The sequence below is a fragment of the Triturus cristatus genome, chromosome 5_2 (genome assembly GCF_964204655.1).
Source record: "Triturus cristatus chromosome 5_2, aTriCri1.1, whole genome shotgun sequence".
NCBI classification, from domain to species: Eukaryota; Metazoa; Chordata; class Amphibia; order Caudata; family Salamandridae; genus Triturus; species Triturus cristatus.
In genome coordinates this window covers 190,178,828-190,467,185 of record NC_140588.1, presented here as the reverse complement: position 1 = coordinate 190,467,185, position 288,358 = coordinate 190,178,828, and the positions used below count along the sequence as shown (strand labels likewise).

At 44.4% G+C, this 288,358-nt stretch overlaps 2 protein-coding genes across 3 annotated transcripts; both read left to right on the top strand.

The window, feature by feature from the left end:
• The first annotated feature begins 6,656 nt into the window (after nucleotides 1-6,656).
• Nucleotides 6,657-23,583, top strand: LOC146822773 (beta-Ala-His dipeptidase-like). The gene is made up of 5 exons (XM_085606299.1): nucleotides 6,657-6,890; nucleotides 13,213-13,362; nucleotides 17,033-17,197; nucleotides 19,784-19,925; nucleotides 23,432-23,583. The coding sequence occupies exons 1-5, from the start codon at nucleotides 6,657-6,659 to the stop codon at nucleotides 23,581-23,583; spliced, it is 843 nt and encodes a 280-aa protein (XP_085462425.1).
• A 40,336-nt stretch (nucleotides 23,584-63,919) lies between these two features.
• Nucleotides 63,920-244,374, top strand: LOC146822772 (cytosolic non-specific dipeptidase-like). 2 transcript variants are annotated; one of them, XM_085606960.1, is made up of 12 exons: nucleotides 63,920-63,990; nucleotides 123,527-123,631; nucleotides 129,679-129,822; nucleotides 150,814-150,976; nucleotides 162,041-162,123; nucleotides 162,217-162,414; nucleotides 170,823-170,907; nucleotides 181,315-181,475; nucleotides 184,230-184,394; nucleotides 186,251-186,392; nucleotides 205,879-206,026; nucleotides 241,620-244,374. In XM_085606960.1, the coding sequence occupies exons 1-12, from the start codon at nucleotides 63,988-63,990 to the stop codon at nucleotides 241,681-241,683; spliced, it is 1,461 nt and encodes a 486-aa protein (XP_085463086.1). In that variant the 5' UTR covers nucleotides 63,920-63,987; the 3' UTR covers nucleotides 241,684-244,374. The 2 variants fall into 2 exon arrangements, with proteins under 2 accessions (XP_085463086.1, XP_085463087.1); XM_085606961.1 differs by lacking the exon at nucleotides 241,620-244,374 and adding an exon at nucleotides 236,351-236,780.
• The last annotated feature ends 43,984 nt before the right edge of the window (nucleotides 244,375-288,358 follow it).

The following is a 288,358-nucleotide window of genomic DNA, read 5'->3' as shown; positions in this document are numbered from 1 at the left end:
TAGTTCTTCCAGCAATAGGCAGAGTGGGGATGTAGGGGCTCTAACAAGGGGTGGAAAAAAACAGAGCATCATTGACAAGCAAATGGTCTTTTGAAGACCTGTGAAGTACTCGGGTGCGGTTCTGTGTGTGCTATTGGGAAGCTGTCTCAGAGAGTCCGGGGCAATGGGCGTTGTGCGCCTGGTGGTCTCTCTGCTAATCACGCCTCGATGATGTTGCTCCTGCGCTGAAAAAAGAGAAGGGAAATCAAGAGAGAAAATGATTTGATTTGATTTTTAAACTTGTAGAGCGCACGAATGCCCAAAGGCGTCTTGGCGCTATTGTTAGATACAATTCAGTTTACTGCAGGGATGCTTAACAGGGATATAGCCATGTTTTGACTGCCTTTCTGAAGGCCAAAAGCGTCGGGCTGCTTTTTATATTGATGGGTAGAAGGTTCCATAGCTTGGTTGTCCTCAGCAGGAAACGTCTTCCTCACCACCTAGTCTGTCTGAACTTGGGTACTTGGACGAGTTTTGCGTTAGTGGATCTGAGACTTCTAACTGGGACATACCATTTGAATTGAGTTCTCAGGAATTGAGGTCCTGAGCCGTGAAGTGCCTTATATGCCAGACACAAGGACTTAAATAGTATCCTTTTGTCCACGGGCAGCCAGTGTAGGTCCTTCAATCTATGAGAGACTGATTCGGATCTGGGAATGTCCAGCACCAGTCTTGCTGCTGCATTCTGGAGGCGTTGCAATTTGGTTAGATATTGGGTTTGAATCCCTGCGTATAAAGCATTGCCATTGTCCAATCTAGACATGGCAAGCGCCGTGACCACTGTTTTCCGTGAATCAAAGGGGATAAATGGGCATATTCTTCTGATCATTTTTAAGATGTGCCAGATGGAGGATGACAGATTATTAGTCTGGGCATTAAAGGTCAATTGATCATCAAATATAAATCCGAGATTTTTGACTTTTCCTACTGGGGTTGGGCAGTCGCCCAGATTATCAGGCCACCATTTGGGGGACCAGAAATCAGCCTTAGTGCCCAGAAGCATGACCTCTGTTTTTTCGCCATTTAGCTTTAAGCAGTTACACTGCATCCATTGGTTCACTTGTATCATGCAGTCCCTAAAACGATCTGCTGTTTCCTCTATATTGCCAGATACTGACACCACTATTTGTGTGTCATCAGCATACGAGACCGGTACGAACCCACATTTTCTAATGATTGAGGCCAGGGGAGCAACGTAAATGTTAAAAAGAATGGGGCTCAGGGCCGAGCCCTGAGGTGCACCACACGGTGCCCTGAAGGGGTTGGAAGCCAATTCTCCCAGAATGACTGAAAAGGTTCTATCTCTCAAAAAGGAAGACATCAGCAGACAAACAGAGTCTTGTATCCCCAGTTCATCCAAGCGGGCCAGGAGGATATCATGGTTCACAGTGTCGAAGGCCGCCGATAGATCTAACAGGATCAAGGCAGCCTTCCCTCCTGCATCTAGAATGTCCCTGAGACCTTCAGCTGCCATGACCAAGGCTGTCTCGGTGCCGTGCTGCTCTCTAAACCCATATTGTGATTTATCCAGGTAATTTCTAGATACTATTAGGTCCTTCAATTGTTTGTTAATCAACTTCTCCAGCACTTTAGCTGGGAAGGGTATTCTAGAAATTGGTCGATAGCTACTGGGTTGATTGGGGTCCAGATTATTTTTTTTTAGCAGTGGGATGACTGATGCAATTTTCCAGGCATCTGGGACGATCCCTGAATGGATTATCTCTGAGAACAAGCCATATAGCTGTTCACTAAGTATCTCTGGAAACAGGTGCATTATCTTAGGTGGGCAAAAGGTATGTTGGATTACCGGATCTGATGGTTTTTACCACCAGACAGATCTGTTCTACTGAAGGGACCGTAAATCAGAAACCCATTTTAGGGCTTAATGTATCTGGATCTGGATTAGGACAGTTTAATGAGGTCTTGGTAGTGTGGTTAGTCTTAAATAGTTCGTACACTTTAGAGACTTTGTCCACAAAGAACTTTCCTAAGTTGTTACATAGTTCAGCGCTACTGTCCAATTGATTCCTGACAGGGGGATCTGCTAGTTTTTTAATTGTCACGAAGAGTTCCTTACAGGAGTTCTTAGCCTCTTTGATTTTTCTCGTAAAGTAATTGCTCTTTTCCCCTATAACAATAAATGCCCCTCTTTAAAGGATTTCTTTTCTCCTACAACGCGACTCACCTGGCATGATGTCTCCACTTTTAGTAGTGAGCAATGTGCATGGTCTCACTGTCTCACTACAGTCCAATAAAAAAAACAACGGACTACCTTTGCGAGGCCTGAAAATTGAGCCCCATGGAGATCCGTTTCGAGGCCCCCAAAAATAAACTGCCGGTGCTCAGACTCCCTCCCCTCCAATTAAAGCTTTGGGTACAGTGTTATGCTTGCGAAGTTGTAGATAAAATTGTTAGGCTAATAATGGAAATTTTTCTGTGTGCCGTTTGGTTGGTAATATCATCCTAAGTATATAGATTACAATTTTTTAAAATATTATCTATAAAGTTGTCTGCGGTGGGTTGCAGAGGGAGTGTGTGGGCTGCGGTGGAGAGGTGAAAAGTACGAGGTAGTGCAGTTACATGTAAATTGTAAAGGTGTATGTAAATAATTAAATAAATACTTGCTGTGTGTTCTATGGCACTACCCGTCATCTTAATGCTCCCCTGCCGTGTGCCATTACGTTGCAGTACTGCCTCTGGAAGCCGTCAGTAGAATTTATGTAATTGTATGTTATTATTGTAATATATTGAACTGATGTAAAAAATAATTGAATCTATTTTTTTTTTTTCAGAAAATTATTTCGTTTGGATAAAAATTTGAAAATGCGTAGAAGAACTGAGACAAGAAAAGAAGCATTTATATTTGCAGAAAAGAAAAGATTTTAAATTACAAAAAAATGAAAGCACTACACAAACAGTTTCTTCTGGTAAAAACACTAGACAATTTCTAAAAAAAATATTACGAACATTTGGAGAAGTAGAGGCAAGATGGCCGCCGTGAGGTTGTGGTGAGCAGACGCTCCAGTTCTTTCTCCCCGATACACCTGATGGCTGCTGGATGAAGATTATATACCTTATACCTCACCTATGGATTTCACTGTTTGGATACAGGCAAGATTAACCAGCTTCTGGTCAAAATATCCCACGTCTAAAACTCAATTCACCCAGCTCGTCCTAAGACTAATTAAGTGGGAGACCACGGTTCGAGGACAATTGACGAGGATGCCGGCGCGATTGGCAAAAGCTCTCAAACATAAGGAGAAAGAGAAAGATAAAACAAACCCGCATTACGACGTACCAAAGAGCCAGCGAGAAGCTGATGAAAAAGGCAATAATGCAGATCCGAAAAGAAGCAGTAGCGATCCACCGCCGGGAATACAACAGCGAGGGTCAGGCGCAATACGGAAAGTAATACCACCTCAAAAGATGAAGAAGTTCGAAAAGACGATTAAACCACGGGCGATGGAGAAAGCGGAGAATGCCGAGGTACAACAGAAAACAGACTTGGCGGTACCAGATTGCTTCGATCGAACCCGCTCCAGGCAAGCCCCGGAGCATCTCAGCAAAGATACTTCTACAAGTGTAACTCAGGGAGAGAACAAGGGGAAAGACGCAACATTAAGGCAGTCTACCTTGATGGAAGTCTTCACAGCCAGGAAAAGCCCCCTTCTGCATACTGAACCGGACAACGAGCAAACCGTGAACACGAACGTCCTCGAGGACGCACCGGAGGCGTCCGTTGCTAGGCAACCCCACGCTTCGACAGCAGCACTCGCCGGCAGTTACGGGGATGGCGGAGAAGGCAACGCAGGCGTTACAGAGTCTAAGGTACTACAACCTATATCCCCTAACGACAGTGAGTTGGAAGCAATAATGGGGCCTAAAAAGAACTTAATACCAGATTCTATTAAGTGCTCATCTGCACCTGGGGCATCTGGAAGTATAGATATGTTAGAGGCACTTATGCAATTAGAAGCTGAGATGGGCAGGAAAAGGGGCAAAGAAACAAATAATGACCTTAACTCAACAGAAAAAAACCCTATGTTGGTTACTGATATTAAAACTGTGGGCCCAGAGAAGAAAGAGGGAGCTTCAGCCGACGGGGAATGTTTTTTTTCACTGAACGAGGACACAGATATCTCCCAGTCAACTGATGACACCTCAGCGGAGGGGGAGTCAGATGGGGAAATAAGCTCTGATTCTAACTCTTCTATGAAAGAGGCCACACAGAAAAAGAGAAAGCCAAGGGGCAGGAGGTACGGCGGAAGACTTGAATCACCTACAGCAGAGGGGAAGAAGTTAGACTGGGACTATGCTGCAACGTCGCAGTCTTATGTGGAGGAGGGTAAGCCCCTAGATAATATTCCCGTTCCTGCACAGTATTTGGCCCCTTTTGACACGATCTGTACCACGCTTAAACAGATGCAAGGGGAAGCAAGGTCGGAAAGTCGGAGGGCTAGACAAGCCACAAAGAAAATCCATAATACCCTTAAGAAGGTCAATAAACTCTATGAAGGGGTTGCCCAGCGAGTGACTGAGGTAGAGGAGCGGACTGGAAAAATAGAGGATGACCTCGGGGGTCTGCAGGATTTCAAACAGGAGCAAGAAAAACTGACTAGTGACTTGCAATGGAAGCTGGAATACTTCGAAAACCGTCAGAGGCGGAACAACATTCGAATTTTGGGGGTGGCGGAAGGGAAAGAGGGGGACGACATTATGCACTTTGTGGTCAACTTGTTGAGAGGAGCTTTCCCTGAATCACAGTGGGAATGGGAAAGAGAGATTCAAAATGCCCACAGATTCCCCTTCACTGTTAGAAAAAACCAAGGGGGGCAAGGGCCAGGCAGGCCAACTCCCATTTCCAAGAGCCATTTTGATTTATGTCGGGAACTTCCTGCTTAGGGAGGAAATTATAAATAAGGCTAGACCTGACAAGAAAAGAACATATGAGGGAACCACATTCTTTGCTAGACCAGATTTCTGCCATGTAACGGTAGAAAGAAGATGGAGGCTCAGACAGCTTATCAAACCTTTTCAGGCACTAGGGTCTGAGGCGTTCCTCCTATTTCCCGCAAGGCTAAAAGTGGTTTTCAAGGGTAGAATGAGTATCTTTCTCTCCGAGATTAAGGCCCAGCAGTTTTTAGAGGAGATTAAATCACAGAAAGGGGGCTGAGAAATACAAAAACGTTAAATGCCAAAGGCTTGAAAGTCATTGGGCGAGGTTTACATGCTAGGAGAGGAAGATTTAGATATAGGTATCTCCCAGATTGGATTACTCTTACTAAGGAGATAGTACACACAAAAGATTAAATAGTTAGGTTAAAGACACAGAGGTGGGGTATAGGATGAATTGGGGGTCAGGTGTGGGGGGGAGAGCGGGGAGCGTTTCCCACGAGCTAGTGCGGTCGCACATAGGTCCTTGGACCTATTTGCCAGTAAACGCAGGGAGGGGGGGAGGGGGGTAGGGGGGTAGAGGACAGAGGACAGAGGGTGGGGAGGGTGGAGCTAGGAGGGAAAAAGAGGGGTAAAAATGGAAAAAAAGGTGAGATAGGGTTTAAGAAGCAACACAGGAGAGCACAATATTTCGCGCACGGAATTCATAGTGCACAACACAGATTTGTTATAAGGAGGAGTCTAAATGATAATCATAATCATCAGATACACTTTTTAAGTCAGAACAGAATGATAGATCGAATAAGGTATGCACTGCTGGATAAAACTTATGATGGGTCTTAATGAATTGTAGGATTGCTACCATTAATATCTGTGGACTCAACGACCCAGCTAAAAGACTTAGGGTGGCGGCATTACTTAGGACACTTAAACTGGATTTGGTTTGTCTTCAAGAAACCCATGTTGAAGCATCCAACGGTTATCTATTGGACCACCTAGGATTTGCGGTATTAGCAAATACAAAGCAAGGGACCAAGCATAGGGGAGTGGCTGTACTAGGAAGATCCGCCGATGTGGAGGTGATAAGTAAAAAGGAAGATCAATGGGGGAGGTGGGTAATAGTCGAAATAAAATTCAAGGGGGAAAAATGCACTATAGTTTCTGTGTATGGTTCAACAGAAGACGACCCCGAACTCTTCCAATTTTTAGACATTGAGTTGGCATTATGGCCCGAACCAATTATATGCTGCGGCGATTTTAATATCCACGATCCCAGTAGTTCATTTTTATACCCGGGAAGGATATACGCAGGGAGAAAAAAGAGAACTCATAAGGCACTCACAGACATGGTGTCGAATAACTCACTAAGGGACCCATGGATTAAGGTAAACCCAGGTAGTGATGGTAGTACCTATTATTCGGCCCCTCACAAGGTGCTTGTCAGATTAGATTATTTTTTGATCTCATCTTCACTGATGCCAGAGGCACAGATAGAAAAACAACCTCGTATCGTCTCGGACCATAGCCCACTGATTTTAACTATTAGAATAGGGCAGATAAGGCGAAAGGATACGCAGTGGACATTTGACAGAGCCCTTCTGAGGGATGAAGGATATAGGGTTTACATGTCTAATTGGATTAAGGAGTACTGGGAAATTAATAAAGGCACGGCTCCATCACGAATAGTATGGGATGCCTTTAAGGCCGGAGTAAGGGGCGAGACGATGACCTATGTGTTCTCATCACAAAAAAAGACACGGCTGGAAATTAAGGAGGTTTACCAAAAGATATTAAGAGTAGAGGAGGAATTGGTTCGGGACATAAGAGACAAGGTATCAATAGAAGCTCATTTATTAAAACTAGTGGTCCTCAGGGCAGAGGCGACAGAATGCACTTCAAAAAAAGCAGTAGAGAACTACTTAACCAAGAGGGAAGCTGCTTATGAGCTAAGCGAGAAGGTAGGCCATCTATTAGCAGCACGCACTAGACAGAAATTAGCAGCATCAGATATTCAGGAGATCATGGATAGGAATGGAACTAGGGTTACTGCATCGATCGAAGTGAGGGAAGTGTTCAGGAAATTTTACGAAGCGTTATATACGAGGGACAGGGGAGTGTCTATAAGTGAGATTCAAAGTTATCTTAGCAATATTATTCCCCCGGGCTTACCTATGGAAGAAAAGTATAGACTGGATTCCCCTTTTAGATTGGAGGAATTTCACATGGCACTAAATATGTTGCCATCGGGCAAAGCAGCCGGTCCTGACCAGCTCCAGGCCGAGTTTTACAAGGTATTTTACGAAGTTATTGGAATGGATATGTTTCAGGTTATGTTGGAAGCACAGACAGGGGATATGATCCCCGAGTCATGGGGGGAAGCAGATATCATTGTTATTTTAAAAAAAGGAAAAAATTTGCTACTCCCAGGGTCATACAGGCCTATCACACTGATGAACGCTGACACTAAAGTCTACTCTAAGATATTAGCAATAAGACTCGCAGAGGTAATAGAGGGATTAGTAAGCCATACTCAGCATGGGTTTATTCCAGGTAAAGGTACCACACAACATATTAGACAGGTGATTACAGCTTTCGATGCGGCGGCTGGCCTGGGGGACCCTATTGCGGCGCTCTTTTTAGATGCTGAGAAAGCGTTCGATAGGGTCTCCTGGGAATATTTATGGCAAATACTAAAGTGGAATGGTTTCGGGAATAGTTTTATAACCGCAATGCAGACTTAGTACAAGAATCCGTCAGGAAAGATAAGAGTTAATAGGGGTAAATCAGCAGCGGTTAGTATTGGAAGAGGGACTAGACAGGGCTGCCCATCTTCCCCATTATTATTTGCTCTTTACTTGGACCCATTGATAAGGAATATAGAGAACAACGTAAGGATCCCTCCAATCAGGTTGAATGGAAGTATGATGAAGACCCTTGCATATGCTGACGATGTGGCCATTTTGACGCCTAACCCCAGCATGGCCATAGGAGAAATTGAGTCCGAAGCACAAAGATTTGGGCAGGTATCGGGGTATAGCTTAAATAGCTCTAAAACGCAAATAATATGTAATCATTATATTGTCTTCAGTGATCAAAGAGTCACCGACTCAGTGGTATATCTGGTGGTTGCAATTACAGCAGACTTGGAGTCACTAATACAGAAGAATCTGGCGCCCCTGATGCTAAAAGTTAAGACGGATTTGGATCGAATGAATAATTTGCATCTGACATTAATGGGCTGCACCAATGTTATAAAAATGCTAATACTGCCAAAATTTTTATATTTTTTTAGGACAATACCGCTATGGTTTGAGATGAAATGGTTTAAAGAGCTTGATAATATGTTAAATAGATTTATTTGGGCCCATGGCAAGACTCGTAGGGCATACCGCTTCATGTCTCTGCCTAGAGAGAGAGGAGGCTGGGGAGCCCCTGATTTCAGATTGTATTATTGGGCAGCTGCATTACAATATATGCGTGGGATAATAGGCGGGGGCGGCTTCGATTGGCAGAACACGAAATGATTCATCTAGAATATACGCCATAGTGTTGGGACCTGAGGTGGAGAACTCCTTTCTTAAATGTATTGATTTTGCATACTATAAAAGAACCAGGTTCAAGACAGTACAAGCAGCAATTAAGATTTAGAATGCAGTGCGGAAAAAATTTGGCCTGGGCAGATATAATAGATATACCAGGCTGTATAAAAATGTCTCCTTCCCAAAGCAGATCTTTTGGGACACTACGATGGCGGTTTGGATGGAGAAGGGGGTAGTACAGCTTGGGGATTTGAGGAATACGGAGGTGATGATCCAATTTAATGACTTAGTAAACACTTTTGGGTTAGACAGGAGGGATTTTTTTAAATTTTTGCAGTTAAGAAGTTTTCTGGGGGATAAACAGGGTGGAAGGAATGGGTTCGATAAGGTAGAAATATTGGAGAAAATAAGGTTAGGGGGGGATTGCTCTATTAGGAGTTTTTATGCGGATCTGCTAGTAGGTAAACCAGACGATATGGATAAGCAGATGGTAAAGTGGGCAGATAAGCTGGCAGGGGAGCCAAGTTGGTTTAAAGAGTCACTGGACCGAGGGCGTACTCTCCTCTGCTCAGCACCGCTGCAATCACAGCAGTATAAAACCCTCTACTCGTTATATTTTACTCCAGCAAAGATAGCAAAGTGGGGGGTACCGCCAGCACCACATGTCCAAGGTGTAGCTCCCCTGAGGTAGATCAAATCCATATATTTGCGGTTTGTCCGCAATTACAAACGGTGTTAAAAGATATAGAGAAATTTCTTGATGCCTCCCTGGACATTCAAGTTATCTTAAACCCCCCGGAAATACTGCTAGGGATTGCTACGGATACCAATATTATTCAAAGGGACTTTATTTTTGTCGCAATGGCAGTTTTTAGACTCTGCATAGCCAGGGCCTGGCTGGATAAAAACCCACCCGCAATGCAAGTTTGGCTTGCTAACCTGTTGTCTATTTATAATTTGGAGAAAAATATATATGCTCGGAAAGGCAGAACAGGAAGGAAACTGGGGTTAAGGATATGGGACCCCATAATAAAATGGAAGGAGGGTTTGGGTTTAAGGGGTTAAGCTGAGAGAGCTCGGATGAATTTGATGTATCTGGTGTTGGAATTTGTGTCGATATTAATTTATTGTATGTAAAATCTTATAAGAATCCAAATCTACTATCGGAGATTATGCGATAAATTGTGCTAACTGTGTAATGGTGAAATTAATAAATATATTTTTAAAAAAATATATATATATTACGAACATTTAATGAAAATAACATCACACAAATGAAACGGAAGAATTTTTCAAGTAAGGAGAAGGAGACTTCAATTTCAAATACAGGGAAAAGAAAACATGATAAAGAAACAGTATCCATTACCCGGAGACAAAAACAATTTCAAGAAATTCGTCAGAGACTTTTTCGAACTAGAGTGATTCAGAATTTAATGAGAACATGCTGCAAATATAAAAAGAAAGTGCTGCAATTCAAACAGAAGCAGCGTATCGAAAGTATAGTGGAAACTGCTTTTACTTTAAAACAGAAGTTATTCATTGTGATTTTGAAGAGGATCAAAGTATTAGATAAAGTAATCAAAGTGTTGAAAGAGAAAAGTAGAAGAAAAAGACTTGTGAACAGAACCAACTTTTGTGAAATCTTTAGTGGACATTGGAAACATACTTCTAGTAGTGAGCCTTTTTTTAAATGAGGAAAGTTACTTTCGGGATAATAGTTTACCATTAGCAGTTGATATTGGAGGTCGTTGCTACGAAGTTCAGGATGGTTGGCGCCTTCCAAAGAGGAATTGGTTTGTAAAAGTGCAGAACAGTTAATAGTTGAAGAAGTGCAAGGGAAACATACACAAGCTCCTGTGTATAAGTGGGGTTGTAGCAGTATTTGTAGTGTTCAACAGGAATCTATTGATATAATGCGAAATTTGCTACGAGAATATACACAGAAAAGTACTAAACAGAAGATTAAGTTGTTGCTAGGTCTTGATCCATGTAATGTAAGAAAATATACTGAGAAACATGGGCATTCTCTGGCTTGTCTTTCAATAAAAGTGTGTAAAAGTCTTTTTCATCACTTGAGGATGTTAGCAGTACACCATTCAGAAATGTGGAAGTTTGAAAGGAAACTGTACTATGTAAAAAGTCCTGCATTATGTTTAAGTGAACTGAAAACAGCTCTGTTATATGGTTCTTTATCAGATGTTCAAAAAAAGTGTGATGATATTGAAATGCGATATTTTGGTTCAGAAGAGCAGTCAATAGAAAGTGAAAGTTTGACAATTACAGATGTTGAAGGAGATGGGAAAGTGATTAGCACAGAAGAAGGTTTAATGTAGTGTGCTCTGAAATACCAAACTATGTTTGTGTTTGTTGTCGACGTACTCATTATAAAAGTCAAACTAGGAATGTTGATTTGTATTTGAAAAGTGAAAAGGAGAACAATAGTAAGTGGGAAGAATTTGCAACTTACTTGTTGGTGGAAGGTCGATTTGAGTTAGGTAGTGATCAGCGTATATGTAAATATTGTTACAACAAATTAGAAGAGAACAAAATGCCTGCTAGAGCAGTACATAATAATTTAGACTTAGTAGCTATTCCGGAGGAACTGGCAGAATTGAATACATATGAGTCGGTTCTAATTCAATCTGTTCATCCTTTTCAAACTATAATTCGTATGGAGCCTAAAACAGGTAAACTGCCACCAACAGACTTGCAAAGAGGGCTGAAAGGAAGAGTGGTGTACTTACCTTTGGATTTTAAGAAAAATATTGAAACTATTGCTGGAGAGAAAGAGGAAAATGATGCAGTAGTCATTCTAGTAAACGGTGTACCAACAAAGAGTCGGAAAATATGGCAAAAATTTGTGGATGTTAATAAAGTTGAAAAGGCTACCTTATATCTCATAGAGAACGATATCTATTACAAAACTGTAAATGTGGATGAACAGGTAATAATTTTAGAAGATGAATGTGATATTTCAAGTGGTCAAATAGAGAAAGTGGACAAGTCAAGGACTGAAGAGATTTATGAACACTACAAAATTATGTCCTTTGCATTTAAAAGAAGTAATAGGAAGCAGCATTGAGTTATTTCAAATGAAAAAAGCACAGGGAACTCCAATGAGTGTGTGGGAGAAGAGCTTGGAAGCTCGTTGTTTTCCACAGCTGTTTCCTACTGGAGAAGGTGGACGATATGATGACCGACCTGTACGTATTCCAGCTTCAGAATATCGGTCAAGAAGATTATATTCTGAAGAACCTAGATTTCAACAGGGCATTCCATACATATTTCACCTTTTTTTTAAAGTGATTTATCTTCTCTGTGGTATGCAGTGAACCATATACTTAAAACTGGAGTTCATCAATCACTTCTTTCTGCGAAAGAATTTGTGGAGAAAGTTGAAAAAACAGAGGAAAATTTAGAAGCACAGTTAATCAATTTGAGGGCATGTCAACGTGGAACAAATGAGTATTGGTATCTCAAGTGTATGTTACGGAACTTAGGTACACCAACATGGTTTGTCACACTTAGCTGTGTAGAGTATGCATGGGAAGATTTGCTTGAGTTTCTAAGAGAAGTGGATTCCAATATTAAAAATGTTGAAATAAAGAATCCTGGTGAACTGTGTTCATTGGATCCTGTAAATGTGTGCAGATATTTTAATCATAGGTTTCAAGCTATGATGTCTTTTATCTGCAATAAAAAGAATCCACCTCTTGGAGAAGTTACCGATTTCTTTTGGAGAAAGGAGTACCAAGCAAGAGGTGCACCTCATATACATATGCTACTATGGGTCAAGGATGCACCTAAATTTGGAACTGATTCTGATGAAACAGTATTGTCTTTCATCGAACAGTATGTGACATGTGAGATTCCAAGAGAAGAAGGAGATAGAAGCTTGAGACAGCAAGTTTTACATTTCCAAAGTCATCGTTGTGGAAAGTACTGCAGAAGAAAATACAAGTCTAAAGGAAAATTTTACACCAAATGTCGGTTTGGTTTTCCACGTCCAGTCATTTGTAAAGGAAGAGTAAATTCTTTTTTTCTTCTGTAAGGCACACAGTAACTCGAAAATCTCCAAAGAATACCTACAACTTAAAAGGAACAGAAGTGTCAAAGTATATCAATGACTACAATCCAGTCATTTTAAAAATGTGGAATGCGAACATGGACATCCAGTATGTTGCAGATAACTCAATTGCTGTTGCCCGTTATGTTACATCGTACATAACAAAATCAGAAAAAACAGAGATGAAACAAATGTGGGAAGAAATTGTCCAAGAGAAAAGCGTTAAGTAAATATTGTACGGCTTTACTTTGAAAATGCTTTCACACCGAGAAATTGGATCCTATGAATGTTCAGACCGCTTGTGCTCTTCAAGTTTATATTCTCGAGGAATCATTTTGGTAAGTTTAGGTCTTGCCTGCTCACGGAATAGAGTGTTGAAATCATTAGAAGAAATTGAATACTTAGCAGCAAAAGAACCAGACAGTACAGACATTCTGAAAACTAATATGTTGGACACATACTATCCGAAAAGGAGTCGACATCTGGAACAGCTATCTCTGTATGAAGTACTTCAACATTACAGCTTCAAAAGAAATGTTAAACAGAATTTAAAAGTAGGAAAATATGCAGTAGTTGGATGTCATGGTTGTTTAGTGAAACATGCAAAGGGTAATCTTATAAACCACAAGAAACTCAGTTGTGAAACTTCAGATAAGCGAGAATTTTACTATTTAGCACTTCTCCAACTCTTTAAACCAAGGCGTAGCAAAAATGAATTACTTGGAGACAACTAAAGAAGAGAAGAAGTTCTATGAAAATATTGAATTTGATCTGGAAGAGCACAAGAACAACACTGGTGTGAAAAAATTCAGACAAGACACAAAGGTAGAATGGCAAGGCAATATTGTTGAGACCCTAATATTCCTATATTTGATTTGCCAGTGTATTAATAGCAGTGAACAAAGTGTATTAAAAAAGGTATGGGAACGGTGATGCTTTCAGTCATTGGGGTGGGGTGAGTGAGCGCGGGCGAAGTCAAAGTCGTGCTAAAAAAATGGAAAAGTCTGCGACTTGTTTCGTTCTTTCACCTTCAGGTAACTACATATAGTTGGGCAAGTATTGAGCTGCCTGGGTGTATTTTTAGAGGGTAGAGGACAGGAGGTAAGGATTCCATTCTTCTCTTCAGAGTCCCATGAGCTGACAGTGGGGGTGCCCCAGGGCTCGGCCTTGAGCCCTACACTATTTAACGTGTATCTTACCCCACTAGCTGAGCTGGCCGAAGCTTTGGGGGCAAAAGTGATCTTTTACACTGATGATACTCAGCTGCTGTTTTCTTGGGGCAGGGGAGAAGTGATTAATGGCGAATCCATCCCAACCTGTCTTAAAAATGTTTTCCACAGGGTGACCATTCACCAACTTAAATGTAAAGCAGACAAAACTGAAATACTATTCTTCGGTCATAACCCCTGAAGCACGGCAGTGCTTCTAGCGGAAGACGCATCCCTGCTGGGCTCTCAGGGGGAATAGTTAAGCATTTAGGTCTCAAATTCGATAAATGTCTGTTCTTTCAACCACAAATCAAAGCTGTAGTAGGAACATGTTTTGGGCTACTGCACATTTTTAAAAAGTTCTTACATTTCCTTTCGTTCCCTAAAAGAAAGTCGGTCATCCAGCACTTATAACCTCGAGATCGGATTATGGAAATGCCCTATATGGGACTTACCAACTACCTGAGTAACAGACTACAGGTGGTCCACAATACAGCAGCCTGCTTTCTTCTTAGCCTATCTCCAAGAACGCACGTGTCCCCACACCTACGCTCTCTTCACTGGCTCCCAATAAGGAAGAGAATCTTGTTTAAAACTCTAGCGCTGGTCCACAAAGCACTTCACCACATGAGTGCAGACTACCTCATGACAAGAATCAGATTTTACTTCCCCTCGAGAAACCTGTGATCAGCCAACAGCCTCTGGCCAGAATCCCGATGGTTCACCGTACTGGAACTGGGAGATGTGCATTGTCCTATCGAGGGCCTTCTGCATGGAACAAGCTCCTTCTTAAGATATACTCAATTGATGCTATGTTGCTGTTTAAAAAAATGATGAAAACCTGTCTCTTTAAGCAAGACTCTGTACTCTGTAATGGTGGCCTTTGACCAGAGCACCAGTACACTCCTCGGAGTAGCTGTGCGCTTTATAAGACACATTCCATAATGCACAAGAAATCAAAATAAATGCAAGTTAGGTTAATGAGTGGATGTTAATGCACTCCAGAGGTCTGTGTCTCTCACCAGAGGGTCACAGGTTTGAATCCTGCTTGGTGAAGTGGAGAACAGTGACTTGTGTGTATTTAGTGCTACGAGGTCCCAGTCTGTGACAGAAAGCATTGTGAATATTCAAGTCATATTTGTAAACTTGCATTACATACTGTATAGTAAAAGTTGCTACGAATGGTCAAATAGATGTAAGATAAAAAAAAAAGCTTACAAAAAAATATATTTTAGTAACACCCAGACTGTACATATTACAATTTTGTTTTTATAACTGTTGTTTAAAGGGATACACTTCACAGCTCAGCTAGTACCTCATTTGCAAAACCACTGAAAAATAATAAATCTGTGTGATCAGGAAGCTTAAATATCTTCCATCAACTATGTCAATACCGGCTTCCAAGCACCCTTTACATTTGCAGATTGACTAGTTGTTTGTATTTACATATCCTCTAGACAAGCAGGCACGATGGCAAGAAGACCTTTTTCTTGTTTAGTTGTCTTCCTCTCCTTCAGTTTCACAGCACACGAGCCTCCCTGATTAAACTTCGGACAAAGCATTTAAACTTTCGGCATTACCCGCCTGGGGTGATTATCTTTTCACAAAAATTGGGGGAACTGTTTCTCATATCATAGATAAGGAGCTACAGCCAAAGTGTTATTTTTTAAAGGGCGAAAATGTGTCAACTAACGATGCTGTTTGCTCCTTGATTTCCTCATAGAAACTCAATGCATTGTATGTCAAGGAGCCGTTTAAAATCACCCAGAGTAATCCTGAAAGAACAGAGGAGCCCCACATATTCATGACCACAACTATTGGTTTGACTGGGCACAGATTAATTTCCTTACTGGGTCAATGCGGAAGTGAACGCAGAATGTAATGAACAAAGACATTCCCATCCCAAAAATGTATACAGAATGTTGCAAGTAGCCATTGACTAAAGTTACTGTTGGACCTGACATTATTAGCGTGGCATTCCCCCAAACCTTTTGCTCTCACCCCTCCTTTTTTGCGAAATTTGTCTTTGTTGGCTTTAGGATTCTTTGAACTTTACCACTGCTAACCAGTACTAAAGTACTTGTACTTCAAACATGGTAACATTGGCCTACACCTAACTGGCATATTTACTGTACTTGAAAGTCCCTAATAAATTGTAGTAGATGTTCAAAGGGTCTATGATCTAAATGCTTCTGGTGGGCCTGCAGCACTCATAGTGCCACCCACTAATGTAAAAGAGCTAAATAAACCTTTTGCCAGAAATAAAACTTCCTTTTTCATACATATAATTCACTCCTAAGGAAGGTCTAAAAGGCTCATAGGGCATGGTGCATTGTACCTAAAAAGTAGAACATGGGTACTTAAATTTTACATGTCCTGGCACCGAAAAATTAAAGTTGTTTTTCACTGTTTTAAGGTCTATCTCTCCCGTTGGCTAACACTGGGTTAGCTTATTACATTTAATAATTGATAACCTTGGACTGAGAGCAGATAGAGATGTGCTGTTTCGACTCAAATGAATTGCAAATGAAAATCCTTTTTAATGGTAAAGTCAGATTTAGTCACAATTCTGAAAATGCCACTTTTAGAAAGTAAAAAGAACAAATGATGGATGGAATGCTGAACAAGTTACTACTAAATAAAAAAGTAGCAAAATCCAGTACCACACATGGCCAACCACTGGTATTGTCTCACCACCCCCCATAGAAAATAATGGAGGTACGGAATTGAAATAAACCCCATAAGAAACCATATTTAATTAAATTGTTTAAAAACATTGAAAATATAAATAAATATGATTTAATGTTAAAAATATGTAAAGCACTACATATTTCATATTTAATTCTAAAATATTTTAATAAGCTATTTTCAATATTTTTAAATTTAAAAATGAATGTAACAATAATTTGTATTAAGCTATTAATGATATTGATGTGTCACCACACTATTGTCTTTTACTTATCAACCTGCATCAGTATCAACTGTAGGATATGGGCGTGGGCAATATCAGCAAGGTAAATTGATGTGGAGTTAGAATAGTAACCCTACACTCTCCACTAGATGCCTACACTGACAATACTGTGCAGTTCCATATTATACAGTCTATGCCTTTCCAGGTTCATAATTTGTATTCGATATTGTGACATCCAACTGAAATATCAATTGTAAAATGCTCAACAGATTGTGGTGGTACTATGATACCATATCCAAACAAACACTTAGATATGAATAGGATATATTAACTATACTGTATTTAGTCATTCATCTGTTTTTATTTTTCCTATCAGGAGAATGTTCTTCTTCACCTTCGGTGGTACCCCTCACTTAGCATTCGTGGCATCGAGGGGGCATTTTATGCAACTAGCAGCAAAACAGTCACTCCTGCAAAAGTAATAGGGAAATTCTCAATCAGGCTGGTTCCAAACATGCAAAATGACGTTGTGGAAAAACAGGTCAAATGTGCATGTCTCCGATATGTCGCTGGTGCTGCACTAATCATGCACATGGTGGGATATGTTATCCAAGGAGATCAGTCAATATTATTAACACAGTTAACAATCAGATCTACATAAAATCTTCTATACACAAACAGTGGCGCTCCTCCGCTATTGCGGAGGAGCGCCGCCCCACTGCTTTTAAACAGTGCAACGTAAAGGAAATATAAAATGACAATAACTTTGAGTAATTATAATTTTATGTTTCCATGCTGCTTTAGAGGTGGATGGGTGGGCGGGGCTGTCCACCCAAAACATTAATGTGCACTTTGTCTTCTCCATGCAGGCTGCATTACAATCTGGGTGGAGAACATGCCCAGACCCCCATTCCCTGGCTGAGCATTGAACCAGGACACTCAGACCAATCACAACGCTGCATTGCAGCGTGGACGTGGGCCCCGGGCTCACTGTGCAACTGTATTCAAGCTAGCCTGGTAGATGAAGGGTGATGACCCGAAAACGGTCCCAGGATGCTTGTTTCTGGTCCAGGAAGGACCTGGCTTGGCAGTTTGGGCTCGACTGTTCCCATGAGGCACAAGGTCAAGATTGATTTGTATAAGGCTGGGCCTACATTGGGGTGGCATAGTGAGCAAATGAACAATGTATTTAAACCAGATCTCTTAATTCTGGGTGAATGTTTGATTTGCTCTGCATTCCGTCCATTATCTGTGTGTCTTTTGCTTTCTCACCCTAAGTGTGCCGGGTATGCCCAGATGTGGGTCCCGGGCTCACTGTGCCATTGGATTCAAGCTAGCCTGGCTGATGAGAGGTGATGCCCTGAAACTGGTCCCAGGATGCTTGTGTCCGGTTCAGGGAGGTCCTGGCTTGGCAGTTTGGGCTGGACTGTTTCCATGAGGCACAGGGTCGACTGATTTGCATATGGCTGGGTCTAAACTGGCTTGGCATGGTGAGCAAAAGAACGATGGATTTAACCCAGATCTCTTGACTGGGGGTGAATTTTTGATTTGCTCTGCATTCCATCAATCATCTGTATGTCTTTTGCTTTCTCGCCCTAAGTGTGCCGCGTGTGCCAAGACGTGGGTCCCGATATCACTGTGCCACTGGATCCAAGCTTGCCTGGCTGATGAGGGGTTTTGTCCCGAAACCGGTCCCAGGATGCTTGCATCCGGTCCAGGGAGGACTTGGATTGGCAGTTTGTGCTGGACTGTTCCCATGAGGCACAGGGTCAAGACTGATTTGCATTTGGCTGTATCTACATGGTGAGCAAAAGAACAATGGATTTAACCCAGATCTCTTGACTGGGGGTGAATGTTTGATTTGCTCTGCATTTCGTTCATCATCTATGTATCTTTTGCTTTCTGGCCCATATTTATAAAGCCATGCAAAGCGACCCTGTATGGCTTTTCATCAGTTTGTAAATACAGCCCCTTGTCATGCAACACTTTGCATGAAAGGGGAGTGCAATGGGTGTTGCTGTTTGGCTGGCCCGAGAGGGCCAGCCAAGTAGTTATGCACACTTAAGGAGTGCAAACCACTCCTCTCTCTGCTTTGGACCGCCCGCCCTACCCCGAGAGCCACTGACTTCAATAGAACAAATACAATGATAATTACAATACAGTATCATTTTATTTTTCCTTTTGAGCAGTGGGGCAACGGTCCTCCACCTTAAAAAGTTCCACTTCATTAGTACAAGTTTAACACCTCAACACATCAATGAACAACTGCTAGGTGGCTGGTGAATATCTGCAAAGGGTCTAAAAGATGTGGCTCTTTTTTAGTAATGTTTGATCCATATAAGGTAAAACTAAGCATAAAACAATTTTTGTTCTTGAAATCTTCAGATTGTGCATCATATGTTCCATTAGCTGGTAGGTGCAGTAAGTACACCATCATTGCCATGGCTGCAGAATGACAGAATTGCTGTTCCTCTGCTTATAATACATGACGAACGGCAAGCTACAGCTCAGCAGAGCCTAATATGTAAAAGAATAAATGCAGCGGTTTAAAGTTTTGCTCAGAAGCCTGCAACAGAGTTCCTAAATACCTAGGCTGCGTAGTCTTGTTTCCACCATGAGCTTCTTTATTGTACCACCACATTCCCTGCCTCTTTATCTCAATCTTGCAAGTACTTTTTTATCCCTACTTTCACCCTTTGCCACTGTCTTTCTCCCTTTTGTGTTTTCCTCTCTCTTGTTCTGGATCATAGTCTGTTGAGAAAAAAAAGTGTCAGTCCCCAAAATGAGTGCCGGTGGGTCTCACTGGCAGCCACGGGCTCAAATTAAGCATGAAACTTAGGTTTAAATTAACTGGTCACCTATTCTTGGCATTCTAGCCCATGATGGTCTGGTTATCACCTCAAGCAAGAGACAAACTTCTCTGTTGTTGTTCCTACCTGCGGGAAGCATTGAGCAACTTTTTTGTTTTGGTGCAGGTGATTGGCACCTGTGGTCATTTTATCTTCTGTACTATGTTTAGTAGTTCGTGAGGCGAGGAAGTGGGCATGGTGAGTGTGAGGGGCAGTTAGAGGTGATAAGCAGTCTGATTGAAGACAACATGAACAATACCAATTGTGCTTCTTTGTAGGTGGTAAAATACCTGACTGATGAGTTTGAGGAACTAAAGAGTCCCAATACGTTCAAGGTGGTGATAGATATTGGAGCAATGTCATGGATGACAGACATTAATGATCCTCAGTATGAAGCAGCCAGAAGAGCTGTCATAAAAGGTAAGTAGTAGCCTTAAAAGGCCATAGACATATGTGATCAGTGGCTGGCCAGATGTGTGATGTGGTCTATCCAATACTAAAGTATCTAGCACCTTTGGAGGGTTTACCAGCACACGGCTGCCTTTAACAAATAGAAACAGCAAAAACAAGGAGAAATTAAACATTTCTCCTCCTTTTTCCATGTTAGTACCAGGTTTGCCCTGGTCTTCATTTTGGTGCTGCCCCATATTTACGCCACCCTTGTAAATAGGGGGCAGCACCAAAATAAATGGGTGTTGCAGCGGAACGCCCACCGAAAACCCATTGCCTGCCCCTTTCACGCTAAGTGGAGCATGAAAGGGGGGGTTATTTACAAGGCAGCCTTAAGCCACATTAAGTGACTTAATGCCACTTTGTAAATAAGGCAAAGGGATTATCGACACAGGAACATCACAAAAAGTGACGTTTCTGTGGCAATAAGCCCTTGTAAATATACTATATTGTGTTTTAAGTACAGCTGTACAAAACTATTGTAGCCAAAATATTGTCAACCACAATACTGTATAGGTGAGTATATATTTAATATTCTTAACTCATAAACATATACTTGGATAACATGTATATAGACTAAGGCCTCATTACGAGTTTGGCGGTCCAACCTCCTTAGGACTGTGTCTGCCCCGCCAGCATCCCACAGAGCTGGCAGCCCAAAGACCGCCGTATTATGAGTCGACCACCGGGCCAGCGGCGTGGAGGTAGGGATCTTGCAGTAGTAGTGGGCACTATTACCAAATATATTGATGCCAGTGTGTGCATTTCAACTGCATATGTGTCGGATGCACACATATGCATAATACATGTTGCACAATACCATATACCCATGATCGGGGTTTGGCCCATTTGTTGGCAGTCCTGACAACGTGTTTATGGTATGAAAAGGATTCACTTGTAGATTGCTGCACACAGGGCGGTAATCTTTAAGATCAAGATCCTGCTGTGGATTGGGTACCTGGAGAAAGGGATCCATGTTGGAATCTGCCTGGAAGAACAAGAAAGGGGTGAGTATACACTCCAAATCCTTCGTCACCACCACGGTCAGACCGCTTGGTTCGCTAGTGGAACAGGCAACTTCCAATACACATGGCGGTGCAGCTGCCCTGGACCACCCTATGGTGGCTGCCTTTCCCCTCTCATGATGCCGGTGGTCAGCAGTCTGCTGGCGGTCCAACTGCCTAACTCGTAATATGGCGGTCAGACCGCCAAACTCACCACTGCCGATACGGTGGTCCACTGGAATGCCAAACTCCTAATAAGGAACTAAGAATAGTAAACCTATGTTTGAGTATTTATACTTACTGTAGTGATATTGTTGACCTTTATATTTTGGCTACAACATTTTTAAAACACAGTAAAGTTCAGTACAATATTCTGACATACAGCCCACATGTTTTCTCTGTGCAAACAACCACACTCAGAAATGCTAGCCTTAATTGCCTTAATTGCCTGAGAAATATTGACCTACATTTCTGTGTTCAAGGTGCTCTAAAAATCATCTTATTCCCAATTAAATACATGGTTTTGTCTGTTGTGTTCCCCCTTTCAGTTCCTGGCACACAGAAATCAGTGTGAGGGTAGTGCATGCCTTGCTATAAAGCCCTGTAACAAACTCTAGCTGTTAAATCAGATGCTTATCATGTTCAAGTCATAAAAGCATGTACATTTCAGCCATATTGAACTGATGTTGACTTTTTCGGCTCATTAAATATGACCCCAAAGTATTTCCCAAGTTGAACATTGAACTTTCATGCAGAAATCATTACAGGTGACCCTAAAAGACATCCATCATTGTGCCCCGTTACCTTGTATGCTGTATCTGGATGGTCGGAGAGCCAACTGTGGTCATCCTTTCCTTGCCACATACAGTGCTTAATTTTCTGGTGGTGGATTCCAACACTAATTTTTGGGGATTGGGGTTTAATTTCCATCAACGAACCCAGAGTAAGCAGGAGCTGGGAAGAAAATGGAGAAATAAAGGTAGAGAAAGTCAGTAAACAGCCAAAGGGAGAGGGCAGTGAGAAAAAATAACATGCATGAGAGAAATTAAGGGACAGGAAGTGTAGGGTGGTGGAAGAAAGAAGCACGAGGTGGAATCAAAACTAAGAAGTGTTGGTTGTTGGCAATCCTGGCATTCTGAAGGGTTGGGGGCATGCTCCTAAGAAAAACCTAGGACCCTGCACTTTCTTTTTACAAATTAAAAACCAAGCGTATTCCTCGTTTCTACTTCCCTGCTACTAGGATTCGCATTATCCTCCCCACCACTAGTGAATTGTTAGACTGCAGTTATCTGTCAAGAAACATGAAGCCTCCATATTCAGAATCCCGATCCTTACCTCAACCTATCTAGTAGGGGCAGGTAATCCTTATGGGAAACCTGTCTGCTTTCTGTTAACATGACCCAAAATTATTCCTTAGTGGTTAATTAATGTGAGGTTAGGGCATGCGCAGTGTGTCCTCCCACAGTTCCTTATTGAATGAGGACTGTATGCAATCGATGAGAAAGTTAAGTTATATTTGTACAAGTTCTCTGAACGTTAGCGATGGTTCAAGAAAATATGGGTAAACCACACAGAAATGTATGATTTGTAGGCACAGCGAGTGAACATTGTTTGAGAAGACAGCTGAGATCTTGTTGCAAATGCATTATAACACCAGACCCTGACATGCCTACAGCACAGAATTCACGTAACATGCTACAATCAAACTCTATGTCATAAAAACAATAAAAAGTGCCCCTGAGTCACAGCTTTATGCCCATATGTCTATGTTTTTTTATTTTCTTCTAGGAATTCATGAACACCTTATTTTCACAAGCCCCATAAGTATGTTAAGAAATGTATGATGAAGAGGGACTGCTAAGTGTACAATGTTTCCCCAAACTGACTCAACATCTGCAGATGACCCACAGATGGAAAAACCACCAGTGAAGCATATGGTGGAAAAGTACATTTGCACCCACCTAGTCCCCTTTTTCAGCACAAGGAAAACTTGCCCATCATGCCCCTGAAAACATGGGCCACATTCCCAAATAACATTTAGGAATTCTTCAATATATTTTATAGTAGGTTTTTATATGCATTTTCTTATACTGAAGTCAATTGGGAATGTTTGTGAATACCTAGAAGGTTTGACTTTAGGAGCATTGCCAATGTTGCAAATGGTCAACTTTGTGCCCCCGCAGAAGGGGACCCTCATCGTTCAAATCATCTCACGAAAATTATGACTGGGAAAAATCTAGCCATCAGGCATATTTTCTACAATTGAATAGTGTAAATATCTGCAGATCCTGATTTTGTGAATCCCGATCTGTTCTGCACCAAAAGTTACAGGTAAGAAACTTTTCCTTCTCTGTCATCCCTAGAGAGAGTGTGATGTGCATTGACATATTGCAGCAAAATATAGCAAAAAGTGTCTTCTTTAGTTCTGGGTTATCAGGCTGACTTATTTTTACTGTCCTTACCACCTATTAGTGTTTGGAGAAAGCCCAGACATGATTCGAGAGAGGTCGAACATCCCCCTTGCCAAGATGTTCCAGGATGTTATAAAAAAGAGTGTCATGTTGCTTCCCATCGGGGGTGCCGATGATGGAGAACATTCCCAAAATGAGAAAATAAGCAGGTAATCACAGATCACATTTTTACTAACTCACTGGCTTCTAATTGCCTGCTTCTAAACGTAGCCCTGTGCAGATGCACAAAAGATGACAAGGCTGCGGAACTCATGGATTTCTCAACGCAAACTTGGTCTCAACTTGAGGTGTGCAAAGTTGCCAAGCTTTGCTCTCATGATCTTCTATTAATTCTCTCAAATACTATGATTTTTGTTTGATGGTCACAAAGGTTTCTGCATGTGTGGTTTCACACCACTTTTTAGTTGATTATAGGGAATGAAGATTGTTTTCTTTTTTTAAGTGGCTTTTTTGAATTTTGAATACAAAATAAAATCACATCTGGTAGTGCACAGTACAAGTGGTGTATCTCTTCCGATGAGAAGGACTGGGTCCTCACAAGACCGTTAAAACAACATGCAAGATCTCCAAAGGGCAACAGAACACAGTATTCACAGTAGCTCTCAATTCAAATATCTAGATATACAGTGGTGGCTCTATGGGGAGCATTGTGGAGTTGGGGGGTTCACTCGGGCCCTGGTCTAAGGTGCGGAGGTATTCATGGAAGTATGACCAGACCTCCTTGGGGTGAGACGTGTGGGGCTGTAAACTGGCATAGTCGTCACCCATACTCTCACATCTACTCATGCTTTCGAACCAATCTTTAGCGGAGGGTGGTTTACTTCCCCCACCATCTCAGAGATATGCCATGGAGACCATTCGGCGGATTCCTTGGGGAACTTCATGGGTGTACCCGAGTAAGGCTACCACTGAGTTGGGGGTCAACTTATGGCCGGTAATGTCAGAGATTTGTTTATATATATTCTCCCAATAGTTAGCAATCGCCGGGCATGTCCAGGTCAGGTGGGCCAAGTCCACCCTGGGGGCTTGGCATTTTATACAGTTGTCGGGTCTGGAAGGGTTGAATCTAACGATGTCTTTTGGGGTGTAGACATTTGAAGTGTATCAACTTATGTCTGTGGCTAATAGAGATGCGCTATATTTGTGCACAACAATAACCCCACACTTGGTCTGTGAGCGGGACTCCTAGTTCTTTCTCCGAAACCTCCTGCACCCTGATGGTTATATACGGCTTCAAGGCCATACAAGCGTGGTATAACTGGGATGTCATATGGCCACCATCTGATGCTTTAATCACCAAAGACGGAGGTGGAAAGTCCTCTGGCGGGAGCTCTGGAGTCTTTTAAAGACAAAGAGGTCCATGTAGGAGGCGGTTTGAGTATGTGTGTCATCTGTCAGCTGTCGCCCAGGGTGGATGACGAGAATGTGTCCAACGTGCGCTTAACTAGTGTTTCCCGAGTAGGGGATCCATGGGTTACCCGATATGGGAATGACATCAGAATAGAGGGCCCCCCCCCAGCAACACACGCCTCATCCTGCGCCACGCCCAGCAGGTCGTGGAGACTGTCTATATATCTTCCCTGTCTAATAGTATGCCTTGGAAAATATCTTTGAGCAGAGAAGGCAGTCCAATTGGGCACGCTCTGGGCGTAGGTATGGTACGCATGCACCATGGTGGTACCAATGGTATGTATAGTGGCATTAGTCTGCGAGGTAGTAATGGTAGAAGTCTGGTCCCCCAAGGCCCCTGCGCTCCTAAAATAATGTCATTGGGGCCGATCCACAGAACTAAGCTGAGACAAAATCTTAAACTTACTACTTTTGGTATTCAGAGAAGGCATTTAGTAATAGTAAAGTTAGGATTTTGTCTTAAGTTAAACTTACGTTTCTCTTAAGTTTTGGTCTTAAGACAAAATCCTAACTTAATCCTAACTTAAGACAAAATCCTAACTTTACTACTACTAAATGTCTTCTGTGAATACCAAAAGTGTCCCCTCGATGCGGTGCAGGCAGCAGCTTGGTGACGATCGTCCAGACGTCATTGGTGAGACTGAGGCTTACGGTGCATGGCGAGACGGCGCTCGATGCTGTGCTGGCAGGTTACGGTGCAGGCGACAGAGCCGGTTTGCGGGAGCTGGCGTCGGTCAGCCCAGACTGCTGTGTGGGACGAGGTGGTGCATTGTGAAACTTTACGAGCGGTGCCCCCAACCACAATGCGGTCACAGGTGTCGAGTCAGTAGCAGGTGGTGCGGACGGCGGTGCCCACAGGTCACGGTGCAAGCAGCGTTCGGTGGCAGTGGCGTCGGCAAGACCAGGGTTGCGGTGCGAGATGCGGACGGTGATGTCTGCGGTGCCGTCTGGACATTGAGGTGATTCTCACGGGTATGTAAATACTGCGCTGAATTAAAAATAAGATCTAGACATATTTAAATAGGGAATTGATATGGATATATATAAATGCAATTACCTTGATTTGGTTGTTGTGTTTTAAATCTTACCACGGTATCGTCAGATGAAAGAAAAAAAGAAAAAAGGGAAATACTGTGATTACCTCTTACAGCATAAACAGCAAGCATTGTAGATCAATATTATTCCTTTAAATAGTAAGTATTCTCCGCTTACTTTGATGGCAGAATTAGAATATAAAACCTTATTTTTATGCTGAGTTTAAACTCTTGCAGTGGGAGTAGAGTACAATAGGGACCACTTCCTTCCACACTTTGATCAAATTATTTCCGTTTAAAATGTATTTGTTTTCATTATAGATAGCAACTCTAGTTGTATTGATACATATGTCGGTCTTCTTAGACTAACTTTGTTTCCTTTATGTTTTCTTTATATTTTTATTTGGTTCACCTTGGTGCTTATATGTATGAATTGGCTCAATCGGTGTCTTTTTTAAAGTGTATAAGATTTCTAAAAATATTGTTCTGTGGCTAGTGATTAATTTTACTTTTATATATATATGTATCTTTTTAGGAATTCCCAGGTTGTGAGAACTTGCAATATGAGAAGTAGCGGGTCCTGATGAAGGTGGTTCCTATGCTTTCTCGTGCCACCGAAACGCGTTGACCAAGCCTTTTTTGTAGATCCTACAACTTTTTGTAGTAGCTCCCTGTTGGGGGTCATAAGGAATACTCTACAACTAAAATGCGCTAATTGGGACAACTATTGAGATTTATCTATAAGGGATGTATGGTATGTGATTGTATGAATGAAGAGTATGAATGTGCAGTGTTCTACTCCCTGGGTTTTGCTCGTGTGTTTTTGTTTTGTTTTTGGAATAACATACTGTGCATTAAGGAATTGACATTAAAAATGTGTAAAATATAATGATGTCATTAATGAAGATTGATTTATATGTATAAAATTCTATTATATTTATATATAAAAAAAGGATAATACAAAAATATAATAAACAGAAGTAAAAGATATAAATTGTTGTCCTTTGTGTGCTAGCCCATGCTGATTAAGATCTTCTATTAAAATTTTGATTAAATATTGGAAATTAGAATATAGGTCTAGAGGGAGCATTATTTGTTAGGTTGTTTATTTCTTCCCCTCTTCTCCCTGACCTTTTGGAAAAGAACTGTGTGTAGAGGGGGTCCCAATACTTTTTGCATCACAGAGCCAGCGACGGAATCGGTTGCAGTTCCCTTCTCTGTGGCAACTGAAAAAGCAGTTCCAGAAGCGATACCCAAAGGTTGATGAAGTCTTTGCAGTCCCTGAGACTTCAGAACAAGAGGCAAGCTTGATTTCAGGCCCTTGGAGAGACTCAGCACAAGTAAAGAAAGTTCAGCCCAGTCCTTTCACTGCCCAAGGCAGAAGCAGCAACTGCAGGCCAGCCCAACAAAGCAACAACACAGCAAAGGGGCAGTACTTCTCCTGGAAGCTCTTTCAGCTGTTTTTCTTGGCAAGTTCCTTGATTCCAACGAGTTCTAAAGTTTTGGGGTTTGGCCCCACTTTTTATAGCCCAAAATCCTTTGTCCTCTCAGGCAGAGAGTGTCTGTGCCCAGGCTGAACCAGTTCTGTCCTCTCTGGTGCAGCTTCCCGGCAGGAGGTGGAGACACCATTGTCAGTGGCAGACCAGGCGCATTCAAGTGAAATGAAATCTCCTCTCCCTACTCTAAATGCATCCCAGGTCTATTCAGCCCTTCCCTGACCCATATAGACTCTCTGGAGCCACTGCTCCTCTCCAGCCCCTGTCATCCAAAACCCAGACAGTCAATCCACAAACCCAGCAGAGGCCTACTGGATGGCTGAGCAAGAAAATACCTACTTTCTAAAAGTGGTATTTTCAAACACAGAATGTAAAAATTACCTTCACAAAAAGATGCATCTTTAGATTCTGAGTTCAGGCATACTAACCTTTATTTTTCTACCTTGTTCCCAGGGGTAGTTAGGTTTATAAAAGATTTTATAAACAAACTCCCCATTCTGTCCTTTGGTAACATGTAGCTTTGCTATAGTGAAAAACTAAATTTGCAGCAATTCACTATCAGGACATGCCACACACACCAGGGCGTGTCCTACCTTTCACATACACTGCATCCTGCCCACGTGTGTACCTTGGGCCTACCTTAGGGGTGACTGACATAAAAGAAAAGGGAAGGTTAGGGCCTGGCAAGTGGGTACACTTGCCAAGTCGACATGGCAGTCCCAGACTGCACACAGGCACTTCAATGGCAGGCCAGAGTTACATTTACAGGCTGTTTGTGTGGATGGTACAATCCAGTGCTGCAGCCTACTAACAGCATTTGATTTACAGGCCCTGGCACACTTGGTGCACTTTACTAGGGACTGCCAAGTAAATCAAATATGCCAATCATGGAAACACCAATCCACAACACAATTTACAACAAGAGCACTTGCACTTTAACACTGATCAGCTGGGAGAAAGTGCGCAGAGACACTAAATCCGCAAAAATAGAGTCAAAACCTGGAGGTCTGAAAGCAAAAAGTCAGGGGTAACACACCAAAAGATGCCAAGTCTAAGATTAAAGCTTTGTTTTTATCACATTGTGCTGTTTTTAGACATAGCACAAACTTGACCCGAAGTCTGAGCCCTTTACTTGAGCACCGGTTACATTACACAAGGTCACATGTATTACTTATGGGCATGGGGAGATTAAGTGATAAGCCCAGATTTACAGGATGTTGAGCCAATGCTGAGCCTCAACCCTGGTTCCCCAGTTCCACAATCTCCAGCTCTGACCGTGACACCATATCCTGGAAAGAGGAAGGGAGACAGGCAGAAGCCACATGAAAGCTCAGCTCCTTATGGGCCAGAGGTTACAACAGGACCTCAAGCTGAGCCAGAGCCAGGCTTCAGACTCGAGACTGGATCGAGTTTTCCGTGGCTAGCCCACCTCGACTAGTGAAGATGGGGAAGGAGATGGTTTAATGTATGTGTTCCTATGTGAGTGTGTGTTTGTGTAGGTTTGTTTGTTTGCTTGTTTTTGTATATTTATGTGTGTGCATGCGAGTCTGTCTGTGTGTTTGTGTCTCTGTGACTGTGTATTGTGCGTGTTCTGTGTGTGTGTGCCTTTGAGGGTGAATATGTGAGGGTAGTATGGTAAGTACCCGAATATTGTGGCCTGAATATTGACTGACAAAAATATTATGTCTTAAATGTTGTTTACAAAAATGTCACTGCACTGGAGTTATTCATAGAAAATCTACTCTTAATGGACAATATTTTTGTAAATGTCATTTAAGCCTAAATATTTATTTCAGATATTCCGTCATACTATCTCAGAATATGTGCCTATGGGAGATGTATTTCTGGGATGTGTATTGGTGTGTATTTGTGTTAGTGGATGTCTGTGTGGGGGCATAGAGGGATGTGCAGCTGTGAGAGGCTCATGTGTGTGTGGGGATGTTTCTCTGTAGTGGATGTCTGTGTGGGGACATAGAGGGATGTGCAGCTGTGAGAGGCTCATGTGTGTGTGTGAGGATGTTTCTCTGTATGTGTTGGAGTGGCCTGTGTGAGCTTATCCGTGAGCTGTGTGCCTGGGTCCCTTTCTGGTGTTCTTTTTTTAGCTATCTAGTCATGTTTGCTTGTATAGATGAAGGTCTGTGTGGGGGCATTAATGGGGTGTGCCCACCAGTAAGACTACGCATGTTTGAGTGTAAGGATCCCTGCCTGTGTTGGTGGGTACGTTTTTCAAAAGACTTGATACCCAGGCTGCTGATTTGGAAGCTAGACTAGCCCAGAATGAATCAGCATTAATAATGAAAAGTACACAGGAACACCAAGTGGAGGCCCAGAAGACTGCTGGTCCGATTCACAGAACTAATCCGAGACAAAATCCTAAACTTACTTCTTATGGCATTCACAGAATGCAATGATGACTACACTTGCGACTACTAACTTTACGTCCGCACTCGGGCCGGAATTTTCACACCCGGAGCACACAAGTCAAAGAGCGATCGCTACATGAAGCAACAAAACTCATTAGCCCAAGACCATGCTAAAGATCAAGGACTGCCCTACAACTTTCATTAGAGACAATGGTGCATCGACCAATATCATGCTAGCAGAAATATACAGTGAACTGTCACCAATACCCCATCTAATGCCATTGAAAACAAAGACATGACCTGTGTCTACACCATTGCAAAGTCAAGGGTCATTCGTAGCGACCCTGAGGCATAAAACAACAACAGTATAAGCACCAATTCATGTCCCTCCAGGTACTTTGTCAAGTGCACGTCTACTCAGTTTCAGCCCTGCTGCTGACATGGGCTGATATCCATTAACTACAACCTCAATGCACACTCTGCAATAGTAAGTTAATTACCATTGTCATTTGATTTCATGGACCAGTGAAACTCAAGACAATAAAGATGCAACTTCACTCCTTGCAGGGGCCCGAGTCATTTCATCCATGGTAAATAATTTAAAAGAACGTGCCACTTGTCCTTTTGCAACTTGCAGACATCATGTTGCACTGTTCTCAGGTGTCAGTCAAATGGCTGTGCATTCCAATGACTGGGGCCAGTGCAAGATAAGGGATAGCCTATCCAAGGTGTAATTATGAGGCAGAACTCTATTAACATTGTCAGCAGCATGATAACGAGAAAATGTTCACCTGACGTTTTTAACCCAATCAAGGTGAATGGAATTATTGGTTCATTGTAATCTCTATTTGTGCTGATTTTTAAAAAACGGGTATTTCCACTGGGACTAAATATAAGAAACATCACACTGACATGGCTGCCAAAAAGCAGAGTATTTTAACTTAGATGGCAACAGTCCTTTCTCACTTGTCACTTTATCATCTTCCAATAGGAGCCATGCACATGATTTTTAAATGAACATGATGGTGTCAACTTCATTTATCATAACAGCATTGAAAAAGTGTTTCTTGAAGCCTGTTGATATATATTATCGAGAATCCACCTTAGCGTTACAGAGGCACCCGCCCATGAGTTCGACAGGAACTCCTTCATTTGTGCTTTTTGAGTTGTTGAAATCGTTGCAAGCACTCAGCTTTGCCTGAGCCTTTTTGTTGTGTTCATGTCTCACTCAAGGTAATATTTTGTTACTACTTCATTGTTTTGTCTTTTAATATTTGTTACATTAAAAGATTCCTGTTCGGCTGAACAGCACAATATAGAACTAATTGTATTTCTATATTTATTGTTTCTCATTGTTTTTGTGAGGGCCCGCTGTGTTCATAGCATATTGAAATGGTCAACAGCATCGAGTTTCCAGACACGTTTTCCTGAATGTGTTTTTTTTCATCAAGATCCAGTCACCGGGACTGAGGTCATGGCAGTGCTCCTGGTGTCTTGGGGGTGGTGACAGCTCCAACTTGGTGAGACACAGAATGCAACACATCAGCTAGTCCTTTGCAGTAATCATGAATCCTTTCATCTGTAATGACGGCAAATGTATTTGCAGGCACTGCTTGCTGTCTCATTTCGTGACCCATGGTGATTTCAGGTGGGGACAGATCTGTTTTTCAATTAGGAATGCTGCAAAGTCTCATTAACACAAGGGGAAAAGCATCAGGCTACTTCAGAGACGTTGAAGCACCACTTTGGCCAATCTGGATTTCAATGTTCCATCCATTTGCTCAACTATACCTGAAGCCTCAGGCAGGTAACTGCAATGCAATCTTTACTCCACTTGTAATGCTGCACACAACATTTTCAGGACCTCATTATTGAAATGAGTGCCTCGATCTGACTGCAGCGAAGTTGGAAAACCAAACCTAGGGATCAGTTGTCTCAAGCTTCAACCCAACATGAAAAGGTGCACACAATCACCAGGACATATCTCAGCCTGTTGCACACAGGCATCTCAATGAAGTCTAGCTGCATCCTATTGAATGGCCCGCCTGATATTCTTATGTGGGCCAGTGTGACAGTGGTTCATTTACCTACATTCATCTGCTAACGCACAACACATCTGTCATGCGATCCTTCGGCCATCAATCTAAATTGGGGTTAAACCAGTTCTGTCAAAACAATTTCACCATTGTATCCCTCCCCACATGTGTGGGACCATGGAAATGCCTAGCCATTGGAGACAGCAAGGTATCTGGCAATGTAGGTCTTCCATCTGCTGAAACTCAACTGCCGTCTTCTTTTTGACACAACCTGCTCTTAACCAGCTCTGCTGTTCTGCCTCTGGCTCTTCCTCCTGCAACCTTTTTACTTCTTTCCCAGTATCAGTTGTTGCCAACCAAAGGTTGTAATTGGTCCAATCTTCAGATTCATTTACATATTCACGATTAAATATTTGTGCCCCATGAGCACAATATAGCGCAACCTCATCAGCATATTCGATGTCAGCTGTCACATAATCATCTCCACTTCTATGGGCCAAACACTTAACAACAGCAATTTTGGTAGGCAACTTTGGGGAACACGGGGTGGGTAGAATCTTGTGGATCCACGCAGATTCCAGAACTTTCCAGCACAGAAATGTGAGGAAAATCTTGTGTTTTTTACATATTTTTAGGTTTGCAAGGGATTCTGGGTAACAGAATCTGGTGGGAGCCAGTCAATTCACCCCATCCTGGTTTCCCCTGGGTGTCTAGTTTTAAAACATTTATAGATTTGCTAGGTTTCCCTAAGTGCCTGCAAAGCTAGGGTTCAAAATCTACAGCTTGGCGTGTTGCAAAAAAAGGGTCCGTTTTCACTGTGAAAATGTGGTGTGTCCACGTTGTATTTTGGGCCGTTTCCTGTTGCGGGCACTAGGCCTACCCACACAAGTGAGGTACCATTTTTCTTGGAAGACTTTCGGGGACGCGGGGTGTGTGGAATTTTGAGGATCCACACAGATTCCAGAACTTTCCAGCACAGAAATGTGAGGAAAATGTGTTTTTTTACAAAGTTTTAGGTTTGCAAGTGAATCTGGGTAACACAACCTGATGGGAGCCAGTCGATTCACCCCATCCTGGATTTCCCTGGGTGTCTAGTTTTCAAAAATGTATAGGTTTGCTAGGTTTCCCCAGGTGCCGGCAGAGCTACTGTTCAAAATCTACAGCTTGGCACTTTGCAAAAAAAGGGTCAGTTTTCACTGTGAAAATGTGGTGTGTCCATGTTGGGTTTTGGACTGCTTCCTGTTGCAGGCGCTAGGTCTACCCACACAAGTGAGGTACCATTTTTCTTGGAAGACTTTCGGGGACGCGGGGTGTGTGGAATTTTGAGGATCCACACAGATTCCAGAACTTTCCAGCACAGAAATGTGAGGAAAATGTGTTTTTTGACAAAGTTTTAGGTTTGCATGTGAATCTGGGTAACAAAACCTGGTGGGAGCCAGTCGATTCACCCCATCCTGGATTTCCCTGGGTGTCTAGTTTTCAAAAATGTATAGGTTTGCTAGGTTTCCCCAGGTGCCGGCAGAGCTACTGTTCAAAATCTACAGCTTGGCACTTTGCAAAAAAAGGGTCTGATTTCACTGTGAAAATGTGGTGTGACCACTTTGCGTTTTGCTCCGTTTCCTGTCGCGGGCACTAGGCCTACCCACACAAGTGAGGAACCATTTTTCTCGGAAGACTTTGGGGAACACTGGGTGGATGGAATTTTGTGGATGCACGCAGATTCCAGAACATTCCACCACAGAAATGTGAGGAAAATCTTGTTTTTTTAAAACATATTATTAGGTTTGCAAGGGATTGTGGGTAACAGAACCTGGTGGGAGCCAGTCGAGTCACCCAATCCTGGATTTCCCTGGTGTCTAGTTTTCAAAAATGTATAGGTTTGCTAGGTTTCCCTAGGTGCCAGCAGAGCTAGGGTTCAGAATCTACAGCTTGGCACTTTGCAAAAAAGGGTCAGTTTTGACTGTGAAAATGTGGTGTGTCCACTTTGCATTTTGGGCCATTTCCTGTCGCGGCACTAGGCCTACCCACACAAGTGAGGAACCATTTTTCTCGGAAGACTTCGGGGAACAGTGGGTGAGTGGAATTTTGTGGATCCGCGCAGATTCCAGAACTTTCCACCACAGAAATGTGAGAAAAAGTTTGTTTTTTTACATATTTTTAGGTTTGCGAGGGATTCTGGGTAACAGATCCTTTCTGGGAGCCAGTCAAGTCACCCCATCCTGGATTCCCCTGGGTGTCTAGTTCTAAAAAATGTCTAGGTTTGCTAGGTTTCCCTAGGTGCCGGCAGAGCTAGTTTTCAAAATCTACAGCTTGGCACTTTGCAAAAAAGGGTCTGTTTTCACTGTGAAAATGTGGTGTGTCCACGTTGTGTTTTGGGCCGTTTTCTGTTGTAGGCACTAGGCCTACCCACACAAGTGAGGTACCATTTTTCTTGGAAGACTTTGAGAGATGCAGGGTGTGTGGAATTTTGTGGATCCACGCAGATTCTAGAACTTTTCACCGCAGAAATGTAAGGAAAATGTGTTTTTTGGGACAAATTTGTAGGTTTGCAAGTGATTCTGGGTAACAGAACCTGGTGGGAGCCAGTCCAGTCACCCCATCCTGGATTCCCCTTGGTGTTTTGTTTACAAAAATGTATAGGTTTGCTAGGTTTCCCTAGGTTCCGGCAGAGCCAGGGTTCAAAATCTACGGCTTGGCACTTTGCAAAAAAAGGGCCTGTTTTCACTGGGAAAATGCGGTGTGTCCACATTGTGTTTTGAGCCGTTTCCTGTCGCAGGCACTAGGCCTACCCACACAATTGAGGTACAATTTTTTTCAGATGACTTTGGGGAAAGCGGGATGGGTGGAATTTTGTGGACCCACGCAGAGTCCAGAACTTTTCACCACAGAAATAAGAGGAAAATGTGTTTTTCGACAAATTTTGTGGTTTGCTAGGGATTCTGGGTAACAGAACCTGGTGGGAGCCGATCAAGTCACCCCATCCTGGATTTACCTGGGTGTCTAGTTTTCAAAAATGTATAAGTTTGCTAGGTTTCCTGAGGTGCCGGCTGGCTAGGGTTCAAAATCTACAGCTAGGCACTTCGCAAAAAAATGGTCAGTTTTCACTGTAAAAATAAAGTGTGTCTACGTTGCGTTTTGGGCAGTTTCCTGTCACCGGCACTAGGCCTACCCACTCAAGTGAGGTACCATTTTTATTGGGAGACTTAAGGTAACACAAAATTGTAAAGCAACTGCTATTACCTATTGACTTTTGATGCATTTCTGCCTTCCAAATGAAAGAGATTGTGTAAAAAATAAGTCATTTTGAAAAATGATCTATAATTCTCATGCTAGTATGGGTACTCACAATTTCGGAAATGTGCAAATATCTACTGTTTCTAAACTCTATATTTTGTTCCAATTTCAGAAATACATAGGTGTCTTTCATACCGATTTTTCCATGTATATATTTTCCCAAATGAATTGCTATATACCCTGTACATAATGAAAAACCAGTGCAAGACGCTGCTCAGTTATTGACTTTGGGTTCGTCGGCTTCTTGGTGAACCTACAAGTCCTATGTATCCACAGCCAGAAAGGTCCAGCAGATGTAACAGTATATTGCAGGGGCGGTGCGTCCATGGGGGCGCTGGGGCGTTGCCCCACTAGCCACATCGCCCCCTAAATTCATGCAAGTGAAGCAAATAAAGCAATTACACAACTCCTCCACTCTCGCGCTACTGGGACACGCGCGCGGCAATCCGCTGAAGGGGGTGGGATGGGGCGGGGCTGCGACAGCACTCAACACAGTTTGAGTGACAGACTGTCACTGACAGCGGCGAGTGCGCATATTCGGGTTTGAGCTGGTCATTTTTATGACCAGCCTGTACATGCGCACTGTCAGCCACTACCATACTCAGTAGGCAAGGGAGAGAGGGGGGAAACCTGAGAGGCCGTCGCAGCCCCCGCCTCCTAGGGGCAGGCCGTATCCGTGCCTGAAGTTGTTACTGCTCTGGACCGGCCCAGACCTGTTCCTGCAATCCTGCTCCGGAGTCCGGACCCGTCGAGGAACTGGACACAGACAGAGGCGGCGCGGGCCCGGGATCGGGATCAGGTACGTTTTTAACTTTTTTATGTAACCCGCCCTCCCCGAGAATTGCGAGCCGCAATTGATCATTTCCCTAAACAAAGACACTTTTGAAACCTAATAAAACGATTCCAAATGCATGACGCTTTGCCTTGTTAACCTCTCTGCCAAGCTCTATAGCAATACAGTGACAACTGAAAACTCGGAGGCTTAGATCTCACTAATAATGTCATGTATCTGCCAGCAACGTGAATGACGTATTACTAGGAACTGAGGGGCATATCAACAAGGGCTTTATCTCTGCTTTTTTGGCTTTAAAAGCCAAAAAAGCAGAGATAAAACTAGCACCCTATCAACAACAGGGTGCTAACATGCAAATTTGCATGTTAGCACCCTTTTACTCTACGCTTCCCCTTGCATCTCTAATGAGATGCAAAGGGGGCGTTCCAGAGTAAAATAATAGGAGAAATGTCGCTAAGCGACATTTCTCCTATTATCAAGAATATCGCTAACCCTGTTAAAGACAAAAAAAGCAGCGCTAACCGCGGTTAACGCTGCTTTTTTACGTCTGGTATTTTTCTGACTTAGCCATGATATCCTATGGACGGAGGATATCATGGCTAAGTTTGTCTGTCCCTATCAACAAGCTAACGTGAGATTATCGCTGGGTTTCCAGCGATAATCTCACGTTAGCCACTTAGCGTGAGGATTTTTATCGCTATTGAGATAAGCGTTGCTAATAGCACGCTATCTCAGCGATAAAAATCAACGCTAGCCGGCGATAATTATCCTAGCGCTAAGTGCGCTTAGCGTTAATTATCACTGGTTGTTGTTGATATGCCCCAGCATGCATCTGAGCGATGGAGTGGTTATGGAGACTTGAGGGGCACTGTTAAAGGGTGGTAGTGGGGAAATGCATGGCTGAGGTGATCACTGGGGGGGCGCCAACAACCATTGTCGCACTGGGCGCCACCAGCGCTAAAGCCGGCCCTGCATTCAGCAGTTGATCCTGTCACACAGTGTTGATGGAGGTCAGAAGCCAGGCTTAGATCACCGTTCTCCAGTGTCCACATTACACAATTTATCCGCTAAATACTGATCTGCCGTTTGTACTCCACAATATACACAGGTTTACTATATATTTGCTACTTGCTAGGGTACCTGTACCAACTTTCACAAGAAAACAATATTTTGTGTTGAAAGTTAATGCAAGTGCAGTGAGAAACTCGCTATTGAAGGTGGAGCACTACACCCCCACGTGACCTAAGCAAAGCGGTGGGGGGTGAGGGGGCACAGGGCAGGAGTAGCGCAAACACGCATAGGTCTTCATGGAAAGCTATGTGTACTAAATAAGCATGACCTACGGGTGAAATTATTTTCCCAAATCCACCCCGGTGCAAGCAAGGGGAAAACGGAATATCGTGTGACATTTTTCTGTGTAATTTACGTAAATATTTCATTTTTTACGCAGCTTAACCTTGGGTGGTGTTCCTCGCTTTGACATTAGAACTGAAGAGTGTAACTCAAGTGTCAGTCTCATGCAAGTCACCTCTGGCTATTCATTTGCGCCATAGGGAAATGCTTAGGTTGTGAATGTGTAATAGTCACTCACACCTGCCTTCGAAATTATGAACAGGTGGCAGTTGAGAGCTCTGGTAGCAGATGCAATCAGTTGTATTTGGGATCAAATGTGAATGCAACACAACACGTGCATCTTTGTTAATGAGCCATCCAATTACAAACTAGAACACCAGCGTCCTACCCAACAGTAAAAGAGGATGTGGCGCTATGTCTAGAGCTGCCAGCGATGGAGTTGGGAAACAGGGTATGTTTGAGTCTCGGCGTCGGGTCGGCATCCTGTGATTCTGGCCAACTCACTTTATCTAATTTCTGGTTGCTTGCTGTGTATGTAGTGGGAGAATGGGATTGTGGTACTGCTATCGACTATCTGTATTCTGAACATGTTTTTAACTCTTCCCTTCATGATCGCCAAAATACTCACCCTTTCTGTTTACTTACTAACCACCCGGTCTAAGCTCACTAACCAGTTAGTATAATAACAACAGTTCTTAAAATTCTTAGATAGACTTGCAGGGTATTTAATGTATTTTCAATGTGAATTGTCATCTGTAGTTCCTCCAATTTTGAATCCAGTGCAGCCCCCCCCCCCTCCCCTCATGATAACTCCTTCGGCATTTGGTGGAGAGTTTTTTTGGGGGCATATTATCAAGCACAGCTTTAAAATTATAATGGGCTTGATAATATGCCCTGGAGAATTCCAATAGAAGCCCATGTTGACACCAGAACATGGGCTTCTATGGGAATTCTCTGCGGCATATTATCAAGCCTATTATCGTCGATAATTTTAACGCCGTTTCTTGATAATATGCCCCTAAATGTTGGAATTGGCACATAACTAATGAAAGTCCCTCTGACTGGGATGAGGCCATAAGCAATTGACCCTCCATTTTGCTGCAGGACAGCTACGCCGCTATTCAGAGTTTACAATTTGTGGAACTTTGCTTAAAAAGTTTACGACTATGTGCTTTTTAGGGAGAGAAGGCAGCATTGACTTTTTGAAAATATGCTGTTTGATGGGATGTTTACTCTTATACTTCCCCTTTAAGATAGCATTTTCTTTAACACTAATCACTACAAAATTTCTCCTGGAAAGCAGACTGTTGTAGTTTTCCCAGTAGCACGTGTGGTTTTCAAAAAATGCTGAAAATGAGCTTCAAGTGTAGGCATAAGTTTATGTGAGGAAATTAATGTTAAGATTTTATTTATTTGAAAATCGTAGCCTCGAGAGGCATTTATTCTGTGCACTCGAATATGGGGTTAGAGACGGTGCCGTCAACCACCCTAGTGCGAGTTGCAAAGTGTATGGGCCCAAATTAAACCATTTCCAGCTCAACCCCAGAAGTGTTTGGCTCTACAGAAGCCACTGTCTCTGCTGGTCGATTTTGCCCTGCCGGGCCTTAATTTATGTCTATGTTGCCTGGGGTTCTGCAAGAGATATCCAAATATGAATATAATATTGACATTTCGAAGTACAACATTTGAAAGAACACGGGACTCCCGTAGGCGGAGTTTAGGACAAAGATGTAAGTGTGCCATGCAGATGCAGTATTGATAACTGGATAGTTTCCATTGCTATTCTGATAGGGAATGTGTTGGCACTAACATAAGCATTTGTCTTCTCGCAGGGTGTGGGTAGCAATATTCGACCGAGAGCGCAGCATGTATTAATTCTCATTGCCGTGCATTGGATTACAGACACTCCCATTTCAACATGCCAGGGGCACGAGCACTCACTTAAGACTCTGGTATCATTGCACAAAACTGTTCAACTTGTGCAAGGTGTCATTTTATTGGTACACCTGCACCTTTAACCCGAGACTTGTTTCTCGTTCTTCAATTCATTTCACGGTTTCCTGGTATTATTTACTGTGCCCTGCCCCTCTTGAATATTTTGCACGGTAGCTGGAAAGAGAGGTTCCTACCAGGGCAACTTCTCTGTTACCAAATTTTAAATTTTCTTAATATTTCAGGTGAGCGCGCCCTGGTGATATTGGCTTCAAGGGAGTATACAGCTTTATTATATTCTGATTAACACAGCATATCGATTAAAGGAAGCTGATATTGTTTTCAAGGTCATTTGCATGCTTGTACCCCAACAACGCATGCTGATCAATTTCCCATTTCATGGTTCAAAGAAATGCATGTTGATTTGTCCAATTAAAATCATAATAATTAAAGCTTGCGCGCTTTCTTAGAATGTGTGTAATCTATTTTTGAAGATGTTTTCAGTTACCTGGTCTTTCCTTGTGGAACATATGCTTGACCACATTATTTCAACGAGGCAAGCACTTTACTCAGACTACCGCAATCAATCAATACATTTATTTTTTAACAAACGAAATGCAGAATGAATATACAAAAAAATATTATCATCTGTCATGGGACACCTGTACAACACTTGCTGGAACTCGAAAAATTTTGCATTCCGTCTGTTGCGTTTCGTAATAAGAAACTGCTCCTGAAGAACAGTTTTTGATAAGCACCTCAGGCTCAGTGAATGATAGCTCTTGCAGCAGCAGAATGATCTCTCCGTGTGAGCAGTGGCCGGGTCTCCCATTTCGTACACATTTCTCATTGCTTTTTGACACCCAGGAGTAATTATACAGCGTTTTATTGCTTCCTTTGGGGACAGGTATTATATTTTAAATCAGTTTTATGCTGAATTATTCAGGCGCTGCCTGATATATGTGTAAAACACTGGACAGTGCGGTTCGGTTGCAATTAGTAACAATACCAACATGTTCAGTTATGTTAGTCACAAGGTGAAGTTTTTCTAATTACTTTATGAGACACCCATCTGTAGAAGATGGAGCATTTCTTGCAGGCCTTTGTCACTGAGCACTTGAAATGTTCTTCTTATGGAGGCTGTAAAATCACAGAAGACAGGATGCCTGGTCTGACGGTGTCATTGTGCAGGTCAGGCGCAGCACTTTGTTCAGCCAGACATTGATAATGACATTGGCGAGGTGAAAGTAGACATTTGCAAATTTTGCGAGAGGGGTTTCTGTGACCTCAACTTTGCTTGAAAATACACCATTGGTCCACTCTTTTTTCAAAATTTTCTCGGTGGGGAGAACCCCCCCAAACCACCCGTAGGTTGTTCGGGCTCACGAGCTATGCTCGCTCGCCACAGTGCAGTACGACGCACCACTTTCAAATGTCACCAGCCGCCACTGTATATTGCTTTCAAACAGCCGTCACAATTAGAAGAAGTTACAGATGAAAATGTTGGCACAAATGGCTGTTTTTTTTCAACTAAATTTCGATTTTTCCTATATTTAACTGTTAGTTTTTATAATGAAACCTTGAAGGATATACACAAATGACCTCTTGCTGAATTCAGAATGTTGTCTACTTTTCTAAAATGTATAGCTTTCCAGGATCCAATATTGCTTTCATACCCATTTCTACCATTAACTGGAAGAAGGTTGAAAGCACACAAAATAGCAAAAATAGGCTATATCCCAGTAAAATGCCAAAACTGTGTAGAAAATGTTGGTTTCCTGACAAAAGTCTGCTTGTCCCTGAAAGCTGGGAAAATTGTGATTTCAGCCCCACAAACCCTTTGTTGATACCATTTGCAGGGAAAAAAACAGACGCTTTCATTTGCAACACTTTTTTCCCATTTTTCCCCCAAAAACAAAATTTTACTGTATTTTGGCAAATTTCTGGGTCCCCTCCAGGGGAATCCACAAACCCTGGGTACCTTTAGAATCCCCATGATGTTGGAATATAATGACGCAAATTTGGCGTGGATACCTTATGTAGTCAAAAAGATACTGGGGCTTAAACTCGAACTACCCCAAATAGCCAAAAAAAGGGTTAGTGGGGGCGGGGGGAGGCCTAGCAGCGAAGGGATTAAAAACATCAAACCAAATTTGAAAAGAAAGAGTAAAATATAATAAACAAAATGACATAAAAATTACTAAAATGCAATATGGGGAACAGAAATATGATTTTTTTACGTTTTAAAGAAAAATAGCGTGAAAAAGCACAAAGTGCCAGTGACAGTCAATGGTTATGGTAGACCTGGTCCTAGGGGCTAATTTAGGCTCATAATAATGGAGCGCGAGTTGGATACACCAAACAGGTCCATCCCAGTTAAAGATTTATCTTCTGACTCAGTCTTTTAAGTCCCAATCCAACAAAGGAATACACTTCTAAAGCCTTCCAGGATATCAGGGGATGCACTGAGAGACTCACAGTTTGTCAGTCAGAGGCCAACAGCAGGATCCAGTCCAGGTTCAGGAAAAGGCCTATTTTAACTTGTCGTCTCCCTGTAGCCACACAGGAAGTCAGCCAACTGTACTTGGAGTTTACTTACTTGTCCTGGGTACGAGCAAGAGCAGGTCCAATCCTTCAGGATCTTCTCAGGTCACAGTCAGCAGGTCCAGCGGCCGTTTGTTTGCAATGCCATAGACAGCCGAGGTGCCTGGCGTGCTTACATTGTTTGATGCAGTTCTCACGATGCCAGTAACAGGCTGCTGGTGTGGCCACTCACCGCTTGTGGCCCACAAGTGTCTGCAGAGGACTTTATCCTTTTGTATTCTCACTCAGACCTTTTATTCTCACACTGAGAGAAACCCTGTGAGTGGGGAGGATTCGAGCTGGGGCTCCACCGGCATCCAGACTCCAGGGAGTGGGGGTGGGGCAGCATCTTGGCCCCCTCCACCAATGTCTGGCAGGAGGGTGAGTGATGGGGTCCTCCTGGGTCCCCTCCCATGTGCACCCCATGTCCACCTCATGCACGAACAGTGAAAAGTCGCAATGCCTTTCATAGCGTTTTAATGTTTAAACAATTCAGCTTAAACAGGTATTCCTATCAACTTTTACAAAATTCGGCAAGGATTTTAGTGGAGTTCGTCATCTTACTGATTGTTACTGTTTGCTGAATATGAGGACAGAAAGGCACCTGTGGATGCCCACGTTATGCAGATTCATAGTATTGTGTGAATGGTGGGCAGAGGGATGCTGCGCGGAGGGTGCTCCGAGACCTGGAATCTGCGGTGCCCACCGGAAGCACCCAGGGAGACAAGACAGCGCTTCAAAGTACCAGCCCCACAGCTGATGCCCAGCAACATCCTCCCCATCACTACCTCTGCCTTTGAAGGCGGATTTCCTTTCCTTTGTTTCCCTGACACCTGTCTGACTTCCGGTAACTCTAGCAGCCAATAACGGTGCTGGATACAGAGCGTGGAAACCATCCTTGGCACAAAGAGCATTGAAGACCATCTCACATGCTGTAGGGGGTATGGTGGAGTCCTTGGTGCCATGCTAGTTATCTGCGGTCCACCGCCTGCTCGTGGTTCCCGGATGTAGACTATCCTTAGTGTGATGATGAGCAGCAGTTCCCTTGATGTACGTGCAGAGGTGATAAAAGAAGCGTTGGTGTAGTTTGTTACAACCTCTGCTGCTGTTTACCACACAAAACTGCGGAAACCGGACTCTCCACAAATACAGTTATGCGCTGAGTTATGCTCTCCGCCCGGACTAGGGAGGGGTGTCATTGAAACAAGGTATCACTCACTTGATTGGTGTGAGGCGCTTCCATCATGATGCCGACTCCTTGGAAGGGACCTCTGGTCACCGCACAGAGTCTTGGGAATCCGTCCTTTCCTTATTTATCCTCCCTCTCCCATCTTTGGCCTTATCTGTCCCTTCACCAGTGCCTCACTCCTCCGACAGCATCCTTTATTTAACATTTTACATTCACCTGTCTTTCCCAACTCATTCACCTGTATTTTGCTGTTTGTCCTTGCGTGCACTCTCTTTAACCCACTGTCTCTGCTCCTCATAGCCAGGCATTCTCAAATCTAGCACCCTGCCTCTTTTATGCACATCCAGATTCACTTTCGAATCTCCACCAGCTTCAGGCCCAACTCCAGCATGTCTAGCCTACTCACGTACTGCTCCGATTGGTCCATTCCACCTCCCTGCCGATGACACACTCTTTGTGCCCTGTAAGTCCCAGCTTGCTTGGTGGTCCAGATGTATGTGTACACTGCCAGGCCCTTTGTAGACTCTGCTGGGGCCACCACCTTATGGTTTAGGGTCAAAATAGTTTGGTTACAGATAGTTTACCTCTATTAATGTGCTTGCAAATACCCAGCCCTCTAATGCACGTGGTTCAGAGATCAAGCTGACTTAGTGATTTTAAGCTGCCTCACAAAAATAAATAGTCCTACTTTTGACTCGCCTTTCAGCATGTCAGGCCTGACTATGGTGCATCTTTTGGCACCAGCTTCTACCTACATCTGAGACAAATTCCACAAGAATGCCTCCCACCTCCCTGTGATCTGCGACTGACCGCTACCTGGCAGTCCAACCAGCAAAAGCTGCTGGCGGATCTCCGTCCAAGGAGTTTGCCACTAAAAAGCTCTTCCAAGGGAAAACGTCACCTCTCCTTCTACAGAGCATTAGCAGCTTTCCTTCTCCAGTAATATCCACCATAGGTATGGTTTAGGCATTGTTTTGGGTATTTGTCCCCACTGTTCAGATGATTCACTTTGCAGCTTGTGCAATAAGATTGCGAGCAATCTTTACAGGTACAGACCGGTTGTGTTTTTGCACAGACACCTTCCTTCTTTCGGACTTTGTCCTCCAGTCCTGATATTTTTTTCTCATGAAGTGGTTTTCTTTTTCTTAGTGGCTGTAAATGCCAAATTATTGGTTCTAGTTGCTAAACCCCTCTATGGAGGTTTTATATCTTAGCAAAGGCCAGAAGCCACCATTGACCTATGTTCATTGCCAACAGAGGCACCCTAAATATTGTCTACTCTGGCTCAGTGGCACCCCAAATATATTCTACCCTGGCACACCTGGGCTCTGTACAAATTCCATCACCCCTTCTAGCACATTGGAGAGGCTGGACATGGAGGAACAACTGCCCATAATTTGTCACTAATATACAAGCAAAACTGCCTTGCGCGGGACTAACCAGAAACTGCTCTGTGTGTGGGTCCCTTCTTAGAGACCCCAGCCTCCCTGTTCCGTTTATGAATTTTCTCGCAAAAGATCTTGTCAGCCTTATTTTGTAGTTTTTGCTAATTTTCAAATTCAGAAATGAGTTGCCTTCTAGTGGTAAACTTGCCTTCTAATAGAAGGGGTCCAAAATTGGGCGAGGTTGAACAAAGCACCTGCTTAATTTTGGTATCTGTGCTTGCTCTAGATAAACATGCTGTACTCCAGATAAGAAATATTTACTCTAAAGTATGCAGAATTTGCCCTTTGCCCATTGTGCTATAAGTGTGCATTTCCACGTTATGACTCTCGCTTTACATCTGTAATCTTGAGTTGTAGCAATAAACACTTGGTCATCCTGGTGAGTGGGCCCAGTACCTATATTGAAATCCTCATGTCTTCAGGTCTTCCTTGTTAGGTCGAGCTTGGGCAGCGCATGCGCTGCTCTGCAAGGCATGCTGCATTTGAGTATGGCCGTGAAGCTCTGCCCGCTCTCTGCCCATAGTTTTCATTGACTTGTGTCATTGTCCTTTGCAAATGCTGACTTCTGATTCGTTAATAGGCTTGTTAGTCCCCTTTAGTACTGCCTTGTCTTCATTTGTAACCTCCCATGAGGACTGGCCCTTTTACTTCTGTTGTTACATGGGATGTTTTATTTAGTCTGTACGCACTATTTTCTTTAATTAGTTTCTCCTACTACAGACACAACATGCTTTCCTGCAACATTCAGCGCGCCATGTGCACTTTCACCTTACAAGCAGTCCGGGACAATGGCAGCCGCTTCTTTTAAATGAAATAGGTCTCGCATTTACAAGAGTTTGAGCTATTGGCATTGTAAGTGACAATGCATTTTATTTATGTGTTAATTAACAAAACAGAAATAAAAGGCATTATCATTTACAATGCCAATAGCTTAAACCTTGCAAATGCGAGACCTATGGCACTGCAAATGCTTGTTTAATCTGTACTCTTTTTTTTTATATATGTGATAGCTAGGTCTGCCACAGTGAAAATAGCTGCATGGGTCTTGTCCCTGTAGGTACATGGTAATATTAAATGTATACAGGTCCTACTTTTAAATACCATGCAGCTTGCCTCGAGGGGTACAAGGCCTACATATGGGTGACACAAATTTTTAAAAGGGATGCTTTGATCTGTATAAAGGGTTTATTTTGACTGCTCACAGTGCATGTTTTGTACTGTTGCAGTCAGGCTACAGTGGTAGGCCCGAAGTCAGGTTTGCACTGCTATTTTAGGGGAATAACACAAAAGATGATGCAGTCGACTAGTGGCATTAAACTTTCAGGCCCTGGGTATAGTTTGTATCATATACTAAGGACTTATAGGCAAGGTAAATATGCCATTTAAGAGTATGGTAATTTAACCATGTTTAAAGGGTGAGCACAGGCTCTTTACTACTAGTTAGCAAGGGTAAAAAAATGCACAGATTTATAAAGCCAGCAAAAATATCGAACCCAACTAAAGGTGAAAAATATGGTGTGACCACACAGAAAAGGCACATTTTCTACACTCAAGAATGTAAAAACATTGAAGGTAATGTACATGACCAATTTTGAACAAACTAGAAAATGTATAGAGACAGTAGTTGCATAAGAGTGCAGAAGTATATTAATCAATATTAAACAAAAAATGCGTGCTCAATATATATATATAGTGAACAACCAGTGCTGATAGAGAGGAAATAGTGACTCGAAAAGTGATCAGCTATAAAATATCATAAAAGACAAAAATACTGTGGTAATTCCATTAGAAAGAGGTGTTTACAATCAATAAAGTTCAGCGAACCAAATATGGTCCTCTTTCTGTTATATTTCATACATATCTTTTATGGCGTATAGCTGTTTATGGTGTTTCGACCATAGGTCAATGTCCGAGTCATCAACAAGACCAAAGAGAATTTTCTTAAGCACAAGTAAGCATGGACGCTGTAATTTTACAAAACAGTAGTGTAAAAAAATTAGCTATTTGTTGAACGGGGTCGAAACCTTACTCAGGCAACAACCACATTCCTTGTCAAGGTGAACAAAAAAGTCACTTAATTAACCTGTGCTTAGCACTCTGGTAGCTTGGCACAAAAGCAGCAAGGCTTATGCCAAACCAATTTATAAAAGCAGAGTAAAATATAATGATTAAAATGACACCAAAACGACTTAAATCCAATCAATAAACCCGGAATTATGAATTTTTAAAGTTTTTAGTCCAAAATATTGGCTAAAATATCAAAGTGCCAACCACTGGTACCTTGTTGCAAGAGACCAAAGTCGAAAGTTGAGGATGGCCTCGATGGAGTGCAAGTTGGATACATGAGGTGAATTGGGCCCAGTCTCAGCTTACCTTTGCAAACTTTTTCGAAGAAAAGTCCAGGAGAAGGTAGAGTTCTTTAGGGCAGCAGGATGTGTCCAAGGAGTCATGATCGTTGTGAGAGAGCCACTGGACAAAGTATCAGTGAAACCGTCAACAATTACAGGAAAAAACTTTGAGTTGAGCAGGTGGTTGTTGTCAAAAGAGAGCTGGTTGCCGTCGAGCCTGGTGAAGATTTTTACCTTCGGACTTAGACAACCATTATGAAATCAAAATCCTTCAGTGGAACAAAGCTGCAGGTTGTGGCTGAAGAGGGCTGTATGAGGCTGGAAACTATTGCAGAGAGGTCCAGCTGAACAGGATGTGCTTCTTCAGTCTTCAGAGAAGTACATAGAGGAAGCTGCTGGGAGGTCAGGCTGACCAGCAATGCACCTTGGGGTGATTGGCTGGCAGGTAGGTCATGGTATTCTGTCGGTTCTCCAGGCACTTTTTGGTGTAGATTTTTCTAAGTCCCAAGTTTTAGGGTTAGGCAGGCGCTGCACCAATCACAGCACTTCCAAGGTTCAGGACCTAGGGGGCACCACTTGTGTAGGTAGGACTCACTCGAACAGAGGCCAGGTGCAGGGTGCAAGGTCTCTGGAGCTTGCGATGTCCCTGTAGCTCACACAGGAGGCCAGCAAACTAGCTCTTTGAGTGCCAACAGGGCATGTTAGAAATGGGGATCTCTAGTTGGCAAGGGCTTGCACCTTTGTCCAAATAGGGGCCCTTCTTCCTAGTCAGGATAAGGGAGTTACACTCCTAAAATAACCCCTGCTCACCCCCTTGGTAGCTTGGCACGAGCAGTCAGGCTTAACCTAGAGGCAGTGTGTAAAGCATTTGCACATAACCAACAGTAATACAGTGTAAGCACTACAAACGGACAACACACACGTTAAAAAAAAATTCAATTTTTTATATACTTAAGACAAGACCAAAATGATAAAAATCCACAAATACAGTACTTAAAAATCTTCAGTTATCAAAATAACCTTGTAAAACAGTTCCTTGATGTCGATAGCTCCGTCCGGGGCTATCACGGCGTCGTGAGCAAACAAATCCAAACTGTTCTGGCTGACCGTGGCATCGCGGGCCAGCTACGGCATCGGGAAGACCCGCAAACAGTACCTTTAAAAAAATGCAGGGTGTCGATGACCTCTCGTTGAGCTTCTGAAAACACGGTGTCCGCAGGCGTCAGTTCTGGAGGTCGGTTCCGGAGTCGTCGGGGCCCTCGAAGTCACATGCGTTGCAGATCGAACTCCTCTTTGTTGAAGTCAGGAGCGCTAGCGTCGGCGGGCGTTGTGGGCTGCAGTGCGAAGTGCAGCGGTGCGGCGTGCGGTGCCCTCAGGTCACAGTGCAAGCAGCGGCTCAGTGGCAGCGTCAGATGGCGTCGTCAGTGAGACCAGGGTCGTGGTGTGAGATGAAGGTGGTGCTCGTCATGGTGCTGGCAGGTCACGGTGCAAGCAGCGTCGTCATCGTGGCTGAAGCGCTGTCGTCAGCTGACGAACTGGAGTCGATGGCACCGGCGTCAGTAGGCCAAGGCTGTGGTGCGGGATGAGGGCGGTGCGTGATGTAACTTTACGAGTGGTGCCCTCGAACCACGTTGCAAGCAGTGCCGTCGATTCCGGCGGGGAGCGGCATCGTCGGGGATACTAAGGCATCGTCGTGAAGTGAGGCAGGGCGGACTGTGGTGCCCACAGGTCATGGTGCGAGCAGCGACTCTGTGGCGGCGTCAACAGGTGTCGTCGGTGAGACCAGGGGTGCGGTGCGGTGTTGCGGCGGTGCCCTCTGAGGTGCCTTCAGGACACGCAGTCGGCAGTGACGTCGTAGACGGCATCGAGCTTGAAGTCTTTGCTGTTCCTGAGACTTCTTGAACAGGGGGCGAGCTCTACCTCAAGGCCTTGGAGAAACTCACAAAAGTAGATCGCAGAAAGTTCAGTCCAGTCCTTTCACTGCCCAAGACAGAAGCAGTCACTGTAGGCCAACACAGCAAAGCACACAGCAAAGTGGTAGTTAGTCCTCATAGCTTCTCCAGCACTTTTTCTTGGCAGTCTTCTTGATCCAAAAGAGTTCTGAAATCTTGGGGTCTGGGTCCCAATATTTATACTAGCAAATCCTTTGTCCTCTGAAGGCAGAGGGTCCTGTCCATAGTTCACATCAGTTCTGGGTGCATTCTGCCATTGTGCACCTTCTTCCTTTGTCAGTGTGGGCCAGGGTCCTCAGATGCACCACTGGAGGTGGAGCCAGCATTGTGGAAGGCACGCACAGTCCTATTCAGACCCAGGTGCTACTCCTCCCACCCATCTACATGCAGATAGGTCTATTCAGCCCTATGCTGACTCACCCTGTCTCCTGGTGTCTCCCTCAGCCCCTGTCACTCACAAACCAGACAGAGAATACACAAGCTAGCAGAGGCAGGCTGGCTGGTTAGGTAAGAAAATACCTACTTTCTAAAAGTGGTGTTTCAAACACAGAATATTAAAACCATCTTCACTAAAAGATGTATTTTATCATTCTGAGTTCAGGCATACAAAACTCGAATTTCCACCATGTTCTCTGGGTTAGTTAGGATTATAGGATGTTATAATCAAACTGCCCATTCTGGCCTATGGGGAACAGCTAGCCTTGCAATAGTGAAAAACGAAGTAGGCTTTGATTCACTATCAGGACAGGCCACACACACCAGAGCATGTCCTACCTTTCACATACAATGCACCCTGCCCACAGGGGTACCCTGGGCCTACCTTAGGGGTGACTAACATGTAGAAAAGGGAAGGTTTAGGGCAGAGCTTTCCAAACTGTGTGTCCTGACAAAGTACTGTGTCGCCTGCAAATGGTGGGTGTGTCGCGGGATGACACTGGTATTACCGGGCACTTAGCACATAACTGCTGCTAATTAAGAGGTATTCCTTTGAAAGCTTTGTTCTCACCATGCCTCATCTATTGCATAACGTCTCCCAGTAAATGGTCTTTTAAAGACCTGCGAAGAACTCGGGTGCGGCTGTGTGTGTGCCCGGGAAGCTGGGGTGAGGTGACAGACAGAGGGAGACAGACAGAGGGAGATAGAGGGAGGAAGACAGAGGGAGGGAGACAGAGGGAGGGAGACAGAGAGGGAGAGAGGGAGGGAGAGAGGGAGGGAGACAGAGGGAGGGCGACAGAGGGATGGAGACAGAGGGACGGAGACAGATGGAGACAGAGAGGGTGACAGAGGGCGATAGACAGAGGGCGACAGAGGGAGGAGGGCGACAGAGGGAGGGAGACAGAGAGAGGGAGGGAGGGAGACAGATAGAGGGAGACAGAGGGAGACAAACAGAGGGAGGGAGACAGAGGGAGGGAGACAGAGAGAGAGGGAGACAGAGAGAGAGAGGGAGACAGGCAGAAGGAGACACAGGGAGAGAAAGAGGGAGGGAGACAGAGGGACGGAGACAGAGGGACGAGACAGAGGGAGACAGAGAGAGAGAGAGAGAGGGAGGGAGACAGAGGGAGGGGGACAGAGGGAGGGAGACAGAGGGAGGGAAAAAGAGGGATGAGAAAGGGGGATGCAGACAGAGGGACGGAGACAGAGGGCGACAGACAGAGGGCGACAGACAGAGGGAGGGAGACAGACAGAGGGAGGGAGGAGGGCGACAGAGGGAGGAGGGCGACTGAGGGAGGAGGGTGACAGAGGGATGGAGACAGAAGGAGACAGTTAGAGAGAGACAGATAGAGGGAGACAGAGGGAGGGAGACAAAGGGAGGGAGACAGAGGGAGAGAGACAGAGAGAGAGGGAGACAGACAGAGTAAGGGAGACAGAGAGAGAGAGCAGGAGAGAGAGAGCGATGGAGAGAGGGAGGGAGACAGAGAGAGAGGGGGAGGGAGACAGAGAGAGAGAGACACACAGAGAGGGAGGGAGGGAGACAAACACACAGAGACAGGGATAGACAGAGACAGGGACAGACAGAGACAGATAGAGGCAGAGACAGGGACAAGGGCAGACAGATAGAGGCATAGACGGACAGAGACAGAGAGGGAGACAGAGGGAGGGAGACAGCGACATACAGGGACAGACAGACAGATAGAGGCAAGGACAGACAAATAGAGGCAGAGACTGAGACGGAGAGAGGCAGAGAGACAGAGAGGGAGACGGAGGGAGACAGAGGGAGACAGAAAGGGTGACAGAAGGAGACAGAGAGGGAGACAGAGGGAGACAGAGGGTAGACAGAGAGGGTGACAGAGGGAGACAGAGAGAGAGGGAGACAGAGGGAGAGAGAGAGAGGGTGACAGAGGGAGAGGGATGGAGACAGAGAGAGAGGGAGACAGAGGGAGGGAGGCAGAGGGAGACAGAGGGAAGGAAAGGGAGACACACAGAGGGAGGGAGAGAGAGGGATGGAGGCAGAGGGAGACAGAGGGAAGGAGAGGGAGACAGACAGAGGAAGGGAGACAGAGGGAGGGAGACAGATAGAGGGAGACAGATAGAGGGAGACAGAGGGAGGGTGACAGAGGGAGAGGGAGGGCGACAGAGGGAGGGAGACAGATAGAGGGAGACAGATAGAGGGAGACAGAGGGAGGGAGACAGAGGGAGGGAGACAGAGAGAGAGGGAGACAGAGAGAGAGGGAGACAGAGGGAGGGAGGCAGAGGGAGACAGAGGGAAGGGGAGGGAGACAGACAGAGGGAGGGAGACAGAGGGAAGGAGAGGGAGACAGACAGAGGGAAGGAGAGGGAGACAGACAGAGGGAGGGAGACAGAGGGGGGAGACAGAGGGAGAGGGAGACAGAGAGAGGGAGACAGAGAGAGGGAGACAGAGGTAGAGGGAGACAGAGAGAGGGAGACAGAGGGAGAGGGAGACAGAGGCAGAGGGAGGGAGAGAGAGGGAGAGAGAGAAAGGGAGACAGAGGGAGGGAGAGACAGACTAAGTGAGAGGGAGGGAGAGAGAGGGAGAGAGAGAGAGAGAGAGAGAGAGGGGAGGGAGAGAGAGAGACAGAGAGAGAGGGGGAGGGAGACAGAGAGAGAGAGACAGAGAGAGGGAGGGAGACAGACAGACAGAGACAGGGACAGACAGAGACAGATAGAGGCAGAGACAGGGACAGGGGCAGACAGATAGAGGCATAGACGGACAGAGACAGAGAGACGGAGAGGGAGACAGAGGGAGGGAGACAGCGACATACAGGGACAGACAGACAGATAGAGGCAGGGACAGACAGATATAGGCAGAGACTGAGACAGAGAGAGGCAGAGAGACAGAGAAGGAGACGGAGGGAGACAGAGGAGACAGTGAGGGTGACAGAGGGAAACAGAGAGGGAGACAGAGGAAGACAGAGAGAGAGGGAGACTGAGGGAGGGAGGCAGAGGGAGACAGAGGGAAGGAGAGGGAGACAGACAGAGGGAGGGAGACAGATAGAGTGAGACAGATAGAGGGAGACAGAGGGAGGGAGACAGAGGGAGGGAGACAGAGGGAGGGAGACAGAGAGAGAGGGAGACAGAGGGAGGGTGACAGAGGGAGAGGGAGGGAGACAGAGAGAGAGACACACAGAGGGATGCAGAGGGAGGGAGGCAGAGGGAGACAGAGGGAAGAAGAGGGAGACAGACAGAGGGAGGGAGACAGAGGGAGGGAGACAGAGGGAGATAGACAGAGGGAGAGGGAGACAGAGGGAGTGGGAGACAGAGGGAGTGAGAGAGAGGGAGACAGGGGGAGAGGGAGACAGAGAGAGGGAGACAGAGAGAGAGGGAGACAGACGGAGAGAAAGGGAGGGAGAGGGAGGGAGAGAAAGGGAGGGAGAGGGAGGGAGAGACAGAGGGAGGGAGAGGGAGGGAGAGAGAGAGAGAGAGAGAGATAGAGAGAGAGAGAGAGAGAGAGAGAGAGAGAGAGAGAGAGAGAGAGAGAGAGAGAGAGAGAGAGAGGTGTGTATGCCGGGTCTGTTGGCTCAGTGGACGAAGGCATCCGCTGCAAGGGCCTGTGTTCAACCTCATGGTCTCAAATTTGCTTGAAAATGCACTATTTGCCCACATTTATTTCAAAATTTTCTTCCGGGGGAGAACCCCCCGGAAGTGGTTTGTGCTCGCTTGCTGCGCTTGCTCGCTACACTGCCTTACTGTGTTCCAAAATGATGCATTTCCAAAAAGTGTGTCACCAACATGAAAAGTTTGGAAAGCTGTGGTTTAGGAACTAGCAAGTGTGTGCACTTGCCAAGTCGACATGATAGCCCCAGGCTGCACACAGGCTCTGCAATGGCAGGCCAGAGTTACACTTTACGGGCTGTTTGCGTGGGTGGCACAATCCAGTGCTGCAGCCCACCAACAGCAGTTGATTTATGGGCCCTGGCACTCGCAGTGCACTTTACTAGGGGCTGACACATAAATCAAATAGGCCAATCATGGAAACACCAATCCATAACACATTTACTACAGGAGAACTTGCACTTTACGACTGATCAGCAGTGAGAAAAGTGTGCAGAATCATTACACCACCAAAACAGAGTCAATACTGGGAGGTCAGAAAGCAAAACTCAGGGGAAACACGCCATAAGATGCTAAGTCTAACAGGGCAGTTCTCTGGTAGCAACAGAGCAGTCATCTGGGGGCCCCAGCAGTCCTTTTGAACGCTTCCACAATTCTAGGAGTGTACTGGAGAGTGGCTCTGAAGGTCTCATATTTATGCTTAGGGCCTGCCTTTGAAGTGAGGGGGGTTCCCTACATTACCCCCACATCTAGTTCTGGAAAGTTCTTCCCTACCCCGTCAAAGCTCCAAGAAGTCTGGGATGAAAAATACTAGTGTCAGGCCCCTTTGTATGTGCTGGAGGGAAGGCCTTTGAAGTGTAAGTGGGACAGGCATAACTCTGGCATGGCAACATCAACATCCCTACATTTCAGCCACAAGAATGAGGCATCCACTACAGGGCCAGAGTCATGTGACCAGCTTGTTGATGAGATCAGGCAAACATGACCCATTTAAATTGCCACCGGAATTAGCCACCAAAGAAAGAACATCATACACGGGCATGTGGAAGTTGCAACAAGGCCTTACTGGATACAGGACCAATGTAACTAGACAAAATCTGTATTATTGCTAATTGAATTGCTTGCTGAGATTTTCGCTTATTAGAGCATGCGTTGGCTGTAACATTGTTCTAAAAGCTGGTGTCAGTGGTAGATGGGGATCTAAAAGGAGCCCTGGAAATTTGTTTATCTCAATCCCCAAATGATTTCAGCAAATGAGTGGAAATGTGTCCTGGAGGATATCCGGAGGGCGGAAGACCGAAATTACATTCATGTCCATAAGAATGTTTTGTGTGTTCCTTCAGCGCTGTTTCCCAGGCTTGATACCTGATGGCAACTGGTAGAGTGCAGGGGGGACTAGCTAAAACCATGTTACCAGGACGGAAAGAGCAACACAAAGCAAATAGGGCTAACGGGGGGCTTTTACTAGAATAACTAGCACACGAAGAGAGAGTTAGTGGTGGGGGGGCAACATGGAGTATGTGGGGGCAGGTATTTGTGGGAGTAGCAGCACACGTGACAGAGAGAAAGAAAACACTTGCACTCTCATTGAGCTCTGAAAGAAAATGAAAAAAGTTGCCCTGACGGTGAACAGTGGAAAGATACAAGTCATCCAATCAAGGGGATAGTAAAGAGTGCAAACTCCAGGAGCCAGGAGAGGCACAACAAGGATTGGCATAGCCAATAGGTCTTGCCTTTGAGACCTTCTAAGTGTTTAGCCAGAGCTATTGGCTTTGCCAATGTATTTAGGCTATGTTGTAGAGCAGCATGGCTGCTGTGCAGCATGTTGAAAACTGCCCTGTTCAAAACAAAGACAAGTTTAATACTGTCCTGATTTGTAAATGTGGGCCACTTTTTCAGTTATCTGGTTTGCTAATGGGGGCCTCATTACTTTGGTGCCCAGGCCTATGTATTTTGTCCCAGTTCAACACTGAGTGCACCTTGAGTTCTTATATCGCAGTGAGCTGTGGGACGCAAATCCAGGCACACCTCTGCCGCTGAGGGGCGACTCATTGACAGCAACAAAAAAATGGGTGGAAATGCTTGAATTATCTTAATCACTGGTAATTCCTCACGGTGCATTCCATTCTAAGGTTTTTTTTTTTGCTGAATATACCTTCTCAGGCAGGGACTTAGCATATGCAAATCAGCCTACTTTTTCCACCTTGCACTCATCACAGAAGAAGACCCAGGGCCCGATTCACAGAACTAACTTAAGACAAAATCCTAAACTTACTACCGTTTTCGTATTCACAGAAGGCACTTACTCATTTTGGTATTCACAGAAGACACTTACTCACTTCGGTATTCACAGAAGTTAGGAGTCCTAACTTTAGGACTCCTAAATGCCTTCTGTGAATACCGAAAGTCTTATAATTAGGATTTTTCTCAGTTTAGGAGTCCTAAAGTTAGGACTCCTAACTTTACTACTACTAAACTGAGAAAAATCCTAATTTTAAGGCTTTGGGTATTCACAGAAGGCATTTAGGAGTCCTAAAGTTAGGAGTCCTAACTTTACTACTACTAAATTGAGAAAAATCCTAATTTTAGGACTTTCGGTATTCACAGAAGGCATTTAGGAGTCCTAAAGTTAGGAGTCCTAACTATTCTACTACTAAACTGAGAAAAATCCTAATTTTAAGGCTTTCGGTATTCACAGAAGGCATTTAGGAGTCCTAAAGTTAGGACTCCTAACTTCTGTGAATACCGAAATGACTAAGTGCCTACTGTGAATACCAAAATGAGTAAGTGCCTTCTGTGAATACCAAAATGGTAGTAAGTTTAGGATTTTGTCTTAAGTCAGTTCTGTGAATCGGGCCCCCAGACATTAGAGAGAACTGAAAGTATTATATTCTATCATTTATGTCTGGAGATAGGGGTCTGTGTGGAGAGACCATTGGCGGGGGCTTACAACCCGTACCCGAGAACACCAAGTACTGATCAACACAGAACCGTTTCAAATGTCCTCGGCACAATAAACTGTCCAACTTCATTTTTGTGCCCTCATTTTATGGTAAGATTTTCACCGTGTAGAAATCAGAGGCCCTGGCATAGATTACATTGAAAAGTAAAACACAACTTTTTTCCCTTTGTAGACACACTGCTGACGTGACTTCTCGCTGCCATGCTAAAACATTGATGTCACTTCTGGGGCACTTCACTTCACTGCTTCCACTGCACTGTGTAGAGGGGGCAAGCTTTAATGCCTGAATAACGTTATTGTAATTTACTTCCAAGTGATGGGAAACGCTGGGGCGGCAAAATCTTGTACAAAAAAGAGCGACCAGCAAGAGCACTTAAGACAAGTGGCCACATTTTTCAAACTAGTCAACTCCACAAAGCTAAAGACACATCTAAACAACACAGAAGTATGAAAATCCACACAGAGCTGTGAAACAGGACACAGCATTTAGCCTGAACCTACATTGTAAGTTATTGTTTTACTGAAAAAACAAGAAGGTACTGAAAAATAATATTTAAAGCCTCGCTGAGAGCCCCCCTGGCTCTGCAGTCGAGATCTCTTTTACACTGTGTTTTTGAGCCTCTAAAGATCACGCTTTCCTATGGCAAACTTTAGTATTCCGATGGCAGTGAGCCAAGCAGCAGAGAAAAAAGGGGGAAAAAAGGTCCCAATCCATTGGTAACCGTATTAAACCCAGATCAGTTGACTGTGGGTGAGTGCTTGCAATGTTCAACACTCCGTCCATCATCCCCTTTGGTTTTGCTTTGTTCGCCCTAAGTTGGCAGGGTATGCCCAGATGTGGGTCCCTTGCTCACTTTGCCACTGGATTCAAACTAGCCTGGCTGATGACGGCTGATTAGCCAGAAACCGGTCCCAGGATGCTTGTTTCCGGTCCAGGGAAGACATGGCTTGGCAGTTCAGGCTGGACTGTTCCCATGAGGCATAGGGTCAGACTGATTTGCATAGCCATGTCTGAACTGGGGTGGCGGAGTGAGCTAAAGAATGATGATGGATTAAACCCAGATCAGTTGACTGGGGGTGAGTGCTTGCAATGTTCAACACTCTGTCCATCATCCCCTTTGGTTTTGCTTTGTTCGCCCTAAGTTGGCAGGGTATGCCCAGACGTGGGTCCCTTGCTCACTTTGCCACTGGATTCAAGCTAGCCTGGCTGAAGACGGCTGATTAGCCAGAAAACGGTCCCAGGATGCTTGTTTCCGGTCCAGGGAAGACATGGCTTGGCAGTTCGGGCTGGACTGTTCTCATGAGGCACAGGGTCAGACTGATTTGCATATGGCCATGTCTGAACTGGGGTGGCGGAGTGAGCTTAAGAATGATGATGGATTAAACCCAGATCAGTTGACTGGGGGTGAGTGCTTGCAATGTTCAACACTCTGTCCATCATCCCTTTTGGTTTTGCTTTGTTCGCCCTAAGTTGGCAGGGTATGCCCAGACGTGGGTCCCTTGCTCACTTTGCCACTGGATTCAAGCTAGCCTGGCTGATGACGGCTGATTAGCCAGAAACCGGTCCCAGGATGCTTGTTTCCGGTCCAGGGAAGACATGGCTTGGCAGTTCCGGCTGGACTGTTCCCATGAGGCACAGGGTCAGACTGATTTGCGTATGGCCATGTCTGAACTGGGGTGGCGGAGTGAGCTAAAGAATGATGATGGATTAAACCCAGATCAGTTGACTGGGGGTGAGTGCTTGCAATGTTCAACACTCCGTCCATCATCCCCTTTGGTTTTGCTTTGTTCGCCCTAAGTTGGCAGGGTATGCCCAGACGTCGGTCCCTTGCTCACTATGCCACTGGAATCAAGCTAGTCTGGCTGATGACGGCTGATTAGCCAGAAACCGGCCAGGGAAGACATGGCTTGGCAGTTCGGGCTGAACTGTTCCCATGAGGCACAGGGTCAGACTGATTTGCATATGGCCATGTCTGAACTGGGGTGGCGGAGTGAGCTAAAGAATTATGATGGATTAAACCCAGGTCAGTTGACTGGTAGTGAGTGCTTGCAATGTTCAACACTCCGTCCATCATCCCCTTTGGTTTTACATTTTTCAAACTAGTCAACTCCACAAAGCTAAAGACACATCTAAACAACACAAAAGTATGAAAATCCACACAGAGCTGTGAAACAGGACACAGCATTTAGCCTGAACCTACATTGTAAGTTATTGTTTTACTGAAAAAACAAGAAGGTACTGAAAAATAATATTTAAAGCCTCACTGAGAGCCCCCCTGGCTCTGCAGTCGAGATCTCTTTTACACTGTGTTTTTGAGCCTCTAAAGATCACGCTTTCCTATGGCAAACTTTAGTATTCTGATGGCAGTGAGCCAAGCAGCAGAGAAAAAAGGGGGAAGAAAGGTCCCAATCCCTTGGTAACCGTATTATTGAGATGAAAATAGGTGAGGTGTTTGCCCATAACAGTGGGAAAACCCCTGTCCCACTTTCAATAAGAGAGTTCCAAAGGGGTGTCAGGGCAAATCTTAGTTATTTGTTATTTCTTGCGGAACAAATTCCAGAGCGCAGTTTAATCCTTTGCAGACGTGTTTTATACAGTTTCTGGATAGTGAGACTTTCTCTTGGGTGAGCAACACCTGGTTACAGCCAACACGTGTTTCGCCCCTTTACATGGCCATCAGGCCTGGGGCTTCCTCAGGGCGTTCAGAACAATCGAGGGACACGTAATTTGTCCCGTATTATCAGGTGAAAAGTCCTTAGTTTCTAGTATCTTGGGCGCAATGCCTGCATGCAGTCTGTCCTTGCGGTCGGCAAAATAAGTGATAGTGACTCAGACAGGGAGGAAAGCTATGGTGTACACACAAAGTTATTATCGTTTGCAAATTCAACTATAACGTGGAGAAAACAGTGCTTAAAACGGGACAGACGACAACATAGACAGATTGCCGCCGTGATGGTAAGTGTTCTAGCTAAAGCATCACCGCTGGGGGTCTAGCTGAAACACAAGAGTTAGAGGTTTTGACAGGGTCGGATTGGGATCACAATTCAGCCCGGGCACTCCCAAAAAAGTGGCCCACATTCCCGGATCACGCCCATTCACGAAACAGCATTTGGCTAGCTCATACAGCCAGAAACATTGGTGAAAACTAGACGCACTACATTTTGGCGTGGCGGGCGAAGAGAAATAAAGTGGCCCAAAGGCCACAACTTCTGATATGGCTGTGTTTGCCACCTGGCCGTTTTTTTTAACAGCATTTCCAGTATTTTAATGCCCTTGCCAGTACGAAAGTGAAGAAAAACCCCTAAAGCTGGTATTTTCTCCCCTGATCGATATGTACTTTAAATTTTGACCAGTAAATGTAAGGTGAAAGCAGTTTAAAATGTGGTCTAAAGCTTCTTTAATGATCCGTGACTAATAGTTAAAACCAGTGGTCGAAGTGGGGAAAAAAAAGTAGGGGAACTGTGAGCGGAGCATCAGGTGGCGGGAATAATCAGAGGATTGGGTCAGTGGGCGAAGTAAGAGGTGTGGCTAGAAAGAGCATAACATACCAATTTTTAGTATGTTTGGCATTTCACTGACCAGTTACAGCTTATAACATTATTTAATACAACCAATGGATGCATGTTTATTTGAGGTTTAATATATGAGTCATTCACATTAAAATACATTTACAATGTGGGATAGGTTTTCAATCACGGAATGTCCCAAAGACGCTTCTACGTGGAACCAGAAGCCATCTGTGTCCGAGCCATGCAGTTAGTTCATTAGAACTTCTCCTTCCTTTTTCTAACCATTTCTGAACAAAAAAATGGGGTTTAAATTCTATGAAAGGAGGCTCCATGTGTTGGGGAGCACTGTTGATTACATCATTTTGTGCCCCTCGGTAAATGCAAAATTGTAGTTCTACATTTTTTATGTGCTTCACGCAACATGTCATGAAGCCAGCAGTAGATGCCTCTTGGTTTCTTGTTCTTGTATCTAGAAATAGTACTCAAAAATGAATATATACACCCAAAACAGCCCAGACTGTTGGTTTTGCATTTGCTTTTGGCAGTATCAAATACATGAGATACAACTATTTATTAGTAGTTTGTGTCATTTCTACTCAAGTTAGTTAACAATGAGAATTGCAAGTGTATCAATTCTGAAATTATGAGACACAAACATTGGTAGAGTCAGAAATAGGTAGTAGTCCTCCAATTATCTCAGTCAGTTATTTTCTATCCTTCAGACTACTATCTTCTGCAATCACTATTAGGCACCTACATCCTTTGTCTCTCCACGAGCACTGTAGATGTCTAGAAATATCACCCAGCATAGACTGCATGAGAGAAATTCAAACATGAATGGCAAAATATCCTAGTTTGCAAATGTTTTCCACATAATTATAGCTCTGCCGTATTTGCCACATTACACATCATCTGCTGCATAATCTGATGGTTTTAACTAAAAAATAGTTTGTAGCTCAAACAGATCAAAACAATGTGATTTGTGTTGATGTGAAGTGGAGGGCCCTTTACAAAGGTAGTCTGGCCAACGTTCTCACTGCTGCACTTGTATGTTAAACTGGTATTAATGAGGTCACAGAACTTGACAACTCAGGCTGCTTTTATGTTATATCCTTAAAAAAAGTCAACAGTATTGTTTGAAAAAACATATCCCTGAACACAGACAGAGCAGCAGTACACATTTTATAAAATAAAATAAGAAAACCAGCTGATAAGGCATTAAACATTTTAAACAATTTTTTTTTTAAGCGTGTCTGGGCACAGCCTGCCCTAAATTCTACACTGGAGCGTTCTTCCTTTCCTTGTGGTGTCTTCAGTCTGTGTGAGCCCGAAAATAAACGGCAGATGAGGTCAAGGGCGGGGCTGCCAATGCATCCTAATGTGACTATTGTATTGGTCACAGTGGGGGCAGGCAGGTGGCCTCGTCACTAAATTAGGTGTAAATCACACTGTGGCAGCAGGGCCACCAAAGGTAGCCATTTTGGCATGCCAATTGATTGCTCCTACAGTGCAACAGGGCTCCTACAGTGTTGCTGGGCAGGCCCCTGGCCACAGATACAGAGTGGAAGGGGGAGGAGGTCATGGGCACTGCAGAGGCCTTCCTCAATGTGCACCCCAATGAGCTGGATGATGACGTCATATCTTTTACATTCGGACAATCCCTGCCGTCCTGGGACGCATTTTAAAAATAAACAAGTAGGGGAACGGACTGTTATAAATTTAAAAAGTAGGGGCACGCTGTGCCCTTCCGATCCCGCCCACTTCTATCACTGGTTAAAACTAAATAAAGGAAGAAAAGCCATGTTAAGAAGGAATACAGACTTTTTTATCATTGAATAAAAAATCCTCTCTAATTATTAGGTTACAGCCTTTGCAGATTCTTAAAAAATGAGCACACAAAAGGTTATGTTTTTTAACTGTAGTATTATATAGCGTAAACACGGCCAAAGGACACAATTATATGAGTACCAGTTATATTACAGAAGATCAAATTCATTACGGCCTTGCACAATTAAGTCATTTGCACAGAATCACAGGATTTTGAGGTGGGGCAGTGACTCAAACCTATTTCCATAGTTCCACATTCGGCAGCTCTGACTCTAACATTACATTATCTAAATTTTCCGCTCTGGGAAAGGTGCTTCACAGCGAGGTTTATGCAAACATACAAGGATGCCTCCCAAGCAAGCCCAGTTGTGGACATGCGTCACCCTGTTCTTGCTTCTCGGCATCCTGTGCTCAGGCCAGGACAGGAAAAAGAAATATTTGCAATGCTATAGATCTCGCATTTAAATGCAAGACCTATTGCATTTCAAAGAAGCGGCTTCCATTGTCCTGGCTGCGTCGAAAGAGAGAGCGGGCATGGCACGCTGAAGCTAAGTAAAGCACGTTGTGCCTGCAGCAAGAGAAACTCAATAAAGTAAATAGTGCTTACACACTTAAGAACACGTACCGTGTAACAACCGAAGTAAAGGGGTTAGTCGCCATGAGAGTTTACGGATGAAGACAAGGCAGTAGTAAGGAGGGACTAACAAGCCTCTTTACGAATCGGATGCCAGTATTTAAGGACAATGATACAAGCCAGTGACAAACATGGGCGGATAAAGCAAGTAATGCCTGCAACAAGAGAAACTCAATAAAGAAAATAGTGCGTCGAAAGAGAGAGCGGGCATGGCACGCTGAAGCTAAGTAAAGCACGTTGTGCCTGCAACAAGAGAAACTCAATAAAGTAAATAGTGCTTACACACTTAAGAACACGTACCGTGTAACAACCGAAGTAAAGGGGTTAGTCGCCATGAGAGGTTACGGATGAAGACAAGGCAGTAGTAAGGAGGGACTAACAAGCCTCTTTACGAAACGGATGCCAGTATTTAGGAAGGACAATGATACAAGCCAGTGACAAACATGGGCGGATAAAGCAAGTCATGCCAGCAGCAAGAGAAACTCAATAAAGAAAATAGTGCGTCGAAAGAGAGAGCGGGCATGGCACGCTGAAGCTAGGTAAAGCACGTTGTGCCTGCAGCAAGAGAAACTCAATAAAGTAAATAGTGCTTACACATTTAAGAACAGGTACTGTGTAATAACCGAAGTAAAGGGGCCAGTCGCCATGGGAGATAACAGATGAAGACAAGGCGGTAGTAAGGAGGGACTAACAAGCCTCTTTAAGAATCAGATGCCAGCATTTAAGAAGGACACTGACAAAAGCCAATGACAAACATGGGCGGAGAGTGAGCGGGGCTTCTCCTCCATACTCCAATACAGCAGTCTTGCTGGCAGCGCATGTGCGCTGACTCAGGCTCGACCTTAAAACAAGAAGAGGAAGGAAACCCATGGAATATGAAGCAAGCAAATGAGAGTGACAAAAGACAACCAATGGAAAGCAATGGGTGGGCTCTAAGCCACTGCATTTTTTTGGTATGGTCCACCAGAGGTTTTTCGCAAACCTACAGCTAAAAGCTGTCTGTAAGCGAGTGCTAAAAACCTGCCCAAAAGATTAAAACGGGCTACATCTATATGCTACATCGTTTATGATTGCTAAATCCAGTGGAAGTGACAACATTAACAGCAAGGCTGAACATAAATGTTTTAAAAGCGTACATGTCCCCTATAAAGCATTTTGAGTCTTCTGATTGAGAATATGTGACCTAATGGTAATTTTGATGCTCCAGGAGCATGGCCCCCCTGCTGAGAGCCAGGCAGCTGAGGGAATCGGGAAAAATAAAATAATAATGAAACCATTTTATAATTATTTTATAGTTCTTCCCACTAAATGAAGTCAAGTCTGGGAGAGGCGGGGCCAATGCAAGAGCAGGGGGAGGAGCAGTGCATACTCTAAGTGCGCGTGAGGGTTTGGCTGGCTGTCTAAGGCCGACCAAACCATCATACGCACTTTGAGCTCTCTCCACCAGAGCTATATTGTACAGCCAGGTTGAGTAGAGGCACACGCTCCTAAGACCTGCGCGAGCGTTGAACAAACCCACTTAGGCCAATGACGGCACTGCTCTCATGCTGTATTGCCAGTGTGAGAGCAGTGTCTTGATTGGAGTTTAGGAGCCTGTGCAATGTGCAGGGACCAGAGCAGAAGAACCCCTAAACGGCAGCTGGCAGCGGCAGGTAATTGCTTTTTAGGGGTAATATTTACTCTCTACCCCTCCTCCCGCACACACCCCCTGCTCACCACTTGTTATGAAGCAGAGCTGCTACTGTGTGTAGAACCGGGACGTCTGAGTCTTCATAAGACTGAGTCCAATGGCAAAAAATGAAACCTTTAAAACACAAGACTTCCAGTCAAGACCATAAGGATTTATTCAAAATTAAGTTCATTTCGGAAGGCAAAAAATGTGTTACTTAGGCATGTTTCAGATATTCAGGCAGAATTGACACAATTTTTATTCGAGCAGCTGTGTTGACTTTTCTTTCATTTTGTTGAGCTTTCTTATATTGTCCGTCATTGTTGGGCAACTTATCAGTCAGGTAGCCTACCTGCTACTATCTACACTTCACTTAGAAACACTAGTGAATTCCTTCAGGCAAGTATGTTGTGTTTTAAAAAGTGTGAGGGTGCCCCCTAGTGAGAACAAGTGGCCTCTTCCTCTGCAGGTACGAAAGCTTTGGTCGTCTCACTTCTTCATCCCTCTGGGGGACGCCACTTGTATTTTACGCTTATTCTGTTTGGCAAGGCAAACTGGGAGATCAAGGATCCCGCCCATGTTTGCTTTGTTTACTGCGCATTCTCTTTGATGAGTGTGTATAAAAAGTGGAATAAAAGAAGGCGGATTGCTGGTGGCAGCTGCAGAAGGCGAACAGAGTTTGCAGCACCGAAAGGAACTCCGGTCTATCTCCCACGATGGTAAGTAATGAGGCGTCCTGCAGTCTGTATTATATGATGATTGTTACATAATGTTCAAATTGAACAGAGTGAGCAGTAAAACATACTTTGTATCCAGGAATTTGAAGGATGAGTTTGAGGGACAACAGTTTGGTATTCTATCACAGCTAGGGGGTAAATAGTGGACGCTCACTTTACTTCATTGTTTAGATGCCGTTATTCATAGATCAGGTCTTTTCATCACTAAAACTTTATTACAGTCACTAAACAATTGACAAGTAAAAGAAAAATCATACTCTTTTCTTGATTTTTTCTTTTTTTCTTTTTTTAAATTACGATCCAAATATTGCATTGACACGAATATAAACATAAATATATATTCACAGGTAATATCGTGAACTCATCATACAAGTAATCAATAAATATATACATATAGAAATATCATACTCTTTTCTTGATTTTTTTTTTTTTAATTACTATCCAAATATTGCATGGACACGAATATAAACATAAATATATATTCACAGGTAATATCGAGAACTCATCATACAAGTAATCAATACATATATATATAGAAATATCATACTCTTTTCTTTTTTTTCTTCTTTCTTTTTTAATTACGATCCAAATATTGCATTGACATAAATATAAACATAAATATATATTCACAGGTGATATTCATCGTGAACTCATCATACAAGTATTCAATAAAAATAAGTATAGAAATATCATAATCTTTTCATTGCTTTACAATGTGATCATCCATGTTCTCTTGCAAAAAATGTTGATATAAAATGGTACGGTACAAATCAAATATTTGATCGAGTATTTGGTACAAGTGAAAAGTTTTTGGAATCTGGCCATATTGTGTGCCAACGGACAAATCATTGTGTGGTTCCTACTTTGCAGGTGGTCAATGGCATTACTGGCAATGTTCGACTTTTGTTATTGTACGGGCCCCTGGAATTATGCGGCAGAGGATTAACAAATTAAGCATCAGGGTTGATTCAATTATGAGCTGGAAAAGGCAAATTATGTGGCGTAATGTGACACATTTTGTAATAGTATTAGTTCATTATTGGGTCATTTTCATTCAGGGTAACACTGTCTGAGCAAATATTTCACCTCATTAGAACTAGTTGAACAACCAAATTCACCAAGAAACTGAAAAACGGCCAGTCCACTTCTGCGATTAGCCTTCCACTGTGTGGGAACAGGTCAGAAAGGGGCATATCATCAAGGACCGGCGATAATTATCACTAAGTGCACTTAACGCCAGGATAATTATCGCCGGGTAACGTGGAATTTTATCGCTGAGACAGCGTGCTATTAGCAACGCTTATCTCAAAAGCAATAAAATTTCAAGCGCTAACTGCCAAACGTGAGATTATCACTGGAAATCCAGCGATAATCTCACAAAGTTTGGGGATAGCTTGATGATAGGGCAAGGCATACTTAGCCATGATATCCACCTTACATAGGATGTCCTGGCTAAGTCAGTCTTGAAGCAGGCGTAAGAAAGGTAGCGATAACAGAGGTTATCACTACTTTGCTTGTCGCTCTGCAGGTTAGCGTGCCCATTGATAATTGGAGAAATGTCACTTAGCGACATTTCTCCAGTTATGTCAGGGCAGGAACACCCACTTTGCATCTCATTAGAGATGCAAAGCTGGGCATTCAGAAAACAGGCGCTAATGCAAGGATTCACGCAATAGCGTGACCTTGCTGATTAGGCAATACAATTATCGCCGCTTTTCGTCCGACAAAGGACGCAAAAGCGGCGATCATTTTTTATCGCCTTGTTGATGATATGCCCTAAAGTTGTTAGTAACTTTTGATCCGTTGGAGCTAGAAAAACATTTTTCTTAAAATCTCTAGATTATGCAGCAGTTGATGGATTATGTGACAAATGCGGCAAATAAATAATTATGCAGAAAACACTGGGGCTTCAGAATCGCTTACTCAGTGACCCTGGTTATAACTGATGTGACAAAACTGAGTTAGTATTCCACATCAGATTTACCAATAAATATTTTTTTTATTTCTAACACACAGCACTATTTCATGTTTTACCTTGGGAAATGGGAAATCAGTATTTCATCACCAATTTCTGCATGATGGAATTGTAGCATACACAGATATTTTCAACAGACACATTGTGACAAGTTTTACCTAAACAGCAGAAAAACCAAAGGATGTAGTAATATTTCACAACCCAAGCTCCTGATTAAGACAGACACTTCCATTTCCACACAAATCTGGTTTTTAAAAATGTCAAAATGTGTGCCTATGTCTGAGCTTCTGCAAAATATTCTGCAGAGATTGTGAAAGGCGGACAAGGTTGTTGTGCAAATTAGAACAAAAATGTCACTAGGGGTAAGCAAAATATGCAATTTTGACTTTTGTGAGTATGTGGCTTTAAAAAAAACACGTCACCTGCATCACAGAGGTTAATTATAATATGAATATTCGCACACAAAGTTGATTTAGCAGTTTATAGGGAAAAAACTGCAAAATATATATTTTACAGATGAATTACTCTGCAAAAATATTTCTGTTTTGTGTTAATTGTTGGTGGGCTTGGAGCCACAGGTCTGGATAAATGGGTAAAAACCACACGCTTTCCATAAATTGAAAAATAGTAATATATGTTATTTACAGTGCTTAGAAAATGGAGATGTGTGATATAAAGGGCTAGATAAAAAGTTATGGCCCGATTCACAGAACTAACTTAAGACAAAATCCTAAACTTACTACCAGTTTGGTATTCACAGAAGGCACTTACTCATTTCGGTATTCATAGAAGTTAGGAGTCCTAACTTTAGGACTCCTAAATGCCTTCTGTGAATACCGAAAGTCTTAAAATTAGGATTTTTCTCAGTTTAGTAGTAGTAAAGTTAGGACTCCTAACTTTAGGACTACTAAATGTCTTCTGTGAATTCCGAAAGCCTAAAAATTAGGATTTTTCTCAGTTTAGTAGTAGTAAAGTTAGGAGTCCTAACTTTAGGACTCCTAAACTGAGAAAAATCCTAATTTTAACACTTTCGGTATTCACAGAAGGCATTTAGGAGTCCTAAAGTTAGGACTCCTAACTTCTGTGAATACCGAAGTGAGTAAGTGTCTTCTGTGAATACCAAAATGAGTAAGTGCCTTCTGTGAATACGAAAATGGTAGTAAGTTCAGGATTTTGTCTTAAGTTAGTTCTGTGAATCGGGCCCTTACTATTTTTCTTTATTATTTGTATTATTATTATTGCTATGAATAATAATAATAAACTTGACAGGATATGCAAACAGCACAAACATCTACCACTCTTGCAGTACTACCCAGCCTGAAAATACAAAGTAAATAGAAATCAAAATGAGTTGTACATGATCAGTGGAGCTGTAGATGCGTTTTAATTAATTAGAAAATAATGCTTAATTAAACATGTTCAAGTTAGCCTGACTAGGTTTTAAACAGCGTGCACTGACATTTACTCTCCAATTTAATTAAATTCAAATAACTTTATTCGATCTTAAAAACAAAAAATCATAAAAGTACAATTTATCGTATCCCGGCTTCTCATAAAGTGACAGTGCATAAATTCCGAACAAATTCACGACAGATATTAGATTCCATTTAAACATTAATCATAAAAACTTAGTAGTACTAAAAATCCGGGATTGCTAAACGGTTAACCATCCGTGCCTTTCATAGTCAAGTACAAAGTCATCTGACCCAATCCTGCCCTTTCAATACAGTACAACTTTGCAATAATCTTTCATCGATAATATGCACTGGAAGGGGTATACTACTAAACAGCACAACTTCTATAAAACGGGTTAATTACTCAATCACTAAAAGATAACTAAATTAAAAAAGTTTCCTTTTCCTTGTTCAGGCCCATAGGAAGTTAGCTATTGAGAAGCTTATATACGGGTTACTAAGTTTTTTAAGAAAGCTTAGATCCACTCTACATTGTCTAATATTGTATTGTCTTAAAATTGGTAAAATATATCTTGCTCTTTCTTCTTTATATAAGATGCAGAATAAAACTATGTGAAGATCTGACTGCGCTTGCTCTTTCTTCTTTATATAAGATGCAGAATAAAACTATGTGAAGATCTGACTGCGCTGATCTATGATCGCAGGGGCAAGATGTCAATTCAGCAGAGTTAAATCTTCCGGCGGGAAAACCCACCAACTGAGTAATCACATGCATACGAAATCTTAATAAGATAAATCTATGCTGTAAATTCTCGATTTTCTCCAGATAAAAATAATCTCCCTCTGCTATTGGCAGGAGCTGACGGTATATCCTTACTGATGATTTGACTTGATTTGCATCCTGTCTATCATCTTACGCCATTGCTAAAAATGTTGCCTTTATTTTTTTCTTTGATATTTTGAGGCATGCACTAGGGTTTCTAAATAGTTCCTCTAGGCCCAGTGAATTCAGAGTTGTCCTTACATATTGAAGCCATTCTATTTTGTGAGTGTTATCTAATTGTAGGCAATTATTTATGATGTATTGAGTCAGGTGTACTGTTACTCTCCTCCATATTTGATGCCATAATAATATTGAGGCGAGCCTTATTGTATCACCAACATAAGGTAGACCCAATTCTAAGTGGCTGTTAAAATTAAAACAAGAAACGAGAAGGGATACCTGCAGTTTAAAAAATCTGTCCTTGAGTTTTCGTAAATGAACTATAGGGGTCATCCCCCATGGGTAGCAGCAGATATTGTTTTTACTCTATATATCGTCTTTACGGCTTTGAGAGGTTTTGTGCCCAATATCTTGGCGAAATTGGCGATGGCTGCCATACTGCTTTCCATCACCAGTACCCTATTTTTCACCATATTGGCCCAAGTTTGACCTTTGTCGAAAGAGACCCCCAGATAAGGAAATGTATCTACCACCACTAATCTGCAGGCATTTACTCTCATTTCCAGACAAAAAGTTCACTTTTATTTTTGCGTGAATGAGCATTAACCATGTGCATGTGTTTCTCTATGTGCTTTCTCATTTCAGAAAGTCAGCAAAATAGAACTCTCTTTCATGGTGTTGCGTAGTCTATTAATAAATTGTATTAATGTCTTCTTCACTATGCTCAGAATCTTCCTGTCTTTGTAACATTCAAGTTTCTTAGCTCAACTCATTTCTAGGGACCATTCATTAGCTGAACTGTCTAGTATATTTTTGTGTTATACAGATTTCAGGGCAGATTTACAAGCCCCTTGCGCCACTTTTGCATCACTTTTCCCATGTTAAAACGGACGCAAAAGTGGAGCAATTGGCTTGTAAATCTGCCCCTTCATGTCAATTCCTACATTCCCTAGGCACACCTTTTAATTAATACTCAACAAAGTAGGTGTTTATTAGATGTATCTGATATGATGTACCCTGTGTATTTGAAACTTGATTGGTTTACATGAATGTATCTTTGAGAACCCCGCCCAATTATGTCGGGTCAGTCAGTACTCAGGGCCTTATTTACTAGATTTTGATGCAGGGCAGTGCAGCAAGCCACTTTGCTGTGCTGCCCTGCATCAAAAGAAAAGCGCCAGCATGCGTCGTATCTATGAGATGCGGCGCATTCCTGTCCACTTCCACTGCGCTGGTGCACAATTGGCTGCTCTGCACCAATGCATGCATCCTTGCACCATGGTGCCAAAGTCTCTGTGTTGTTGGAATGATTGTTTTGTGCAGGAAGGTACACCTTTCTGCACAAAATTAATCAATGTAGGTGTTTTCCTCCTTCTATGTGTTCTGCAAAACTAGGAAAAATAAAGTTATTTTTCCTCATTACAGCTGTAGGCGTAGGCTTCTGATGCATTCCCAGGTGTACAAGCCCTTGAATCTGGGAATGCGTCAAAATCCATGGGTGCTGCTTGTGAACATACACACACAACACAATACCCATGGAAAGCCTCTTTGAAGCAGAGTAAGGCAATGCAGCGACTTGCGCTGCTTTGCCTTACTCCATATCTACGAGGCAATGAAAAGCCATATAAACGGCTTGCGTGGCCTCATAGAAATAGGTCTGCACCACCGGTGTGTCAAAAAAAAGTGTCGCACCGTGGCATAATGGGCATGTAAATAAACCCCTGAGTGTGTGGCTTTTCTATCTAAAATCCTATGAAAGATTATGTGTTTGGGAGATGTGCCAGAGGTTTTTGCAATTGCTTATAGAGCAGACACTTTACTAGTCTGTTTACTTACTTTATGCTAGGTCTTTTGAGCGCACTCTTTGGAGTTAGACTCTATGTCAGTCTTCTTGCTGAACTATACTTTGGTTCTGGCTGCTACTTGTTTATGCGATTGACCTTATGCTAATCATTTTGCATTATTTGATTTATGATTGCTGATTGCTTGTGATTTAACTAATTACTTTTTGCTTTCTATAATTACCTTAATTTTGATTAAAACAGTATGGTTTTGACTTGAATTCTTGCCTTGTGGAGGTTTCATATACTGGCATTGGGTTAGTCTTAAGAAGACTCAGGCAGTGCCACTCCTATGTCTCGACTCACTTAATTGTTTTAATTAGAGCGCCAAAAGAGCCTTTGTTGTGAAATTCATAAGCTGCTAAGTAGATGGATATAAATGGCCTGATATGACAAGATGCAAGCTGCAAAACTATAGATGTCGTTCTGGGTAGCCAACATGTTGTGTGACCAACTTCAGAGTGCTTCTTTCTTTTTTGGATAATGTTGGGAAACCAAATTTGACAAATAAAGATATTTTCAAAACGTAGTTGATTTTTCAGTGGCAAATTTGGCTAAAAACAGTGTGTGCATTTCTAAATGTGCTGTAATGTTTGGGAGGAGGTGAGTAATGTCCCACGGGGTGCTCCTGCATGGTGCTCTCTGCCGAAGATCAGTGGCGGCTGCTGCATACAAAAAGTGGCAAGCTGGGGGAGGGGGCATGGGGAGTGCGGGGGGTGGGCAAGGGACCATAATAATAATTACAAAGTTTTTTTTTAAGTTAAACTTACCTGTTGATGGCTTCCTCCCTCATTGTGCCTCAGTGCTGGGACTTTCTTTTCCCAGCAGACACTGTGACTACGTCACAAGTTTAGCTTGAGCAGGCTAGAAAGATCATCCGCTCAGGTCTGGAAGTCTGTTTCTAGAGAAACCTAAGTGCGCATGTGTGTTTTGGTTGACCTGAGAAAGCCTGCCAAACACACATGAGCACTTAGGGAGTGCACGTAGCACTCCTCCTCCCCCTGCCATGCCTCGGCCTCACCACTCCCTGCACATGCTGGCTGAGCCAGCGGCTCAAATATAAAATGAAATATCATTTTTTTATGCTGCTTGCTCTGAGCAACTGGGGCTACACTCCTTCACCTTTGCAGAGGAGCTGCCCCTGCTGAAGATTATACAGAGCAAGCACCAGCGCCTAATTTGCCTACACCCCTGCAAACAGGGACCTGGTACTCAACTCATTCGGATTTCCATTCATCAGAGAGCTGCACCTACAGAGATGGCCAGGGACTTAACACAGGCCCCTGCTGCACTTGGGGCGCAGAAGAGTCCCACCCTTTATGGGGGTCCTCATTCAGCCTAAGACCTATGGATATCCGTGAGATCTGGCTGTCTCAGTTAAGCCTCAACACAGTCTAGGGAGGGGCATCATTTTATGTAGCATCAATGGAGATGACTCTTGGATTAAATGGTTGAAAAGGTATTTTATTGCCCACAGTGAGCAGAATATGTGTTTTTGTAAAGGATCAATTAGGAGAGAAAGAAAGTGTGTTGCTTTATTACAACACCACTGTTTACTTGTCGGTGGGTCCAGGTCTGTTGCAAGCACTGCTCAAAGTACATGTAAAATTGACAGCCACTTGCTAGAGAGCAGATCATAACACCTCATAGGAAGAGGCAACATGCTACATCACCACAGGGGTGTCCAGTTTTCTGATGCCAAGAAAATATTGTTTGGGGTGAATATAAACAGGTCTGCTTAGTTATTTTGTTTACAGGACTAATAGACTCAGCCCCACCCGTCGCTGCACCAACCTTTAGGCTGCCAGTTTACAGCACCACAGTATGCTGTGAAAAGTTCATCTGCTCCCAGAGAAAGATATGAATCCCTATGTAAAGAGTATTCAATATAATACATATAGTTCATCAAATCAAAGCATTTACTGCTGGAGTAAGTACTGTAATGAAATACATTAAGTAGTAATCTCAGCTTGCATTAATGACAGTGGTTCCAATATAAAACTGGCTACCATTTTCAAAATTTAACAAATTGACACTATTTATAATGCTCACAGAAAGTTCTTATATTGTATACAAATACATGCAGAAGAATAGAAGCAAAATTGGTGCTTTTATTTTCAGAGCAAAAATGTGGTTCAAAAATATTTGCAATTTGAAAAAACAAATAACATTTGCAGACAGCTTTGCAAAACTATTGTGCAATTTGTTCCCTTTCAAAATAAAATGTTCACAAAAATATTTACAACTTGAACAAAAAAAGGATGACGTTTTACTAAATTACATTTTTTGTTAAAGGACAACTTTAAATACAATTTCTCTAAAGCAGCGTTTGATTAAATGTGTTTGATGCATGCTGGAAGAAATTGGGTTATTAGCTGTGAAGGAGGTGGGTCTTTCATAAGTAATAAGTCTGCCACTTCTCTTTACTGGGAACCAAGGGGCATATCAACAAGGCGGCGATAATTTTTTATCGCCGCTGCGATAATTTTATCGCCTTTTCAATAAGGCGACGCTAACCCCTGTTAGCGTGAGTTTTACGGCGATAGCTACCAGATTTTTATCGCCTTCCAAGCCAGCAATAATTATCGCTAATGACATGCAAGGTAGGCGTTCCTGACTGAAATTTCACGAAAAAAGTCGCTAACACAGCTGCTCCATATTAACAAGGTTATCTCCAAAACGCTTAGCTACAAAAAAACGCACGCTAACTCCCGCTAACTCCATTTTCTAACACCTGATAAAAACCTGACTTAAACTGGAAATAAGTGGGTGTATATAAGGGAGAGTTGGCCCGAGCTTCCCAGAACAGCCACAGAAGCCATGGAGATAGTCATCCTGCAGCTCGGACTCCCACCAATGCAGCAGCAACAACAACAACCACCGCCAATGCCACCACCACCAGGACCACCACCACCCATGCAGCGACGAAGAAGACAGCGCTCACTGCGCAGACGTGTCTACCTCACAGACTTAAGGCCAGAGGAAGTCATAGCCCACTACAGGCTCAAAAGGACATCCATTCAGCACATCCTGACCCTCATTTCCCACAGGCTGACGCCACCAACACAGCGGACAACTAATATCCCTCCGCAGACAAAACTGCTCGCTGTGCTGCACTTCTTGGCCTCTGGGACATTCCAACCAACAACAGCCAGAGTCGGTGGCGTATCACAGGCATCCTTCTCAACCTTCCTCCCCACTGTCTTGGATGCCATACACAGCCTGATTCCACAGCACCTATACTTCCCCAACACTGTGCAGGAGCAGATTGCCATCAAGCAAGGATTCCATGCCATTGCTGGCATACCACAGGTGATTGGTGCAATTGACTGCACACATGTACCATTTGTGCCCCCTGCGGACAGCGAACACATCTACTGCAACAGAAGCACACCCATTCAATGAATGTGCAGGCAATAGTGGACCACCGCGGACTGTTCACAAATGTTGTTGCCACATTTCCAGGGAGTGTGCATGATGCATTCATCTTCAGACAATGCATCATAAACCAGCGCTTCCAGGATGGCACATATGGAAATGCATTGCTTGTCGGTAAGTACCAACTGAACACACCACACTATCATGTTGACCCATCTAGAGGGAGGATGTAAATACATTGCCTAGGTACTGATGGGGGGGGGCACAAAATGCATGGGCACATGTTGATGTATTGTGTACGAGGATGAGGTATTGAAGGCTCCACTGTGTAGAGCACTGCTACTCAAAGTATGGCCCACGTGCTGCCAGCAGCCTGGCAATACTTTCTTGTTTGGCCGTGGACCTTGCAGATATTGTACCTGTGTGCCATGTCTGCAGATTTCAGAAGAGTGCCACCAAACACTGCTGCAACAGCGCGGACTCCGAGAGACTCTGCACCATGGGGGCTGTGCGAGTCCAGCGATAGACAGAGTGGAGATGCATGTGCACCAAGAGGTGAAACACAACAAAAAATAGTTAACAAGTAAATGCTCCATGAAAAACCTGTGATGTACTGGGGTGTGGCTGTGTGTGTGCCCAGGAAGCTGTCCCAGACCAGGCTGCCAGGGAGGGAGGTGACAGAAGGTGACAGAGGGAGAGAGAGGCAAAGAGACACAGTGAGGGAGACAGAGGGATGAGGGCGACAGGGGGAGGGAGACCGAGGGAGGGAGAGATAGAGCAAGGGAGGGAGAGACAGAGCGGGGGAGGGAGACAGAGAGAGGGAGGCAGAGAGAGAGTGAGAGTGAGAGAGAGAGTGATAGAGAGAGTGACAGAGAGAGATGTGTGTATGCCAGGTCTGGTGGCTCAGTGACCGAGGGTGTACGCACCAGTGGCCTGTGTCCAACCACATGGTCAGTTCCCTTACTCACTAGCCCTGCCCCCTTCCCCACTGACCCCACACCCACCTGTGTGCCACAGGGACCCAAATCACACATCAAATTTGGGACCAGAGAGAAAGTATGTGAGTACCCATGATGTAGAGTAACCCCCAGTACCTGGCTATCCATTTACCTTATTAAAGTCATCCGGACTGGTATCCCACTCCGGTGTGTGGTTGCATGGTTGATGAAGATGATCATGTTGCAGTACTTGTTGCCGGTGACCTATTAGGGTGACCCAACGTTTCACAAGTACTCACACATGTACAATCAGTGTGTCAAGTCTGCGGTCTGTCGTGACCAAGGTTGCAACAATGCACTTTGATTGTATGAAGTGCAGAGTGGGGTAAATGTGCATGCATAGGCTGGAAAATGTGTCATTAAACCACCATACTGCGCCATTGTTGTTGACTGCAGTGTTGTTGGATGGTGCTGTTGATGGTGTGTAGTAGTATCTCCTCTCTCACTCTGCCACAAATATTTCTCTGCCTCAACCCTGTCATATGGTGTGTCATGTGGTTGCCCGATGAGTAAGTGGATGTGTATTCGGTCACTACTTGTGTGTAGTAATTGACCTTGCAAATGCTAATCCATTACAAATGCTAAGAAGTGTGCAAAGGTGAGCCATGCCATGTGTATCAGCGTGGGGAAGTGTGTGGACAGTCTGACCTTGTCGAATAAACCACATAGTAAAAATGATTGTGAGAAGTTGTGTCATGTGAGTCTTATGCTCTGCTAGTGACAAAAATGATTGTGAGAAGTTGTGTCATGTGAGTCTAATGTTCTGCAAGTAACAGATGACGCAGGCCAGTAAGTTCACGTGGTGTCACAAGTCATTGTTGATGGTGTGTGCCAACCTTCACTGTCCCCATTGGGCCCTGCAGGTGAGGTGGCTGTGGTCTGTTCCTCCGTATTACCTCGGGACATACAATTGCGTGGCTTGTGTGGTGTCACAGGTCTGCCATCAGCATGAGATGCATGTCTGAATGTCAGCTGTGCCATGTATGGCCGAAGTCATTTGAACATTCACATGGCGGTGACTGCAACGAGTGTGGATCAGTGCTATGGCTAGATGTTAGGAGAGCCAGACTGCCTGTCGGTGTCTGTGGTTATTGTGCAGGCATCATTCCCATTTTGGACACTTGTAGTGACACTTATGCAACCGTGCAGCAAACACCAGCAAAAAGGATGGTTGGAGAATCAACACTGAGGCAATGTACTCAGCATTGATGCCGCTAAATAGCCAGAAGCAACACATGTCTAACCTAAGTCGAAAAATAGCAAAAAGAACAATCACAAAATATGTCAACATTGCCAACATAGTATGCCTAATGAATCATGTACACATCTCCCTATTACATCTCATAGGTGATCAAGGATATGCTCTCTGCCCGTGGATGATGACACCAATTAGAAACCCCACCACCCAGGCACAGAGGCAGTACAATTCTGCACATCGACACACACGTGGGATCGTGGAGCGTACATTTGGCGTGCTCAAGTCACGTTTCCGGTGCCTGGAATTACAGGTGGCAAACTGCTGTACAGCCCAGAAATGGTCAACAAAATAATAATAGCATGTTGTGTATTGCACAACATTTATGTCCGCACAAATGCTCCCTGGATCGAAGTGCCTGCAGCACCGGCCGATGACCAAGATGATGAAGAAGAGCAACAAGGTGGCCCACACACCACTGCCAATGCTTCTGGAATTGCCCGAAGGGACAGGATAATAAACAATTATTTCACTTGAGCACATCACATTGTGACTTACAAAAACAAATACATGTATATGGAAATTTGCCTCAAGAACTGTTTGTGACAATAAACAAACTCAACACACATACCCTGTCTGCAAGTTACTTTCCTGCATCAGTATATCACTATGAAATGTTACCATTGTACAATAATTGCAAGTAAGAGTCTAAAATGACAATCCTGGTGTGTATGTTTCAGCATCACAGAGAGTTAACAGGGTGTCAATCGTGCACAACTTGACTTTACAAGGAGTGAAATCTGGCACACAATTCATCAATGGTTGTGTCAAATAGCATGCAAACCATGATTCACAGGGTGTACTTATCATTAAAAATGGAAACTTCATGTGTTTGTAAGTGCCAAATAATGAATTTCATGGTCAATTCGGTGTTAAAGTTTCCAGACAAATCTGAAAATTGGGCATGGAATGTTGATCAAATCTGAGAAGTGTGTTGAATGGGGCTCAAATTGGAAGAATGGGTCCTAAAATTGGTGCAAATGTTAAATTTGGGTGTGAAATGGTGCCAAGCATGAACATATATCTCTGCATGCATCCAAGACATTGAATGAGCCACCAGCAGAGCTCACATGCACACCATCTCTGTACACCTTCAGGAAGACCGTCAAGACCGGTCTCTACTTTGAACAAATCATCTCATTGGCAGTATGATCCAACAGCCAAGATGAACTATCTGACCATCTCCCTGCACCCCGTGGTGGACAAAGTCACTGAGAGACACATAAACACCCAGATGACTGGCTACATTGAAGAGAACTCCATCATGGACCACTCCCAGTCTTGTTTGGGTATCAAGCACAGCACCAAGAACTTACACCATGCTGACAATGCTTAAATATGCATGCCACTTGACCTGTTTCACATTGTGGACAACACATCCTACTACACCTCTATGCAGCCACAAACACCCTCTCACACACCACACACCACATGCCAAACACCACCACAAGGGGATACAAGGAAAAGCCCTCTCCTGGAGTACAACATGGAGCGTCACTAACACACACATTTTGCAATATGCACATGTCCCCACTCACTGCCATTGCTAGACAGCACAGGGTAAGCATATCATCCCACACAGACAACACACAGCACATCATCCCCCTCAAGAACAACACAGAAGACACAAAAGCCAGCTCCCAGGAATGAATGTCGGAACTAGCAGATTGGATGTCACACCTCGGAATAAAGATCAACTGTGAGAAGTCTGACCTCCTCATCTCTGCTCCATCCACATCCGCATGGGACAACCTCTGGTGGTTAACAGCCCGTGTGAGCCCGCCCTCACTTACAGACCATGCACGCAAGTTTGGCATCATCCCAAGTACAACATCATCCTGCCCAGCAAGATCTGCTCCATTGCCTGCTACAGCTACCTACAGACTGAACCTAATCCTTCACAACGTATAACCCCAGGAAGTATAACAATTGGCCAAAACGCACTCATCCACAGCAGACTGGACTACTGCAACAAAATCTACGCAGGGAGATACAAAACGCCACTACACAAGTTATAACACAGCATGAAAGCGGCAGACACACCTGTCTTCAGAAACCCACATCCTAAACACAAGAGGCAACACATACAGAACATCCAATGTAGCAACAACAAGGAGAAAGTAAGCCGCTAACTACTCACACACACATTCAATTCACTACACATCATCAGCCACAAAGACATCCATGACAGTGTCAACCTCAACATCCCCAAGAGGAACAGCTGCTCTGACAACCTTGCCCTTGCAGACTCGACCGGGATCAGCAAATCACAAGGCAGAGGGAGAGCTGCCCCCTACGCCGCAAGCAAAGCCATGGATGATATGAAAGTCAAATTCCCACAATCTCACACCCAGCATGCTAACATGCGGAATAACAAGACATGTCTATTTGGATGAGTTGGAGCTGCACTCCTACTCCCCCACATCGCTTTTGGAGCCGCACGTGTGAGTAGGGCACATCATGCCCACCCTTATTGTCAGATGTATATGCACACATACTCATCACCTACAGACCACCCCAGGGGAGTACTACCCTTACAATTCACATCCCTTTTTGTAATGAATGTCTGTGAAATCACACAAAGATGTGGGGATGAGTAATGTCACATGCCATTTTGGGTGTTGACTGTCTTGGAACATAAAAGGTAGTCTGTGTATACCCCTGAGGAAGTGTTGGCTATGGAACAACAATTCCCATTCTGTTGTGTGCAGTGGGATACACAGTACCTGGGCCTACAACTTGCTCCGACTCTTGCCTGTACAGCGAAGCTCAAATATCCAACACTATTGGATGAGACGGATAAGGCGCTGGACGCCTTCTCAAAACGGAGCCTCACATGTTTTCGAGGCATAGCGGGAGGGTAAATGTTGAGTCTTCCACGTATTTCCAAAGTATGTCAATTTGGACACATTGTGTCCCACCACCGTGCACTCACACAATTGCAAGCCATCATAACTAAGTCTGTCAGGGAGGGCAAGCGGACTTGCCTCCCACATGTGCAGTTTACATGGCCAAAAATTAAAGGCTGCCTGGGATTTCACCTAATTGGTGGCTACTAACAAGCCACATGCCTCTGATACATAGTTGAATGGAATAGGCTTCTATGGGAGAAGCAACAGAACTACATGGACCAGTCTGTGGCGGGAAAAACATCTGGATCTAACTGTGGCTAGCCCATAAACACTGGCCCTGGGGCTTGTACTCTTTGCAGGTTAGGGCACCCACCCACAAGGTCTTGGACAGGGTGGCAGTATGGAAGGGGTGGGCCTCTTTCCCCTCACCAACGAACTACAGCGTGGATAAACTTGACTTGCCCCCGGATCAGGAATGAGCGATATTCCATTGCTGGCAAAAACAGGGCTGCAAGAGCATAGGGTCTATCTTTGATCTAGAAGGGCTTGTGCCATGTCTGTGGCCCATACAGGATTATGATTTTCCTGCTGCTTTTGTGTATTCATAATGCCAAATAACACACTGGGTCACGGGACTCGACGTTGGTTACGTCACATGCAAAGTGGTCAGCGCGTGAGGAGGACAAACATTCCCTCATATCTGAGCTGTACGAAATGCTCATCACCACTCTGAGTGGTCAGTGCACAAAAGTGCAGGTTTTGATGGAAATGTAGCTGCGGAGGCCAACATAAGCCAAGGAATGGGAACGCATCCTGTATTGCGCACACCACACTGTGCACAGTGTAGCGGGGGCTGGAACCCTCTACAAGGTTTGCTCTCATTGTTGTCACACACCTGTGCAACTACATGTCTGGTATAACAGCCAGCCAGATTGCTGCTGTCAGGGATGCAGGATGACTGGTACACTCATGCACTTACTCTGGCATTGTCAAAAATTGTAGAGATATTGGGGTAACATAGCTACAGCGTGCAACATAGCAATGCCCGGCGCAACGGAGTACACTCTCCTTGGCCTCTCACAGTTGAAGGCCTTCTCAATAACATCCCTTAGGGCTAGGCAAATAGTCACAGCTTTGCTGGCGGACAGGCCGGCTATCCTAGCACATTGGGGGAAAATGGCAGTTCCAGGGCTCCTGTTCTGGTTACAATGTCTAAGGAACCTATTAGCTCTTGAGCGCCTGTCTCGGGCTGCGGAGGGAAGGGTGAGAGAGTTTGCCCACTCCGTGTTTCCCCTTTGTGACTTCATTGTTGAGAGATATGAGGGAAGTCACATGCCCAAAGTACTTGCAGGTCTGACGCACACCAACAATGGGGCAATCATCCTCTGCCGGTCACACAGTGGAATGACGAGGGGGCCCCCTTACACACATATTGTGTATGCTTACTCTCATCTAGGTAGGCTGAAACTATTGCGGAAGGTGGGGTTGTGGGAGGCTTATTGGGGAGGGGTGTCTTTTTGCACTCTTTTCATGATTGTTCCACTTCTCAGTTCTACATTGTTATTCATTTGAAAATGGAAGACGCTCCTGGTGGCTTTTTTGCTCCTCCGGTATGCGTCCGGCCTCCGGGTGGCGGCTTAAACGCTGTGTAAATGCACACAATGCGTGCACGTCCGACATCCGGATGTAGCCAGCAAGCTGGGTTGCCAACATTAGCCTGCCTTCCTATAAAAATAGGTAACCCTCAAATGGAGTTGGCCGTCATTGTGCAAACCTATCTTCACATTGTATTATTGTGCAGTGACCAGAGTATTGGCCTGAATGTCCATCATTGGCATATGAATTCCAGGATGTGAGATCCACATCACAAACACGACGATATATCCCCCGTACATTTAAAGGCACATGGCTGGACACACTCCCCAATACGGTATCAGCATCAGGCCAGTATCAGCCTCTTAGCATGAAGAAAACCATTGAAAGATATGAAAGGTGCCGCATACACATTACAGTAAGCATATTGACATTAGCGGGTCCTTAGCGTGCAGATTCTGGTCGCATGTATGCTGCATGATACCATTAGCTGCCCCTTAGCGTGCAGATTTGGATCGCTTTTCATTACACTGTATGCATACACATTACAGTAAGCATATTGACATTAGCGGGTCCTTAGCGTGCAGATTCTGGTCACATGTATGCTGTATAATTCCATTACCTGCCCCTTAGCGTGCAGATTTGGATCGCTTTTCATTACACTGTATGCATACACATTACAGTAAGCATATTGACATTAGCGGGTCCTTAGCGTGCAGATTCTGGTCGCATGTATGCTGCATGATTCCATTAGCTGCCCCTTAGCGTGCAGATTTGTATCACTTTTCATTACACTGTATGCATACACATTACAATAAGCATATTGACATTAGCAGGTCCTTAGCGTGCAGATTCTGGTCGCATGTATGCTGCATGATTCCATTAGCTGCCCCTTAGCGTGCAGATTTGTATCGCTTTTCATGAAAACGGGCCTCATACCCATTACAGTATCAGCCAGAGTACAGTAGCGGCCCCTTAGCGTGCAGTTTCTTGTCGCTATGTAAAAAGAATTTTCTCTGACACACAGGAAGTGATCTATGCCTGCTTCCTGTCTCCATGTGTGTGGCATTCACTTTCACTTTCTCTTTTGAGCACATTGTGTTGGATTTGGATGAGTGAGGAGGTGTTTAGGGGATTGTGCTGGTGGAGAGTGTGGCTTGGAGTGTTTCTGTGTTGCTGTGTCCTGTCTAACGTGTTTTTTGGAATTTATTTACATTTAATTTACTTTCTACTGTCTACTGTCCTCAGTCTTGTTGTGTTTTGTGTGGGGTGTTTTTACTATTGTCCTCCTTGGGTTTTCTGTTTTGTATTCTGGGGTTGAGAACTGGGGTGTGTGGAGATGCCGGGGGTGGGCAGGTCAGGGCGGATGTCTGAGGAGGCATTGGGGGGCTTCCTGTGGCTGGTGCGGTGCTACCTGCCTCTAATGCTGGAGAGGGGAGGGCGCATCCTCCAGGGGTATGGTGTTGCGGTCCGCTGCTTCAAGGTGACCCGGACTGTGCAGCAGTGGAAGCACCGCTGGCAGGATATGCTGGCGCGGGAGGCGGACCTGCTTGATTACACCGGTGTCCTGCCTGGCATCCAGGGTGGTAAGTACCAATTCCCTTGTTGTCCACAACTAATGTTACGTACATATATGAGTGACGTGTGTGAGAAGAAGATAATGGGGCATATGTATCAAAAACCATATTTGCGATTCGCAAATAGCGATTTTTTGAGAATCGCAATTTGAGAATTGCAAAACGGGAGGTATGTAAAAATTTCCCATTCATTCCTAAGGGCCAGGAGGCCCATAGGAATGAATGGGATGTCATTCTCAAATTGCGAATCCCAAAGTGGTAATTGCAGAATCTGAATAATTTCTATGGTGCAAGGGTGTCATGATGACACCCTGATGCACCCTTGAAATGAGCATGTGTGCACATATGGCGCACATACATGCCATAAGGGCATGAATGTGCGCCACACGGCACATAGAAAAATGCTAAAAGGTGCTTTTTAATAAGAATTCGCAACATACCACCAACTTGAAGTTGCTGGTAATTTGCAATTTCTTAAGGAGAAGTCGCACAACTTGGGAGCTTGTTACATAGCATTTAAAGAATCGCAATTTGCAATTGCTTAAATGCTTACACCAAATTAATGAAACCCAACAATAGCGAGTCATCATTACTGCGATGCAGAAAAGGCTCATACATCCAGTTTTGAGATTTTGTCTTCGCAAAAGCTGTTTTCTTGCGAATGTCAGCGTTTGCGAATAAAAAATCGCTTGATACATATGCCCCAAGATGTTTTAATGCTGTCCCAAGACCGTGATACTGTAACAACGTGGTTAATGCAATACGACTTGCGATAAATACTTGCGCATGATGTCATTGACCTTGGATTTGCATGACACACTCTTCCCACTACAGTGTGTGCAACAGTACGGAAGGTGTTGGGATAGTCTAGAAATATACACATTATTGATGTGCGCCATGCAGTGCAAGGTGGAGTGACGATTGGCGTTGCAATGACTGCGTAGAGTAACTGTGCCACTGGAAATACCACATAGGAATGGACATCCCCGGTGTCAAACATCCCAAAACACACATGCCTAATGTGAGTGAATACTCAGCAGGAAGGGTTGCAGGGGCATGGTGGTGTTTGCATGTTGAAGTATATCAAGGGGTGTGTCTGTCAAAGAGCAATGTTCAGAGTTAGTGCTTGGAGATGGGGAGCAACGTTGCCTGTCAGAGGTGTAGCGTAAGTGTGCCACAGGCCATATCTGCAAGGTAGGAAAAGGAGCAGACTCACAATCAGGTCCCTCTGGGGCGGGGAACATGGCATGGGTCAGCTGGTTGGATCGTCGGGTCCTTTGATGTGCCATGGAAATAGAGTTGGATGTTAAGGTATGCTTGCCCAGTGTTGTGGATGGCTGTGTGATCCTGGGTGCACATTTTGAATGTGACTCTTTGATGTGGAGACAGTGGAGTGTGCGCAGGTGGTGGGAGGTGTGACAAGGTCCTGGCAGTGTGATGATCAGTCCTGTGGTTGCATTTGAGATCTCCTGCAGCTTGCGGTTGTGGTTCATGTTAAATATGTCATGGACTGTGTTGCCGTAGTAGGGTGAGCTATTGCACAGGGCATGAGTGAGTGTCTATGTGTGTCTGAGTAGGAGTCATTTGATTGTCTGACATAGGAGTGTGTTGAAGCACGATGCTGAGACCGGATAGATCTTGCAATTATCTTGGACATCGGAGTACATGATGGATTACATATTGCGTGCTGGGGCCGTGTTGGGGTGTGGGTCCCCCATGCCATGTGAGGAGCCTGTGTAATTACATGCGTGGATGTTTTAGCGCATGATGGGTGCTTCTCTTTTGTTGTTGCTCACTTGTATGCAGCTCTTAGACATTCATCTAGCAGGCTCAGCCATTGATTCGCAATACTTGTGTTAGCTGCAGTTGTGTTGGCTGGATGTGTCGAGGAGGAGTTGCCAGTCGTATGCCGATGATACAATGTTGAGTCTATAGTTAATCACGATTGTGGCGTGCGGAGACATGTAGATGTGAGAGATTGTAGGGCTGAATGGGGGACTCCACGGCTGGTTGTTGGAGGCTCCAAGACAACAGAGGGGTGTCTGACCCACACGTATGTACGTTGAGGAAGGAGCAGATCCAGTTGAGGGCCTTGTCTTGGATCCCTTTCTTGTGGAGTCTGCATATTGGTGGCCTTTGTGAGACAGTGCTGAAAGCCACTGCGATTGGTCAAGGATGATGATTAATATGGTTTTTTGGCGCTCCGTGTGGATGAGGTGCCTTGATATTGGGTCAAACAACTCAGTAGTGCATCTCGGCCAGCAGTGATGTTTTGGCTGTGCAGCCTCTGCTTCCACATGTTTGTGTGTGGATGCCATTCAAAGTAGGCCCAGTCATGTCGCCAACATGAAGTCAACACCACAGGAATGTTGCATTGTTTGTCACTGTAACAATTCACATTGCGAATATGCCACGTTTGCTGGGGTTTCCTAACAACACCTATTTGCGTTTGTCCTCTCACAGATGGCCGCCAACCGATCACCCAGGGGGACATTGACCATTTCCGGGAACCACACGCCACTGGTGAGTAGTGACAAGAAACATTGGCATGTTGCGTGGTCATGAGTGTCTGTGCCAAATGCAGCACGTTGTTGATTAGCAGTATGGGTGTGTATCGCATGTCAATTCCCTATGATGTGCAGAGGTATTCAGCCTTTCCGTACTGTGTCTAATATGGTAGTGTAAAGGAGTACAATGCATCTCATTCAGAGTTGTGAGTTTGTACATCAACAGTCATTGATACACGTGTAAATGTATGTGCCTATTTGCGAGCTAATAATTCTACCAACTAGGCATTTACACTGCAGTTGTGAAGGCAATAGGCCACTAGCATTTAATCCCATGTTCATTTGCGCAGACTAAGCAAGATGGCACACTTACATGCGGTTGACATCGTCCAAGGGGCGTGCAGTGGGTGTAGCATTGTGCACAATGAGGCAGTGCTATTATGTCCGTACAAGGTCATACATCTTGGCACAGTGATGCCTAAGGTATGCTGCATAGCACAGAAGCAGAAGTGGCAGGGTGTAGCTCAGATCCAATATTGTCAATGGTGTGTTACACAAACACATTCCATAGATGTGTACGTCAATTGAGAATTTATATTTGTGCCCCGCAATGGTGTTGACAGGCTATGTCCGTGTGGACATACCAGGCTGGAATCAGGATCATGTGTACCAACTCATCGGACACAATTGGTGACATCACTTAACATACATTTCATTGCCATGCATTAGCTATGCATCATTTTATGTCACATAGATGAGCTAATCAGGACTGCCACAACAAGATCTGTGTGTACACATTAGCCATAACAATTACACAATCCTCATGACCCCAGGGTGCCATTACAGTGTGTAATCCATTGTAACAGTTTGCGTAGTTGAAGCATGGGTGCTCATCTCTACTATGGAGTGCGATTGGGGGTTACAACACATGCATAACTGGCAGTTGTGGGTCAATGATGTATCCCCCTCGCAGTGGATGACTATCACCAATTGCATAGTAATGGTGGAGTGAGTAAGTGCCTAAGTCTGCATCCATACCCTAAACATGTTTCCATGTGTGCGGCATGATGCAGCATGATTACAAGTGTGAGTAGGGCAGTCCCAGGCCTGTTATTGTGCATGTAGTGTGAGACTCCAATAGGTAGGTATTCACACCTGCACACATACCCCCTTGCCTGTCTTGGCACTGACTCCATGTGCTGCACACAGTTCCTGGGGGACACACATGGCTGCACATGTGCATTGTAATTCTGATGCAGCTGTCTGTCACAGGGTGGGAGAGGGTTGAGCTGTGCATGTAGGGGTTATGACTCCTGAATGAAGTCAATTGTACAGGTCACACACAGCCCAGTTGTCCAAAGGTGCCATGTTTGTAGCGTATCCTTAGCTTTCAGTTGTGTCAGTGCATGTCTCATGCCATGCACTGTCGTGTCAGTCTCAACAGCATGTAGTTATTTAATCATGCGTAGACCTTGTGTTTAACAGGTCATTCCTTGACTTAACATGTTGTTTTCCACTTGTGATACAGATCTCATGTTGTACGGTTACATAGTGTAGGGGAAAGAAAACTGACATAGATTTTTATTCTCTCTCAGACAACATGACACCTGAGGAACAGCACCGGTTCCAGGTCGCCAAGGACTGGTACCTCCATGTGCGGAAGGTACACAAGGGTTACCGATTGATGGCACGGAGGTACCGGGCCGAGAGGAGGGCAGGGACCTGGCCATCGCTGCCAGAATGTATCACCACTGGCAGCGGCTCGACACCATCCACCTCAGGTGTCGTAGTGGGATCCCGGGATGTCGATCCCCCTGCTGCCACACCCGCACCAGTGCCAGGCCAGCATGCGCCGCCACCTGCACTGGCACCAGCACCAGCACCCGCACCAGCACCGGCACCGGCACCAGCACCAGCCCCCGCACCAGCACCGGCACTGGCACCAGCACCAGCACCGGCCCCCATGGACCCTGGAGTGACACAGATAATGCGGATTCTCAATGGCCACACTACCCTCCTCCAGGACCTCCGCCATGAGTTCCTATACTTGAACAGGCAGATTCATGAGATCAGGGCCCACCTCGGACTGCCCTGAACACTGCCCCAGTTCTCACCCCCCCCCCCTCTTCTCCCTTCTCACCCTGTCCACCTTTTATTATTATGTTGTGTTATGTCCTAGTTGTATGTGTTGTTTAGCATAGGTATAGTGTAGGCTTAGTTAGGGTTAGTTTTAGACTGTTTTTACTAATTGTATTTTATAGGGTTTGGGGATAGGTTTCATTTATCTTTGGGTGGGGGGTTGATGTACTTATTCTTGTTCTGTGTTTGTAAATAGTTAGTTAAGATAGGTTTAGGTAGCATTCATATTTGTACTTAGGTTAGGGCTAGAGTTAGGGACATAGATTAGTGTAGGTTATCATTTTACATATATATATATGTCTTTGTAAAATAAATCTTGTTAACCATAGATTTCTGCTACCACTTATATCATGGCTGATGCGGGGGAGTGGATCTTGCACCATCGTGTGCAAATCATACCATCTTTGGAGTAATCATTGTATGTGTAACTATGGTCATGACCTGTCACTCAGCAGGATGGATAGAGCCCAGATACCTTAGATATGAGCACAATGACCTTGCATGTCTGATAGACTAGCAATTATGGTTTACGGCCTACTCTGGTGACAGTTCATTGTGACCTCAAACATCTCACATGTTCCTGGCCATGGCCAATCGATATCCATTCCATGCATGCTCTTGGAAATTTGTGGGTCCATTGTTAATGTTACATAGCACAACTGTGTCAGTGAGTCACATGAGTTATATGAGTCTGAGTAATGAGTTTGGAATAGAGGTCACTCACAGGTGTCTTGGAGTATTAGCACTGTCTGGAATACAGACTTAACTTCGAGGTTCTTGCTTTTGTGAAACACAGGGGGCCCGATTCACAGAACAAACTTAAGACAAAATCCTAAACTTAGTACCATTTTGGTATTCACAGAATGCGCTTACTACTTCTGGTATTCACAGAATGAACTTACTACTTTTCCGATTCACAGAATAAACTTACTACTTTTGCTATTCACAGAATGGATTTACGACTACTAAACTTACGTCCGCACTCGGGCCGGAAATTCCGGCCCGGAGGAGGAGCTTCCGGCCGGGAGGCGGAGCTTCCGGCCCGGAGGCGGGGCTTCCGGGCCGGAGGCGGAGCTTCCGGCCCGAAGGTGGGGATTCCGGCCAGTGGCGAAGATTTAGCCATGGCCAAAATCTCCACCTGTGGTCCGGAAGCTCCGCCTCCGGCCCGGAAGCCCCGCCTCCGGGCCGGAAGCTCCGCCCCTGGGCCGGAAGCTTCGCCTTTCGGTCCGGAAGTTCCGCCTCCGGGCCGGAATTTCCGGCCCGAGTGCGGACGTAAGTTTAGTAGTCGTAAATCCATTCTGTGAATAGCAAAAGTAGTAAGATTATTCTGTGAATCGAAAAAGTAGTAAGTTCATACTGTGAATACCAGAAGTAGTAAGTGCATTCTGTGAATACCAAAATGGTACTAAGTTTAGGATTTTGTCTTAAGTTTGTTCTGTGAATCGACCCCTTACTCATTACAGTAATGCCTTGGGACCTGATTATGTTGGTTTGCAGATACACAGTTGTGCTGCACACAAGTGGTGACATGCTGCATTGCTCCCTGTACCAACAGGGCCATAGCCACTCATCCCAGCTGTTACTATCGCCTTGTCTCATAGTGATGACACCCTTGTAATCTTGCCACTGATCCAGACTATGGGCCCGATTCACAGAACAAACTTAAGACAAAATCCTAAACTTAGTACCATTTTGGTATTCACAGAATGCACTTACTACTTCTGGTATTCACAGAATGAACTTACTACTTTTGCGATTCACAGAATAAACTTACTACTTTTGCTATTCACAGAATGGATTTAAGACTACTAACTTTACGTCCGCACTCTGGCCGGAAATTCCGGCCCGGAGGCGGAGCTTCCGGCCCGGAGGCGGAGCTTCCGGCCCGGAGGCGGGGCTTCCGGGCCGGAGGCGGGGCTTCCAGGCCAGAGGCGGAGCTTCCGGCCCGGAGGTGGGGATTCCGGCCAGTGGCGGAGATTTAAAATCTCCACCTCTGGGCCGGAAGCTCCGCCTCCGGCCCAGAAGCCCCGCCTCCGGCCTGGAAGCCCCACCTCCGGGCCGGAAGCTCCGCCTCCGGGCCGGAATTTCCGGCCCGAGTGCGGACGTAAAGTTAGTATTCTTAAATCCATTCTGTGAATAGCAAAAGTAGTAAGTTTATTCTGTGAATCGCAAAAGTAGTAAATTCATTCTGTGAATACCAGAAGTAGTAAGTGCATTCTGTGAATACCAAAATGGTACTAAGTTTAGGATTTTGTCTTAAGTTTGTTCCGTGAATCGGGCCCTATATGCTGAGTGCAGTTCAAATGACATCCGTGGGCACATTGGCCAATATGTGTGCACTTCATGGCAGTGCTCAGAAGTAGCTTTTGCATAGGTTTTGCACAGGTAGGAGCTGACTGACACAATGCACTTTGGAATCAGTAAGTATTGTGGACTCAACTTCAGTGTGGCTTAGTTTGTAGTTCCATACATGTATGTTAGACCTGTGCCCTTGGGGCTCCTCAGCAATGTGAATCTGTTGTGAACACCTAGAGATGTGACATGCAATGTGCTACATCACAACAATCTTTGGCCAACACGTCCCGTGTTTGGCTATATGCCAGGAGAGTATGCTTTGCTATCATTCTTTGCGACACTACTTGTGTCCTGCAACAGACTTGTACATGTTATCACAGATGCATATTGTTAGAAAGTGGCTAGGTATATGCTTTTCCCAAATATGTACGGTGTGCACAGAGGCCACAGTCACCAGAGTTTGTTCAGAGGATAAAGTTAGATATGACCTTACTCTATGAAGTGTTACCTTGGTCAAGCAGTAAGGCAGTATCAGAGAACAGTACAAATCCTTTGTTGTACACACTCAGTCAGCAGGTGGTCTCACACACTCAATAACTGAACTCAAGGCCACTGTTTTTGATAGAAAAATATATGTTTGTTTTATTTTGTAACCAACAATAGGTATCAACAGATACTTACTCAGATTGTGAGGCTTTAGTTACATACTTTGGCAATGTGCCATTGACTTTGGTAGGTAATAGTTACAAGTGGTTGCAATAGGCAACACAATTTCAAACACAATAATACATTGAGCTCAATGTGAGTTTGAAGTGATTTGGTAATGATTACTTCCAGGATAACTTTTGTAAGTCATGGCCTGGATCCTATATTCAGTCCTGTGCAAGGTCTTGGAAACATGTGAGTATATCCGTTGTAGTTGCTGTTGTGATTTTCAGGAAATATTTTGCAATTACTAAACTTGGCCCTAAGAAGAAATTTGACAGAGTAACTGCCAATGATTTCCTATGGAAGAAAATAGTGTGATTGGTAAGTACGGTTGTGAGTGGTTTTCAGGGTCAGTGCTGGGCAACAAGATCCAGCATTGGGATCTCTCCTAATAGCAGTTGAGTTGTTCCATTTCTGTTAGTTGGTTGTTTTTAAGCAAAACTTGTCACTTTTAGAATCTCAACACTTACAAGGAATTTCTGATGAAACCAATCAATGTTACCCTATGTAATACATTTGGGTTATCGGCTTTTTGGTAAGTACTCGACTGGCAGAGTTAAGGTTCTGGGCACAGACTCAATGTTCCCCCAGGCTCAGGTTTTTACAGTTGGTACACCCTCTGTGGGACTGTGTCGGAGGGGGGCAGAGTGAATTTTGCACGATGTTATCCCATGGGAGGCAGGGGGTCCTTGGTTGCTGGCTGCTGACTAGCAGGCCACACGGCTGTGGGAGCTGGGGTCCTGGTCACTTGCTCAGGGCAAATGTGGGAAGTAGGTAGGAGTAGAAGTTCCACTGCCAGGGCCACTCGGGCAGGTGGGTGCAGGGTGCCTTTGACCCTTTGTGCGCTCAATGGATTGCAATGGGAAAGCTTCAGGGCAAACCAAGGCTGCAAGCTCGGGGTCGCAGTTTCTTCATGTGCCCCCACCACTTTGTGAGTTAAATTGGGTATTTTGAGGGTGGGTATGTCCCCAGGAGTCGGGCATAGGGGGCCGCAGTGCGCCGGGTGCTGGGGTGACTTTTGGTCTTGGTAAATCTTACCCTCTGTTGATTGTGGCCGGGGGGTCCCTGGTTCTGAGGCTGCAGGCGTCGTAATGAGCATCGCGGTGAGACCTTGGTGCCCAGATTCGGGGTCACAGTTGCTGGGGGAGACGTCATTGGGGTCTTTGTCCACTCCAACACAGGCCAGGCTTGTCCAGTGCAGGGTGTGCAGGCTTTGCGGTTCCGTGATGATGCCAGGGGTTCGAAACTTGCTTTGAGCAGAGCTACTGCTCATGGGCCTCCCATATGATCAGAGTCACAAGGTAGCCAGGTCCGCAGGGGTTTGTGATGTTGCTGGCCACAAGTGGGTCTGGGCTGTGGCAGGAACAGTTTCAGGGGTCGATAGGCCGGTAGGGCTGGGGCCAAAGCAGTTGGGGTCTTCCTCTTCTTAGCAGCTGCACTGTAGTTTCTTTCTTCTTGCTCTTCCTTGCTTTTTCTAAATCAGGCAAAGGAAGCTTCAGGGTGCCTCTAAATACTATGTTTATTTGCGTTACAGGTAGGTACAGGGCAGGGACCAATGGGTCCCTGCCCTGGGGTGGATACACACACTATCCTGCCACTCACCTGTGGGAGTGGGCCAGTAGCCCAGTCCTGATTGTGCAGGGCTTCACATCTTCAAGATGGAGATCGCACGGAGATGGGCTTCACCTCGCCTCCCCCACCTCAGGGTTGGTGTGGGCAGGCTGGAACATACCCTGTCCTTATTTTGTGTTTCCGGCCAGTCATCCCGCAAGAGTGGGTGTCAGAACGGGGTGTTGGGGGCAGTTTCCTGGGTACAGCCCGTGGCCTGTAGAAGCTCACTGAGTCTGCATGCCTTTGAAGGTTCCCCCTGGCCATCCTGGGGGAGGAGACCTAGCACCCCGCACAGCATGTGCATTATTGCAGGCCCAGGGGAACGGGGGCTGTGCACCCTGGGGTCCAGCAACATGTCTGATGTGTGGCAGCCTAGACAGCCTCCCAACCAGACGTGGTTTGTAGGTTAGTTGTCCATGGTTTGACAATTGTGGATGTTAGTGTTTAGGGAAGGAACATAGGCCCTGGGCACCTGATTGGCAGGAGTCCAGGGCACACTCACTCAAAGTCCATTCAGCAGTTCCTCAACAAGTGGGTGAATACCATGCATGAAAGATTGTAATTTCTCACACATATGTCATACATGTAGTGTGACCAGAATTGGGATATTGCTAGTTGTGCCATCGGATCACTGTTGTCAGTGCAATTTTGGCCGTGTAATCTTGTGGGGCACCCTGTGGGCCTTATTCACTCTCTGACTCCGGTTGTCTCATCTTTGCCGTCATTGCAAGTGTCATTTATTTTGCAACACTGTGTCCCCTTCTGATGGGTTTAGTTGTATTGTTCATTTACATTTCTTAGCCTGTATTTGGACACGTGTTTTTCAAACCGCCTCCGCTCTCCCTTCCCGCCACAGTTTCCCCTGCTGAGCCGCACAGCAACACGCACTTTTGTAACACCCACATGCCAGGCCGATCCGCCCAACTCCCCTTCCACTTGCATACATCCACGCCGGGTACGCACAAAGTGCAGGAACATCCTGTGTCTGCAAACGCAACTACACACGTTGCCACTACGATGCTAGCACACTCAACACCCTCAACATAGGACGATCACACACCTGCTTCCTGCCCAGAACAGTACGCACACAAGGACACATCTCCAGCCGGAACTGCATTGTCACCAGCATTGAATCTGCAACTCCACCCACTGTGTTGTAAGCAAACTACCTCAGATGCATTGTCCCGAACACCTGCCACAGTAGCCAACACACAAGTGAACTCTGGGACCTACTCAACTCTACCTCCCCAGACATGGTCTCCATGACAGTGACCTAATTGTACCCCGCCTCAGAACACTCCCTCGCCATAGCCATCCTGTGCAGCTACAAGATCAACCACAGGGACCGCACCAACGGAGTAGGACTATGAATTGACATCGTCAACAGGAACACTCGCAGAGTCCAAACAACCATGACAACATCCTCATCAACGCCAGACACATGCACATCCAGATCCACAACAATATAAAAATCACCCTCAGAGTAACTCGCGTCTACATAGCCTCCAGACCCCGACCACAATTCTGCATCTCCATCACCAACTTTGTCGGTACACATGCCCTCACATCCACAGACTACATCCTTCACGTCGAGCTGAACTTCCACCCCCATTGACGGCACCATATCCACCACCCTGACGGACACCCTGGCCACCCTCGGGCTCATACAACTTGTCACAACACCCACCCACCACAACAGTCACACGCTTGAACACATCTTATCCGCAAGCTCCGACGTCTACTCCAAGCACCCAGCCAACCTCCACTGGAACAACCATCAACGCAGCAAATTTGCATTCCATGAAGACACCACACGCCACCACACCCTACAGATCCACTGGCACTGCTGGAGCACAGTCACAGAAGCACAGCTAACCATCAACCTTGCCTGGAGCACAACCACCCACACTCACTCCAGCGCCCAGAACATCAGACAAGGGATAGGCAACAGCGCAAACCCACTCACCCAGATTAAGACACACTCCAACAGACACACCAGCAAGTAAGCCAGCTGGTTCAATGCAGAACACCAGGCTTCAATGCCGTCCTGCCATGAGCTAGTGAAGAAAGACACCATCAACTCCACAGATATGCAATTGGGCCTCCTTCAAAGACCGCATTGCCAACAACGCACAAACCAGCTAAGTGCTCTTCAACCTAGTGAACGAACTCTCCTAAACCAGCTCCAACAACAACACCATCCCACCTTTGCAAGACCTGTGCAACTCCTTAGTTACTTTTGTCCATCGCAAGATTGCAGCCATCCACGACAGCTACAACGCCACGACTGCCACGACTAGCACTGAGACCTCCATCACCACGGATCCCATACACGGCAAGCCCCTGCTCTCCTGGACCAACGTAAACAACACAAACACAATGTACATCTGGTACTACATCCACTACGGATCTACGTCAGGCACAAGCCCACACCACATCTGCTCCAAAGCCAGCCCCACCATTGCACCCCATTTCCAGATGAACATCAACATCTCCCTCGTAAATTCAACATTGACGTATAGCTGGAAGCACTCCGATATAACCCCTTACTCCACAAACAAAAGACTGACCCCAAGGACCGCTTTTTGCTTCCGTCCCATCTCCCTGCTGCCATTCGTGTGAGGTGTCATTGTGAAGACCATCAGCACACAACTGACCCACTAACTCTATGGGAACAGCATCCAGGATCCGTCCCATTTGCACTTCAGCGGCAACTCCTGAAGCAAACTGGACACATCTCCGCCGCCAATGACATAATGCCACAGATGGACAACAGTGAAAGAGCAGCACTCATTGACCAGTAACTGTGATTTGACTTCAACACTGTCTTGCACTGCACACTATGCACATGCATACACGACAACGAGATCCGAGACAAGTCTCGTGACTGGACAGACTCCTTCCTCAACGGCAAAACCCAGTCCACCCTCCTCCACCCTTCCTGCTCAGAGTCCACAGTAATCTTCTGCGGATTACCCCAGGGCACATCCCAAACACAACATTGCTCTACATGTACATGTCACCACTTGCACACGTTACCCAAATGCCCAACCTCAACATCATCTCCTACGAGAACATCAGCCAGCTGATCTTCTCCCTCACCATGGCCACCCTCACTTACACAACCATACACCATGTAGGACTGTAAGACGTTGCTGAGTGGACGAAGGACTGCCAACAGGAGATGAACATCAGACAAGACAGAAATGCTCCTCCTCAAATCCACCCCCTAAGCATGAGGCACCGCCTGGTGTGCGGCTGCCCTGGGAACAGATCCAGCAACAACCACCCACGCATGCACCATGGGGTTCAACATCAACTCTACTCTCTCCATGCCAAAGCCGGAAAACACCATCTCGTCCTCCTGCTTCATCACCCTACAGATGCTTGTCAAGTTCAACAGGTGGATTACCACCAAGACATGGAGTACAGTCACACAGGCACTCTGCAGCAGCAAGTTGGAATACGGTAACATCCTCTATAAAGGAGCCTTGACCAAACTCTAATAACAACTTAGACGCATTAAAAACACCTCTGCACGCCTGGTCCTCAACATCCCTCAACGACAGCACATCACACCCCACCTGTGAGACCTGCACTGGCTCACCGCCAACAAGTGTCTCACCTCCACGCGCAAGAACCACACACACAAGCCACTCCACAACACCGGACATGCATACCTCAACAGACGACTCAGCTTCTGCACCCCAATCCAGCAGGTCCACTACGTGACATTGCAATTGCCACAGTTCTCCGCATCTGGACAGCTAACTCCTGCAGGAGTTCATTATGCCACCTCGACGCAAATAACTGGAACACTCTCCCCATCCTCCTGCAGCAGGCACAGCACATGCTGACATTAATGTGACTCCTCAAGAACGGATTTTCAAAGCAGTGGTAGACTCCCACCCACCCCCGCTCCTTGAGACACTTAGGGGTTAGTGGTGCACTTTAAAGATGTTGTCACAGGAAAATTGTCTAGATTGCTTTTGCACATACCATCTCACTGCCTATCCGTGTCAGGTGACACATGTACATTGATTGATTTAGCCTTGCTGGACCTTCTTGTGAATTCACAGCCTCTTACTTATTACCTAAGTTAAATACTTGATTGTTCATGGACACACGCACCTGTGTGATTAAAGTGCATTTATTTACAAAAAAAAGTGCTTTTGCATTGACCAGAACTTGACCATAGGACATGGGATTGGCAGTCCATTGCGAGCGACAGAACCAGGGGAGGAGGCGGATTTAGCAGTGCCAGTGCCATTGTCAATGAACAAGAGGAGATCTGCTCTGGGTCAATGTGTGGGTCTACGCTGGGTGTTGATGGATGTCGGCAGACAGTGGGGGAGGAAGGGCAGCAAAATGTTGTTGTGTACAAACCGACAGGCCTTTATATATCACTGCTAGCTGAACTTGCGCATCACCATGGTGGCAGTTTCATCCTCAGATTCATCCGATGATGTGTCGTGTGTCTCACATGTGGGCGGTGGTATGGTGGGAGCAGCACTGTGAGGCACAGACACATCAGGGTGCGGAGCTGAGGATGTGGATGCGCAAGCAGCAGATGTCACAAGACCGTGGGGAGGTAAAGCTGTCATGTGAAGAAGCATGGCCTGCCATATCTGTTCCAGATTGCGCTGGTGTTGAGCCGTGGCAGTCAGCTGTTGGAGCTCCCTCCGCTCCCTGGACTCCATTACCACTGCCAGTCGGGATAATGCAGCAGAGACACTGCTGGAGCTATCCTGCCGGGACAGTGTGTCCACACTCCGGATCAGGACCCCAGCAATGTCATCCAGGGAGCGTTGGATGTGATTGAGGGAGGTGTGGATGTCTGGTAGCCTCGCAAAGTTGTTTTCAAGGCGATTCAGACACCTCCTGAGCTCCTCAAAGTTGGCTGCCAGGCTCTCCAAGCCCACCCGCACATAGTCCCGTGTCTCCCGTTGGACCTCCAGCACCATGGTTTGAAAGGCCGCATATGTGCTGGCTGGGTCCTGGGGGGCAGCTGTGGTTGGAGGTGCTTGCTGCTGGGTGGTTTGTGCAGGGGGTGGGCTGGGTGCAATGCTGGTGGGTAGCCCTGCTACTGGAGTTGGTGTTGCGAAGGACTCAAGGAGACTCTCAAACTCGTCCATATTGATAGTTGGTGTTTGGGACGAGTCATCGTGGTGGAGTGGGTCGTCCCACTGTCCAGGAGGTGTTGTTGCTCCCTCTGAAATGTTCATGGGAGATGCAGTTTAACAGTGGTATCCATGTATGGGCATGCATTATTTGACTTATCAATCAGTCTGAGGGAGACTGTACATGATAGATATTTTGTACAATATGCATGCTAGTTACTGGATGGTGATTCTTTCAGATGTTGCCTAGGTGAGAAATGTGTCTTGACAGTGTCTACACACAAATGCTACCTGTTGTGTCTTGGTTTGTGTTATGTGACTGATGCAGTCCGCCACACCTATTAGGCAATGTTGATGTACTCTGATTAGTATGTGTGTACACTGCATTGTGTGCTTGTGGCACCTGCTGCCTTTGTTTAGCTGCCCCTTGTCCCTTTCATGAAATGGGCCTTTGACTTCTGTGTATAGACAATGCAGATATGTGTAAATCTGTGTGGATGGTGTATCCTTGTCAGAGTAGTGACACTTGTGCATAGTAGGTCATCAAGGGGCATATTTTCAAGCCAGGCGATAAAATTGTTGCCGCTTTAGCGCCAGAAAACTACCGCTAAAACGGCGATGATGTGCTAGATAATATGCTCTATGGAATTCCAATAGAAGTCCATGTTAGATGTCCTTCACATCTAACATGGGCTTCAATTGGAATTCCATACAGCATATTATCAAGCCCATTATCGCCGTTTGAGCGGCCGCTTTCTGGCGCTAAAGCAGCGATAATTTTATCACCGGGCTTCATAATATGCCCCCAAGTATCTTGGTCACATCAGGGGTTGTGTGTACATAAGTTTGTGCCAGGGTGTGACATACTCCCTTGAGGATGAGTTCTACACTCCGCAACATCAGTGAGGTCTCCTGCACCACGTGAATCTTTGTCCTGCAGGCTTGCTATCCATCATGCCCTATCACATGCCTTATCAGTGTGGCTCAAGGAGTTGCAGCTTTGCAGGGGCTTGCACATGTGCATGTGCTTAGTGTGCTATTGGTGATGTGTGATGAGTGCCCACTATTGGCACATTGGCAATGGGAGCCTACTTGGGGGCATGTTATCATGGACGTCCATGGTGTTATCTGCGCTTTAGCAGCAGGAGACTTCCGCTACAAGCGGTAAAGATGTCCTTGGAAATGTGCCACATATAATTCCAGGAGAAGCACATGTTCTGGTGTGAACATGGGCTTTGATTAGAATTCTCTGCTGCATGTTATCAGGCACATTATCACCGCTTTGGTGTCTGTTTCAGGCCGCTGAAGTCGCGATAATTTTAAGAACTTCCTTGATTATATATGCCGTGTTGTTTCTACAAAGCTGCACTGTGTAGGACACATGTGCCTCTAAGTTGCTTTGGCTCCTTGCAATTTGTGTTGTGTGCATTGCGTCTGTCATGTTTAATCTTGCTTCCTGCACTTCTTTTGGATTACCCTTTCAGAGTATGGTGCAGCATGTATGGCAAATGTTGTTGCTATCTGAGCAGACAGTGTCCACACCCATTACCCACAGATTTTGTCCCACATTTGGAGGGTGTGTGGCAGTGGTGGGCCGTATTGTGCATCATACCAGGCACAAACCTTCTAGACTCTGCATGAGCGGTTTGATTTTCAAAGGGGGGACTACATACTCCATGTAGCGATCACAGCGGATATTTGTGCGCATTGTAAAGGGGACCAAGCATGACCTGAGCTTACTTTAGTGTGCCAATACATATTGACAGCAGCTGTAAAGTTTAAGGCAGTCACATGCCTGTACATGCGCAAACTTAATTGAAATTGGAGGTAGATGTAGTTCGAGAGATCCCGGAAAGGGCTTGTGCAGAGATTGTAGAGTAAGCATGGAGGTGCAGCAGGCACACCCGCTTCCAAAGACTTATTTAAAATGTTTTACATTGCCTTACCTCACACAGGCAGGAAGTCAATGCATGTTTCTACACTGACTCATATGCATGCACAAGGGTTCAGGGAGAGGGGGCAAACTTTCCTCACATGATTTGGGGGTGACCACTTTAGGCAACTTATTGGAACATACTGATGACAGTATTGAAGGTGTTGACATACAAGGAGGTTGATATGTCGTAGGGGGCTTGTATCCTACATTGGTTCCCACACACGGCTCAAAGTGTGCTTGCCGCAAGTTTATGGATAGGGTATTATTATTGGCCATGAGGGGATATTACTATGCACTGGAAGTCAAGTGGGGCCACGAGTTTAGATCAATGGGAGTGCCAGTTCACCAAATGGGCAGAGTGTGATGGGATAGTTAGGCTACTACTGGTCAAGGGTACAGTGGGCAAGGGATCACTTGATGCGGCTAGGGCATGGGACCATTTATTTTGACCATTTGTGGACGAAGACAGCGAGCGCGATGTCAACACTGAGCCAGGTGAGCTGGTACCAGGCTAGTGCCTTTATAGCGCGTAGATGTGACCATTCCACACCATTGTAGACATGCATGATGGGTGAATCTCAAGCGGCAGCTTGTATATTGTGTTTTTGGTGTTTAGCTTCTGGATAACACAGATTTCCACAGATTACGCACTGGTATGGCTATCAAGGAGTACAGAGCAACATGGTAGTGACATGCCTTGAGGGATTGTGAAATAGACTTTCATATGGATTAGTGCTGATGATGTTGGTTTATATGGCCTGTGTTGTTAATTGTTTGGTATGCCCCTTTTTACATGGTTCTTAATATTGAAGGTAGTAGAGGAGACGTGTCATTGTAACAAGCCAAGGATCCTATGCTCAGAAAAATGAACACCATGGTGAGTGGAGAGGGACTAGGGGCCATATTATCAGGATCAGCATTAATATGATTGTGGCTTTAGCAGCAGGTAACTGCCACTATAGCGCCGGTGTTGGGCTTGATGATCGGCCCTTGTGAATTCCCATAGGAGTCCATGCTCTGGTGTGAACATGGCCTTCTCTGGGAATTCCCAGGGGCATATTATCAAGCCCATTGCCGCCACTTTAGTGGCAGTTTCCTGCCGCTAAGGCAGCAATGGTTTTAACGCTGATCTTGGTAATGTGTCCCTAGGTTTGCACAATTGTTAGATCTGAAGATCTAGCTTACGCAGACATGAGCAATTTTAAATTTTGCTAGTGAAAATAGTACATGCCTTGCGTTGACGTGGGGCGGAAGAGGGTGGGCGGTATTATGGACAGGGATATGTGTGCATGCAGGTGAGTTGCCTTTGGATGACTGAATAGCTTTCATGGTGCGCCCCACATTGCATTTTGCAATGGAGAGCGCACAACTAAGGGCCAAATTATCAGGGACAGCATTACAGATTATCGGCACTTGAGCAGCAGAGAACTGCCGCTTAAGCGGCGATCATGGCCTTGATAATGTGCCCTAGGGAATTCCAATAGAAGTCCATGGTCTGGTGTGACCATGGGCTTGTATTGGAATTCTCCAGGGCATTTTTTCAGGGCCATTATCGCCGCTTTAGTGGCAGTTTTCTGCCGCTCAAGCGGCTATTATTTTAACGCCGTCCTTGGTAATATGCCCCATAATCCGTATTTTTGTTGTGACATTGCATGTGTTGTCGGTATGCGGAGTGACTCATTACTTTCTCATCTTGCTGTACACAGTGCTGCATAGCATGTACAGGCAAGGGGGCACTTTTGTAGTACAGGCATGCGGTTGTCACAATGTCCCCCTTGCCTCATCACCACACTTATCCAACTCTTCTTCAGAGGTCCGCAACTCCCATGTGCCAAAATGAGTATGCAGTGTGAATGTGACTTGTCCCGTGCACGAGTAAGCATGCCAGCGACAGGCTCAGCACACCTGCAACATTGCACATGTGTCTGGCTCGTGTGCAAGGTTGTGTGTGGCCCTCCAAATCACCCTTGTTGGCCACGCACACCCTTGCACTCAAGTCAGCCAGATGTGCTATTTTGCAGGTGTGCTGTTCTTGCTGTTGGCATGCTTACACGTGCGTGTGATCAGTCACATTCACACTGGATACTCATTTTGGCACCTGTGAGTTGCGGCCTTGTGGAGATGATTTGGATATAGGTTGTGATGGTGCAAGGTGTACATTTTGTGAGCATTGTGCGTCTCTACGTGATGTGGCCTTTTGGTATGTGATGTGGCACTTATTTTGTGGTCTGATGATGTAGCTAGACTGTGTTTTTCTGAGGTTTCAGTGCACATTTCGATGTCAGTGTGTCCGTCAAAGTGTGTCTGGCAATGTTTATGTGTGCGAAAAAAGGTTTGAACAAGTGCACTCCGTGGTGATGAAATTTCAACAATGTAACCCTCATTCAAAGGTGGTAGCGTGCAGCCCGACCATAGCCTGCCCTGAAGCCATGTAGGTTAATGAAGAGAAAAGTGAAGCGATTGCGCACTCCAACTTCGGACGCACTGCTAAAGGCCGACGAATATATCATAGATACACCAAATTGTTCAAATGTTAAATCCATTTATTCCAAGTATTCCAAACTGTTAATCTTCATTCATCAAGTTACACGGTGATCAATCATATAGTTAGCTTCTAAAACGGCAGATGTGCCACAGGCTTCTTTCTGTCGCATGCTTTATACAATATTCATATCCTTAGTGATTGTTCTCCAATGCATTTCGAGCTTAACTTATAGCTCTTCTTCAGGGATTCACTAAAAGTTTAAAAAGACATGACTATTAGATTATACATCCCAACTGTATTACATAGTTCAACAAATTACTCATGTTTCGTGACTCGGACCTTTTAATTGACGTTTTCCCGCTACACGTGCTTAACCTAAGCTCCCCTCTAAGTTCCCAACCGTTGTTATGCCACTATGTCGTACAAACACATTCTATCACATTTCGATAACCAATTTCTTCATTATTCACCCCTGTATCACAAAAATGTACCCAACTCTCATCCTTCCTACCTCTTGATATTTGTCATTGCAGGCTTCCCTTTGCGCTGTGCAGCGTTATGTTTAGCTTCTAACGTCCTCATATTTAAACAGCACTCTACTAACCCCTCCCCTTCAATTAGCCAATGACGTTATCCAACGGTTATACATAATTATTCGCCTAAACTGCAACTCCCATAATGCCAAGTATACGTCAGCGGTCATCCAGTGTTTCAATCATTTTAAATCAGTTTGAGCTTTAACACATATGCCCCGCCCTCCCTTAAAAATGTACATTATACTTCAACTTGCTTTATAAACAGTCCGGTTCTAATACAAGCAAATTATCAATTGCATAAGATGTTAATAAAACATATAATAACTTTGAAAGTGTCATCTTTTTGTCGTCATGCTCGTTAAACTGCCGTTTTATCATACATTTATCATACTGAAAGCGACCTCATTGAAAGAAACCTGGGGAGGGCGCTCTCATCTATGCATCACTCTTTGCAGCACTCGTGTCAACTTCCTCTGTCACCAATGGGTTGAGTGGTGATTAAAAAATGTTGATTTTGCCCAGGCTGTTCTACATTCTTGCAGCACTATCAGTAATCCTATTTTAAAGAGCCGCAGACACTATATTCCTCCTTAGTCTGGGATACTGGCAAGTGCAGAGTCGCCCTGAAGAAAATGTATGCCCCTCTGATAGATGATGATTGAGGGCTCCAAACTATGCTACGCTGCAGCACAACTGCAATAGCCAATGAGATGGTTAGTGGACATCCTGAAACCAGAAAGAGACCAGGCGATAGCAGGGATTGATGGTCAAAACTTGTTGCAATTCCTAAGGGGTTCCCTACCGCCCAAGGCACCAGATAACATGCTGTTAGCTGTGCCCAGACAATGTTGGAGTTCACATGTGGGAGAGTGAGGTCATTCAGTTCCATATGATCCTGAGCTGCCAATATGGTATTTACCTATATGCTTCACTCAGACTGATGCATGGACAGAAGTAGGCTTGGCGGTTTGGGGCGACTTTGTGGGAGACAGAAATCTGAGGTGTTTTCATAATGTGATTTATATGTATGGTCTAGGACCGGGACAGTTCTTTCTATACTTAGCATTGACTCAAGTGATGCGCTAGATACAGGTGTGTCCTATGCACAGCACTCGGCATACGCAAGGACATACCTGTATTGATGGTCCTGGTGAAGAATGAAATGGACAAAATAGAAAAGCAATCACATGCTTATATCAGGCTTTGCTGTCCCAGAGAGTTACAGCTTTTGATGCACTTAAAGTAGGTGTGGGCCGAACTCGTGGACTTTTACTGTGTGGAATTTCACACTGAGTTACAGAAAATCTCAGCGGGATTCCGCAAACTTTTGCCAACGGGCAGAAAATATGCAGCTCCCACTGCAATTTAGCACCAGTAGCACAAGCAGCGCTAAAAACCCGCACAAACTGCACCATGCGTTGCACAAGTGCACGCAGCAATTGAGTTGATTTTGCTGCCTCCCAAGTAGAAAATCTACTCGAGAGGCAGCAAATCTACTCGAATGGCAGCCCTCTGTTTGCGACCACCTGCATTACAAAATTGCGCTAGGGGATGCCGAATCTCACTCGCGCTCGCATATTTTTTGCCTGGCGGGAGAAAACTTTGCCACATGGCAATTGGTGGAATTTGGACAAACTGTAAAAGAATTATTTTTAAAAGTTGGCACTCCTTTTTAGGTCTAGCTAAGGACAGCTTTACTGTTTTTTAGAGATTATGCAAAAAATACACACTACACAGAGAGAAGGGTAGTGAATTAGCACCCCTTGGCCATTGATTGTTGGATGAAAGTGTCATTCATATTTTGGATCAGCCCATATTACAGCCATTGCATGTTATAACTATCAGTTATAATGGAGGGATGTTGCCTCATTATAACCCCCAGCTATTCCATTCCATGGACATAGCTGGTGCAGTGCACAGACAAAAGACTCGGCCTCTAGACACCGCCACACCCCTACACACAGGCCCTCCACAGAACTGTGAGGACAGTGTGTGCAGGCCTGGGGAACTGAGACATGTATCACATATGCATAAAGGAAGTGGTGGCAGAAAAAGCACACCGTTGCACATGTAGGGTGATAGGAGAAGCATCTGTGGAGCTCTCTGGTGTAAAGATCCACCTGGACTGTACTGCCATCACATTGAGGGGCTGCTTACGATTCGGGCGGAAAGCCTCTTCCCAACAGTCGGATTCCCCTAGACTGTGTTGGAACCCTTCTGATCGACTTGGTCAGTTTATAATCCGCCCAACCGATTACGATGTTTGTGGTCAATTTGTAAACCAAACGGTTTTTCCAAATCGGTTCCGACCGGCACTTGGAGAATTTATGTCGGTCGGAACCGCATCGTACAACTCTATGGACTGCGTTTCCGACTGAGCGATTACGATGTTGGTTTTCAACAGCTTTTTCGAGTCAGCCTGTCCAATACGACAAGGCTGTTGAAAACTGAGTTTTGGGGCCCAGGCAGGGCCCTCTTCGTTGTGCGGTCTCTGGTTGGGGGCCGAGGGGGCACTTAAGGGACCCCCCTGTAAAACCTTGCACTGTGTGGCAGGCACCATGGGGTGCCTGCAACAGGGTGCAGAGTTTTTTGCAAACCTCCCATTTCCCCATAGGAGCCTGTGTTGTCACGCAGGACACAAGCTCCCATAGGAGACAATGGGACTCAGACCGAACAGTGTTCGGCCACATCGTAATCGGTCGGACGGAACCGCCAACCGCGAGTTGGTCTGTCCCGATTCAGAGAGATGGTGTTGTGTGAAAAGCTTCCGCATGACATCGTAGTCGGCCCCTTAGCATTCTGGCTACCACAGGCATGGTTACAAACCAGATAGGCAATCAATTTTGATTTATTCCACTGTCTCTGTAGTGCTCTGCCCCGACCGTTTCAGAAGACGCTGCTCATTAGTGAACCATTTATTGGTCTTCCGTGGGTACAACTTTCGGGTTGATGGGGGGTCAAGAGTATCCACAACTGGGTCACCCACATCTTTGGGTGGGCCAAAAGGTCATTGGTGAGATCAGAAAGGGATAAGGGACATTCTAAATCAATTACAAGAACTCTTTATTAATAGGTTGTTCAGGTTTCTCTAGATTCCGAGACATAGGAGTGATAATGTTTGTTATAAAGCTCATTCTCTAAGATGAAGCTGATTAGGCAGTGAGTGGTCAGGCCAGGAGACCTGAAGGCAGCCAGCCCAGATGGTCATATAAGGTACAATGAAGAAGAGTAGATCACAGCAATAGCCTTCAGAGTGTGCAGATCCCTAAGCCATTTGGGATAAGCTGAAGGTATGCATATTTGGCTGTAAACATCTAATGAATCACCAGGCTGAATGTTCAGATCCCCTATATACAGAGATAATATGAGGTAGAGAAAATATACAGGGCAAGGTCCAGAAGAAGGGATGGAAAGATGGAGACGCATTTTGGGGAGGATGGTGGATCATGGCACAAATGAAGCTTGTTGTAAGGGCCATGATTACCGTGGACAGAAGATATTCAAAGGATTCAGAGAGAAATGGCCATTTAACACCTTGCCTGAGATCGAACTGTGATGAATCAGAGCGACCCCTCTATCTCTACCAAAGCCGCTATTCTTGGTAAGGCTATAGTAATTGGGCGATGGAGACATTATTTATGTTGCACATCAATGAGTCATTGAGGCAGATCTCCTATTATCCAACATGTAGTAGAAAAGCTGCAGGAGAATTCCTAACTAATTGACTTGCATCATAACCTAATGATTGTTGCATACATTTATGGTGAGAGAGGGAAGAGGGGTTTTTATTGGAGTGGAAACCTTCTTCTTTCCTCCAGTAATGATGGAGATGGGGAAGGAAGGGTACATCAATTGAAGGGTAATTAACCACGCGTTAATATTCTGTACAAAGAACAGGAAGTCAGTTGTGATGTCGCGGAGGGCAGGGCAAATATAGTTGTTCACAATAAGGGTCTTATCACAACTTTGATGGTCCTACAGCAGATGGTGCAATGCGCTGTTCACTGTAGGACCACCAAAGCAGTGGTGCGACTGCGTGCCAGATTCGGAGTTAGATCCTGGTCAGGCAGGCGGTCCTGCGGCAGTCAGTTAGGCTCATAGAAGAGCCTAGCTTGCAGACCACCACTCTCAGAGCACCGACTGCACCTTGCTGCATGGGGTGGCATAGATGTCAAACCATGCAGGAACAGGGGGTGCAAAACCAGGGGGGCCTTACATGTGCCCCCTCGTAGTGTCCCCCCCATGCACCATCAGGCCCAGGAGCACTTTGTTGCCTCTCTGACTCTTTTTTCATGGCAGGCTCATCGACATGAAAAGGGTAGCAGACAGACAGCTTCTTATATGTTTGGCGGTGCAACAGCGGCACCACCTGCATATTAGTGCTCCTGACCACTGCGCAACTGCCACAGGATCCTTGATCCCTGTCATGTGCAGCATTACTGTGGTGGTCCAGTCACAACACTCATAATACTGTGGGCAAGCCCGCAGTGTGGTGGTGGTCTGACCTCCACCACGTGTTCTGCGGTCCTATGAACCGCCAAACTCGTAATAAGGTCCTTTGTTTCTCCGGCTATGTAAGGAGAAAGTTGGAGGCAATGGGGCTGGGAGCATGTGAGAAAGAACTGTGTTTGGAACTAGGGAGCAGTCAGAAACTTTAAATACTCCACTCTTAACCATACCTCTAATCGCACTGAGCACACAAGATGGGCAAACCAGACCCGTGTTAGGAGAGTTCCCTTAACCCTTTCATCCTCCTTTAATCGGTGTATCCATCCTTTCTCCCTTATATCTATTCATCCATTCATCTGTCAGTACTTCACCTTTCCATCCATCCACCTATCCTTTCCAGCATCTTGTTATCAATATATTAATGTATCCATCTTGCCTTCATTTTACTCATCCATCCTTTCACTCTTCCACATCTGTCCATTGTTCATCCTAACATCCATTCAGGCTTTAACCTATTGATCCATTCACTCTTGCATCCATACTTTCCTTTTCACAATTCTATCAATTAATTCTTTCACTTTCTATGGATTCAATATATCAGCCTTCCTTTCACCCTTTCACCCTTCCATCTTGCCATTTCTTCCTTATTTCTGTCACCCTCTCCTCCTTTCTTTCCTCTATCCACTTATCTTTCACCCCTATTTTACCCTCTTACCTTTCTCCCTCATGTTACCTTTTTCTACTGGTTCATTTTTCTGTGTTTTCACTATTTTCTTCATTTCATCGTCTCTCTTGCTCTGTTTCCTTTGCTGTGCTTACCAGCCCACCTCCCACAACCCTCTGTCATGGTATTACCTAACAGGGTTATTTATTAGTACTTTGCCTGTAGGCTTGCAGAGAAGAGAGGCAGATAAAAAACAAAAGTTTTAGTGAGACCCAGTTCACAAGCCCAGGGCAGCCAGTGCCAGCCCCTGCTCAAGCTGCTTACATGGGGGGTCCCTACCCCACTGGTTCGTAGTGACAGATATCGAGATGGAAAAGTAGAGATATGGAGACATAGAATGGAGAAAGCCAAGGGCCATTGCACTGTCAGAGCGAAGAGTATGGAGTTGGTAGGTTATAGGAAGAAATGAGAAGTAATGCAAGAGAAAAAACAAAAAATCACAAGCATAGAATAGCTGCAGGATTGGAGGAAGGTCTGCGGAGATGATTATCGTAGGATCCCAAGATCTCCTGAAGCAGGCTCTAGAGTATATTTATAATTTGTAGGGGAGGAGCTGGATGTATGAGGAGAGGGGGGAATCCAGCCCTTCATGCCTAGGGCACCAGACCATCTAACGCTGTCCTGCTATACAATGACTACTAATGCAGGTTACCTACCATGTCTACTAGACTACCTAACGTCTGCACACATCCATCATCATGTACAGGGTCATAGAAATAGGTCCTGAAGTGTAATAAGTGCTGGCTTACAGGCTTGTATTCAACTGGTTTATAAACCTTAGCTTGACATCACACGTTTGCAGCTCTTTCTCGACCACAACTAATGAAATCCCACCAGCTGTTCCTATTACCGTGGGTTCTGATTGAGAATGAGAAGGTGGAGAGGACCTGGTGGCTGAGAGTGTGCAGGAACAGATGTGGGTTGTGAAAGATCTCACATGCATCATCCCATTGGGTGTGATGGAGAACCTTGTTAAATGTGCCAACGCTGTCACACCAGGTTGGACCAGTGTTGATTTTTTGAACGCACAAATACTTTATAAAATAACCCACCTGAGGGTGCAAATCAAAATGCTGAAGCGTTTTTTCAAATGTGTGGGGGTGTTTGGCACCAGTGTATTGTAGAAAGAATATTATCCTAACATAAAAATTGGGCAACCGTGATTGTTTCAACCAGTGCATATGTTCCATTGAAAGCAACATGAATTTTATAGTAAACAAGATAAAAACTGTGCAGTTATGTATTTCTGTTTATTTCTGGTGTTTATACCACACTAACTTCAATGTTGTGAAGCATGACATTAGTTATCCATACAGTAAACCTATACTTGCGCGAACTCTGTATCTTTAAGTATGTAAAAAGTTATTCTCTATTTAATTCCAAAATGTGTGGTAATACTATGGTTACATAATTCCCTGTGTACGTTCCAATTGCCGGACTAAGGCCCATAGCCCGTGGTATGATGAGACACTGGCGTCTCTCAAGAGAGAATGTAGGCAAGCGGAAAGGCGATGGAGGAAAGCCTATGATCCCGCGCTTAAGATCTGCTACCTTACTGTCTCTAAGGCATACCACAGAGCGGTGTGTCGTACACGCGCAGCTTTCTATGCGCAGGAGTTTCGGAATAGCCCGAACCCCTCCAAAGTAATCTTTAAGGTCCTAAAGGACCTTATAACTAAGAGGACCCCTGCGGCTGAAATATGCACAGACTCCCATTGTGAGCGCCTGGCTTTGTTCTTTGTGCAGAAGGTGCAAGCTATCTATCAAACCTTCCCTACCGCCAAGCACGGTTTGATGCCAGTTGATTGCCCCGAGTTCAAGGATGTGATCTTGGACTGTCTATCAGAGGAGGGCTTTGACTTCTTGAGCCAAAAAATTAAATCTGGCTCCCCGGCAGACCCCCTCAAACCGGCCTTATTTCAAAACCTGCAGGATACATGTCGTGCTCCCTTGCTTTCCCTTATTAATATGTCCCTGGGGTCAGCGATTGTTCCTATCAAGTGGAAGGAAGCGGTAGTTACTCCCATCTTGAAAAAGCCCACCCTCGACCCCACTAAACCTGAGAACTACCGCCCCATCTCCTTGTTGCCGTGGGCTGCCAAAGTCATCGAAACTCATGTGAATGGGATCCTGACGGACCATCTGGATAAAGCTAATATCTTGGACCCCACGCAAAATGGTTTCCGTAAAGCCCACAGCACGGAGACTGCCTTGCTATATATGGCTGAACATCTGCGCTCCGTGCTGGACACCGGACACACAGCGGCACTCCTTCTGTTAGACCTGAGTGCCGCCTTCGATACGGTGTCCCATGACATCTTGTTGTGGCGGTTAGAGGAAGCGGGGGTTAGGGGTCTGGCGTTAGGCTGGTTCCGCTCCTTTCTCTCCAACAGATCCTTCCGGGTAGCAATACCACCCGGTAAGTCCACCTCTCACCAGCTTACGCTGGGGGTCCCTCAGGGTTCATCTCTGAGCCCCACTCTTTTTAATCTTTATGTGAGGCCGCTGGCTGCTATTGTCAAAAGCTGGGGCCTGACAATGGTTTCCTATGCGGATGACACGCAGCTGGCGGTCACACTAAGTGGGGACTCAGCTATGGATGCCCGCAACTTCTGTGAGGGGATGCGTTCGGTGGCCAATTGGATGAATCAAAACTGTCTCCAATTGAACACCAAGAAGACAGAGGTGATGGTGTTTGGTTCGCGTTCTGGCTGTTGGAATGAAAGTTGGTGGCCCTCCGAGTTAGGTTTGATCCCCTCTCCTGTAGTTGAGTTAAAGAACCTCGGGGTTTGGCTGGACCCGGCACTTAGTTACACCTGCCATACGAAGAAGGTAGCTGCCTCTTGTTTTGGCATTATCAGGAGCATTAGGCCGGTGCTCAAATTTTTCGACGCCAGTACAAGACAGCTGGTGGTCCAGGCCTCGGTTCTTTCCAGAATAGACTATGCCAGTTCGCTGCTTGCTGGCACGAACAAGGCTGAACTTGCGCGGTTACAACGAGTGCAGAATGCTGCCGCAAGAGCAATATTTGGGTTGCCCAAACGCTGCTCAGTGTCCGGAGTACTGTACACTCTTCACTGGCTACCTGTTGTGCGGCGTATTGAGTTTAAGGTGTTGTGCCTGGCCTTCAAAATTTTAAGAGGCTTGGCCCCTCCTATCCTTATGAATCTCCTTACCCCGTACATTCCCTCTCGCTCGTTGAGATCCTTGGGCCAGAACTTGGCTGTTGTTCCACGCTTTCGGCTGAATAGGACAGGTGGCCGCTCCTTCCGAGTGATAGCGGCCCAGCTCTGGAACGCCCTTCCCGTTGACATCCGTGCTGTGGAAGATTTAACCAGGTTTAGAGGGGCTATTAAAACGTTCCTTTTTAATAAAACAAAGTAATCCCTTGGCATGCTGTGTTGTTGTGTTCACCTTTGGCGCCAGGACGCCCCTTTGCTGGGGCAGCTGTGCGCGGTACAAAAATCAGTAACATAACATAACATAACAATTGTGGTAGCACAATCACCAAAACTGTCATATAATTGTGAGTGGCCTGACAAACTCTAACAAAGACGTTGCTCAAAGGTGGACCAATAGCCCAGCACTCTTGTCCTCGACATGGTTTAGTGAAACGTCACCCAGATGGAGTCAAGACTGGACTGGAAACCAAAAGAAGGCTTGGCAAAAATGTTCACACCAGCCCTGCTCCCTTTCTCCTCGCTCTGTCATCTCTTTCTTCATCTCTCTCTGTCCACTGTCTCTCTTTCTTTTATGCCGCCAGTGAAGAAGAATGTCACTTTCATACAGAGGTTTGCTCAACAAACAAATCATAACAAGAAAAGGTTCTGGAGAACACACCAAAGAGATACATATATATATTTTACACATTTCAAGGCAGATTATGTATTCTTTGAGTAGGTTATGACAATCATGAAACAAAGTTACCAACGAGAAGCAGTTTGTTAAAGGGATAGTGTTTAACATTGGTTTACAGGCTAAAAGTCTCTGTTAACTTCTGATCTGGGTGAAAATGCTACTGTGAGCTGCAACATTATAATGCAGACACACTGTGGATGGAAGTCATTTAGAAACTGAAATCTGTAGCAATGATTGCTTCCTCACTGCTGACGCACACCGACACTCCCAAACACAACCATGCCCACACCTGAAGACACACAAACAACACAAACAAACATGGGCTGAGTCACACACAACGGGCCCTATTATGATGTTAGCAAAAAGCCTCCGACCACAGGTCGGAGGCTTTTTGACCAACATCTAAGGTTTACAGTCTAACCGCCTTATTGTAATGAAGGTGGTCAGAGTGTAAACAGGTGTTAGAATCCAGGTTCTCTGGTTGGCACAGGTAGGTACTTGTGACAAGCAGGGAACCTTTCCTCTAGTCAGGGTAAGGGGTTACACTCCTAAAATAACCCCTGCTCACCCTCTAGGTAGCTTGGTGCGAGCAGACAAGGCTTATCTCAGAGCGTTATAGGTTAAGCATTTGTGAACACATACAGTAACGAAGTGACAACACTACAGATGGACACCACACAGGTTTTTATATTAAAAATAAGGATTCTTTATATAGAGTTACCACAAGACCATTAAACGACAAAAATACACAATACTGTTACTTTAGATGGTAGAAGTTTGCTTAGTTCTCTTTATTTCTTAAATGCGACACTTTAAGTCAATGTACCTTAGATGCGACACGCAGGGCAACGAAAGTGTTGCAACGATGCTGATGCGATGAAGTTTTTGGTGCAAAGAAATAAAGACGTGAAGATCTTCCAGATGCATTACGCTTCTCCGATGTTGCGAGAAGACTCGACTCGATGCGTCAGCTACAGCGGCGTCACCCCTTTACGCGATGCGACGACAGCGGCCTTGGCAGCGGCACTCTTCTCCGATGTTTGCGAGACGCTTCCGCTCGATGCGATGCTGCAGCGGCGTCACCCCTTTACGCGAATGCGACGACAGCAGCTCCGACGACGGCACGCTTCTCCGTGGATGCGAGGCGCTTTTCTTGTTGTGGTGCAATGCGACAACTACGATGGCTGTGATAGCGACACGCTTCTTCCTCGATGCAAGACTCTTCTCTTGATGCGGTGCAATGCGTCAGCTACGATGGCGACACGCTTCTTCGGCGTTGCGAGACACTTCCGGAATGATGCAAGACGCTTCCGCTCGATGCGATGCTGCAGCGGCGACACCCTTTGCGAGATGCAACGACAACAGCTCAGACGGCGGCACGCTTCTCATTCCTGAGTCGCGCTTCCAGCTCCTTGCGACACACAGTCCCTCAGAAGGCCCAACAACAGCAGCAGGCACTTCCAAAAAGACTCTGGGGAGCTGGGGGGTGAAGTCCACTGGTCCTGGGACTTCGTTCAGGGGGCAAGCTCAGCACAAGCCCTTGGAGATCTTTTAAGCACAAGTTGAAATAAAGTCTTTGTAGTCTTTCTCCTCTCTTTTCAGCAGCAAGGCAACCACTGCAGGCCAATCCCCCAGGTCAGGGACAGTACTCCTCCTTACAGCTTTCCCAGTTCCTTCTCCTCAGGCAGAGGTTCTTCTTGTCAAGCAGGATCTAATTTCTTGGGAGCAGGGTCCCAATACTTATACCCCTAATTCCTTTGTTCTTCTGGGGTAGAGGGGCCTTTGCCCAGTCCAAACCAGTTCTTGAGCACTTTGTTGACATGACTCTGGCTTTCCATTCCGGGTGCAGGGCAGAGACATCAGCCGCTCCACAGGAGGTGGAGCCAGCATTGTGGTGGCAAGCACAGCCCTATTCAGAGTCCAGGTGCACTCCTCCCACCCATCTGGATGTCAATCTTTCCATTCACCACCAGGCTACCTAGCCCTGCCCCTCTGGGTTTCCCCAGCCCTGTCACTCACACAAACCAGACAGGCAGATACACATCATAGCACAGGCGGGCTGAAATGGTTAGGCAAGCAAATACCAACTTTCTAAAAGTGGTATTTGCAAACACACAATTTAAAAATAAACTTTACTAAAAGATGTATTTTATTATTCTGAGTTCAAGCATACTAAACTCGATTTTCTACCATGTTCCCTGGGTCTGTTAGGATCATAGGATGTAATAATTCTAACAGCCCATTCTGGCCTATGGAAAACAGGTAGCCTTACAATAGTGAAAAACGAAAATGGATGTAATTGTCTATTAGGACATGCCACACACATCAGGGCTTGTCCTACCTTATGCTTACAATGCACCCAGCCCTTGGGCCTACCATAGGGGTGACTAATATGAAGTTAAGGGAAGGTTTAGGGACTGGGAAGTGGGTGCACTTACCCAGTCAGCATGACAGTACCAGACTGCAAGCAGGTTCTGCAATGGCAGACCTTAGACACATTTTACTAGGCCGCTTCTGTGGGTGGCACAACCAGTGCTGCAAGCCCACCAGCAGCATTTGTATTTACAAGCCCTGGGCACTCCTGGTGCACTTTACTGGGGTCTGACAGTAAACCGAATAAGCCAATCATGGAATCCAACCAACATATACATTTTGAATAGGGAGCACTTGCACTGTGGCACTGGTTGGCAGTGGCACGGTGCTCTGAGCAGCCAACACCATAAAAACACATGAGGCACAGCGACAAAAAGTGGAAGGGAGACTCACGCCAAGGTGCCAGGTCTAACACGTGTCCCCTCCAGCTGAAAAGTGGGGAGAACTACCCTACCCCAGGGAGTTCCTCATCACTAATGCGGAAAAATCTGGACAGACCGTCAGCATTGGCATGATCTGTACCAGGGCGATGTTTCACCGTGAAATCCATACCCTGTAGGGAAATGGACCACCTCAACAGCTTTGGATTCTCACCCCTCATATGCATCAACCATCTGAGGGGCCTGTGGTCTGTCTGAACCCGGAAGTGAGACCCAAACGGTAGGGTCTTAGCTTCTTCAGCGCCCAGACCACAGCAAATGCCTCACGCTCAATAGCACTCCATCTCTGTTCCCGTGGTAGTAACCTCCTGCTAATAAAGGCTACAGGTTGATCTAGGCCCTCTTCATTGATCTGTGAAAGAACAGCTCCCACACCATGCTCTGAAGCGTCTGTCTGAACGATAAACTCTTTGGAGAAGTTGGGAGCCAAAAGCACGGGTGCCGTGCACATAGCAGCTTTCAGGGCCTCAAAAGACTTCTGACAGGTGTCGGTCCAAATCTCCTTCCTGGGCTGCTTCCTTGAAGTCAGCGCTGTCAAGGGGGCAACATTGTTGCCATACCCCTTGACAAACCTCCTGTAGTACCCGGTGAGACCTAGGAAGGCTCTCACCTCTGTCTGGGTTTTGGGCGACTCCCAATTCAGGATGGTTTCTATCTTGGGTTGAAGGGGTGCCACCTGGCCACTCCCAACTTGGTGCCCCAAGTACACCACTGAACCCTGCCCGATCTGGCACTTACTCGCCTTGATCGTGAGGCCTGCCCTCCGCAGCGCCATCAACACTTCTCAGAGGTGGCGCAGGTGTTCTTCCCACATGGAGCTGAACACTGCGATGTCATCCAGGTAGGCTGCACTGAACGAATCCAGCCCAACCAACACCTGGTTGACCAACCTCTGGAAGGTGGCAGGGGCATTCTTCATCCCAAAGGGCATAACCCAGAACTGGTAATGCCCATCAGGGGTGGAAAATGCTGACCTCTCTTTGGCCCCATCGGTCAAGGCGATCTGCCAATACCCAGACGTTAAATCAAACGTGCTGAGGTAGTTGGCAGCCCCTAGCCGATCTATGAGCTCATCAGCTCTGGGGATGGGGTGTGCGTCAGTCCTGGTGACCGAATTGAGTCCTCTGTAGTCCACACAGAACCAGAGTTCGGGTGTGGCTCCCGGCGCTGCAGCCTTTGGGACCAAGACCACTGGGCTGGCCCAAGTACTGCTTGAGGACTCAATTACCCCAAGGGCAAACATCTTGGAGACCTCCTCCTTGATGCAGGCCCTTACCCTGTCAGTCACCCTGTAGGCCTTGTGCCGCACAGGTGTACTATCCCCAGTGTCCACATCATGGACACACCAATCAGTGACACCGGGAATCAGGGAAAACAGGTCAGAGAATTGTCCCAGGAACTGGCGACAATCGTTCTGTTGCTCAGGGGTCAGGGTGGAAGAGAGGATGACACCATCCACTGACCCATCTTGCTCCTTGGCTGACAGGAGGTCAGGAAGAGGCTCGGTCTCCTCCTCCATCCCAGCATCTGTCGCTAAGAGCATGCCCACTTGGGACCTCTCCAAGTGGGGCTTGAGGCGGTTGATATGAAGGACCCTCAAGGGGTTCCTTGGAGACCGCAAGTTCACCAAATAGGTGACAGAGCTCTTGCGCTCCACAACCTCAAAGGGACCGGTCCACTTATCCTGGAGCACACAGGGCTCCACTGGGGTAAAGACCCATACCTTCTGTCCAGGCTGAAGCTCTACCAGAGTGGCATTCTGGTCGTACCACCGCTTCATCTCCTCCTGGCTGGCTTCCAGGTTTGCCTCAGCAAGTTCCCTGAAACGCCTAGTCTGGTTTCTGAAGGCCAGCATATAGCTATATACATTCTGGGGAGGTTTCCTGGGAGATTGCTCCCAGCCTTCCTTGACCAGACTTAGAGGTCCTCTCACTGGGTGTCCGTACAGAAGCTCAAAGGGACTGGACCCTAGAGACTTCTGTGGCACCTCTCTGTAAGCAAAGAGAAGGCATGGTAAGAGGACGTCCCACTTACGCCTCATGGGTTCCTCAAGACCCATTATCATGCCCTTTAGTGTTCGGTTGAATCTCTCAACCAACCCGTTTCCTTGGGGGTGGTAAGGTGTGGTGAACTTGTAGGTTACACCACACTCTTGCCAAAGGGATTTCATATATTTAGATACCCAGGCCCTCAGCGCCTTGTAGAACTCTGGCTTGTTTTTACATCCAGTTGTAGAAACATTAAATTTCTTGCAGAAGAATTTCAGCTGCTTGGCAGAGTAGCTATCCAATTTCTCTTCTTCCCATTCAAATTAAGTATTAACAGAGACTATGGATGCTGCTTTCTCCACCATGGTTAAGCTTGGCAGTGCTCAAAAATAGACAGTCCCAAAAAGAAATCTACCAACAAGTATTGGTTGCGTTTAAGGTCTGCACTCACTAAGTAGTGTTCACCAATTACTGTACATGAGTCACAAATGCAAGTCCAGAATCCTCACCGCTGACCACCAATGTTAGAATCCGGGTTCTCTGGTTGGCACAGGTAGGTACTTGTGACAAGCAGGGAACCTTTCCCCTAGTCAGGGTAAGGGGTTACACTCCTAAAATAACCCCTGCTCACCCTCTAGGTAGCTTGGCGCGAGCAGACAAGGCTTATCTCAGAGCGTTATAGGTTAAGCATTTGTGAACACATACAGTAACCAAGTGACAACACTACAGATGGACACCACACAGGTTTTTATATTAAAAATAAGGATTCTTTATATAGAGTTACCACAAGATCATTAAACGACAAAAATACACAATACTGTTACTTTAGATGGTAGAAGTTTGCTTAGTTCTCTATAGTTCTTAAATGCGACACTTTAAGTCAATGTACCTTAGATGCGACACGCAGGGCAACGAAAGTGTTGCAACGATGCTGATGCGATGAAGTTTTTGGTGCAAAGAAATAAAGACGTGAAGATCTTCCAGATGCGTTACGCTTCTCCGATGTTGCGAGAAGACTCGACTCGATGCGTCAGCTACAGCGGCGTCACCCCTTTACGCGATGCGACGACAGCGGCCTTGGCAGCGGCACTCTTCACCGACGTTTGCGAAACGCTTCCGTTCGATGCGATGCTGCAGCGGCGTCAAGACCCATACCTTCTGTCCAGGCTGAAGCTCTACCAGAGTGGCATTCTGGTCGTACCACCGCTTCATCTCCTCCTGGCTGGCTTCCAGGTTTGCCTCAGCAAGTTCCCTGAAACGCCTAGTCTGGTTTCTGAAGGCCAGCATATAGCTATATACATTCTGGGGAGGTTTCCTGGGAGATTGCTCCCAGCCTTCCTTGACCAGACTTAGAGGTCCTCTCACTGGGTGTCCGTACAGAAGCTCAAAGGGACTGGACCCTAGAGACTTCTGTGGCACCTCTCTGTAAGCAAAGAGAAGGCATGGTAAGAGGACGTCCCACTTACGCCTCATGGGTTCCTCAAGACCCATTATCATGCCCTTTAGGGTTCGGTTGAATCTCTCAACCAACCCGTTTCCTTGGGGGTGGTAAGGTGTGGTGAACTTGTAGGTTACACCACACTCTTGCCAAAGGGATTTCATATATTTAGATATGAAATTGGTATCTCGGTCAGACACCACCTCTAGAGGGAATCCCACTCGGGAGAAAATTCCCATCAGCACACGTCCCACCACGGGGGCCGTCACTGTCCTCAGAGGGATGGCTTCCGGGTACTGGGTGGCATGGTCCACCAGGACCAGGATGAACCTATTGCCCATCGCTGTCCTGGGGTCCTGTGGCCCTACAATGTCAATCCCCACTCGCTGGAATGGGGTACCCACCACAGGGAATGGCTGGAGTGGAGCCTTCTGCTTCCTTCCACTCTTCCCACTTGCCTTGCAAGTCTGGCATGTCCTGCAGTGAGTGTCTGAACTACTGCGAATTTGGGGCCAAAAGAAGTGGGTGACAAGCCTTTCAAAGGTCTTGTCCTGCCCTAAATGTCCTGCCAATGGCACATCGTGAGCCAGCCCCAGTAGGAAGGCTCTGAAGCGCTGGGGTACCACCAGCACACGGGCTGACCCAGGCTCAGCAACCTTAGGCTCAGAATACAGGAGGTCGTTCTCCCAGTAAATGAAATGTGACCCAGACTGATCACCTGCGGCCTGGTCTGCAGTCTGCTGCCGCATACCCACGAGAGAAGGGCACTCTTTCTGCTCCCTGCAGAATTCCTCCCTGGAGGGTCCTCCTTCTTGCTGCCAATGGGTCAGCTCAGGCAGGTCCCCCAGTTCAGCTATCTGTTTCCCTGTAGGTTCCAGGGCATCCCCCTCAAGGTCTGCTTCCTCCTGGACCGTGGAAACTTCAGGGGCCGGTTACCCATGCCCCCTGCCTCTTCTCCCTAAGGCCGGTTCCTGGGCCTCCCTCTCAGGATCCAGGTCCTCTTGAGCACCTCTACTCACTGTCATGGACCGTGTGGCGACACACGCCCAATCTGGCATACCCAACATCTCCAGGTGAGCACTCCGCTCCACCTTAGCCCAAGGTGAGCTCTCCAGATCGTTCCCTAACAGACAGTCTACAGGCATGGCAGGCCTCACAGCTACCTGAAGAGTACCAGAGACCCCCCCCCACTCAAAGGGAACCTGAGCCACCGGGCAGTGACTCTCGGTTTTGTCGGCGCCAACAACCGGATAGAATGCTCCTGGGACAACCTGCTCCTGAGACACTAGGTGGCGCTTGACAGCCGTAACACTGGCTCCTGTGTCTCTGAGAGCTTCAACCCTATGGCCATTTATGGTCACCCACTGCCTGTATTTTTTAGTGTTCTCAGGCAGCTGGGTTTTGGGGACCACTTCCCGGTCTTCTAATGAGACCAGGGACATTTCTACTGAACCCCACCCACCTTGGACACCCATCTCTCCACCCAGGGCTGCACTAGCCGTCTGCCGGGGGGTTGCACCAGGGGGTGCTGGTTTACCAAACTGGCGACACTTGGGATCATTGGCAAAATGACCCAGCTCACCACATCTGTAACAGGTTGGGGGCCCTCTTTGAACAGGGGTACCTGTCGGGGCCCCAGTTGGTTTCTGGGGTGGGGGAGGCTGAGAACCTTTCCCTTTGTTCCCCTGGGGATTACTTTGGGGCCTCCTCTGGAACTCCCTCTGTTTACCCTTGTCCCCCCTGCTTTTCTGCTGGGGACCCTGCCCACCTTTGGCGGAGTCTCCCACGGGACCCTTGTGGACCTTGGTACTGACCCAGCGGTCCGCCTCCTCAGCAAGCTTCCTAGGGTTAGTCAGCCTACTATCAATCAGGTGCTGGCGTAGCTCAGGAAAACAATTACTGGACAAGTGCTCCCATGCCATTAAATCAAGAGCCCTTGAAAATTATCAACCTTGCTACCCTTCACCCAAACACCCAGTGCTCTGCAAAAAAAGTCACATACTCCACATACGTACTATTGGGAATCTTAGTGCGACCCCTGAACCTCTGTCTATACATTTCAGGGGTTAACCCATACCTAGCCATTAAAGCTTCCTTCATATGGGGGTAAGAGTTATACACTTCTGAGGGCAAATCTAGCAGTGTGTCCCGCCCTTCACTCGAAAACCGCCCCCACAACCCCGCTCCCCATTCCTTCTCAGGGACCCGGTGGGAGGACATGGCTACTTCGTAGGCTTTGAACCACTGCCCTATGTCATCATTTTTTAAAAATTATTTCACTACATCTTTGGGTATGTACACTCTGGACTCTACCTGCACTGGGGGTGTGCTGCCACTAGAGGGAGTGCTTCCCAAGCCCTGGGCTTTCAACTCCAGTTCCCTCATTTTCATTTCATGCTCCATTTGGCTTTTTTTCTCCTCCATTTCCAGCCTTTTTTGTTCCATTGCCAGTTGTCCATTTAGTTTGGCCATCTCTATTTCATGAGCTCTGGTTTCCTTCCTGTCTGCCAACTGCTCTGAAGATAAACTTTTACTAGAAACACTGCTACCTGCAGGGGAAGGGGTTCTCCTTCCTCTTGGACCCACTGGCCCATCCAGCTGCTCATCTGCATTCTCATCATCAGTGGCATTCCTTGCTTCTACCCAGGCCCTCAGCGCCTTGTAGAACTCTGGCTTGTTTTTACATCCAGTTGTAGAAACATTAAATTTCTTGCAGAAGAATTTCAGCTGCTTGGCAGTGTAGCTATCCAATTTCTCTTCTTCCCATTCAAATTAAGTATTAACAGAGACTATGGATGCTGCTTTCTCCACCATGGTTAAGCTTGGCAGTGCTCAAAAATAGGCAGTCCCAAAAAGAAATCTACCAACAAGTATTGGTTGCGTTTAAGGTCTGCACTCACTAAGTAGTGTTCACCAATTACTGTACATGAGTCACAAATGCAAGTCCAGAATCCTCACCGCTGACCACCAATGTTAGAATCCGGGTTCTCTGGTTGGCACAGGTAGGTACTTGTGACAAGCAGGGAACCTTTCCCCTAGTCAGGGTAAGGGGTTACACTCCTAAAATAACCCCTGCTCACCCTCTAGGTAGCTTGGCGAGAGCAGACAAGGCTTATCTCAGAGCGTTATAGGTTAAGCATTTGTGAACACATACAGTAACCAAGTGACAACACTACAGATGGACACCACACAGGTTTTTATATTAAAAATAAGGATTCTTTATATAGAGTTACCACAAGACCATTAAACGACAAAAATACACAATACTGTTACTTTAGATGGTAGAAGTTTGCTTAGTTCTCTATAGTTCTTAAATGCGACACTTTAAGTCAATGTACCTTAGATGCGACACGCAGGGCAACGAAAGTGTTGCAACGATGCTGATGCGATGAAGTTTTTGGTGCAAAGAAATAAAGACGTGAAGATCTTCCAGATGCGTTACGCTTCTCCGATGTTGCGAGAAGACTCGACTCGATGCGTCAGCTACAGCGGCGTCACCCCTTTACGCGATGCGACGACAGCGGCCTTGGCAGCGGCACTCTTCACCGACGTTTGCGAGACGCTTCCGCTCGATGCGATGCTGCAGCGGCGTCACCCCTTTATGCGATGCGACGACAGCAGCTCCGACGGCGGCACGCTTCTCCGTGGATGCGAGGCGCTTTTCTTGATGCGGTGCAATGCGACAACTACGATGGCTGCGATGGTGACACGCTTCTTCCTCGATGCGAGACTCTTCTCTTGATGCGGTGCAATGCGTCAGCTACGATGGCTGCGATGGCGACACGTTTCTTCGGCGTTGCGAGACACTTCCGGAATGATGCGAGACGCTTCCGCTCGATGCGATGCTGCAGCGGCGACACCCTTTGCGAGATGCGACGACAACAGCTCCGACGGCGGCACGCTTCTCCTTCCTGAGGCGCGCTTCCAGCTCCTTGCGACACGCAGTTCCTCAGAAGGCCCAACAACAGCAGCAGGCACTTCCAAAAAGACTCTGGGGAGCTGGGGGGTGAAGTCCACTGGTCCTGGGACTTCGTTCAGGGGGCAAGCTCAGCACAAGCCCTTGGAGATCTTTTAAGCACAAGTTGAAATAAAGTCTTTGTAGTCTTTCTCCTCTCCTTTCAGCAGCAAGGCAACCACTGCAGGCCAATCCCCCAGGTCAGGGACAGTACTCCTCCTTACAGCTTTCCCAGTTCCTTCTCCTCAGGCAGAGGTTCTTCTTGTCAAGCAGGATCTAATTTCTCGGGAGCAGGGTCCCAATACTTATACCCCTAATTCCTTTGTACCTCTGGGGTAGAGGGACCTTTGCCCAGTCCAAAGCAGTTCTTGAGCACTTTGTTGACATGACTCTGCCTTTCTATTCAGGGTGCAGGGCAGAGACATCAGCCGTTCAACAGGAGGTGGAGCCAGCATTGTGTTGGCAGAGCACAGCCCTATTCAGAGTCCAGGTGCACTCCTCCCACCCATCTGGATGTCAATTTCTCCATTCACCACCAGGCTACCTAGCCCTGCCCCTCTGGGCTTCCCCAGCCCTGTCACTCACACAAACCAGACAGGCAGATACACATCATAGCAGAGGCGGGCTGAAATGGTTAGGTAAGCAAATACCAACTTTCTAAAAGTGGTATTTGCAAACACAGAATATTAAAATAAACTTTACTAAAAGATGTATTTTATTATTCTGAGTTCAGGCATACTAAACTCGATTTTCTACCATGTTCCCTGGGTCTGTTAGGATCATAGGATGTAACAATTCTAACAGCCCATTCTGGCCTATGGAGAACAGGTGGCCTTACAATAGTGAAAAACGAAAATGGCTGTAATTCACTATTAGGACATGCCACACACATCAGGGCTTGTCCTACCTTATGCTTACAATGCACCCTGCCCTTGGGCCTACCATAGGGGTGACTAATATGAAGTTAAGGGAAGGTTTAGGGACTGGGAAGTGGGTGCACTTACCCAGTCAGCATGACAGTACCAGACTGCACGCAGGTTCTGCAATGGCAGACCTTAGACACATTTTACTAGGCGGCTTCTGTGGGTGGCACAACCAGTGCTGCAAGCCCACCAGCAGCATTTGTATTTACAAGCCCTGGTCACTCCTGGTGCACTTTACTGGGGTATGACAGTAAACCAAATAAGCCAATCATGGAATCCAACCAACATATACCTTTTGAATAGGGAGCACTTGCACTGTGGCACTGGTTGGCAGTGTCACAGTGCTCTGAGCAGCCAACACCATTAAAACGCATGAGGCACAGCGACAAAAAGTGGAAGGGAGACTCACGCCAAGGTGCCAGGTCTAACAACAGGCCATTCTGACCGACTGGCTTCAGACGGGCTCAAGGAGTCCATTGGCCAGTCGGAACTGCAACTTAATCCCTTAAGGACGGCGTTTTCGCTGTTGGGATTACGATGTCGGTTTCAGCCTGCCTATCCATGCCGGCTTTTCCGACATGCAAAAGCTGTCAGAAAGTGACTTTGGGGCCCCTAGCATGGCTCCCTTGCCTCTGAGTGCCTATGGATGTGGGCCTGAGGGGCACCCTGAGTGCCTCCCTGTACATCCCAGCACCACGTGGCAGGCACCGTGAGGTGCTTGCCACAGGGGTCAGGGATTTACACCAACTCCCATTTCTCTATGGGAGCTTGTGCTGCAGCTGGTTTCCAACCACAGCACAAATTCCCGTAAAGAAATGGGAGTCTGCGACCGCACCATGTGCAGTCGCATTGTAATAATACAATCAGGAGTGGTCCCGATTCTGCGACGATGTCGGTTGGAGGCAAATCCGACCGACATCGTAATGATCCCCAAAGTTGTAAATGCCTGAAAGGTAGACTTACATCTGCATTTTGCACTGCTGATGTCTACAACGTTTGTACTGTCACAAAGCTCTACAGTATTCTCCATGCACAGACCATTCCAATGTTTTTTTATTTAATTGGACACTTTACAGTTTACATTGTGGTATAGAAATTAAAGAGACTCTCCCCCTCCACTATCCCCTTTCCCTCATATTCCCTCCACTCTTTAAAATTGAGTTTTGGGAGCACTTTCCCACACTTGTTACACCAATTACACGTTTTATTTAGGTGTAAATTGAGAAGTGTAGTAAATGGGTGGTTCTCAATGCATGAATTGTTCACTCACATGGCATTTTGATTGGAAAATCTATTTCCTCAAGATCAGTAGCACTTAACAACACCAAGCACATCTTCACATGTGGATTATCTGCACTAATATAGACAATATCCACTCAGGACCAGGCATTTCAGAGCGAAAGTCTACTGTTTGTTGATATAAATCACATTTAGGTTAGGGCCTACAGACGTTCAGACACACACTCACATATGCTTTGGTGTGGCACTCAAAGTAATTATCGTAGAATAACAGGTGCAGTGATAAAACGTTTTGGAAGCCATTTCTGCAGTTTCCTAACTTCTTCAACCCAGCAGGTTCCAGGCGGTTATTTAAATTAATATTTTAAAAATTAACATGAAGGGCACTACCAACACATTAAGTTCCTGAGGGGACAATTGGTTTTCTGGAATTACACATTTATTGCAGTCATTGTTTCAACCAATGCATATGTTCCATTGAAAGTAACATGCATTTTATAGTAAACAAGATAAAACTGTGCAAGTAGTTATTTCTGATTATTTGTGGTGTTTGTACCACACTAACCTCAATGTGCAAGCATGACATTAGTTATGCATATAATAAACCTATGCCTGCGACAATTCTGCATCTTTAAGTATGGAAAATGTTATTCGCCATTTAATTCCACATTTTGTGGTAATACTATGGCTACCAGTTTTGGTGGCACATTTACCAAAATTGTGGTATCATTGTGAGTGGCCTGACAAACGCTAACAAAGATGTTGGTCAAAGGTGGACCAATAGCCCAGCAATCTTTTCCATCTGAGCAACTGAGCCAAGCCCATCCTTGTATATCCCTCAACGATCATGTAGCGAAATAAATCGCAAGTTCAATTTTTACTATAATATAACACCTTTCATGCTGTTGACAATTGCATACAGTCAGAGGATTTACATTTTCATGAGTTTTGTTTTTCTTTCTCACAGATGTCATCAATTTTCTGTCTGGCTTTTTTAATGCTTCTGGCGAAAGCATCGCAAGTTGACCAGGCTTTTTCGTACATCGATGCCCATCAAGACACATATGTGCAGGTAAGGCTTCTGTCGCTGTTCAGTTATGATTCGTTAAAGGGAACTGCATCAGAAATGCCTATCTCCCTCACCTGAGAAACCACATCAAGGCTTCATACAGGTGTGTGGTAGTCACCTTTCATGAAGGAACCTCGTAGAATATTTTTCTGGTGTTAGTGACTAATGTGGCTCATATGATTTAGGGTGAACCTATGTGCAGAAACTGTGGATCAGTATCTAAGAAATATTTAAATCCACCCTACTATTTATCAACTTCTTTGTAATTGAAAATGTAGTATTTCATATACTGCTTTTTATATTCCAGTAAGAGTTTTTTCCAAGGAATACTTTGTACAGGTACATGGATTCGTGGCAGGCAATTAGAGAACTGATGTAACCCTTTAAAACAATTTATGAAGTGATATTTCTACATTTTTATATATCTGAACAATTCAATATTAACAATTTAGATTGTATCACTGTGTTATGAAACCTCCATTTTTCAGAACTCAACATCTATGATTACATCCTCATGGAGATTCTTCTTTAACACACCTATAAACAAATTCATTAGTCATTGGCAAGGGCTGCAACACTTTCCAAACAATCAGATGATGACATCTTATTAAGCAAAAATGCCATTTCCGCCCTATGTTCACTTTAAGGCAGCCTTCTTCAGGACAATTATTGTGATTGATGAAAAAAAAGAAAAATACACAAACTTATATCATGAGTGGAGACTATATATCCTAAACCCTTCAAAGTATATCAACTGAGTAGTAAAAGGATTCAACCTCTATAGGGATGGAGCTAAAAGTATCCTTTGTGCAAACTGTTGGTCGTGCAGCCACAATTCAGTTTACAGTTGTACTTTTATTTCCTTCCAAGCTTTGCAATAATTACATAGCTTGAGAAGTCTCTTGGAACTAGTGTTTTGTGATCATTGCTGCTCATGAGAAAAACCTAAGTCTTCGCCTTTGTCAAGCTGTTGCCTGTCATTTTGTTTCATATATCCCACTGCTTAATACCTCACGAGGTGAAGTGCACATCCAACGCCGAAGGAAGACTGATTTGAAAATACATCATACAAGGGTATGGTAGCACTCCAATCCAAAATTTGTAAGCTCTGGTGAGGTTCTAAATGTACTTTGAAAATGTTTTGCTGTGGACACTGGACTGGACCTGGATTTGAAGAAGATTGTGGTTAGGGTGTGATCCCAAAGACCACCCAGCCTCCCTGACCCCAATCTGTTTGTTTTTATTGTGTGCTTGCACAATCTCACACCTGCTTCAGCAAGAGGGATAGAAGAGTGGAGAAAGCCACCTTGCTTACCGACTTGGGTTGCATTTCTTTGGAGCACAATGGTGTTGGTATGCTGCAGGTGGCAATGAATACATGAGTGTTCAACCTTCTGCAAAATGTGAGCAGGCCTCTTTGAAACTGAGATGGAGCATGGTGGACTTTCAGAGGGCGGAGTCCTGTGTGTGGGTGACTCCCCCTTTGAGCCACTTGCATCCACCTGTTTACATGGCTAGCCAGTTCAGAGATTACATCCTTATGAATCTGCTCAACTTGTGTGAGCAGATGTCCTTATGGGGGCTATCAGAGATTTTCCATTCAGTTTCCTATTTACTCTGCACAGAGGCCATCAAAAAGATGAGGAGATATCTAGCTTAAGGTCCATAAATGTCATTCAGATCCAAACTGAACTGCATTTAAACTGATTTTCAAATCTTAGCATGGCTTATATAATTTAACCAATTTTTTCTAGTAATGCTGACCATTACAAAACAAAACGATTTCTCCCACACACAAACTTCTTGGTGAAGTTGAAACACCAATGTTATACAAGAAGGGTTGGAATAAAGAAAACAGGATGCATGTGCTTTATTATTTGACAAGAATTTCATGTTCTGCGTACAGTCAGCCTACTAGCTACTAAGCCTGAGTGGATTTATAAACTTGGGCCCAGATGTACGACCTTCACAATTTGCAAGTTGCAAATTGTGTCGCTTTGCGACTTTCAATTTGCAACTCGCAAAATGTAAGTTACAACAGGGTCTCAGACACTGTTAGCGATTCCTAAGTGGGTCGCAAATTGCATGCCTCATTCATATTCTTGAGTCAGGTGCAATTTGTGACCCCATTAGGTATGGCTAGCACTCCCAGGGATGGTGGCCTGCTGAGGTCAGCAGACCGCCATGTCTGTGACTGCTTTTTAAATAAAGCAGTTTTTTTTAAAAATGCAGCCTGTTTTCCTCAAAGAAAAACTGGATGCAATTAAAAAAGAAAAATGAAACGTTTCTGTTTAATTTTTTAAGAGTAGGCAGTGGTCCGTTGGCAGACCACTGCCTTCTCTTAAAAAATATTTTCGTACACACTCACAAAGGGGAAAGGGTGCCCTGGGGACCCCTTCCCATTGGCAAGTGGCTTACCACCTACTTGAGATAGGACCAATTTTGCGGTTGCTAACGGGCCAATTTCCTGTTGTGACCCCAAAATATGGTCGTACATCTGGCCCTTAAATACACCCCAGTAAGAAAAAAAGGCAATGTGTAAAAATGAAAGCGATTACTTTTTTCAGTGTAACCAAGCTGTAAGAGATTGGAAGTCCATTTTCTAGAATTTCCGTACAATAGAAATGTTTTGGTTATTAATCTATTCTAAATTAAAGGAAATCGTAGGCAATTCCTTGAGATTGGATCATCATGTCTCTCTGCTTGGGAGTGAAGAATGTATTGTTTTTAGGTCTCTGATAGTCAGACCATTAATTGATCAGCATCAGCTGTCTATGGAGAGCTCCAGATATAGTGATTGGTCAGTTAAAATACGAACTATCACATCCTAGGAAAAAACATATAATCTATGTAAAGGCTGTGAATGGAAATAGAAGGAAATACTGGGGCTACTTGAAGAACAGATTGAAACTTTGGAAAAAGTGGATATAAATCCTGAAAGGCTGTAGGAGGAATTCAGAAAGATGAATATGTCCAATTTATTCACATGTTAATGCTTGGTAAGCTATTGTCTGTTTAGAAACACCCTTGTTCTGCTCCTGAATTTTAGATGCTTGATTTCGTATTTTTGTAGATGTGATTACTTCTTTAGTACCACAATTTAAAAAAAAATAATAATAATGTAACTATTCTTGGTCCAGTTCAATCTGATGTTTGGCCATCATACAGAGTACAATCTGTTCTAGTTTTGTTCTCTAATGACACTAGTCTGTTGCTAGATGAAGGAACCAGTGCCATCTTAGGCCTGGTGGACCTTTCGGGGGCCTTTGACAAGGTCTCTCCCTCCATACTGATCAACCATTTGTTTGCGATTGGAGTGAGAGACCTAACTCTGGACTGGTTAGCTCCCTTCTTGTTTGATGCCTTCCAAGCTGTTTCACTTACTTTTAGAACTAATTTAATGGAATTTGTTTGTTTTGTTCTTCTAGGGTCTGCATTGAGTTCTACTCTTTTTAACATGTTTGTGGCCCTTTTGGCAATACAGATATATTTCTTCTGCATTTACCTTTTTTGCTGATGACCATCAACTGATCATCCATGTAAATGGTCAACACATCTTTACTCAAAATCAATTCAGTGAATGCATGTCCCCATTGCTTCTTTGATGGAGATAATTCTTTGGGGCATATATACAAGGGGATATTGCCACCAGAACGTCACTTCTAGCAACGTTCTGGTGGCGATATGCCCTCCAACATATTTACAAAGCGGTATTAAGCCACTTTTTGTGGCTTAACACCTCCTTGTAAATAAGGGCCCTTAACACGCATCACATAGCGTGAAAGGGGCGTGCAATGGGTGTTGCTCTGGGCGCCCCAATGCAGCACCCATTGCTTTTAGTGCTGCCCCAGATTTTCAAGCAGGTGTACATTTGAGGCAGTGCCAAAAATTAACGGCCCATGATTGCTCTTCCTACCTGCCTTCTGTTCTCAGTAGTGTTTCCTGAGGGCCCACCTAGAGAAGATTCAGTTCATATTCTGAGGTTTGCCACATTCAACATAGACAACATATATTTGTCCTTCTCTCTGCCTTTGTCCTTGTTTCTTACAACTTCGAGAGCAAAAACATAATTATAGATAAAAACATTGTTGGAACAGAAACCATTGCATGAACAAAAAACTGTCAATAATGTGATCTTGTGCCTTATCAAATCAGGTAATATTACCTGGATGGTATATTAGGAATATAGAACCACATGTATCAGGCATTTTCGCGTTCGCTAAATGGGCGAATTCTCAGAATTGACCCGTTGCAGAATGCAAAAAATGCTTTTCACATTTTTCAAACCTTATTTTATGATTCGGTAATCTGTCAATGAATAACAAAATGGGTTTGCGATCCGGTATTTGGATGGGATGTACTTAGGGCGTTGTTTTCAAATACTGAAGCGCTGCGGTATGCATGAATGTTTTGTGACCGTGAATGCGGTCGAAAAACATTTGCATTTACCACCTACTTCAAGTTGGGGGAAACCCATTTGCAAATGGGAAGGGGTGCCCAAGGGACCCCTTCACCTTTGTGAATGTATGCAAATATAACATTGCCACAGCGGAGGAGGCCCGAAATTTACTTTTGGCCCCCAATTCTGAACAAGTGTGTTTTAAAATGTATATTTCTTTACACAATCTTTAAATAGATTTTAGATAGGAACTGATGTAAAGAAATAGGCTGTGGTATGCTGAAGATGGTCCTATGTGGACAATATTCACTGCATATTATATTATATAATTAGAACGGTAGGGTCCTCGTATTATATATTTTATGATGTCAGAGAATCTAGCAGTACAATCTGAATTACACCTCCCTAGTTAGTTGGCTTCCCAAAGGATCAAAGGATTAATGGAATTGGTATAGTACTCACGCGCTTGCACTTTTGAAAACATGTATGCTGCTACATAGACTGCATTGCAGAATGAATGTATTTTGCACCTTTTAGGCTACTGCCTGTATTCTTCCCTGGGGTCCATCTGAGCAAGTTTTAATTTTTACCTTAAAATAAATTGTTGCACGATGTTTTCGCATGTGCGCTTTCATTTATCTTGTGCATACTATGGGGCAGATTTACAATAACTGGCGCATCCCTGCATATCAGCAGGGATGCGCCAGTTATTGTGCGTCACGGCTCTGCCACCATGGATGCGCGGCATTTAGAATGCGGCGCACCATGGGGCAAAAACAGACAGATGCGTGACGCATCTGTGCCGTAAAGGCAGCGCATTGCTGGAGTTGCGTCGCAAGCGCGACGCAGCTCCAGCAAGGCTCTGGGGTTCCCTATCTTTGAAATGCTGTGTCAATCCTTACGCCTGCTTCAAGCAGGCGCAGGGTTTTGACGCAGCATGGGCTCAAAAGTGACTGAGTGAAATCTTGTAGATTTCACTCCGCCACTTTTAGGAGGCGCTCCTGCGCAGGAACGCCTACTTCTGGCGCAGGGCTTTACAACGTGACGCATCTCCCGGATGCGTCACGTTGTAAATACCCCGCAGCATGGCGCTGGTTTTGCAACGCCGCTGCGTCACAAAAATGACGCAACATCGGCGTAAAAGAGGTACAAGGGGCTTGTAAATCTGCCCCTATGAACTTAGTATGTGCAATGAAAACTGTAACCGTTAGGTCTCTGCATATACCTTGTACTTATATTATATGTAGAAATATAAGATGCTGTTTAATGAAGTTAAAGTATTTAACGGTACCCAAACTGTTTTATCAGTATTCCACTACAATGGTGAAATTGGTCTAATATCTGCGTACTTGCACATTTAGTTTTAGCAAGCTGTTTGTATCTCGTATTGCTCAACAAAATTGATGAACTTATGATTTTATATGCATTTTTTTTGTTACTGTTATTATAGCTCTGGATGATTTGTTTAAATCAGAGCCTTTTTATTTGTGTATTTTTATGTGGAACTCCCAGGAGCTCCAAATCATAATAAAAATTGAATTAAATTGGTGAATGTCTGCAAAACTTTTTTTAAGAGCAGGCAGTGGTCCCGTCACTGAGTATGAAGTAGCACGTGCTCTAGAATCTGACCAATGCTGCTTTTCTTTCTCAGAGGCTGAAGGATTGGGTGCACACCGAGAGTGATTCCAGTAACCCGGACAAGAGACAACTGGTCATACAAATGATGGAAGTGGGCAAAAAGTTGATCGAGAAAATCGGTGGAACCGTTGAGATGGCTGACCTTGGTGATCAACTGGTACAGTGTCACCCTTAGGTTTGAAAGGGGGGGTCAATGTTTGCATCTCTTGTTTGTATCCCATGGCCCATGTGAAGAGATATACTGACACATCATCATGTATGTTGTAGCTATTGAGAGATACCTTTTATTTGACTAAAAAAGAAGTGCACATATGTAAGTGGAAACCTGCTTCTGAGACAACAGACTGTTTGTCTGTTCATATGTCCAGTGCTGATTTGTGCCAGTGGTTGCAGGTGGTGGGCACCATCTTGGTGTTTTGCAACCTGAGCTTATATTGCACCATCAGACTTTGACCCGGAGCAAGACAGAGAAAGGCAGAAAAGTAAGAAAAACGGAAGACGAAACAGAGATGTAAGAAGCGACAAAGGAAGAAAGTAGAGATTAAAAAAACTGTGAGGTGATAAAAAGAGACAAGGGGGCATATTTATGAGAGCCTTGCGTCACGTTTGCACCACGCAAAGTGGTACATGTGTGACGCAAGGCCCTGAGTCAGATTTACAAAGCCATGCAAAGTCAGATTGCGCGGCTTCAACTGGCCTCATAGATCTTAAGTACGGCAATGCAGCTCAAATCGCTGTGTTGCAACTCCCATGGGTTTTGATGAATTCCCAGAGTTACAAAGACTTGTAAACCTGTGAATGCGTCACAGTCTTATGCCTCCCCAGGGCTGGGGTAACAAGGAGAAATATCTATATTTCTCCTCATTTGTACTTTTTCTGTGTGCTGCCTTCTGTGGCACACAAATACGGAGGAAAACACCTCTATGGATTGTTTTTGAGCAGAAAGGTACTCCTGCACTGTGGTGTTGCGGTCTAGTTGACGGCACGCTAGGCGTGACGTCACCGGACTTCCGGCGGCGGCCATCTTAGGATCGGCATTAGCGCGCCGATTTAAACAGCGAACGGAGCTCCGCGCCGGCGCTCCTGCAAAAGTGATCATACTGAGAAATAAACCCCTCAACATCTAATCAGTGTCTGTGTCTTCTGTGGGGGGCACTGTCTGGTGAGAAAAGGGGCAACATTACAATGGCGACGAGGAGGTGAAACGGCCCAGCGCTGCCTCTGAGGGTGAGTGCCTCGTGCCTGCAGGCCAACGACGCCCACAGTCACCACCCCTGATCAGCAGGAGCGCGGCAGTGTCGCGGAGAGAGGAGGTAGAGCGCTACACGGCAGACTAGCCCCTCCTGAACCAGACTCCGGACCGCAGCAGTCTCGCAGCGGGGGGGGACCGCCCCAAGAAGAGCCCACGTGGAGAGGTCACACGCATCGTGGCGGGGGTCACAGGTCGACACGCGAGCGGCGGCGCCACAGACCACGGCGACGACCCAGACGTAGGGAGCCCAGAGAGCACCCAGGGGTCAAGTGGCTCGAGTCCGGTACAGCGGCGAACGGAGGCAAGAAGAACGATGAGTGCCACATCGACGGGCCTGCCGAACCCGATACCCTTCCTCACGAAAGCAGGGGTTCCGGACATGCCATGGGAAGATTGGAAACCGTATTTCTTGAATTTCTTGTTCGCCCTGGAGGAAGAAAGTGGTGCTGAATTCTCGAGCTCGCGCAGGAAGAGGATGCTGCTACACCACTTAGGCCCTGCAGGTCAGAGGGTTTACGACGATCTGGTGAAGGTGGCGCGGCCCGCGGCGGATGACAACGTATTTCAACACGCGATCGACGACATGGATGCCCATTACCGCCCGACTGTGTGTGTAGCCGTCGACAGGTACAACTTCTACCACAGAGCGCAACAGAAGGGGGAGACGATTGACCAGTATGTAGCGGCGTTACAGAAGCTGGCCCTGACGTGCAAGTTCGGGGCCTTCCAGGAAGAGTTAATCAGGGACCAAATAGTGATGCACGCAGCGAACGCGTCCATCCAGGATAAGCTGTGGGCTCACGGAGACGAACCCCTCAAAACGGTAATAGCCATGGTGAAGAAGGCAGAAATGTCCAAGAGATGTGCGGAAACAGCAAAGAAGGACCGATACCCAGAACAAGCAGTGTGCAAGATCGAAGACCGGAAAGGCCATGAGAGACAGACGACAGCGGAACAGCACGGCACACGCCAACACAGGAAGCCCATGTCCCGGGGCGCGAAGCAGCAGGCGCAGGGACAAGGGAGCGCCAGTGGGTGCTATAGGTGCGGCAGCGAGAGGCATGCTGCCAATGACAAAGGGTGCCCAGCGTTCCGGGCCAAATGCACGTACTGCGGGCTGATGGGGCACTACGAGAGAGTATGCCGAAGGAAGACGTCAAGGCAGCAGGTGAAATACGTGGCGCAGGAGGTGACCAAGGAAGAAGAGCAAGAAGGGCAGGAGGAAGACGAAGAGATCCTGATGATAGACGACCAGATCTTGGGGATTGACGGCGCAGTCGACAAGAAACCGAGGTGCGCCATGACAATAGGGGGAGTCGAAGTCACCATGGTCGCGGACTCAGGGTCCCCCTACACGATCATAAAGAGGAAGATATGGGAAGAGGACTTCGCTCCTGCCATGACACACCGACTGCGCCCCACGGACATCCACCCAGTGACATTCACAGGGGAACCCATACCCATGGTAGGATATTGCCCTCTAATGTTCGAGTTCATGGGCCGGACGTGTGAAGGGAAACTGTACGTGGCGGAAAAGGGGCCCTCAGTGTTGGGATGGAAGGATCAAGGGAAGTTGAAAATAAAGCTTAACCCCGGAGGCCGCGTACAAGTGCTCATGATGGAGGACGACCCCAAAGGGGGGGCAAGGCAGTGGAAGGAAGAGTTCCCCGAAGTCTTCAGAGACGACATTGGGAGGCTAACAAAGTTCACCCACAAAATAAACCTCAAAGAAGGGGCACGACCCGTGTCCCACAAAGTGCGAAACATCCCGTTCCGCACCCGGGAGGCAGTACAAGAGGAACTGCAGAGACTGGAGGACAACGGGATCATCGAAGCCATCGACAATGCGGAATGGCTGGCCCCATTAGTCGTGGCGCAGAAGCCGAACGGGAAGGTGAGGCTATGTGTGGACCTCAGGGAACTCAACAAGAACATTGTAGTGGACAAGTTTCCTCTGCCCCGCATCAACGAGATGTTAGCTAAGACCAAGGGCGCCAAGTGGTTCTCCACTGTGGACTTAACATCTGCGTATCACCAGATTGCGCTCCACAAATCGTGCAACCACCTCACGTCATTCATCACTCCTTTTGGGTGCTACAAATTCCTACGCATGCCGTTCGGGCTCGCCTCGGCAGCGGCGGTATTCCAAAAATTGATGTACCGCCTGTTCAACAAGATGGAGGGTGTCCAGTTCTTCCAGGACGACATCTTGGTGATGGGCGCCTCCACGGAAGAACATGACCGGAGGCTAGCAGGTGTCTTAACGGTACTGGAACAAAACGGGCTTACGGCCCAGTGGGACAAGTGCAAGTTCGGACTGGGGAACGTCACGTACCTGGGACACGAAATCAGTCAGGAAGGCATAAAACCCAAGGCATCCAACGTAGCTGCCATCAGAGACGCGCCCACACCCGCCAACAAGGAGGAGGTACGGACATTCTTAGGGATGGCTGAGTTCTACAGCAAGTTCGTATCCCACTTCGCGTCAAAGACACACCACCTGAGGTCGATCCTGAAAGAGAAAACGGCGTTCTCATGGAAGGAGGAACAAGAGAGAGAATTCGAAGAGGTGAAGAGAGAAATTTGTAGCGCCATACCCATCCAAGGGTTTGACCCCACGGCCCCCACGACCCTGACAACGGACGCTAGCGACCGAGGCCTCGGAGCAGTGCTCACTCAACAGTCAGCGCGAGGAGAGACAGCGACCATCAGCTTCGCGTCCCGCACACTGGCCGACAATGAACGCAAATTTAGCGTGATTGAAAAAGAAATGCTGGCAGTCGTGTGGGCAGTGGAAAGATTCCGGCAGTTCCTGTGGGGGGGACGGTTCCTCTTGCGGACAGACCACAAACCCCTGATTAAAGTGCTCACATCCAATGGCCACGAGCACGCTACCCCAAGAATTGCGAAGATGACACTGCGACTCCTCGACTACGTGTACGACGTAGAGTACATCCCAGGCACCAAGAACCGCGTGGCGGACTACCTGAGCAGGGCGGCAGCGAAGGAGTCGGCGGAGGCGCAAGACACAGAGAAGTGGGCCGAGTATGCAGTGGCGTTCATGAGCGATCACGAAAGAGCGATCAGCAAGCAGGAGTGGGAAGAAGAGTATGGGTCCGATGAGAAGGTGAAGGCTGTCAAAACATACGTGACGCAGGGGTGGCCGGAGAAGAGGCTGCTGGGAGAAGAACTGAAACAATACTGGGAAGTCAGGGAAGAACTGTCGCTGGGGGACAACCCGTGTTTTCTATTCCGAGGCAACAAAGTGGTGCCCCCGAGGGCGCTAAGGCCCAGAGTAGTAACCTTGGCCCACGAAGGACATTTGGGCATCGTGAAGACGAAGGGTAGAGTGAAGGAGGACTATTGGTGGCCAGGGCTGGATCTCGCGGTGGAAAGACACGTCAGAACGTGTGAGCAGTGCAACAATGCAGACAAGACGCAGAAGGTGCTGCGCCCACCGCTGGGACGCTTTGACTGCCCGGAAAACCCGTGGGAGGAGATTTCCATAGATGTTCTAGGTCCCATACAAGATGCCAGTGGCGACCAGAAGTACCTCACCGTGGTGGTGGACAGGTACTCGAAGTGGCCAGAAGTCCATGTGGGTGACAACGCAGAGACCGACACCATCCTGGGATTCCTCACGGAGGTTTTCATCAGAGAAGGGATCCCCAAGGGGATCCTCAGTGACAACGGCCCACAGTTCACTTCCACCAAGTGGGAGTCCTTCATGGACAGGAATGGGATAGCCGTCAGGCACACACCGGTCTACCACCCAGCGGGAAACGGAGCCGTAGAGAGATTCAACAGGGTGATAATGGGGTCAGTGCAAGCAGCTATCGGTCAGGGAGCAAGCTGGGAGAAAGAACTCAAGCGTATGCTATGGGCTTACCGGATAACTCCCTCGTCCACAGGCTACAGCCCATTCCGCATTCTGAGAGGAAGAGAACCGTTCACCCGAGACAATGTAGCATGGAAGAGGCTCACGGTGCAGAGTCATTGGTCACCGGCAGTGGTGCGCAGAAACTTAGAGAAGGCACAAGCTGTTTACACGAACTACTATGACGCAAGGCATAACACCAAGGAAACCGCCTTGGAGAAAGGAGAGTGGGTGAGGGTGAAACTGCCCACACCAGGGAAGAAAGGGGACAGCAAATTCACCCCCCCTTCCAAGTGGTGGAACCCTATTCCACATCAGCATTACTAAGCGACGGGAAGATCTGGGCACAAGATCGGATGGCAAGGTGCACCAGAATTGATGAGACTGAGCGGAGCGGGGAGCTGGACTGCGAGGCAGGAGCCAGAGCCACTCCGGTGAGGACAGGCGATAGTAGGAGACCAGAGAAAGAGGCAGGAAGCGTTCCCAAGGGACCTGGGAGTCCACGAGGAGGAGAAGTCGAGACTCCGCGACGGGATGACCAAGGGACTGAGTTGAGTGAGAGTGAGCCCCTAGAAGCGTATGGGGAAGCTGGTCCGATGAGGGGGGGAGATACCCCGACCGCAGGCGCAGGAGGTAGGAGAACACGCTGCGGAAGAAGAGTAATGCTCCCCAGAAGGTTTGAGGAGTTCAGCCTGGACCACAAGTAAGACTGTTTACTCGTTAAGGGGGAACAGTGACTTTTGGTGTTGTAAAGGGAGGAGATGTGGTGTTGCGGTCTAGTTGACGGCACGCTAGGCGTGACGTCACCGGACTTCCGGCGGCGGCCATCTTAGGATCGGCATTAGCGCGCCGATTTAAACAGCGAACGGAGCTCCGCGCCGGCGCTCCTGCAAAAGTGATCATACTGAGAAATAAACCCCTCAACATCTAATCAGTGTCTGTGTCTTCTGTGGGGGGCACTGTCTGGTGAGAAAAGGGGCAACATTACATGCACAAAAACAATCCTACCAACAACAAATGCACCCTTACACCATGGTCAAAGGGTGCCTGCATTGGTGGTAGGCTGCAGAAATGGCACCCGCGCGGGGTAAGGACAGAAATGCACCGTATTGGATGAATACGGTACATTCCTACCCTTTCACTATGACGTAGGGCAGCGCAGCTAGGTGACTTGCTGCCCTACACCAAAACCCCATAAATGAGACCCAAGATGTGTGGGGTTTTAGAAGAAAGAGCAAGGGGTAAAATCAAGACTTAGCAGACTTGGTCGTTGACAACCCTGGCATTCAGCAATGCCAGCAATGCACTACTGAGAAAATATTTCGGCACCTATAATTATTATTTTACAAATGAAGTACTGCATATATTACAACACACACAAACACAAATAAAGGTGTGTATTGCAGTGACCATGGTTTCAAAACATTTATCTAAAAGCTATAAAGTGGTTATCAATCCTAATCATAGCATTCACAATTTTTGCTTGTCAGTGATGTATTTGCAACATGTGAAGAAGAATAAAATAGTTTTATGACAATCCCATTCCAGCCTTACCATGCACGTTTTTCCATCACAGATTTTACAGCACATACCACTCCCACGCATTTACATTCACTCACATTTGAAACACCTTCACAATGCAATCCACTGACATGTACTTTTACCACGCTGTTCCTGAAAAATCCTGTCTCAGTCTAATACTGCCACCTACTGTTAAAAAATGATACATTAATTCTTAATACGTTATTAACCGTAGAGATATGTGTTTTTTAACAAATTACATTTGTCCTTTACAGGTTTGGTACTATGATAAGAAAATTAATTTGGGTGGGAGACCCCCCCAAGGCCCCTTTTTAATTACACTTAAGAATATATAAAGCGTGTCACATACAGAAACACTGCTACATACTGTTCAAATGCGTGGTAGAGCTTTACGTTGTAAAGAGTTGCATGCCAACAGTCTTTACAATGTATAAAATGCACAGTAAATGTTATACAAACTTCAGAGTAAAGGCTGTTTCCCAAATAAAATAGAAACAACTCAACTTTGGTAACTAATCAATGTTTAGTACAGTCTTCCTCCCAAGTGGGTCCTCTTGCTTGAAACGCCGTTAGTGGGCTCATCTGTGAAATAAACTCTTATCAGAGATTTTATTTGGCAAACGTGTTTATATAGATGATTTTTGGGCTAGCCCTCTTCATCATTTCCTGTGTTCATCTGTCATTCACATTTTGTTTCCGCCCACCGCAGCACAAAGCATGGTGCACTAGTTCAGCCCACTTCAGTCATTAGCACTTTTGCACCAAATACCAGTATTTTTCATGATCCCATGTACACATCCATTTAAAATAAAGGCACATCAGTGCCAGGAGTGATGCAAATGTCTTTTTTCCTCCCATTCATTATTCTTTTTCATTTGTTCTAAGTCATTCTTGTGTGCTAACAGTTTGTTTTCAAGCTGCAGTAATAGAAAGCCCTTTCTTTGCAACAAAAAGAATCATGGGGCATATCAACAACGAGGCGATAAGAAAATATCGCTGCTGTTGCGTCCGTTTTTGGACGAAATGCGGTGATAATTTTATCGCCTACCAGCAAAGTCACGCTATCGTGTGAAACCTTGCATTAGCGCCTGTTTTCTGAACGTCCAGCTTTGCATCTCTAATGAGATGCAAAGTGGCCATTCCTGCCCTGACATAACTGGAGAAATGTTGCTAAGTGACATTTCTCCAATTATCAATGGGCACACTAACCTGCAGAGCGACAAGCAAAGCAGCGATAACCTCTGATATCGCTACTTTCCTTACGCCTGCTTCAAGACTGACTTAGCCATGATATCCTATGTAAGGTTGATATCATAGCTAAGTTTGCCTTGCCCTATCAGCAAGCTTTCGCCAAACTTTGTGAGATTATCGCTGGATTTCCAGCGATAATCTCACATTTGGCAGTTAGCGTTTGGAATTTTATCGCTTCTCAGATAAGCGTTGCTAATAGCAAGCTATCTCAGCGATAAAATTCCACGTTACCCGTCGATAATTATCCTAGCGCTAAGTGCGCTTAGCGATAATTATCGCCGGTCCTTGATGATATGCCCCAATATTTTTTGTGATGTGTATTATCACTAAAAAAATCCCATACCTGTTCTAAGTACGCCAATCTACTAGGAACTTTAGGTACTTTTCTCCTAAAACTACACCTGATGGCAACTTTTTTCATTCTAATTTACATTTTTCATTGCAATCATATATCTGCCTCCTATAGGTTTCAACATGATTCCTTTTCCTTCTTTATCGTTTTGAGGCATATACTTCCAATACAAAAATCATAATGCTCCTACCAGCTTACCAAGGCTGTATCAATTATTTTTTAGGGTCAATTGCTTTTGTTTTTGTCATTTACATTTCATATTGCTGTCATCTCCGTCCGCAGAAACAGCAGTAACTCTGTGCCTGCTCGTCATCCGTAAACAAAATAATCTTTTAGTATTGCGAAGATTGCAGAATCGAGATTGTGAACTAAATATTCAAAGGGGTGCTTTAATTATTTTTGCCTTGCAGTGCTGGGTTTGTCTATCCATCAGATTTACAAGGCAATCGCGGTCTTCGGGTTTTCAAAAATGAATATGGGAGCGGAAAATAGACAGATAATGCAGGTGCACTGCTATCTGCTAGAGTACTCTTGTGCCCCTCCTGGTGCCTGAGTACACTGAACACGAATACAAACACAGAAGGATATCAAATGTTTGATGTCTGTTCGCCTCTGCTCAATGGTTAATTTGTAAAAAAAAAAAAAAAAAAAAGTGGCGGGGCTCTCGTCAGGGAGCAGCTTGCACCAGCCCATTTCTCCTGTTAGCACCGACTTAAAACAGAGCCACATACTGACCATGCAGTGGATGTGGTGTAATGGCCAGAGCTGCCGACTTCCGAACAGGGAAACCAGGTTCGAGTCTCGGAGTCAGCTCAACATTCTGTGATACGCACATGGAAAACAGAGGACACGGGGCAAGGAGGCAGGGCAGGAGCAGCAATGTGATTCTGGGTAAATCACTTAGGGCCTGATTTTGATGTTTGGCAGAGACTCTCTGTCCGACATCCTGAGGTTTCCCTCCGACTGCCGTATTTTGATCACGGCGGTCGGAGAGAAAACTGAAAGTGGATACAGAAGCAGAATAGTAATCCCTTCAATGATGGCGGAGCCAGGCTCGTCACTAGCGTCGGGAGTACGATGTCGGTTTCCGACAGCCAATCCATGTCGGCCTTTCTGACATGGATTGGCTGTCAGAAACGGACTATCGGGCCCCTTTCCCCTCTGGACCTCTGCATATGGGCCTGGGGGCACCTTTGGTACCTCGCCAACATCCCTGCACCACGTGGCAGGCACTGTGAGGTGCCTGCCATATGGTGCAGGGATGTTTACCAACTTCCATTTTTCAATGGGAGCTTGTGCTGCAGGCGTTTTCAGCCCACCGCACAAGCTCCATTCGGAAAATTGATGTTTCTGACCTCACTATGTGCTGTCACAACCAAATTAGTGTGTTGGAATCGCTGACCTATGGTCAGGCGGTTCCTTCCCTGCAACGGTGTAGGGCGAACGCAAGTCCACCCAACATCGTAATAAGGGCCTTAATCTCCCCGTGCCTAACATAAATGAATGTGTCCTTAACCAGTGCTCATGAAAAGCGCTAATATTGATGATTAAGTGCTGGTGCTGAGCACCAGAAACCACTGGCTTAAATTAAGCTCTGCGCTCTGCCCGGCTGTCTGATTTTTCCAGACGGGGAGAATGCCAATCTGGATAATTGGGTTCCTGAGCCCTTGGCGCTATGGCACTTTGGAGCTTTGGAGATTGGTTGCAAGCTTTCTTAGATGTGGATCTTCTGGTCTCCTGGGTTATCAGACACTTATACATTGACAATTTAACAAGCTTAGTGGTTGGAGCACCTCAGTGTCAGCTATTTGAGTGGCCGGTAGATGCAATTCTGTAGAGTCTGGTTCTGAGCCAGAAAGTTTAAGAAATTCTACAGAGCTGACAGGCTACATTTTGCGCACTACCATGACGTCTTGTCGCCCCTAGCTTCGTTGACAGTGGCTCCACATTCATTGCAGCCCAGGGGAGATTGGGTCTGAGGGTAGCAGTTGGCATGGTGTGGGAGTATCCCTCCACTAATCACAACATTCCCACATCTCAGTGATAATTTAGCTGCTTCCCTCATTATCTTTACCACCCAAATTATCCTACTTATAAATTATACAATTATACGATTATAATCCAAATAAACATTAACATTATTCTCTACCCAGACCCAATAAAATCCACCACCCAAGGTCTCATATGTATTTAAAACATTTCAGTAAAAATAATATTAAGAATTTGACAAATAGAAAAACAATGTATTCTGCCTCAATCAGTATTTTAAGTGCAATGTGCATTTAACCAAGAGCAAGCAATACATTTCACTCCAATCAGGATTCTAAAGTGCTAAATGAATAATAGCTTATCACAACTTTTCTATTGGGACACCCTCCCATTTATTTGGCATCAATTTACTAACTATAAACACACCCATAGAGCCAAGTGAATCTTTATGATTTACACACATATTGGCTAACTGCAATAGCTACATCTTGTAATCCAAGACTATGAATCAACTCTAACTCCCTTTCCCTAAATTGAATTCCGTATTCTTTAAACACAGGTCGAAGTACCCATTTCCTTGTCTCAATAAAAAATGCACAGTTCAACAATAAGTGGCTCACTGAATATTTCCTACCTCTTTTGCAGGGGCACTGGTTATTATTCTTAGCAACCTCTGTTTTTAATTCCTTATTGTACCACGCAGGGTCAATTCCCCCCCTCAAGTGCAGAACTTCATTCTGCAAGCACTTATCTGGATGTTATAAAGATACGGGAACAATCCATGCTCTTCCTGTGATGTTAGGAAATTGCAAACTGAACTCTTAGTTTTAAGGTAGAAGAAATCCTCCATCCAACAAGTTTCTGTGGACCGTTGACTAAGTGTACTCTTTATCTGGTTGATCGAAACCACTTCCCCTCCTTCTGTGCACATCTCTTGGACGTTCAAGCGCTTTGACATTACTGTCACCGGGTTCCTATTACCAGAGAAAGTTTACATTATCTCCAGTAATATCTGCTCTGACAAGTTATCGTTGGAACTCCCATCTTGAAGATACAAAAAAAAGAGCAGGGCTCTGGCATCGGCCAGCACACTCGAGGCTACGGTTCTCAAATTCCTCCCTAGCATTTTTAGGGAGATCAAGAAGCAGTTTTAGGGAATTACTTTCTTGTCCTTCCCATAAGACTCGCCTATCCAAAGGCAACACCTCTGCTCCATATAGGACCTGTGGGATTAGTTTATCCTGTATAACTATGCGTAGAGGCTCAAAGATATGACTACCAATCTTATGGTCAAACCTTTTCACCTCATTCATTACTGCAAATAGGCAAGCTTCTGAATAGCTATTGGTTTATGCCCACCTCCAATTGTCTTAAAAAAGTAAGCCCCAAATACTTATACTCTATAACCTGCTCTAATCTAACATTACCTAGGAACCATGTGAATGTCCTTTTCCTCCTAGCATAAAACATTGCTCTTGTCTTATCGACATTTATCGTAAATTTATTTTCTAGACAGTAAGCATTTAGGGCATTTGATTTCTGCTGTAGCCCTATAACTGTAAGGTCCATCATCACTAGATCATCTGCGTACATGAGGCAACTAATATGCCTTCCTCCAACTTTTGGTGAAAAACTATGTGTTGCATGCAGCATCTGAGTAAGGTCTGCAATGAACAGACTAAACATCAGGGGTGCTAAGACGCACTCCTGCCTCAAGCTGTTTTCAACCAGAATTTTCCTAGTCAGATTCCCACGTCCATCAATATCAATCTGAACCCAGTTACCACTATGGAGCTCCATTGTCAAGACCAAAAATACCCAGATATCCTCCACTGCTGTAATTTGCGCCAAAATATATCTCTATCCACCTTGTTGAAAGGCGCTCGGAGTTAATGAAGCAGCAGCAAACGCCACCTACCGACTCCATTGACTTCCTTGCGGCTACCAACAACATAAAACAGTGGTCCATTGTGGAATGCTTCAGCCTAAAGCCTCCTTGCTCCATTGGAATCAATCCGGTATCAAAAGCCTAAGCCGCTAGATGCCTTAACAATGTTTAGTCTGTATTCAAATACCTGCCTAAAAATCATCTTGGTCGCAGTCATAAAGCTAGGCTGTATTTTAGCTTCAATAATTTTTAATTTCCGTATAGCAGATTAGGGATGAGCATTGGGGAGTATGGGTTCCTTTCCCCCAAAACTATCTGGCCAGCCAATCAAATATCTTGCAATATGCAGATAATACAGTGATCTTAGATAAAACAGCAGTTGCTTTTCTGAAAAAAATAGAAAGATAAAATGATTATTTTAATAACAATGTAATTAATAATAGTTGGCCCGATTCACAGAACTAACTTAAGACAAAATCCTAAACTTACTACCATTTTGGTTTTCACAGAAGGCACTTACACATTTTGGTATTCACAGAAGGCACTTACTCATTGATGAGTAAGTGCCTTCCGTGAATACCAAAATGAGTAAGTGCCTTCTGTGAATACCAAAATGGTAGTAAGTTTAGGATTCTGTCTTAAGATAGTTCTGTGAATCGGGCCCAGTGATAAGACCAAAGTGGTAGTCTTCGGGCGGAGGATTGTTAAAAGGGAGCATTGGCACTTAAATAACACTAAGCTTTAGCACACTGGTGGGTAAAAATATTTGGGATATGGTTGGAAGAGCATGATAGTGCCAAGCTGCATTTAGCGGCAATTAAAACAACAGCTGTTGCTCTTAACACCTCTTCCTTTCTTTCTTAATTAGCAAGCTGTCTGGTCTGTTGTAGTTTTCCAATCATGCAGGTGATCAGGAGAAAATGAATGTCTACGATACCGCATGGGCAGTAGTGTTTCATGGAAATCTCTCTAAGTGGCTAGACATTGCTCATTGTGAATCCTCTAGATTACTTTTAGACTTCCCACCAACACAGCATAGGATCAGGTGAGCTTAGAATTTAATTGATATCAATTATCGCTAATCCTCAGAATGGCCACAGACAGAACTCAAAAACGCTTAGTGTAGCAATCAATAAATAATCAGCTGAAAATGAATCCTTGCAGCTTAAAGTCATGTGGAGAATGGGTTTACCACCATCATAAATGAGGAAATTAACAGTAAAACAAGCAAAACCTAAATCTCTTTTCGAAGGCAGTTCAGTTTTGGAATATAGCTGATATGTCTAACCCTCTCGCTTCTTTAAATCCTTTTTTACAAGAAATCAAATTATACTCAAATATCTTTGGTTATAAACTTAACTTCTCCAAAACTGATATTCTACCACTAAATCCCTCCTGCTATCAATACATGTTTGCTGACAGTAATTTCAGGGGCGGCTGGTGGAATTTTAAACTGGTGGGGTGTAAGCAGAATGAATCAACGTATGCGAGCAAGCGCAGCGAGCGAGGCCCACGGCAATAAGGGGGGTTCGGGGGGGGGTTTCCCCCCGTGAAGATTTTTTTTTAAAAATTGGCATCTTTTTGGTGCGATTTTCAACAATATTTCTGTGATAAATGGACTAAAAATTCAGTTCTTCTAGGCATTCATAGAAGAAAACTCATACATTATTTCAGAGAATTTCTGGGTTGCCAAGCAAGTCTGTCTTCTGAAGAGGGCTAGGGTACTAAGCAAGACTGCTTTGGCTCTACCCTTTCCAATAGAAAACACTAGTTAGCGATGTGAACAAGTTCAATGGACAAAACTATATATAGCGAGCTATTTCAATGGTCCCACAAAAGAAACCCATTCAAAAGAAACTCGTATTTCCCAAGACACACTAGACTCCAAGCTAATCAATGGGTCTGGCATTCACAAATTGGCCATACACCACAGCTACCCTCGATCCCGTGCAGTAACAGTTTCCTTCCTCTAAGTGAAATTCTGTGTTATAAGTTAGAACATTGAGGCTCTGCTTTTGATGAGACCACCGAGGAATGGCATAACCCTAGGGTGCGCCGTGAAGTGTAAAAGCTAGAGTGCGCTAGTCACCATAGAATAAACTAAGGGGTGCATCGTATGATAAAGCATAAACCAAGGGAGCACCATTAATCCCAGCATGAACCAAGATGTGCACTGGTCATCATTGCACATATCAATGGGTATCAGTATTGGTCAAGGAATAAACCCAAGGGTAGCACCATTTATTAATGCATACATGCAAGGGGGAGCGCAGTTCATTAAAGCATAAGCCTAGTGGTACACCACTCATTAAAGCATAAGCCCAGTGGTACACCACTCATTAAAGCATAAGCCCAGTGGTACACCACTCATCAAAGCATAAGCCCAGTGGTACACCACTCATCAAAGCATTGGCCCAGTGGTACACCACTCATCAAAGTGTAAACCCAGTGGTAGCACTATTCATTAAAGCATAAACACAGAAGTAGCACTATTCATTAAAGCATAAAACCAGGGTTTGCAACATTCATTAAAGCATAAACCATGGGGTTGTACCCTTGTGTCCAAAGCATAAACCAATGGGTAGCGTCATTCAACAAAGCATAAACCAGTGGGTAGCTTGATTCAACAAAGCATAAAACTTAAAAGTAGTGTCATTCATCAAAGCATAAACCAAGGGGTAGCACAGTTCTTTAAAGCATAAACCGAGGGGTTGCCCAATCACTGACACATAAACTGGGTTGCTGCGCCATTCATTGAAACATAAACCAGGGGGGGATGCTATTCGATAAAGCATGAACCTAGGGGTACACTGATTATTAAAGCATATACTGAGGAGTACACCAATGATCTCAGCATAAACTGAGGTGTGTGCCAAAATCTTACATTATACCGAAGGAAAGGTCATCATCAGCATCAATGACAGATCATGTCGACATCCATCTCATATTCTTAATGAAGGGGTGCGCCATTCAATTTTGCATAACATGAAGAAAGTGCCATTCATCATACTGTAAATGAAGGGTGTACCACCCAGGTGTGTCCGTCATCATTGCATAAATCAAGGAATGCACCAGTAATGAAAGCATAAGCATGTGAGTGCTCTCATCATAGCTTAACCTGAGAGGTGTGACATTGCATAAACCACAGGCATGCCAATCATCATAGCATAAACTGAGAGATCGCCAATCATTATAACCCAAACCCTTATCGGCCATGTATCATTTTTAGAAACTTCTGCATAGCCGGGTGAGCATACCCACACTAATAATGAGCTGGAGTACCACCGTTCTTTCAAGATCCTACAACCAGATTGTTGTGAACGTCTTCAGCACAGACACCTGCTTGCATAGAACTTAACCTGGCCTGTGTAACATGCCTCGCGCTGGCAGACAATTATTGCTTTCTGTAAACAGATGTAGGCGCGACCCAGTTTTGATTCTAAAAACCAGGCCAGGCAGACATGAACTGAAAGAAACCGTCCCAGTGAGTCACTGCGCTGTCATCTTTTTGCCACACACACACTCACGCACCAGACACAAGCACATACGAAAAAGCACCGCCGTCCACAGCACACAGAAAGCCATACAGGCACTTGGAAATCTTTAACATGAGACAAGCTCTTGACCACACCAAAAAATCGCATGCATACAAAAAACACACTCACAGACGCATTCGCACATGTATGCACTTCTGCATTACATACTCACGTGCAAATGTTCACATAGACGTATACTAATTCACTTAGGCTTTTAACCGCATGCACCACAGGAAATCACGCTCACAGAATTATACTGGGCATCCTCGAAACAGGAGAAAGGATAAAAGGCCTTGGGAATGTAGAATCTCTACTAAACACCTACCATAAAAATAAGATAATAACAATAGCTCACTGCACTTTCTGTTATTACTCGGTGCCTAATGTTATGATATAATATTCTATCGTACAGTAAGCAGCCTGATTTCTCTAGACACTTATTCTTGCAAGCTTTATGATCTTAAAAAAATTATTACAATTTGCTGTCATTTTTCACCGTATCCAGCTCAGTGCACATTTGTGATCATACAACTTTCTGCTAAACGCTTCGCACCTGTAAAATACTAATTTTTCTATCAGATTATATTTCACCTACCACCGACTTCATCCTCTTGATCTATTTTCTGAGGCTCAATTTCCAGGAAACAAAATCCTGCCATATATTATTCTTGGAAATCCATGCTGCAGCCTCACAATGTCTTGCGTGCAGCCCTCACTCTCTTCTATACCTCTAACAGTGTGCTAAGATGTCTAGCTAGAAAAGCAATGGCCTTTTTTTGTAATGCCTGCTCCCCTGTGTGCAGTATACAAAGCACCTTGGCACAATGTGACTGTAGCCTCGAGCTCTGACCTAATCAAACCTTGAATCGGGAAATTCCTCCCCTGGGTGGGAGCCTCTTCGAGGCCTCCATTGAACAACTGGTTCAAGAGAATGCATGCCCAATTGCTTTTGCTAAAACAACAGAGGAGTTTGTGTGGAGGGGTGGTGATGGGGAGTGGCCTGATCCTAAGGCCATGTGTAAGGCGATGCACCCTGTAGCTGCAGGCCCCACCTTCCTGACTCTGGGGTAGGCCCAACCTGTCTGGCCTTTCATCTTTTTTGTGCTCAAGCTGCAGAACAACCCAAAAGTTAATAACATGCGGAATTAACCGTTTAATCACATTGGAGCAAACGACGCGTACACCAATCCCGCTCCATAATGCCCCGAGGAAGTCTTTACAGAGGTGTGGCCTAGTGGTTCAGAAGCTAACCTTTGAACTCGGTTTTAATACCAGCTCTGATGCTTAACTTTGCCGCTTGATTATAGATACAGTGACTCGGGGTCACCATCGGAGCTTACGGACTCCCCACCCTTTGCACAATACCTTGAAAACGGACACTAGGTCACTCAGCAAAGTTTGCAGTCGCGGCTCGCGGGGGGTGTTGCGGGGGTGTTGCGGGGGGGTGTTGCGGGGGGGGGTTAAATAAAATAAAAATTATCTTACCTGGTCCGCGCCGCCTCGGGTCCGTTGGCGCCTTTACCAGCCGCATCACTGCTGCAGTGCTGGCAAGTGAGTGGCAACCCCTCTCTTTGCCAATTCTGGCGCTGGAGAAGCACCAGGATTGACTTAGGGCACGGTTACTCTCCGCCCGCCAGCCCATTAGGAGACCGAGGGTTTGAGCCTTTGCTCAACCCTCGCTTTCCTAATGGGCATGCGCCAGCCTGAGCAGACACCAATGCGCATGACTGGGCACGGCGGAAAACTTCGCCGACCTTCCCCACTCATGCGCACTTGTGCTGCTGCCTGCCCCTGACAATGCCTGTCAGTCAACATAACGCCGAACCGCCCACCCCCTTCAGACAGTGTATCCTTACAAGATCAGAACTGTCCCATTTTGTCCTAACTTTACTACTCCTAAACTGAGAATAATCCTAACTTTAAGATTTTCGGTATTCACAGAAGGCATTTAGGAGTCCTAAAGTTAGGACTCCTAACTTCTGTGAATTCCGAAATGAGTAAGTGCCTTCTGTGAATACCAAAATGGTAGTAAGTTTAGGATTTTGTCTTAAGTTAGTTCTGTGAATCTGGCCCTTAGTGTTTGTGTAGGACATAGTGTTAGAAGCAGTGTTAGAGTTATTCTTTAGGTTAGTTTTAGAGTGATATTATCAGGATAAGAGTTATGGAAAGGATTAGGTTTATATTCAGTGTTAGAGAGAAGGTTGGGTTTTGGGTAATGTTAGAAACTGGGCTGTTGGTTGACTGGTGTATCATCCCAAGTCAATCAGCAACCACAATCCTAGTCAAGGTAAAAAGCAGATAAATCCTATATGAACCTGTGCTCACCCTCTGTTAGCTTGTCACAGAGTAGTCAGGCTTAACTTAGAGGCAATGTGTAAAGTATTTGTGCAACACTTCACACAGTTAAACAGTGAAAACACCACACAAAAAGATTCCACACCAGGTAGAAAAATAGAGATTGGGTTAATAAATAAAACAAGACCAAGATGACAAACATCCAATAGTAGAACTGTAGTTATGAATTTTTAAAGAATAAACTGTAAAATAGATCTTAAAAGCACTAAGGGCCATATGTATGAAAATGTCCATTTGCGATTCTAAAGTAGCGATTTTTTGCTAATCGCTATTTGAGAATCGCAAAAGGCTATGTATGTAGGATTTGCAAAATGTTTTGCGAATCCTACATATTCCTTGAGAATCGCAAATTGCGATTCGCAATTAAGGAATGCCTCCACAGGCCCATAGGAATGAATGGGAAGACATTCTCAATTTGTGATTCGCAATTACAGAATCGCAAATTGAGAATGCAATTTCAAGGGTGCCAGGGTGTCAAAAGGACACCCTGTTGCACCCCTGAAATGTGCATGTGTGCACATGTGGCACACATACATGCCCTAAGCACATGTATGTGAGTCACATGGCACTTTGAAAAATGCTAAAAAGTGAATTTTTCAAAGGAATCGTAAATTACCACCAACTTGAAGTTGGTGGTAAATTGCGATTCCTTACGGCCAAATCGCACTTTTATTGTGCTTCTTACATTGCATTTAAGGAATCACAATTTGCAATCGCAAAATAGGGAATCGCAAAATGTGCGAGTCCTTATTTTGCGAGGGGTGGTTTGTGTCATACATTGGACACTGCTGATTTGTGATCGCAAACGCCGAAATTCTGTGAAATTCGGCATTTGCGATCGCATAATTGCCTTCATACATATGGCCCTAAGCGCTTACTTGCAATATCTGGTCACACTGGACCGGTACAATGTCAAAAGTTCAGATCAACTGTGTTAGAGCTTGGGCCGCATACGGGGACCCAGTGAGGCCCGCTGAGCAGAAGAACCTTACTCCTGGCTGCTGCCTTTTATGTCCCTGAGACTTCAGATCAGGAGGCCAGCCAGCTAGTCCTTGGAGTCACTATGGGTTCAAATGATGCAGGTTCAGTCCTTCTCACCAAGGAAGGTGAAGAACAGTCAGCAGGTCATCACAGCAAGGCAGGAGTCAAGCAAAGCACCAGTCCAGCAGAGTGGTAGTCCTTCAGCTGCACAGAAATCCTTCTTCCTGGTAGAGCCTTCACAGGTCCAGAAGTGTAGTGAAATGGTGGTGTTTGAAGTCCAGTACTTACAGTTGTGCCTTTGAACTGGGGGTACTCCCTTCATGCCCTGTCTTTCGACTCTCTACAGGCGGACAATGCAGCCCTTTCTATGGCGACAGAACACAGCCTAGTCAGGTGTAAGTGAGGCTGGGTCCTGCTCCTCCCTCCCATCCTGCAAGGATGGCCCATCAAGTCAAACCTGCACTCCCATTGTGTGTGGCTGTCCAGGGGAAAACACACAAAGCCCAGTTGTCACCCTCCCCAGACATGTATCAGAGACAGACAGCAGCCACCAAATGGCTAAAGTAAGAAAATGCCAACTTTCTAAAGGTGGCTTTTTCAGAATTGCAATTTAAAATCCAACTTTACAATAAGTTTGGATTTTAAATTGTGATTCCAGAGACTCAAGACTTGAAACGTCTATCTCTTCACAATTAGGAATTACACTTATAAATCGCACAACTAAAAATAATTAAAATTCCACTTACCTGCGCTTCTATCATGCAAATAGTATTCCCAGCATGATAGAAGCGCTGGGATTGGTCTGAGTGGCTTTATTTGCCACTCAGACAGTGCATTAAAACCTGGGGTGTTTTTCCTACCCGGCTGTGCAACGCAGCTGGGTTGGAAAAACTTAAGTTTGCATGTGTGTTTTGCCAGCCTAGTACGGAAGGCCAAACACACATGAGCACTTAAAAGCAACCAGCACTCCTCCCCATGCCTTTCAAACAGGATTGCCTGGCCCCGCCCGCCATGCCCTGCTGAAGACTTGCGTCGTTATCTTTTAGGCAAAAATAAAATGCTTTTATAATCATTTTATTTTTTAGCAGGGCGGTGACAATCCTCCGCCATTACATTGGAGCTGCCCCTACCTGGCAAGCGGTTTATCTTTCCAGGTCGAAATTGCAGTTAGAACTGCACATACAGGCTCTGCACTGGCAGGCCAGAGACATGGTTAGAGGGCTACTCAAGTCCGTAGCTACAAAACATGCTGGAGGCCACTCGTAGCATTTAATTGACATGCCCTGTCCTTACATAGTGCACTCTACTATGGACTTATAAGTAAATCAAATATGCCAATTGGGGATGAGCCAATATTACCATGTTTAGGGGAGAGAGCACAAGCACTCTAGCACTGGTTAGCAGTGGTAAAATGCACAGAGTCCTAAAGCCAGAAAAAACGAGGTCAGAAAAGTGACAGAGGAAGGCAAAATGTTGGAGGGAGACCACCCTAAGGCTGTCAGGCCTAACAGGTACGGTTTAGGGCTAGGCTTAGGGATACTGTTAATTTTTTCTTTAGGTTACCTTTATGGTAAGCATTACATGTATGTTTAGGTTTAGGATTATTATTAGGGGAAGGATTTAGTTTAGGGTTAGATTTAGGTTTAAGATTAGTGTTAAAATGGGGTTAGAGTTAATCTTAGTGTTAGTTTTAAGATTAGAGTTAGTGTAAGAGTAAGGGTGAGAGTGAGGGTTGGGGCAAGGCTAGGCTTATGGTTTAGGATAGGACAAAGGGTAGGGTACGGCTTAGAGTAAGGGGTAGAACCAACTTAGAGACAATGTAGATGTACAGGTGATGCAGCACTATCCAATGTTTGTCTAATTACATTATCTATGTACCTGGTCAATAGAGAAGTATGCACGTGCAGTGTTGACCATATTGTGATAGGTCAGTGCTGTGCCATTCGGTGTAATAATATACATTCCTGTATGCATGATTTGGGGAGAGGGCACAGAAGAGGAGTCAATACAGTCGAGGATTATGTGACAACAAACATATATCAACATTTTACATTTGGTAATGTGAAGAAAACAATGACTACTCCATTTGTGTGCTGCTTCTGACCTTCTATTATATTAATTGCAGTTTCCTGATGGGCAGACAATCCCTCTACCACCTGCGATTCTGGCAACATTTGGAAGTGACCCAAAAAAGCCCACTGTCTGCTTTTATGGTCATTTAGATGTACAACCAGCTAAGAAGGCTGACGGATGGACTACAGAGCCATTCACAATGGTGGAGAAAAATGGTAAGAGTGTTCATGAACTAGTGACATTTTCTTTTCTGTGTTATTTTGCACCTGGCCCTGGGGGGTTTGTACAAGCAACCCTCATAAAATAGATGTTCTCTTATAAACGCGATCTAGCAGCAAAGGGGTGTAAAGTAGGGGGGAATTTTGCATAATTTATTTTTGAGTACTTACATGAAATGACAGAAAAATTACGCAATATAATGTGTAATTACATGAAATGCAAATCTCTTACTTAGTGCTATAGTTTAGCACAAAATATGTTCTCCCATCAACTTTTGACACAAGACTGCATTTTGCCCAAAACAAATAGATAAAAAAACACAACTGTTTCGTCATGTTTTGGTTGTTCAAACTGTGGCGGCTCCTCTGCTATGGAGGAGAAGTGTCGCCCACTGCCTTTGAGCTGTGTAAAAGAAAGGAAATATAAGGAAATATAAAATGCTAATAACTTTAAGTTATTATCATTTTAGGTTTCCCTGCTGCTCTGCTCACGGAGCGGGGCAGGGGAGAAGTGGTTTGCCCACTCCTAAAGTGTGCAATGACTGTTTGGTCGGCCCTCTCGGCCACCTAAACTATCAGGCGCACTTTCCCTGTCCGCCATGCAGGCTGCATTACAGCCTGCATGGGGAACAAGCTAAAGACCCCATTCCCAAGTTGAGCTTCCAACCCGGGCACTCAAAACCAATCACAATGCTGCAGCGTTGTGATTGGTCAGGAGAGCCTGGGTGTTTACCAATCACAACGCTGCATTTCAGCGTTGTGATTGGTCAGGGGAGCCTGGCTGTTGTTCCTGGCTGCCTGTCCCACGAGAAGAGCAGGAGCAAGGAGAAGAGACGCGGGAGCCGGCGGCAAAGTAAGTGTAAAAAAAATATTTTCCCTTTCCGCAATCCAGTGCCCCCCCTCACCCCACCCTGGACCCTGGTTCACCTCCCCCCCACGCCCACCCCGCCCACCACCCGTGAGTCATACTGGTTGCGCCGCCTCTGTGTTCAAATTGTTCCTGTGCACTCGTACTATCATTCAGTCATGAATGGCTGCATAATTGATGTAATTTCGGGAATTTCACATAACAAGCGTAATGCAATAGGCCTGAGTTTATGAGAATTACGCCGGCGTAGTTTAAATTTTGCCCAGGCCTAGTATAAAGTAAGAGATAAAACAGGGCATTTGTAGCAATACAGGGAATGTGTTCAAAGGGTAGGAAGAGGAAGGGTGTGATGGGAAAGGTGAACATGACTGGAAATGTGGGGTCATAAAAACAGATTGTCTAGCAGCTAAACAAAATCATCCCTGCAACGGAGGGAACCTTGCATCATGGTGCAAGAGTGCCTGTGTTGGCGCTAGACAGCTTTTTTAGTGCCAGTGCAGTGGTGAACACAGTGATGCACCGTATTCTTGTTAATACGGCACATCCCTGCATTTTGAAAATCACGCAGTTCGGCACCGCAAAATTGCTTGTCTCTTCCGTGAATAAAAAAAGAGTGGAACGTCTGGTTCTCATGTGAAGCGTTCTAATGCCCACAAGTAAATTTCATGCTAAATAAAACTAAAAAATATCAATGGAATCTGCAACAGCCTTGAAGGAGAAACTTCACTGACACCACACTTGGAGCCAGAATAGAGGGTGTCATGCAGGGACAAAAACAACAATTGATGGACAGAATGCAGAACAATGTCTTTCATTCACCCCAGTACAGAGATCTGGGCCTAAATCCATCGTTTTTTTGCTCACCATGCCGTTCCAGTTTGAACCCAGCCATATGCAAATCAGTCTTGACCCTGTGCCTCATGGGAACAGTCCAGCCCGAACTGCCACTGGGGTGGTGTGGTGAGCAAAATAACGATGGATTAAACCCAGATCTGTGACTGGGGGTGAGTGTTTTGCCATTGTGCAACATTCCGTCCATCATCTTGTGTGTTTTGCTGTTCACCCTATGTGGGAAGGGTATGCCCAGACGTGGGTCCCGTGCTCACTACGCCACTGGAGTCAAGCTATCCTGGCTGATGACGGCTGATAGCCAGAAACCGGTCCTAGGATGCTTGATTCCGGTCCAGGGAAGACATGGCTTGGCAGTTCGGGCTGGACTGTTCCCATGAGGCACAGGGTTAAGACTGATTTGCATATGGCCATGTCTGAACTGGGGTGGTGTGGTGAGCAAAATAACGATGGATTAAACCCAGATCTGTGACTGGGGGTGAGTGTTTTGCCATTGTGCAACATTCCGTCCATCATCTTGTGTGTTTTGCTGTTCACCCTATGTGGGAAGGGTATGCCCAGACGTGGGTCCCGTGCTCACTACGCCACTGGAGTCAAGCTATCCTGGCTGATGACGGCTGATAGCCAGAAACCGGTCCTAGGATGCTTGATTCCGGTCCAGGGAAGACATGGCTTGGCAGTTCGGGCTGGACTGTTCCCATGAGGCACAGGGTTAAGACTGATTTGCATATGGCCATGTCTGAACTGGGGTGGTGTGGTGAGCAAAATAACGATGGATTAAACCCAGATCTGTGACTGGGGGTGAGTGTTTTGCCATTGTGCAACATTCCGTCCATCATCTTGTGTGTTTTGCTGTTCACCCTATGTGGGAAGGGTATGCCCAGACGTGGGTCCCGTGCTCACTATGCCACTGGAGTCAAGCTATCCTGGCTGATGACGGCTGATAGCCAGAAACCGGTCCTAGGATGCTTGATTCCGGTCCAGGGAAGACATGGCTTGGCAGTTCGGGCTGGACTGTTCCCATGAGGCACAGGGTTAGGACTGATTTGCATATGGCCATGTCTGAACTGGGGTGGTGTGGTGAGCAAAATAACGATGGATTAAACCCAGATCTGTGACTGGGGGTGAGTGTTTTGCCATTGTGCAACATTCCGTCCATCATCTTGTGTGTTTTGCTGTTCACCCTATGTGGGAAGGGTATGCCCAGACGTGGGTCCCGTGCTCACTACGCCACTGGAGTCAAGCTATCCTGGCTGATGACGGCTGATAGCCAGAAACCGGTCCTAGGATGCTTGATTCCGGTCCAGGGAAGACATGGCTTGGCAGTTCGGGCTGGACTGTTCCCATGAGGCACAGGGTTAAGACTGATTTGCATATGGCCATGTCTGAACTGGGGTGGTGTGGTGAGCAAAATAACGATGGATTAAACCCAGATCTGTGACTGGGGGTGAGTGTTTTGCCATTGTGCAACATTCTGTCCATCATCTTGTGTGTTTTGCTGTTCACCCTATGTGGGAAGGGTATGCCCAGACGTGGGTCCCGTGCTCACTACGCCACTGGAGTCAAGCTATCCTGGCTGATGACGGCTGATAGCCAGAAACCGGTCCTAGGATGCTTGATTCCGGTCCAGGGAAGACATGGCTTGGCAGTTCGGGCTGGACTGTTCCCATGAGGCACAGGGTTAAGACTGATTTGCATATGGCCATGTCTGAACTGGGGTGGTGTGGTGAGCAAAATAATGATGGATTAAACCCAGATCTGTGACTGGGGGTGAGTGTTTTGCCATTGTGCAACATTCCGTCCATCATCTTGTGTGTTTTGCTGTTCACCCTATGTGGGAAGGGTATGCCCAGACGTGGGTCCCGTGCTCACTACGCCACTGGAGTCAAGCTATCCTGGCTGATGACGGCTGATAGCCAGAAACCGGTCCTAGGATGCTTGATTCCGGTCCAGGGAAGACATGGCTTGGCAGTTCGGGCTGGACTGTTCCCATGAGGCACAGGGTTAAGACTGATTTGCATATGGCCATGTCTGAACTGGGGTGGTGTGGTGAGCAAAATAACGATGGATTAAACCCAGATCTGTGACTGGGGGTGAGTGTTTTGCCATTGTGCAACATTCCGTCCATCATCTTGTGTGTTTTGCTGTTCACCCTATGTGGGAAGGGTATGCCCAGACGTGGGTCCCGTGCTCACTACGCCACTGGAGTCAAGCTATCCTGGCTGATGACGGCTGATAGCCAGAAACCGGTCCTAGGATGCTTGATTCCGGTCCAGGGAAGACATGGCTTGGCAGTTCGGGCTGGACTGTTCCCATGAGGCACAGGGTTAAGACTGATTTGCATATGGCCATGTCTGAACTGGGGTGGTGTGGTGAGCAAAATAACGATGGATTAAACCCAGATCTGTGACTGGGGGTGAGTGTTTTGCCATTGTGCAACATTCCGTCCATCATCTTGTGTGTTTTGCTGTTCACCCTATGTGGGAAGGGTATGCCCAGACGTGGGTCCCGTGCTCACTACGCCACTGGAGTCAAGCTATCCTGGCTGATGACGGCTGATAGCCAGAAACCGGTCCTAGGATGCTTGATTCCGGTCCAGGGAAGACATGGCTTGGCAGTTCGGGCTGGACTGTTCCCATGAGGCACAGGGTTAAGACTGATTTGCATATGGCCATGTCTGAACTGGGGTGGTGTGGTGAGCAAAATAACGATGGATTAAACCCAGATCTGTGACTGGGGGTGAGTGTTTTGCCATTGTGCAACATTCCGTCCATCATCTTGTGTGTTTTGCTGTTCACCCTATGTGGGAAGGGTATGCCCAGACGTGGGTCCCGTGCTCACTACGCCACTGGGGTCAAGCTATCCTGGCTGATGACGGCTGATAGCCAGAAACCGGTCCTAGGATGCTTGATTCCGGTCCAGGGAAGACATGGCTTGGCAGTTCGGGCTGGACTGTTCCCATGAGGCACAGGGTTAAGACTGATTTGCATATGGCCATGTCTGAACTGGGGTGGTGTGGTGAGCAAAATAACGATGGATTAAACCCAGATCTGTGACTGGGGGTGAGTGTTTTGCCATTGTGCAACATTCCGTCCATCATCTTGTGTGTTTTGCTGTTCACCCTATGTGGGAAGGGTATGCCCAGACGTGGGTCCCGTGCTCACTACGCCACTGGGGTCAAGCTATCCTGGCTGATGACGGCTGATAGCCAGAAACCGGTCCTAGGATGCTTGATTCCGGTCCAGGGAAGACATGGCTTGGCAGTTCGGGCTGGACTGTTCCCATGAGGCACAGGGTTAAGACTGATTTGCATATGGCCATGTCTGAACTGGGGTGGTGTGGTGAGCAAAATAACGATGGATTAAACCCAGATCTGTGACTGGGGGTGAGTGTTTTGCCATTGTGCAACATTCCGTCCATCATCTTGTGTGTTTTGGTGTCATGCAGGGACCCACGGCCGTAGGTACCAAAAACACCATACAATAGGAGCGACTTTCAGAAATTCCTGTATGTAATCAACAGCAATAAGCATTCTGGGACTTATAGTTTCACTTTTCCTATTTAGCACATGCATGTTGATGCTGGCTAAAATAGCTCAGCCTGAAAGTTGCTTGTTGGAAAAGACTGCTGAATTAGCTTGGAGGGAGAGGGTGTTAGCAGATGGTCTAAGGTGGGAATGGGAGTTTCACATCAGTAACAACAGAGTTTTCGGGTTTCCCAATTCCATGCTTTAATAGTGTGTCATGCCCAGGTGTTTTTATTTGCATTTTGGTACCTGTTGAAATATTATTGTTAAACATACAGGGCTAAAAATAACAGGACCATAGAAAATGCATGCAGCCCTGAGCCATCATCTTAGGAATCATTCTCAAAATAGGTATATTTTTTATTAAAAGTGTTGTGCTGAGGTTTCATTAAACATATTACTGGTGGTAATACACAATACTGATAGGGATGTTTATCTGCTCCCAAACTCTCTAGTTTCTCGTGCATTAATAGCTTACCCAGGATGTGTTTTTTTCGGGTGTTTTTGCATTCTGGGATTTGTAGTCCTGATTTTATAAGAGAATAAACATGAGTACACTTCCCAGCATGCAAAGAAAAGCTCTGGACTGGATCAACTAATCATATATGGACCTAGAAAACATGATAGTTCTGCTGTTCTCATCCATAAACTGTCACTCAAGGTGTCACATGTAAGAGCTGAAAACGTCACCCACAAACACATTGGAAGCATGGAAATGTCACACAATAGCAGGTTGACTGTTTGACAGCCACATCTGTTATTAGCTATCATTTCTCTTCTGTTATCAGCATGTGCTCACAGCGCCAGGATACCCAAGGGAGGGGATTGTTGACACGTTTTAAACGTTGGTCATAGATATTAATTATTTCATTTAGTCGTGTTTATGTTTTTATTTTCGTGTTTGAGGTGCCAGATAGTGGGCATGATCGTAATACTGAATACATGGCGCTACTTGCTGTACCGTCTTTCTTGTTATTTAGGTGTGTCTGCCACCTAGTGTTCACTAGATATATATTTTTTCAAAATGAATATGAAAAATGATCCAGAATATATATATATACTATGGGGCTTATTTACAAGCCCCTTGCGCCACTTTTGCGTCATTTTTCCCATGTTAAAAATTACGCTAAAGTGGGTCAAGGGCCTTATAAATAAGCCCCTATGTATGTATGACTTCCCCCTTGCCAGGCTCAAGGCTCTTTCTGGGAGGATGAATCATGATCTGTCTATTTGTATATTATATTTGCAGCTTCATACATGTGACGAGGGCCTGAAGTACTCAGATATGTTAAAAAAAACAGTGCAAAGAAGAAATGGTGTGAATAATTGTACTGAGGGTTTTCGTGTTTCGACACACAATTAGAGAGTGTTTGATATTTATACTCGAGGGAGTGGTAAAAGTGAAATTGCGCTTAATTTGGAGCGAGGAGAATGCACTGACAAACATTGGCTTATTTCGAAGAGCTTCGCTCCCGACCCTACTATCAGAGATTTATGAATGGTTGTATTTTTCCAACAGGATATGTGCCAGAATGCCACACCTTTTCAGTTGCTGCGTCACGGATGGAGAATGGGGGCGGGCAGTTTTTGAAACCATACTTGTGAGTGAGACATAAGTCTTAAATAGACTGACGTGTGTTTGTAGTGTTTCTTTGCTCAAGCTGTAAACCTTTTATAAGTTTAAAGAAAGTTTATTGGGTATAAGTATAAGATAAAACAGTAATACAATACAGTATATAGTAATAATAGAAATGGAAAATATGTTGTATACAATAAAGAAAGAAGAAATAGGAGGGAGAGGGGGAAGGGAGGGAGGGGGAGGGAAAGCAGAAAAATATATATATCCTATATTAATACAACTGAAATATCATTCAAAAATATAACATACATATCATACTTATCTCACTACTACAAACTTAATTATATATTGAGAATAAGCACAGAATATAATAATATTTAATTAACATTAATTTAAGGAGGCTTGCAAACTTCTTCTATGGCTGGAATATGTGACGGTAATGATTGAGCAGACATATCTAGAAAATTGGTAACGGGTAGCCATAATAAGTCACGTTTAATGGCAAGTGCAATGGGGTGAACATAAGCTCTATCTAATCTGTGGTTATAACAAACACCATACAACCAGGCCTGAAAAGAAGCATTTGAAGCATTTTTCCACGATTTAGTATCAAGCTGTAAACCTGGTGTGAGACGGGACTGCCCACAACATTGGCGCAACCAGTGTACCACCACCAATGCCAGACTGAAAACCAAAACAAGCCTTGGCATTAATGTTCAAACCAGGCACAACTGCAGGAACTGGAGTGGAATTTGGGAATGGAGGCTTTCATGGTCGGCGCATGGCAGCTGTACCCAGCCAGCCGGAAAGCCACCACCTAACCTGCATCCCACGGAGACAAAGCCAGAGTGTCAGAATGGCCAGTCTGGGCCTGGTGACAACATCGCCCGAGGGATTGAGGAGAGAAGGCTACAGGGAGCTGGGCTTTGTTCACGCTGGGACCTTGGATCACAGAACCGGGAAGTGTATTGGCTGCAGAAACGGATGAAGAGAAAGACATATAGGGGATTCATACCAAAAAGTTGGAAATGTGCTTTAAATGGAGTATTCCAGCAGGGGACTTTTTTTTAACGATTTTCACAGTGCCCTCTATGAATGGTACTTCTTCCATTTCAGTTCTGATTTGTGTATTTTTTAAGACGGCTAACCTGTGAGAGGCCATTTGTTGTGGATGTAGAGGCTACTCGCTGCTTCTGTCACAGAGCTTCAGTGTTGAGTGTGACATCCAAAGGTTCCACTTACTCTGAGAAAATGTCTGATATGGGGTGGGTTCAAAATATAGAGAGATAGCTGGCCTGGCTTAGGGTTTAATGTTACCATTAATTTACCTGGACGCCATTTTGGCAAGGGAGAAATGTGGAGTTTTTGTAATGGAAGGAGGTTCCAAAATGTTTACGAAGTGGTGGAATAACTTGTGATAGCCTCTTATGAAATGCGAGGGGGCTACGGCATGTATTTATACAGCAACTTTCAATTAGTTAGGCTAAATCAGTCTTCCCACTCACGGACACCACTGAGGAGTTCTCCTCAGACTTCCCCCTTCGCTGGGCGACGGAACCAATTAAGTATTTGGGAATATGGTTAAGCCGAGAAGTGGACGTCCTTTGGAGGGCTAACTATGGTTGTGTGATGGACTGGTTGGAGGGTCTAATGGCTACGTGGGCTTGCCTCCCTCTTTCTATGGCGGGGCTGCTTGCTATAGCAAAAATGAACATAGGGCCCAATTCACAGAACTAACTTAAGACAAAATCCTAAACTTACTACCATTTTGGTATTCACAGAAGGCACTTACTCATTTTGGTATTCACAGAAGTTAGTAGTCCTAACTTTAGGACTCCTAAATGCCTTCTGTGAATACCAAAAGTCTTAAAGTTAGGATTTTTCTCAGTTTAGGAGTAGTAAAGTTAGGACTCCTAACTTTACTACTCCTAAACTGAGAAAAATCCTAACTTTAAGACTTTCGGTATTCACAGAAGGCATTTAGGAGTCCTAAAGTTAGGACTACTAACTTTACTACTCCTAAAGTGAGAAAAATCCTAACTTTAAGACTTTCAGTATTCACAGAAGGCATTTAGGAGTCCTAAAGTTAGGAGTCCTAACTTTACTACTCCTAAACTAAGAAAAATCCTAACTTTAAGACTTTTGGTATTCACAGAAGGCATTTAGGAGTCCTAAAGTTAAGACTCCTGACTTCTGTGAATACCGAAATGAGTAAGTGCCTTCTGTGAATACCAAAATGAGTAAGTGCCTTCTGTGAATACCAAAATGGTAGTAAGTTTAGGATTTTGACTTAAGTTAGTTCTGTGAATCGGGCCCAACATATTGCCTACATTTCTCTACTTGTTTATCAACCTTGCTTTGCTGCTCACTGCCAGCTTTAGGCGACGGCTACGATCGAGCCTGGTGACATTGGCATGGGTTGGACGGTAGCCTAGGATCGCCTTAGAGATCCTTACCCTGCCATTTGAGCAGGGGGCCTAGGTGCACCCAATATGTATATATACTAATACTGTGCGCAGGCACAGTTTCGGTTCTATTCGTTTTACCCAACACAGTTTATGGCATACACAGCGCCTGATCATGATCTTGCGGCACCGCAGACACTACCAAGGGTGTTATACAAGACACAATACCGCCCATGGCCAGGAGTGAACACGATCGGGTGTACAATTTGTGCATAGCATCAACTACACCGCCAGCATGGGTTGGATGTTCAGTTCACTCCCTCTGTTCCATTGATCAGGCACGTGAGATTTCCCTTTACTCAGAATGCAGGCGTGTTTGATAGACTTAGACGGCGCCAGCTTACTACTATTGGAGCCACATCCCCTGAGGGAGTATTCATTTTGCGACAGCAATTATTTGAGGAGAACATGATGAACCTGCTAGACCGATTCGCCTATTATCAGCTTAAAGCAGCCATGCTTGCCTCTTATGCCTCCTTCCCTGCTGCGCCCCCGACACTGCTTGCCTTGAGGGACTCCTGGGGAACCCTTCCCTGCGTATGTTGATTACCAGACTGTATTTTGAAATGCAGTGCACTGCCCCCGTTTGAACCCCCACTGCCTGTTCAGACTGGGAGACTTCACTGGGAGTGCATATTTCAGAAGATATATGGATCCTCTGTTGTAAGCAGTCGAGAGCACTCTCCCCTAACTATAGGCTATGACTGATTCACTTTAAGTTTTGCACAGGCTCTAGCGAATGCCAGAGTGGTTTGCAGTGGGGGGCTCTTAGGTGAGGCACAATGATCTAGATGCTTGTACCCCTGCGCACATTTTTTGCACTTGGCATGAGAATGTCCTGAAATTTGGAGATATTGGGAAACTATTATGGAACATCTAGATGAGATGACGGGGCTACGATTAGATCGCATGCCACTCTCCGCCTTGTTGGGATATGTAAAGAAGGTCCCCCTAGAGCTTCGCAAGTTAGCCACGCTGTTTCTGTTCCTGGTTAAGCGAAGGGTAGCAATGTGCTGGGGTCCAAGACTGTGCCCTCAGCTGGAGGATTGGCTGAGGGACGCTTTGTGTTCCCAAAGCCAGTTTGCGACTTATTGGGATCTGCTACCGGCCACCTGCCACCCCAGAGATACCTGGGAACCATTTCGGGCGTATATGCACTTGCGTGGATCAGCTGAGGATGCCGCAGATTAGGCTGTGATACTGTGTGGCGCTAAGCAGCCCCCCTAAATAGATAGAATTTGTACACTGCCAACGATTGTGAGATGGCTACCCACGGGTGGAAGCTAAGTGCTGGGCTTATGAGCTCAGGCAATTGTGCGTTTAGTGTTTGTCTTCCTCATCTCTTGGCTTCTTTCTCATCTGTGTTTACTTTTTTTTTTTTTAAATGTCTCATATTTACCAGGATGGCCTACAGAAACTCTCACATGATGTAATGGGGATGGAGTGTATTGACAAGTTGGATGTTTTCACCTGGATTTGTAAGATGTACAAGTAACAAAGGCTTTTTCCTGTCTGATATATGGACTCTATCTTATTGCTGAAAATATAATAAACAGAATACACACACAAAAGTCGTTGACATAACAGATTTTTGTATCTGTGAAGAAGGCAGCCTAAGTAAAGTTTTAGGGTAAGCTTGGTAAATTTCCCCTGAAGGGTCCATCGTTTTACACTACGCTACTTGGCATGTACCGTGCACTTTTTAGACGGGTAACTGACTTATCAATGCTGTACCTTAACAAATGTAATCTAACCATTTCTCTTTGTTTTTAAGGTAATTTGTATGGACGGGGCGCCGATGACGACAAAGGACACGTTCTGGCTTTTCTGAATGCAATTGAAGCAGTTCAGGTCAATGTACGTTTCCTTTTTTCAATAACCCAATGAAAATGATCATCTTGTCCATACTGAGGCAATCTCTCACCAATGCTATTGATTATCTTTGGACAGGGACTCCCCATGAATGTGAAGATCATCATTGAAGGGATGGAAGAAGTTGGTTCCGATGGTTTAGACGAACTTATTAAACAAAAAAGAGAGACTTTTTTCGCTGATGTTGATTACTATGTGATTGCGGACACGCCGTGGCTCAGCAAAGTGCCAGGCATCACATATGGAGCACGAGGAGATTGTTACTTTTTTGTGGAGGTATAATGTAGACGAACATTCTGATGCATTTTATTCCGAGAACAAGGTATAATGAAATCTTCTTCATGTATTGATGTGTAATTTATCCTTTAAGCCCATAGGGCCCGATTCACAGAACTAACTTAAGACAAAATCCTAAACTTAGTACCATTTTGGTATTCACAGAAGGCACCTACTCATTTTGGTATTCACAGAAGGCACTTACTCATTTTGGTATTCACAGAAGGCGCCTACTCATTTTGGTATTCACAGAAGGCACTTACTCATTTTGGTATTCATAGAAGGCGCCTACTCATTTTGGTATTCACAGAAGGCACTTACTCATTTCGGTATTCACAGAAGTTAGGAGTCCTAACTTTAGGACTCCTAAATGCCTTCTGTGAATAGCGAAAGTCTTAAAATTAGGATTTTTCTTAGTTTAGGAGTAGTAAAGTTAGGACTCCTAACTTTACTACTCCTAAACTGAGAGAAATCCTGACTTTACAACTTTAGGTATTCACAGAAGGCATTTAGGAGTCCTAAAGTTAGGAGTCCTAACTTTACTACTACTAAACTGAGAAACATCCTAATTTTAAAATTTTCGGTATTCACAGAAGGCATTTAGGAGTCCTAAAGTTAGGAGTCCTAACTTTACTACTACTAAACTGAGAAACATCCTAATTTTAAGACTTTCGGTATTCACAGAAGGCATTTAGGAGTCCTAAAGTTAGGAGTCCTAACTTTACTACTACTAAACTGAGAAAAATCCTAATTTTAAGACTTTCGGTATTCACAGAAGGCATTTAGGAGTTCTAAAGTTAGGAGTCCTAACTTTACTACTACTAAACTGAGCAAAATCCTACTTTTAAGACTTTCGGTATTCACAGAAGGCATTTCGGAGTCCTAACGTTAGGAATCCTAACTTTACTACTCCTAAACTGAGAAAAATCCTAATTTTAAGACTTTCGGTATTCAGAGAAGGCATTTAGGAGTTCTAAAGTTAGTAGTCCTAACTTTACTACAACTAAACTGAGCAAAATCCTACTTTTAAGACTTTCGGTATTCACAGACGGCATTTAGGAGTCCTAAAGTTAGGAGACCTAACTTTACTACTCCTAAACTGAGAAAAATCCTAATTTTAAGACTTTAGGTATTCAGAGAAGGCATTTAGGAGTCCTAAAGTTAGGACTCCTAACTTCTGTGAATACCGAAATGAGTAAGTGCCTTCTGTGAATACCAAAATGAGTAAGTGCCTTCTGTGAATACCAAAATGGTAGTAAGTTTAGGATTTTGTCTTAAGTTAGTTCTGTGAATCGGGCTCATAGTGTTCCCTGCATCCATCAGACCAGTTTGTTGATTTTACCAAGATATGCTTGGCATCCATTGCAGTCAAGTAGAACATACGGGTAAACAGAATGCAACCATTTCATACAAGCATATATCATCAAAAGCAGTAAGATGCTGTGACTCAAATATTATTGGTCGTGGGCACACCAATCAATAAGTATATGTACCGTATTAGATTTTGAAGATTCATCCAAAGATATGAAATTGTTCCAAAATGTCATAAGTTTATTAATCCAAACTAATGATAAACAATTGCAGCTGGTATTAGCGGAACAATCAAAATTGTTGGGATTGTGAAGTTCAGGTAAATACACATGCATATTTGATATAGAGTCACTTAGGAGGCAATGATGTAAAGTAGGCATACTCTGACAGTGAGACAAGACAGAATTACAATAGCTACCACACCCGATACGTGTTTCATCAAAACTGACTTTTTCAAGGCTAATGATAAGTTGGAGGTAAGTAATGAAATCAAATTCTTGCATACGAGTAACCAAACGAGTTTGTATAGAGGTATACGATTGTGAGATGGGATGAAGATTGGGTAATGTTCAACTGAGACAGTATGGAATCGGACGGCCTTTAAGAACAGAACACATCAAGAAGTGCAAAGGTGTGGTAACCTTTTTGGGCCCATTGTAGTGCACAAACATGTTCTAATGGGCAATGGCTTGTACTTGGAAAGAGGCACACCATGCTCCAATCATCCTGAATCTATCAAAGCTAAAGCAGACCAGTAAATGGCGTGAGCAGACCAGAAAATGAGGGGAGGGCATGCATACAAAAATGTTAAGGGAGCTTATCAAAATGATGGAACCACCGCTACTGGAAACAACATGAGTTGCAAAAGTGCAGGATATGTGAGCTTTTTATGGATGAGGAGGATAATGGCTGGAACTGTCACCAAATAACAACCAGTCTAACCTCTGTGGCGGAAAATGGAATGGAGTAAATTCTAAGACACGGAGTTGAGTCTGAAGTCAACAGCTTACAGGAACTCATTAATGAGTGATTCACAAAGTTTTGGTATAAAACCATTTCAAGAAAAAGCCTCAAAGAAGGTCGCAGGTCACAAAAACGATCCCTGACCCTAATAAGGCTTTCTGTGCTTGAATATGAAGTCAGGGGTCTGCGAGGGAACTGGGCTCAAGTTTTATATATGCTTTAAGAGGCAACAAAAGGACCATCAAGAAATCTTTGCACAAAATAAGCAGAGTCTGATAGAGAAAATATATATTTGACTAGATTCAAACATTGAGAAGGCTCAGTAATCCATATGCAAAATGCCCAAGACAAAGATGCTGTCAAATCAAACAATCGTTCAGCATTTTTATAGCGCATCACTGTCACCCCTAGGGGTATCTGGGTGCTGTGGATGAAACGTCTCTATCAAAGAGCCAGGTAAGAAACAAGCAGAAAGAGGCAAATTTAGAGGGCAGAAGTTTGAAAAAAAAAAGGCAGAAAAACGAGCAGAAAGTGGGTAGAAAAAGAGCAGAAATGAGCAGAGGAGGCACAAACCTAAGGCAGCAGAGGGTAGCGGACTGCAGGCAATCTGGACAGGAGAACTGTTGTGGAGAAGCTGGCATGAGAACCTACTGAAATGAATATGAGCACTGGTAAAGCCAAATAGGCCTCACCTTATAATGACTTTTTGTCAATGCTGTTCCACATCGCCAAAAAGACAAAGTGCCTGTTTGGTGACACGGAACCTCATTGTCGAAAAAAGCTTGATGATTAATATGCATGCATGCAACATCACTCATGCGCACATACATGTCATGATGTTACAGCAGTATCAGCATTATGATGTATGCACGTACATGCATCAACATGTAGCAGCCATTTTCTTTTGGTTTCAGTCTGCTGTTGCAAGATGCCTGGTGCCCATCTTGGAGGTTTAAATTATGAAATATATGACAATTGAGCCAAAGTGATTTTTTTAAGGAATGGAGAGGCCCAGAAGCAAATTGCAGTTGCCAGGCCACCCAAAAAAGAAAACAAATGCGACTGGCCTGTGGACAAGGGCGCACCAGTTTTATGTGTGTGGAGAGTCAATGTCAACGAGCACCAGACAAGGACAGTGGAGGAGCTGAGTGGAAGAGTTGTTTAAATAAAGAAAGCAGAGAAGTCAAAGTCAAAAGTCAAAGTTTGACATTTTGAGTTTTGAGAAGTATTTAGTTGTGGTAACAATGGAGGAGGTCAGAGAGCAACAAGGAGAATCTTGGGGTGGGAATGTGAAGGGTAAGCTAAAAGACATGCACTTGCATAAAGTGCTGAAAACAAAAATAAAAAAGCAGTTCCTGTGTGATGCTGTGGAAACATACAAGGTTTCTTTTCAAAAAGATGGTAAAGAAGCTATGCTCTAGGGAAGTTACAAATAATTTTAAGCAGACTATGCAGTAAAGTGATAAATACAGTTGGCCAAGCCCTGCCTCTTCATAGGATCATTGCTACAGCTAGGGCAAGATCCTTGTGTTTCAAATTATTCACACACCATTAGGGCGGTGAAAGCATACATGACACAACAGTGGTGATATAGGATGAGAAGAAAATTGGAATATAGAGAGTGGCTTTATTTCCAAAAGGAAAGATGATGAAAGAGCGAATCATGGTGAACTGGTGGCAAATGACAAAGATTGGTTGAAATACTGTGGATTAAAGGCAGATGTTTGAGAGGACGGAGCAACAGATATCGAATATAATGATGAGGTATGTCAATCAAGAGGAGGAAATGAAACTATTAGAATGGATAGGACTCTTAGAGCCTTACCTAGAGTTTGGTGAGTGGTATACTTTATCACAAACATGATGGATGTCCCGTCCTTCCTATTACAAGTACATTATAGCCAATGGCACGTGTAATACAATGGATGGTATATTTGTCACGTTTTGACAGAATATCCCGTCCACCAAACTCTTACATATTAGTATTCCTGTCAGGAGGAAAGATCCTGTATTTTGGTATGAAAAGAAGAGTACTAGAGTTAACAATCTTCCTTGGTGCTTTAAGACTTTGATTCAATCAATGAAGATTCTGTAATGTAGTGTTGCCTTTAATTAGTCATTGTTGTGTTATGTGAAGGGGGTAATCTAGTGTTTGGAGGACTGCAAACAGGGCTTGTGCTTGGGTTACCTGGATGCATGAATAGAATGCATCTGGAAAGGGCAAAGGCTTATAACAGAGTTGGCGCTAGAAGTGTTTCGGAGTAAGTCTTTTTTTGCTATGCTTCAATCAAATTATTTCTTACCAAGAATCACATTGTGCTGTCAACCTACCTTGATCCTGTACTGTGCTCTGTGGTGGGGTGTGGGGACATCGCCTTTTTATCTTGGTTATGTTATCAATTACACCTCTTCTTAAATGGAAATCTACTGTGTACCTGCAGATCTTCAATTTGAAAGAAATATATAGAGAACCAGCACTTCTCATCAGACATACAATACTTTAGGATTTCCGGTATTCCGCAGAAGTCATTGGTATGGGGATAGAACTAGCTTTTGGTGGGTGCTAGGAGACATGCCTTCCAGTGCGGCAAAGTACCGTGACTGCAACTCAAACGTGATGTTACAATACCCGCATTACAGTAATATCAATTTAAATATAACAAGTTTAAACGATCCTTTAACCAGCTTATTACACATGTAACGAGCTCTAAATTAGGTACTGAGCATAGAGAAATTGCAGGGGGGAAGGCTAGTAGATGACACGAGGATCTGTAACAGTGTTAATGCTTTTTCTGGAATAAGAGATATATGGTGGTCAAGAAATGTTGAATAATAGTCAAGGAAAAGAAACAATATTGTTGTATTTATCATACAAAAATTAAAATACTTAATAATAAGAAAGATATTAACTGCTGCTAAACAGAAGAGTGTGATAATCCAGGGAGGTTATCACCTAATTACTCAAACTAACCAAATAGTGGATAAATGTAGAAATGAGAGCTTACATACCCTGGCCTACAATGGAAGTGGTTAAACTTCCTTCAAAATACTTCACAACGGATGTTAATTTCGGCTGCTCAACCCTACACTTGATCTCAAGGGCGTAGTTAACCACCCACTATATCAGCGTAAGCGGGGGTGCGACGGAAGCAGATTCTATTGTTTTATGACCCTTCTAAACTTTTATCTCTGACTTGCAGGTCAACGTAAGTTGGAAGGAGAAAGGGTGACAGAGAGAAAAAAAATATTAAAATGACAAAGAAATCATAAGATAGAGGCAAATTAGGAAAGACAGCATAAAGGTGAGAAAGGAACATGCAAATAATCAACGAAGGAAGGTAAAAGAATCATGCAGGAAAGAGAGTACAAAGTACATGGGAAATAAGAATAAAGATGTAAGAGAGGAAAAATGCAAAAAAGAAAAAAAATGAATGGTGGATAGAAGAAAAGGAAGGTACAATGAAACAAATAAGAAAAATGAAAGTCGAAAAAGAAGGAAACCAATAAAATATATTGAAATAAAAAAGAAATGTGAGACCAAAGGCTGGTTGACTGAAAGAAAGGAGAGATAAAATAATTAATTAATGGAAGGAACACAAAAAGGAAAGATGCAAAGAAGGTGTGAAGGAACAACTTGTGTATGATATGAATAAAGTGACACTGGGAAGTATGGAATGCTAGAAAAAGGTCAGATGGAATGAGAGAAGAATAGACAAAAGAAAAGAAAGATGGAAGGAGAATGAAATATGCATAAAAACAAAGGAAAGATTATGGAAAGAAGGGAGGAAAGAAGCATAAAAGGAAAGAAAGAAAATGGAATGGATAAATGAGAGAAAAAAGTCAGTACTGGTAAATGTATAGTTTTTGGTTGAATCCCTTTAAAATCATTCTGTAAGATTTGTAATTTTGCACCAATTTGTACGGATTTTCCCCAAGGGTACAATTGCCATGGCACTTCATGGGAAGAGTTGGTGTCACTCACTTTACTTGCACATGTATTACTATATATTGGCCAAAGTGGGGGGTATTTTATTTTTCTGGCTACTCCCTTGCTTGCTTGATCTAATTATTAAGCAACAAAACTGCTGGATTTCTACCATAACTCTTTAAAACATTTCTCTTGTAAACTACATTTTTAAAGGCTGGACCATATTTTTTTGTAACAAAAGATCCTCATGACAGCTTTTAAGAGTTGACAATCACATTTGCAATAAGTCTCCGATTTTACTCCCATGTAGGGAACATTATTAGATATATGGACCCACAGGGTGGTTTACAGAAGTCTGGCCTACTCCGTCAATGCCCCTTGCACATTGTCTCAGTCAGTGGAAATGATACCTTTGTGATGTGTGCTGTGATGGTACACAAACACCCAATGATGATGTTCTTCAGCGTATATAGACCATCATAGAATGAGATAGCGGTACAGTGTAGGTCTCTGAATTCATCCAGATAGTACCCAGCCTTCGCCACCCTTACTCTTCCCCATTACAATGGTCATCTGCAAAACAACACTTCAGAATTCCCTCTATAGGGTTCCAAAAGACCATGGCATGACAGATGGGGGTATTCTCCGTAGAATTAGGAATTTGGAGGTAGCTGGTAATTATAAAGTAGTCATCCTGATATCATGGGTGGAGAAAGTATTGTAGTCATTACTGATAAAAAAAACTAGTGTTGGGATTTTAAACCACCATACTAAGGAATCTGAGACAACAATGATTTATGAATGAAGGGTATAAAATCGTTTGAGAAAAAATCACAAATTAATGAGAGAATATGATACTTTAGTACTAAAAATGATCTCTGGCCTACTTAAAGAGATTCAACTTCCATAAAGTAAGATGAGGGAATAGCAACCTTAAAGTGCCACCTAGTGTTAATGCCAAGTTACTGCATGAGAGCAGAAAAACGACCTTGGTTGATGTTTTATAATGCTCCGAGGGTAAACACGTATTAAGACTTGATGAAGATGATTTTCTCACTTTGGATGACTATATATGGTATCCATTTTCTAATTATGAAGTACATATCCTGCTTGGGAATCTCACCTCAGTTTTGCATGTCCTATAGTGACAAACAAAGGCATACAGATATGTAGGCATAAAATAGTCAGGATCTGCGTGGATGCAAGTTACTTCAAGAAAGTGGCAAGACTTAAGATGAGTGGCATGAATCTTCTACCAAACTACACACACCTTAAATTCAGGTGCCTAAGTCTAAAAATAGTCCTGAGACCAGAAATCAGAAAACACAATATAACAGAGGTGAAGAGGAGCATATCATATATATATTCAATTAACACAAGAGTAAAAACATGTAAATGAATCAATTTCTACTCAAACTAATCTTCTTGGTTATGAAATAGGAGGGAACATGGTAATTTCGTTAAAAAGCAAAGACGTATTTATTCATAGAACTGTGATTAATTAAAAGAATTGTTTACAAATAGAGAAAGAGGTGACTATATCAAACTTGTGCTCAGTTTGTGTTTAAACACAGGAATGATCTCAAAATGGGAGATAATCACTGAATGTGGGACTAGGTGCAATACATAGCACTTCTATGCCATTGTTTTACCAGCTCTTTTCAAAATGTCTCAGGCAACATAGTGATGCTCTTGTACAACTTTCTGAAAACCTGACCATCCATCATCTAAAAATGTCTCTTCCAAATGTTCCTAATGTAAGATAAATGGAAATTGCTGGATCCCAGACCTAGGGGCATATTATCAAGGACGGCGTTAAAATTTTAGCGGCAGGAAACTGCTGCTAAAGCTGCGATAATGGGCTTGATAATATGTCACAGAGAATACCAATAGAAGCCCATGTTCACACCAGAACATGGGCTTCTATTGGAATTCTCTGCCGCATATTATCAAGCCCATTATTGCCGCTTTTAGAGGTGGTTTACTACCGCTAAAGCGGCGATCATTTTAATGCCGTACTTGATAATATGTCCCCACGTTCCTTAGTGCAGTGGTTTCTACCTACAGTTCAGAGCAATTTACCTGTCCCACTTATTTAATGAGACTTTTGGGCATGTCACCAAATAGCAAACATCTTCATTTCCTTTAAAGATTGTACGATAGATCGATTAATAATTTCTATTTACTTTTCTCTACTAATCTGTAGGTAAAAGGACCGCAACGAGATCTGCACTCGGGGATCTATGGAGGATCTGTTTATGAACCAATGAGTGACTTGATATTCTTGTTAGGTAAATACCTATTTATTTTTCATTTTCTTCTTTTTTTAAATACAAATGAGGTGTTTTAAGATCTTAGAACACTTTCCAACTAAGTGGTATTGTGCCTCAGTTTTACGCTTTGAAACAGTGTAATTTATACACGGCATCTTGGGTAGGATTTTAAAATAAGGGGGCATTTTGCACAGCTTTTCCCCACGAGTAATTCAGACGTGTCCTTGAAAATAATGAGAAAGACTACACCCAACACTAGCAGGTAATTGACAGTATCGGGTTTGCTTGTAGAGTTGTCATTCAGGAAAGGATTTTTTTCTTGTTCATTGGTAAGAAGTACTTAAAAAGTTGTTTTTGGCGTTCCCACTGAAATAATCAAGTAATTGTAATGTAAGTGAGATGAGGACCCACACAGCTTATCTGTCCACTTTCTCAATGCCTTTCTCGTACATTTGCACCTCTAAACTTTAACCCTAAATGACCCAGGTGTAAGTGCACAGTTATGAGTGTGTAAAGTGCATGAAATTGTAAAATCGGACCTAGAACTCTAAATCTTTGCAATGTGCAGGCATACTCTCAGGCGCCAGGAAATGCATATATTGGTCCAGGGGTGCACACAGAGATACATGTGGGTCCAAGTACCATGGCAACACTGCAGTATTTATACGGTTACCCTTCTTCACTGGGTTTGGAAGACATCAACTGGAATGGAGTTCAGTGTTCGTGGTCTGATCCGGAGAAAGATTCATCTGGAGTTAGCTGCTTTCCGAACTGGTAGGTTTCCAGGCATGAATTGTATCTCTGACGTCAGGCTATGGGTTGTCATGGTTCAATGAATGTTCAGAGCTCTCCAGGACCCAACCACGCAGGAGTCAAGGCTTCCCTTATTCAGAGCTGTTGTAAGAACATGCATTTTTACTAATTCTTTGCTTATAATGTGCTACAGAGTATTACACAGAATGATGCATACAGAAAGGCCTCTCCTTTGGTTGCAGGAAGCAACTATCAATTCTTATACCATTGGTCGTCTTTCTGACCCACCCATCTCTTGAAGATATGACATACACATCTGTCGTTCATTCGTTAATGACAGGTGGTTGAAAATAGTTTCCATGCAGCATTTTGAAGATTGGATGAAATTAACCCTTTGCGTAGTAGTCGATTGAGAGACGGTCGGTTCTTGCTGCTTTGTGACATAATTCTCGGATTAGCCCAAAACCATGCTGTTTCCAATGCAGAGGAAAGTACTCTCACATTACCTTATTATAAGAGCCACCACAGGTAGTTTATTTATTTATTTATTTATCTATTTATTTATTGATTTATTTTATTGCTTCGGGGAGCACCGTTCAGGCCAATTCAGTCAAATGAGCAGAGCAGAAAAAGACATATCTAACAGTGTTATTAACAATACTCAATGCCACAAGCCCACTCTATAGGTAACATTACAATAGTCAAACCTAGACAAGCGATACATTATTGTAACTCAAAAACAAACACTTTTAAAAAAATCTCACAAATACAGCCATGGATGGAATCTGGCGCAAAAAAAGCACGCCTAAATAGAATTAAGAATTGTAAGTAACCACGTGACTTGTATTTCCATATCTCAATTATACTACACGCGACAAATAATAAATGACCACTAACATTAGAAGACCTAGACATTAGCAGTATAAATGGAGGGGTGCTGGTATGACACTGCCATCTTCTGTGAAATACACTGCAGGGAGTTCTATGTTTCATGTGATGAGATTATATATTGTATGGTAGTTTATATACGAACATCTTTTTTAATATGTATGGCAGGCCGATTTTGTCTTGGTTATAATGCTTGAACGACTTTATAAACATATGAAGAATAATTCTTATATATCACTAAATTGGCAGTTATCTATTGCAAGTCCTAAGACAAAACGCATAACGTAGCATACGCTTGATTATGTACAAACACATTTTCAATACAGCTGGGAGCAGAAATTGTCTTGGTTATAATTTATAAATACCCTATGCATCAATTTTAAGCAGATTTTACATTCAGTCTGCTTGTTTACAAGTACCCCACTATTCATTGGAAAAATATGTCAGCAATAATGGCAGCTTGCCTTTTTTATGGGTCTTCATTCCACACTTCCACCATTATAAAGTGTTATAAATATAAAAACGTCCCCACTACCCAATGTTATAGGATCAGTTTACTGATTTCGGAAAGATGGATGTCTGCGTTACCAGGACTTGAACATGTGACATTCAGATCAATACTGACGTCACAATTGTAATCAATTTGGAGTAAGTGAGTCACTTTGCAAAATAACTGGAAGCCATTTGTTAGATGAAGTGACACCCGGAATCCACCGATTTTTGCATTTTAGAAATAAATATATCTGCTAACATGGTTTTATTTCACTGTATGTGAGGCTGCATAGATCTAATGTGCCATCAAGTTATGTGCCAACCAACCAGCAGTAAACTATATAGGCCTGATTTAGAGTTTGGTCAATGGTTACTCCATCACAAACGTGACAGATATGCTGTCCGCCATATAACAAGTCCCATAGGATATAATGGAATTCTAATTCGGCTGTCTGGAATACTTCACATTTGCGATGGAGTAACCCCATCCGCCAAACTCCAAATTAGGTCCATAGTATATAACAGTGATTCTTAACCTGTGGTCCGGGGACCCCTGGGGGTCAGTGAAGCCCACTCAGGTGGTCCACAACTGCTTAGAAAATTAAATATGAAAAATTAATGAAGTGCATATAAATAAGCAAAATGTAATGTCAGATATTTTAAAACGTTGTGTAAATGTGAAGGAATTGGAGGCTAAAAATTAAGTTAGTATCAGATTGGTTCTTGGAAGCAGTGCAAGTTCATCAAAAAGAATATATTATGGATGATGAGTGGACTAAATTGAATTTAGAAAAGCACCAATCTTCCAATTCAAATTTGAATTTTGATTTTTTTCATTTATATTTGTTTGTAAATTAAATAAAATATTTCATCATTTGTGTATCCCGCAGTGGAGGGCTAGTTTGTGCATTGTAGAGCAGAAAGTGGTTGGGGGTGGTCGTGCGAGGAGGCGAGGTAGGGAGAGGATCTCGGTTGGAGGTCAACAGTGCAGCGTGCAGCAGAGTAGCAGGGTGATCGAGAGCTGGGTGCTAGGAGTTAGCAGGTCATCCTCCCTGGAGGGTGATCATAGCAGTACCTTGCCGTACCTGTAGTGGCACCTGCATTCGCATCTGCGTCAGTCTCGCTCCTGTTTACTCCACCTTAGACTTCCCTGTGCTTGGCAAGGGGTGCACACGGGGTCTGAATACTGTCTTATGTCACTTCCCTCTCCTCCCGCGAGTGGCAGCAGAACTATGTTGGTGGTGGAGTGGCTTGAATGTTTTTTTTGTTTGACTGGACATTCACGTTGGAACCACATTGAAGGACAGTGTGTGGGTAGGTGTTAGGTAACAGTCCTCTCGACGGTGGCGTGGAAGCAGCTGGCAATAGGCCGGTGTGGCTTGCACCTCACTGTGGAGCTGCTTGCCCACATGTTTGTCTTTGTCACTACGTTGCTGCTGTGTTCCCCCTTGCAACTTTGCCTTATTTAATCGGGTCACCACCACTATCACACCATTATCTGCCATCCTCATTACCAGCTACCATACAATTGAAATAATTGAGACAGTTGAGATAAACTGATAATTGAAGCAGTGCTACTTAAAATTCTTCAGTTTGGAGATGTGCGCTGTGTGCTTCTGGTGCCTTGGATTCATAATATTGAAGATTCAATCTTAGGGTGCAGGAGGATGGTTATTAGAGTATTAGAGTGGCCACATAGGGTTGAGCTCGATCCCACGGAGATGGCCCAGCTAGGTTGGGGTGCGGTCTGTGAGCTTGGTGTGCTCCCTCCTGCCTGTTTCTAGCGCATCACGCAGTTAGGGCACCAAGCTAATCGGTCCTTTGTATCTGTCTTTACTATAAATGAACAATAGGAACAGTCTCACAACTACGTATAAAACAACATTATGAAAAGGACAGACCGAAAGGTTTTTAAAAAGAGCCCTGACCCACCAACGTAGATAGTGGCATGCTTCATCATAGGGTTCATCCTAGATGTGCTACGATGCCTGATTACAGTGGAGCTGGATTTTTTCATTTTTTAATTGGGTGACAATTTGTGAAATAAAAGTGAATTTAAATATCCCCAGAAAACCCCTCCTAAATAGGATAATTTATTAATGGTTGTCTGGGGCAGTGTTAAAAGTGGACTGCAGACGTTTTTGAGGTATCAATGATCTCATATATCCTTCGACTGGTCTACATGTTTCAGCCAAATAAGGTTTAATTAGAATGGCTTTTAATCAAGTCCAAATAGTGAAAGTGACAAAGGAAATTTGACCTTTGGTCTGTGAGCTTGGTGCACTCCCCCCTACCTGTTTCTAGCACCTCACACAGTTAGGGCACCAAGCTAATCAGTCCTCTGTCTCTGTCTTTACTATCCCTAAAGTTTAGAAGGAGGTGGAGAGTGGCGGAAGCAGTTAGGTGGTACAGCTCGCTGCTGTGCCTCTCCGTCCTTTTATTGCACCTTAGCAGCACTTCACAGCACCATATAGACATTTGGCTTTGTTCCGTCTGTGCCTGGGATTTTGCCCCTCCTGAATGGGGATCCACTGAGGAAGATGTTCCTGGTAGATGAAAGGATTGAATCTTCGGGGAACCACTAAAGGATCATTCAATCTGGTTTATCCTAAGGTTGGCTGTGGTTGAATACAATTTATCCCTGGCAGGGGTAGGTGTAGGTACCTTGCAGTTGACCTATTCCATCTCAGGACACCTTTATAGGATGCCATCAAAGTGTTAACTTTCGGGCCATCTAATCTCTTCTCCCGGCTCAATTGCCTCAACTGCTATATCCTTCAGTTCTCCCAAACATAAAATAACAACAACAAAAAAACATTTGGCGTAAGAAGCCACAGTCTCATGTGTCTCTCCTGAAGTCTCACCCTTCCATTTTGTCTCTGCTCTCAAAGAGCGGCAACAGAGAAGGGAATAAAGAATTGGAGGTGGCCTTGGGCCCAAATCAAGCAGACACTGTGACTGTAGACAAAGCTTCTTTATGACAGACCAGTCAAATAGGTCACAAATCATCTTTGGCTGTATTTTTAAACTGGTTTAATAACATATCTGGTCAAGTGGAATCAGTGGAAGAAGTTGAATCAGAGCTGTACCCATGTTGAATATTTGAGGTATTTTGGTCGAGCCTGAGATCCATCCCAAATGTCCCATGATTCCCTCTTGTGGTCTTGACGCTGCCCACGATGCGGTCCTAGCACTTGACAATCTGCTGTACAAGGAAACTTCTTCGGAGACTCCCTGTGTGGTGTTGTGTGAAGAGCATCTTGGTGTGTCTGAGGACTACTACCTGCCATACATTGCCGCCTTCCAGAGAAGAATTGGATATGGAAGGTCAGCTTGAGTCCACATATTACTTTAAATATGGATTTGAATACGGATTTGAGCCCTCCTTTGCACTGTTTACCTAGCCAACCATCATTACCGGCCTTGTACCGTAGTACACCATCCAGAGGGCCTCTTTGCTGAACACATTGACCACTACGAATTGTGATTTGTCTGTATCCGGAGGGCACAGGTATCTGTGCAGCTGTTCAGTTTGGAAGGGGAGGGAGCAGTAGGAGGTAAGGCTCCTCTAATATTTTACTGTGTATTGAGAGGGTTATATCGTCGATTACTACTTGATATATCAGTTGCTGACTCCGACTATGTGCTGGATGTGCTCTCCCCAATCTTTATGGGAGTGCAGCACCTTACCTCTTCTTCTTTTGGTCCTTGTTCAATGAAGGAAGAAACAGGTGTAGAGGTGAAGTCCCAGGTCTCCCAAACTAAAATTGCGGCAAGAAGTGGGGTGAAAGAAATTGGAATTTAGGTGGGTGACCCTGGTGGATTGGGTGTCACAATTTCTGGGCCACCTAACGTAAAACTGAGGTGAGCCAGGAGGGTGACAATGTTCCTTCTTCATCCTGTAAAAATTTGTCTTAGGGGTGTTGTCAAGAAGTTCAAAAAATCATGGGAACTATAAATAAGCATCTCTGTCCTATTTTCTTTTGATTTTTTAAAAAGGGGCTCCTCCCCTTTGTCCTCCAGGTATTTCTTTACCCACAGATGATCATGCCAGTGCTGACCGGCCAGGGGCTTCCACAAATAATGTCTCTCTTGTAAAGGGGGCTCCCCTGGGATATACTAGAGTAAAACGCCTGAATGGTAAAATGAAAAGAACTTGGGGGCATATTATCAAGCCCCTTATCGCAGCGTTATCGGCACTTTTCTGCCGATAATGCAGCGATATTTGCATCGCCCTATTATCAAGGCAGCCTTAAGGCAATTAACGTGGCTTAAAGCCACGTTAATTGGCTTAACGCTGCCTTGGTAATAGGGCCCCTTCCACGATAAACTTATCGTGAAAGGGGGCCTGCAGTGGGTGTTGCGGTGGGCGTCCACCGCAACACCCATTCACTTCGACGCTGCCACCTATTATCAAGCTTGGCGATAATAGGTGGCAGCGCCGAACTTAAGACCAGAAAAATTCTGGTCTTAAGGTGGCGAAAAGAGGAGGAATGCTTCATTACTTCTCGGTTTTGCTTTTTCCATGTGTGCTGCCTTGTGCAGCACACATGGAAAAAGCAAAATGCCAAGGTTTTTTTATGTACAGGAAGGTTTCCCTTCCTGTACATGAAGAAACCTCTTTTTAAAAATGCCAATTTGTAACTTACATGTGTGCTGCATGAAGCAGCACACACGTAAGTTACAAAATGGCATTTAATGTTTGTTTATGTGCAGGAAGGAACTCCTTCCTGTACATAAACAAACCTTCCCTGCTCGCAGACACCCTTGCACTCTGGTGCAAGGGTGCCTGCGCTGGCGATAAGTTGTAAAACTTATCGCCAGCGCAGGGGGAAACACTAGGCTACACCATATCCTTGGTAATATGGTGCAGCCTAGTGTTTCCGAAGTGGCGAAGAGAGGCATTAAGCCAAGACAGCTAACGCCTCTCTTTGCCACGTTGTTGATAATATGCCCCCAGGAGTACTGTGAAATGTAAATCCAAAACAGGTAGGTTCCCTAATGTTCCCGACGAGTCTGCTCCAGTTAGTCAGCCTCTTAAATCAGAAGTACTGAAGAATGCCCCCTCATACTTAGGCCCAGAGCCTGATTATTTAGCAATAGTTAGTATGCACCCTTCCCCTACGACATTAGAAGAACCGATCTTACACTGCAGTAGAAGGGATACTGTCCATCAAAATCAGGGTGGAATGAAAGTGGATCATGGGAAAGAGAACACTGAGAGTGGGGTATTAATGGCAAAAATGTTGAGCACTGAAGAAGAAGGGCTCAGGGGCTTTGATGAGGATGGGAAGGTCATTTTTTAAATGTATTCAAATATTTTAATGTCAGTATTAATTGTTTTTGGTTTTGTATCAGTTTGATGAGGCAACCATTCCTTGGAACAATATCTCATATGTTATGTATTAGGTTGGATGTTCAATAAGTACCTTCTGATTTTGCACAGTTTATCCTGGTACTGAATTAGGATGTGTACTCTCTAACTATTGTACTGTAATGATGAATCTAAATCCTCTTGCATTCTCACTTTATTGGTATTTGGGCCTTCATAATAGAAATTGTTTTTAAGAATGTATGGTACGCTCTATATTTTACACATCTGTGTGTAACTTTACTGTCATTATCCATGTATTGTTCTTTGCACAATATGTTCGTATTTACTCAAGCAATCACAAATGGAAGTGATGTCAAACACTGCCGACTATAGAAATCTTTTACTTTCTAGCTTTTAGATTTTAATGTTTTGGATCATTACGGGTTTAAAAATGACAAAATTGGCTTAGCGAAAGCATTGATGGAGCAGTTACAAAGGTATTTGGGCACCTTCTTTAAAAATTTGTTGAACATATCATTTCATTCACAGGAACAAAAAGTTAATCTCGATTTACACCCTGCCAAATAGGATTTGCAAATAGGGAGCCTCCACTAAGTATTGCAAAATGTGTACACTACCAAATTTAGAGTGAGGGATGGGTTTTTGATCATTCTTGTATCTTCTTACTTGCCAAAATAGCTGAACATTCACCAACTCAAAAGTTTGTTCATATTCCCAAATATTTAGTAATTAGTTTACTATAAAAAAAACATTTAAGGCAGGAGTTAGAGTTTTTTTAGAGTGAAAATTGCGAGAAAAGATCCCCACTTATGTCAAATTGGTGCTGTTGAAGGGGTTTTGTCACAAGGAAAAAAACATTTTCTAGGTAGAGAAGTAAATGAAAAAGTTAAATGTACTTTTCAAACACATTTTCCAATATCAGAATCTCCAACTATGTGCAAATTCTGAATGTGTAAATTTTATACATGTCAGAATGCCTAAGAACCTAATTGACATAGTTCTCCAGGTGCTACGTGGACTGAAAAGTCTAACATTTGCTTCACATGAAGGAGTAATAATATGTAAGCAAACTGCGGGGCATATTCAGAAACATCTAGTAGTACTACAATAGTATTACTCACATAGTAGAAAATGCTATTCACAATCCTTGATGCAGAGACCTCTTGCTTTACCTCACATGTCTTTTCTATGTGGAGATGTCAGCCCCGATTGCACATACACCCATGTTTTTGTAGTAAATGTGGGAGGGATGAGTAAGTGACTTTAAAATGGGTAATACTTCAAAATGGGAGAGGTTCATGAAGGCATAAGGAGGTTTTTAGGGAGAGTTGAGGTGGGATTTACAGAGGGACAAACACTCACCAACAAAAAGCTATGTCCATTGCTATTCAAAAACTGCATTTCTATTACTCCTAATGCTAAAACTGTCCCAACAAAGTTGTATATGTACTCCAGCTCAGTCTAGCATGAGTAGTAGTATTGTAGTACTGCTAAATGTACTACAAAGTATAGTTTGTGAATGTGCTTTTTCTGCTGAACTTCTTATGATTAGGCGCTTGTGTGTGGGTTTCTCCTCTCAATGACATGGAACCTCATAGTATTCCGCTAGATAATCTGATAGAATTGTAAATATACTTGAAGCCAATGACAACCAGGTAGAGCTCAAGATAGCCAAAGCTTTATGGACCTTGGCAACAATAATTAGTGCAAGCTGAATCACTTGACTTACAGTGACTTTAGGAGGAGAGGCAATGGAGTGTTAATGCAGACTGCAGACACGTGTGTATCAAGTTCATCAGGAAAACAGACAAGTGGATGAGATGGGAGAAAGAAGTTACTGAGAGGAGCAACAGAGGAGGTCAAACTTAAAACACCTTGGAAAACAATAGATCTAATTGATTTGAGCACACATTGTCGGATAGGATGTCCAACCCAAACCCAAAAGGGTCGATTCCATAACAGATTTTCAGAATATCCACATAGGATAAATTTACATAGAGTGGAATTAAATGGAATTCATTGACACTGTCATGAGTTCCCTCATTGCACTATATAGGAAACTCCTGTGATAGAAGTCAACAAAATAAAGATCCAAAATGGTAGAGAACCTCAGAGATGTATGTGGTTGCTTCAAACTCAATAAATAAATAATACATTAATGTGTGTTCAGTATTACAGCTCATCGGGTTCTTGTGTATCCTATACATTTTAGCATATTTTGAATCAATAACGTAACATTTATTTCTGGAATGCAATATTGGATCTTATCACATAGGCTTTTGATAAAAGTCAGGCAGCGCAGAATTACCAATTGGAATACCGCTCTGCCTGATTCCAGTAGGCTGCTTTTTCATCACCTGGTTTTCTAGGTGTGACAGAACCAGACTCAATTTTACCAGGCGGTACTTCTACCATAAAAATAACAGGCTTTGGATGCTGCTGCAGTCAAACCTCTTTCCACATTTTATTTCTGACAGAAGACATTTTCCCCTGCCCTCACTTTCCACACCACTTAGTTGTCCACACATAAATTTACCACCTGCTCCATTTTCCACCTTCTAAATGCATGTGTTACATCCCGCGGAATTGGGTATTCAGTGTGGTTTTATGACTGGAAAAATCAGGCTGATGTGATTATTCCCCATTCAATGAGGTTTAACTTGAAATTACACAGTACTGGGGTGGATTTACCACACAGTTACTGTAAAATCCCATTTTATTCTAAGGTGCCAATAGTAGTACCATGAAACTCGGAACGAGGACCTTAATGCTTTGTTGAACAAAGCATGTGTAGTTAAACACTAGTTCTGTCGACCAATAGCTTTTTAAAGATATTGTGGCCTCCCCAACGTTTTGTAACCCTCCCCTGGCATGTGTTTATTTCAATATGTGTTTTCATACCATGACTTACTGATTCTTAATGAAACCATGAGATATTTATTTCAATTACTTCACAGACACACTTGTAAATTCTTCGGGTCATCTCCAAATAACTGGGATTTATGATGCGGTAGCCCCCCTTACAGAAGAAGAGAAGAAATTATATGCAAATACTACGTTCAATTTAGAGGATTACAAAGCTGATGTTGGGACATCAAAACTGCTGCATGACACTAAGGTATGAATCAAATAATGTTTTAATTGCTCTTCGATCAGTGAAAACGCAGTTATAATAAATTGTAAATCAGATAGTTGTACACAGACAAAATGCTGCATTGTCAGGATCCTCCTATCCTAGCATTGGGCAGTCCTACTTGAAGGACTTGAAGGACTTCTGCTATCTTGCCTCCATTATGGACACTGTGCCACACTACAATGTTCCTTTGCAAACCACTCAAATTCTCTTGAAAAACACATCCGGTCCAGGTTCCATTCCAGACTTTGGTTACCAACTATTGATGCCTTGTGCTACTTGTATGCACTGTCCATGGTTGGGAGCTTGAGAGGAGTTTTTCAGTTAATCTACTTATGCTTTAAACCCATGGGTACCACCTCCAGCATGACCACCTCCAGAATGAACGTGTGCCCCTTGCAACAGACACAAATAACTAATCAGAACAGGAAGATTGAATCAAACAACAATAAAAACAGAAATCAAAAGGAAAACCTGGTTGCAGCATCAAACAGAGCACAAGGAGACTCAGCAGCAAGGTCAGTTATGAGCAACTGAACACTGGGCTCACCAGGCAGATGTAGCAGGAGGCTCAGAGAGGAACACAGGTGCAGGGAGAGAGCAAGATGCAGGAATCCACCAGGTGCAAGGATTCATGATCCACCAATGAAGGGAAGGCAGAACTGGGACTTAGAGAAGGGAAAACCAGCAAAACCAGCAGACACAAGACATGACTCAGCAAAGGCCTGGACATATTATGGGTTGATGCCAAGAATGGGAAAAGTCATGAAAGCAGGTATAAAGAGGTGACTGAGGTATGCTTTGGAAACAGAAAGGACTACAGGGGCCCTGATTTATCAGGAAGGTGGTGAGAAAGCCTGGTCTGGGACATAATGTGGAGCTGGAACTGCCGGATGTTGGAAACACTTCTGTCATATTTTGGTGTAACATCTGAACCCTGCAGGGCCCTTGTGAGACCACCTGATGGTGGGATGACAGAATCCTCGCATTTGGTGCTTTGTTGTTGGAAGATTCAGTCTTTACCATAGACAGCTAAGCTGCAGGGTCTATTTGTTGAAGGTTAACTGAGGAGAAATTAATAACCAGTGTAAACATCCGACGTTTCCACAGAAACCTTTCATTTGCTTTACTGAAATTATTCTAAATCTGATGCACGTAAAGCGAGAGGATCTTTTGAAGGGAAAGGAAATTGAAAAGTTGAAAGAGGGGGACAGGAAACATACTTCATGTTTTTTTGATGCCCCTGTTCATACCCTATCCCATTTTTACTAATGCAGTCTGGGTGTTTGACTACTTCGACAGTGAGTGTGTGCAACAAAGAACTGAGCAGTAGCATAAATAGACTACTGCACACACATTGTTTTTAACATACCAAGCAATTTAAATGTTGGGAGGAATGAGCTAAGATTAATCAGGAATTAAATGGCTGTTTGCTAAAATATAGTTTAAAATATAAAGTCCTATCATAATATCAGGGCCAAGATATTGGGGTAAAAATATTAAGAATGTATGTAAATGTAGACACATTTAAATAATTTGACGATGTAGACATGCTGTCAAAATACATATTAATGGAGTTGAGTAAATTAACTATATATTCTTACCTTTTCAGTACTTTTCCTGCAACACTATGGTAGCCTGATATTTTTCTGAAAATATTTCGGTGGAATGCCAGAGAAATACAAACTAAGGGGAAATCTAAGGTCAGGAGCATAGAGGCGTGTGGAGTGTGAGAGAGGGAGGGATGTCCTAGTAACACAGCCCTGGAGCTCCCACCTCTTGCCGCCCTACCAGATCACCCTGGAGCAAGCAGAGTTCAAGTGTTTTATACATAAACGTCCAAGTATATTGCTATTTTTTTTGCCATTATCTTTCTTAACAAATTCAGTTTTGTACAAATATAAAGAACATTATTTTCTTTCATTTCATTGTTGAATGTTTGTATATTTTTGCCAAACAAATGAATGACCCACCAAACAGACAGCTGTGGTAGACTGATAATCATTACAATAAGCTATGGGGGACATTTATTAAGGTTTTGCATCTGGGCTGCATCACTTTTTATAGTGCAGCCCAACGCAAAATCCTTTTTGGCATTTACAAAGCCACGCAAAGCCACCTTACATGGCTTTGTGCGGTTTAATAAATACAAAGTATCACAAGGCACTGCAAAGAGCTGCCTTACGTTACTTTGTGTCAGGGAGGCGTTACATGGATGAAGAATTGGGCATTCCCATGCATCCAATAATAGATTTTGGCGCATTCCCAAATGTACCAAGATGTGCACACCTGGGAATGTGTCAAATAGGCGAACAAGGAGAAATAGCTTCATTTCTCCTTGTTACTTTCTCTTTCTATGCGTCCTACATTCTGCAGCATGCATATAAAGCGGAAAATGCTTTTAAGGATTGTTGTTTTGTAGGAAGGTGTCCCTTCCTGCACAAAAACATTCCTATGTTGCAAGGGTACCAAGGGTACCAGCATTGGGACTAAGCCGCCACAAGTGCACCAGCACAGAAAGAGAGCTGAAGAGCATCATATCTTAGTAGATATGTCGCGTTTCATCTTTCACCAATTCACGTAAAGCAGCACAGTGCAGCAACTTGTCTTACGCACTGTGTTGCGTGACTTGCAAGCAAATTTGTCCTCGAGTCTATTGAACGGACATGATTTGACTTTGACGTCCGAACGTTGCCTGTGTGTCCGAAATCTCTAATAATTGTCTATTATTTAATGTAGGAAGAAGTGCTGATGTACAGATGGCATTATCCATCATTGAGCATTCATGGGATTGAAGGCGCTTTCTCTGGCGCAGGGTCAAAGACTGTCATTCCATCAAAAATCATTGGAAAATTTTCAATTCGTCTGGTGCCCAACATGGAACCTTCAGTTGTAGAGAAACAGGTAAGGCTGATCCTTCCCTTGTATCATTCAACAACTTCCCTTCCTGCTTTCGTCATGCAAAATTTGCCAATGTTTGATTATTGTCTAGAGAGTACAAGTTTAAAACTGCCCTTGTCATACATCCCAAACATCAACAATCTTTTGGGATGATTTATTTGTACATTGTCTAAGAAAACAAAAGAAAGAGGTTTTGAACTTGTATAGCACAGCATATTAACATAATACAAATATGTAACCAGAGTGCTGAAGTACAATCAATGAAGAGGCATAGAGAGTAACAAAGACAGGCAACATGTTCAAAACTGTCATAAGTAGACTCCGCTGACAAAATATTAAGCCCTCATGACAGCAATCATTCCCTGTAGTAAGGTTATTCAAAACAACAACATAGCCTTGCACAGAATTCAGAAAGCAACTGATAGCAATCAAAGTATTGTTAACTTGAAGAATGTGGTGCCAAAAGTATCATTTTGGAAGAGAAACCCTTAAGAGCTACACTATCTCCTTCTCCAAGCCTGCATCACCCTCAAGATCTGCTGCATCATTTTCAAGGTTATTACATTCAGAACACAAGCCCATCTAGAGACAAGATGCAGATCTCTGGTGATGAACTCCCCACATGCAACCAGGCCTGAAAAATAGAATTGTAAGAAAGAAAAGCAGAAAACAGCTATGCACCAAACATCTAGAACTCCATCCAAACAAAGACCTGTGATACCCTCCTGTTCAAGGAACTCCTTATCTGTAAGTAGCTACTTCCACACATGGACTCAAACAAAAGAAACCCTCCCTTTGGCAAGCAAATCTAACTTGCTCTTTAATTGTATCCCCCTTTTAATGAATCACTTTATCCCTAGGTATGCTCCACAATGATACCCATACATATCTTTACAGATGTAATACCGCATTCGATGATAATCATCCTACATTCAATGGGATTTATAATGCAGACATTTGAGCAATCTTAAGCCCTTAGCTATATTGAACAGTGAATACTGTATGTGGTGTTTGGAATAACAAGAGTACACAAAGGATGAAAGCTTTATCAATTTATTTCATCCATCAAATTTGTTACAGATGTATTTTGTGCCATTTATGCGAACTGATGAGTGCACAATGAAGCAAATCCCCTTCTTGTCGAGGTTTACCACAGCCTTATGCATCATGTTATTGTTCTAACTTATTCATCTTTTAAATCTGCACTGGTATGAGCAGATGCCTACCTCATATCTTTGCTCCCATAATTTTTGAGGACAGGTCCAAGGCATTGTGCTCCACAGGCATTTGATCAGTGAACAGAATAATAAAAGAAAAGTCTCATCATTTTCAGTAGGCATAGATTTCTCTCATACACAGTAGCCTTATACAAAAGATCTTTCCATGATGGTACTCAGGAAGGTACACAATCTTGAGCCTAAATCAGAGTAGCCACCCATACTAACACAAACATCTGGGTACACCAGCATTTGTCAAAAGTCAGTATGCTTCCAAGGACTGACAGGCCATTTATTTTATGCACCATTTGGGGGCTGGAGCTAGTGGAGCATGTTTTCTGAATGCCCAGAACCATGGCTGGCATTTCTGTCCACTTTTCCAGCACAACAAGGTTAGCTGAAGGAGGGGGAGAGAGAAAGAGAGAGGAGGGATCACAAAGTGAAAAGAAAGCCAGATAGAATGGATGAATTGAAAGAGAGAGCGGGGGAGGAAGGCTGCTTTGAACATTTTTACAAGTGCTTCTTTGGGTACCCATTCCAGCTCTGTACATTTCCCATTATAATTGTTGACTACCTTCATAGCTGTTACAGATGAGAGGCAGAAAAAGTATCACTCATCTCAATGTGATTTATTTTCTTTAGGTGACTGATTACCTCATGAAGAAATTTGCAGAACGCAATAGCCCTAACAAGTTGAATGTGACCATGGTGATTAGAGCAAAGCCCTGGATCTCTAGCCTTAATGAACCTCAGTATTTGGCTGCCCAGAAGGCTGTAAGAAAAGGTTTGTTTCCAGGTCACATGCATTTCTCTGGATGATATTGCTCCCAACATGTGTTTGATAGATTGTGGGTTTACCTCTCACCCTCACTTCAAAACATTATTTGCAAATAAAAATTACAATTAAGCAAAGGTTTAGCCAAGAGAGAAGAATACAAGACATTAAATATTTAATTTCTTATTTTCTCCTATTTTCTTCAATGAGACTTTCTTTGAGTCGTTCTAACCTTCATGTCCAGACATCCCCGGACATTCTGAATCAAAAAGTCTCTTTACTGCTAAGCAGAATCCTCTGTAAACCCACTGGATGTCTTCTTGTGTTTGTCTTGTGTTTACAAAGGTAAATGTAGCAATGGAAGCAAGCTTTTTTTCGGTGTATAATGTAAGTTTATTCGGAGGCAACCCCCAAACAACTTCATCCAAACTGATGGCCAGCTACCTGTAGACATTAGAATATAACATTACTCAAATCTTCTGTTTTAGAATTCCTGTGCTGCTTCGGGAGCTGAGCAATATTATACATCCTCCTTCTTAATAAGCAAAAAAAAGAAAGTTAACTTAATGGAAAACACAGCAATGCAAGTTACAAAATGTCATATCTATAGCAATCTAAAGGAAACCTACTGAACAACTTAAAAACATATCCTGAAACATAGCTGTTAAACCTCACAGGTCCCTTTACAAAACATCCTGACTTTGGAACACTTTCTGACCTAGATTTCTTTACAACATGTTGTATCTTCAGTTTATCATTCATGAGTCCACCACAATCACTGATGTTTCTATTACTAACCACTTGTTGTTAAGCTGAATGATCAATGTTAGAACTAGAATATTGTTCACTGATTGTAATCATTTCACACAGGAGCGGCCCATGCAGGTAAGAGTGGTGAGGCGGTGGGACGGGATGGGAGGGGTGACTCGACAGACGACAACAAGGGAAAATGAAATAAATAATTTATTTTTCCTTGGCGGCGTTGGTCGAGTCCCCCCAACCCTGCCCCACTGCTCTTACCTGCACAGGCCGCTCCTGATTTCACGGACATCCATACTATCTGTAAATTCACCAAATGTTTCACTGCAGTATGATACAACACACGTCTTTCAACTCATTGACACGATCATCCATTCCAGGGTTTCTACTTTTTTTTTCACACAAACTTTATTGGCTTTTTTGATTTTTCCTTGTTATCAAGCAATAAACATATGGAATACATAGGCTTATGAGATTATACATCCTATATATAGGATGCTTCCATACAATGAGCATTGTAAGCATTGATAACAGCCTGCAAAGAGCAAATAAACGTACAAGTAAAAAAAAAAATCGTACACAGTCTACCTTTATACATCAGAGTGCAAACCATTCCTATATGTCATAATTTAACTGATGCGCATTAACTCCACCCTCCTCCCCTTTGTATCCCACCCCACCTCTCTAGGCTCTGGCTGTGTGTTACAATATCCTAAATATTTGTCCCTCTCCAAACAAGCTTCTTTGATTACAATCAGTTGTCATACTGCTTCGCCCAGAACCATTAGTGCTTAGCTACACTTAACAAACTCAGTTTTGCATCTACTATTGAGTATGTGGAACATCAGAGGCATCATCGGACATGGCTTTTTTACAGGCTTCTACCAGTGTGTTCCAATCCGGGGAGATTGTGTTTTTCCTTAGGCCGCGTGCCTCCTCCCTACGCAGCGAAGCGCTTTCAGCTCCGGCCCACCTGATCAGTTCGCTATGCCACATGCGTAATGTAGGAGCTCTGGCTGACTTCCAGCTCATGGTAATGGCCCTTTTTGTAACTATGAACGCCAAGTCCAAGAAGCGTAACTGGACCTTACGTGTCTTCTTATGTCTCCGGATACCCAATAAATACTCCAGTGCTGTGCCCTCCATAAAGAGGTGAGTAGTATCAAAGGAAATGATGGACGGAGTGTTGAACATTGCAAGCACTCACCCCCAGTCAACTGATCTGGGTTTAATCCATCACCGTTCTTTAGCCCACTCTGCCACCCCAGTTCAGACATGGCCATATGCAAATCAGTCTGACCCTGTCCCTCATGGGAACAGTTCAGCCCGAACTGCCAAGCCATGTCTTCCCTGGACCGGAAACAAGCTTCCTAGGACCGGTTTCTGGCATTTCAGCCGTCTTCAGCCAGGCTTGCTTGAATCAAATGACAAAGTGAGCAAGGGACTCATGTCTGAGCATACCCTGCCAACTTATGGCGAACAAAGCAAAACCAAAGGTAATGATGGACGGAGTGTTGAACATTGCAGGCACTCACCCCCAGTCAACTGATCTGGGTTTAATCCATCACCGTTCTTTAGCCCACTCTGCCACCCCAGTTCAGATATGGCCATATGCAAATCAGTCTGACCCTGTCCCTCATGGGAACAGTTCAGCCCGAACTGCCAAGCCATGTCTTCCCTGGACAGGAAACAAGCTTCCTAGGACCGGTTTCTGGCATTTCAGCCGTCTTCAGCCAGGCTTGCTTGAATCCAGTGGCAAAGTGAGCAAGGGACTCACGTCTGAGCATACCCTGCCAACTTATGGCGAACAAAGCAAAACCAAAGGAAATGATGGACGGAGTGTTGAACATTGCAAGCACTCACTGCAGTGTGATATGTAGTAGAGGTGGCAGTACTGGGGGGGCTAGTTATGTGGTAGGAGTAGAGTGTGGAGTACTCCCTGTTCTATGTGTCTGGTCGTATATCTGATCTCCTGCAGGATACGTGCTGCCGTCCAGTAGGATAACCACTGCAGCTGGCATGCATAGTAGTAGGCTCTAAAATCAGGTGCTCCCAGGCCTCCCCCTCGTGAACTTATCTGGAGTTTCTTAAGACTTATTCTGCGATGACCCGCACCCCAGATGAGGTCTATTAGTATGGTATCTAGCGTATTAAAAATAGTGGCCGGTACCAGCAATGGCAGGTTCGTAAAGTAATATAAGAGACCAGGAAATACCACCATCTTAGATAAAGCCACACGGCCTATAGCCGATAGGGGAAGTGTGGTCCAGAAACCTACCTGAGATCGTATACCTCGGATGGCCTTATTTAGATTGCCCTCTAACATATCCACTTACGAATGGTAGATGTTAATGCCCAGATATTTAAAGGTATGTGGGGCTGTTGGTATTGTGAGTCTCCCAAAAGCAATACTGTCCGGGTGTGTTTGGTCATGGAAGAAAAAAGCATTAGATTTGGATTTGTTAATGGATAAGCCAGATAGTCCTTCAAAAACAGCAAAAATACAGGGGATTGGATCCCGTCCCTCCAGTATGTCCGTCCCATATACCATCAGGTTGTCTGCATATGCAGACACCAAGTGCATCAATGCGCCTACGGGTATTCCGCAGTGAGTAGCCTCCATCCGCAGACGGAGGGCCAATGGCTCTAGTGCCAAGACAAATAGTATTGGGGACAGGGGACATCCTTGTCGTGTGCCCCTGTGAATGTAATAGTCTCTGGAAATATGTTTCCCGGATCTTACTCTTGCCGTTGGACCTGAGTATAATAGCCTTATCCATTGGACATATTCGGGAGTAAACTGAATCGTGCTATACCTTTGAACATGTATTCCCATGACAATGTGTCAAATGCCTGTCTCATGTCTAATGAGATGCAGCTGGCACGTTGGTGTTGTGTAAGATCTGTAGATGTAATCTGCACATATTTATTGACGTGCTCCTAGCTGGTATAAATCCACATTGATCTATATGGATCCGCTTATTGAGATACGGTTGAATTCTATTTGCTAACACTTTACTTTGGATTTTATATTCAGTGCGTAGAAGTGACAGAGGGCGGTAACCCGACATATCTGATAAATCCCTACCTGGCTTAGGCAACGATATTACCAATGCTTGAGCAGTGGTACAAGGGCGATGTCCTAGTTCAAGCAACTTGTTATATATCTCCTCCAGTTGTGGTATTAGTATTTCTGAAAATGTATCGAAGAATTCTACCGGCAACCCATCCTGACCCGGTGTATTATTATGTGCGAGCCCACCTATTGCTGCCTTGATCTCCGCCGTAGTAATGGGTCCCGCCAGGGCCTACTACATACCTCCAGGGGTCTGTGGGTATGGTAGGTCCTAGAGGAATTCGTCAATATGGGATCCCTCCAAGCAGAGTGGTGCACTGTATAATCTTTCGTAATAGGTACTGAAGGCTTCATTAATGTCATATTGTGTGTCTGCATTGCCCCCCCAGGGAGATTGATAGAGCAAATAACGGTGGTGGGAGGGTCATTCCTTATTAGTTTTGCCAAAAGGGTTCCCGATTTATCTGTGTCTGAATGACGCATTTGAGTATATGACCTATAGTCTATCAATCTAAGAGTTTCAAGCAGTTCTGCATGTTGAATGCTTGCTTCCTGCAGTGGGACCTGCTTCGTGGTGTTGTGCGCTGCTTTCGTTTCTAACTTTGACATTGCATTCTCAATGTCCTTCAGGTTCCTATGTGTCTCTTGCCTGGCTCCCACTACGGCACTAATTGCCGTTCCCCGTATAACCTCCTTCACCGCATCCCATTCGAGTAATACTGTAGAGGCAGTGTTCCGGTTTTCTGTAAAATAATTTTGAGGTGTTGTTGAGAGCGTGCTGTGAAACACAGTGTTTTCCAGTAATTGGGGCCATAACCTCCATGTAGGAACCAGGGTGGGTATTCTGCCCCAGCTAAATACCGTCTCCAGGGGATTGTGGTCAGAGAAAGTCTTCGCTAGGTGGGTAGTGTCAGTGACTTGATCTGCTATGGAGTTGGAACACAAAATCCTGTCTATCCTAGTATGTAGGTGATGTACCGGGGAGGAGAAGGAGTATTCCTTATGTTGTGGGTTCCTAAGCCTCCATGTATCGCTAAGGGACCAGCCCTCCACCCAGTTGCGTAATGCTTCTGCATGTTTACTGGCTCCTGTGTCTCTCAAGGGGGGGTGCGATCTGTCCAGATTGACATCCATAACTGCATTACAATCACCCCCTATTATCCATGGCTATGTTTCCCATCCCGCCAAAATCTAGTTCAAGCCTGTAAAGTATTTGTGGTGATGGTAATTTGGAGCGTAAATGTTCCCAAGGATGAGCGGCACTCCATCTAACGTGCCAAGTAGGAAGATGCATCTTCCCTGTGTATCCACCCTCTTTTCCAGTATAATAAATGGTACACCACTCTTATCCAGATAGTGACCCGTCGGTCAAAAGCAGAGTAGTTTGTGGAGACCATCTGCCCCCTTCATTTCTTCCTCATTTTTGTGGCTTCCGCTGCCATCAGGTCCGATTCTTGGAGAAAAAACACATTTGCTCCCCGACGTGATAGTTGTGCGTGTACTCTATGCATTTTGTGTATGGAGCCCAACCCACGGACATTCCAGGTAACGAATTTATATTTCTCAAGTGTTTGCATCCTTAGTTATTCGTACCTCCTTTCTTCTGGGTGGTGGACCATGCAGTCTTATAGGACATAACAATTGCATTGCGCCAGTGCCCTGTAACCCCAAAACTAAACACAATACCAGGTCTCGCCTACAAACTAAACCAGGCCAGACCAAACAAAACATCCATTGAATTAATACATAATAAACTGTTGCCTTCGCAAAGTGGGGACTGGCAGCCACAGCCATCATGTAAAGAAACATGCAATTAAGAGCTCCTCCGAGCCCGAGCAAATACTGCCTAGCATTACATTTGTCAGGAAACTTATATAAAACCAGAGCAAAAAAGGATATATTATTCCTGGGGTATGTACGCTGGCAATGCCTTCATCCACTGCATTTTCTAGTATTGCAGCTTTCTCAAGGGGGCTACAGCCCCAGTAGGTCATCCGCCGTTTGAGGTGTCATGGTAGGAAAGAGTGTTAAGCTGTTCTCAGAGTCCGATCTAATCTGATGATTCCGAAGTCCTGCGAGAGGAATTGTCTCTAAAAGTGTTCGCAGTCGCCAGAGCCAACTCCATGCTTGCTTGGACCTGTTTCTGTGTCAGACCAGGAAATAACGACGTACCCGCGAGCCCGGTTGTCCATTGAGATTGTCAATATCCCATTTCCCCAGGACCACATGGCGGGTTCCGGAGGGATTTACCTGAGAGCTGATTAGGGTCGATAACCTCCAGCCATTCTTCCACATCCTCTGGGCTTTCAAAGAAGTATGTCTTCTGATCATATATTATCTTCAAACGCGCGGGGAAAAGCTGTGCATATTTGAGGTTCATGGTGCGCAGCTTTCTCTTCACCTCTTGGTATGAGGATCGCCGACGTTGGACCATTAGCGTGTAGTCGGGATATAGTGAGATCTGACAGTTCTCAAATTGAATTTGTGCCTTTTCTAGTGCTTTTTGAAGTAACAGATCGCGATCCCTATAATTGAGGATTTTCACTATCAAGGGTCTCCGTGGGGGCCCCCCTTTCGGCTTCCCCGTGGCTATACGATGAACCCTCTCAATGCAAAAGAAATCAGAGAGACCCTCCAGGGCCACATGCATGCAGAACCATTGTTCCTTGTAGGTTGTCACCTCCGTCCCCTCAATTCGTTCCGGTAGCCCAATGACAGGATATTAGTGCACCTTTCTCTGCCCACAGCATCTTCAACGTTGTCCATCAATCCTGTGACTTGTTTTTGGAGGGCCTGGATCTGTTTCGTATTGTCCTTATGTTGCGGCACTAAGTCCTCTAGGGTGGAGCTATGATCCTTCACTGTGTCTGCTAATTTGGCATGATCTGCCTTACGTAGGGTAAAACCTGTAGTGAGGGTGCCTATCTATATTTGTATAGATGTAGTCTCAGTGAGACTCAAAAAGCCAGTATAACACGCTATAGGGGCTGGGGGTGCAGTAGGAGTTAGTGATTATCTGGTCTCCCCTGGAATCTCTATGAGCTGTGTTTCTGGTCCAACTTGAGCTAGTGATCAGCATACACCCAGGGATCACCTCCAGTACTGGGGCCGTTGGTGGCTCTTCGGTCAGTTCCCAATCCGGGGGGGAGGGGGAGAGAAGAAGTCATGGTGTGTTATCCCCTTAGAGTTTTGCACTGTCCTTCTCCCGAAGTGCCGTCTGTATGCTCCCCAAGAGACCCCGCTTGCAGGCCTTACCAGCAAGAAAATCAGACTTGGATCCGGCACCTGCCCTCCACATTAATGCCAGGCTCCAAAGATCCCCACAATGCCCCAAAGATGAAATATGATCGTGCCGCTCTTATCTCAGGCTGCGCTGAGGGATCCAGTCCGGGCCGCCTCCATGAGAGCGTTCCCAGCTGTAACTTCCACCCTCCCCCTGTCCGAGCCGCTGGGAGGAACCGGAGAGGGAAATGGCCTTCAGTCTGCAGTCACCCCCGTTGCCACGGGCCGCTGCTATGTGATCTGCCAGTCAACGGGGGAAGGTGCTCCAGCATCTCTCGGATCTCAGAGAGCGAGCGGCACCCACCAGAAAGGGACTCACCGCTCGTATTCGCAGGCCAAGCCCACCCCTGAGGCTCAGCGTCTCACAGTGACGCAGCTCTGGCCGGTCGGGACCACTCACAGGCCGCACCACGCAGAATCTGGGCTCGAGAGCCGGAGAGCCGCCGCAGCTCCACTCTGGGTCAGCTCTTCGCCACCGAGTCCTCCACATCGACCATCCAGAATATCCTCAGCAACCAAGTGGCAGCACAAGGTTTGTCTCAGGCCTCGCCTCCTTAGTGCGCAGCTACGCCGACTCTCCATAGCCAGCAGCCGACCCGCAGGTCACGGTTCCAAATCTATTTTGTGCCGGAAATCAGCGCAGGTTCGACATGTAAGGGTTGTTGCTCACCGTTTCCCTCACCTCGTCTACCTGGTACAGTGCAACCAGGTCTAACATTTTATGTTTTATTCAGGATAATTATGCTCGGGCTCCAGGGCCCTTTCAATCCGTGTCCGCCATGATTGGTGGCTAGCCACGCCCCCTTCCAGGGTTTCTACTTAGACATCGTCAGCAGACCCGAATGGGTGAAGGACGAATGCTGGTCTTTGATGTAAGTGTGACTATAAGACAACGTTCCCGCGACGGTCCCGGGTTTAGAGAATTTCTCGGAAACTCAGAAAATGTACACTTCTCGGAAATAGTAGAAAGGTGAACCGGAAACTTTTATTATTAGTACAGTGAGGGTCAAGACCACTTTAACCAAGGGATCCATACCCTGAAGAAGGCCTCATTGTCCCATGGGGGCTATTGCGAGAGGCCGAAACATGTTGATTTTTGCAGCTGGGATATAAGGGCAGTCACCCCTCCTGCTTATCCCCAATTACATTTTTAACCCTGCCAAGGAGAACCAAGAATAAAGGTAATCATATGGTAACTCCTTAGACAGTTTTATTTATTTTTCTTGCACTTTGTGATCCCTTCTTAAGGGAACATCCTTCCGCAGCACTCTATCTCTTTACTCTCGTTTAACTTTCTCCCTCACCACTTTACTCTATAAAACATTTCACTCCGTCCAGTGTATTGGTCTGCACCTGGACGTCTGCAGCGGCCCTATGATGAAGCATGCCACTGCATAGTGGGTGAGGGCAGTATTAAGAAAAATTTAATTTTTCCCTCTTTCTTTGTCTCTTGTTGCACAAGTAGGATATACTCTGTAGATAGAACAGAGAAAAGGATCCAGAGGAGTCTAATGCATCCCCAGATTTACAAGAACTTGTAAACCTGTCGATGTGCCAAAATCTTACACCTTCCCATGGGAGGCTGAATGAGCCTCCCCCGAAGGCACATCTCTATTTCTCCTTGTTTCTTCCTCTTTCTAGGGGTGCTGCATTCTGTAGCACCCCTAGAATAAAGGAATATGCCTCTCAGGATTGTTTTTGTGCTGGATGGTATCGTTTCCTGCACAAAAACAATCCTGCATGCACCATGGTGCAAGGTTGCCTGCATTAGTGCTAGGCAGCCCATTGTTTGCCTGGGCAGGGCAAAGGACAGGAATGTGCAGTATTAACTTAAATATGGTGCATTCCAGCCCTTTCCCTGTCACACGGCGCAACTAGGTGACTTTCTGAGCTGCACTGTGTGACTTTCCCATAAATAAGCCTGTGTGTTCCTTAATATTACGCTCGGCTCTTCTTTTCCAAACATGTCACAGCTTCCCTGCATTTATCCCCAGGGACAAATTGACCATGAGATTCCCTCACCTTCAGATAGTTTGTCAAAATATTCTTCTCCATATTCCCCAAATAGCCCGAATATCAATATTGTTTTTTTCCTCTCTACAAAAAATGCTTGCCATCTGTGGCCATCAAATAGTCTTCAAAGGTGCGATGCCTTTGCATCTACTTGAGTGATGGATTACAAGGAGTCTACAGAAACAATCCTGGTTGGTTAAAGGTATGTGCCGAACCCATGCAATTCAGAATAAGCCACGAAAAATGTATGGCAGAGTGACACTCAAAATGTTTAAGGGACTGTGGTTAAATTGACACCTTTATAATTAATTATGAGAATATTCAGAAATTACAAGGGAGTCCAAATCTTCTTGTAAGTGTGCATAGTGTACAGGGAAGATTTATTTTAGCATCAAAGCAGCCATCAGTGTTTGCACTGGTGTGGCATATGGGGGTCCAAGTTGGCATCATTGGATTTGCTCCATAAGTGTTGATCATCACACAAAGAGCTGATTTATGACTGATGGCTCTTGCATGAATTATTTAGAATCTTGACAATTTAAATGATGTTGGCACAGTACCTTAATTGCATTATTTGATGTTTCTAGCCCACAAAGAATACAGTTGTGAAGAAAGCGCTTATCTAATTGGTGACAAATTTGAGGGGCTCTGAATCTTTTATCTGTGATGTGTATTGAAGAACTAAGGGGCTCTTTATGATGGCGGAACAATTGCCACCGCTGGGCCGGCGGTGGCGATCGTTCTGTCATCGTAAGGAGATTTACCCACTGCCAAATTAGGATGGCGGTGGGTACCGTGGTGGACAAAAAGTCTGTCCGCCGCTTTTTTGCAGGTGGCAATCGTTACGATTGCCTGCCGGGCGGAGCTGGGGCACTATTATGGTGGTGGTGCCTAGCAGGCACCATCCGCCTTATTAGGATGTGGGTGGTGTAGGTGCCTTTTCATGGCGGCAATGCCGCCATGGAAAGGCTGGCGGTGATTGGCTTTGGTGGCCGATTGCGGGCCCCCTCTGTGGGGGGTGGTGCAATGGGGGGTCCCATGCACAAGGTGGCAGGCACAGTGCGGTGCCTGCCACGTTGTGCATGGAAATGCACAACATGGCCATTTGACATTGCGGTGGGTGCTGCAGCCAGCAGCACCTGCCGCAATGTTAAATTGCCAGATGCGACCGCCACGGTGGTGGTCGCATCATTATCAGGGGTGCGGGACCGCCGCATGGCAGGCAGGCAGTCCCGTTACCGCTAGGATAGCGGGCAAACTGAAGTCTACCCGCCATCCTAATGACCCCCTAAGGCACATTTCTGCTACTATTAAAGGGTGCAACTTCAGAAGAGGCCCTCCTCTGAAGATACTAGTGGGTCTGTAACCCTAAAAAGTGAATACACCACTGTAGTATGTTCACATTTTTCCACATGTATATTGTGTGTTGTGTGCATTCCCTTGTGCAACAGTTTTTTCAGTGTCCACAGAATAATACATATGGGCATATTTACAAGCCCCTTGGGCTGCCGGTGTGTCACTTTTTGAAACACTCCGGCGGTGCATTTTGCTGCCCCATATTTACAAAGACATGTAAAACCGGTGGTGAGACAGAATATCGAGAAAAAATATCAAGTGACAGTAATATCGAGTCAAAAATATCGGGGAAGGGAAATATGGAGTGCAAGAATATCGTTGTAAAGAATTTAAGGTAAGTCATACAGATTTTTGTTATTTGTCATGTAAATAGATATATATTTTATATGTATATGATTTAGTTTAATTTTTTTAAATATTGTTTGTTTTTTAATGTGTTTGTAACAATTGTAGTAGTTAATAAATTGTATTTAAGTAATTTATATTATCATTTGTACTGTAGCGGGTTGTGGGTTTATAGGGGTATAGAGTGGGAAGTAATTACATTATAATAAATTAATGTTTATTTATGGTAAAATATTATTTGTTTAAACATTAATTAATTTTCCTAGCTGTGTAAGAATTTTTTTAACTTGGTAATTAATATTAATTATTTAACTGGCAATTAATTATATTAATATTGTAAATAATGTTTTTTAAATTAATTTTTATACATGTGGTGTGGGGGTTATTGGGGTAGAGGGTGGCAAGTAATTTAATTTAATTATAATTAATTGTTAATCAATGTTAATTATTTAATTGATCATTAATTATGTTAATATTGTTAGTTCATTATCTTTGTTATGAGTCGGCTGTGGGATTTATGGGTACACAGGGCTGGCAGTTATTTTATTGTAAATATTTTTTTTATTAAGATGAATTATTTAATTGATAATTAATTAAGTTAATTGTGTAAGTTACGTTTTTCATTTTAGGTGTGGGTTGTGAGGTTTATAGGGTGGGAACAAAATCAACTTTAAGTTATAAATATGTTTCATTTCTTTAATAATGAGTTTTGTATATTTAATTGGGTTCATTGTGTATTTAATTTATTATTGCATTTTAGGAGTATGGTGTATTTTTTGTTGGGGAATGTGGTGGAAAGTTAAGTAAATGTAATTGCATATTTAATATTTTTTTATAATGTTATATATAAATGTTTTGCTAATACATATTTATGTTAATATTGTAAAATATGTGTGTTTTCATGTTAGTTTTAGATTTTGATTGTAAGTTGTGTAGGGGTAGATGATGGTGAGAGGAAATTATAACTACATTTATTTTATGAATTTAATTTATTCATAAATACTTTTTAAGCTAATTTTTTATATGTGAAATAATATTGCATTTAATTTTTATAATATTGTTTGTAATATTACTATGATGTTTATAATTTTAAGAAATGTTTTAATTTTCATTTTTTGTTTGCATCTAATATATCACATTTTAAATATTTTTATTTTGTTTTTAAAATTAGTTTTTGTAGATATAATGTAGTATTGACTGTAGTGGGAATAACATATCTTCAAATATTAAAATCCAACACTTTCCTTACTGTTGCACTGACTGGAATGGGAATAGTAAGTTTTACCCCTCGCAATCCAACACTGTCCCTACTGTTGAAATAACTGGAGTGGGAATAGGAAATTTTACCCCTCCGCAATTCAACACTTTCCCTACTTTTGCACTGGCTGGAGTGGGAACAGTAGATTTGACCCCTCTGCAATTCAACACTTTCCCTGTTGTTTGTTTGAGTGCAGTGGGAATTTGATTTTTTTTGTTAATTATTAATTTTATTGTTGTCTTAACTGTTATATTTTATGTAATTTTATTTTTATTGTAGTTAGAGTTGTAAATATTATTTTTGTGTGATGTAAAAAGTTTTGTTACTGTTGTATTGTGTTAGGTGGGAGTACTTATTTTTATATTATTTAGTATAAAATGTTTTTTTTTAAAGTAGTGGAAAATGTACATGTGTTTGTTTTAATTTTTAATATTTTATGTTATATTATAATTTTTATAACTATGTGTTTGATTTATTATAATAATAATATTTACATTTTTTCAATCTTTTTTGTTTGTAACTTATTTTTAATTAAATTGTAAGAAATGTGTTATGTATAATTTTTATTTAAATTTAATTTGATTTCCTTTTTGTAATATTTTATATTTCTTTTATATTTAAATATGTACACATATATTTTTAATAATATTATATTATTTACGAATTTTTTAATTATAATATTATATATTATATTAGTTTATTTATTTGTTTTACAGATATGTATGCTTATATATATATATATATATATATATATATATGTATTTACATTTTCAAAAGTACTTTTTTTGTTAAAATATACTTTTAAGTATATTTTATTTTTATAAATTAATGTTAGTATTTAATATGTGTTTATTTTAAAATTTTAAATTATATATATTTAAAAATCGATATTTAATACAACTATATTATTATAAACGATATTTTTTTCTGATATTTTTGTACTTACCTTTTTAAGTATAGCAAGTCGATATTTTTTTATTCTATATTTTTCCCTCAATATTTTTAAGGTTGATATTCTGTCAGTGAACCGTAAAGCCACCCTGCGTGGCTTTTCGTGTCCTTGTAAATAGGACCCCTTTTCACACAGCACTTTAAGTGAAATGGGCATGCCATGGGTGTTGCTGTGGGTGTTCCCATGCAACACCCATGGCTACTGGCGCATTCCCAGATTTACCACCTTTCATAAACCTGGGATTGCGTCAGAATGCTATGCCTCCCCAGGGGAAGCATAGGGAGGCGCAACAAGGAGAAATGTCCCTTCCTGCACAAAAACAATCACCCCTGAAACGCAGACACCCTTACATTATGTTGCAAGGGTGCCTGCGTTGGTGCATGGCAGCCAATTGTGCGCCAGCGCAGGGGAAAGCGTAGGGATGCAACATATTATTGTAAATATGTTGCATCCTTGTGCTTTGAAAGTGACTCAGTGCGGTGCAGCCAAATGGCTTGCAGTGTGGAGCTGAGTCACTTTCTATTAGATAAGGCCCATGGAGTAGAAGCAACACTTTTAAAAAATAAGTACAATTCGCCTAGCCGGTGTTGGTTTATTATGGACATACCATACATTAGGTTATTTTGCTTTTATGTCCACAGGAGTATTGTTACAAACAGTTCTTAATGGTAAGACTTATTGATGCCTTCCTGCACATATAAACACAGAGCACAGCTGTAGGAGATCCTGCATTGCCCCGACAAAGGCCTGACACCCATGAGCTGAAAGAAAAAAAAAATTATTACTGACCACAGTATACATCTTCTCAACCGTGCATTAGTGGTAGTGAAACTAAAGTGCTCCGAAACATTGCCAGGTCCCCTTATTTACTCAATAGGCTGTCTGGACAAACCTGACACTTGGGTCATCCACACCACTGAACCACTAGGCTTGATGCAGGGCACGGATGCTATCAAACTCCTTCGCGCACATGCATACTGCATGATACACCATATCCTTTGTATCAAGATACCTATCCATAGTGCAGCAGGTGCAGTGGCACCGTTGCCCAGTGGTGTGAGGGGCTCACTTGACCGCAATTAGTTGCTTTGTTTATACTCTCAAACCAGGGTATGGAAGCCATTTTCCTCCTTTGCAGTAGGGATTTTTGCAGCCTTGCTACACCACTGACTCCTGCAGGGATCTTTCATTGGTCTACGCGACACTGTCTCAGACCTACTGAACTCTTTATATAGTGAAGCCTTCTCTCAAGCAAATACAAGTGCAGATTGAGTGAATGTAGATGATTGTTGCTACACATGATGCCTTACAATTACTTCCAGCTCAGCAGCCACGCATTCTAAGGGGTCAATTACAATGTCTGTCGGAAAGCATCCAGACCGACTCTTTCTCAGAATCATTTCTGACCAAATCAGATTCGGGGAGTCTGACCGACTGATTACGATGTTTCCGAACACCATTCGGTCAGACTCCCATTGACTTCAATGGGAGCCTGTGTTCTGACCTACAAAACACAGGCTCCCATTGTAAAAAGGGGTGGTTGTGTAAAACCTTGCACCTTGTGGCGGGCACTCCTTGGTGCCTGCCACACCGTGCATGGTTAGGAAGAGGGGGCCCATGGGTACCCCCAAGGGCCCCAACCGGAGGTCTCTAGGTGAAGGGGGGCCTGCTATGGGCCCACAAAGTCAGATCTCAACAGCCGATCCGTGTCAGACAAACTGATTCGGAAAGGCTGTCCGAATCCGACATCGTAATGCATCGGTTGGAAACCCGGTCCATAAACCTTTACAAATCGGCTACGACCAACTCAGTTTCTCCAAATGCCGATCAGAACAGAGTCTGAATGACAGAATTGGTTATATTAAAAAATGACAAAGTTAGAATGTTGGGCGCTCCATTGAAGACAATGGAGTGCTTTGGGCTTCTAATGGCTGGTAAAAGTCCTGCGTTTCAACATTCCAATGTTTGTTGTTCACAGTTGTTCCTGTTAACAAAAGCCTCATGGAGTCCGAGGGGATTTAAATACCCTTGGGCTCAATGAGGCCTTTGTTTTATTTGTTAGAACATTATGCTCTCTAGTGGCGGAATGTTCAAATAGCCTTATAGCCTGCCGCAGCTGGGCTATACCGACCATTAAAGGCCCACTCTCTTGTTAAAGGTACTTGCCTTCCGCTTGGGCTTTAACCCCTTCTGTGCCCCGCCCTTTCCCCGCCCTGTGCCGGGCTTTCTATTAGCGGGCGGAGTTCATGACGAGATGGTCTCGTCATGGGCACAGCGCAACCGCGGCCCATGACGAGACCATCTCGTCATGGGCACTGAAGGGGTTAATGCTGAAGCAGGCCTTTAATGGCCGATATAGCCCGCTAAGGTGGGCTATTAGGCTATATTAGAACATCAGAATGTTGAGTGCTCCATTAAACACACTGGAAAGGTGCCGGGCCAATATAAGTTGGTATAGGTCTTCAGCTCCAGTCCATTGTTTGTCTCTCTATTTTTTACGGTTAAGTTTAGAACATTCTACCCTCAGCAGATGGAATGTTTGAATTGCCTTATAGCGTTTCTGCCTCGGTCTATACCAGTTGTTAAAGGCCCTCATCCTCGCTATAGGCCCTTGCTTCCGGATCAAGCCTATATCGCCTGTTCAGGGACTTTAACAACTGATATAGCCCTTAGCAGCAGACCATACGACTATATTAGAACACTGGAATATTGGGAGAGCCATTGAAAATGATGGAGTGCTCCGGGCTTCTAATGGCAGGTAGATGCCCAGGGCTCCAACATTCCAATGTTAGTCATTCACAGCTGTTGCTGTAAATAAACACCTCATGGAGCCCTCTAATGCTAGTAATCTCCAGGCTGGACTATGGATATATAACCCTTACGGGCCTTCCAAAATCAAAAAGGGCCCCCCTTAGGGCCTCCTTTAACTCAGCTGCTTGGTTCATTATTTGATTTGAACGCAACCACATCACACCAGATCTGAAATCTCTAACCTGGCTCCCTCTTGAGGCAAGAATTCAACTATAAATTGCCTGCATGACACACAAAGCCTTACACTCCAACACCCTGAGGTACATTGCACAAAAACGGGAGCTATCTGGCAGGGATAGATCCTCAAAAAGCACTTCCTCCTTACTACTGAAGCCACAGAAATTTAAGAAGAAGAAAACTTATAATTGGCCGTTCTCTGGTGCTGCCCCAAGAATACGGAATTACCTACCTTCTGAAATCCAAGTTAATCCTTCACTAGCTTCTTTAAAAAAACAAGTGCAATTGTTATTAATGAACAAATACCTGCTTTAGGGCACAGGACCTCTGCTCATCGACTTTGACAATTCACACTGACTATACTTACGATTTGTCGCTCTGTACCATAGCTTGTTATGTTTCTTTATGTGGGACTAGAGGTAGTTTTTCACCCTGCCCGCGTACCACTGCTTCATGTACTGTTACTTTGACTGTTATTATTGCTTATCATTGTCTGCTTTGCTTGTTTTCTCTCACCCTGTTCATGAGTAAAATGCTCTGATACCTTCGTGGGTCATGTTTGCGCTATATAAAACTCTAAATAAATAAATATAAATGTTCTAAAAGCCTTTTAGCCTCCATAGCTGTGCCATACCAGCTTTAAAGTCCCGCTCCTATGTTAAAGGCCATTGTCTTCGGCTTGGGCCTTTAATGCTGGAGCGGGCCACTAATGGCCAGTGTAGCCCACTATGGGCAGGCTATAAGGCTATATTGTATTGTCTTGTAACACTGCTCCAATATTGCCTGTAGGAAAGTGGAATATTATGTGGAATTAAGTGGACTATTATGCCATATGGTTGGATAACCTTACCATGCAATATTATCACAATGTCTCAAAGATGATCCTTGAATTCACAACAATAAATCATTAGCTACGTCATGGTAGTGTGGCAAAGAGCAGTCAGACTTTACTGGGGAAATATCTGTTAAGCATTTTACAGTTCCAGTATTGTTCATAATTAATTGAGGCAACTCAATAAAAATCCAACGCCAATTTATAAAAATAGCTCTTATTTTATGTAAATTTAGACACCAAAACAAACTTTTGAGCACACACATAAACAGAGTTATGAAATTTCAAAGCAATGGAAAATAAGTGCACTAAGCTGTCATTTAACATCACAGTCAATGGTAAAAACTACTATTAATAGTCGGTCACTTAGGGGGTCGAGTTGCAGTCTACACTCGCAGGATAGAGGTGGTGGGGGTTCTAGGGCCACGACCCAACAGTCAGTTACATTTAACCTGGCCCGTGGAGCCAGGGTGCAGTGGTTTTCATGTCTGTCAATGGTCCAAAAAAGAGACCCGCTGTAAAGTTACCTTTCCCACTGAGATGGTGCTGACAGAAAGGGGATGCAAAATCACAAGAGTGGGGTCATTGCGTACTTTAGTTGCAGGTGTTGTGCAATGCCCTCCTAATGCAGCATTGAGTTAAGGGTTCAATTACCAGACTGGTGCCAGCATACCCTGGTAGCGATAAAAGTAACAAAAATAATTTTGGCATCTGGAAGTTCAGGGGAGTGCGGTAGCGGCTTGAAATGTTGATGAAAGCTAGACAACAATTCCCATAATGCACTACACTATTTAACTTTACACCTCCTGCATACCTGATTTACCGCCTTGCTGGGGTCCAAGCACACCTGGGGCAATAAGAGGGCTGTGTCCTACACAGGAGGAGAGCCCAGATGCATATCAGAGGCGGGGCAGTCTTTGAAGCTCACCGCTCTGATGTGTCACTTCACTAGCCCACTTGGGAGGAGGGAGGTGTGAGCTCCTTCCTGCCCAAGCCTTTCTTCTGACTCCTCTGAGTGCTCACTCTGCCTGGCAGGAGGGCAGAAGCCTGTTTTGGTGGCAACTGGTGCAGAAAAACCTGGGCCTGCCAGCCAAAGCACATGTCAGCTAGAGGTAACCAGATGGGCAACCACTAAGTAGCCACCTGGGTGCATGCCAGCCTTCCATTGACTCCAAATTCGAGTCAGGGTAGAGAAGGCATGTTGTTTGATACCAAACTCAAAATATGTAGGTGGTACCATAAGGTAGCTAGCTACCTGGGTCCGCCTGGCTGCAAGTCCCATGTTATCTTATGGACCACCTATCACTTATAGTGTACTTGAATGGTAAAGTCACTATAGAGACAAATATCTACACTATTAATATACTGCACCCTGCCTCTTGGGCACGAGACCTTCTCTAGGGGTGACTGACATAGACTTAAAAGCACTGCAGTTACCCCGTCACACATGGCGAGGACACAGTCGAAATGGAGCAGTGTCACTGTTCCTACAGTCTGCAATGGCAGGCCTGCTGTCATCTGTTTACCTGGGTCACTCAGGGTGGCACAACCAGTGCTGTTGACCCTGAGTAACACCTTACCACCCATGCCCTGATTACCACAGTACCACTTCAGTGGCAGCTGTGAGGGGGGCGGGCCGGTGTGTGAGCTTAAATAAACGTAAACTATATTTAAAATAAACTTAGCTTATGACAGGACCTCCTACTCCAGACCTCATGCTGTGAGAGCAGTGCCCTGAATGGAGGGAGTGACCTCACTCGGTGCTCCACAGCGCGCTGTTGGCCTGCACTGATTCTAACCCATCAGTCTTAAGACAGCTGGGTTAGAGGTTTCAAAGTGTGCTTGTACGGCAGGCCATCACAAGACAGCCGGCCAAAGGGACATGCCAACTTTGAAAAGTGCTTATACTGCCCACCCTCCTGCCCCTCCCCCATCCTGACGCTCGGTTCAGGACGGGAAGATAAAAAATAAAATGGTAATAAATTGCCATTTTATTTTTTATCTGTGGGCTTAGGGGTGATTTTTAAGTGAGGCAACGCTCCTCTGCTCAAATGGAGGTGCCGCCCCTGTACCACCTACCAGGGACTTATAAGGGAGGTTGGTCTCTATCAATTGGGGATGCCAATTACACATGTCACATTTGGGAGAGAGCACTGGCACTGGAGCCTGGTAGGCAGGCTTCCTTGTACTGTCAGAGTCGAAAACCAGCATCAAGTCGTCCAAATAGGGGCAAAACGTGGGGGGAGATCTACAAAAAGTCTTGTTTTCTTACACTGCTTTTGCCTGTCAGGCTTTCTCTCGCTGCATCTCTCTTTCTATGTATTCCCTCTCTGCTTCTCTCTTTCTCTCTATTTTCTCTCTGCTTCTCTTTTTCTCTCTAGCTCTCCAACCTCTTTCTCCACCGTTCTCTCTCTATTTATCTTTCTGTGCTCCATAATGTAGTTTTTGAATTTCAGTATTCTCATGTTTCGAAGAGTATCCTAAATAGTATTTTACTAATGTTTTTCTAGAAATAAATGCACATTAATTGCTGTTCATAACCTGCAATAAGATACATTCTCGGTAGTAGTGGACAACTTTGTTTTAGAGGAAATATGTCTGGAAAAGTGTAATCTGTCTTTTGACTATCTGCAGCTTACGGAGTGGATGCGGACATGATCCGAAGTGGGGCAACCGTTCCAATCACTAGAACCTTTCAAGACCTGACTGGGAAGTATGTGATGCTATTAGGCATTGGAGGGGCTGATGATGCTCTCCATGGCCAAAATGAGAAAATCAGCAGGTATGGGCCACCTTGGCATGCCTCCATTTCTCATTAGAAGGTTTATATAGATCAGTTGTGAAAACATAGAGTGTTATTTTTATGTGTAGCAGCCTTCGTATGGTGCCTTAATCCATTATTTGAACAATGGAATGGTGGGAGCTCTACTGAAAACAATGCAGTGGTTATTTTTAATTTTGAACATTTTACACTCTTGGGCCCAATTCACATAACTAACTTAAGACAAAATCCTAAATTTACTACTTTTGGTATTCACAGAAGTTAGGATTTTGTCTTAAGTTTGTCTTAAGACAAACTTAAGACAGACTTAAGACAGACTTAAGACAAACTTAAGACAGACTTAAGACTTATGACAGACTTAAGACAAACTTAAGACAGACTTAAGACAAACTTAAGACAGACTTAAGACAGACTTAAGACAGACTGAGGTTAGGATTTTGTCTTAACTTTGTCTTAAGTTTGTATTAAGTCTGTCTTAAGTCTGTCTTAAGTCTGTCTTAAGACAAACTTAAGACAAAATCCTAACATCTGTGAATACCAAAAGTAGTACGTTTAGGATTTTGTCTTAAGTTAGTTCTGTGAATCAGCCCCTTTGAGTGGAATGTTCTAATAGCCTTATAGCCCTTTTGCCTCAGGCTATACCGGTTGCTAAAATCCCATCATTTGACCAAGCCAACTTGGGATCAGGACCTTTAACAACCGGTTTAGTCCTTGGCAGTAGGCTGCCCGGCTATACTATGACTTTTAAGTGCATCCTTGATCTATGGATCCTTTTTATAGGGTTCCGGGATAACCATTGATTGGTTGTGTATGGTTGTTGGTTAGTATCAATAATTCTACTAAAACCAAAGCAGGCACTTGCTGCAGAATAATCTTGCATTTCAACCTGCTCATTGAAAATCTATCTAAACTATTAAACTACTATAAGACCAAAGGTCCACCAATCACATATGCATCCCTGTCATTTTGTCTTTGTTCCCCTGCTGGTTTTATTGTCTTATTATAGGCATAACTTTGTATGGTGCCCCTAATACTGCGTGACCATTCAAACTGTAAATTTAATGCTCTCTGGAATACATTTTGATGTACCCTGAGATAGGGAGATCCTTGATTGATCTCCCCACTCTGCAGTGCCACAGAGAGAAACCCCTCCTAACTCCATGTTAGTTGGCCTACTCACCTTTGTAATTCCAGTAGCCTGGGGTTGAAGGAGTGCTCTTCATGATAGTTTTTAAGTGCTTAAAATGTTTGTAAACATTGTGTGCCTCTGTTTTTCACTCGTGATTGTGAACATCAGAACATGTGCACACAGGAGAGACTTACCTTTGTTGCACCTTTTTGGGCTTTTCTCTTAGCTGAATGAGAATGTCCGAGGGGCATATCTATAAGGACGGCGATAAATAGACGCAAAGCGCGCTTAGCGCTTTTCTATTTATCGCCATCTATCGCTTGATTATATTGCCCTGTTAGCGCGTTATTTACAACGTGTTTCCCCAGGGCGATATAATTACCAGCGATAACGAGGAGATCGCCGTTTTGCAGGGAAAATCGCTGGTTTTCCAGCGATGTTCCCTGCAAAACAGCGATAACCTTGCTGATACGACCCACAGGGTCGTATCAGCACAATCCACCCCCATAATAGGTATGCCTAAGTCTGCATTTTAGCAGATGTTACTTTGCGGCGAAAACAGCGGTTTTCGCCCAAAACTAACATCTGCTAAAATGCGTTGGCAGCCTTATAAATATTGCGATGTGCACATCAGCGATATTTACAAGGTTGTCCTGCCGAGTGATGCCCACTTTGCATCTCATTAGACATGCAAAGGGAGGCGTTGGGTAAAAGGGGGCTAACATGCGCTAATGCATGTTAGCACCCTTTTGTTAATAAGGCGATATTTTTATCTCCGCTTTTTTGGCTTTAAAATTGTTGATGCAAGATGGAATATAGGGCAGTCAATCTCTATTTCTTCCTCCTGCTCCCCTTTTGTTTCCAGGAAATGTTTGGAGAGAATACACAGGGTTTCCTGCTAGAGCAGACCCCTAGAGTCGACATGGCCAGCTGCTTTTAGGCCGTGGCTACCACAGTGCATTCTGGGAAGAGAGGAAAGGGTGTCCTGCCCTTTTATGTTGGAAGAGCATAGTGACTGGGAGGATGCAATCGACGAAGGTCCTCTCCCTCTCGTTCACCCACCCCCAACCGAGCGGTTTTGTTTGAAACTGGATGTCTTACCAGAAGCCACTCTGAGGCAGAAATCCCCACTACAGCCTCGCTGGCTGGAGTTTCAAACTGTAAAAGATTTAAAGACCGACTGACAGTTGGCAATTGCCCACCAGAAATAGAAGCTGGAGCGCCACTTTATTCCTTTGAATATCACTTGTGGTAATATAGACCTAAGTGCTGCCCATTGCCTTCTGGGTAGGAGCAAGAGAGAAGGCCTTGCTGGTCAGCCCGATGTTGACACTGACCTTGCTGGAGGGCACCCCACAGCCATCTCAATGAACAGGGCCGGACTGGGAACCAAAACCGGCCCTGGCAAAGTGCTCGGTCGCACAACCCCATACCCCCCCCAACCCCGCCGAGCTCTTTGCCAGGGCAGGTTTTCGGCCGTTATTGATACAGGGCCTATTTTAAAAACGGCCCTGTAACAAAACCGGCCCCCAGGGGCCCAAAACCAGCCCCCACCTGTGCGGCGCACCGGGGATTGCCCGGTGCCCGCTACGGCCAGTCCGGCCCTGTCAATGAACCCAGAGATACCGACCCAGCTCCTTAAAGCCCTCCCTAGCCCTCACCGGAGGCTGCATGGTGACTGCACCAAGAAATGACATTCTCAAGTGCAGGTGAGCTGAGTGGTAGCTCTGCCTGGAGAGCTAAATTCCTCCATGCACTGGCATTATTTGCTGTTCTTCGTAGACGCTGCTGCTTTGGTGACCGTCTTGAAGGCAGTCTTCTTCTAAGCTAGCCAAAATAAGTGGCCTATGTATTAGTGGGATTTCCCCCGTTGTTATGGGTCAGACTGCATTCTGCCTCTCTTCTTTTTAAAAGTTCTTCTTACCTCAGTGAGTAGCCACTACCCAGAGTTTCTAGGGCCCCTACGTCATGCGACAGCCCCACTTTAAGGAACTTACACCAAACCCAGAAGACAGAATAGTCTCCCTGGACCCAGTAACTCACTATCCCAAACTCCAAGACACTGATCCTTTCCTTTGCAGTTTACTGCCACTGCTTGGTCTTTGTTTCAGGTTGTAGTCCATGGGGATTATTTGCAAGCCCATTGCACCGCCAGTGCATCACTTTTCTTGACGCACCGGTGGCGCAATGGGCTTGCCCATATTTACAATGCCACCTAAAGTAACCCTGCGTGACTTTTCATGGCTTTGTAAATATCGGTCCCTTTCGCGCATTACTCTGCGTGAAAGGGGCGTTCCATGGGTGTTGCTGTGGGTGTAACCCACAACACATCCATGGAACTTGACGCATTCTAAGATTTACAACAGAATCCTATGGCTCCCTGAATGGCGCAACGAGGAGAAATACTTTTATTTTGCCTCATTGTTTCCTCTTAAAAGGAAAATGCCATTAATTAATGTTTTTGTGCAGGAAGGTGTCCGTTCCTGCAATAAAACATTCTTCTCCTCAGCACAGGCTCCCTTGCCAAATGACGCAAGGGTGCCTGCGCTGGTGCATGGCAGCCAATTGTGCGCCAGCGAAGGGAAAACACAGGGACGAGTTGTATTGTTGTTAATACGACACACTCGTGCTTTCAAATGATGCAGCACGGTGCAGCTCAATGGCTTACAGTGCCGCGTTGCCTCATTTTCTAGTAGATGAGGCCCTAAGTTTTCGTAGAACGATTGCAGACACGCATTTTACAGTGTTGTATTTACAAATGGCTAATGATCTCAAAAGGTTTAGGTTTGTGAATATTGCTTGAAACATTCCATCTTTTCAGTAGCTGTATTAAAATAGAGGTGTGCTTCCTCCTTTCCAGGATCACTCCAGAGTTCTTGATCCGTTAGTCAGCACAAGTAGTGTGTTGTTTTTGATGGACGGGGTCCAGGTTTTAATGTTGTATTGTATTGTATGACTGCCCTATTGTGAGCTGTAACTTTTATTGAAGTGGTGATCGTGGTGTGTTACTGGACCCCACCTCATCATTCCACCACCTCCTTTAACCCTTTGCCTTGACTGCTGGTCCTTGTCTCCTTTGTGTGCCTACGAGGCTTAAGAGGTCAACTTCCCATCGCAGACAGAGTACCCAGTGTCCCGGTTAGAAGGGAACAGCTGTATGTGCTTGTTTGATCATGTATCTGTATCGACGAGGAATACGCCTGACAAGTGTTATTCTCTAATTAGAGACAGAGATCCTGATTTACAAAGCCTCGCTTTCAAAAGTTAGAACTGTATTTCGATAAAATGTGTTTGGTGTACAGATTTGGCTCCACAAAGTGCTGTTGGAAATCTATGACAGTTGTAGGTTAGGTGGGGCTGTATAATGCATAGTACCCCGGGGATCCAACAGGTGTGAGCAACAGTTTTCTGCACCACCAGGGCACTACAGTATTACAGTAGGGGTTACACACACTTGTGGGGCCTCTCCTGTAACACTATTAGTCGTGGCTCACATGTAGCGGCAGCGCTATCTTGAGAGGGCGTTCCGTCATTTGTATGGGGCATGGCCCAATGCAAATGAGGAAATCACATTGTCTGTGCGCCCCAACCGTATTATGGACGTGGGCACAGAGACAAACAGTCCCTTTTAGAGGTGCTGCGCTGTCAATGCGCCCCCCTGAGGGCAGCCTTCCGGAGGAAGCAATCGGGGTCCCATGGGCTCCCCAGCTATCCCCTTGCAAACGGGTGTAGTCACTCACTGCACACAACTGTAGTGGTATCTCTGATACCTATTTATGGATTAAATCTTTTTATTGAAATATAACTGAGCAAGCAGTTTCAACAGCAAGTTGCTGGATGTCATGGACGCAGGTGAGGATATCTGGAGGTGGGGCCGGCGCTGCTCTTGCTGGACCTACCCTATGTGTACGGTCCAATTTGATTTGTTGATCCAGCGGGTCGCCCAGGAGGAAGAGGAAAAGATCTACAACATATGTCCGACTCCCCTGCTCCCCAGGGGACCGCCCGGATACGGATGTTATTCTGGCAGGAGCGATTTTCCAAGTCCTCCGCGTGTGCCTGGAGATCAAGGTGCTGATCTTGTAGGAAGAGGACTTTCTGCTGGAGTTGGTGAATTTCCACATCTGAAGCTGAAGACTGCGTTTCTAAAGTGTCCACTCTGTCACCTACTGACTCCAGTTTCCTCCGTATCTCTCGGATTTCTTGCGCCAGTTCCTTTTTTACTGAGTGGAGATCTTTTTTCAGAGAGGCAAACAGTGTCTCCATGAATGCACGCATTACTGGAGCTTCTACTTCTCACCCCTCCAGGCACGCAGCGCCTCCAGGCTGGGATGATGCTGTGTCCATGTTGCCTGAGCCAGGTTTAAGGAGTAGGTCTTTTACAGAGCGTTACTTCTTATTTTTCCCTGTAGCCATTTTGGAGGAAGGTTCTAGAGTGACTAAGGTGAGTGGGGAAAAGACGCGCTTCCTGTAGAGGGTCCACCCGTGTCCCGTGGGACGCTTCCGTTTGAGTCCTCTCGCTCTCAAAGTTTTGTGTATTCTGCTGACCACAGAGATGGGGTCCAGTTAGTTGGTCTCTCTCGCCAGCTCGGTGTGTGGAACCCCAGGTTTGAACAGACTTCTGGGTCTCCTCTCTGGGACAACTACAGCTTAAAGAAGGTGTGTGCGCTTGTCTGCCCCTCCTTAGTCCGGAATACAAGGTCCAGGTAGGACCGCTGGCTATGTGATGTAGAACACTTGTGGCCTGTGAGGGGAGTGTCGGGACAGCTTTCCTGCCTAGGTCTTGGCCTGCTTAGTGGACTCTGAATAGCCGCCCAGAACCTCGGCGGACTCTGTTCACATCGGGACCCAGGTTGCCTCTCAATAAACCAGGCCCTTCCGCTCTGCTCTGTGAGTATTGAGGGCTCCTTGCCCCAGGCCGAAGAGGGATGAAGAGGAGCCCCACCGAGAGCACACACACAGCCATCCTGCCCGCAAGTCCAATTCTGGTTTCAGACCCTTCAGGGCAGAGAGGGTTCCGAGGCTCCCACAAAGGAGGGGGTGACTCAGCCCCTCAGTTCCATCCCCTCGCTGGTATCCCAAGTGGGCCTCTGGCTTCAGGCCCCCCGGCGTCGGGTGTGTGCAGGATTGAGGCCTGTGAGAAGGGCCCATGCCTGTGTATTCAGAGCCACTAACGGGGCCTCTAGCGGATGTCGCAGCTCGCATGTCCCCCGCCGGGAACTTCCCAACCTCCGATGTGTGTCTTGCGCTTGGGGGCCTGCTCACACTTGCAGCCCTCAGGCCTCTTCTCTCAGCCAATGCCGCCTTGAACGCATTGGTGATCTTCCAGGCACTTGCCCCCCGGCCTGAGAGCCGATCGAGCCCGCCCCAGCCGGGAGCCTTCCTCTTAATTGTTACCGACATCCCGTGAGTCGGGTCTCAATAACATCTAGATCAGCGACAGGGCGCCTGGTCTATTCTTTACCGGGCGGGCGCCCATGCTGTTGTAGATGGGGGGAGGGGATGACACCTACCTCCCCCGCAGTGCAGGAATCGCGGCTCCGGCTCTCCTCCACCCCAAGAAGACCCAGGGGGTTTCACTGCAAGACGCGCCCGCTTCACGGAAAGCATCTCCGGGCCGGCCACGCTCCCACGTGTTAGGCCCCTACCTCTCCTCTTCTGGTTACTGGCTCCATGGGTTCACACAACGCCAGGCGGGTTCCGAGCAGTCCCCGGCACCTTTCTTCATTCTCCGGTAGGTCGGGGCAGAGCACTACAGCCCTCAGTGCTTTAAGGCCGGATGTCGCCGCTCCGCCTCCACGTTGAATGCGCGCCCGATTCCGCACGGGTCTCCGCACCGGCCAGCAGTAGCTAATTTCAGGCCCTTTTCGGTCTCCCTTTCTATCAGCAGGGATACCAGACACTCGCCAGAGTTGCTTGGGGTGATTTCTCGAAGGTTGTCGTCCCTCCTGGCCTGCTTCTCAAAGCTATGTTGGCTGGACCCAGGCGGTAGGAAGGAGCAGCAAGCAGACACGTCCTACCCATCTGCCATCCTTGCCACGCCCCCACTGATCCCTATTTAAAATACAGGCAGCTTGCCGCCTGCACAGAGATACACAGATTGACTTGGAAGCAGCAGCTCCATATTTCACTGAGTGCGCTGCACCCAGGGCAGCCCAAGTTCCCAGCTGTCCTAAGGGTAGTGCATTCATCATAATTTTAGCACGCTGTTAGAGCTGACAGCCTCAGGATGGCCTTCCCCCAACTTTTTGTCTGCCTCCCTCCTTTTTTCTGACCTTTTTGCTGGCTTTAGGACTCTGTGCACTTTACCATTGCTAAACAGTGCGAAAGTGCTTGTGTTCTCTCCCCTAAACATGGTAATATTGGTTTATACCCAATTTACCTATTTAAATTACCTTTAAGTCCCTTGTACAGTTACCTACATGTTCCTAGGGCCCGTAAATTCATTTTCTACTAGTGGGCCTAAAGCACTTATTGTGCAACCCACACAAGTAGCTTTTCAAACCTCTCTCAGGCCTGTCATTGCAGGGCTTGTGAGTGCATTTTACTGCCACTTTGGCTTGGCATTTAAAACTACTTGCCAAGCCTTATACTCCCCTTTGATTACACATAAGACACCCTTAACGTAAGCCCTAGGTAGCCCTAAGGGCAGGCTGCTGTGTAAGTAAAAGGTAGGACAAGTACTTTTATGTTTTTTATGTTCTAGTAGTGACAAATAGCTAACAAAAAATCACTGCTGTGAGGCCTACTCCTCTCATAGGTTAACATTGGGAATTCCTTAATACACTTTCAGCTGTAATTCCTGATCAGGAGTCACTGCATTATACTTCATATCTTTGGAATGGTAATGATAAATCCTCGTTACTGTTAAAGTTGGATTTAACATTACTATTTTAGAAATGCCACTTTTAGAAAGTGTATAAACTTACAGGGTTAGGCCCTTATTAGTAAGGCTAGGCACTATTTAAACTAAAAAAACTTCACTAGTGCCAATACTGATATCACTTCACACATTCATTCAAATCCATGATCATATACCTCAATTCTAATGATCACCATTTATTTACTCATTATTATCAAAAAAAATATAGACAGTTTAATATTTTTTATTAAACAGAGCAAACTTAATCAACAAACAAGAAAGACAGTTTCTTTTTTTGGGGGGCGGAATCAATATAACACCACTATGAAATATATACAAATAAAACATAAAAAATCAGAACAAAATCTGATACAAATATTTCTCGAGCCCATGTTCTGGTTTATACACTGCCCCAGGGGCTTTCATTGTTCTCTTTAGATTATAGCTCCTTATTAGAAGGCCCAAAGCCAAACAGTGTCCATGCAGAGCTCAGGGTAAAAAATCCAATACAATTGAGGATTATGTTGGTTCTGAGCTCTAGTAGTGCCTAGTTTGAAATGCACTTGTTTGGTAGATGAAAACAGTTGACACCTTATCTTTTATTTTTAGGGTTCTCCTCAGGACTCAAGACGCTAGAGCGCTGAAAAATAATAAATAACAACACTTATGTTAACAAACGCTGCACACCTTATTGTTAAACTGACACACATCCACTTGACATCCACACATCGTGTTACCTCTTCTGTCCACTTTATCTGGTTCTCACCTAAACCTTCTTCAAAGTTCTCTTAAATCCACTGTTCCACAATAGTTCAACCTGAAACAATATGACTGACTGTAAATTGAAAAACCTTTTGGTTCTGAAGAACTCCAAATTGGACGTCTACTCTTCACTTCAAAACCACTCACTTCTATTATGGAAATCCTTGCTTCTATCCAAGTTTCTACCAAAAGGAGAGTAGGCCAATCTAACCTGTTCTGTATGGGACACCTGAAACTATTTTTTGAAACCGACATCATACATCAAAATGAGCACTCTCCCTATCTTAGCAACTTATTTGCTGCGCATCTTTCCAAAACTCATGCTACCCATTTGAATCAAATAGAATCTCTCAAGTGCGTTATTGCAAAAATGTTTTTTAGCTAGGACCGTGTTAGAAATGGGGGTCTCTAGTTGGCAATGGCTGGCCACTGTCCAAGTAGGGACCCTTCTTCCTAAGTCAGAGTAAGCGGGCTACACCCTTTGATAACCCCTGCTCAACCCTGTGGTATCGTAGCACGAGCAGCTAGGCTTATCTCAGAGGCAGTGTGTGAAGCATTTATGACCATGCACAGTAACACAGTGAAGAACACTACAAAGGGACGCCACACAAGTAGTTATAAAAAATAAGTATCTTTATATATAGACTTAACACAAGACCAATAACAGTAAAAATCCACAATACTAGAAAATAGGGTTACTCTTGAAAAGGCTGCAAAAATAGTTCAAAATGTGCAAAGAGGAGTTCAGTTCAAGGCAGTGGTCTCGGCAACTCTTTTACTCACAAGATACCTGGATTCTGCAGCAAAGCAACCAAAATGTCGCTAAGGAGTTGTAGCGATGATTGTCCTTATGCTAACCAGCGATGTGTTGAATCCTTGCTGCAAGGGAGGATGATGCGCTGATTTGTGGGCAGGACAAAGCGACAAACTTCTACACGCTAAGCCGGCGATGCGATGAAATCATTGCCGCGAAGGGAGGATGATGCGCCGAGCCTGTTGCGTGTGCGATCTTGTTGCGATTAAAAGAAATGGCGCTCCGCGAGGGAGCGACGATCCTGATGCGATGCGATGAAAATGGCGAACGCTCGGCATCCGCGCTGCGATGTCGTGAAGCGATGAACTCCCCGCTGGGAGGAAACAGGAGGCTGGTGGTGGAGTCTGATGTGCCTGAGACTCCAGCAGGAGGCTAGCTCTCTTCTAGCCCTTGGGTGATTGCTGTAGCAAAAATAAAAGTTCCTTCAAAGTCCTTTTCCTCTTCTTCCAAGTCCAGTAGTAACCACTGCAGGTCAGTCCAAGAAACAGCACACAAGCACAAGGACAGTCCGCTCCTGCAAATTCTCTCAGTTACACGGACAGAGGTTCTTCTTGTTGTCCAGGAGCAATACAAATTATAGGGGTTTCAGCACAGATATTTATACCCCAAAAGTCTTTGTTCTAAAGAGTCACAAGTCACTGAACCCAGCCAGAACCAGTTCTGCTCAGTCCTGGAGCACTTTGTTTACCAGGCTGCTTCTTTCCTTTCAGAGTGCAAGGCAGAGACATCAGACGCACCAGAGGAGGTGGAGCCAGCATTGTGGAGGGAAGGCACAGCCCTATTCAGGTCTCAGGTGCAACTCCTCCCACCCATCTAGATGCAGATCTCTCTATTCACCACTGGGACACCTCACCCTGTCTCCCGGAATTCCCCAGCCCTGTCACTCCAGAACCAGACAGCCAATACACGTAACAGCAGAGCACACTGGAAGGCTTAGGCAAGAAAATACCTACTTTCTAAAAGTGGTATTTTCAAACACAGAATATAAAAATAAACTTCACTAAAAGATATATTTTAATATTCTGAGCTCAGGCATACTAAATTCGTTTTTCTACCATGTTCCTGGGGTCAGTTAGGACTATAGAATGTAATAGTCAAACTGCCCATTCTGGCCTAAGGAGAACAGGTAGCCTTTCAGTAGTGAAAAACGAAATTGGGTGTAATTCACTACCAGGACATGCTACACACACCAAGGCATGTCCTACCTTACACATACAATGCACCCTACCAGAGGTGTGACTTACATGATGCCAAGGGAAGGTTCAGGGGCTGGGAAGTGGGTGCACTTCACAGCCAAGATGGCAGTTCTGGACTGCACACAGACTCTGCAATGGCAGGTCTGAGACACACTTTACAAGCTGTTTCTGTGAGTGGCGCAACCCAGCGCTGCAGGCCCACCAGCAGCATTTGGTTTACCAGCCCTGGGCACACACAGGCCACGCTACTAGGGACTAACAGGTAAACCAAATAAGCCAATCATGGAGATACCAATTCACATGTCATATTTACACAGGGAGAGCATATGCACTTTAGCACTGATCAGCAGTGGTAAAGTGTCCAGAGTCATAAGGCCAACAAAAACAGGTTAGGAAAAATCCAGGAGAAAGGCAAAAAGCTTAGGGATGACCTTGCAAAAAGGGCCATTTCCAACAGACCGCGTAACTAGAACATCAACACGTTAAAGCGGTAATTCAGTGTTGTTGAAAATTTGCAGTATGTGATGAAAATCTATCATGTAGTTTACGTCTGTGCACTTCTTGCCCAATTTTGTTTTCTCTTTTTAACCTGGAAGTCAACATAACCTTTACGAAACATTATACTCTTTGCCCCACTAGTTGGCTTCAGCGGCAGAGCATTTCCAGGGATAAACTGCACATTTGTCTGCTCTTCCTTTTCTGTGTGCCTTCCAACATGTCTCCAATACATGCCTGTGGTGGGAGACAGCTACACTTTGTGCATTCTCTCTAGACAGCCACCAATACAGGAAGGGTAGGTGTGTCTGAGTACCCATCTACATACTTCTGCATTCTGATCACTTTTCCTTGTCCTGTTCTCACACAAATGGTTGATTACCCCCTGATGATAACAATGAGAAAAGTTCGAGCAGGGTATTCGACAGTTAGGAAGTAATGGCGCTCAGCAGGTAAACGTAGGTAATATGAACTCAGAATGTATAATATGGTGCAAACAGGGAGGGGAAACCCCAAGAACCCCTCAAATCGTGTAGGAAAAACCTACAACCAAACAATAAGAACAATCCTGCGCACACATACAGTTTATCAAATCAAAGTTGACATGGGTGAGTACAGAAATGACAAAAGAAGCATCCGCATATAAACTGGTGATTCTGTTTAATAGGCGTAACCAGCCGACACGTGTTTCGTCATGGAAAGAGTAGACCACGACTCTTCAGGGCTGGGAAAGATACAAAACATTTCATGCTCAAACTTATGCCACAAAAGCAGTAGTTGCAAGACTGTGACAAAGACAAAATCGTACATTAACTCGCCTATCTTAGACCAAAAGGAAAAGAGAACACCACTAATTCAAGAGGGTGCTGAGTGACGTGCTGTTGAGAGCAAAGGTGTTGAATAAACCTTCACCACCACTCAGTGAAAAGAGAAGAGGAAAGGGAAGAAAGGAAGAAAAGGACAAAGTTCTTTCCAATGCACAGCAGAAATGCACCAGAACACGAGGTCAAGGAAAAAAAGTTTAGTAAGGGTAAAGAAACGATTCGGGGAAAGTGCCCAGGATCTCTATAAGTGCAGAACCAAAAATTGCATCCATACCTGTAGCTTTAGCCAAAATGACAGTGGATGCTAGAAAAAATGTATAGCGAAAAATAATTTAGAGACTACGTGTACAAAAAGGCATAAACAGTCAGCCCAACCTAACGTCAGTAAAACAAGGTTATCAAGAGGATCTTACCCCTCAACCGGTGATAATTCCAACCCGGCTGGGTAAAGCACTAGGTGAGAACGGTAGGTCAATCAGGCCGGACAGATCGGTTAATCTCTGTAAAAATGGAAGAAACACCACCAAGTGTGAGTGGCCAGATAGTCCATGTGTAATGCGTAGGCAAAGCTTATGGTGCATGAAAACAAACCATACCTTCAAATTAACACAAAGGTAGTCATCAAGATGCCAGCCGCCAGTAACGTGAAATAAAGTCTAAAGTACAACGTATTCCATATATATTGGCTCCAGCCCGTAGTATCGGGCAAAAGTTTCAGCACGAGAAAGTCTATGCGAACAACAAATCTGAAATAAAAACAAGCACCAGAGCCCAAGTCAGGCAACGACAATATATCCAAGAATACTCGTACTCAAAAAACAAAGACACCGTGTAAGTATCGGTACCAGTACCGAGGAAACAATGGAAAATGGGACTTACATAGTGAGAAGTGTGTCAAGACGTCCTGGCGGCATCAATTCGGTGTGCGAGTGATTCCGAGACCCGTAAACCGGAAGTGCTTAAATATCCGGAAAGTGCCCAAACACTAGAACGTTGCTATACGTATCCTGAGTGGAACCGGAAGACGGCAAACCGAAACACACTAGAACTCATCACAACTGAGGTGCATACCTGATCGTTATTATTAGTGCATGTAAGTGGGTCAAAACCAAAAATCGAAACACCACCAATGTTGTGTTGCCTGCTACAGGAGAGCAGCCGCAGACCCACGTGGTGCATGGCAGTCCCGTGATAGGGACAAGTAACTCAAAAGTTATATTATTAGCCAATAATTTCAGCCATTGTCAACACTTAAAAGAGAGGGTATAGTGTCTAACAACAAGAGAAGCTAGTCAAAACAATGTAAATATCTACATAGAGCCAATCAAGTATTCAGTATTGAATAAGTGCAGAAATCCCCTGGGATAAAGGGATAGAGTACAGGAAGGTTAAAATGAGAGGCAGGAAGGTGTAAGCAGGAGGCAGGACGGTGTAAGCCAGAGGCATCCACGCACAAAAGTAGTGATACAGAAGACATTCGAAAGCGGAGCCGCTGGTTATATGCATCCGAAGCTATCACAAAAGTAAACTAAACATACGTAGTGTGCAACATGAGGCGCATTGACAGATCTCAGACAACTGGTCAAACCAGTAATAAGAAAGAACACAAGTCTACGAGGAGACTTGTACATAGTGTGAAACAATACAGGACAAAGCAAACATGCTGAACAGTGGGCACTATACATGAGTAGAGAACATAGAAGGGTTTGTAAGAAGCACCCAGCACTTAAAGCGTCATAGTGTAGTGTTGCACAGAGTAAGGTGGAAATCACATCCAAACATGATGTACTAAAATTGCGAGTTTTACGTGTATCTCAGCAAAAGTTACAGATGGCGCATGAGCAACAAACAGGCAGGAAGATTGGCAAATGTAACAAAGTAGGGACATGACATAAGTGTAGAATACAGTAAAGATCACGAAACCAAGTAGCAGACATAGAATAGCTAAATGGCATTTAGCTATTCGGTGGAGCATGGTCTCAATTACGATTCTGAAATGCAATACTTTTTAGGTTGAGATGGATATGTACATATTGATGTTGATTCAGCTATGTAGCCGTTCCATGTCTGTGACTTGGTACTGTGATCTCTACTGTAATTTACACTTATGTCATGTCTCTATTATGTCACATTTGTCATTTTGCATTACTGTGGGTGTCCCTTCGCCTTCTGTAACTTTTGATTCTGAAATACAATACTTTCTGGGTTGAGATGTGCAATACACATGTGGGTTGGAAAAATGCCATTTAGCTATTCTATGTCTGCTACTTGGTTTCGTGACCTTTACTGTATTCTACACTTATGTCATGTCCCTACTTTGTTACATTTGCCAATCTTCCTGCCTGTTTGTTGCTCATGCGCCATCTGTAACTTTTGCTGAGATACATGTAAAACTCGCAATTTTAGTACATCATGTTTGGATGTGATTTCCACCTTACTCTGTGCAACACTACACTATGACGCTTTAAGTGCTGGGTGCTTCTTACAAACCCTTCTATGTTCTCTACTCATGTATAGTGCCCACTGTTCAGCATGTTTGCTTTGTCCTGTATTGTTTCACACTATTTACAAGTCTCTTCGTAGACTTGTGTTCTGTCTTATTACTGGTTTGACCAGTTGTCTGAGACCTGTCAATGCGCCTCATGTTGCACACTACGTATGTTTAGTTTACTTTTGTGATAGCTTCGGATGCATATAACCAGCGGCTCCGCTTTCGAATGTCTTCTGTATCACTACTTTTGTGCGTGGATGCCTCTGGCTTACACCGTCCTGCCTCCTGCTTACACCTTCCTGCCTCTCATTTTAACCTTCCTGTACTCTATCCCTTTATCCCAGGGGATTTCTGCACTTATTCAATACTGAATACTTGATTGGCTCTATGTAGATATTTACATTGTTTTGACTAGCTTCTCTTGTTGTTAGACACTATACCCTCTCTTTTAAGTGTTGACAATGGCTGAAATTATTGGCTAATAATATAACTTTTGAGTTACTTGTCCCTAACACGGGACTGCCATGCACCACGTGGGTCTGCGGCTGCTCTCCTGTAGCAGGCAACACAACATTGGTGGTGTTTCGATTTTTGGTTTTGACCCTGTAAGACCTGAGGTCTCCAGGCCCTATGGGGCGGTAACGTGACACGAGCGGTCGGGCCACCAAAGGTCTGTGTGTAAAGCAACCATACAACACGCACCTCACATGGGACAAGGAACACACACAATAAGTGACGCCACACGGTAGGAGTTAAGTAAATATTCAAGTTTATCTAAGCAGATCAAGTTAGATGCAGTTCATGAGGTAGCAGTACATTTCATAAGCTGGTAATACCACAAATGACATTCATAACAAATCAGTACTGCCTGAGGTTCAACTACCCTTCACCTAGAGGTACACGCGCACTTCACTTTCCTGTAGCGCCTTAGGGGGGTGATGATGGCGCTAGGCGCGCTAACTGGTGAGGACCTCAGAACGGAGCATCTAGCATAGGGCTACTCGTGATAGATGTCATTTAGCATTTCATTATGGAACATGACTAACAGCGCGCTACTCGTAATCAATAGCACGTAGCACTTCAACATGGGCGTAAATAACAGCGCGCTACTCGTAATCAATAGCACGTCGTACTTCAATATGGAACATGAATAACAGAGCGCTACTCGTAATCACCAACACGTAGCACTTCAATATGGCACATGAATAACAGAGCGCTACTCGTAATCACCAACACGTAGCACTTCAATATGGCACATGAATAACAGAGCGCTACTCGTAATCACCAACACGTAGCACTTCAATATGGCACAGGAATGACAGAGCGCTACTTGTAATTGTGGACATTGAGCACTTCAATCCGGCACAAGGATATCAGGGCGCTACTTGTAATTGTGGGCGCTGAGTACTTCAATGTGGGGTAGGACAGTCAATGCGCCTCACGGAGCTCTTGGCGGGAAGCGCCCGGGACGGGAGGAGCAAGTCTCTCGGCTCCGGTGCAGTTCGCAGGGCACCTCGCTCCAGAGCAGTCACGGGGGCACAAGGAGAGGATCCCTCGGCGGGGTCTCTCCGTCGCGCTGGCAGGGGGGAAACTCCCACGGAGAGGGGACCCGGGCTGAGGGTGCGGTGCGGATCCCGACCAGTAGGGGGCGCACCAGGGGCGATCCCAGCCTCCGGGCTTACCTCGTTCTCGGCGTCAGACGGCGTCCGCTCCAGCGACGATGGGGAAACTCGGCCCCAGGCCTCGCGCACCTTCTCACTCAGCTGCGACGGCAGCGGCGGGGCCCCGGACTTCTCACGGGCCTCGCGACTCTGCAGGGCACTTCTTCTGGCCTGCGGGCCGCGGTGGTGAGCGCGCTGGCTTCCACGTCACAGGGGGGGCTCAAGTTAAGGATGGGGGTTCCGCGCTCAGCGGAGCACGCTGCCGGGGGTCCCAGGCCAGGTCAGGGAGCGCAGGGGTCACAGCGCTAATACCTGGTCGATCCCCGGTGGCTCTTCAATCTGCTTTGCATACGGCTTCAGGGGTCAGTCTGGACACGCAGTCTCAGTGCTTGGCATAGAAGCTTGAGAGTTCAATCTGGACACGCAGTCTCAGTGCTTGGCATATAAGTCTCTGTTCTCGGATGTTAGATAAAGTCTTGTTGGCGCAGATGTATCTGGCGCCCTTAAAGGGGTTGTGTTACAGGGGGGTAGGGATGGAGAGGGCGACTAGATCCTTCCTAGTCAGGCTGGCAGAGAGTCTCTGGGTCCTCCTACTGCTGGGCAAGATCAGTGGGTTTCACAGGGTCCCTCACTCACTTAAGAGGCAGCACCTAAATCCTGTCACTCTCAGAGGCATAAGTCCCTGGCTAGGCCCTACCGCCTACACTCCTGGTGGATTCTTCCAGCTCTGCTTCACCCCAATGGCCAACTCACCACAAAAGTTTCCTTCCCTCTCTTAAGTAGCCCTAGGTCAGGTGACCTCTAGCCAAGGCGGCAAAAGAAAAACCACACCTCCCTTCTAGAATGTTCCAGCACTTTCCAGGAGCTTCCCCACTCTACCTATGGGACAAAAAGGCGGGCTGGTGTCGCAACATTGTTCAGGGGTTCCAGCCAGCTCCTGGCAGCTAGCGTGCTACTAGAACAGGCCACTCTGCAGTAGCAGGGGCCTGTGGCAGCCATCTTGGGTGAAGGGAGCACCTGCACCTTAGCACTACAAAAACGAAAAAAATCAGGGGAAAAGGGCCAAGTCCAACATAACCCCCTTCCAGCCAAAAGCCAGGGTAGACCGATCAATGCCTTGATGGTCTTCCCTGCTTGGGGCGAGAAAAGGTGGACGCAGGCCCGCAACGGTAGGAGCACCCGCAGGTTCTCCTCCGCTCTGGAACCCGATGGTTCCCTCTCAATCCTTCCTGGACCAACGAAACAACCCCACTGGGGCTCCCTAGCTAGTTGTGGCCAGGACCGGCCCCCGGGCCGTCCAGATGTCTCTGGCCCTCGTGGTCTCGCAGAGTGGGGGGCAGTAGCCCCAGGCCTGTAGTGCCCGATGACCACTCTCCTACTCTTCCTTGCAGTCCTAAACTGCCTCTGGTCCTTCCACCTAGGGTCCACACCCTTAGGCTGACCAGCCTTCAGGGGCGAGGCTCTCCTCCCCCTAACTCTCCTTCTGGGGTTCTTCACCCTACCCTGCGAGGCACCCTCAGACCACCACTGTCTCCTCAGTACATGGCCTTGACCCTTCAACTGATTCCTCAACCTAGGGTCTAAACCCTTAGGCTGAGCCGGTGCCCGAGGCGAGACCTTCCTCCCTCTGCACCCCCTTCCAGATTTCAGCACCCTCCCACCTGGAAAGGTACCCCTGGAAGTCACTTCTGGGGGGACACTGTTAACAGGTGCCCCACCCGCCAGGTCAGGCAACCCCTGAGCCTGGCACCCCAGCCCAGGATCTAAACCCTGCGACTGGGCCAACCCCAGAACCTCAGGAGCGCTGGTTACAGTCGCCCTGGGTCCTCCTGACACTAGGGGCTTCCTTTCCTCGGGCGGCACATCGGGACAGCCTAGGCTCCCAACCTGGGGCTCCCTTGCGGAACTCTCCAGGCCCTGAGACTGCGGTTGGGGCACCTCGGGACACCTCCCCGTCTCACTCCTTCCTATGGATAGGTCGTGAGGCCCTACAACCCTCTCTCCCTGGGACCTAGCTGGGCTATCTGCCACCTCCCCCACCTCGCTGGGTTGGAAGAGCCCTGCACCACCCCCTTCAGGGTCACCCACCAATGCCTCCTCAGACACCCTAGTGATGTCATCCTGGGGTAAATAAAATGTTAGCTCCTGTGGAGCTTCCGGTATGCTGCCACCAGTGTCCTCACTGGACACATTCATCTGGAGGGCACGCAGCTCCAACTCCTTCAGCCGAAGCTCGTGCGCCATCCTCATTTCCTCCATAGCCCATTTCCTATTTTCTCTTTCCTGTTCCACTCTGGCCAATTCCCTTTCTTTCTCATGTTCTAACTTGGCCAGCTCCCACCTTAACTGCCTCTCTTCCCTCCTGTCCTCGTACTCCTCTGGGGACGCGCTCCTCCTTGACCCTGTCCTACTACTGGCCCCAGAACGTCTCCCTGGGGGCACATTTTCAGACACATCTACATTCAATAGGTCGCTCACTTCTTGAGCGCTCTCCTCCTGAGGTGTCTCTGGTGCCTCCTGTCCCTCATCCCCTCTCCCGTCTGGGTGGGCTTCTACCCATGCCCTAATGGCGGTGCGGAGTTCCGGTCCTTTGGCCTTCCGTACCCCAGGCACCCCCATCCCCTGCCCGAACTCCCTTAGTTGCTTCACTGAGTACCCCTCGAGGTCAGCTAACCGGAATTCCATTCTGGCAGGTGGGGACCTAGACACTAAGGAGAAAATTTCTTAGGGTATAGGTAACAGTTCTCAGCTAACCAGGCTTCCTGTACTCTCAACCTGGACAGTGGAAATAACAATGCAGCAATCAATGGTTTTAGAGCTCTGGAACAATTAGGCGTTTAATTGTGGCGCCCTTCGTCTCCCAGAAGGGTGCTGTATGGTCACAGGTCCTAAGGATCCCACCGCTCGCCACCAATGTAAGACCTGGGGTCTCCAGGCCCTATGGGGCGGTAACGTGACACGAGCGGTCGGGCCAACAAAGGCCTGTGTGTAAAGCAACCATACAACACGCACCTCACATGGGACAAGGAACACACACAATAAGTGACGCCACACGGTAGGAGTTAAGTAAATATTCAAGTTTATCCAAGCAGATCACGTTAGATGCAGTTCATGAGGTAGCAGTACATTTCATAAGCTGGTAATACCACAAATGACATTCATAACAAATCAGTACTGCCTGAGGTACAACTACCCTTCACCTAGAGGTACACGCGCACTTCACTTTCCTGTAGCGCCTTAGGGGGGTGATGATGGCGCTAGGCGTGCTAACTGGTGAGGACCTCAGAACGGGGCATCTAGCATAGGGCTACTCGTGATAGATGTCATTTAGCATTTCATTATGGAACATGACTAACAGCGCGCTACTCGTAATCAATAGCACGTAGCACTTCAATATGGCACATGAATAACAGAGCGCTACTCGTAATCACCAACACGTAGCACTTCAATATGGCACATGAATAACAGAGCGCTACTCGTAATCACCAACACGTAGCTCTTCAATATGGCACAGGAATGACAGAGCGCTACTTGTAATTGTGGACATTGAGCACTTCAATCCGGCACAAGGATATCAGGGCGCTACTTGTAATTGTGGGCGCTGAGTACTTCAATGTGGGGTAGGACAGTCAATGCGCCTCACGGAGCTCTTGGCGGGAAGCGCCCGGGACGGGAGGAGCAAGTCTCTCGGCTCCGGTGCAGTTCGCAGGGCACCTCGCTGCAGAGCAGTCACGGGGGCACAAGGAGAGGATCCCTCGGCGGGGTCTCTCCGTCACGCTGGCAGGGGGGAAACTCCCACGGAGAGGGGACCCGGGCTGAGGGTGCGGTGCGGATCTCGACCAGTAGGGGGCGCACCAGGGGCGATCCCAGCCTCCGGGCTTACCTCGTTCTCGTCGTCAGACGGCGTCCGCTCCAGCGACGATGGGGAAACTCGGCCCCAGGCCTCGCGCACCTTCTCACTCAGCTGCGACGGCAGCGGCGGGGCCCCGGACTTCTCACGGGCCTCGCGACTCTGCAGGGCACTTCTTCCGGCCTGCGGGCCGCGGTGGTGAGCGCGCTGGCTTCCACGTCACAGGGGGGGCTCAAGTTAAGGATGGGGGTTCCGCGCTCAGCGGAGCACGCTGCCGGGGGTCCCAGGCCAGGTCAGGGAGCGCAGGGGTCACAGCGCTAATACCTGGTCGATCCCCGGTGGCTCTTCAATCTGCTTTGCATACGGCTTCAGGGGTCAGTCTGGACACACAGTCTCAGTGCTTGGCATAGAAGCTTAAGAGTTCAATCTGGACACGCAGTCTCAGTGCTTGGCATATAAGTCTCTGTTCTCAGATGTTAGATAAAGTCTTGTTGGCGCAGATTTATCTGGCGCCCTTAAAGGGGTTCTGTTACAGGGGGGTAGGGATGGAGAGGGCGACTAGATCCTTCCTAGTCAGGCTGGCAGAGAGTCTCTGGGTCCTCCTACTGCTGGGCAAGATCAGTGGGTTTCACAGGGTCCCTCACTCACTTAAGAGGCAGCACCTAAATCCTGTCACTCTCAGAGGCATAAGTCCCTGGCTAGGCCCTACCGCCTACACTCCTGGTGGATTCTTCCAGCTCTGCTTCACCCCAATGGCCAACTCACCACAAAAGTTTCCCTCCCTCTCTTAAGTAGCCCTAGGTCAGGTGACCTCTAGCCAAGGCGGCAAAAGAAAAACCACACCTCCCTTCTAGAAGGTTCCAGCACTTTCCAGGAGCTTCCCCACTCTACCTATGGGACAAAAAGGCGGGCTGGTGTCGCAACATTGTTGTGGGGTTCCAGCCAGCTCCTGGCAGCTAGCGTGCTACTAGAACAGGCCACTCTGCAGTAGCAGGGGCCTGTGGCAGCCATCTTGGGGGAAGGGAGCACCTGCACCTTAACACTACAAAAACGAAAAAAATCAGGGGAAAAGGGCCAAGTCCAACAGACCCACTTACATGCACTAATAATAACGATCAGGTATGCACCTCAGTTGTGATGAGTTCTAGTGTGTTTCGGTTTGCCGTCTTCCGGTTCCACTCAGGATACGTATAGCAACGTTCTAGTGTTTGGGCACTTTCCGGATATTTAAGCACTTCCGGGTTACGGGTCTCGGAATCACTCGCACACCGAATTGATGCCGCCAGGACGTCTTGACACACTTCTCACTATGTAAGTCCCGTTTTCCATTGTTTCCTCGGTACTGGTACCGATACTTACACGGTGTCTTTGTTTTTTGAGTACGAGTATTCTTGGATATATTGTCGTTGCCTGACTTGGGCTCTGGTGCTTGTTTTTATTTCAGATTTGTTGTTCGCATAGACTTTCTTGTGCTGAAACTTTTGCCCGATACTACGGGCTGGAGCCAATATATATGGAATACGTTGTACTTTAGACTTTATTTCACGTTACTGGCGGCTGGCATCTTGATGACTACCTTTGTGTTAATTTGAAGGTATGGTTTGTTTTCATGCACCATAAGCTTTTGCATTACACATGGACTATCTGGCCACTCACACTTGGTGGTGTTTCTTCCATTTTTACAGAGATTAACCGATCTGTCCGGCCTGATTGACCTACCGTTCTCACCTAGTGCTTTACCCAGCCGGGTTGGAATTATCACCGGTTGAGGGGTAAGATCCTCTTGATAACCTTGTTTTACTGACGTTAGGTTGGGCTGACTGTTTATGCCTTTTTGTACACGTAGTCTCTAAATTATTTTTCGCTATACATTTTTTCTAGCATCCACTGTCATTTTGGCTAAAGCTACAGGTATGGATGCAATTTTTGGTTCTGCACTTATAGAGATCCTGGGCACTTTCCCCGAATCGTTTCTTTACCCTTACTAAACTTTTTTTCCTTGACCTCGTGTTCTGGTGCATTTCTGCTGTGCATTGGAAAGAACTTTGTCCTTTTCTTCCTTTCTTCCCTTTCCTCGTCTCTTTTCACTGAGTGGTGGTGAAGGTTTATTCAACACCTTTGCTCTCAACAGCACGTCACTCAGCACCCTCTTGAATTAGTGGTGTTCTCTTTTCCTTTTGGTCTAAGATAGGCGAGTTAATGTACGATTTTGTCTTTGTCACAGTCTTGCAACTTCTGCTTTTGTGGCATAAGTTTGAGCATGAAATGTTTTGTATCTTTCCCAGCCCTGAAGAGTCGTGGTCTACTCTTTCCATGACGAAACACGTGTCGGCTGGTTACGCCTATTAAACAGAATCACCAGTTTATATGCGGATGCTTCTTTTGTCATTTCTGTACTCACCCATGTCAACTTTGATTTGATAAACTGTGTGTGTGCGCAGGATTGTTCTTACCCCCTGATGATAGTCTGGAGCCAGTGCTGGGTAGAAAGGACCTCTCTGCACTTCCAAGATCCTTCTTTGAAGTCTCCCCCACCTCAAAAACATATTTAGCTATAGGTTCCGGGTCTCTGACCCCACCAAATTAGACACTTCTGGATCTATAACTGAACCTCTATCAGAACAACTACTGTGCTGCACAAAGGGCTCCTTGCTGGACAGCTGACCTGGAATGCCTGCTTGTTCTCTTTTGCTGCCCTGCCGCCTGCTACTCTCTGACCCTGCTGAAGGAGAGCTGGACTCTGCTTTTACATCCAAGGGTGCTCCAAGGGCTTGTTGGCTTGCCTCCTGTTTCTTGAGACTCAGCGACATCAAAGTCTCTACCCCTGCTCCTGTGCCTGGTTCATTGGAAGTGGCACCTGATACTTGTAACATGGAAATCGATGCATCTCCTGTCTGCATGTAGGAGAACCAGTGCATCGACCCAGTTGTGGGAGTAGAACTGGCGCATCGCTGTCTGAACTAATGCATCGCCTTGAGAGCCCTGATGCATCAGAACCTCACATCGCTTCCGTCGTAGCATGGAGAGATTGGCGCATCCCCTCAACTGCATGGAGAAACCCAGCGCATTGCAGTTCAGAACCAAAGCATCGCGGCTCGTCTGTGGAACCGATGCATCACCACCACTGCAGGATCAAAATCGACGCATCGCTCAACTGTGCCCCGCATCTTGCTGTTGCGACCAGGATAAGGTACAGCGTGGGTCCAGTAGCCGGCCTGTTCTCCATCACAGATGGTCCAAACTTTTGACTTTGCCCCAGCCCAGCGTGACCTAAAGTAACCCCTAAGGCGCTATTTGCTTCTAATCGCTCTTTTTATTCTTTAAAAATTCGTATCTCAACATCTAAATATTGGATTTTTGTCATTTTGATCTTGTTTTACTTATAATGTCATACTCTATTTTTCTAAACCCCTGTGGAGTCTTTTTGTGGTTTTTTTATGTTTTACTGTTAAAGTGTTGCACAAAACCTTTACACATTGCCTCTTAAGTTACCAGAGGGTGAGCCAAGCTACCAGAGGGCAAGCACAGGAAAGTTTAGGTTGTGTAGTGACTTATCCTGAATAGGATTATGGTTCCCTCTTGGACAGGGTTTATACTCTGTCAACCAGAAACCCCATTTCTACCTGGTGCACTGTTCCTGTTTGCACCCAACGCATCTGTTTAAAGGTGCACCGCGGCGCAACCAGGGAAATTGCAACCTGTTTGTAATACTGCCCCAGGAGTACACCCATTTCACAGCATTTACTGTGAGTATTTTTCACATGGTAGGTAGTATTTAATGTAGAAATGTGCATTTGCACATGTACATTTTTGCATACATATTTTCTCTGAGTTTCAAAGTCTTTCCCCTAGACACATTTATATATATGCTATTGCCTCTCATTTCTAAACCCCAGATATTCCTGTCTTTAACATGCATTGCTAGGTACCCTACTTAGAAAATATTTGTGTGTTCACTGCATTTTGTTCACCTTGTAATGTACCCTTTCCTGCCCTTTATCCTGAACACCAGACTGGCGAACTTTCAGCCTTTGTAGGTGCACTTTAATCCTTGAAAATTCCAGTAATCCTTTTCTTGTGAACTAGACATGGAATTACACTTAAGCACACCAAACCGTTCCTGAATTAGGTCTGAGAGCTGTTCTATAAAGGGGCACATGCGGAGCACAAACATGGCCAACTACCTCTCCCTGCTTACATGAACAAATCATTCAACATCCTTACAATAACCAAGTACCATTACTCAAGAGTGCCTCTGGAAAATCTACTGAGAGATGCATTACAGGATAATGCCACACATGTCACGGATGGCTCCAAGACAAAGACCAGTAATCCTGAAAGATGTGAGAGCTCCTCCAACGGGACAAGCATAGGGGGGATTAAAATGACCTGCAAGTCGAAGATCACAAGTTGACTGACCTGGGAGTGGGGTGGGATGGACCCCAGCGTCTGAGCTGGAGATGGAGCAGCCTATGGACGATGCATAGGGCCTATCAAAGCTGCCCTCTCTGTGATGGGCTCTGCCATGGAGTTCCAGTAGACTGATCAAAGGTAGCTGATCCACAAGGAGATCTGATTGCACCTGCCATTATAGAAGGGGTGCCATCATTGGTGGAAATTTGATCCTGAGTCTAGTGTGTAAATTGCTGCAGTGAGGGAGGAAACTGTGATACTACACAGTTCCGACTTAAGGACTGAGCCAGATGGTGGGCCATGTATGGGCATTGCAGGAGATGGGTATCTGAAACCAAAATAAGCGCTGTTGTGCAAAGTGTACTCTTCTCTGAGGTAAGGACAAAGCAGGTCAAGTGTTGAGGGAGCCTTGGAAATGTCAACAGGACTACAGCTTGAAAAGCATGGACTTGTTGCCCCTGAGGATGATCACCTGCACAAAACAGCAGAGGGAGACAACGATGGTGAAGCAAGACTGGTGCCTCTTCATAGTGTTGGGAACGAGAAGCTCAGTGGAGGTCTTCTGTAAGAGTGTCCCGTGGTGACGATCATTTTGGACAGCAAGACACTGCCAGGAGCTTCGAAGGCTCAGCGGTGCAATACTGCTTGAAATGAGAGCACGCAAAACTGACTCTGAAAGACAATCCTGCAGTAATTTCTTAAACCCTGTGCAATGTGATGGGACCCAGCTATTTGTACAGGTGACCTAGAAAACAATATGACGGGAAATACGTTTTTTTAAAACTAGTACTGATGGTTGGTGATCTCTGAACCGAGACATGAGAGGACAAGGCACCTTTTCAGAGACTCCTAGACGGCACGGTATTTAGAAGATGGAACACTGTTTGCATTATAAGACTGCAGACCCTCTGCCCGCAAGGTCAGAGAGTACAACTGCACCAGGTTGGTTGCCAGGGGCCTGTAGGCCTTGGCATGGGTCTCAGCGGGGGTTCCACAAGGAGCTGCCACTTTGGCCCAGGGCTGTACTAGCCGTTGCAGACACCGGACAGTTTCCCCATGGGCCACCAGGGAGGGGGCTGGTATTAGACCCCTGGGAAGCGTTTTTTATTACCAGACCGGTTTTGCAGCGTAGCTGCAATATCCCCCCTCCCCCAGCAAGAAAAGCAGCACAAAGTTTTCCACTAGCATTCCCCCCCCCTCGCCCCCACCCCCCTGGGGCCAGCCGAGCTCCTTGCCAGGGCCCTGTTTCGGTTCGTAGTCCAGCCGTGCTTAAGCCCCACCAAGGATGTTGATTGCTGACATCCTGATGGCAACTAAAGACCCAAAACTTCATGGAAACTTGCATTGATGTAGCGGTCTGGAAAAAAATTTGGTCAAAGTGGACGGCTACAATGTATCAGAGTCATGGAGGCAGAGGCGACAATAGCACAGACAATGGAGGAGAACATACATTCGAAAACTTTGATTTCTGATGAATAGGAAAGGACCATGAGACTTGAACAGCATGCTGGAGACATGGAGGGATGCTCCCTACACAATAATGGCTGAATGTTGCCCATCCAAAGGGGGTTAAACGGTGCATCATGGAGTGGGCGATAGCTTTATCTTTTCCTCCACTCAGATGGTGCACATGGCACCAGTGCCAACTCCCCCACTGAGGAGCTCTCCAAAAGCTGTCATGCATAGACTACTACACAGATAATTGAACTGCAGAAAAAATACTTTCGGGCAAAGTCAACAAAGATGCAGAAGTATGAACTTCTTTTGGAAAAGCAGATTATTTAAAACATAATCACACCTTCATACACTTGATCACCAGGACAAGACACCCAAAAATCATCTCGATAGCAGCCTATATATAAAAAATTTTGTTCAAATGTTTTTATTATTATAAAATAGATCATACAATGAGACACAAATTCATAAAAATACACAAAAAGACAATATAAATTTGTGAGGATGAGTATAAGTTCCTAAACAATGAGGAACCTAGGATTCCTGCAATGTACGGTCTTCCCAAAATTCATAAGGACTTAGTTAATCCTCCTATGAGACCCATAGTGAGCAGTATCAATTCTCTTACAGAGCCACTTAGTAAATATGTTGATCACTTTCTTCGCCCTGTTGTCTTGGGTCTGAGGTCCTATGTTAGGGACTCGGCTCATATGATATCTTTATTGGAGGGTAGACCATTCTGTGGGGAGACTCAGTGTCTTGTCACTCTTGATATTGAGTCTCTTTACACGAATATCCCCCAGAATGAGACGGTTGAGGTGGTACGCAGAGCCATTCAAAATATCGATTTGGAAGGTGCTGAAATGAACTTCATTGTGGAATGTGCCAGGATGGTTCTAATGAACAACATCTTTCTTTTTAAAGATCAATTATACAAACAAAAGAAAGGCACCAGCATGGGGGCTACCTGTGCGCCTAGTCTGGCTTGCCTCTATGTTGGTGAATTCGAGAAGAAACACATCTTCAACGACCTAGCCCCCTTTTCTGAGAATGTGGTGGGCTGGTATCGTTATATAGATGACATCTTTTTCATCTGGGACGGTTCAACCCAAGCTCTTGAAGAATTTCTTATTTGGCTTAATCTTGGAGATCCCAACCTTAAATTTACATCGCATTGGAGTAGGGATAAGATTGAGTTTCTTGACATTGTCATTAAAGATGTTGAGGGTGGTCTGGCAGTAGAACTCTTCACCAAACCAACTGCTAAGAATACCCTACTTCATTATTCTAGCTTTCACCCTAAATCACAACGAGATAATATACCTTTTAGTCAGTTTCTCCGCTTGCGGAGAAATTGTTCTGATTTGGGTGATTTCTATAAACATGCAGATACAATGAGAAAGAAATTCCTAGAAAGAGGATATCCTAGGAAACTTATAACGCATTCACTTAAGCGAGCAAGATTCTACAACAGGGAGGCTATGCTGACAAAGACGAAGAAGGATGAAGATGAGTTTGAAAAGCTTGTGTTCGTGAGTCAGTTCTCGCACATAAGTAATCGAATCAAAAACGTAATCAACAGCAACTGGCATATTATTAATAATGATGAGGACAAAAAGCTAGATAAACCTATTTTCGCATTCAAAAGAAATAGGAATCTGAGAAATGAGCTTGTCCATACATACAGAGAGAAACAAGGCAATGCTCAATGTACGCTAGATGGAACTCGTGCTCTCGGAAATGTGAGGTGTGGGTCTTGCAACGTTTGCCCACTATCCCTGGTATCTAATAGTCTTGAATACAATGGCCGCAAGGTCTTCTCTAAATCTCTGAATAATTGTAGGAGCAAGAATATTGTGTACTTTCTCAGGTGTCCTTGTGGGAAGGGATACGTTGGTGAAACAGGGAGAGAGTTACGCATTAGACTACAGGAACATCGTTCAGCGATACGTACGGGTAAATTAAATGCCCCCTTAGTTGCCCATTACATCGAAGCAGGCCATAGTGATTCTGATATCCAGTGGTTCATTTTAGAGAAAATCTGGATGGGCCGTCGCGGAGGTAACATGGAACAAAAAAGAAAGGCAAGAGAACAGTGGTATATTTCCCTGTTCAATACAGTACGCAACGGCCTGAATTCGAGGGAGGAATGGGAACGTCTTCTCAATTAAGGAACCCGGGGTCACAGTAATACGAGGTAATCTGAGCGACTTACATTACTGCCTTTGGTAACACCATTATCTATTCAGCAGTAGTGATTGGAACAATCAACCAGAGAACATTATGTCTTGCAACAAGTGGGGCCAGTTGGTACTGTCCTTGAGCTTGATATCAGATTTGATCCACACGACGTTATGCTGAATCTTGTAGGTATTGTCTTAATCTTGTCAATCTTTGAATTGACACTTTATTGTGTTGTTCCCACCCCTGCATGCCATTGTGTTTCTTGCATTGGACATGCTTTACTTGGTGCATGGAGAATTCTTGGCATTGACGTTTTTAACAATTGTCAAGGTGTCTAAAACGTGCGGAGAATCATTTTATTTTAAAACCGAAGAGGAGTACATCGATGTACTACGTCCACTACCTTAGCCATTTCGTATTTATCCTCTTTAAACAAATGGACGAGCATCCTGCAAATAACTAAAAGCATTTTGAAGATGGCCACTATGTTGGCTGTCCTTAAGCGTAATCTGCGGGTGCGTTATTGGTGCCCGGTTACTCATTATGTTAGGGGTATCCATCATGGCCGCCATTCCTAGAGCGTGTTGAGCCGCTCTATTTTAGAGTTGTCTTAAACGAACTCGTGTTTATAATCGAGATAACCTTCTATTATATGTAATGTAGCCCTGTTGACGGGACTCGGAGTACCATTTCTTTATTTACTGTTACATTTGGATAGGTTTCTTTTCATCAATATAAAAGCCAGTCAAAGATGGCCGCTACGTTGGTTATCTTTATTCGGTTTCAGATGGTGTGACATATGGGCGCTGAATTGGTAATTTAGGGGCATCCATCATGGCCGCCTCTTTCAGTGCGTGATGAATCGGAATAGACCACAGGTGACTGCAATTAACTCATTTCTTTGAGTATAAATAACGAGCCATTTTGCTCTACGTTGTCGTGCTGGTGGGACCCGATTGAATTATTTCCTGACGCGTTCGCGCCTTTACACGGTAAGATAAACGAGGATCGCTTCTGCGTATACTATTTAGTGAAAATAGATACCTGAAACCGGGATGTAGGGTACCTTTGGGTGTACTGTGCAGACAGTGCGTCAGACACAGTTCATATCTTTGGATATAGTTCTTGCTTTGTTAATATGACATTAGAATATTAATCCCTTTTGGGTGGCCTTTTCACATCGGATTGGCTCTACAACTAGCTGGTCAGAGTGTTAGTAGACTATGTGAATGGAATGAAGATTTCGAGATTATCTCCACAATTCGATTCACTGTCAGATAGATATGCTACTCTTAGGGCTGTTAGGCACGAGGATTAAAGGTAGAGAAATAGCTTAAACATACATAAAACATGTTCTTTGTTCTTAGGACATTGGAGTGCATCCACCGTGTACTTATCGATGAGGAGAAAAAATAGATACTCCCATTGTTTATGACATAATTGAAATCACCCCTGAGGTTTTCGACCCATCTATGCATCTAAGGTAAAGTTTATTTCTATTAACTAGTGAGTCAGAATCTCGGAGATCTAACAATTAAGAATGTACTTCAGAATAGAGGACTAAGATGGAAAAAATATTTTTCTGTCTTTTGCTTTAGACATTATTCCATCATATGCACGCATGTAAGCCATAAGAACAAGGCGAAAGAAGGCTAAAGTAGACTATATCAGGTAAAAAAATTTTATGGTGCTGCTATTATAGCCAGATTAAATAATACACTTTTGTGCTTGGCTAATTTAACGCCTGAAATTATTGTTTTTCATAGTTTTTGGCCTGTTGTAGCTATCTGAATGAGGAACAAGGAGGAGGTTAGGAGCCCCTCAGTAGCCGATGTCCTCTCAATTGGTGCATATAAGGTACTCTAATATGGGACTTTATTTTAACCTCTATGTGTCTTTACTTTAATTGTGCTGTGTGTACGTAGTATCGTATGGATGATCACCAGGAGAACAACACCTTTCTAGTTTGGCCTATTTTATCCCTATTTTTTATTTAATCAATTCTGTTACTTGACATACAGTGTAGGTTCCCAACTTAATGTATGTGCTTTAAGGGTTGATTGGCCCATTTCCATATTATTTAGGAAGAGCTATTCATAACAGAGTTTGGGTTTTTAAATAAATGTTTGCTGTTTGAGTGATGATGATAAGAACTGTTTTAATGTGTACATTTTATGATTGTATCTAGATTGTTTTCTGACGACATGGGAGAATATTATTACTTGTCCTGAAGAAGGTGGTCTGCTATCTTCAAATTTCCACCGAAACGCGTCGACGCATTTGTAGGAGGGAGAGTATAGATTGTTGTGACTCTTAGTTTCCAAACTACGCAAATGTTGATATTATCAACTAGGAAATGAAAAGATCATGATCATATGTCTCCTGTCTCCTGATGATGAGAGATTATAATACGCTCCTTACTGAGTCTCCCTTTATTTTATTTTATTTTACATTAATGGATATGTAGTGTGTAGTGTGTTCTATGTATAGGTAGGATACTGTGCATTGTGTTTTTTTCCAAAAATGTTTATATTGTCTTTTTGTGTATTTTTATGAATTTGTGTCTCATTGTATGATCTATTTTATAATAATAAAAACATTTGAACAAAATTTTTTATATATAGGCTGCTATCGAGATGATTTTTGGGTGTCTTGTCCTGGTGATCAAGTGTATGAAGGTGTGATTATGTTTTAAATAATCTGCTTTTCCAAAAGGGGAATCTTTGTTTTGACTTGTGTCTGTTGGCGCTCCACCCCTTTTGTGGTACGGGGCCCCTCTCTCCTTAATTTTTATATAGAAGTATGAACTTCCCCTTAGTAATATCGCGGGACATGTTAGTTCCTTACATGTCTTCCTCGTACCTACCAATTAGCCCCATTATCTTCAAAAAGTTAATACCATGCACCCCTTGTAAAATGATTTTATTGCCTCTCCCACCAGAAAGGGAAAATATATTTCCTCACAACTATTCTATTGTATATTAAATACAGCAAATGATCTAAAGATTGTTATGAGGCTTGAGGGCACACCCTCTAAAAGCTGATTTTCAGTAGTGTTTTTGATCTCTCAAGCGAAATGTACGCAGAGTAAAACAGAACAAGCAAGCCGAACATTTCAAGGGAGATTGTGGGGTAGAATAAAAAAAAACAGTGTTCTATTTTTAAATAAGTTGCACATGTGAAATTGAAAAAATATTGCAAATAAATGCCAAACTGTGTAAGGGACTTCAGAGGATTTCAAAGCATATTGACAAAAAACATGTTCATTCTTGTTATCTATTTTGCCACATTATCATATTTAACTGGCAACTAGCTCCATGTCAAATAATAATAAGAGCTAATCCTGGGGCATATTATCAAGAACGGCGTTAAAATTATCGCCGCTTTAGCGGCAGGAAACTGCCGCTAAAGCGGCGATAATGGGCTTGAGAATATGCCGCAGAGAATTCCCATAGGAGCCCATGTTCTGGTGTCAACATGGGTTACTTTCTATGGGAATTCTCTGCGGAATATTATCAAGCCCATTATCGCTGCTTTAGCGGCAGTTTCCTGCCGCTAAACCGGCGATATAATTAACGCCGTCCTTGATAATATGCCCCCCTGTTCTTTTAGCTGAAAACAGTTTGCATGCGGTGAATTTAAAGACAATACTTACAATGTTAGTTGTGAAACTACAAGTCCCAAAAATGCAACAACGAAATTCGAAGACCAGCTGAAGGTGTTTTATGAGAACCAGGACCATTTGGCAGCACCAAACAAATTTGGCATTGTGAACATTACCGTTATATTAAGTAATCCCTTATAAAATCGAAGTGAAATACATGATTGCCCACATGTTGTTGGCAGATCTGTCACCCTCAAAGTGTGCACGTTGTGATCTTTTATCAGAAATTAGGTAGAGGGATGTTGGGAGTTATTTGAAGGCCCTCTTTGACTTGCACCTACTCCCAGGCAGGCCATACCTAAACAAACAAATTACTGATGGCCCACTAGAGACTGACTAACCAGCATTCCTCAGGAGGATAACAAATGCTCCCCTTGGCCAGAGCCTAGCACCCGCAAAACGACATCAAGTAATGCCCACGAGAGAAGCCAACCCAACAGTTTGAAAGCCTCTAAATTAGCCCCTGTCTTTATACATGCTTATGATTTGACACACCAGGTCCTGTTCTGGCATGATCCTTTCATCATGTAAACCAAGAACTTCTTGCTTACAGAGGAACAGGTATTTGACTGAAACTCTTCAATTAATAACTTGACTGGAACATCTTCCAACATTGAACCAATTTTTTTTTATATGCACATTTTTTCTCCATTTTACTATCTTATTCTCTGCACTAGAATATTTCACGTTTCCACTTCTAGAATTGTAGTCACTTCATCCAGAATGGTCTTCTTTAATAAATCCAATGTTTGTGCTATTACTGTTGTGCGGCCCTCATGTAATATTAGTACTTCAGCCTACTTTTCGCCACAGTTACAGTTAGACTGTGTCATTAGTCTTATATACATTACCCACATAACTCCTCCCTTTCACTCCATACGGCAATACGTTTGCTTAAGCTATTCCATGCGATCTACATTTATACTCCCACACTAACCCCCCAGTTATTACAAACTACCTCCTAGGATCTGATATAAACACACTATCACTTATGCACAAGCTTGCATAAAATGTTGGTACACATTGTATTTGTTTGTTGTAGAGCATGAACATGTCCAAACATAGAGTACAACACAACATAATCCCATTTGGTGATCCCAATGACCTTGGATATCATAGTACCTGCTTCTTTATGTTACTAGTATGGTGACCCTTTTGGATATTCACTGCATTATACTTGTGACAGACTTACTCTGACTTTTTAGTCACCCAATATGGTTGACCTTCAATGCAACCAGCTTTTACACACCACCTACCACAAGATAGTGGTGTGCTCTGTATATGGAGTTTTGAACAAAGCATGCATTTCCAAATATGGATCATAGCACAGCATGACCCTATTTGATAACCGTGAGGATTTGCACTTTCCTAGGTCCATAATCTTCGACTTATTCATTCGCTCTACCAATATATTACCTAAACCGATCCCACACTGTTTACATTGACTGTATTATTATACTGTCACAACTGTATTAAACTACCACTACAAAAATCTTACTTTAACTGTTACCTAACTACAATATTTTGTAGTTGTGAAAGTGGTTTCCTGTAAAGGTGTTCTTTGTGTACTTCTCGAGATGTTACATGACACTCAAGAATTCTGTTAATTCCATTTGGCCTTATGCATGTCTAAATGACTAGTGCATGTTATTATGAATTACACTAATGTAATATTTGCATTTTTGAAAAACATTCCCCACATACTTAATTGCATATTGAAAACCTCACCATATCACCAAGTTTAACACACTTCAACCACTGTGAATGTTTTTTAGACACTTAGGGAAGTCAGTTGTTCCTACCTCTGGACTAAGGAGATAAACCTCAAGTCATAACAGACGATTTCTGAATACACTGGTCCATGTGACGCCCTTCTGATTTTTATTGTTTTCCTTGAATTTAGACTGACAGACTCTGATTGGTAGAGTAAGATATTTCTCATGCTCACTCCAATGCATGCTATTATTCCATACATTATCTTAAAGTTGGAAAATAGTGAAGACTCTGATGCACATGGGTGCTTTCTAAATCCTTCTTCATTCAGGGGAATGCTTGGTTGGCACTTCTTACCATATCATATTTTTCCAGATTCTTTGTGCAGGATTCCTAGTCTCAATTTTCTCCATTCTGTGTCTTTCATTTAGAACATGTTTAACTTCTTCATTTATTTTACTTTCTCAAACTTCATTTACATCATCCAACCTGGGATCGTGAGACATTTTCTTACCTTACAGTGGGCTTATAGCACGCCCATTGCTTACTATTGGTTGGCTTCATTGTCACTCTCATATGCTTACTTATTATGGGTTAGTTATGTGTACTTCCCTTCCTCTCCTTGTGTTTGTCCCACCTCTAGAGTATGGGCACATTACTATGCCCTTCTACTGCTGTTTTTTCAGGTGTTACTTTATTCTTTTTGTTTATGCACTCCACAAGAGTGCATGTGTTTTCCAGCTGTCTCCCTCATGTGCTTTTGTCCCCAATCCACTGCACTCCATGTTCCTCTCTCTCAACCGATTGCTTCTGCCCCACTCCCCGGCGTGGCCTCCTCACTCATGTGCTTTCCCCTCCCCAGCACCATGTTGCTCTATTCCGCGCATTTGATCCACACTCGCGACCACGGGTTGCTTCCGCTCCTCATCTTCAGTGTTGCTTCCACCTGGACGAATGTCTTCCCCATTGCTTCCGTCCCTGTGTTGCTCCCACCCCTCTCGTGTTCTTCCCCCACTCACTTTAATAACCCACCTGCACCTCTCTGTTGCTTCTGCCCCCATCAGCACCCCCAGTTTTGCTGCCCACATGTTGCTTCCCCTCACCCACTCACTCCCTATAAAAAAAATGCTTTTTGACAGTTTTTTTTCTTTTTTGTTATTGATTCAACTTGGTACACACTCTTACAAAATAACACAGACGACAACATCAAAAGTGTTTTTTAATGGCAAATTCATATGTTCAATTTATTTTCAAAACAACACAAACACAATTTCTCAAGTATGGAAGGCTAAATTACATTGCTTTTCTTCTTCCACTATATGTTTTAGCTTACAATGACAAGTAGAGAGAACATGTTTATTTTTTGCACTCATTAGATAGAGAAAATGTAAAATATTTCTGCATGCTTCTATACATTCAGAGCTACTGCAGCTTATTTTTTTTTTAAACTGACTTGTATCAAACTGTTTCTAAAATCTGTTTGCAACAAATATCTAACATGTTTTTGATGTGTTTAATTTTGCACTAGAAGTTTTATTTTTATTCTTCCTGTTAGAAATCATGCTCATTCTTGCATATGAAAGAGCTACACACCAAGGGGCAGATTTACAAGCCCCTCGCGCCACTTTTGCGTCACTTTTCCCATGTTAAAAGTGATGCAAAAGTGGCGCAAGGGGCTTGTAAATCTGCCCCCAAGATTTTAAGTGGTTTGTGGGAAAGTTGATGGTGTGACCATGTATTATATGGGATAAAGTACCCCCTGGCATACGTGATAAGGATATTACAAGTCACCTCGGAGTTCCATAACCTCACAGAGGAACTTGGCCTTCCGCCACGTTCCTCTTTATGATTATGGAAGTTGTTGGTGACTTGCAATATCCTTATAATGTACAGCATGGGGTACCTTATCCCATATATAATACCCTCCTCCAAGTCATGCAAAGGTTAAATGGTACTGTTACTGTAAGTAAAAGACTAGACATCTGATATATGTTAAACGTACAGACTCAGTTTTTTAATTGAAAGAAATTGGAAACACTGAAATAGTGAAGACTAATCATTCTCTTTGTTTTTTTTACAGGTACAATTACATTGGCGGTACAAAACTATATGCTGCTTTTCTTCATGAACTTAGCACAGTCTAAAGAAGATTTTTCACTTTTTCATTACAAATATGACACATTAAATGATAATGTAATTTGACTGAGATTGGCTAACGTCAAGTAAAAAAGCTGCAGTTTGAAAATAAGTAGTCTTGTATTATGTATGCATCATACTTGACTGAATCTAGCACATCCACGTTTACATGAACAGAGTATCTTTTTGCCACCCACCGTCGAGATGGAAGAACTTACCAAATAAAGGTGAAATTCCACAAAACGTAACCAGGATACCATGATGTAATGCACAACTGGATGACGCTCTATAAGGGAGCTTGGAGAGAGTGATGCTCTTGGTGGAGAAGAGTATCGAGGCCTCCACAAGAGGCCCATTTCACTGGAATGGGAGGCTCTTTGGGAGGGGTTTCAAGCACAGGACATGGCACCTGATTAACTAACCTTTTGCACATCTTGTGTGACTGTCCTGGTGCAAGGGTCACTTTATAGATAACCTCCTTATACCCAATGAACCTGTGGATGAACCTGTGAGCACTTTTGTAGATGCTGTGCATGACAATAATTAAGTTAGGCCCCATCTCTGCCACCTGTTTGATCAGGCAAGATGGCCCTTTTAGCCTCCCTTCATGCCTTTACATCCTTTTGATATTCCCTCTAAAGTATAGATACACATTCAGATTCCATAGCTTCGGTGGCGTGAACAATGGATTTGGCGGTGGGTGTGGGGGAGAATATTTCATTTTTAACATGTTTGCAATGTCATGATACACCCTGCACTATGATGACTGGACCAGCTTTATGTAATGACATATGTTTCACGGCTGATAATCTTGTCCCACTAAATGTTGTCAATGAAACTATGTCTTAACAAAATGCAATAAACTTGTGTTAAAAAAACACTAGCTCTATAAGAGAGCTTTTTGCCTGTTTTTTGTTAAGTACAGCTTTTAGCTGTCTGTGAGATTTAATTTCTAGAATATTGGCTTTTAGTTGTGTCAATCACATTTTGAATTAGTCAATGGAGCATTTCCTCTTTACCTGCATCAAGTCATTTCATTAGTGCATTAGTCGATCAGGTACTTCTGTTGCAATGCATATACTGTAGAGTGTCCTTGCACTGCAATGGAAGGACATAGTTATTACCATTTATCTTCACACCAGTGTGGGATCAGCACCATCAGTCCACATCAAGCCCAAGCCCTGCTCATCTCAGAGCTTAGCCTGTCAGAAAGAACGATTGGCTGTATGTCCGAATGCCTGCCATGTCTGTTAAGGGCATCCTATTTATGTGGAATGGCACCAGAGGATAAGGATTCCACCTGAATTGCCATCATTGCTAAAATGGGCATGATCCTTTCTGCAGAGGCAGATTCAATCAGGGGCTGCCAAAAGCTTTGGTAGATGCTGACTGCTACCTGGGCTCTTCTTGGCATGTGCCTACTGGCCTGTACTTCCAGCAGTACTCACCATGTCCTAAGATTAGGGCAGGATCAGGTCATTTGACAGCAGGTAGCAGCAGACTCCAACAGCCCCATCTAAATTGACCTCTAGGTGGTCCATTGGGTAGACTGGGAGGCTGGCAACGGCAGTCTTGATCTTTCCGCTGTGGCAGGTGCAGGCACCAGCCCACTCTATCATAAAACTAGTTCGAAGTGGGTGTCGCTGAAAGTCAGATTGGAGCCCACACAGGCATGGGCTTGACTTGCAGCTGAGCAGTTAGCAGCCGGAACACCTGGACAGGTGAGGAACTTGGCGGTCCTCCTGCCAATGGCAAGTGCCACCATTTTTTAAGAACGGGACCAACCCTTACAGGAAATCAGTAAACATGAGCCAAACCCCCAATAAGTCTTAGCATCATATTTTTTCATGTAAAATGTCTGGTTCTGCTTTCGGTTATCAATGAACCTCAGGGTCAGACTAAACTTACAGATAAGGGCTTCCTTCAGGGGGCACACTTCCTCTGATCAGCAACATCTAGGGCCAATAAGGTACACCTCCCTGTAATGGGAATGTTCTTCCACAGACTAGCTCTCCAGTCCCCCTGTGAGACACTATGCATACATACGGCCACCTCATATGCTACAAAAAAATTATCTCTACCATCCCTAACCACATAACTAGGTGCCAGGTGTTTGACAATATTACCTCTCCTACCTCTCTTAGGCACTTCATTGTTGCTGCAACCATCCTCACTGGATTCAGAGTCCCTTATGGACCTCAAGTCCATCATGCACTGGCACCTCTCATAGGTTCGCAAGGCCTACTTTTCTTTCAAGGCCAGGGTCATATTTTCTCCTCAGTGGCCAGATTTTCTCTTCAAAAGCTAGGGTGGCCAGCTGGAATCTTAAAGCCTTCTCTTTCTGTCTGTCCTCCATCTTTTATGAGGCCAACTGTGGACTGATACACGGCTCCCTTCTCTTGACAATGCAGCTGAGGTTGTTCCTGGGGTTACACACTCCTCTGGCACTGCAGTTTCCTCAATGAGATTATGAGAAACACATTTTTGGAACCAAATTTAGATTTGCACACCATGATAGAATTTCATTTTAGAATTGAAATAATTTTGCATAGAAAAATGACCTGTAGGAAAATGTGTCTACTTTAAACATGTTGGAATCACTTTAGAATGCATTCAAACTGGTGTAGGAAATAATTCATTAGTAAATCACATGTAGGGGAAATGTGCTTGCTTTAAAACGTGTAGGATAAATAACGTGGAGAAAAAAGAAGAAAATAAATGTAGTAGGCTATTATATTTAATGTTCTTCTAGTCCCAAGCCCTTTCCTTTCAACTCTTGCTCACAGTTAAATAGACGTTTATTAAAGAGTTTGTCGGACACTAGCATCTGCTAAAATATGTGCCTGCTTCAAAATAATGTTTCCTTTACTTCATCACACCACATATGATCATCCTATCTTAACAATGAGCTTTGCTGTGGATTCTTAACGAATGGACTGTTGGAGTAAAGAATAATTCAGATATATTTTATGGACGCCTAACCAGAAAATTTTCGATAGATTTGTTTGATTGCAATTGAATCGCCCTTTGAATCCTCAACGGGACATTGAACGTAGTTAATAGCTTAGATCATCAGGTTCTCATGAGAACCTCCCTCCATGCAACCATTATTGCAACATTGAATTTACTATGTACCAGCATGAATGTTTACCGTGGGAATCGGGAGAAAAAGGAGGGGATGTTGACGACACCATCGGATAAGCAGTTTCCCTTGCCTGAAAGCATCATACACTTCCTAATATTCGTTACATTATTGTGCATTTTATAAGTATAATTGAGTGTTCCTAGTAGTCAGTATTAGGTGTCGTGACCGTGTCTGAGGATCAGCAGCGAGGTGGCACAGGCACACATTGTTCTGTTCTACGTTTTGCGGTGTGTCTGGGAGCCGACTGCTGGGGGGGAAACTACATTTCCCAGCATCCACGGGGCACGGTGGAGGAAGCTGTAGCCGAAGTCAGCTGAGCGGGTAGGCATGTCATAGCCTGACCCACTCCGCTGCTCCGTGCTTGTCGTTTTGGATTGCGGTCTGTTCGGCTTGCCACCTCATCATTCCCTGGATTCTGCGTGCCCTACGAGGAACGCACACTGCTCCTAGTGGTGCGCTTCCTTGACCTTGACTCTGGACTTGACAGACCTCTGGTTTTCTCGAGGACTGTTTCTTTCATCTCCGGCTGTTCCCTAGGAGGAGCCTGTTCTTTTGGGAGCTGGGACTCTCACGGCTCAGACGCGTGTCCGGAGCCTTCATATATCACAACCTCTGCTCCTGTGAGATAACAAGGAGCACGATTCTTACTTTGAGTTTGCACGCAGCAGAGAGAGAGCTGGGTGTTTCCGTGTCTTCAGTATCAACGATTGGCACCCCGTGTTGGATACTTCTCTCATCTCTACTGCCAGACAAGTGATCTGGAGTCTGCTTCTTTTGACTTTGTCCTTGTATCACGTACTTGCTGTTGCTCCAGGGTTTATGACCGCTCACCAGAAGTATTGATTTGAGTTGTCCTGCTGCTTTAGTGGATGCTGGTGGATGTGAGTTGTGTGGACTCTGTAATCAGTTTAGAGTGCATTATATAGGTGAAGGTGTGTACGTGTTTATGCTCTCCTTTCTCTCTCCTCTCTTGCATACAGGGTGTTCCTCAACAGCACAAGCATAGATGCTCTGAGTAACGACTCATCCATTCAGCGCAGTTTGTTATTTTATCCCATTTCCTTTTCCGAGAGTTACTGCTCATATGGTAGTGGTTTCTTATCTCACTTCCTGTGTTGAGTGTTAGGGGAATTAGGGAAAATAGCTGCTTCCATCATCCCTGCTGGGCGTTCTCACCGGATCAGTGCCTACACTGACCTTGGAACTTGCCATAGGGGAGAAATTACGGATGTATGATGGTACAACGCGTACCATCACAACGCGGTATGTTACATCGCGGTTTTGACAACGCAAGTCGTTACATCGACTTGCGTTGGAGGGCGCTGGATTTAGGAATAGTGTGATTTACTATTCCAACTCCAGTCTACGTACAGTAGGGAAGGTGTTGGAATAGTAATTCACACTATTCCTTAGTCTAGAGCGCCCTCCAGTGCAAGTCGGTGTAACAACTTGCGTTGTAAAAACCACGATGTAACCATACCGCGTTGTAATGGTTGCGTGGTAAAGGATGTTTCCCAGAAATTACAGATCAGGAGAGGGAATGACGGAGACCCCTTTTGACTCTACTTCAAGAGGGTTTTTTATTTAACCATTTTAAATATCATTCCTTGATCCTCGTTACTGAAAGGTACTGCTGACGGAGACTTACCCACCTTCGTCCTGACTCTTTTGATCAATGCTACTGCAGGGATCATTCCTCTATCACTGATTCCTTTTAAAGGTTGCTAATGCAACTGTGGGAAACTCTGTTGAGTTTCCATTTATGCTCCAAAAATCTTGCTCTTTTCTAGAGGCACTTTTCATTAGTTCGTTATTTGGGGAGGTTAGGCTCCTTTAGCTAGTTTAGTGATAATTTTCCTTCATGGAACACTCTGTTTGATTTATGCTGTCACTAATCATTCTTTCACTCAATATTTCTGTAAAATTTGACAAACTGTAATAAAGATGACAAAACCATACTAATTCTATATGATAAATAAAGGTTTTGGAACCTTCTTCAAAGTCTCATCATTTTCTGATAATATGGAACCTGACTGTTGAAGAGATATATGATCTAAATTATTTTTCAAATCTAGAGTCCTTGCTCCAGTTTCAACTGGGTTGAAAAGGTCCATCGGACCTGTCAAGCACCACAGGATTTCGAGGGTCCAAGCTGTAAGTCATGTATGGTTTAAAACCCAATATTTACCAATCCTTAGGCGCTAACAGTTTCTGGTAGCAGAGGATATGGTTTACACCCCAAATGGAGCAAATAAAATAAGTATCCAAGCTATATTCAAATAATCCCCAATTCCAGTTTCCGTTGTCCAGATCCTAACGGTGTGGCAGAGTGGAATTAGAAGGCGGTTGCGGGTTAGAAGGTGTGAGTATCAATAGCGTGAAAACTATTGTGGTAGTGAGTGTCGAGATTATGAGTGTATTGCTTTTTGAGTTTTGTGAGTGAGTGATAGAGGAATTGAGAAGATTAAGAGAAGAAGTTGTGTTCAGTCTCATCACAGTAAAATGTTCCCGAGATAATAACTAACATTTGAAATTTGTTTGCAGAGATTTATTAGTGAAGTGTGTAGTACCATCACTTACACCGATAACATAAGAACAAATTGTTGTGTTTGACTAATCTTGGTTAATGTTAGTGGATTCTTATTGCGCAGACAGGGGAAACTGCATTGATCTGTGTGACTTTTCACTGGTCAAGAATTCACTTGTGAGTGTAGGAAACTCGTGAGTAGCTGCAATACTATATTTCTTTTAAAAAGAGCAAACAAGAAGTTGTTTAGAGAAGTTATTTGAAAATTGCGTGTGAATGCAAGAAAATTGTAAAGAAGGATGACTGCTGTGAGGAGTGAGATTGTACGTCATAGTGTTTCGCAGTAGGATTGGACAGTTTGTGTGCTTTTGCACTGCCATTGGATAGGTAGATATTAGTGCCGCGCGGTGATTGGATCTCTTCAATTTGAGTATTGTCTCTGGATTTGGGAGTGGATTGTGTGAAAATTATAGCTGACATTTAATTGGAGAACGAAAATTTGACGTGTGCGGAACAGAATCAAAACATGTGGCTTAATGTGTAATTTTTGGAAAATTAAATTGTCATTATGAAATGTTTTAAGGATTTTAAGAAATTGGTAAGAGGGGATGTCACTATTCTTGTACAAAAAGGTGAGGAGGCACCCCCTGATGGTACTTGGGCATACCTTATGACTACTGAACATACAGAAAATGAGGGTGCTTTGAGTTTTCCTAGATATGGGATATTTAATACCAGGATTCTAGATCATTTGAAGGGAAAATTGTATGAAATGAAGCCACCACCTCGACCTATGCAATATGAGGCTTTTAATACTTGGGAAAAGGTTGAAAGAGAGGGAAAAGGAGAAATATCAGAGAAGGACTGGAAGAGCAATGCAGAATTACACAAACGCTTAGTGGGATGAAGAACAACGTAGATGGAGGAAAGGCATTATTGACAGAGCCAGATTATATCTGGTTCTTATATCAGAAGCTGATAAAAAGAGTAAGGATCCCACTAGACAAGAGAGAGATGAGTCAGATACAGATTTGGGATATTAAATATTAGAACAGATATTGTTTTCCCAACCCCCACCACCTACAGTTTTCTCTCACCCAGGAGAGTTAAGTGCAAGTGCTAGGGAGACCACACCTACTGCTCCTGTTGACCCAGGTCCACTTTCAATTGAATGACCTTTACAGGTATTACAAATTTCTTCACCAGCTTTAGTTCCCAATGAGAATATCCCAGTTGCAACTCGAGTAGTTGCAAGTCCTCCAATCCAGATTGAGAGAAGGCCAGATGTCTTAACAACGTAAGTGGTTGGAAGAACACCGACAACCCAAAATTCACAGTTAGTTCTGTGGTGACCCCCACAAACTTTGCAGCCTTTGGTAGATGGAGGCGGGCCCTTGGTCTTTGCAACTCTGTTAGCTTCTGGTGACCTGAGTGTCAGTGAAGATTAATATTTACCAGCATGGCTTGAGGAAGTAACAAGGGAAAATAAAGTAGAAGCCACAAAGCACCCAAGCGAATTAGACACCAGAAATGACAGACCATTGGATATTCCAAAATTGAAAGTAGAATTTGAAGAAACAATCAAAGGATGCCTATAGTTTGATCACATAGATCAATACCAGAGAAATGAGTTAATGTACCTGAACAAAGAGATTACTCGAAGGGCTGCTATGGTGCATGCCATACTGGCATGGAAAGCAAAGAAGTATGATGTGGATCTTACCAACAATGTGAACTTATATCGTAGCTATAGGGTTGAACTGTATGATCAGTCTATAGTGAATATGAGAATTACTGGGGTGCATGTGCATCTTATAGAACTGACAAGAGTCATTTGCAGATGGAAGGATGTTAAGAAATTAGAACTCAGGTGGACAAGAAAACATGAAAAAAAAGTAAGAAGCAGAAATAGGGGGAACACAGGATGAGCCTAGTGAGGATGAGGCAGCTTCCTATCCATTGAGAGAAATGGCTGGAGGGACTTATGTACATGTGCCATGGAATAGAGGTGATCTGACAGCATTTACAAACTATTTTCCACAGTTGAGAGACAAACTGGTGCAGTGGTATGATGCACAAGTGAAAAGGTTCATGAAGATTTTAAATGTGCTGGGGAGTGATTTGAATACTTGTTTTGACATTATGGTGCCAGGTGATTTGTGGGCAGAATGTGAGACTGTGGTGCAATGACCAAAGGAGGAACCAGCTAGACTGAATGGAACAAATGCACCATCACCAGTGGTAACGGAGAAATATGAAGCAGTTATTACCATTTTGAAGGGGAGAATTTCTCCATGGGAAACAGATTGTTTGAAAATTAAAAGAACTACACAAGAGCCAAAGAGACAGTCCATGAATACTAAGAGAGGTTATTGCAGGTGTTTCAACATCATAGTGGATGTGAATGTCCAGATGAAAAGGATATGGGGATTTTTGTGTCCCAGTTTGTCTTATGATTGAAGCCTGAAATCTACATGACGTATGATTTGTTGGCAGAATAAGTCTTTGGATGAAATTCTACATTCTACAAAATACTGCAGTGATGAATTGGACATGAAGCAGAGCAAAATAAAAGAATTTTATCTTGGCTCAAACAAAACTAGTACAGAAATGTTTTCAGAACCTGTCTTTTGCAGGCAATCAGGGAACGATGCAGGGAGTTGTTGTGCCACAAGCTGGAGTTTCAGGAAATCAAGGAGGAATGTATATGTCCCACAGTAGAGGTGTTCCCATGGTATGGGGTCAGGAATGGATATTGCTGCAGTGAAAAAGATTACTGCTTGTCCCGTCTGTCTTAAGGTGGGGTACAGGAAATAAGAATTTTGATATAATCCTAAAAACTCTTAAGAAGGATTGCAGAATCCCAAAGGTATACCAGTTCCAAAAATGCCTGTGCAACAGATGCAAACTCCCATGCAAACCCAAGCCCAAATAATGCCCCCTGCTCCTGAACCAATGGGAAATCCCAGGTTTAATTTCAATCAAATTACGAAATTCGATGCAAATTAGTTTCAGAATGCTACACCACAATTCCAAAATCACAATCAGAATGCTTTGACACAATCCCCTTTGTTAAAAAATGATGGATTTGGTACTGATAATTCTCAATGAAGGTGCCTGAGAGAGGAGGAAGATTGCTTACTTGGCGCAGTCTTAGAGGTAGTCAGAGTGGCCAATATGTACATGCAAATGTTTATGGTCATGATGTGTCTTTTTTGATCGGCACAGGAGATACCCGTTCTACTGTCAAAACAGTAGAAGTACCAGCCCTACCTCTCTCGGGTAAGACTATCCAAGTAGTTGGTACATGACTTTGGGCAAGTATGGTCGTAGAGAGGTTTCCTTATTTCCATAGGTACTCCAATTCAAAATTGACATCATGTTAAAAATGTGCTCGAAGCACTTCAGTTGCCTAGTGAAATTGCTGTAGTAAAATGGCCAGTTCCTCAAACCGGCAGTGGGTACATTGCCATGGGCAACAGATACGCTGACTCAGTAGCCAGGTACTGTGCACTGTTAGCCTGTACATTTAATGGCGCGTTCACAAGCGAATCTGAGGAAGACAGCTCTTTTGCAATGGTAATGGAAATCACTGATACTTGGGAGGAATTGAAAAGAGTACATGAAAATGTGTCTGAAACAGAACAGAATGGGTGGATCAGGTCAGTATGTGTGAAAATCATGAATGATATATGGATGTCAGCAGATGGAAGGCCACTGTTGCCTGATAGCTTGTTGTTTCCAATGAAACAACTAATTCATGGGTACACCCACATAGGAAGAAATGCTAAGGTGAAAACATTTTGACAGAGTTGGTACAACCCCAGGTTATGAATATTTGCTGATTAAATCTTTCGAATGTGTGTTACGTCAACAGTTAAATGCAGGGAGAAGAACACAAGTCAGAAGCACACACATAGGGAGATGAAGTGGTCCCTTTAACAGAATGCAGATAGATTTTATCGAGATGTCTGCATAACAGGTTGATATATATCCTGGTGACCATTTCATTTTATAGAGATGGGTGGAAGCCTACCAAATGAGGAGAAATGACAGCCTGACTGTAGCTAAACTGTTATGCATGTGAGAATGGTCACAGACTACAATAATCTACCCGGCACATTACGCAAAAATATGCTGAAACATTGGCGCATTCTGGGTCCTGAAGACTGTATATTACGCAGACCTGACATTACCTTTCGAAAGGGCAGAACTAACAGTACCATTATGAGCCCAAGCTATCCAGTGTCACTATCACAGGCCCACTGGCTCATGCAACACACACAAGGGTTTTATAAGTGTGGCCATTGAGGCATGTGCAAATGGGCACTGGATAAGAAAAAGATCTTTGGGATCAATGCAATGAATATGTATGAAACCTGCACAAATATTAACTGTAATACCAAATTTGTTGTATATGTAATTGTATGCAAATATCATCAAACTCACATTGAGAGTACCATCAGGCCTTGAAGGTAAGAGTTAGAGAACATATGCGAGCACTTAAACAAGAAGATGAGAGATACCCAATTGTGGTACACGCCGTGAACTGTAATGCACAAGGGCAAAACAAAAGCTTGAATTTCTATGGTAAAGAACACATCCCCCATGGATTGTCGTGGGGGGAACAGGGAACTGAGACTAAAAAGAAGAGAGGCAATATGGATAATGCGCCTCAAATCAGTAGATAAAAGGACTTAACATTGACCAGGAATTGCAATACTTAATGAGTGATTAAATAGGCTGAACAGGGAAGAATTGACCAATCAGCATAAACCTCTCTAGGTTTGCCCCCCATTCCATACCATATCCTTGGCCTCCACCCTACACCCATCAATATAGGGAATTCACAGCAGTTATTGGTTAGATCAATCAGCACGGCATTTTTATATGGGGAATGTTGTGGACAGATGTGTGAGCCAAAATGTGAAACTAGGGAAAATATTGTAGGACACATACCAAATTATGATTTACGGAGAGGGTTTTTACTGCTACTTCTCACCATATTCGCATGATTGCTCATGCCTTGGCAACAAGAACAGGATTACTGACTCTGGTGAATGGTTACACTGGTTAAGAGCAAAACACACAAGATGATGGACGTAATGCTGCACATTGGCAAAACATTCACCCCCAGTCACAGATCTGGGTTTAATCCATCGTTATTTTGCTCACCACGCCACCCCAGTTCAGACATGGCCATATGCAAATCAGTCTTGACCCTGTGCCTCATGGGAACAGTCCAGCCCGAACTGTCAAGCCATGTCTTCCTTGGACCGGAATCAAGCATCCTAGGACCGGTTTCGGGGTTTCACCTCTCTTCAGCCAGGATAGCTTGACTTCAGTGGCGTGGGGAGCATGAGACCCACATCTGGGCATACCCTTCCCACATAGGGCGAACAGCAAAACACAGAAGATGATGGACATAATGTTGCACATTGGCAAAACATTCATCCCCAGTCACAGATCTGGGTTTAATCCATCGTTATTTTGCTCACCACGCCACCCCAGTTCAGACATGGCCATATGCAAATCAGTCTTGACCCTGTGCCTCATGGGAACAGTCCAGGCCGAACTGCGAAACCATGTCTTCCCTGGACCGGAATCAAGCATCCTAGGACGGGTTTCGGGGTTTCACCCCTCTTCAGCCAGGATAGCTTGACTCCAGTGGCGTAGTGAGCACGGGACCCACATCTGGGCATACCCTTCCCACATAGGGCGAACAGCAAAACACACAAGAGGATGGACGTAATGTTGCACATTGGCAAAAACACTGGTTAAGATACATTTATTTTCTGTTGATGGCTACGGTCCTTTACCACTGGCAGGCTTTCCGACTACTTAAACATATGCAAAGATGGCGGCCACGATATCATATCAAGTCATACAACACTGGATACCACACAGCTGGATCCGTCGTCTATTGATGAGACTTCTACTTAGTCAAATAGGCGACCGGACAAACGCCGGTCTGTAGCTTACTCGCTCAAACGTGAGCAGCGGGACTTTTTCTGGAAAGAGTTGCAGAGCAATTTGATTAACAAACAGTATACGCTCTTGCTCAGTGGATTTGACCATGTGGTTGCTGTAGGCAGTTTTTAAGACCTATCTGCCTTTACTTTTTTTTGGTAATACACTCCAGGTATGCCCAGACGTGGGTCCCGTGCTCTCCATGCCACTGGAGTCAAGCTATCCTGGCTGATGAGGGCTGAAAGCCCAAAACCGGTCCTAGGATGCTTGTTTCCAGTCCAGGGAGGACCTGGTCAGGCAGTTCGAGCTGGACTGTTTCCATTGGGCGCAGGGTCAAGACTGATTTGCCTGTGGCTAGGTCCAAACTAATATGGCATGGTGAGCAAAAAAACGAGGGATTTAGGCCCAGATCGCTGTACTGATATGAATGTATGACATTGTTCTGCATTCTGTCCATCAATTGTTCTTTTTTACATTTGTCACAACGAGGGAGATGGGTATGCCCAGACGTGGGTCCCGTGCTCTCCATGCCACTGGAGTCAAGCTATCCTGGCTGATGAGAGCTGAAAGCCAAAAACCAGTCCTAGGATGCTTGTTTCCAGTCTAGGGAGAACCTGGCCTGGCAGTTCGGGCTGGACTGTTCCCATTGGGCACAGGGTCAAGACTGATTTACATATGGCTGGGTCCAAACCTGAATGGCATGGTGAGCAAAAAATAGATGGATTTAGGCCCAGATCTTTGTACTGGGATGAATGTATGACATTGTTCTGTATTCTGTCCATCAATTGTTCTTTTTGCATAGGACACTCCAGGTTACATAATTATTATTGAACAGAATGAAAGGAGATACTCTTACCATCTAGAGACCACAAAATGTTATATGATGCAGCATAGGTCAGATTTCGGACTTATCAGTGTGATAAGCCCTCTACAATTTCTAAACTTATGGCATCTTATGGAATGGTTTAGTTGTTCTGCAATCGGATTACTATCATGGTGGTTTTCTGTTGTATTACAGGAAAACTTACATTTACAATATTGAGGAGAATACAATGACGCGATATTATTGTCGACAGATTACTGTTCTTCACCAAACATAATACAGATCATGCTACAGAATTAACATTCTGGTAAGCCTCTTTTAAGATTTTCAGTAGAAGGGACTGTGTTTAGACATATACAACCTCATACCAGGCTGGATACCATTATAGTGGTTTGTGTTACTTTGCAGGGCAGTCTCTCCAGAAATTTGTGCTGCTTACATTTCTAGTGGGACACACTAAGGCTGGACATTTCATATTGAAGGTGTAAATACAACCAAAAGTGAGGTAGGCACACTCTCAATCATCATTCTTTTTGCCTTTTACTACGGACCGATAGACTTGGTTGCAACCATGTTTACTGTCATACCACAGGATCATCTACAGGATCTCAGGAATCTAAGAGGTACACACATATATTTCCGATGGGTGATACACATTAGAATTAGCCTCACCAGTAATACTGTACCCATATGCACAAATGACTTGTCTATTTATATGTTCCCATTTGGGTATAAGGATCATGTAGTTACAACCCCTTTTTTCCCCCTTCTTGTCACGCACAATGCATTAATGAAAATCTAATCACGTTTTCTTGGTAATAATGAGCACAAACATGTTAAATCCCAGTCTGGTAATTGCTAAGAGGTGCTCCATAGAGGATTGGTTGGATTTCCAAGAAACAGATTCTTAAAATGTTTTCTTCACCTTTGAAAGTAAATGCTCACATTAGGGTGTTTTTTCTGAAGAATTGGAGTTTGTTTATTGGCTGAAGGTCTGTAAATATTGTTGCAACAATAGATGTCTTTTCTGTTTTAGGCTTGAGAAAGTTGTGGGTAGACCTCCCTATATGCAATGAGACACATGTTGGCTAAAGCTTACGGGATTGTCTTAAGAGGTCGAAGTACAGAACAATAAAGTCCTACCATCAAGAAACATTTCTCTTTCTGTATTACACACTGTACTAGATACTTAGGGGTCTATTATGATGTATGGCGGATCGCCACCGCCCGCATGGTGGTGGCGATCTGCCCTACATCATACCCCGCCCACCACCCATTTCCCCCCGCCATATTAGTATGGCGGGGGGGACCCCGGCGGGCGAAAATACCGTCCGCCAGTTTTCGGTCGGTCGACCAGTCGATCAGGCAGAAAAGGGGCTGAATATGGTGGCGGTGTCTGGAAGACACCGCCATCCATATTAGCATGGGCAGTGGTGCAGGACTTTCCATTGCGGAGACCCCACCATGGAAAGCCATGCGGAGTTTGCTTATGGGGGCCTGTTGCGGGCCCCAGGGTATTGGGGGGGTAGGGGGTGCACATGGGGGTACCTATGGTACCCCCCTACATTGTCACGGACAAGGTGGCAGGCACCGCGCGGTGCCTGTCACCTTGTGCATGACAATGCACAACGTGCATTCCCAGCATTATGAGCCCAAGCTATCCAGTGTCACTATCACAGGCCCACTGGCTCATGCAACACACACAAGGGTTTTATAAGTGTGGTCATTGAGGCATGTGCAAATGGGCACTGGAGAAGAAAAAGATCTTTGGGATCAATGCAATGAATATGTATGAAACCTGCACAAATATTAACTGTAATACCAAATTTGTTGTATATGTAATTGTATGCAAATATCATCAAACTCACATTGAGAGTACCATCAGGCCTTGAAGGTAAGAGTTAGAGAACATATGCGAGCACTTAAACAAGGAGATGAGAGATACCCAATTGTGGTACACGCCGTGAACTGTAATGCACAAGGGCAAAACAAAAGCTTGAATTTCTATGGTAAAGAACACATCCCCATGGATTTTATATTATTGTAAAATCACTCCAGACAGACCATGTTGAAAATCAAAACAGAACAAGAAGAGGGTGTACTGCAAGGTTGGATCAGCTCCAAAGAGTTTGAATACCTCAACAAAAAAAGAACCAAGTTTTCCTGTCATAGATATTCATATGTACATCCTGTCCAAGGTCCACAAAAAATCTAACAAATTCCCCTGGCAGACCCATCATCTCTGGGTGTGGTTTCCTTCTGGAGACACTTTCCCAATATATACATTTCTTCCTAAAACCATTTGTACCCAACACTTGTACTCATATTAGGGATTTAATGACCTTTATAAATAAAATAAATGGCTGCAATTTTGTTTCTAACTTTGAGATACTGGTCAGCCTCATCATTGAATCTCTGTATACTAGCATCCCACAAGATGAGGCTTTGGTAGTCAAAGAGGACACATCCTCCATAATAGGTACAAGTCTAATGGCATCTCTATTTTATTCCTAGTTCAACCAGCTCAAAATGCCTCTTGAAGAACGTCTGTATGTTTAAATATAGCCTAACCAGTGACCAGCCCCTTGAAAGCTGTGGGAGTGCTCCGCAGGCTGCGTATGCCGGGCCATACGGAGCAAGACTAGTGACTGTCACCGAACAACTTGGGATCCTGCCTGAAAAACGCATCTGGAGAACTGCTCGTGGCGTCCGAATCTGAGGAGTATCACAGGGCAAAGAGGAAGAGAACATTAGGCAATATATACAGGGCCTAGTGGAGTCACTATTGGACAAGCACAGTCCTGACCCCCCTACGCACAGATAAGGCTCTCACAGCAGGCCTGGGTAGCAGGAACCAGAATGAGAAATGCCCCAGAACATGCTAGTCTGTTTTTTCCACTTTGAGGACAAAGAAGCAATCCTGGAGGTGGCTCAGAAGGGAGGCCACATATGCTAGAATGGAGACAAGTTACAGACCTACTAGGACTTGTCAGCAGTGACCCTCATCAAACAGCGGGCTTTCTGGGATGTCACCACCTTTCTAAGGGCCAACAAAGTGTGATATGGATGGGGCAACCAGTTTCAGCTCCTATTTGAGTGGAAGGGTAAGAGACGTGACCTCAAGTTGATCCAAGGATGTGCACATTCTGTGGGGCGAAGTGCTGACAACTCTGAAAAGTTGAGGTGCTTCCTGGGCCATGAAGCAGGAGTGATAGAGCGCGGGTCACCAGCTCAGGTTAAACACAAACGCACACCCAAATACTCACCTGGGCCCAGACCATTCACACAAATGAGCTAGCAAACCCCGCTGATATCAATTATTGAGCTTTACCTGTAATTTGATTTTCACCTTTACCGAGTCTTACCAATTTGATCTCCTTAAGAATTCCTTACTCGATGAATCAGGTTGTTGAGATAGTTTAAGGTAGAAATGACATTTAACTTTAAACTTGAAATAACCACAAACTCAAAAAGTTTTAAAGACTTTATCTAAATCAATAATTTTGTGAGTCAGAATCAACTACAGCTCAAACACGTTTCTTCCAAGAGGCAGATTAAAGTCAAATAAAAACAAAGTCATAATAATGATCAATGTAGACGGTACCTGGAAAAAGGAAAAGAGAGAGAGAGCAGGTACAATGACAGTTTTCGCAGAATTATATTTACCTAAGGTGATAGATGAACCCAACTCTTTGAAGATAGGCCAGATAGAATCTGCCAGGACAGGATGCAGACAGAGATTAGACAGATTCGTATCTGGGAAGGTGACCTCTTCTAAGTGCAACGCAAGCGTCGCACCCCTCTCTGATACTACTCTCCTCGGGTGTCCTCTGCCGAAATCCCCTTCTAGATGATTAGATTAGCGATCAGTATCTCAGTTTCTCGAGCAGAGTTTCTGGCAGCAGCAGGGTCTGAGACAGCGTCTCGGACAGAGTCTGTAGCAGCATACGCGTTGGGTCGGTGATGAGTCGGAATGACGGATCTGACAAGTCTGACAAAGACTCTAGCTAACTTACCTCAATTATACTATTCTGTATTTGTGTACCACCCCCCAAAATTGCAATGTTTTCCCCTATTCTGATTGGTCGGGGGAGGAGGTGAGTTCATCACACCATATTAAAAGTAATAATTTTACTGTGGACTTTTGTTCTACGTTTCCGTCCCTTAATTTACTTTCCCATAGCTTTATTCCCACCCACATTTCACATTATGATCATTACAAGTTATACATTTTATTCAAAATTGTTTCTTTCGTCAGGTTCAGGGGTTTATTTTCCCAGGCAACTTCGCCTAATGTGGCCTTGGCTGTGATTCAAGGGTGTCATCCAAGTTTCCGGCAAGTTTCTATGCGCATGCGTGCAGATCATGAGTGGTAGGGATTTCAGTCACCCTCCGAGGCCCAAACGTGAACTAATAATAAAGTCAGAAAAAGACACATTAGAATGTGACAATAAATGATTTCACCGTATACCACTTATCTCTACTCTATCCCCATTTGCTTATTTTAATCTTTCGTATTAGTGTTTAATAGAACTTATGAGTTTTAGTTCAAGCAGTAGCATATGCTTTAACATGTGAGTTTCAAGCGGCCATTTTTAAAGCTATTGCACAGCTACAAAGTTTTCCCACCAAGCGACAGAATACGTCACACTACGTAGATGCAGAAGACACATGCGCAATAGAAATTCTGCGTTTTTGGCTGCCATTTTAAGACACTCGGGTTACTTGTTAGTAATACTCATAGGAAAGCTTCCCCTAGATACAGTATGTCATGTATAATGCAATATTAGTATTTACAAACGTGTTGGGTACGTGGTTACATGTTATTTGAGAGGTTTGCATACAAGCAAGTTTTTTAAAATACGAAACCTTGCTCCATCAATCCCCTCTCTGATGGCATTTAATGCCATCACTAATTACTACTAAATCAAATGCCAACCTTAGCACATCTCAATGTCTTCTTCAAACCTTTCATCCTTTTCTTACTCCCCCTTACACTGTAATCATCTCATTCTTTTGTAAAAGTCTCCTTTTAATTCTTCTAGTTGTATTTCTTCAAATTTTCTTTTCTTACCTCTTTCATTCAATTCATATTTATTTCTCCCTTTGCAGCATTTATGCCAAAACATTATTGCTAATACCAATAGTGTTATTCCCATTATGGGCAGTATTATATGGCCTAGAATACCATTACCTATGTTAGGAAACCAACTACCTAAACTAGAAATGCTATTTGTCAACTTCTTTCAAACATTTTCAACTTCCAGTGGTTTCAATTCTTCTTCTAATGTCGTAATATTTTTAATGTATTTCCCAATTTCAACACTTTTATCTGGAATATACATGCAACAATGTTGCGCTTTCAATAATTTACAGACTCCAAACTCTTTTGCCAATAGTATGTCAAGAGCAAGTCGATTTTGCATAACCATAGATCTGACCGCAGCTAATTCAGTGTTGATCATGAAGAATCCTCCAGCAGTGTCAGTAGATAACCAATCAACTACTATAGATAACTGACAAATCTTCCGTGAATTTAGAAGAACTCCCACTGAAGGTATCCATGCTCCAATAATGTCATCTACTATTTCTGACAAACTAGCTCTTTTTACACGTGTTAGTTCATTATTGCCTTCATTGCTTCCAGTAATTCTCTTTACCTGATAAACTTTAGGGAATACTATTCCAAAATAGCAACTCCCGTACCAGTGGTCAGGCAGCCTAAAATAGGCTTTAGTGCCACACACATAATAGATTCCAGGAAATACTGGATCCGTTCCTCCTTTTAGTCCCCATCTCCCAATTACTAAGAAATTATGTTCACATTCACTGGAACCAATAAACACATTGTTATGCCCAGTCTTTAACCTATGAAGACAGATTTTTCCCTTCTTTTCAAAATACAAGGACATTGCAGCATGAGTCTTGCCATTTGCATCATGCTCTTCCTCCTCAGCCCATTTAGGTATCTGAGGTTTAGGTTCAGCAGCTCTCCTTTGAAAATCCTCTCTACTTGTCTCAACTAAATTCACAAATATTTTCTCTTCTTCATGCAAATTTACAAGTTAAATTGTGCTTGTGTGCTTCAGCAATATCTATTGCTTTCATTGTTAGAAAATATTCACCCATAAATTGTGAGTCTCTCGTACTAAGGACAGGGTGCATGCTTTTTCGCATAGGAACCTCAGAAAAGACCACATCTACATTAGAATAATAATACTGCAATTTACCTCTTCTATTGAATAAACTTGCTAAAACGCTACACGAAATACCATATGTCAATGGTGAATGGTGATATGTTACTCCTTCTGCTACAGATGCGGGTAATTTCATACATACATAACAATCACTAACCTCCATGGTTTCTACATATTGTACTAACAAGTTGGTAAAAACATTCAAGTCTGTATCATTTCTATTAACAGTGTGATATAAATCTAACTCATTTGGTGCTTCTAATCCTTCTTTGTCTCCTTTGATGGTATCTACTTTTCCATGTGTATTAGTGCTATTTTGTACATTTGTAACCATCAAATAAGGAATGGCCACGGTTAGTACTAACCATATTATGAGTACTAAAAATATACTACCTATACATATTCTACAACATTTCTTTACACAATTCGGTTTTCCAGCGGCTCTATTGTAAGCCATTTATCAAATGGGATAAGAAGATTTCTCTTCTTTACTTTAGTATTTAACTTCGTGAATCTAGAGGGAAATTCTTTTTCAGGTTGGCCTCACTTCTTCATCAATTGGTTTTGCATTTACGCCTTCATCATCTTCTCCAATTATTTCCAAATTTTAAAAATCTTCAAGAATAACATATGTCCATTCGGGACCCTTGAATTTATTATTTATTATTTTCAATCTTGGACTTCTTCGTTTTGGTACTTCAGTTGACGGTCGAGTTTGACTGGATACTTCATCTACTTGTTCTGGTTCCTCTGTTATGGGTTTAAACCAGTACTTCACTCTTTTGATAACACTAGGCCAATTATCGCCTCTCCTGATTCTTTTAGCTTGCACTGCGCTTTCACTTTCTTCGATCTCTTTTATTTTCACTAATTTGTGGCACAACTTGATTATTTTCGTTTTCCGAATCCCTCTCTACCTGACCTTGTCCAGGGCTTTCTATTTTGATGTCTCCTGCCTGGATGCGTTCTTATTCTCTAATCTGACCTTGTTCAGGTTCAGTTTTGATTTGCTTTTCTTCTTCTTTCACCTGAACTTGTTTGACTTTTTCTGTCTGGTCCTGCTCAGGTCTTTCTGTTTCTCGATTTTCTTCTGCCTGAACGTGTTCTCTAAGACCTGTCTGTCCCTCCTCAGAATATGGAGTTGTGACTTCGACTTCGTCTGTCTGAGTAAATTGCTCTTTCCTTATCTGGTCCTGCTCAGGTTCCCTAACAATTGTGTTTTCACTTACCTGAGTGCGTTCTTCTGGTCCTCACTCTTTTCCTGACTAGCTAATCTAGTTTGGCTCCTTGTTCTTACAATTTCATCAGGTATCGCAACTAGTGGGATCCAATCATATTGACTGGTGCACGGTTGTTCCTGTTCAGCTACTTCAGGATTTATTATTTGTGATCCTTCAGCCCCTTCACCTGCTTGAGTCTGTTGAGGTTCTTCTTCGTCTGGTGCTGGTACTCTTTTAGTATGGCTTGCATGAATCCAATTAGGCAATATAACCTGATGTGGTTTTTCCCACCTTGGTGCTAGGCACGATTCTCGAGTATGATTCTTCACTACAACCCAGTCACCGGGATTCAGATCATGCGCTTGGTTCGGCTGCCTGGGGACTGCGTCTTCTCCAACCTGGTGAGATATAGAACGCACTTGGTCAGCCAACTCTTTGCAATACTCCAGTACCAAATCATCTGTTATATTTATCAGCTTGTGTCCTGGTATACATGCCTGCCTCATTGTTATTCCCATGATTATTTTATGGGCACTCAATCTGGTATTCTTGTCTGGAATACATCTAAGTCCCATTAGAACAAGAGGTAAAGCATCAGGCCAATCCAGTGGAGTGGATGCACACACCTTTCCCAGCCTTGACTTAATTGTGCTGTTCAATTGTTCTACCACTCCAGATGCCTCTGGGCGGTATGCACAGTGCAGCTTTTGTTCAATTTTGAATGCTTCGCAATTTAATGGAATTATTTCATTATTAAAATGAGACCCTCTGTCTGTTTCAATAGTTACTGGAAAACCGAAACGCGGTTTCTCTCATAATAGGAGTTTTGCCACTGTCAAGCTGTCATTTCTTCTGGTGGGGTATGCCTCCACCCACTTTCAAAATAGACAAACGATGGCAAGTACATATTTTAATCCTCGACAAATAGGCAACTGAATGAAATCAATTTGAAGTCTTATAAAGGGGCCTTCAGCTTTTCCAATTTTCCCTGTATAGACTATCGTTCTCTTGCCGGGATTCATTTGTTGACATGTCAAGCATCTTTGGCAAAGACTCTCTGCAATGTTCCTGAACCTTGGGTTAAACCAGTCTCGTCTGAAGAGTCTAATCATTGCATCTCTGCCTATGTGGGTATCTCCATGATACATCCTAGCCATGGGTGCAAGCATGCAATCTGGCAATACAGGTCTGTCATCTAAGTAAACCCATACACCATCTTCTGCCCTTCTCTGACAACCAATTTTCTCCCACTCTTCTCTTTCCTTTGTCTCTGCTTCATCTTGGAGTTCTCTTATTTCTCTCCATGTTTGTAATCCTGACAACAGCATAAGTTGGCAGCTGATTCCACAATATTCAACTTTCCTGTTCACCGACATTTGAAATCTTGCGCAGTGTTGGGCAACCTGGTCAGCGTATCGATTAGCTGCAGTCACACGGTCATTTCCTGACTTGTGAGCGGCACACTTGACCACAGCCACTTCTTTTGGTAATTGTATTGCTTCAAGCAACTCTTTTACAAAATTTCCATTTTTAATGGGAGACCCTAGAGAAGTCAGGAAGTCTCGCTGCATCCAGAGCTGGCCAAAATCATGCACAACCCCGTAACTATACTGACTATCAGTGTAAATGGTCATTCTCCAATTTTTCCCTTTTTTGCAAGCTTTAATTAAAGCTATCAATTCGGCTACTTGTGCAGACTTGACTCCTGGTAAATACGATGCTTCGACTATTGCAGCCAATGTACATACGGCATAAGCAGCACTCAACCCTCCCTCCTCATGGCGCATACATGAGCCATCTACAAAAAACTTGTGCTCAGCATTTCTCAAAGGCTCATCCTGTATGTCTGGTCGGGGTTTGGTACTGAGTTCTTTTACATCAAGACATTTGTGTTCAGCTTCATCTTTCACTTTCTCATTGTATGGGTCTGGCAACAAGGTAGCTGGGTTAAGAATGGTACATTTAATTATGGTCACATTTTCTGCTCCCAATATGATCCTTTCATATTTGGTTAATCTGCTCAGAGTGAGATACTGAGTTTGAGTTCTTGTTAGCAAAATTTCAACTGCATGAGGGACGTATACCTTAACAGGATGTCCCATTACAATTGACTCACTTTGTTCTATACTTACACACGGTGCAGCCACAGCTTTTAGGCATCCTGGCAATGCAGATGCTACAGGATCTAAGGTAGCAGAAAAATATGCCACTTGACGTCGCATTAGACCATGTCTCTGTGTTCAAACTGAGAGGGCAGAATTATCTCTCTCACAACAGAACAATGCGAATTCTTTCGAATAATCTAGCATGCCTAGAGCAGGTGCTTCACATAAACAATTTCGCAATTTTACAAAAGATTGCATGCTCAGATCATCCCACTCTACTGGGTCTTTTGCTAGTTTCTTTGTCATTTGTATCAAGGGTTTTGCCAGTAGAGAAAACACCACAATCCATTGCCTGCAATATCCCACAACACCAAGAAACATTCTTATTTCTTTTTGTGACTGTGGTAGCTTCATTTGCTTTATTAATTGTATTCTCTCATTGGTCACTCTTCTTAATCCTCGTTCTATTTGGTGTCCTAAATATTTTACTTTGTTTCTGCAGAATTGCAATTTTTCAGCGGACACTTTATGTCCACCTTTTGCTAAATGGTTTAATAGGGCAATGGAATCAGTTACACAATCACTCCATGTTTTAGACGCGATCAATAGGTCATCAATATACTGCACCAGGACTGATTCCCAAGGCAGCACCAATGTCTCAAGGCATTTTTTCAAAATGTGGTTAAAAATGGAAGAACTGTCTATGTACCCTTGAGGAACACGATTCCAAACATAAATATGATCCTTGAATTTAAAGGAAAATAAAAACTGGCTATCAGGATGTAGTGGGATGGAGAAAAATGAATGGCATAAGTCAATTACATGAAACCATCTTGCATTCCATGGTATTTGGTACAAAATCGCTGCAGGGTTTGGTACTATAGGGCAACATGGCACAACAATCTTTATCTTTTTTAAATCTTGAACTACCCTATATTTTCCGCTTGGTTTCTTAATGCCAATTATAGGTGAATTACAGGGACTACTCATGATTTCCTTTAAGATGCCCTGTTCGACCATTCGATCAATTTCTGCTGCAACACCTGCCTTTACTTCGGGACTCATCTTGTATTGTCGATTATTTGGATAGACTGCACCTTCTTTCACAGTCCCTTTAACAGGGTCTACGTCAGTCATTAACCCTACTTCTTTTCCTGTAAAATATCATACTTCAGGATTCACAGTTGTTTTGACTTCATCGGGTAAGTCGTCTTTAATCATCACTGAATGTAATTCATCTACCCCTGTTCCTTGTTTGGCTAACATTAATTTTATATATTCCATCTTCATCAGGGGTATGAATAGCAACACCATCCGGTGTGCAAAATATGGTGCAATTCATTTTACACAACAAGTCCCTTCCCAATAAATTCACAGGACTAGAATCGCACACTACGAACTTGTGCATTTCTTTAAAATTTCCAATGCACACCTCCATTGGCTTTGTAATAGGGGTTCTAATTTGTTTATTAGAAACTCCCACTACTTGGATCGCTTCTCCCGAGAGGGGTAGATTTGGGATGTCTGCTGTTCTCACAGTAGAACGCGTAGCAGTAGTGTCCAAAAAAAAGGTAATGTCATTTCCTTCTACCTTTCCATCAATGTACAGACCTGACTGATCTACCGGTAAGGATGCGCCAAGTACGCACTCCTCTACCCCCCCTCTCAGGCACTGTCATTCATCTTGATCTCCAAAATATGTATCCTGCAAAATAAACTGCGATGTTACATAGTTTTTCTTACCACTTCCTTCTTGGAATCCTGTGTCCGCACTGTACTTGGCTTGACTCACAAAATTTGGCAAAGGGGCAGGTGGCAATTAACTCTGTAGGTTTACAACCTGCTGGGGTTGATTCATTAGCACCTCATTCTGCGTCTGTGGATTTAAATTTTGATTTGGGCCATTATTATGTTGTATGCTTTTACACTCGTTCTTCCCATGCCCCAATTTTCCGCACCCAAGACAGGGGAACCTTTTCTTGGCTTCTTCTCTACTTTACCGCCATTTCGGTTTACCCCCATTATTTCCCCCCTGAACTTGCCCCCTTCCTGTACCTCCTGCCTGATTTTGTAACTGGAGTTCTTGCTGTTCTGCTAATTTTACTTGAGCTCACATCAGTTTTTCTTCTAAATTCTTTCGTCTATTGTCAATTTCATCTCCACAATATTTTGCATATTTTAAAATCTCGTCTATTGGCTTTGCTTGCCAGCACAAATGATGCTGTTTAATCATTTCAGATATTTCTTTTCGTAACCCTGACACAAACTGATACACAAAATGCGTCATGTCCTTATCCCCAATACTCTCAAAACCACTATACTGTTTGAATACCTGTAGGAGGCGCTCATAATATGCATGTACAGACTCATCTTTTTCCTGGGTTGTTCTATCTATGTTTATCCAATCTGTTTCCTTTGGGAGAATTTTACCCTTTAAGAAAGTTATTACTTGGTTATATTTCTTCATAACCTCCTATGATGGAGCTCCTGTTTTCTCATTTCTCGGTACTCATCATTAGGCCAATCTACTGTAATTTTACATTCAGTCCACAAATCAACAGGCACCACTATATCAAAGAGACCATCTAAATCTTTCAACAAAACTTTCGATACTTTCACAAACCTTTCAACTTGCCTGTACCATTCCACTGGTTTTTCTCTTAACTTTGGAAAATCATTTGTAAATGATAATATATCCTGTCGGGTCCATGGGACATGTACATATCCTCCTCCTGGAACCTCTCTCATTGGGTACAACTTTTCTGCCTTCTCTGTTTCTTTCACTAAATATTCAGATGTGACCCGATTTGCCTGGGCTTCCTCTTTCTTCTTTGACCACAGAACTTTCCATCTGTGTAAATCTCCCCATTTCTGCAATATCGTCATTCATTCTTTAACCTGTAATTTTTCTGACACATTCATATTTTCTAAATCCTTATCAGAAAATTCTGCTCTATAAGGTTTTTGCAATACTTTGGATCGCCCTATTTCTATTCCCATTTCTGAGGCCAAATTTACCAATTTTTCATGAAATGTTTTTGTGTTTCGGGTTATGCTACTGCTAATGAATAGCAATTCTTCCTCATTATAAGTGTTTAACCTATCTAGCCCTACATTTCCAGCTATCATTTCTTCTAATTCAACTCTCAATTTGAATATGTCTAATATTTTCGGTGGTGAATTTGGTTTCTCTATTTCCTGTGCCAATCTTTCTATTTCTTTTGGGGTTACAATTGTGGCACTTTTCGATCCGGTGGCTGTCTCAATTCGTACCTCTTTTGAGCAACCTGGTGTTACTTTTCTGGGTGTGTCATCTATTTGCCCTCTTATCGGCAAGTCCATTAATGAAATTACAGACTCACAATCACTAGCTTGGTCAACAACTACTAGCTTCTCTTTTCTTGGCTCAATAATGGGTGTAGTCATAACGAGTGTTTTAGAACAATTTGATTTATACCTGTATAGTGGGACAACAGGACCTATAGTCACGGGTATAGTCAAAGCTTCGGGATGGGCGTTTAACTGCGTTATTTTCTGTATTAATTAATCTATTTTTATTTATTGCTCCTCTTTCTTTTTCTTGAAGTACCCTTTCCATTGTTTTCTCATGTAATATTTGTGGTACTAAGAGTGTATCTAGAATCAGAGCTCTCAGAGAAGTTCTATTGGGTCTTTCTTGATAAGATGGAGGATTTTTCATTAAAATATCTTCTAAATAATCATCTTCTGATTCCCCGCACCCAGTTAATGTTAAATGCTTTTTCTTTTCTGTGCACTTTCCTCCTGTCTGTTCCTCTTCCACCAATACAGGGTATAACCCTTCAGTTAACATGGCCCGCCTCCATTGTTTCATCTGCTTATCTCGGGTTTCACGTGGAAATTTTGGATAATATCATGCTCAAATGTCTGTCACTCCTGGGTCTATCTCGCTCAAATGCCTCAGTCTCCCATTCTTCAAGTGCTTCATACTGAGTTAATCTGGGTCTTGGTTCTAATTCATTCATTCTAGTGCGTAAATTATGTAAAATTCTTCCATTAAATGTCCCAAATTCTGGGAACGCCAGTCTTCCATCAATTTTTGTATATTCTACCCAATTTTCTATCCATACACAAGTATGATAACCTCTTTCTACCATCATATAAGATGCAGAAGTTTTCGGAGGAGGAATGAGAATTCCCCCTCTAGTTTTAATGGGTTTATCATTTTTAAAATAATTCTTAATTCTCTGTATAAATGACATTTTTCTTTTCTCTCCATACATTTAGCATGATCTTCCTTTTATGTACTGTTTGTGGGCAAAGCCTAAATATCTTCTGCCTGGGTGAGTCCCTATTAAAGTAGGATCATGTCTCCACATGCAAAACCCACTATCAATTATTATTATGGCTTCTATTTTTAACCAATCAAATATTTGCTTTTACTTTAACAATTGACCAATATCAGCACAGCTTCTTATTCTTCTCACCAATCAGATTCTGTTTTCACGATCTTTTAGCCAATACTAGGGACGTCAGTATTACTCCTCACTACTGACCCCTCCTTTAAAATTCTTCACGTCAGTCACACGCCCACTGTTTCAACCAATCCCATCGCGGCCCTCTGTAACGTCAGTGCAGCACTCGCAACTGACCCCTCCTTTGCAAAGTAATACGGAAAACCTATTTTCTCACAATTTTACATATAATTTTCATTAAACAACAACATAGAAACATTCGCTACTGTGTCTGATCCTCTAAATTCAAAGAATAGTCAACTTTTTACTGCGAGCAAACCTTTTCCGCTTACTCTTCACACACTACGAGTAAAACCCTCCTGCTTACTCTTCACATACTACGAGTAAAACTTTCCACTTACTCTTCACACAAGCCTCAGAGAACCTGCTACTCCTTCAGTATTACCCTTTCTAGGTGATATAAGACCAAAGTTTCACCAGCGGACCCCTTTGCTACCAATTACTCTCACTTTTATATGAAATAAAATAATCCCTAAATCAGTGCTTCTAGTCCTGCGTAACTTTCAGCACTTTCCTGAACCAGACAAGTAACCTCACAGCAGTATGGCTTCCATTCGCCACCCACTATTCAATATTCCCGGGAATTTCCAGACGACATGAAACAATACATAACAATTAACGAATAGTGGTTGTTAGTACATAAATCAAATAATTCAATCCACACTATTTCTACCTAGCTAACTAGAACCTTACCATGCCTCTGCTACCAAAGAAAAACTGATAGAGCGCGGGTCACCAGCTCAGCTTAAACACACACGCACACCTAAATACTCACCTGGGCCCAGACCATTCACACAAATGAGCTAGCAAACCTCGCTGATATCAATTTTTGAGTTTCACCTGTAATTTGATTTTCCCCTTTACTGAGGATTACCAATTTGATCTCCTTAAGAATTCCTTACTCGATGAATCAGGTTGCTGAGATAGTTTAAGGTAGAAATGACATTTAACTTTAAACTTGAAATAACCACAAACTCAAAAAGTTTTAAAGACTTTATCTAAATCAATAATTTTGTGAGTCAGAATCAACTACAGCTCAAACACATTTCTTCCAAGAGGCAGATTAAAGTCAAATCAAAACAAAGTCATAATAATGATCAATGTAGACGGTACCTGGGAAAAGAAAAGAGAGAGAGAGCAGGTACAATGACAGTTTTCGCAGAATTATATTTCCCTAAGGTGATAGATGAACCCAACTCTTTGAAGATAGGCCAGATAGAATCTGCCAGGACAGGATGCAGACAGAGATTAGACAGATTCGGATCTGGGAAGGTGACCTATTCTAAGTGCAACGCAAGCGTCGCACCCCTCTCTGATACTACTCTCCTCGGGTGTCCTCTTCCGAAATCCCCTTCTAGATGATTAGATTGGCGATCAGTATCTCAGTTTCTCAAGCAGAGTTTCTGGCAGCAGCAGGGTCTGAGACAGAGCCTCGGACAGAGTCTGTAGCAGCATACGCGTTGGGTCAGTGACAAGTCAGAATGATGGATCTGACAAGTCTGGCAAAGTCTTTAGCTAATTTACCTCAATTATACTATTTTGTATTCGTGTACCACCCCCCAAAATTACGATTTCCATGTTTTCCCCTATTCGGATTGGTCGGGGCGAGGAGGTGAGTTCATCACACCATATTAAAAGTAATAATTTTACTGTGGACTATTGTTCTATGTTTCCGCCCCTTAATTTACTTTCCCATAGCTTTATTCTCACCCGCATTTCACATTATGATTATTACAAGTTATACATTTTACTCAAAATTGTTGCTTTCGTCCAGTTCAAGGGTTTATTTTCCCAGGCGTCTTTGCCTAATGTGGCCTTGGCGGTGATTCAAGATTCAAGATCCGAGTTTCCGGCAAGTTTCTATGCGCATGCGCGCGGATCGTGAGTGGTAGGGATTTCAGTCACCCTCCGAGGCCCAAATGTGAACTAATAATAAAGTCAGAAAAAGACACATTAGAAGGTGACGATAAATGATTTCACTGTATACCACTTCTCTCTACTCTATCCCCATTTGCTTATTTTAATCTTTTGCATTAGTGTTTAATAGAACTTATCAGTTTTAGTTCAAGCAGTAGCATACGCGTTAACATGTGAGTTTCAAGCGGCCAGTTTTAAAGCTATTGCGCAGCTGCAAAGTTTTCCCACCAAGCAACAGAATACGTCATACTACGTAGATGCAGTAGACGCATGCGCAATAGAAATCCTGCGTTTTTGGCGGCCATTTTAAGATACTCGGGTTACTTGTTAGTAATACACATAGGAAAGCTTCCTCTAGGTACAGTATGTCGTGTATAATGCAATATTAGTCTTTACAAACGTGTTGGTTACGTGTTTACATGCTATTTGAGAAGATTGCATACAAGCAAGTTTCTTTAAATTTGAAACCTTGCTCCATCAGGAGCACATCCTGGCAAGCTGTAGGGTGGAATTGGAACATGTCCAGAAAGTTAGTGGGGTGCCAACCCCGGATTCCCCAGACCGAGTATCTCGTGGCTCACCTTCAGAGTACCCTGCTCAGGAGGACTAGGGAAGGTGGCCAATGAACCAACGGGTTTAGGCAGGGAGGGCCTGGGGGGCCATATCCACACTTTGTAACTGCAGAGTTAGCCACTGACCTGGGTGGCCCTTTCTCCAGCCCATGGACAGCAGAGGCCTTTACCCCCACATTATTTTATAGGTATTGTTTCTCCTTACTCTAGTGCTAACTTTCCAATGTACGACAAAAGAACTGAATGGGCAGTTGCTTGCACTTTTCTGAATGAATGTCGGAAAATAAACTTCCATATTTCTTTTAAGCTGAAAGTTCTTTTGCAGGAGTTCGTTCTCTGGGAGATGATGGGGAGGTTTGGGACAAACACAAATCACCTCTCACAAGTGTCAAAGAGTATAGATGTGTGGGCACACCTTGCACCCCGCAATGACTGCTATATTATCATTTTCCACCTACAATGTCAGGGGCATCAACAACCCACTCAAACGGCGATCCTACATGAACTGACCCAACTAGGCACTGACAGAGTTTATCCAGGAAACAAACCTCTGAAAAGGGGAAGTTGATGCTTTTCTTGAGTCAGTACTTGTTTTCTGGTGGGAAGAAGGCAGCTGGTGTGTGGATGCTGATCCATAAACAATGCCCCCTGATAGTCACTGAGATAAGTAGGGATAGGGCGGATTGATGGGTGGCCATAACAGGGGCTCTGAGGAGGACCCGCTGATTCTGGTCTCCATTTAATGCCTGAGCCAAGGACAGGAACAATCAGTGACAGAAACACTTTGCACACTGACAGCATGGTCTGCTGTGCCACTGGTGGTGGGGAGAGATCGAAACCAGGTTCAGATGCTTGCAGTATCTGATGGGGAAGATCAGCAGTCTTGTCATCAGTGGGCATGCTCCTCGTGAACGACCTGGGATTGGTAGACTCCTGGGGGACCAGACACCCATTAGGGCAGGATTACTCTCATTACTCCGGGGCTCATAAGACCCAAGATAGACTGGACTACCTCCTCATCAACAAACAGCTGCTACCAGACCAACTAGACATGACCCATCACCCTATCAGACTCTCTGATCAAGGGCCTTTTACTTCCACTTTGACGAGCAAAGGTCCAATACCCCAAGGAGGAGGCAATCGATGGCGACTTCAAAAAACCCTGTTGGGAGACCCTGTAACGATCTCAAATATCAAAGCAAGCATTGCAGATTACATCTCCCGTAGCAATAAGGGAACGATGAAGGTGGAGACCCTCTGGGCTGCACTGAAGGCAGTGCTGCCCTGCAATTTTATTGCGGAAGCAGCATGCCTATGTAAAATAAGAAATGCATTGAGTCAAGTTTCACTTGCTAGAACAATGCCGTAAACATGCCTGATTCCCGAACTTTGGAGGAAAATCTTAATGGTACATGGCCAAATTAGGCCCTAGAACTAGACAGAGCGTATCCTACTAGCCCAACTAGTCAATAAATATTACAGGAGCGGAAATAAACCGGGTAACCTCCTAGCTATCGTCCTCCATGTATGTAGGACCACAACGCTAATCAACGCTAATTGTGGAAGTCAAGTCCCCAATGGGAGAATCCACACCCGAGGCATTAAAAATGCTCCAGCCTTCCACACATATTATTCACATCTGTGCACAAGGGACCCAAATGACTCACAGGGACGAGCCACATCCCTAGCGGAAGCCACACTACCCAGATTGGTACAGACAGACAGGGAGAGATTGAACAAATCTATCACTAAAGAAGAGATCCTAAAATCGCTATCTAAACTACACCTCTCCAAAGTACCAAGCCTTGATGGCTGCCTTCTACCGTTTCTTTGCCCCCTCCCTCCTCCCACTACCACATAAAGTCTTCCAGTAAATGATGAACGAAGGTTGGGTGGCATCCTCCAGTCAATCATCTCCTTAGTCCCCAAACCAGGCAAGGATCCCAGGGAATGTAGTTTCTACCGACCCATATCTCTCTTCTCAACATAGATTTGAAAATCTTCACCAAGATAGCTGCACTACAATTGCAGCGATTGATGGGAGAGTTGGTCCATCCCGATCAATCAGAGTTTGTACCCAAATGGCAAGCAGGGACAATACCAAAAAGTCTCTACAACCCTTCGACATAGGGACAGTAAGGTCCAAGCAATCACTCCCAGTCACTCTGGATGCAGGAAAAGTATTTGACAGGTTGGATTGGAAGTTCATGGGTGACACTCTAAAGTTAATGGAATTGGGGGAGATGTTCACTAGATGGTTACTGGCAGGATACCAAGAGGCGAGGGGTAAGAAATACCTTAACAGGCTCCACTCACACTCGGTGAAGATCACACAGGGCACGAAATATCGGTGTACTTTTTCAATCCTGCTCTTTACACTCATGCTGGAACCCCTGGAATAAAGTATTAGGCCCAACCCCAAAATCATGGGCAGTAAATTTGGCACCCAGAACATTAAACTTCTGATGTTTGCAGATGACATTCTTCTCTCCATTACATATCCTCAGAACTCCCTCCCAGATGTCCTGAACACATTAACTACCTATCAGAAAGTCTCTGGGTTCAAAATCAACATTTCCAAATCAGAGACGTTAAACATCTCAACCCCCAGGCAAACCGCTGAACAACTAAAAAATGTGACTCCACTCTTGTGGGCACTTGACCACATAAACTACCCCTGACTGACACTGGCCCCCACCTTCTATAAAACAAAAGACACTAACCTTCAACAATTGAGAAGGGTGGGGGTGAGAGCTGAACTAAACAGATGGAAATATGAGACACTGTCCTTGCTCGGCTGCAAAGCAGCATACAAAAGTCCATCTTACCCAAGATTTTTCACATATTCCAGACCCTAGCTCTCTGACTACTCAAAGACTATGTTACAGACTTACAGGCTAAATAGAATACATTTTCTATTGGTGGGAAATGGGGAGCATCTGGCCAGAAAATAATTATCTCCATACCTACAAAAGAGGGGGCTTGAGCTTTCCAGATCCCGCTAAATATTATGCGTCAGCCTACTTACAGTACCTAATTCACTAGAAACAGCGAAAAATGAGTAAGAAGTGGTGCACAAAAGACCACACAATGGTGGTGGGACCTCTCTGGTAGATTGCTTGGCAACAAACAAACAAAAACAGCCCATGTCCCTCTACTGAGCCACGATCATGCGAGCCACACTACAAGTATAGAATACTATGTCGGTGAAAAGGCTCCTTACTTCCGCTCCCTCATCACCCCCCTAGCTAGTAATCCTGAGTTCCCACCAGGAAACAACAGAATCCCCTATCAGAGGTGGTTATATTGAGGATGCAAGATGCTTAGGGACATGTTTGACCAAGGGAGCACTAAATCCTTTGATTATCTGCAAAACAAATGTGTTCTCCCCGAAGCGGAACACTTCCACTACCTACCGCTACGGCATTGGTTTACAACCCCAGAAATGAAACATGGTGCCATTAGACCTCTCACCACCTTCAAAAATTACCTTTTGTGTTGCATTGGGGACAGCCATGTCAAAACCCACATATACAAGATATAGAACACAAGGGGGTGTTGTATGTTTATTGTACGGCCCATTGCCGTTTTCTCTAAATTAGCCTGGTTGTGCACATTGTAGCCTGCTTTTATTTTGCGCATGTTTCTAAATAACACACTTGCCTTTGTGTCACATTGTATTTTCATACGGAACATATTCGTATTTTCTTTTCCTGGGATTTAATCTGAACACCCTAGACAAGGTCAAACAATATTGCCCCTTGTAATTCTCTCTGGTCAGACCCAAGCACCGAGACATAACAAGCGAATGCAGCTGCTGTTTGTGAGCACATGTCTTGTCATATAACTGAGGACAGAGGTACTAAAAACGCATACACTGAGCGGAGGTCTTGAAGCAAGGGTGCTGTGTCAGCTGAGATGTAGAACATCCACCTATGTATGCTAAGGTACGGGGTCTGTCACTGATCCCAGAGATCAACAATGTATAATAATTTAGCTTCAGTAGAAAGGGGGGGGCGGGTATGGGCTGGTCTGTCTTATAACATGACAGGGCTTTTTGTGGTATATGATTTGTTGACGGTGCTGGTGATATTTTTGAAATACATTTGTTGTCTAATTGTGGCACAAATACTGCATCTTGGAGCACATTAGTTTAAATAAAGATTGCAAACTTCATTTGTGTCTCTCATTTATCTCATTGTGGACAAGTACAAGTGAGAGAGCAAAAGAGTGTGTCCTATTACTGCGACCCCTGAGATGGATAGGTTAGGAGGGCAAGTGCAGCTAGTCAGACTCAGGCACATAGATACTGAGGTGGTATGGTGGCTCAGTCCCTACATGCTGATGTTCTATGGTCCCAAGTATAGTACTTTTCCTGAGCAGAATCCCTGCAATGGGGGGAGACACTAAGCTACCTTTCCATCGATCCTGAGAAAGGGAACTGGGCATAACTCTAGATCAGGAAAAATGGGAAGGAATAATGGCACGAGCAAACAACTTTGCCTCCCATGCAGGGGTAGGGAGTCCCTCCTGAATATTCTCTATTGATGGCACTATCCCAAGATCGTGCCTGGCGAAGATGTGAGGAGCCCAATATCCTGGAGGTGGTGCTGGGAAGATTACTCACTGACCCACGTGTTGTGGTCATGCCCCACGCTAACGAACTTCAATACGCTGGTCCTGACGCAAGTAGAAGTTATCACCGGCTCAACTCTCGCCAAATGCCCGGAAGTTGTTCGGGAAGAATTGTTTTTTTTCACAATTCAGTAATTCAAGCAACGTATACCAGCATGGTACAGATGTGTGGAAGCCAATGATAACTGTACTGCAGAAATTAAATGTTAGGCTGTATTGGCAGGTCTGATGCATATTTTAAAAGGTTACTTAAGTGAGTGGCACAATAAATGTAGCAGGCCCACTAGAAGCATTTAACTTACAGACCCTGGGTACATATAGTACCACTCTACTAGGGACTTATAGGTAATTTAAAGCTGCCAATAGGTTGTAAGCCAATTTTACCATGTAAGTGACCTCCAGCACTTTAGCACTGGTCAGCAGTTTTACAGTGCACAGAGTCATAAAGCAAACAAAAACAAAATTCAGAAAACAGAAGAGGTGTTGGCAAAAGGTTTGGGGGACCCTGCAGAGAGGGCCAAGTCCAACATAAACAATGACCCTAGGGAAGAATCTGCTGAGTCATGATTAGAACACATTAAAAACAGAATTATTGAAAGGCATCAGACAGCCATATCAGGCCTAAATGATCATGATGAATTACATTGCCTTATAAGGACCGGGGCTATCAACATTTACAATAGCCATGTTTGTGGTCTACACGTCCTTGCTTTTTTTGCATAATTTAACATTGTTAATTTCCTGTGGTAACTTTCATCTATGTGTATGTACTATATGATGATGTTATGTTATGTTATTTAGGAACTTATGTAAGCGCACATTCACCAACAGGTCTCTTGGCGCTAGTATGATTAAGCAGAAAAAAGAAGAGAGCATAAGGAAGAACAGCTAATTATAAGCTAGGGAGAACAGCCAGGTTTTCAAAGCCTTCCTGAACCACATGTAGTCAGTCTCCAGTCTGATAGGATTAGGCAGTGAGTTCCAAAGTTTCGGTCCCAGATAAGAGAACCGGATCCACCTATTCGTTTCCGTTTGATTCTAGGCACCTCCAAGAGGTTCAAGTGCATTGATCTCAAATTGCGCTCAGGCCAGTGCTTTCTAATGCATGAAATAATAAAACTAGGACCAGTTTCTTGAGTGGCTTTGAAAAGTATGCAGCCAGTTTTGAACAACACCCGCTGCTCGACTGGAAGCCAGTGGAGATCTTTAAGTAGCGGGGTGATGTGACATCTCCTATCCTTAAGATAGATGATTCTAGCTGCCTGGTTTTGAATCATCTGAAGCCGATGTCTCAGATATAGTGGTATGCCAAGCTAAAGGGCATTTCCATAATCTAACTTAGAAAGGATAAGGGCAATCACAATTTGAATGCCGGCCTCTCTACTAAAAAACGTCTGATCTTGCGCAATTTACGAAGTTGAACAAAGCAAGCAGAGGTCACTGCATTAATTTGGGCGCTCATAGATAGGTCGGAGTCTATATAGAGAACCAAACTCTTAACCGATGATTTAGGGGTAGGGGCCGCACCTAACTCGGACGGCCAATATGATGGTGCCCAATGAGTGATTTTATTGCTCAGGATGATTATTTCATTTTTTTCCGAATTCAATTTAAGTTTGTTCTTATCCATCCAAGTTTTGACATACATCATAGAATTCCTGATAAAATCTTTGCATTCGGAGGAGTTCTCCAGAGTAAAAATCAGCTGCATGTCGTCCTCATACTTGAAGATTTTTACCCCCCTCTGCTGAAGGCTCAGGATGAGAGGACGTATGTAAATGTTAAAAAGAATCGGCGACAGGGAGGAGCCCTGTGGAACCCCACAACTCATTTCAACAGTATTGGATTTATAGGGCGACAGCCGCACCGATTGTTTGCTATTTTCTAGAAAGGACCCAAACCAGTCCAGTGCCGGCCCTCCAAGACCTGCCGCGGCAATACGGTCCAACAAGATTTTGTGGTTCACAGTGTCAAATGCCGCAGACAGGTCAAGGAGGATCAGAGCCTTATTGTGATCAGTGTCAGCCTGTCCTTTAAGGTCGTCCAAGACAGATAAGATCATAGATTCGGTGGAATGAGCGGGACGGAAACCTGCCTGATAAATGTTCAAAAACTTTGATTCTTCTAAAAAGGAACTGAGATAGGATGCCACATGAGTTTCCAGTAATTTTACTGGAAACTGAAGCAGTGAAATGGGTCGGTTGTTTTCCAGCTTATTAAAATCTAGGCCTTGTGTTTTTTTTAAGTGGGATAGCTACCGCTTCTTTAAAGGTTGATGGTACAGTTCCCTGAAACAGGGAAAGATTGAGTAGTTCAAGGAAGATATCGGGAAAAGCACGGAAAATTGCTTTTTTATGTTAATAGGGCATTCCTCCTTAGGAGAGCCAGATTTAAACTTTGCTACCAGTTCCAGAAAGCTTTTCCTATCTAGCATAGGAAAGGTATCAAGTAAAAAGGGATTGGGAGGGACCTTACTGTCTTCAGTATTGTGATTGCTGCAAACAATAGAGTTTTGAATTTTTAAAAACTTTTCAACAAAAAAAGAGTTCAGATCATTGCAGAGTTCCTGGGTGGCTTTGACAGGTGGAGCCACACGGCTAGGATTGGAAAGTTCTTTCACAATCTTGAAAATTTCCTTGGAGCTGTTTTCAGATTCAAGTACTTTAGTGGTAAAAAAAGCTCTTTTTGCCTCTAAAATAGCTATTTTGTACTCCTTTAAGTTTTCTAAATATTTTATTTTGGCCTCTGTGGAGTATAATTTCCGCCAATTACGTTCAGCTTGGTGTACTTGAAGTTTTAGGGCTCCCAACTCCTTAGTAAACCATTTGGGCGCTTCATGTTGCCTAAGGCGAGAGTATTTAGTCTGAAGGGGAACATGGATGTTAAATGCCTTCCTTTGCCATTCGATAATCTCTCTTTCCCTATTGTCTAGGTCTCCATCGGGGAAAGCTACTCAGAGGAAAGTGTATCCAGGAGCGCTTTCAAATCGACCAGGTTCCAATTTCTAAACGTGCTGCTCCAACTGCATAATGTAACCCCAGTCATGGGAGCACTGCAATTCATTGCTGTTTGCAATATATGAAAATCCAATGTGTGATAATACTGATAAGATTTACCACTGTCACGTCTGAGGTCTACAAGTCATTGCTTTATTTGCATATTCTAACAATGAGGTATCCAAGGTAACTTACCTGTGGTATCCTTCACAAATGTGTAGTATTTGATGGTGCGAGTTTCAAATGCAGATTGCAAATTCCCCACCAAGAAACAATCATATTCATTGTTGGTTGCTCTTTGTGCACTCCAGTACACTGTAAAATTGATTCCAGAATGGGTTTCCATTATGTATTTATTGGATCGTACCCCTTTTCACAAAGTGTTATTATTAGTGCAGGTATGAACAGGAGGCTCAGTCCATAATGCCCCACTAGAATTGGCCAAATGGCAATGGATAGCCGTAACTATTTCAAGATGGTGGGGCCAGTCACATTAATGTGTCACGTGACTCAGGATACGTAGCAGTGTCATTGAAGTGGCCAGCTTCTCTATAACTGTGCCAGCCTAGCAGATGCATGCCATGCTAGTGCTGACAAGACATACCAGTAATTTCAAGGAGGCCAGTAACCATTTTGCCTCCTCCCAGCCGCTCAGCCTTAGGTTTCTCCTACCCTCCTAGCTAACGCTCATACTGTTCCCCCTTTTCATTCCAGACATATCGCACAAAGTCCTTTTCGTCCCATTATGATTCCATAAATCCTTAAGAACCAAAGAATCCTATAAAGCGTATATGATGTGCTGCATCAATGTGCTAATTTAATAGAGCATGCAGGTGTGTCAGTAGGGCTGAAGTAACTTTTTCTGACCTACGCAGGCCTTTCCTCTTTGTTACTCACTCTCATCCCATATCTCACTGGGATCTGCTTTGACTTAACAGAGGAACCGGTGGCCGTCAGGGCACCAGCCATTTCCCCTGTGGGCCTCCAGGGTGGGGGCTGGTTTTGGGCCCCTGGGGGACCGTTTTGTTCCCGGGTCCTGCTGTAACAATATCAGCCAAAACCGGCTCAAGCAATCAGCTCGGCCACACCCCCACCCCCGTACCCGCACCGGGGGCTGGCCGAGCAGTTTGCCAGGGCCGGTTTCTGTTCCCAGTCCGGCCCTGGTGACCATCACCCAGAGGGGAAGCCTAATATATTCTACAATGTACCAGGACTACTCCAATTCTTCTAATGTTAACTCGTATTTATTTAGTCCTCCAATAAACATTACGCTCCATGAGTTAACCAGACTCCCCCCTCGTGCTCATGGACCGCTTTACCCTAACAGAGCCTGCTTAATTGTTTTCAAGTACCAGCACCACTTATCCCTAGCCTGCTGTTTACAGTTGCCAATGATCCCCATAGAGTGACCCATAGTGTATGTATGTGGGTCCTTCGAGATTATTTAAGCCTCCATGTTTCCAAAAGCTGATATTTACTTATATATCTTGTGGTCAGTTGTATAAGACGATCATATGCTCAACATGTAAATTGTGCCCCCCATGCACAATTTTCTCACAATAATCAATGATGCCATAGAAGATGTCATGAGCGATGCAATATGTGGGGTAATTAGCAGGGGGTTGATCCTTTGTCACGCAGTGCAGGATTGGCCTTTCAGTCCCCGGGAACCAGATCACCCAGGGCCACTACTTATAATAAAGGGGAGGTGGGCAACGTGGCCTCCCTCCCCGAGCCGTTTTCAGCCCGAAATGGCCTGGTGAGGGGGGCCACGCCCCCCCTCCAGATTGAAAATAATAATTGCATTCTCCCTCCAGGTCCTGGCCCATCCCGACACGTTTTCAAAAAGAAGCTGCAGGATTGGCCTTTCAGGCCCCGGGAATCCCATCTCCCAGGGCCACTACTCAGTAGGAGATCTGAAGGATCAGAGGAGGCTCTGCGTCCTAGGGTAATTGCTCAAAAACTACTGAACATATTTACACCATTTAGCAAAAAGCAGTCTTTATTGACCAAGATCTAACTTTCTGATAAATTTGGTGTGTAAATCAGTTTAACGGTTTAGGTTGTAGTGGTGTTTAAAGTGCCTATGGAATAATAATTTGCGAAATTGGGTTTTCGGCCCCCCCTTTTGCTTGGCACCTACTTGATGTATCAACCCAAAATTTTCCATGCGCAAACTAGTCAAAAGTAGCACTTTTTTGAAAAGTTTAGTGAAGTTTCAGCAAACGGAGCCAAAGGTATTAGCTAGCTTTTTTTTTTTTTATTATTATTTTTATTGAATCTTTTATAAAAAAGAGTAAGACGGATCTATGGTCCACTGCACAGTGCTACACTTCAACAAGCCCAGTACCAGCGTTTCACCAGAATGCATTGTGTTTCTTAAGGTGTTAACAATCACACACCTATGCTCAGCCTTTAGAAGTATAGGGGCCTATGCTCAAATTTCGTTTTGTAGTACATTTAATATTACTACAGTAGTACTATTGACACACTATAAATTGACATTCACATACCTACATGCAGATGTCTCCACCTTCTTTTATGTGCAGAGATCTCTGCACATGAAAGAATACTTTTAAGGGCCTGATTCTGATGCGGTTAGGAAACTTTCCCGATCTACTCGGTTTGGAAATGGTTCCCGACCGACTCGGATCGGGATGGTCCGACCGACTGAGTATGATGCATTCGGATGCTTCCAGATATGATTTGGTTGGACTCCCATTGACTTCTATGGGAGCTTGTGTTTCTAACTGCATCGTAATCTGGCCCTCGTTCGGGAAGACACGTTCCCGATCTGATTTGGAAGGAGCAAATGCCGTTAGGAGGCCTTCCTAACCGCATCGTAATCGGGCCCTAGGTGGGAAGGCTTTCCTAACCGGATCGGAATCGGGCCCTTAGTAGTAAATGAGGAAAGGACCGAGAGGCAAAGCTGGAAAATGGGCAAAACCTACTACTAAAGTGAAGGGGATAAGGGAGGAGTAAGGAGGGGTTATGTGAAGGTTAGATAGGAAATTAGGGAGAGACATGCACCACCCACAAAATAATAAGCTCCTTCTTATTAATAAACTGCCCTTTTACAGTTTCTACAGCCAAACACTGCAACACACTCCAAAGGAAAATAATGGAAATTGGCACTTAAAATAAAACCACACAGGAAATAATGTTAAAATATATTATATCATTTAAACTGCTTTTAAAATAATTTGTTTATTTTAAAATATTGTTTTAACCATCTTTAAATATATAAATAAATGTAACATTAATATTTATTAGAAATAGAGGAAGATGGCGGATTGAGACTGCGGAGCTCCCTTGTGAAACTGACCGGCAAAAGCAATGCAGAAGGTGAAGACGACAAACATGGAATAAGCTCAACATCTAGAGAAACGTGAGGAGCGAGGAGTTTATAACTCGATTGGCTATATAACAAGGAACTTCAGCCTCCAGCTGGCTTCCAGCCTCTTTGCTCTGCTCCGCGCCACTTCTTTCCCGCGAGTCAAGGGAAAAGTCAAGAGACGCGGCTGGGATTTTTGATTAGCAGATTGCTGGACTGCTGGACTATTGTAGAACTGATGGGCTAATATAAAAGAAGATATAAAAGAAGAAAACGAGAAGGGGGATTGTATTTGACATATTGCTTCAGCATTTGAGGATATTACAGACTGCTCGCATGATCCTTCTCGCTGACCGGATTCCACTCCAGGTTTTGTTGCTCGCCGCTGGCTGTCCTGGGCATTCTAATCGATTCCTTCCTCAACTGGATTATAATCTGCTGAATAGCTTTCTTTGCTGCAAAGTTTGGATCATGGGTCCTCCAAAATCGAACCCTGTGAAGGGAGGGCGCGCTGGCGCTCGGGCGGCAGCAGTATTGGCAAGCACAGGGGCTGCTGAAAATGTAAATGAGGAAGGAGAAGATAAAGGAGAAAAGGCTGATTTAACACAATCTGCCTCACGGGTAGGTCGTTCTATTTTAAAAGTATTACAATCTGGGAAGGCTTCTTCTGTGATCAATCCAGGGGGCGCAGCTATCTATCCTCCAAAGTTGGATATGGTGAGTGCATTAATTAAGGCAGTGTCACCACTTGCTAGCAAAGAAATACAGATGGATACAAGGGTATCTAAATCTACGGAAGATAAAGTATTAACAGTATTAACAGTCTCAGGGGAGATTTCGACTGCGTCTGCGTCTGCATCTGCTCCTTCCCAACTCCCTACTTTGAATTTAGAGACTTCTCGTGCTGCTCAATTGCAACAATCTCTCCAGACCTCGCAGGATATTCAACCCAGGCTGACACCTATCTGTAAAGATGGCCAGGGCGTAGACTCTGAAAATGAAGAGGAAATGTCTGAGGACGTGGATCAGGGCACTGTTTCAGAAAGCGAGGGTTATAAGAAATCCGATTCTCAGACTTTGGAACAAAGCTCTAGCTGCTCATATGCTGGAGGGACAGATATCCTAGTAATTAATTCCGGGACTCAGAAAGAGCCGCAAAACCAAATTCCTGCTATTAATTAATGGATAACTGTTCGTTGTGACGAATCTAACATTGAACATTGCGAGGAGGGAACTCCGCTAAGCAAACAGAATAAAGGGACTGTTAAACCAAGGGCTCAGAGACTAAACAAATATAAGACTGTTGATAAGCAAGGAGATACTTCTCTTAAATCCGCCAAATCTGCGACAACTAGTAGCCCACTTCGAAAGTGGGTTACAAAGAAAGGGGAGGTGAAGAAACTGATTTTGAGATTATCTGGCTCAAGTCCTGAACTGCTCCCTCCAACTACTCAAGCTGTTCCAGTTCCCTCAGTGGCAGAGAAGGCTAACAATGGTGCTGCTACTAGCTGCAATGAAACTAGGGATATTAATAGCCAGATACGGTCATTGATGCTCTCCCCTTTGACACCTTCGCCAAAGGCGTTACTTACTAAAGCAAATTTGGAAGAGTCGACCGACCAGAATGACGGCTCCAGCCAGGCAGTTGAACATACCTCACTGCAAGAAATTCTTAAAATACTACAAGCACAAAGGGCAGAAGCTCAGGCGTACTATGCTGAGGCTAAAGCTGACAGTTCCACCATCAGATCCACTCTTGCAGAGGTGAAAGAACAGATAGCTTCTATCACTTCTGATATTACAGAGCTTCAACAGAGGGTATCTGGCACTGAAGATCACTTGATTCAAACATTGAAACGTACGGACATACATGCGACTCAAATGAGATCGATGCAGATGAAGGTTGAAGATTTAGAAAACCGACAACAACGCAATAATTTGCGAGTATTTGGGGTACCAGATGGAACGGAAGGAACGGACTGCCGAGCATAAGTTGTTGATCTGTTTCAAAAGTCCTTTCCAGATTTGGCTGATTGGGACTGGGATAGTCAAATCCAACGGGCCCATAGGCTGCCACTGGTTACTAACAGACCCCCTGACCGCCTTCCTAGACACATTCTTATATGTCTAGGCAATTGTTTACTACGACAAGCGATATCAATCAAGGGCATACCTCCTACCCCAGTACGCACTGAGTCTTTTTCAATGTTTGTTATATCTGACTTTTGCAAGGATATCATGGATCGCCGTTGGAGACTTCGGCAGCTCATCGATCCTTTGAACGTTGCTGGAGTGCAGGTCTATCTCCAGGAGCCTGGACGTTTAAAAATAATAAAGGATGGCTATACTAAGCTGGTGTTCTCAGAGCAAGAGACTCAGGAAGTCCTGAAGTCTTGGCAACTGTAACAGGGGAAATAGCTGGAACAGTCACATGTTTATTTTCTCTTTTTTCTTTGACATAGTTAATTGGACTTGGCAATATCTACTCTGTATACTCTTGTCTTTCCACATGTCTGCATTGCTTGGGGAGGGGAGGGGAGGGGAAAATACTTTTCTGTCCCCTCCCTCTTTACTACTTTTCCTATGGGGACACTCTGCAGCTGGACTTCCTAAAATGCTGTCTTCTAGACAGTAATGAGGGGGGGTGATTCCTTTCTTAAGACACTGGGTGGTGGAGAAGGGTGGGTTGGGGCAGGGGGATGCTGGGCACAGGGAAAAAGCAAAGGATTTAAGTAGGACATTTTTCTCCTTGGGGAGTGGTTTTTCGAGGGGCTTCAAAGAAATTTGCACAAATTGAATTTGTTGCTATAAAATGGCAGTGGTCAAATTCTTATGTTGGAATGTATCTGGGCTGAATGCTACTCGTAACCGCGCCAACTTGTGCGGGAAGAGTTGAAAATGTACAGCCTTCACTTTGTTTTGTTAACGGAAACTCATATTGCATTTAAGGACTGGACACTGCTTAACCAATTAGGATATAATTCAGTTGTTTGTTCTTCTCAAACAGTCTCAATAAGAGGGGTGGCTATTTTAGCTAGTAAATTTTTGCTGTGCAAAATTGAGCGGGTTATGGCCGATGTGAGGGGAAGGTGGGCTGTTGCTCAACTAGTGGTTTAAGGAATTAAATATGTCTTAGCAGCGATATATGGGCCTAATATAGACGACCCTCCGGTTTTTAATACGCTTATGCTTAATTCACTTGAATTCCAGGGAACACTAATAGTCATGGGAGATTTCAATTGTATTATGGATCAGAGGTTAGATACAACCTCTCGATGATTAGTTGTTAGGATGTCGGAAGTAGGAAATTCAATTTTAGAATTGGCAAGTCTCCATGATTTAGAAGACGTTTGGAGAGCTTTTTATCTAAATTCCCCGGGCTTTACATTTTATTCTTGCCCTCATAGGCAATACTCGAGGTTTGATATGGCGTGGGTTAGTAATGTGGTGTTGAACACAGCAAAGATGGAGATTTGCCCTAAGATCACTTCAGATCATAACCCAATACTAGTAACAACCCAAGCGTCAATGGCTTCTAAGATAGGCCGTCCTTTTTCTTTTCCATGCTATTTACTATCTGATGATGAATATATTCTATCTATAGGGAAACTCTTGGCTGAATTTATGAGTTTTAACCTTGGCACGGCCTCTTCTTATATGATCTGGGATTCTATGAAGGTCTACATCAGAAGCTTTACTCAGCAATTTATACTATCTAAGAACAAAGCTAAAGAGGCTGTTGCTAAGGCGGCCCTGGTTACTTTAACTGGCTTGGAACTATCTCATGCTCAAGCTGTTAGAAGACAGGATGAGGATAAATACTCAATTTATTTGAAATTAGTAGAAGCAAAAGAGAAGGCATTAGGGATCATTAAGGAAAAGGCGGCTGTCATTTTTAATACATTCCGTTGTGAACAATATGAATACAGTGAACAAGTCGGGAGAGTATTGGCCTATAAAATTGCTGATAAAAAAGCTAAAAGTAGGATTGCTGAGAAGGGGGCGGATAATGTGATTCACTCTGGACCTGGGGCGATTCTGGAACGATTCGCTCTCTTTTATGAAGATCTATATGCTCCTTCAAACGTGGCTGACCAAGGGGAGATCTCTAGCTATTTAGATGATGCTCAAATAGCATCGTTAACAGCCCAGGAGGCTGCCCAATTAGAGCAGGAGATATTTGTAGAGGATATATGTCGCGCAATAACTACACTCCACGCTGTTACTTGAAGCGTAAAAGGCCATTTTATTAGGACAAGGTTCCACCATATAAACTTTATTAAACAGTACATAACTGCAATAAATATACTTTCCCATCCCGTACCAACTCATTCTCCATTCATCCTTCTCCAAACCATCTCACCAGTTTGACTCTTCCCCAATCACTCGGTGACCTCCTTCCTCTCCCCATTCTCACCTTCACTTGCCCTCCAAGCATCCTCTGTTGAATCTCCTTCATTGCTTCCGCGCCCCGCTATCAGTCACCCGTGTACCGTTCTCCCCCCCGAGGGATGGATCCGCCCGTATGTGACTCACCATCCCTCCAAAGTACCGCCAACAAGGGAACCCCCGTAGGGCGGTTCCCTGCCCCACCCCCCCCAGGTCCCGGGCACCTTTTTCCTCCATCAGCCGACCTAGCGGCACCCGGTGGACGACCAATCCACCACCTAAAATTGTGTCCCATATAAGACTACTATCGTTGGTACAGAAGTCGTCGCGAAAGGCGCCAAACCTACGCAATACCACTTTGCTCCTCCAGTTCCAGCGCATCTAGAGTCTCACCTGCAGTTCCCGGTGGACGACCATCCGCCACTGCAACGTACGTCCCGTGGAATGGTTACCATGGAGCCAAACCTTGTCCGTACAAGGCTCCCCCGCATCGCAGTGACTGACCAGCCACCACTGGGCCCGCGACATGCGCAAACCAGATAAACCCCTTCGGTCCAATCTTTGTCCAGGAAAAAATTGCTACCACTGCGGTGAACGGCCATCCACCGCCTGTACCCGCATCTTGTGTAACAAGCAGCCTGGTCAGACCAATCCTTGTCCATGAACCAAGTGGGCCCCCCCATCACGGTGAACGACCATCCACCGCCTGTACCCGCATCTCGTGTAACAAGCAACCTGGTCAGAACAATCCTTGTACCAAGTGGGGGCTCCCCCATCGCGGTGAACGACCATCCACCACCCAACTGCGGCCCGTGTAATAAAGAACAACCGGGCCAATCTGTGACCATAATACTTGTCTCCCGTGAAACAACCGTCTGAGTCCCTTCGAGAAAATCTCGAAGGGCCAAACCAGCTATATACCAGAATACTCCCCTTCGAGAAAATCTCCTCACCAGTGTGCCATAACCTGCCCATCCTTTTCGATAGCATCACGTGTCCCACATCTGCAAGGCACCCTCATGCACATCCCAAAGTAGCCCACCTTCCATGTAAGCGAACCATATCCCCTTCCATGTCCCAATAGTGCAAAGCCAAACCAGCCATATCCCAGAATACTCTCCTTCGAGAAAATCTCCTCACCAGTGTGCCTTAACCTGCCTCTCCTTTTCGATAGCATCCCGTTTCCCACATCCGCAAGGCACCCTCGTGCACCTCCCAAAAGTGACCCACCTTCCATGTCAGTGAACCATGTCCCCTTCCACGTCCCAATAGTGCAAAGCCAAACCAGCCATATCCCAGAACACTCCGTTCCCCCACAGGTATCCCCCATCCACGTGTTTCCTGTGGCACCCTGGCAGCCGTACCGGTCACAACTTCCCCCCACTGTCATCCACTTTGCCCCCATCGTCACACACCCCGACGACTGTGCACCCCGCCTGATGACGACTGTACGCCTGCAAGTACGCCTCCTGCACCGTCCAGTGCCTAGGAGAATGGCCACCCAACCATGCGACCGCACTGGTGTCCGATCTACTCCCATTGCCTGTAGCGGAAAAAGAAGGATTAGTCTTGCAAACATGTCCACGCCCCATCAGTCCTTATATGCCACCCCATTCGCTATGACCCTACAACACCGCACCTGCCCCCCGCATCCCAACTAACGCAAACACCCCCAACTTCCCCCTTCATCCCAGGCCCCACTGCCTGCCCCACAGGTACCTGTTGCGTAGACCCACATAGCCGGGACTAATCACCAACCTCCCCTGCCAGATCCCAGGCCCCTTGTCAATCAGTCTCCTGGTCCCCCCCGGCCCAGTCCTAGTCTCCCCCGACTCCCACCACCAACTGCCCCACGACAAGCCGGGAAACCGAACGCGATCGCCTACTCCCTTCCCCTCCAACCGAAAATGCAAATGCAAAGACAACCCATGCCTAATCTCCTCCGGTAACGTTCCCCAGGCTGCGAAACACTCCCCAAGGACCTCAGATACCACCACTCCGACGCCCGCATACGCAAGGACCCGAAATCTCGCACCTCAGCACTACACTACCGACCCAGGCAACTAACCGAGGCGTCCCCCACCCAATGGACTCCCTGCACACTTCGGCCCACAGGATGACGGTAATCGGACAGTCAACCCCCGTGCATACTGGTCCACTGCACTGCATACCTCGGACTGAAATCCGCCCATATATCATCCTGCATCCTCCCGTCGTGGGCGGGGAACTACGTGTTACCGTTCTGGAGTCCAACGACTAAGTCTCCCATACCCTCAGGACTCACTAGTGCTCCATAGAATCCCAGAGGAAAACCCCCACCACCGTGGCGCCCCAAAAAC

Coding starts and splice junctions, on each gene's coding strand:
- LOC146822773 (XM_085606299.1), top strand. CDS start 6,657: ATGACCTATGTGTTCTCATCACAAAAAAAGACACGGCTGGAAATTAAG. Junction 6,891..13,212: donor CTTATGAGCTAAGCGAGAAG/GTAGGCCATCTA, acceptor TTTACTATTTAG/CACTTCTCCAACTCTTTAAA. Junction 17,198..19,783: donor ATGACGTTGTGGAAAAACAG/GTCAAATGTGCA, acceptor GCTTCTTTGTAG/GTGGTAAAATACCTGACTGA.
- LOC146822772 (XM_085606960.1), top strand. Junction 123,632..129,678: donor ATCAAGACACATATGTGCAG/GTAAGGCTTCTG, acceptor TTTCTTTCTCAG/AGGCTGAAGGATTGGGTGCA. Junction 162,124..162,216: donor TTGAAGCAGTTCAGGTCAAT/GTACGTTTCCTT, acceptor ATCTTTGGACAG/GGACTCCCCATGAATGTGAA.